Below are 288358 nucleotides of genomic sequence, written 5' to 3'. Positions count from 1 at the left end.
CAGTCTACTCAAGGTGGAACTTAATCCTTTACTGGAGTCCTTTTCTTTTAGCTTTAAGACTATTCACTAATCTTAAATATTTACAGTTTATGAATTAAAATATCAATTTATTACCTAATTATGTAGTTGGGATTTGGTGGAGGGAAGATGCTTCACATGTTACTTTTCAACTTTTATGTTCAATGGAAATGAATTCCAGGTTCTTTTTCTGAATTTTTACATAATTATTTCTAGATATTTGAACCACATAGTTATTTGGTTGTCTTAGGCAATTTCAATGGCAGCCCTATCAACAGGCTTTCCAGTTTTTCATCTCTGAAAATACCTTCTTAGCTATGGCCCCATAACAGACCCTAAATAACTTATTGTGGAAAACACATTCCAGTACAAATAATAATAAAATTGAGTGACCTCAAATGAATACCAATAGCATTCCAGTGGAAAAGTATAGATAATAATAATGAAGACTGATTGACCATGGAATCTCTTTAAGAAACAAAATAATGGGAGACATGGAGCCACAGAAAGGATTATTTATAAAGACTGTAACAAGGAGATGTGATACCTTCACTTAAATAACAAACAAACAATCAAAACTCCTTTAGGTTTTGAATACCACTATTTTGTTAGTCCCCAAATGAAACGTTAAAGCTTTATGGATAACTTAAGCTTTAATGGAGAGATAGAAACACTCAGAGATGCAAGCAAGCACCCACAGAAACTGAAAGAGCCAGAATCTGAAAACAATGAAACACTTTGAGAAGTATTTCTGCAGAGAACCATAAGCAGATGTTGGCCATGCGTCTTAAGAGGAACATGGAAGGCCAGCAATCTTTATTAAGAAAAGGTATCTTCCTCTTGATGCCTTACTTTGGACATTTCGAATTTGTAAACTAATACATCTCCGTTGTAAAAGGCAACCCCTTTCTGGTATATTGCATTTTGGTAACTTTAGCAAACCTAAACAGTCCCATATCCTAAAAATCTACTAAATTTAGAAAACCACAGGGAGTCTGAAATATTGTTTGCAAGTTGCAGAACAGCAAAAAGTAAGGCTAAAGAGGCCAGTAGATATCATTCAGTTGGAGATTTTATCTACTTCATCAGAAAATAAAGACTTTTTCCACAAGGTATAAGTCTTTAGAGATGAGTATGAAGATACAGCCCATATTTTGGAAGGCTCAATCTCAAAGCAGTATTAAGAATACAGTGAAGTAGGATAAGACTGAAAGCAACATCAGTTGTTAGATGATTCACCTAGGAAAGAGAGACAAAGACCTGAACTAAAGAAGTCACTTGGAATAATTAATGATAAAATGTAAAATGTGTTTCATCAAAAATTAAAATTATTTGTGCCTCAAAGGGTATGCTTTAGCTTTCTAGCTGCTAACACGAATATCATATGTGGGCTGACTTAACAACAGGAGTTTATTGGCTCATGGCTTCAAAGGTAATTGACTTGCTTCTTCAGGGGGTTGTCATCTTCTACTTGGCCAGCAACCTCTGGACATCCTTGGCTTTTCCATAGTAATGCGCGTGGTGATGTCTTTTCCTTTTTGGGTTCTGTTGACTTCAGGCTTCTGGCTGCTCCCATGTCTTCTCTGTCCATCTCAGTTTTACTCTCCTTATAAATAACTCCAGTAATCCATGTTAAAGCCCAGCCTAATTCAGCTGGGCCACACCATAACTGAAGTAACGCCTGAAGAGAATTAGGTTTACAATGTGTTCCCCCATCAACCAGAATGAGGACAAAGAATGGGAACATGTCTAAACTGGGGTGTACAATTCAGCCCACCAAATGATACCATTAAGAAAGTAAAAAGACTGCCCATAAAATGGGAGAACATGTGTGTAAATCATATATCTGATGAAGGACTTGTACATAGAATATAGAAAGAACGCTTACAACTCATTAATAAAAATAACTCAATTAAAAATAGGCAAAGAATCTGAAAAGATATTTATTCAAATAAAATAGAAAAATGTTCAATAAACATGCAAAAAGATGTTTAAAACCACTAGTCATCAGGGAAATGCAAAACAAAATCATGGTGACATACCATTTCATACCCGCTAGTTGGTGTGTATGCAAAAAGACAGATAATAACAAGGCTTGGAAAGGATGTGCAGCAATTGGAACACTAATGCCTTACTAGAGGTAAAATGAAATGGTGAATCTATTTTATTTTATTTTGTACAGTTTGGAAGTGGTTGAAAAGGTTAAATACAGATTTTCTAAATATATATCCATGACAAACGAAACATATATCATATATCATAAATAAACAACTCTAGTTTGGGGAGTTGTTTAGAAGATTGACTGTGCTAGAGGCAAGTAACTAATTAATTATAGAAATTGAATGGCGAAGTAGTCCAAGATGACTTCCAGCTTTCTGGTTTGGGTGACAAGCTGAGTGGAGGTTCAACTCGCCAAGAATGGAGGAGGAGAGCACATGAAATGGTTGGCCATGATTTTTCAAGGACCTACCTCAGTCACATCTAGAATCCTAAAAGGATTGTCTCTAAATAGACTTCTGTTTATTTTTCTGTAGCTGCTGTTTTGCTTTGACTTCCAATTTATAAGCTCCCCTAAGCAATATCAAAGCATGGCTGTTTAACATATTTTTACCACACCAACTTTTAATTGAAAGATATTCTTAGGGTTAGTCACAAGATATTCCAGTGCCATTTAAAATGTGTATGATAAATAGAATTTTTGAAATATCATCTTTAAAAATAGACTAGAGTCAAATCTTTCAGTAATTTAATTCATGATGTCTGATAGGCACAACAGTGAAATTTCATTCAACCTTTAAAAAGCTTAAGCGGAAAGTTTAATGAAGACATAGTTAGACTCATATTTCTTCACAAGTGCCCTGACATTATAGCCCTCCTGCTTTCAACATTTAATTCCAGTGTTACTGCTTGAAATCTTGCTAAAATCACCTTCACTTGTTTGTCCCCTTCCTCTCCTTCAGATAAGTATAGAAACAGTAGTTATGAGCTTTCTCTTAAAGTTTTTTTTTTATAAAAAGGATCTAGAGATTAAAAGGACTCTTGTTCTACAATTCTTTTCTTAGAAAAGTTTTGTAATGGTTAAAACAAAAGTTTCAATGTATTTCTGTGAAAGACAAATGAAATTGGTAAATTTTCCCTACTCCTTGGTGGTTACATGTTTCCCAATGACATAAGGAAGGTGAGTTGAAAAAATATTTAACTTTACTATATCAGGCTTTACTTTGAAGAAGAGCTACACCAACTGAAAGAAATAGAGTTACTTACTATGTAATTTTAAACATAATTTCACAAATGAACAAAGTTAGTCAGCTATTAGTGAATAATTAACTAAGAATGTACCTCTTAACATGGAAGAATAATTTCCTTCCCACACACTACCTAAGTATTTTTCAGGTTACATGCAGTTAAAAGAACAGTTACCAAAAATAAGCTGAAAACAAATCAGAAAAAAGGCATTTGGTTTAAATAAACAAGCTTGCAGCTTGACTCAATCATTTTATAAAGTCTACTGTCATTATTTCCTAATATAAGTAAGCCTTACATTTGACATTAGTTTTTCTCTAGACAAAAGGTATGAAGAGAAATCTTTGACAAGCTACATTCCAAGCGTATTTAGAGAACATAAGCAGGAAACCAAGGTGAGGATATCCCCACATATAGCTGCTCCTATATTCTGCTATTAACCATTTTACAATTTCATATACGTTTATCTAAGACTTCAGTGCAAAAATCAGTGCGGCATGTAATTAGTCTGGTTAGTAGTATCAGCTTGGTAGTTTTATAATTCAGGTTCCTCCAGAGAAATAACCAATATGCATATACACACATAAATATATTAATGAAAGTTTAATGAAGATGTAGACTCATATTTCTTTACAAGTGCCCTGACATCATAGTCCTTCTACTTTCAACATTTAATTCCAGTGTTATTAATTGAAACCTTGCTAAAATCACTTACATACACACACACACACACACACAGGTAAGGAGATTTATTTTACAGGAGTGGCTTACAAGACTCTGAAGGCAGGGAAGTCCAAAATCCATAAGGAAGGTGGCAGTCCAGAAATTCCAGTAAGTCTTGATGTTCTAGACATCAGTCTGAAATCTATAGGGCAGGCAGGAAGGGGGGTGAAACTCAAGAGTTGGTGTTGTAGATTTGATGCTGGATTTTTTCTTCTTTATACCTCAGGTTTTTTTCTCTTAAAACCCCCAACTGATTATTTAAGGCCTACCGGTATGTGAAAGATAATCGAATTGATTTAAAATTAACTGATGGTAGATATTAATCACATCTACAAAATACCATCACAGCAACATCTAGAATCATGTTTGACCAAACAACTGAACACCAAATTAATCATCAGTGTTTAAATTCATATATGTTGAACTCATCTGAATTTGATAGTTATGTGATCTTCGGCAAGTTACTTTACCTTCCCCATTTCATATCTTTCTATTTAAAATATTGATAAGTAATTTTATCTCTTCTGTGGATCATGTAGAATTGAATGAACTAGCATGCTGCTTTGAATAGAGGTATTGTTCATTTACTATTATTGGCTGTAATAGTTTTAATCTAACTATCACATAGGCCATGTGTTTTATAATAGTGAGCAGAAGTATTGCAAATAGCCAACTATATCAGTTTTGTTAATATAAAATAGATGTACTAAATCAGTGAATTCTGTTTAATTAGTAGAGGCTAAAAGATAGGATAATAGAGAAAAAAACTGCAGAATTTTACTTTCTTAAAATCTTAATGAAACTAATTTGTTATATTATGCCAACACCTTTAAAGACAATGGAACTTGCCTTCCAAGTTCACTGGAAAACATCATGGGATAGCTATGTATTTCCTGAAACATTTCCTCAGAGCCAATCCTGATTTACTTGTTGACTGGGTTAGAGCATCATTTTTGCGGTACAATAGCAAGACGATTTCATGCAAATTAAGCAGTGAGTTCTCCAGAAATAGATAAAGGCTGAGGTTATAAGAAGATGAGTTGGATTTCGATTAAAGAAGGTGCACTGAGATACATTTCAGGAATTTGCATACACAAAAGATCCTGTGTATATAAAGGTGTTAATACAATGAAATGGATGTAGCAGTGAATGAGAGTTATGCACTAATTATTTGTTTTTTCTGGAAAATTAACCTATGTACTCCTAACTTCTCTTTTAGTTGAGGTTGTCATGTTACTGAGATAGAAGTATCATGTGGACAAAAATGATGTATACTCCTACCACTTGCAGGCCTGGCCAAAAAATAAGGACAAAAACTAATTCTGCATGCTGTTTACTCTTTACATTTCTCTTGGATGCTGAATGTGAAAGTCAAGTATTGAAGATGACAGAAACCCATAAGATTGTGTCTCTACATGACTTTGTGGATCAGAACTCCTCTCCCTCGTGGGAAACACACTGGAATGCATATGTGAAAGACAAATACGCTTCTATTATAATTGAGCTATGATACATATGTAAATCATTTTGTTATATACCTAGCATTACACACCCACCCAATAAAATGGACCAGCAGCAGTACTAATTCACTTTGGCCAATGCCACAAGGAAGGATCCCAAGACTCAGTATATTTGGGTCTAATTGTTCTAGAAAATTAACCTTGTAAATTTTCTAGGATTGGAAGTATTTTTGCAATTGTCTTCCTTACTACTTCTTTCTGTTTCTTATGTCCAAGAAGGGAGAGGATATCCAATGTGTTTAGCCAGGAGAGAAATAGTTTATGGTAATCCTTGACACTGATTTGTTGTCTGAATAATAGTCTTTTTACAACCCTGCCATGATGAAATTTTCTGAAAGTTATGATATTAATAGTCTGAATAGAAGAATATTTTTGCAAATAAATAGGAGCCCTTTTCTGAACTCTGTTTTATGTAAGGCCCTTTTCAGCATGATTGCTTTCTATAAGTATCCTCTTCTGTAGAACGTGATCTCACTTATCAAACCCCATTTTTGAAATAATTGATCAATTTGAACAATACCAGCATTGCCATCTGACTTTGAGAGTCGCATGACTACTGCCTCACTGCCACACTATCACATTGAATCCCATTTGATGTATATCAGCACAGAAAATACCAGCACAAACTTGTCATATCCCATTTGGACAGTATGCAATAGCATGTTGGATACCCTTCAAAGATAAATTTATAGTTATATGGAATACATCATCACTATTTCCCTTAAATACTTTCCCTCATTTTCACAGCCTTTTAGTTTTGAAGTTCTGGAATCCATGATTTGTGTACAATCTCAATGACCAAATTATGACAGATTTTTTTAATGGATAGGATAATGCTGGAGAGATGTTATAAATTCCAGGGACTATTGAATGACTAAGACCTATACTCTAAACCATGAAGGAGAACTATGAACTATTTTATTTTAAATATATGGAGAAAATATTAGGAAGAATTTGTAATTTTAAACTTTATGTTGTAGTGTTTTATGCATGCAAAAAATGCAAATGTCTTAAATCAAAATCTTGATGAGTTTTCACCATGGACAGCAACCAGATAGGGAACAGAATATTACCACATCCTTGCAGTCATCTAAGCTTTTCTTACAAGATTTATCTTCCATTATGTAACTAATAACATGACTTACAGGGTACAAATTAGATTAATTTGCTTTTTTTATGTAAGATAAATTGAATCATGCCAATTGCATTTTTGTGTCGTTTTATTTTCTTTCACTCAATATTATATTTGTGAGAGGTATTCATCTCCTGTGAAATATGAAGTTTTAGATTGCTCATTCTGACTGTGATAGTAGCACATTATGTGAAAGTATCATAATTTATTTATCCATTTAACTATTTATGAGCATTTGAATTTTTGAAAACTTGTGGTATTACCAAGAGTGCAGCAATGTAGATTTGTGCCCATGATTTTTGATGAACACGTGCACATTTCTTTTGAGTATTGTATTAGTCAGGATTTTCTAGGGAAACAGAATAAAATATAAGTATCTGTAAATATGAAATTTTTATAAAAATTGTCTCAAAAGACTGTGAGGATGAGGAATTTCAAATTCTGCAGAGAAGGCATCAAGCTGTGAACTCTGGTGAAGGTTTTCAATGAATTCTCCAGGAAAAGTTGGCTGGCTAAAGTAGAGATGGAAATTTTCTCTTTTAATTGCTGAAATCATCAGCTCTCCTCTTAAGGCCTTAAACTGATTGGATGATGTCTCAATTCATTGTAGGTGTGGTCAGCCATAGATGGAATTGTCCTACAGGTGGTTTAAGTCCACAAAATGTCCTCACAGTAACAATCAGGCCACTGCTGCTTGACCAAGCAACTGGACACCATAACCTGGCCAAGTTGACACTTGAACTTAACCATCACAGTATGTACTTAAGATTAGAAACTCTGGCATAGGATATGCAGTTGCTTAACTTTGTAAATACTTGCAATTTGACAAAGTGATTCTATTGATTTATATTCTCACCAATACGGAATGAGGATTCTCTTTGTTCCTCTTTATCATTGACAATTGATATTTTCAACTTTCACATTTTAGCTTTCTAGCAGGTTAACAGATATAATAATGTGGTTTTTAATTTTTATTTCCCCCTGATTATTAAAATTGGACACATCTTGATATGTTTTTTGGCCACTTTGATATTTTCTTTAGTTACACATCTGTTCACATCTTTGCCCATTATCTATTGGCTTGTCTTCTTTTTTTATTTGATGAGCAAGTATTCACTATATATGTATCATATATTCATTATATATATTTTATATATAAAAGGGTAAAAGTCCTTTTTTGTGTGTGTATGCATTGTAAATGTCTTCCCCCACTCTGTGGGTGGCCTTTTAATTCTCTCAGTAGTGTGCTTTGATTAGCAAAACTTATTAATTTTAACTAAGTCAAATTTATTCATTTTTTCTATTATGGTTAGTACTTTTTGCATTAACATTTATTTAATGCTAATAATTCAATATTTATATATTTTGACTTGATGATTTTAGTGTAATTGTAGATTAAGTGGATTGAGGGATAAATAAGCACTTCATAAGTCTGTGCTTCCATTTTGTTCAATGCCTAAGATCTTTGATATAAAAAGATATTCCCTAAATGGTCATGCTGTAACAAAATCCACTTAATTCTTCCTTTCTTTTTAATATGCTGTATGGCAGGGGTCACATTTCATTCTTTTTTACATGTGAGTATCTCCTTATTGCAGGAGCATTTGCTAAATTGATGCTTGTTTGGTTTTTCATGTGTGTGGTTGCTTGTTTGTTTGGGAAGCGCATGGGCTGGAAATAGAACCTGGGTCTCCCACATGGTAGGTCAGAATTCTACTGCTGAACTACCCTTACACCCCCACTTTATTCTCTTTTTATCTTGAGATACAGCAATGGAAATCTTCTAAAGATCTTAAAAAGAGTCCTTGATCATATATTAGAGGATGGAAGATCCAGATAAAACTGTCTCTAAAAAATCTCTCTAAATACATTTCTTTGGCTCTAAAATAAGACAACATGGTAGTGTCTAAATCCTCTATCCACAGAAATGACCCTTTTTCTTATTAAACCTCTCCTGATACACCATTTAAATAAAGAATACATTTGTAAAAGCATTGATTGGAAGGTTAGGAAAAATGGCATTCATTCATTCATTTATTCATTCAAATATTCAACAAGTAATTAACATTTCCTAGCAATGAATCATACTTCTTAACACCATACCTTAATGGCCTCATTATCTTTAAAGACTCAGATATTGTTACAGTCAAGGGAGATAAATATGATATTAAAGGTATGGGGAAAATTAAATGAGAGTAAAGAGGAGAATGTAAATAATTCTGACTAAGAAAATCTACAAAGGTTTAATGATAGAAGTGAACATCTAGCTTGTAAAGCCTTGATGAATGGTTAGAAGTTAATGAAGCAAACTATCCGATGAAATACAGATACAACTAAATTAACTTAAAATATATACAAAACATATATTTGTCTTTAAACAAACCCTTCTTTTCTGTAGTACTTTGCATTACCCATATACCTAAAATTAAAGTCACTTAGCCAAAGCAATTTGTTTTTCCATGGTGTTGGAAAGAAAGTTAAAATTTTGTTAATATGAAAACCACATGAAAGAGACACTGAAGTATTTGAGAATTTTCCACTGAAGCCTTCACTTTCATCTCCTTGATGCTGCAGCCCTTTATTCCCTTCCTTTTTGATAAGCTTACCTGCCAGCTGTTCCTCTTCACCATTCTTGATATAAGACTGCACAAACAATAGATGCTTGTTCCCAAGAACAATTCTTTAATTCCCATTTCTGAAAACAGCAGAACGTCAACAGATTTCTTCCTGCTAATGTGTGAGAATAAAACTCCATACTCTTCTCTCCTTCCCCAAGTCTCAATGCTTCTCTAGAGCCTTTTCACACCAAACACTTTTCAATAAATTCCTTCTTTTCCTTTCCTTTTTTCTAACTACTTATATATCCATCACCATCCACCATATGTAGGCAGATGGATAGAAATGGAGAGAGATGATGTTGAAGATGATGATGGAGCAGCAGCAACAGCAGAGGAAGAAGAAAGAGAAGGGAAAGAATAAAGAGGGAGGGAAGGTAGAAGAGGTGGAGGGGGATGTGAGGAAGAAAAGATCGAGGAAATCATATGACATTTCAGTTTTCTTTTTTTTTTCACATGGACAGGCACCGGGAATCGAACCCGGGTCCTTAGACATGGCAGGCAAGCGTTCTTGCCTGCTGAGCCACCGTGGCCCACCCTCAGTTTTCTTGTACTGAATTTCTTGTACTCCGTACCCACCTAAATCAAACAGTTATTTTTTCATCAAGAAATTCTGAACTAATTGTTACATTGTTAATCAGCAAAAAAAAAAAAAAGGAGATGCATTCTGAAAAAATACTCTCTGCAAGGGTGACCCAATTTAAGAGGTATCCAAGAAGCCTGGAAAAATGTTCCAAGAAACCTGAAAAATAGGGCGCTCAATTAATGCATGATTCTGGTGACCCCTGATTGGGCTTCAAGATATTTCCATTTCTTCTGCTCCATTCTTAGCAACTAGTGGAAACATTCCTAACATAATTAGTAATTTTATGATCAATCAAAAGTAAGCAACAGGGTGCTGTTTGGATAAGCAGCAGTTGGGAAACATGCAAGCTCCAGGAAGAAATGTCAATCACCATACAAGCAAAGGATGGTAATGACAGTGAAGTATTAGTGTAGAAACAGATTACCACTGGAGGACCAAAACCTCCTTCATAGCTGGTCACTGAGAATTATTCACATAAGTTCATTGCAAGGCCCAGAATTGATGATACTTGTAGCTATGCCCTCCATTTTTTGGATATCTTTGAAATACTAATCCCTTTGGACATCTCGCTAAAAGCTGCGAAAATAATTATAAAAAAGTGTCAATTCATTTCTGTTATTACTCCATAGTACCTCATGTGAAAATGGAAATCATGCCCAAATCAGCAAGCTAATTTGATTGCATTCAGATTGAATAAAATAAGAACACATTTTGCTTTTATTTTTAACTTCCAGAAAGTGAAAGACAGGGAAGAAGTTCACTAGAATATCATTCCCTAAAACACAGATTAGTTCTTTTGCCAAAGAATCTTAGATATACTTTTGCTAATGTTGCTAATATAACCCGATGAATTTTGGAATTCTTATCTTGACAGTACCTTGAGGCTTATAGACTAATCCTTGCAAAAAGTATGCCTGTCAAGACATTGGCATCATTTTAAAAAGCTCATTTCTCAAAACCGTTTTAAAAATGAAGAACATATTTACTTTGTCAATAGCTTAGAATTTGCATTTTTGTTATATTTTTCAATATCAGGCTTTTATCTATGCTGCCGTTGTACTAAATGCAAAATAATGAAGTCCATTTATAAAAGGAACTATATTGGATTGGATAAGAGGAAGACTCAATCATGCACATTTACTTTTCCTTTTAAATTAAACATTTTAATACTTCTTAGCAGGTATCAAAAGTGGATATAAGTCATCTTAATTGTTTAGCATTTTATTGTACATTGACCAATACTCAGCTGACACAGGTGATTAGATTACCTGAAGAATATGAATAGCAACGTGCTGAGGAACTAGAAAAGGTGAACAAAAGGTATATTGTTATAAATAAATTAGTTATGTATTATTTATGTTACACAAATTTAAGCAATGCATTATACATGAGGAGAAATTTACTATATTTGGAGCAAAAATAATTTGAACAGTCTCTCAGGACCTTTATTAATATTTCAATACCAGTATTATTCTGCTGTATAATTGATTTTTGGAGAATATTTTGCATATATTTACCTAAATCTAATGACTAAAAGTCAAAAATGTTAGAGTATGCATAAGTTTGATATTCCTTGCCCTGGAACAAGTTCCAGAGTCGGTGGCCAAACTGAAAGCTATTGCCAATCTGGGAGACCTTTCAGTAAATTTGAGAATCAACTCCTTATAGAACATCTGCAGAGGATTCTATCTTTCACCTTATGCTTATATCCAGCTGTGTGAGCAAAAGGAAGACTCAAAGTCTGTGGCTTTCCCTTGTATTTCAAAATTTATGAAATCTTGATTTCTTTTATTTGGGTAAGGTTGTTTAATTTTCACTTATTTTAAATGAGACAGTTAGATTAACTACTTTTCAGCAAAAATGAAATCATTATTCCAAAATAAGTGACTTTGTTAGCAATTTAGAGCACTGAATTTATTATATTCCAAGTGATTTGATTTTTCCTCTTAAACCAGTACTTTGATTTCCCGTTTGAAAAAGTGGAAGTGGGCTGCAAATGTTTGCAAAACTAAGGCTAAGTGATTTATATGTAAAAAGGTACTCAATAAATATCTGTGAAAAGAATGTCTAAACATCATAATTCACTGGACTTTTGTGAGAGGCATTGTAGTAGTTTAATTGAAAACTTAGTTGTTCTTTGTCCTCAATATCTGAAGAAGTTGGAATTTCCTATAAGAAGGTCTTTTGTTCTTCATGGTGGGACCAGGACTACACATAATCATTCAAGGTGAGGCCAGCCACTCTTGCTGTCTTAGGGTAGGGGTGGGTTGACCACATCAAAAAGTACAACTATATGATTAGATTATTGGGGTTTTGAGTCCCATCATATCAGACCATATCAGCCGAACTCCCTGACCACTAGGAGGGAAGGGGTCTGTAGATTAATTTCAACTGAGTGTACAGGTGTACATAGATTCTATCAGTCATGCTATGTAATAAGACCCCATATAAACTTTGGACACTTGGATTCCCAATGAACTTCCATGATTAAGAAGATCTATCACTGTGCTGGGAGGTGGCACATTCTGGGTCTATGTGGAGAGGGCATGGAAGCTTGGATTTGAGACCCTTCCAGACTTTCATTTGGCTTCTCACATACAGTTTTATTGTAATAAAGCTATAGTCTAAATACAATGATTATTGTGAATTCTGTGAGTCATTCTAGGAGTTATCTAATCAAAGAGGGGAGATGCCCACATCCGTAGCCAGTAAGTCAGAAGTGTGGGTGGCCTGGGTCACAAACTTGTAGCTGGACTCTGAAGAGGAATCTTGCAGAGGATAGCCCTTAACCTATGGGATCTAGCCTAATTCTGGATAGTTAGATTCAGAATTTAATTGAGTTACCACCGTTTCAAAACTACTGATTGAAATTTTTCACACACATAGTTGGTCTCAGAATCTCTGTTGGAATTTGCAGAGGTTCGTGATAACCTTAATAGGCATTGTGCTAGGTTTCTAACAAGCATGATAAGAAAGAGTCATATAGCAAGTCTTGACCACAAGCTTGATATAATAAAAACATTAGGTAACTGTTTTAGTTTGGTAATGCTGCTGGAATGCAATATACCAGAAATGGAGCGGCCTTTTTAAAGGGGAATTATTAAGTTATAAATTCACAGTTCTAAGGCCTTAAAAATGCCCAAATTAAGGCATCTGGAGAAACATACTTTGACTCCAGAAAAGCCAATCATGTTGGGATCAGTTCTGTCAGCTGGGAAGGCACATGGCTAGTGACCGCTTGTCTTTTGACTTCTAGTTTGAAACAGCTACAATGGGGGCATTTTCCTTCTGCATCTCCGAATGTCTCTATCTGTGTTGACTCTGGTTCCTATGTGGCTTCTGTCAGCTCTCAGCTCTTGGTGTCTCCTGGGGCTTCTGCATTTCCAAACATCTGTATCCTGGGCATCTAAGCTTTCTCCATTGTCACTCCTAGTATCTCCAAATATCTATGTCTCTTTTGGCTATGAAGCAACTATGCTGTCTCCAAAATGTCTCCCCTTTTGAAGGACTACAGTAAACTAATCAAGAGTCATCTTGAATGGGATGAATCACATCTTAATCTAATTAAAAGGCCACATCCACAGTTGAGTGGGTCAGTCTCCATGAAAACAATCTAATCATAGGTTTCCACCCTAAACAATCGGTCTAAACCCACAAGATTGGATTAGGAAAATAATATGGCTTTTCTAGGGTACATGACAGTTTCAAACTAGCACATTCCATCCTTGGAGCCCCTAAAAGATATATTATTTCCATATATAAAATACACTTATTTCATCACAATATCACAAAGGCCTTAAAACATTCAGTAAGAGTATAAATACAATAAAAAGTCAGAAACAGCACAAAATCTCATCAAAGTCAGTTACAGGCATGTCTGTTCTAAAGCAAAAATTCTCCTCTGGCTGTCAACCTGTGAAACTCAGAACAAGTTTTCTGCCAATATACAAAAGAGGGAAGGTCATAGATAAATGTTCCCATTGTCATAAGCAGAAATACATAAAAAAAAAAAAAAAACAGGGATCAGCAGAACCAACTAATTCTGAAAATTTGCAGGACAAACTCTATTAGATGTCCAAATCTGAGAATCATTTATAGAATGATACTTTTCTCCTCGGGGTCTTAAAGTGTGGCAGTCCCATCCTCCTTAAGAGCTTATGCAGTGACCCTGTTCACTTGAAATGCTGGGGTGAGGGCTGCAACATTGGGAGGGGGCATTGAGGAAACCATGCTTTTCTTGACTCCACCCTCTTCAAGCATCAAGGCAAAACCCGGGCTCTCTGCTATCTCCAGGGCACATACTAAATCACTTCAGAGCAGCTGCAAGCTCTCCCCAGTCCCCAAGGAATATGCTCCACGACCTCTGAGGCCCAGGGCAGCAAACTTTTCTTGAGCAATGAAGTGAAAGGCCCACTTCTGGAGCAAACTCACCCTCTCCACATTTATGGGTGGATCCACTCTTCTAGCCTGAGATTGTCTAGCTCCATAACATCGTTTGTAAAAATACACTTTTGTAAGAGAAAGTTTTCAGAGATTCTCAAATAATATCAGATTTCTGTCTCTTTCATACCCTTATAAGGTTATGTCTGAAAACAGTTGCTTTGAGTAGGATATTTTTTCTATCTAGGAGACAAAATAACCTCCCCAAACAGAATGAAATAGAGACTTAGATTCTATTAAGAGTAGCAAACAACCTTATCATGACTTTGTCATGGGTTTTGAAGAAAACTTGTTGATAGTTTGGAAAGTTCCCAGGTTATAGCCCATCCTTCCTTCTGCATTATTATTTTTGTCATTAGTCATTTATTCATCATTTCTTCAATGAATATTTATTAGGTACCTACTCTAGGCTAGGCTTTCTGTTAGGTATTGTGGAATTGAGGAACAGATAGCAACATAAAAATATATATTTTTTTTTCTGCTAGGTTGCCAAATAAATATTTAGGTGTGAGAAAAAGTGTGGATAAAGTCAAGCTCAGAAGCACAGGGTGTTACAGGGACACGGAAAAAGAGTCCTGAACCCAGATACTTGATTGGTTGCATTCAAAAACCACTTCCCTAGGGGTGAAGGAAGCTATTCCTGCATTTTTGAGAAATGACCTGGAGGAAAAGGGTACAAGAAGGGAATTTCTGACAGCAGAAATAGCAAATGTAAAAATTGTAGAGTTTGGAAAAAACATAAAATATTTGAGATGCTACACGGAATTACACATGGCTGGAGGAAAGGGAGGGCAGGGAAGAAAGAATGGATTTGTAAGGGATGGATGATGGTCTTAGAGAAGAGTCAAGTATTCAGCTCTGCATCTTCTCACAGTCCTAGAGAACATTGGAAGATGGCACTAGGGGCCCAGATAAATGCTACTTAAGTGCACAGAGGAATGATGAAAACTTAGATGAGCCAATGAAAATTGTGACCACAAAGATGTGTTAGAAATTTGTAGACCCTAAGAATCATGCCAATGAGGGTAGGAAGTCAAATAAAAACTTGGTAGACCAACTGTTCTTTAGAGAACTGTTTCAATATTTTTATAATAAATGTCAAGTTTGGGAGATATACCACTACTTTTGAGAATAAAAATATATTCTCAAAAGTAATATGAATGATGTTTTGTATTCCAGTCAATATGAAAAGTTTGAATATAACTTTCCAACCACGTAAGTTTTGATTTCAAGGAAGCATTTTTCATGGTCTATTTGAAACACCTCTTTAAATATTTTAGACTTCTCATCCAAAAAGGAGTGCCAGCATGAAGCTGGGACAGCGTGCACCAGGTCTTTACTGGTGGCCTCGTCTAATGTCAGGGTTACCAAACACATTGACTGGTCAGTGCTTATGCCAACCAGGTTATTAAGCTTCTTAATGCCTCTCTGTTTTGATCTAGGATCATTCTTCAGAATGTACCTAAAACATTGCAGTCATACTCCTTTCCTTTCTGATCATGAAAAGTTTAGAAGACAAATGCAGGGCAGTGAAAAACTTATAAAAATTTTTATACTAAATCTACTTGCATGGAGAGTATGGAACTTTATGTTGCAAATAAGATAAATATGATAAAGGCAATAATTACACATGCCAACTTATAAATGACACCGTAAGGAAAATACAACTAATTCCAAAAGCTACCCAAGCATTTATAATAAAATGTTTTTTTTTTAAAGAAAGTTAACATGACTGATAGTTTCTTTAACTTTATTATGGACCCTGGATAAAATCTGAAAAGAAAAAAAAAAAAACAAAAACAAAGTGCTACATTATTATAAAATATGAACATCATTTCTTTCTTTATGTAGTCCCCTGACATCTCACATTCCTGAAATAAGAAGAACTGACCCCTCAGTTACTAAGAACTAATAAAAGCTCATGATGATGTGCCTTTAGAAAAATGTTTTTTACTTCTATTTTTCATACAAGTGTCCATGAGTTTCCATTTCTCTTCCTAAAACTTATTTCTCCATATGGAGTATATTGGTATATATTGACAGGCAGGCTAAAAAAGTAAAAAAGCAAAAAGAAGCTACTTTTTCAATATATCCTTCTTAACAGTTTACAATCCCAATGTTTAAAATGTTTTTGCTGAAGGCTATAGCCAAAATTTATAGAACCAATACAGGAGAAAATGACAGATAAGTAGTATTTTTATTTACACAGTTATCCATTAGCACAGATATTCTTAGGTCCCTGTTTGAGTTTTCATCATACATTCCATTTTTAAAAAGAACTTCAAGATGAATTAGCCTTAAAATTCTTTAGCTTTGAGGCAAATCTTGCTTTCTCGATATAGTTTAGATGATTCTGAGCAATTTTGAAAATCAAATATGGGTATGTTTTCTAGTTAGTCCTAAAGCATTTTATACAATTTGAACTATATTCTCTTTGAAACATCAGTTTTATCTGACTGTTAATCTATAAAGTAAAAAGAAATGTTTAGAGATCATTTTAACACCATGTGAAATAGAAAAATGGTTTCAGATCTAGATTGGGAGCATGTTATATTGTTTCACTGCTTATGGACTTAGAGTTGCTTCACAATGTAGGAGCAGTTCTGTAGTATCAGTAACATTGACTATCAAACTAACAACATCTCTATGAGTTTACCGTGTTCTATTCAATTGCAGTCCTGTTAGAACAAGGGTGATGTGGGGGTTGACAGCTAGAATGCTTTCCAAATTCATTGGTATGAACTGGGAAAACACAGCCTACCTTAAAAGACCATGGTTAAATTTGTCACTTGTAAACCAAAGTATTATTCTAGATCTATCCAATATTGTGTTTATTGTACTGAGACTAATTACAGAACCATTTTTTGTGGGAATTGTACTCCATTTCCTTATAAGCAAAGTTTTATTGATGTGAAAAGTAACTTTAAAAAGCAAATGAGTAAAGAACAAAATGAGTATGGCAGACAAACTCTGATCATTTTTAAGAGGGGTTGATACATTTATTGCCCACCCCCCCACCCCCCACTGTATCAGGTCATCTGCATAGAAAATATTTTAAAATGTCTGGATTACGAGAGGTGCTGATATTTCACTGGCCATTTATATTTAGAATACGAGTTCCAAAATCGTAGAAGCATTGGGGAAAAGAAAGAAATGTAATATGATAGTTTGCGTGGTGATCTGCATTGCTTAGTAAAGGCTTGAATTCATCTTCGTAGGTCTGAGAGCTCTCTCATTTTGGGCAAAACACTTTGGGGGTCCTTTTCATTTTTCTAATGTGAAGTAAGATACTCTTATGGCATAGTCAATAAGATGTTAAACACACTTTGCATAATAGTGAGGAGTTGTTTACAATGTGAATTGTATTGTGTCTCTACAGATATGTTAACTGGGAAGAAAGTCAAGGAAATGGAGTATGAAAATGCAAAGTATTGTTTGATCACCAAGTTGCAATATGAGAAAATGAACAGGGATCATCCTGTGTAGGAAGAACTTTCTACAGAAATTACAATTATTTTCTTATGTAATACTCAGTATATAAAAATTACCACATTTTGTGTGCAGCCAGCTGGTGTGATCAATTTCTGTTGAGAAATGCTCTATTACATTCTTTAAAAGCAAACAGTAAATAAAGATAGGTAAGCTATGTTTTGTTAACTTGTTTTTTTTGTTGTTGTTATTGTTGTTGTTTTTAGGATTTCTCAGATTCTTTGAGCATTCTGATGCTACCTGTGAATATCTAAAAGGAGAAATCATAGACATTTTCTCCCAAACGTATTTCCTTTTTTGGGTCATAATTTTTTTGTTATTTGTTTTAACATCTTTAAGGGTAATGATCTTTGAAACATACTTTGATAAAACATGCCAAAGATAAATATCAAGTTATCAAGTTATATACAAATAGTGAGTCTCTCTCTCTCACTCTCTCTTTCTTTTTCATCTGCTGCCTGTTTTCTTTCTCTCTCCCTTCCTTTCTTTCCCTTCCCTCTCTCTCAGGTACCATAGGCAGCAATTTGAATAGTGCCATTCAGAATAATCATCAGAATAATAATATAATGGACATCAGATCACTAACAACTGGAAGAACCCACTTGCTAATTTTTACTCTGTCTCCATAAGGGATATTAGAAGATGATAATGGCATCATTTCTTTCTGTTGCTGGGAACAACCCCTAGCATTTAAAAGCCTTGCAAGATTCTGTATCTAACCTCCCAGTAAATATTGGCCAACTGTTTAAAATTTATGATTTATTATGGAAATTAATGTGGACATCATTAAGTTTTTCCTGGATATTCTTCAGAGAAGTTTAAGCAGATGTGCAATCCATGAGTCAATTATAGAAGAGAAATGAGATTTCTGGGATTTCATCACTGATTCTCAAATACTATAAGGTGCTTTTGCTCTTGAAAATAACATTTTTCATCTTTTTAGTATCTTCAACTCTAAGGACATCTTGAGACAAGCTGAATAATATAGAATCATTAAGCAAAATGGATGTTTTCCCCTCTGTTCAATAGTTAAAAAAATCTACGCAGAAATATGGGAGTAGGTGGGTTTAGATCACTAAATGGAAGTTGTGATAACCCAGAATGTGCTCTGAGACTTCCAAGAGAAAGTCAGGAAGGCAGGAGGAGAATGACCACCAGTTGTTTTTAATCAAACACAATTCTGAACAACAACAGCCTTATGTTGGGGGAGAAAGGGGTCACTAATTTTTATCTTCACTATATGAATGCCTTTTTGAAAAGTAAATTCAGAGTTCATCACTTCAAGGGATGGAATTTATTCCTTCACTCCTACAACTGGGCTTGGCCATTGGACTAGCTTTGGCCAGTTGTGTTTTAGTTAGTAAGCTGCTGTAAGGTGATATACCAAAAGTGGAAGGGGTTTAAAAAGGGGGATTTATTAAGCTGCAAGTTTACAGTTCTAAGCCCATGAAAATATCCAAATTAAAAGCAAGGCTATAAAAATGTCCAATCAAAGGCACCCAAGGAAAGATATCTGGTTCAAGAAGCCTGGTGCCATTCAAGGTTTCTTTCTCAGCTGGAAAGGCATATGGAGACATCTGCTAGCTTTCTTCCCAGGAATCTTCAGTAGCTTCCCTGGGGCACTGTCTGTTCAGTTGACTCTGTCAGTTCTGGTGGCTCTAAAGCTTTTTCCAAAATGATTCCCCCTTGAAGGGTTCCAGTAAGCAACCCCACCTTGAATGGGTGGAGACACATTTCCATGGAAATCATCTAATGAAAAGTTACCACCCACGATTGGCTGGGTCACATCTCCAGGGAAACAACCAAAAAGCTCCCACCCAGCAATATTGAATGAGGATTAAAGAACTTGGCTTTTAACAGATTCAAACTGGCACAGGGTGATAGCAAAGGTAACAGGTAGAGGCTGGAAAAGAGCTTATACTTTGTGCCTGACCGTGTCTATGTTTAGAATTCTGAGACCACCATGTAAACAGTGCTTATCTAGCCTATCAGAGAATGAAAAACCATCTCATTGAGGAGTCATTTTATCAGGCGACCCACAAATCTGCAGGAAAGCTAATGTGTGAATGAAGCCAGCTTAGTTCATCCAGCCATGAGTGAACTTTCCAAGAAACCACAGACATGTGAGAAAGCCATCAGAACTGGCCTAGATTAGAACAATACAGACAACTCACAGAATTGTGAGCTAACTAGAGCAGTTATTGTTTTAGGGTACTAATGAAAAAAACCCTGCAACTAGGTCTCATCATTCTGTAATTTCCCTAAAGCACAGTCTGAAATTCGCATTTTCATCTACAAAGGAATTTTTAAGGATGCACTCTCAGAAAAAACCCATGAAGGAATGAGAGAAGCAGAATAATGAAGCAGAAGCTGAGCAAAGATGAAGTTTCAGGTGTAATGGTACCTCAGCCTGGTGCCTTGAGTAATTCTAGAGAACAAAGTGCACCACAGAGTTTATTCCACCTTGTAGACAGGAGTGCAAGGTCCAGCTTTTGACTATCAGACATCCCTGGAGTCATGGGGGGAGGGTGGTAGGAAGAAATGAACTGTAAGGAAAATAAACTGGAGTTGTCAAGGGAAATTTCAGAGAATGTTACAGACGTGAAATTTTAATACTAATGTAGGTTGTACATGGAGGGCTGGGGGTGGGGTGGGGGCATGGAGGAACCATTAAAAGTGATCTCAAGGTGGGGAGAGGTGCAGGGGTAGATAAGTGGTAGAAATTTCGCCTGCCATGTGGGAGACCAGGTTTCTATTCCTGGCCCATGCACTTCCCAAACAAACAAACAAACAAACAAGCAAACAAATGAAAAACCAAACAAACAAAAATTAAACAAACACGCTGCAATAAGGGGATACTCACAGGGGAAAATAATGAAATGTGACCCCACCATGAAGCATACAAAAAAAAAGTTATCTCAGGGTATCTGGACAAATACCAAAGATGATGTCACCCTAATTCATATTAACACTATTCTTGGGGGATGGAGTAAATTAATAGGTTTGATTTCCTCTTATATTCCCCTCCAGGCTAATTTAGGCCAATACCTTAATAGAAGAAATGGTGCCTTGCTGCTAACTAATTTTTTTTTTAATTTTCAAGTTTCCTAATACAAGAATTGCAGATTGTCTCCTTATAATCATTGAAAATTTCAATCAAGTCTTTGCTAGAATCCAAAAGAAGATGAAGTAAAAACAAAAACATTAAGAGAAAAAATTTGATATATGGAAAGCAAGAATTTAGAGAAATAATGGGACATTAAAATTTAGGATTTTACACTTGAGGGAAAATGCAAATTGATCTTGAGGAATATGTATTTTCTAATATTCAACCACAAAATGTACAGGTTTGACAGTAGTAGAAGCAATAGTTAACAAGAGGGGATTTTTATAACTAGTAAATACTCATCTCAGAGCTTCATGTAGGAAAGATACAGGATGGCAATTTGGGCATGGTCAAGTACAAAAGCCTCCTCTTACCTTCTCTTTTTCTCAGACGATATTGGTCTCTCCATCTTTTCTTAAAAAAACTAAATCCTAACTTTCCTTTCTACTTTTGGACTGGATCTGTATTTCATTTTCTGAACAGCTGACCAGAGCTAGGAGCTCTATGTTTTAATTTATTTGAATTAACTTTCACAAAGTCCACTTGTATAAACATCAATGCCAAAACTGTGCAGTGTTTTACATTATATTATTTTTTAAAAACACATTTGGGTCAAGAAGGACATAAGGGGCACTTTGAGATTAATCTAGAATTTATAGTTTAGAAACTTTCTTAGTAAAAGAAATTCCTGAGTTCATTACTTGTATAGGCTGATGTTTAGTGACGTTTATTATAAATAAATGCAAATAAGCAATATTTCATATGTATATTTGCATACTCTGTTCAGTAGTGAATTTACTATGAAACTACTAAAGTGTAGACTTCTGGGCTCCTAATCTGCATGAGCCAAGACACCAAACCTGACTTTGTTCTTATATTTTTGTATTCTTTTGCTAAATGAGGTCACCCAGAATCAGATCAGCTTCAGGTCCACACAACCCTGATCTGCCCTGGTCTATAAAGAATTACCAGTTATCAAAATCATTCCCTTTTCTACAAATAACATTCTTAGATGTATGCCTTTGCCACACTTACTCCACACCTCCTGTGGGCATTCAGATGTTCTACATATTTTGAAATCCAAATCCTGGGCAGCATTACCATTTCTTTTATTTCCACTTACCATGGTATAATCCCACCCACCCCATCTACAATTCTCTTCTACCCCATTTCTTTGATCCTCCCTCCATGGTGTTGGATTACTATTCTCCCAAATGATCCCAGGTAACTAAAAGACCAGCTCATTTAAAGTCATGGCTATTCAACTATTCAAATGCAGGTTCAAATTCAGCTATCATGGAGAAAATGCTGACAGATACCCTGCCATGTGCTTTTAATGTCCACTTAAGTAACCTGTACAACTCTAGCTGCTATAATCACCAGAATCATTCTTAATAATATCCCAATAATTAGTAGTAACAGGAAATAACTCTCAGCCCCATCTTAAACCTTATATCTAGAGTCTAATTTCTCACCACATTCATGAAGACTACCCTGATATAAGGCATCATCACATTTTCCCTGAATTTTTGCCCTGGTTCATTCATTGGTGCCCCTACTTCTTCCTTTGACTGCTCTTCAGAGTCTCTTCTCTAGTGAGTCATCAGAAATGATGCTGCTACAAATTGAATCAGTTTATGTCTTTCATCTACTAGTAACCATTCAAAGGCTAACTATCCAGTTCAGAGTGAGATACAGTCTCCAGAGCTGTCCACAAAATCCTGCTCTTCCCTCATTTGCTCTCATCTCAGACCTCCCCGGCCATACATCCTCTTTATCCTTCTTCTAACCCATCAGCAATATGTGTTCAGAGACTTTGTACTTGCTGTTTCCCCTTCCTGGAATCCCCTTCCCTGGATTTCTTCCCAGTGCCTCCATTTGTCTTTGGTTATTTGTTCAAATACCATCTTCTTGTTGAGTCTTTCCCTAGCTCACCTGTCTAGGAATAGACACTTCCCACACACTCGTTCCAATCCACTTTTCTCCTGTACCTTTCATCTGATGTCAGTAAGATTTAGTTGGTATTTTCTGTTAATGCACTAGAATGAAAGGTCCAGCTTCCTTTCACTGCCTTATCTCTAACACCTAGAAAAGACCCTAGTGGCTAGTAGGAACAAAATTAATAGTTCATGAATGAAAGAGTAAGTTGTGGCTAAAAATGTTTCTGTACAATACGGAACAGTTTTTATTTTCCTAGGTTTCCTTAGTTGATAAGTGTTTCTTCTAACAAGAAGTTAAGATTAAATTGAAACTTTTATTTTAAAAAAAGAGAGGGCATAGAGGATAAAAATAAGAATTATAAGACAGAAAGAGGAAGAGAAGGAGAAGGCTGAGGGTGGAAAGGAGGGAGGAATAGGATGACCTCATTCACTAAAAGTCAGGAAAACCGAAGTAAGCATTAAGGCTTGGACATGGGTTCAGGCTGTATTAGTTCAAATCCTGCCTCAAATGTTATTAATTATTTGAATTTATGCAAGTTATTGACCTTGCTATGCTTCAGTCTCCATAATTTTAAAATGGGGCTGGTATGGGCATCGCATTCCTAGTGTTTTATTTAATTATTCATAATTAAAGGGATTAATACACAAATTGCCTGACACAAGATATCTAAAGAATAAATGTTATTCATTATTAACTTTAAGATATTTTATTGCAGAATATAATAGGGAGGAGACAAAGCTTCTAAGGATCAGTTTTGAATGAGTACTAGCTTGACTGCAAAACAACACCTTCAATTATTTTTGAATATAGATCTCTATACTATTATAGTGATCAACTAACAGTTATAATAATATCTGATAATGGGCATGATTCTGTACATATGTACACATACTAATTTATTTAATCCTTACATGAAAGTTAGGAGGTGATGACTACTGTTCCCCCATTTTACAAATAAGAAAATCAAACCATGTTATTTAACTTCTCTAAGCAAGAAAATAAACCCAAATGGTGTTCTTTGTTCTTGTTGTTGTTATTAGTAGTAGTAGTTTTTATCTTCTTTCCCCTCAATTATATTCAGAATCCTTTAACTAGAACTGGACAGATAAGAAAAGTGGGTCTCTTTGCAAAAGAATGATTTAAGATTGGTTGTGTCTGTTTGCCTAACACATCTCACTCTTTCGTAGACATGATGTTCTATTTTATTCTGCCCTTTCTGTTGTCTATAATGTTGAGAAGTCATTTCCTTAGATACTTCTGCAGGATATTAGTCAGGGATCTCCAGAAAAAAAAAAAAAAAAAAACAGAACCAGCAGGGTGCATGTGTGTGTGTGTGTGTATATATATAATGAGATTTATTTTAAAGAACTGGCTCATATAATTGGTGAACTGGTAAATCAGAGATCCTAGAACAGGTGAACAGGCTGTAAATTCCAGTAAGAGTGATGTCGCCATCTTGATTTTAAAATTCTTTTGAGAGACTGGCAGTCTGGAAATTCTGAGGAGAATTGATGTGGTAATCTTAGGCCAGAATTTCTTCTTCTCTCTGGACCCCTCAGTTCTTTGCTCTTAAGGCCTCCAACTGATTGCTGAGATACACCCATGTCATGGAGGGTAATCTCCTCCACTTAAAGTCAACCAGACATAGATGCCAGTCCCATCTGGAAAATACCTGCACAGCAACATCTAAGCCCAGTGATTAACTAAGTAATTGGACACCATAACCTATCCAAGTAAAGAGATAAAATTAACCATCTCATCCAGAAATATAGGCAGTGAGTTTGGTGAAAAATTCTAATTTCTACTGCAAAATTTTCTTACTTTCCTCCAGTTGGTATAATTTTCAAATATTAATTGGAGCAATACTGATGCATTATGTATGACTTTGTGACCACTTTAAATTATAAACACATGCATATTTAATCAGAATCATTGCATAATTGTTACCTGAAACTGTGGATATGATTTTGTCACCTTTCATTGCATTGTCTGAGAAAGTTTGACCTCCATGTACAGTCATCACACACAGATATGCTACCACATTCCCACCAGGTCAACATTGATTTTATATTCTCTTTCATCTCTCCCACTTCACTCTTTCTTCTAGCATCCTGCTGGTTAGTCTCATGAACTGCAGAGTGTATAGATATTTTTAAAATGTCATTTTTAATTTGCATACTCACCAAGGCTATGTGTTTGATCCTAAGAAATTCACAGTTTTTATAAGTTCTAAGAAACTATTTAAAAAGCATAAATTAAAATTTACATACATCCATTTGTATGGTAGAAGTGGAGAAATATTTCCTTACTTTTCAGGTGTTGCAGAATTCCTGTATTCTGCCTTATAAATGCTATTTGGTAATTACATGAAATAAACATTATGAATGAAATAGAATGTCTATCTGAATTTCCAAGTTTCAAATATTGGAGCATTTTAATTTTGTTGAGGCATTCATCCATTTAACATGTATTTACTGAAAGATTATTACGTATTTGGCAACCTAGATGTGTTGATTGGCTTCGTGGAGTTTCTAGATTAGTAGAAGTTAAAGAGAAGATAATTTCAAATAATAGAAAAATGTGATTACTGGGAAACACATAGATAGGCAGCTACTCAATTTTGGGGGAATAAAAAAAGTTTCCTTAGAGCATAAAGATGAACAGGAATAGACAAAAGTTATAAGGAGAGGAAGGGGGTGGAGTTACAAATGAGGGGACGTATTAAGAGTCTGCTTAGGAAAGAGAACAAGTTGTCAAAAGCTGAGAAAGAGAAAAGTGTGGCCAAGAAATCAAAGTTTACTAAATCCCAGAGTAAAAGGATGACTCATCTGCTCTACCACTTACCTAAATCATTTCTTACTAATTTAGGAAAAACAGGAAAATCCCAATGTCTGCTGGCCTAACATAACTTGCTGCCTTAATATCATTTTCCAATGTTTCTAATTGTATAATATCCACATTCCACCAAGCTGTAGATTCTTGTCCCAAATGCACTCTGCCCAATCTTCATACTTGTCTTTCATTAATTCACATGCTCACAGCTTTTATTCAGCTATGCTTTCACCTTATAAATAAATAAAGAAAATATTTAATGATTTTCTAGAATGACCAGGGCAAGAGAGATAAAGTTCCTTCCTTCACGGAATATTTTAGTTGTAGAGTCTAACATAACAAGCAAATAAACTATGTGCAAATATTATTATCCAATATAAATATAATTATATATATATATATATATAATTTCAGATAATGAAATGTCATGAAGAAAATAAAAGTAGATGACAAGAATCAAATGGAAGTGATTGAATGTTATTTCAGTTGGGTTAGAGAGAGAAGCTGTCTCTGAAAAAGTTATCCTAGATAATATACTTAGTAATTCATTCAACAAATGTGCATTGTGAATTAGTTATCTAAAAGGTAAAGTGATAGGTATTTATGTACAATTCCACAGTCTTGTTTCAGAAAGAGAACTGACTTAAATCACTATCTACATGAATGGAGAGTCAACCCTTTCCTTTACTTTAACAGCTGCATTAGCTAGGGTTCTCTAGAGAAACAGAATCGGCAGGAGATATCTGTAAATATAAAACTTGTAAAAGTGTCTCACACAACCGTGGGAATGTAAAATTCCAAGACCTGTAGGGTAGGCCAAGAGCTGGCAGCTACAATAAAGGTCCTCAATGAACTCTCAGGAAAGGCTGGCTGGCTGAAGCAGGAAGAGTGATTGTCTCTTATGAATCCTCCTTAAAAGCCGTCTGGTGATTAGATTAAGCATCACTCATTGCAGAAGACATTCCCTTCGGCTGATTGCAAATGCAATCAACTGTGGAAGCAGCCAACATGGTCACGATTTAAGTCCATGAAATGTCCTCATAGCAACTGACAGGCTAGCACTTGCCTGACCAGATAACCGGGTACCACCACCTGACCAAGGTGACACGTGAACCTGACCATCACAGACTCTTTTTGTTCCCATGAGGATAAACTTCTTTCATGGAAAATCAGCTTCTGTAGACAAAGGGACAACCTAGAAATGCAACTGCCATTGATTAGAAATTTTTTACAGTTTGAACTTTCTCGGTTATGGGCATGGGCTTGTTTGAATTTCTGGTGAACTTCAGTGCTAAACATGCCCCTCTGGGGACCAGTTCACCTTAAAAAATGTCATCCACTACCTCTACTGCATTTATTCCCTACTTCCTACTTGAAGTCCAAGTGTGATTAATACCCACACTGCTCAAGTTAATTCAGCATGATGATTTTACTATGGCCTGTAATAGTCAACAAATTATTATTTTTAAATAAATGGCTATATTAATCAGAAAGTATTTAGTCATGTTATAAATTCAGATTTGCTTCTATATCTCAGTGTCATGACAATAAGGATTTATTTCTCATTAATCCTTCCTGTCTAATTCATGTTGGTGGAATCTTTGCTTTGCCTAGTCAGTCAATCAGGAACCAAGATGGGCAGATATCTACCATCTTGTGACACCAACCTGTTAACACTTGGCTTTAGGTTTTGTCACCACAGAAGATGAGAGAACAAGAAATCATGTTATTTCTTGCCTGCCTGAAATCAGGGGTATATATTAAAAGAAAAACAAAGATCTAAATTTAGGCACAAATTTATTCAATACCCTATCTCCATTACATTATTTGTGTCCATTTATTAAATTTGTATAGAGTTTACAAAATGCATCACTATGCTTGATCTCATGTAATCTTCGCTAAAATTCCCTTCACCAAGAATTTTTATCTGCATTTTGTAGAAGAGTAATTACAGTCTAATAGCACTTATATTGCAAGTCCAAGGTCACAGTCAGTAGGGAAAAGAAAACTATGTCTCAAAAACAGAATTACTTCTTTTTGTCGAAATAAACCCATTTCATATCTCGCTATGACATATCTACCTTACTTGGCTTTTGGTTACTAAACTTATGTAGAATCATAGATTTTATAAAGCTCAATTACAACTTTCAGATAATCTGCAACAATACATGCATTTTACAGGTGAGAACATCAAAGGCAAGGAAAGTTAAATGGTTCACCTAATGTACTCAGCGAATTTAGATTCTTCTAACTTCAAAATCTATGTTCAATCACTCTAAACTGGCACCTCCTGGTGTATGCCAACATTATTTTAGACTAGCATAACTTGATATTAAAATTTGAAAACTAATCACAGGAAAGAGAATTTTACACTGATCTCAATCATCAACGTAAATGTAAAAATCCCAAATAGCATATTGATATTCTGAATCCAGTAATGCATATAAGGATAATACATAATGATTCAGTTTCGATTATCTGGTGAGTAAAAACATGTATAACAGTAGAAGATTAACCCAAGTTTAGCCATGTTAAAGATTAAAGGACAATGAAAGATCTGCCTTAATTTCCCAAACTCACAATTGCCAAACAGTAAAAGATATCCAAGTGTTCCTCTATAGGTGAATGAATAAACAAAATGGTCTATACACACAATAGGATATTCAGCCATGAAAAAAGAATGAAGTTCTGATACATGTGACAACATGGATGAATCTTGATATCTTGTAAAGTGAAAAATGAGATATAGCATGATAAATGTATGATCTCACTGATAAGAAATAATTAGAATAAGCAAATCCATAGAGTTAGAAACTTGAATGTAAGTTACTAGGGGCCAAGGTGGGGGTAAGGAATGGAGAGTTAATTTTTAATTAAAGCAAAATTTCTGCTTGAGGTGTTAGAAAAGCTTTAGTAATGAATAATCGTTATGGTAACACAACATTGTGAATATAATTAACACCACTGAGCTATCTGAATGTGGTTAAAAGGGGAATTTTAAGTGGCTGGCATATATGTTGAGAGAACAAAACTATTTCAAAAAAATAGCTTTTTTTTTTTGGCATGGCCGGGCATTGGGAATTGAACCCGGGTCTCTGGCATGGCAGGTGAGAACTCTGCCTGCTGAGCCGCCGTGGCCCACCCAAAACATAGTATTTTGTAACATAAATTCTGAATACTAATATAAACTATGGACAATAGCTAACAGTATTTTATAACAATATTTTCTCATCGATTGTAACAAAGTTACCACACAAATGGAAAATGTTAAATATAGGGATTAATATATGGGAACTCTGCATTTTGTGCACGATCTATCTGCAAATTTACAACTTGCCTAAAAACAACAAAAAATACTGTTCAATGGGTTGGCTTAAGCAAGGGAATTTATTGGCACAGTTTTGAGATGCGGACAAGTCCAGATTGAGGTATCAGCAAGGCAATGCTTTTTCTCCAAAGAGTGTGACATTTTGTGGCTGGTTGCTGGTGATGCTCAGGTCTTCACTTTTCTGACACATGGCAATGCACAGGGCAATGTCTTCTTTCTCTTCTGGGCTCCTCTGACTTCCAACTGCTGCTCCTCCAAATGGCTTTGTTCTCATAAAGCCTCCTGTGTTAGGATAAAGTTCCAATCATATCCATTTGAGCCATATTTAACTAAAAATAACACCTTCAAAAAGTCTTATTTCAATGGGCTCATATCCACAGGATTGGATTCAGAGCATGTCTTTTTCTGGGATACACAATTCCACCTACCATACGACCATTTTCATAGATGAAAAATATTTATAAAATCAAATAATTCATGTAAAAATAAAAAGATACAAAGCTGACGTGCCATTTCAAAAATGCAAAACAGTATCTCCAAAACTTAGAGCAGACTGATGACTCCCTTAATAGTAATATATGGGAAACTTTCTTCAAATCCTAGTTAATATCAAATTGTGTGCTAGTACCATTTTGATTCAATATTGTACTTTAGTACCTAGCCAATGCAGTATGACAAGTAAATAAAATGAATGTTTATCAGTATTGGAAAGGAAGAAACAATATTTCAAAATTCACAGATGATTTGACTTGGTATACTGAAATTCCAAAGCACTTAACTGAATAAACAGAGGACTTAATTAATTAATTAACTCAACAATGTTGCTGGACATGAAATATATATAATACAAACATTGCAGTGCTATATTCCAGTAATAAGTAGTCAGAAAATAACATTTTTTAAATGACACCATTGCAATCTATGCAAAAGTATCAAAAATCTAGGAATTCCTTTAACTTGAAAACAAAAGCTTTCTATTGAAAAAATTATAAACCTTTTGATAAAAATTACAGGTCAAAAATTTTTGAGCATTGAAAAATTCAAACTCAGATTTGAAAAGATGGTGATTCTGTCCAATTATACATAAATTGGAATGCAATATAGAATAAAATATATATCACTACTGGTGATTTAAAACTCTTGGTACCATAGAAAACTGTTCTTAAAGTTAATATATTCCTCTGTGTGTGGATCCATACATGCAAGACTTTAGAAAGTAGAACTTCTCTCTTTCTAAAGTTCTAGAAATGCATATATGTAGGAACTTAAGATGTGATCCAACTCATTTCAGATCAGTCATAATTCTCTTACTGGAGTCCTTTGAAATTCAGACAGAGAGAGAGAAAGCCATGGAAGTAAGAAATTGAAAGCAATGAAACCTGGAAGAGAAGGGATAAATCAGCAGATGTCATCATGTGCCTTGCCATGTGACAGAAGAGTTCAGGATCACCAGCAACTGGTCTTTAGGAAGAAGGTATCATTTTGATGATGCCTCAATTTGGACATTTTCATGGCGTCAAAACTGTAAGGCTGTGAGTTAATACAGTCCCAAAATCAAAGCCAATGCGTGCTATGATATCTGCTTTTGGCAGCTTAGCAAACTAAAACAACTATTTTAAAGGGGCTCTAGTTTTAATTTTCAATGTTAAACTTCCCATAAATATGATTGTTTAGATATTAAATAGGTTTGACAGGAAGGGCATGGTAAAACATTCTGAGAAACTGTGACCCTTCAGTATATAAACCATTTCAATAACATATTCATCAATATATTAATGAGTAGACACTTTCTTCAAACACTGGTGCAAGGGACTCTAATCATAGATTATTTCTAATAAGTCTAATTGTAAAAGAATAAATTTAAATATGTGCGGTGTATGGAGCTTTTCAAAGGAATTTCAAAGAGGCAAAATGTTCTTGATTATTGTAAGTTTTCACATTTGTTTTGATACATTTCAGAGGAAATGGCAATAGAGCTATCTTTGTCAAAAACTGTTCCATTTTACAGTGGTCATCCTGGACTGGGGTTTTTGAGATAATTAACCCCAATAGAAAATGATTTGTGGGAATATTTTCTCAATGGTACCATTTTAAATACAAAAGAGAGAAGTCACTCTATTACATTGGAGATTACTTTGATTTTCAAAGTGCTTCAGTGTCACATAAAAATGTGTTAGTAACCCAAATTCTCAGGCCTCACTTCAGGCCTACTTGATCAGGTATTCTGGCGCAGGGCCTGTCAAATCATATTTTAATAAAAACTTTAGGTGATTCTGATTTATGCTGAAGTTTGAAATGCACTGCCTAAGTACATTAAAGTTTAGCTCTTTTATGGAACCATATTGAGACAGTCTCTAGCTTCTGGAAGACAGGAATTTTGAAATAATAATTTTGAAATAGTCTTAGGAAAAAGCCTGCTATGATATTATCAAAAGTTGTTCTGATAATGAAGATATTTCTATTTAACCTTCCAATAGCCTTTTAAGATAAAGAAATATTTGGATTCTCAATATCTATGCCAAATCTTTTCAGTTCTCCCCCAGATAAACAAACTTTCTACAACATTCACAACAAAAATCAAATAATGGGTATTACGATTAATAATGAAATAGTCCTAATAACTTCCTACTTGATATTTTGAGAACATTCACAGTTTTGACAGCTGATAAAACAGTATTTAATTTAGTGTTTAATATTTAGAATTTAAGAAATCTGCTGTCTGAATCTGTCGATTTTTTTCCTTGTTGCCTTAATTTTAAATTGCTTTATGCAACTTAATGCACAAACACAGGTTTTGTAATGATTATTCGGATACTTTTTAAAAATATGCCTATGGTTAAGCTAACTAACACATCCATTTTTGGTGGTTCTAAAATGTATTGTCTGTTTTCTTAAATTATAATACTAAAAAAAAGATGAAATAGAGGTGTGGCATCTGATATGTAAGAAAACCATTAAATACTTAGCTATCTATCTACAGACGTTTGTTTGAATAATAGATTGAATAATAGAATTTCTTTGTTTGTTTTTAGTGGAAAAAAATACCAATCTGAGTTTTGACTGTTTTGCTTTTTTAATGAGATTTTAAAACATACCCCTGAACTAGATATAAATGAATCCCCATGCCCCACCCGCATGTCTGTTCTTGAATCAGCAATGACTGAGAAAGAGACCTTGAGTTCTAAGACAGTTGAATTGCAACACATAAATTCAACATACACACAAGTTGTCATACTTTCACTCAAGTGTATAAGGGAAACAGAAGATGACAAAGAAAAATAGCACAACAGTTACACAGAGAACAGGAAAGAAAAAGGAAAGTGAATCCTAATGACATTTGAGCCCCCAATTTCAGTTGGTTCATAAAGCTCAGATGTTTTCTGGCTTTTGTATTCTTTGTAACACACTTGTATCTATATGATATATTGTACTTTTTTGTAAAAAATACTTCCTGGTATATTTATGTTACTGTCTTTAACAGAGTAATAACATACACTTCTGAAGTAGAAAACATACTAAAGAACAAAAAGTTCTAGAAATGCATTATATATATATATACTATGTATTATATATATATATATATGTATTATATGTATATACTGCTATATCTTACTGTACCAATGTGGATAAAAAGAGAGTGACACTTGAATGGAAAATGTGGACACAAATAGCAGATATTCACTACAAAATCTGCAAATACTATCAATTTCAGTGATTTGAGCATACTGCAGAATATTCTAAAACACTTGTTCATCAACTCTGAAAGCAAGAAATATTTCTGATCAGTGGTATCAAAATAAAATATTTCTTATTTTTTCTCACAGCACACAATGAAATTCTTCCAAGTCACTAATTTGACCAATATCTACTAAGTACACATCTGTAAGACACGTGGTAGAAAATATATAAATTATTCCTTAACTTTCTTAAGCATAGAAATCAAGTGGTGAGTTTGTTATTACACATCTTCTATCAAAAAAAAAAAAATTGTTCTTCAATGAGTCTAGGGAAAAGGCCCCCAAATTTGTATTTTAACAAACCCAAAGGTGATCTCATGTTTCAGGACCAAGACTTGGAGTAAGGGCAGGAGAATACAAAGTGAAAACAATGTGACTATCCTCAAAATTCCTAAATTTTAAAGCATTGAATGTGTTAATCACCTTGTGATATTGGTGCAAGCTTATTAACCTCAAAAACAGGGTATGTTATATTTTGGTTACTCAAGAATGAGCTTTTGGTTTCAGTTCTAACATGTAAAATGTTGGAAGTGTCATTCCTGTCCTTTTAACTACAAATAACCGAACAAATAGAAAAACCAATGACTCTTCCTTGGCCTGTCAGAGAACATATGTCCATGGGCAAACTGCTGCTCAAAATTTGGAGAAACAGGCAAATCCAGAGAGCCCAAACTTATATCTGCTTACTTGGAGCAGAAGATGGTAGTGCCATAAATTGGTAAGAAAACATAAACTGCAATTTTAAGAAACTACTGGAAGCTGAGTGTGAACTTGCTTGACGGTGAGAAACTCATTGGACTACAGTGTATGGAGCATGCCCACATTTGTGGGGAAAGAGGTTACCTACAGAAATACCACCAGGTGCTCATGGTGAAGGAGGAAGAAAGATTGTGTTATAGCTCTGCTAGAGAGAAGTGGAAGAATAATCATTGTGAAATACACCCAGAGCATTTCCACAACACAATCCTGCTCTACAGTAGGAAAAAAAACTGCACCAGAGACCTATTGCACCTTGGAGGAGGGAATTTCTTGAACTTCAGTCCTTCCCTCTTAGCTTTTGTCTCACTTGAGTGGAGAAGAAATGGAAGCTAATAAACACTTGTGAAGTCTACAGCCTTGGAACACAGGCCCAGTAAGAGACTGATCTTAAGACATAAGATTTAAGATTTTCCCCTATACCTTGCCGTTGCAGCAACAATGATGCAATATTATAACAGCAGATTATAGGTAAAAGAGCTGCTTGAAATACAGACATGGTGGCCAGTATTCTAGCAGCAATTTTGAATTATGAGGCAATTTGAAGGTGTAAACCACCCATCTAATAAGGGTGAAGCAGAAAAAATTAAAGTTTTTTTTTTTTTATTGATTTCGTGGAAACTTCTGGACTACTTAACACCAAACTTGTTTTAGGTACAAATAAACTCATGTGTTTAAGTTCACTATGGTCACACCACTTTAGGCAGTTGCTAAAAGCAATTTCTAACTAGCCTACCATATGACTCGGCAAATTGTTTAATCTCTCTATGTCTCAGGTTCCTCATCTGTAAGCTATGGATGCAATTACTACTTATTTTATTGTGTCATTATAAGAAGCAAGTTAATGTATTTAGTTTGGTTCCTGGAACTCAGTATGTTGTTTAAAGTTTAAACTATTGTTAACATCATTAGTATAATTATTCTCCTTCTAATATCAGAAGTGGAGGAATACCACAGAAGGGCAATTGCCCTTCAAATATTTGGAATTCCTCTGATTCACCAGCTTTATGCACACATTGCCCTTCATTTTATCCTTTAATTATTCTAAAAGAACTTCAGTTTTTTGCTTGTGTGTGTTAGTGTTTTTCAATCAATCACCATCAGTTTTGTGAAAAATTACACATGCCATATATATATATATATATATATATATATATATATATTCTATACATATATACGTATATAGAATATATATATATATATTCTATGCATTTCTTCTACCATCTTTTTGCTCATGCCATTCCTTCTTCCTAGACTGATAATTCCCCAACCTCTCTGTCTACATAAATATTTCACAACTTTCAAGCCCTGGTGAAAATGTCACCTACCTCAAGTCTTTCTCCATCCTTCAAAATAGAATTAATTTTTGCAACAAAGAAATCCCTTAGCACTTCACAAATTTCTATAAGAAGTTTTGTTTCTTTCGATGTACCATCCTTCTACCAGACTTTAAATTCCTTGAGGAAAGAAACCATTTCTTATTTATTATGATATCACTGATTACTGAATGAATGGAGTATATGCATATTTGTCACTCTATTAGTTTTCTGGGGCTGTCCCAACAAATTACCACAAACTGGGTGGCTTAAAACAATAGAAATGTATTCTCTTAAATTTCTGGTGGCCAAAAGGTATTGACAGGGCTGCACTTTCCCCAGAGGCTCTGGGGAAGAATCCATTCTTTGCCTGTTCTAGCTTTTGATGTCTTCCATGTATCTCCTGGCTTTTATTGTCTTGAGGTCACATCTCTCCATTCTCTGTCTCTTTCTGTGTCTCTTTTATGTATTGTATTAGTTAGTGTTCTCTAGAGAAACAGAATCCACAGGGAACACTCACAAATATAAAATTTATGAAAGTGTCTCACGTGACTGCGGGAACACAGAGTCCAAAATCCGCAGGGCAAGTTGTGAAGCCAACGACTCCGATGGAAGGTCTGGAGGAACTCCACAGAAGAGGCTTGCCAGCGGAAGCAGGAATAGAGACTGTCTCTTCTGAATCTTCCTTAAAAAGCTTCCTGTGATTAGATTAAGCATCACTCATTGCAGAAGACACTCCTCTTTGGCTGATTACAAATGGAATCAGCTGTGGATGCAGCTGACATGATCATGATCTAATTCTATGAAATGTCCTCATTGCAACAGAGAGGCCAGCACTTGCCCAACCAGACAAACAGGTACCACAACTTGGCCAAGTTGACACATGCACCTGACCATGACATGTATCTATCCCAAAACTCCTCTGGCCTCTCTCTCTTATACAGATACATGTGATTGCATTTCCCCAGAGGCTCTGGGGAAGAATCCATTACTTGCCTCTTCTATATTTTGATGGCTTCCATATATTTCCTGGCTTTTCTTGTCTTGAGGTCACATCTCTCCATTCTCGGTCTCTGTCTGTGTTTTTTATGTATCTATACCAAAACTCTCTCAGATATATGTGATTGCCTTTATGACCCACTAGAATAATCCAGAAGTATCCCCTTTCAAGATCTCCCACATAAGATAATATTCACTCTTTTGCCATATAGAGTGATATTCACAGGTACTAGGGATTAGAATACGAACATATCTTTTTTGGGATCAACATTTAGACCACTATATTTGCCTTTCTCTTTCATTCTTATTGCATGTGGTAAATTTACCCTTATCATATTCCAGGAACCCACAGTTGATATGCTTACACAGACAAATTATTCTTGTTAGTGATATTTGAAATTGATGAGCTAATCACACAATATTAATGACTGATACGCTTGCTGCTGTTACCATTCTTGTTATTTTTGTTTTAACACTGATATGAGGAAACCATTAAGAGTTGGAGAGCTGGAACTTACATGCAATGAGATGAATTCAAGGAAAAATATTAGAAGCATTGTTGCTAATTTAAATAAAGAAGAAAATTGAAGATAAGTGACTGATGCATTTATAGTCCAGGTAATGTATTTTAAAAATAAGTGAATCTGAATTATATTGAAAGTACCATTTGCCCACCTCCCAGATTGCACTGTAGACAGTCCTACTCACGGACAGTGCTCATGAAAGCTGGACCTAACTGATGACTGCCTAGGGTTCAACATTAACCACAACATGCATAAAATATTCTGAATTTTAGATGCACTGCACACTTTAATTTAGGTTAAGGACTTTCCCTCTTTTGGAGGGAAGGAGTTCTTCATGCTATCCTATCACTTGCCTAGGAGTAGAAAATATCAATTAATCAGTCTGAGTTGAGACTAAAAAGGATACTGGGAAGAGATATCCAACTGTCTATTCACTTACTCACCAGAAGTTTAACATGTTGGGGAACATCTTGTATTATTTGGAATCTATCCATCATTAAACATAAATGAGAAGGAGACTGTGATACATAAATGTGCTAATTCCAAATGGATACATGTATTAAAGACTCTATAACCATCTGGACTCAATCTGGGCCCCAGAATGTTCCCATTTATCAAATTATAATTCCCATACAATATTTTATATCTGTAATTCAATGTTGATTAAAACAGAATTGTGTTCAATTTGTCAAAGTGGGATTCATTAGTAATGTAGTAAGTGAACAGATTTTTGTGGATTTTTGTGGAAATATTTGTGGATTATTCTTGTCTCTCTCTGTCTCTTCCCCTATCTTTCAACTCCTCTTCTTTCTCATAGTTTATCTACATCCTAACAGTTTCAAAGTTGAATTAAAGTTCCACCTTTTTCATAAAGTCTTCTTATCCTCTACCACCACTTCATTAAATAATGAACTCTTCCTTTTCTAAAATTGGAGGCATTACCTTTATAATTGCCTATCGTGGGAATTTTGACATAACAGACTCTCAACAACAGAAAGTCTTTAGGTTCCCATCCTCTTAGTAAAACGATGACTTCTATTTATCCTGAAACAATCATTTGCCTAAAGAAGTCATACAAATTGACTTGATTTTCAAAAGGAATGGAAACAAAAATGCATCATATTTAAAAGAGGGTATGAATTTCTAAAAGATATTACAAAAGACAGATTTTAAGAGATAATCTATTTGACCTCAAGGTGTCCCTTCGCATTATAGGAGGACTCATTCCTTAGACTGTCTTTTCTATCTATACTCACTTCCTAATTTCCTTCTTCCACAGCATCCAAGTTCATAACTCCAGGAATTATAACTTCACTTAACTCCCTATGTGGGTATCCAGGTGCTGTTTGAATATTTCCTTTGTAATACATATATAATAAGAGCTGAAACAAATTTTAAACTCCATCCTTCTTGCAAACCTAGTCTCCTCCCAATTTTCCTCATCTTAGTAATGGCATTTCTGTTCCTCCAGTGACTCTGGTAAAAAATCTTGGAAGTAACCTTGAAACCTACTTTTCTTTACATGCTTTATTGAATTTAGTAGCAGATTCTACAGCACAGTTCTTCAAAAATACTTCTTAAATCAAACTACTCTCCATTAATACTATGCTAGATCAAGCCAACATCATATCTAAGCTTGGTCTCTTTAATTTCCTCTCAAATGGTCCTCTGTCTTTCAATATCATCACTGTTCACATATCTATAACTGTATCTATAAGTCTAACTTTCCTAAGGGATCAAATGTTTGTTTAAAAGAGTGAATTTGATCCAGATACTTCTTTGATCAAATACACCAAGTCTTGCCAGCACACTTATAAAAATACCCCAATTTTCCCCTTGACTTAAAAAGTCTAACATGGACTGGTTAGACTGAAATCCATACGTGGGTAGGACTGACTCCCTCAACCTCTCATCGCCTATCACCTCTTAATAGAGTGGCAGCCACACCTTTTTCAAGGGCTTACACAGAGGCTATACACTCTCAAAGAAACTCTTGTTTCTTCCATGCGTTCCAGCTGTATTTTTTTAATGTTTTTTAAATTGTGAACTATATCATATATACAAAAAAGCAATACATTTCCAACTACATTTTAACAAGTAACTATAGTACAGATTTTAAAGTTTTGTATGGGTTATAGCTCCACGATGTTTCATTTTTTTCTTCTAGCTACTCCAAGACACTGAAAACAAACAGAGATATCAATTTAATGATTCAGCAGTCATAATCATTTGTTAAATACTATCTTCTCTGTTATACTCCTCCTTCTCTTTAAATAACATATATGCATAAAAGCAATAAATTTCAAAGTACAGCACAACAATTAGTTGTAGAACAGATTTCAGAGTTTGATATGGGTTGCAATGCCACGATTTTAGGTTTTTATTTCTAGCTGCTCTAAGGTCCTATAGGCTAAAAGAAATATCAGTATAATGATTCAGTACTCAAATCATTTGTTAGAACTGAACTTCCCTATGTAATTCCACCATCACCTTAATTTTTCAGAACCTCTCCTGCAGTGGTATCATTGCACTTACCTCTCATTATCTTCTAGAGAGCCCATGACTCTTTCCTCTCATACAGATGTCAGTTTAAATTTTCTGTCATCAGAAAGCCATTTCCTGCTTGCTTAAGCTAATAGAAGTTCCCCATAAATGGAAAGTGTCTCCATTTTTTCTGTACTTCATCTTGCACTCATCACAATGTGATATCATGTAAATAAAACCTATATGTGTGTATTATGGGTAACAGTGATTTACTGCTTTTTGCAATCTTTCTCCCAGTGAAAAGAATGTGTTATGACAGCATGATAGTATTATTATAAACTATAACACTTGCCATATAGTAGTTGCAGGTCTTAGTTTGCTTGAGCTGCCATCATGAATCCCATGCAATTGAGTGCCTTAAACAGGAAATGTTTATTAGTTTAGAGTTTCAGAGGCAAGAAGTTCAGCATCAAAATATTGAAAGGTTTTATTTTCATCCTGAAGACTGTAGCATTTTGGTGCTGGCTGCCAGTGATCCTTGAGATACCTTGGCTTTCCCTTCATGCGGTGATGCCTTCACCTTTCTTTTGCTCTTCCTTTTTCTGCTTCTGGCTTCTGACTCTTTATAAGACCTCCAATAATCCAGGTTAAGACCCACTCTCTAAACTATATTTCTACCATCCCAAACCTCCTGTATTCCAGTTGATGCCAAATCCCTTATTCTATTTAAAAGTCCACAATTTTGAGAGTGCTTCTTGATTCCTCTCCTTCTCTTGCACCCTGATTTCAATGCCTCAGGAATTCCAGTTGCCTCTACCTTCTAAATATATCCAAACTCTGGCAAACTCTCATTATTCTTTTGCTACCACTCTGTTCTAAACCACAGTCATCTTCATGCTGGGATTATTGCCATATTCTTTGAAGTCGTTTCCCTGCCTAACTTACCTGAGCTTTACTAGCCAGTGATTCTATTATACTGTAAGTCAGATCATTTTTTCCTTTGCTTAAAATCTTACAAGGACCCTATTTTATTCTAAAAGTCAGTTTCTACAATGTCTTCCCAGGACCAACATGATTTGCCCCTGTGCTCCATTACCATCTCATTCTTGTTACTTTTTCTTTTCCTCACTTGCTTCTGCACGTTGGCCTTCTGGCTGTCTCTTGAACCTAATGAACACAGCACCACTGCATCCTTAGGGCATTTGCTGTTGATCTTTCTGCCTAGAGCATGCTTCTGTCAGGTTTGCTTTTGGCTCACTGTTTCAACTCCTTCAGCTCTCTGCACAGATATTACCTTCTTAATGAAGCTGATCCGCACATATTTATATAATATGCTCCGATCCAGAAGACCTTACCCTTCTAATTCTGTACTCCTGTATTTTCTTTCTGCACAGTTCGTATTATTTCTAACGCATGATATGTTAGCATTTATGTTGGTGGTGCATTATTTGTCTGTAGTGTATTATTTGCCTTTTTCACAAGAATATATGCTGTCTGAGTACAGTATATCTGTTGTTTACTGATACATTTCTGCAGCTGAAACAAAAAAATTATGTCTGGCATGGTAAATCCCACAGGATAGCCCTTATATTATATTTGTTATATAAGCATTTTAGGAATCCTTACAAATAAAGAAAAAAAATAGGAAAGAGGAAAATACAAAATAAGGGACACGATGTAAATAAACAACTAAAAACTTGAGAAATAAAAATAGAAATACATATATAAAAAGAAAAATTCAACATAAAATCAAATACATATTTAAAAAAAGAGCAAGATACCACTTTGGGCCATTAATTCAGAAGCACGTCTATCTTTTAATTCTTAATAAGCGTATAAACAATAGGCATTATACACAGAACGTAAAACAGGAGTTTAGCCATGTTCTCTCCCCTTTCTCGTGTGTTTCCTTCATAAATGGAAGTCTTAATCCTATTCTTGTGAATCCTATTTTTGAGAAAATACTTGACTATGATTATGACTCACAATAACGGGTTGAATTGTATATAACCAAACCTAGGTGGGAGTCCTAATTCCCAGAACCTCAGAACATTATTTTATTTGTAAATAGGGTCTTTAAGAATGTCATTAGTTAAGATGAGAACAAAATGATCAGTGTACTTAGAAGAGAAAGTTTGGACATAGTGAAAGAGTAGATGGCCATGTGATAACAGAAGAAAAGAGTGTGTTATGCCACAATCAAGGAATTCCAAGGATTGCCAGTCACTGTCAGAAGTTAAGAAGAGAAGAGAAGAATAGGACAGATTTTCTTCCTGTAGGCTTTAGAGGAAGTATGGGCTTCCAAATTTTGATTTTGATCTTCTAGACCAAGAACTGTAAGACAATATATTTCTGTTATTTTAAGACATTCAGATTGTCTTTAAATTTAATTGCTCATTTATTTGTCACACTCACTATTCTGTGAGCTCATTGAGAGGAAGGAACAATTTGTTTTTGTTATTTTTGTGCCTATTAGGGCTGCCTTTCGCACAGCAGGTGGTCAATAAATGCTCTTTAAACACATAAACAAATGAATTGATACTGCAGACTCTTCAGCAGAGGCTTCACCTTCACTTCCTTCCAAGGAGGCCACAGTCCCCATAAAATAAAATTGCTCTCTCCCATAGGAACCGCAATAAAGAAGATCTGTGTATCATTCCCTCAGGGTCTTTACAAACTGAATGACTAATAAGAATTAATTGCCCCTTATTTCGTAATACCTTTGCAACAAAACGGTTTTTAAATTGCTATAATCTCAAGTGCGATGCTTTCAGATTTTAAATACTGTTACAGAGCTAGAGAAGGGGATTTATTTTTTTTAATATACATGACCTGGATTGTATTACCGTTCATAGGAAAATGCCTAATCTCTTTATATGGAAGATGACTTGGTCTGGAATTATGTTTATTTCTTAATTCACTGAGGAAGCCTCAGTAACAAATGAAGTACTCAGACACTGGAGGTAGAGGCTCTCAACTTTGAAGAACCTGATTCATATAACCTGAGGGAAAAAAAGTGAAAGTACATCTAAAGGATAATACCGTATGTGTTTTCTAAACAAAATTACCTGTTTATCACGTGCTTCTCGAAAAGTATCTGCAATAGAAATTATACCTGAAAAAAGAATCTTAAAAATCACCATTAATGTTGGAAGACACTAATGGTGAGGAAAAGTGGATATATATGATATAAAACATAAGGTGAAAAGAAAATGAGAGTGCTCAAGAAAGCCATGGGGAGGCTTAAACCCATGAAAGTAATAGCTGGAGAAAATTACTTTTGGGGCATAATAGAGAAGGACAAGACAAATTAGGCAAATATGGGAAGTGGGAAGAACATGGTGGCTAAAAGTCACATACATCAAAGACGAGCGAAAAAATCAGGGGATATTTAGGTAAATGAATCCATGGAAGAGGAAGAACTGTGCATTTATAGGATGACTAAACTCAAGAAAATGTTAATCAGCTCAGAATAGAGCTTTATATTTTGCCCACCAGTACCCAATATTTGAAAATGTTGAAACAGAGTGGCAAAAATCAGATAAACAAGGTTGAGAGACAAGCTACTATATCCAAAAGTGCTCTCAACAGTCAAAATAGCTGATGCAAAATTTTGGATACTGCAAAGATTAGGCCTGTAAATTTCTCTTTGATACGTACTTCTACGGTGGTGTTTAGCTTAAGTTCCTCATCACTGTAGATTAGAGCAATGAATTGCATAGAGATAAAGCAGAGGAGACCAAGCATTAGGGAAAAAAAAAGCTATAGCTGGAAATCTCACTAAAGAGAGAATATGAAACAATATATAAAGAAATAAATATCAGATGTTTTAAAGCATCTGATAGACTGCAATTTTAATCACAATAAATCACCTTGCTGAATAACAAGTTAGTCATATAGCAGCCGTATTTTCTTTCCCTTGTTTCAATTATAAGCCTGTGACTGGAAATGTTAATCTCACAGGTAGAGGACAAGAATCATTTTAAAACTCTATGTAGTTTGGATTTCGTTAACTATTATAGTGTGGTATCTGTCATAGCAGCCTTAGCAGACTTAACACCATGTAATAAAATGCTTTATTTTAATAAAATAACCTTGAGTCATTAACAAATTTGTTTAGGGAATAATTTCAAAAGTAATGATACAATGCGAAACTGTTGGGATATAAAGATTCAATCTTCAATTATCTAGAAGTTTATTTTATTATTGGCAGGTAATGACACATGAAACAGACACTATGATTTTCTGATTTCTTGTAAAAATTCTAGCATAAAACCTAAATGAAAGTTAATTTGGCATAAGAGCTTAAAGAAAACCTAGTTGATTGAATACTGGACTATAAACCAGAAATTCTGGAGTTCTGTTTCTTATATTTTGTCAGACTCACTGTGCAACCTTCGGCAAATAACTTTATCTCTCAATGTTTTCCTTAGCTGAATTGTGATTTAAAACAGTGATTGTATTTAGAATGAAGATTTAGTGTGTCTGGAACATTTTATAGCTCTTGTGGAGGAGTGACTTGTATGCATCCAAAACATTTTGTAGCTTTGCTCTCTTAACTCATGCCTAAGGGAGTTAATTGTGATGCTTGCTAGCTTCTCTGTGAGTGGGAGAGGACAGAGCTTTGTACAGTTTGTCTTGAGTAAGGGTGAAATAATACCATTCTTTAGGGACTGCATTTCTATATGGTTTTGACTCAGTCCAAATAAACGACTTACCTGTAAGATATGCTTAAGTGATACTGGTTATCAAAGGGATAAAACAAAGCAAAAACAGCCACATGTAGGATAGTAGTGTCTATATCACAAAGCAATAATGGAATAATTCTGGCTCTCAAAGGCTACGAGGACATTAAAAGAAAGATGAACTCATTGGTATGTGGGTCCTACTTCCAAATTGCAGGTGCATCACCTTAAGAATAATATTATCAAAGGGTCCTTGGAACCTTTTGGGCAGCCCAGCAAAATTATCACGTCTTACTGTGTCTCCTACTATATCTTAGCGCAATATCACATGAAGAAACTGTGACTAAGAGTGATTCAGTAACTTCCCAGGGGTTCTTTATGCCAGAGAAGAGCTTACATCTAATTCCAAATCTGATTCCAAAACTCTCGTTGATGAGAACATTATCTCTGATTTGTTTAAAGAAATGCTGTCCTATTTCACCATCATAAAATCATTTATTTTAACACTATGTTTCTATTTAACAACTTATGATACTGGAAAATGCATGGGATTTGGAATTAGAGAGCTAGATTTAAATCTGAGGTTTGCCATTTGAGAGCTGTGTGATTTAGAAATGTTACTTAACCCCTCAAAATTTTAATCTCCTCTTGTGTAGGTGAACAGCAAGTAGTCTCAGAATTGTTTAGATAAAAGAGATGATATGTTCAAGAATTACTTTTTAAACGATGAGGTACAAAACATACATCGTTCTTACTACACCACATACCAAGGGAAATAACGATTTTGGGAAAATCATGTAAACTGCCTCTTTTGAATTTTTAAAAAATCAAACAGGATGAAAAAATCACTTTGCTAAAAAAGGTAGCAGTCCAATTTCAAAAGAACCACCATTTTTAATGATGCTGCTGAGGTAGAATTATATATGCTCTCGTGGGTTTCTGCGAGTGCTACTCTGTCCCTTTCCTCAGAACAGGAGAGAATGACAACATCAATAGGCTCCTTTTCTCCTCTCTCCTTTTTAATGGTGCTTCGCATTGAATGAGACTTTAGTCAAAACTGGGGACAAGAATGGTATTTTTCTCTTGCAATGAAAGGAAAAGAGTTCAGAGTCAGTCTATTTGTGCTTAAAGAGCATCACATATTATCTAACAACTTTTAGCTACTACTACCTTGCCCAAGGAAAGACTGAGATATCAGACTTCATAGTTAAGGAGGCTACTTAGGGACTCTAGGGGGTTATGGTGTTCTTACTCTTTAACAAGTTTAAGTAACAAATCCCACAATGCTGCTCTACAAAACCCCTTTTTCATTCCACTTACTCTCCCTCTCCATTTCCTCTCCTGAGCCTTAGTTTCATGGCCACTTCAGTTTCTTGAAAATTGTTTTTCTTCCCCTATCCATGTGAATTACTGCAGGCCAAATTCTGTTCTTGCAAGTACATGACAGTCAAGAGGCCCTGCTAGCCTGTATCTAAAGGCTGAATTTAGCACTGTGGGTGGTGGATCTTCTCTAACAAGTGTAAACAAACCCATCAGAAAGACTAACTCAGTTAGGCAAGTGTTTGGGAGGGTTTTTAGTAGAGGGGCCAGACGAGAATTTTTATGTGGTTCTCAAAGACCTGTGCTTTCCTTTTTTTTTATCTCTTTCTTTTTATTTACTATACAGCCATTCGTATTGTGATTTGTGTAAACAACTGCAGGTTACTTAAAAGCTTGCAGGGTTATTGAGAGACATTTTATCTTGTTACAATAAGATTTTGTTTTTTGTAAATACGAATATTTGAAGGGATTTTAAAATTCTCTTTTCATAATACACTTAGGAAAGATTAGTTAATTAGATAAAGATTGATAGATTCAATTTTATGGATACTACAGTAGGGATTTGTCAATAAGAGAGCTGATTTGATTATTATAAATCAACCTCCCTATATTCACTTTATTAAAAAAATGTGTAAAGAAGTATTTTTAAAAATCGAAGGGAATTCTCAATATGATCCAGTAGAATTTCAGTATCTCCATTGCCCCTTGTTAGAATTTGGGACCAAAGAAATTTTCTTCAAATACAACTCTCAATCTACCAATCTTTTCTTAATAGTTTCAATAAGTCTATAACTGCATATAAATTGGTGAAAAGAGATATTTGAGCATAAAATTTAGGAAAAGAAATTAACTCAATTATTTGCATCCTGGAAAGGGAATGAATATATATAAATACACTTTTCCAAAAGATAAGCTGGTCACAACACTAATTCAGTAAGATGTTAACAAGTGCTTATTCTAAAATATGGTTCTATTATTGCGCTGGTTTGAAAGGATGTATGTTCCCTAGAAAAGCCATGTTTTTATCAAAATCCCATTTTGTAAAAACAGAATAATCCCTATTCAATACTGTATGTTTGAAACTATAATCCGATCATCTCCCTGGAGAAGTGATTTAATCAAAAGTGGTTGTTAAACTGTATTAGGTGATGACATGTTTGCACCATTCGGGTGAGTCTTGATTAGCTTCTGAAGTCCTACAAAAGAGGAAACATTTTGAAGAATGAAAGATTCAAACACAACAGAGCAGAATGACATAGCCACAAGAAGCAGAGTCTGCCAACTGCGACCTTTGGAGATGAAGAAGGAAAATGCCTCCTGGGGAGCTTCATGAAACAGGAAGCAAGGAGAAGAAGCTAGCAGATAATGCTGTGTTGGCCATATGCCCTTCCAGATGAAAGAGGAATCCTGACCGTGTTCACCATGTGCCTTCTCACTTGAGAGAGAAACTCTGACTGTGTTTGCCATGTGCCCTTCCACTTGAGAGAGAAACCCGTGAACTTCATCAGCCCTCTTGAACTAAGGTATCTTTCCTTGGTTGCCTTTGACTGGACATTTCTATAGACTTTTTTTACTTGGGACATTTTCTCAGCCTTGGAACTGTAAACTAGCAACTTATTAAATTCCCCTTTTTAAAAGCCATTCTTTTTCTGGTGTATTACATTCCAGCAGCTAGCAAACTAGAACAATTATATAATAAATTGAAGAACATTGAACTAAAATTTAAAATATTTCTTGAATGAAACGTTTACTAGATTTTGATATACTACTCATTATTATGAGCATCCAAGAAAGGGATATAAGAATCACTGTTACTCCAAATTATTGAATCTTGTTGCCATCTCCATCCCTCTGGGGGAGGGTTTGTGAAGTTGAAGTCATCACTAATATCTATTAATTTGTAAAACTTGCATTCCATGGTGCATATTTTGAGAAATGCTGCTTTAAGTCATTCAATCCATAAATTGTCAGTTGACATGCAGAAGATATCTGTTTAGGAAGCTTATGTATTATGTTATTTAGGATCGATTATCAAACATATGTACATACAGTACAATTATGCACATTAGTATACTTATATGTGCAAAAATGTTTCTTGGATCATGTATTACTCTATCATATAGTCCTGTTTTCACTTGAATTGTGTTTTAAAATGGAGTTAGTTAGCATGCTGTCACTATCTCCAAATAGCTGCGTTCCCTCAGGTAAGTCATTATCAACATTGCACCTTAGTTCCTGTATTTATAAAGTGAAGTTCGTGGGCCACTTTAGAACTAAGGGGGGCTTTTTTTAAAAAGTAAAGGCCAGGCCTCACCCTCTGCAGATTTTTATTAAATTAGCCAAGATATTTTTAAAAGCTCCCTAGGAGGTTTTAATGTTATCTAGGAAGACACATACTTTGTTAAATGATTATTTATCTTAAGTGCAGTTATTTGTGTTATACCTTTGATCCATTAGATGCTACCATATATATTGTATGTTTCATAAAGTCTGACTGAGTATGTTGTGCCAAGTCTATGTAATGTCCACATTTTGAAAGACAGCTATGTAGAAGTGATAAAGTGAAGATGGATGAGCATGACAAACTCTCTTTCCTCAATGTGGATGCCAAGAACTTGGCTGCCTTCAGTGTTTTGAGCCCTAAATTACAAAAATATGCCTAGAATAGGAAAATAATTTTTAAAGTGACCAATTTGAAGCTTATTTATAGCTTTGACTCTCTGCTCCTCACAAACATCTCTGAGCTTTTTCCAATTGGTTTTCTAATGAAGCGTTAGGAGAGCAATCCTTAGCCAATTAAGTCAATTCTCACTCTACACTAGTTGGCCAACTGAGAACAGGTAACTTAAAATGAGTTCTTAGAAGCATGGAGAGTGCTCTCAGGATAAAGATATAAGGGAGTGAAGAAATCAGGATAGAGAACAGAAAAATCTGTGCAAAGATATTGATTTAGCTAAAGTATTCCCACATCTTAATACAGCAGGAATCTCTGGGGCATAAGTGTCACCAAAGATGTGTCCCTTCCTTGAGGCAAGGAGATCAGACTTTTAAACCCCTATATCAGTTGGCCATTGACTGAGGCTTGGAATGCCAACAGGGGAGCAAAACCTAAAGGGAATCACTGACCAGATGGGATAAATCAAGGGTAATTTTCTATAGAGGGATGAAGTTGTAAACTGTTGGCCGTCAACACTCACAGAAGCCCTAGACCCTATGCCCTATACCAAGAAAAGAGACCTGGGTAGGAACCAGTAGAGTCTATCATGTTTGGAATAACTACATGCAATTTGTTACAAGTACATAAATAATATTCTGTACTTCCGCTCTTTATAGTCTATTCTAGATTTTTCTCCTTCTCAGATAGCATTTTGCAGGTCTATGAGGTGACTTAGTTCCTCATCTCTTAAAGACCCTGTATCTAAGATTTCTATACTTGTTTGGTAAAAAGTAAACAATGAGCAAAAAGAGATGTCCTAGATGAAGGTGGAAATGCCAAATATACATCCTTTGCCATAATATGTCCCAACAATCTTATCACCTATAATGAACATATTCAATTTACCCCTTTACTATGGTAACACTTCTCTGTTGCTAATGTTTTTTTACAACAGGTTGCCTATAATTATCACAAGGCAACTGTAGTTTTAAGTTTTCTAATCTCTTACTGTGGTCCATGGTAGAAACATCCCTCCCCTGGGAACTGAGACTTCTAGAAGCACAGAGCTTCAAGTCGCAAGTATAGGAAAGACAAAAATCCTTAAATTGGTCACTTGGAAGGCAGGGCCATTCCTACTTCAATCTCTTGGCTCCTGGATCCATGTATTTTACCATTTTAGGACAGCATCAGATATAATACTATAATATAAAACTAAGTTGTGTAGTACCCCAGCCTTGCATATCAGCTATGCATTAAAGAATCAAAGAAAATGTTTGAGTCTGCAGCAATGGTATAGGAGACCATGTGTCAGTAAACCAGACATTCTGTAAACTTTCAGCGATGTTGTGTGAGGTGCCACAGGCAAACAAGAAATACCATAACTGGAATTTTTGTCTATCTTGAACTGACACATTTCCCTTCCTAGATGGGCTCCAATCTGATTAGTTTACCTCCAACTGTTTGATTACTGTTATCTGGGATCCCAAATTAGTACATAAGCCTTAATCTCTGTTACTGACATGTTGTATAGTCATCAAGAATGGTAGTTAAACTACTCTTGGTGAGAAGAAATCTGTACTATTAGACCAGGAATAATCTCAATCTATGAGAGAGGGTGCCCTGTTTTGCAGAAGCATGGGAGACAAACTAAAAAAAACTAACTAAATCAACAATTTTCCCCTATAATTGACTGTTCTGAGACCTTTCCTCAGTGGACACTCTCTCGTGAGTATTAGTGTACAAAAAAAAACTGTACACTTATGTTTCCATGCTAGTAGGTTTTTCCACACATCTCTTCCTTAAATATCCTTGTAGCTAATATTCCAACATTGCCTTTTCCAGACCTCTCACCAAACAGATGAGCCATTTGCTACCACCCATGGATATTAAATATCCTATTTTTGGTTCATTTATCTCTTACTTAAAGTGGATGCCATTGAATGCATTGCCCAATTTTTACATAATGATAATATTCCCCCTTGCTGTTATCTTTCAGGGCTATCATAAGAAAGCTATAGTTCAGCAAAATAACATGTTTTGCTCACACGAGCAAACCAAGGTGATCTGTCTATGCTCAGTCTTTGATCTCCTTCTTCACCTGATCATAAAGAATCCTACTTGATGCCATACATGTGAACTGAGGCACAGGTGTTGGTGCAACATTGGTAGATGGTATGGGGATCTGGATCAATGGATCATGTAGCTCATTCATATACCCTAAAGCTGTTTGAGCTGGATCCTGGAAGTATTTTTTCCATCCTAAAATTGATTGCAGCTAGGTCTAACTGGTCATATAATGTGGTGAACTGTGTAATACCCAGATCATGATGGGCATTCCTAATTGCATAGTCGCTTGATGTCTCATAGTCAGATGCTCAATCTCTACCAGGGTCCAGAGCATGCTAAAAACTCCTTTTCAAATGTGTGTAAATCTCTACTGCAGATAATCTGGCCTTGTTCCGTAAACCTTGGAGCCTGCACTGCCAGTCATATATAGGCCTATGCCAGAGACTCCATTGGACATCTTTTATCTACCACAAATAACTTTAGTATCATTGTGCCAGCCAGTTGATGGCTTAACCAACAGTCCACACCAGTTTCAGAATCATTTCTTGCTCTGGGCTACACTCAAAATTAGCAGTCATTCACATTACCTCATAATTGTTTCAGAACAGTACTTTGAGGTACAAAATATGCTGTCTATAAATCTGAAAGGGGTTTAATAACTATTTAAGCTATTTCTCTCATGTATTGGCCTTCCCTGGACTTCTGAAATTGTTGCTAATGTGTCAGGTATCTTAGTCATTGTAAAGTTCATCTTCTTAATGAGTATGGGAAAGTTTTTCCATCAATAGCCGCATAGTATATACCAGTGACAATGTTAATTCTTTTCTTGTAAGTATACCTCATCTGCTATAGCAGTTGCGATTGATTTAATTTTACAGTTGTCCTGTGTAGTCAGCCCTGAACTCAAATGTCTTTATGGGTTGGAATAATGAATGAAATGATGATGTGATGGTGACCACCACCCCTGCATCCTTTAAGTTTTTGATAGTGGTACCAATTTCCCTTTGGGTATGATGTTGCTCATGGTTTAATGTACCTTCTGGGAATAGTCATGCTTTACTATATTTTCTGGGGGGAAGGCTTCCCTTAATCTTTCCCACTACGATGGATCTTACTCCACAGGCACCAAACCATATGCGGGTTCTGCCAATTTCTAAGATTATCCATGACAGCTATCCATTTGAAAACTGGGGAATGGTAATCACATGCATTCATGGACCTAGAGGATCCCTTGTTAGCTGGACCTGGGCTAAGTTATCTTTATGACTGGCTATGCCTGCCACAACAGACGCAATGGCAATTTAGGTCTTCTGTATCTCTGTCAGTAGTACTCTTTTTCAAATAGTAATTGAAGTCTGAAGATCTCCCTTTACCTAAATGTACAGTTACCCACATTAATGGCCATGGATGTCTTGAGGGGAAGAGGAGGACCACTACATTAGATGCTCGCTTTGTGATTCCAGGGACTTTCTTCGTAGGGGGCTGCTTCTCTCTCAATCAGTTGGTTTTTGGTTAAGAAATGGTTAATTTGTGGAAACTGGGGAAGGGGCGTTGTATAACCAATGAATCAGAAGACTTTAATCTTTTATTCATTCAATCTTAATTTCTTTTCATCATAGATGTTAAGAAATATCCTTTTATTCTACACAGCTATATTGTCCCCTAAATCGCCTTGTCTTATTAACTCTCTTCAAAAATCTTTATGGGTTGGACTCTACCAGTTTCTGTTTCAATATCATTGTCCATTACGTACTTAAGAGTATCTCACTTTTGCCATTTGACAGCTGCTATTTCAGGATCTTATTTTCCCAAATGCTTTTAGGGAGCTCAATTTTCTAACAGCACCTCCTACTCTTTTTCTAAAGTATATGGAGAACCACCTTTAAACTTCTTAACAATGTTGGTATAGCACTCACCAGCATGTTCATTGTTACTTGGGCAAAGGGATGTCCTCTAGACCAGTTTTTCTCAACCGGTAGCATTTTTTTTTTCCTAACAGTGGAAATGTCTAGATACATTTGTGGTTGTCACAAATGCAGAGGGCCCTCTAAAAATGTCCTCTAGCTCTCACATTTAAAAATTTGTGAATATGAGATTACAACCCAGCATAGAATTTAACAATTTTACCATGTTTCTCAGTCTTTGTGGGTATTATTTCCCTTAGACTTTCAAATATCACTGTATCGCACAATATAGTGGATCCTTTTTACCCATATCTTATCCTAGATTACAAAAAGAGTTTAGAGCAGATCAGGGATTGTCAGTACTCCACCTAGCAGCAGTTTGGTAGGTACTTATCGCCATCTTCCAACAAGTTGTGCAACTCCAGGATTCCATCCTTAATGTCTCGTTACTTGGCCTCTGTCTGCCACCAACTATCTTTGGTCGTATTCCCAAAGAAGTACCTCATATGAGGACTATTGTGTATGCGATTTTTTTAAGATGTGTGAAAGCTGAAAGGGAGAGAGAAGATCAGAATCTGTCAGGCTAAGGAAATAACAGTGACAAAAATACTCGAGCCAAAAAAATAAAAACCAACAGACAAAAAATAAGATTTAAAAAGAAAAGAACAACACAAAGAATACTACAGCTAGCCATTGCAAGGGCGTACACTAAGCTTTCAAAAAACAATAAAAAGGAAGGTTCTGCTGGATCTGGGTGAGTTCAGATAGAATGTGATTTTGAGATGAAGCAGAAGAGGTAAGTAAGGACTAGATCAGATAAGCTTTGAAACCTAAGATAAAAAGTTTGAATTTTATCTTAACAATGAAGAGAAGTTTTTAAAGGGATTTAAACCATGGAACAGAAGAATCTGATTTCACCTTTTTAAAAAGTGATCTTTTAAGTGTTAAGTGTCAATACACCTTTGTTATTGAAGTCCTAGACTGATGGAAAACATTAAAAAGGGAAAGCATTAAAAAAAAAAAGTATTTTCAAGCAGAGGGGATGTCATACTCTTCCTACACTGTATTAATGTTTGGTGTTAAGATCAAAGGAAGGTAAGAAACTTTGACAAATGATTTTTAAAAAAGACAAAAGATTAATAATGGAATTCTCACCTTGTTGAGCAAAGATCAGAAATCTGATTTGATTTGAAATGAGATTTTATTTTTAATCTTAGTTTTCATGCACATTGTCAGTTGCAGAGCAATTTGCACTTATTATATATGTGAAAGATACATTTAAAATATATTGGTTACTCTTAGGTGGGACATATATTGCTTCTTTTAGACCATCAGGAGGAGATTTGTGCATTGACCTGTGACAGAGAGACAAGGTTTTTATCTAGTGCAGTGTTGCACACACAATTAAATTTCAATATATATGTAAAATTTGTTGATGGACTTTTACTTCTCAAAAGACCAGAAAAATAAGAAACATCTTCCAAACTGTTTCTATGATTTTATTTCATGTCTTTTATTGTCATAGAATTTCTTGATTAAATTAAAATATTATGTTGGCCAAATATATTTTTAGGAAGACCTAACATAAGTGATGAGTTTTAAGTAACGCTCTGTTGAACAGAAATGAAGTGTTCATTCAGTAGAAAATGATAGTTACATGTTTTCCCCATTTGGGTCCAAGTCTAGACTCAATAGGAACAATTCTTATATGTATTGAGAATGCAATAAAATCCTTGATTTTTATTTAAAATTGCATATTTGCCTCATTATCTCTCTAGTTCCACTTCTTCTTAATGCAGGTTTTTAAAAAGATAGCTTGAAACATGCTGAATTTTATTCATCATTGATTTATTATTTTTAGAATAATATGCTAGTCATTTAGAACATGTCAATAACATTGCTTTAAAAAAATACAATATCCTATTAATCAAAATGAAATCTGCTGTATTCTTTATTGGTAGTATTAAGTAACTCAGCTGTTAACTATTATCGGGTTAAAAAAAAGAACAAAATTTTGAGAATCTATCTAGATAATTAAATTTGTATTCTTATTGATACTTGGTGAGAAATCGATTTCTTATTTTATGATAAATTATAATAAAATTAAAAATGAATATATGAAAATTACATCATATTCTATTTAAACTAAAACAAAATGCACACTTTTTAAAATTGCTTTGTATAGTAATATCAGTATGCCTTATATTCACAATCAATATTATAATGACCAATAGGTTTTTATTTAATTGAAATAATCATATTTTAATTAATTGTTACTGCTTATTATTACAATCCAGTCTATTAAAATCTAGATCATAAAGGTAAAAAAAGAGATAAAAAAGCATTTTTCTTCAGAATATTGGTATCCTGAAATTAATGATTCTCAAGGAGATGCTGCATTCCAGGCTGCAAACAGATCGAAGATCATGAATGTGAAATCTAAGCTATAGAATTTTGAACTGAACTATGAAATAAGTGAAGTTTCACAGATAATGAAAAGAAAATATTTTTGGAACTACATTTTTCCTGCAGGTCCTCATTATCAAGTAATGCACTGACATTTCTGTATTACGCACTCGCTTTAGGAAAGAATTGAGATTTCACTGCCTAGAGAAACAGCTGAGAGTTTTAGTCTCACTACAATTTTATGTAACTCAGCATTATAGAAAAAGAAAACTTCCTTCTAAGCTTATTTTTTATAACACAATTTTTTTTATAGACAACAACTCTAACTGTCAAGTAGCATTCCATCAGTCACAGTTTAATTATATATTTTCGAAGTGGCTCTGAAAAATAAAAAAAATGAATAAAATATTATTTTATTTGTGTTAGAGTTTGAGAATAAGAGTAAAAGAGACAGTACAAACATAGTTCTGAAAATTAAGTGAGTGAATATCTGGTATAGTAGAGAAGAAACAATACACAGGAGCCAGTACATTCATATTTTTCTCACTTGGAACTCTGAATAAGTTAGTTGAGAAATTATCTACATTTTCAAAACAACTAGTACCTTGGCAATTAACTGGGACATTTCATCAACCTTAACCCATATTCTTATATTTTAATATAAGAGAAGTATTGTTTAAAATGTTAAAATTATAGTCTATCACTTTTAGTCTATAACATTTTAGTTTATCACTTAGGTATGTATATACATGTTGTTGGGAAAAAAAAATCACTGACATGCCTTAACATTGAACCAGACACTTTGATGATGATTTTGGTGCAAATCTTTCACTTCCTGTAACACTGGCTTAATTACTTTACCATGTATTATACCTACGTAGTGAATTAGCACTCAGACACCTGGTAAAGAAAATGTCTGTCTATAGGACATATACTCCTTCCTTCATATAACAGACAGAACATTTATCAATAAAATCCTGGAGACATACATACAGACAGATAGACACGTATATCATGCTCCTAACAAAATTCCATCTAAATGGATTATTAATTGAAAGTCAGTGATATTCTGTACTTTTGGAAAGGAGACAAGTAAAACTTTACAGAACAACTTCAACTTCATGTATCTGGCTGTACTGTATTTCGGAAATCTACCTTAGACGCACCCATTAACACTTCTTTTTATCCAATAAAAGTATTCTAAGAATATTAAACTAATTTCTACTACTTATATTAAATATATATATATTCAAAAATGCAATTTTTAGCTATTTCAGTAGATTAGAACATGAATAAAAATAAAGAATTATGAACTCCTGGAAAAAAAGATTGATTTTGTATTTTTAACAAATCTCTTCATTCTCAATGCATAGTATCATTATTTATAGTTACATGTGAAATTCCACAAAATTTTGGAAAATATTCATGCATATTTCCTCATGGCTTCACACTTCCTCACTGACAGTTTCAGTTTTAAGAGTCTGGCATTGTTCAGCAAGCGAGAAGCAGAAGGTAAAATGACAATTTGATGACTGGAAACCCTCATCAGAACAACTTGATTCTGGAAAAAATAGCAAAAAACATTTTTTTTTGAAGAGTAAAGAAAGAGATGTGATGAAGACTTAATTAAGTGTTGTTTGTGATTAACCAGAAAGCTATTGGAAGAAACATCATGACAAATATATATATTTTTTTCAGAATTGAGTTTTATTTCACATTGATAGAAACTGTTAAAAAGATTTACATTTTTCTAATACAGCAAAATTTTTCAACAGAATAGGACATCTTACCATGAATAAGATGTTGCTGATATATATAACAATATAACTTTATATTTTTCAAAGTAAAGGACAATGTGTTTGTAAATGATTGTTTTAACTTTTCAAAACCATACATAAATATATATGGTTTAGCACTCTGTAATTTGTACTGCCAAATTATTTCTATTATTAATCACCCATTTATAAATATACTTATCTCCCATTCTTTTGATCAGTTGGAATGCAGCCAAATGATTAACAGTTCAAAAATATCATGCATATATTTCAATTAAATATTTGAACTGTGTGGTAATTATACCATTTGTAAAGTTCTAACTAACTTTTATTAACCAGAAATTTGTTTTCAAATAATTTTTACCAATAACCTGAATATTTTAATCATGCAAAATCAGAAGATTGCTATTTTATGTTTGCACAAAAATAAAAAAAAACGATTTTACTAAAGACAAAATTTCAAAGAAGTTTATGGGCAAAGATAATAAAGTTTTATAATGGTTTACCCCACAGTAGTTGATTTCAAATATGTACAAAATAAGTAAATTTAATCTGTCTGCTCCATGGAGAATCATTTTAGACCAAATCATCTTATAAATTATAATTTTTAAGATCAACTGTTAAGGGTGTATGGGTGGTTCAGTGGTAGAATGCTCACCTTCCATGCGGGAGACCCGGGTTCGATTCCCAGACCATGCACCTCCCCATCCCCCAAAAAAGATCAAGTGTTAAATGTTTCAGAATATACTAGAGGGTGATCTAATTATTCTTCCAGTTGATTACAGAAAATTAAAGTCACTGAATTATTCCTGTTACCTGAACTAAAGATTATAATAGCTGGATAGGTCTAAATTTGAACTAAGATATCATTGAAGAAATAAGTAGTACAGAAGTTTTAAGTGATATCTGGTTTCATTATAAGTATAAACACATCATAGATATCATATGTGTGTGATTCAGAATATCAAATTACAGAATTCATTAACTGTAGATGTCTATGGCAGGGAAGCAATATTTGGTCTCCTATGAAGGATAATAAAAGAAAGACACATCTCTTTTCTAGAGAGGAAAAAGGAAATTAAATGGAAATGATAGGGAAAAAAATGTCTGGTCTCCAAAATAAATAGGGTCATTTATTGAGTAGAGCAATGGTATTACTCTTCATTAACACTTAAATGTAGAATCCCTTTTATTAGGAATGATAGAATACTATCTCATTCTTATTTTATATTATAATTATTATGCATATATGAATATGTATATACAAATGCAGCCACTGTCAGATGACTAGGCAATTTTGGACTTGTAAAGTTGTGAATTCATAAATTGCTATGGAAAAAGTGAATCCACTTCTGGTATATTGCATTTTGTCAGCTTTAGCAAACCAAATCAAGGAGTAATAATGATTGCTATCTATACTGCTACAATATTCTGTGCTAAAAAGAAAATAAGTGTGACATTTAACCTTACAAATTGTCCTCCAATGGATTTATTATTGTCATTTTAGAGATAAAGAAACTGAGACCTTTCCAAGTTCATGTGAGTAAATTTTGCAAGAGGATTCAAATATTTCAATATAAACATAGATAACTTGCTGTGTATAATATAGCATAGTAAAAAAAGGACAAAGAAACTGAAATAAAATAGATGTGAATCCAAATCCTCATTTTGGCCCTAATTAGATGTGTCCTTGTTTTAGGTTGTTAAAGCTACTGGAATGCAATATACTAGAAATGGAATGGCTTTTTAAAAAGGAATTTAATATGTAATAAATTTATAGTTCTAAGGCTGTGAAAATTTCCCAATTAAGGCACCAACAAGAGGTTACCTTCACTCAAGAAAGGCTGATGCCAACCAGAACACTTCTATCAGCTGGGAAAGCACATGGCTGTCATCAGCTGGTCCTTGTTACTGGTTCTGTTGCTTCCAGCTTCTGATGCCAATGGTTTCCTCTCTAAGCATCTGTGGGCCTTTATTTAGTTCCTCCGGGACACAACCCTGGGTTCTGGCTTGCTTAGTATCTCATGGGAAGGCACATGGTGAGGTCTGCTGGACTCAGCTCATGTCTAGGCATCTGCTCTCTGTCAGCACTCCAAGCATCTCCAAATATTTCAGTTGGCTCTGAAGCAACCATTCTCCAACTGTCTGCATCTACATTTCCAAATGTCTGTCTGCCACTGCATCAGCTCTGAGCTTTCTCTAAAAAGTTTCCTCTTATAAAATTCTCCAGTAAACTAATCAAGATGCATCCTGAATAGGTGGAGTCACATCTCCATATAACCAAAAGGCCACACGCAGAATTGTCCACGCCGCATCCGCATCTCTGTGAAGATAATCTAATGAAAAGGGTTCCCACCCTACAATATTGTCAGTATTAAAGGTTATGACTTTTCTGGGGTACAAAACACTTTCAAACTCGCATGGTCCTTTATCAAATTAAACTCTTTAAGACTCAATTCCCTTATTCTTTTTTTGAGGGGTGCATGGTCCGGGAATCAAACTTGGGACTCCAGCATGGAAGGTGAGCATTATACAACGGAACCCCCCGTGTACCCCCTTCCTTTATTCTTTAGAAGGGACATTACATAAGAAACATTTGTGTTTCACTTCCTTCCTAAATAAATTATAATCCAGAGTTTATTGTTTGCTCAGGAATGAAGGAGGATTTATCCAGCTTCAGAATAAATAACCATTTCTCTTTATTTTCAACCATACAAGCAGATTTTATTGGCTTATAAGCAACATTGTTTTAAAAGCATGAGTTTTTTCCTCATTTAAATTATTTTTAAATTGCTAGAATATGGATTTTTCCAGTTTATGCTCAGGTTAATAATGCTATGTCCAATATTTGTCATTTTAATGGCTTTTAATTGTCTTTTGGTCAATATAAGCATAATTAAATGTGACTCTTGCAGTTTGTTCACATATAGGCATCATAATACGAACTTCGAACCATGCAGAGAAAGTTGAACAGCATACATAATTAACAGCTTTCTATTTGTACTGAAATATTTTGATATTATTTTTATTCTTGGTTAAATTTTATATGCAACAGCCATCATAGAATTCTAGAACTGTGGTTTCTTAGAGACCACTAAGTAATTTATCCTCATTTATCAGAAGAAAGTAAATTAAGATCCAGAAATGTTAAATGATTTCCTATAAAATATGCATATTAACAGAGTGAAGAAAGAAATATGAAATAACATATTAGTCATTTTCAGCAATTAATTTATTACACATTCTATATTTCACCAACTTATGCACATGTGTATCATAGAGGTTTTAGTGAATTTAAGTAAACATAATTTAGACATTTCTCTACTACTATAAAATATAGTAAGATTAGTAACATATTCTTAGTGATTAAGATGAATCATGATTGTTGTTTAATGGATAACTGCTTTCATTAATAGTTTATTACAAATATCATTTTTGAGAAACCATTCTCTATTTTTTACAAATTTAAATTTATATTTAGTTCGTAAAAGGTTCTTAGCTATCATATTTTTATAGCTTAAAATGTTGATTAATTATGTTATGGTTTTATAGAAAATCACATATCACCTCATATTTTAAAAATACTTCACCACATTTGCTTTCTCTATTTTTATACACTGTCTCTATATAGAGAAATATAGTACCTTTTAATTTTTTGTTGAAGCATTTTATTTAGTTGCAGGCACTATAACATTTCACCTTTAAATATTTCGACATATATTGTCTAAAAGCAGATTAATCCCCAACATAAGCACAGTGCAGTTATCACACTGAGATAACAAGTATAAAATTCTGCTCTCTAATACTCAAATATCTCTGCTTTTTTCCTCAAAGATGCTTTTGAAACTGCCTTCTGACTTCAGAATTCAATGATAATGAATTAATTTTAATTGCAAGGCCCATATTGAGTTTCCTTAATCTGGAATAATTCACTATACACCTTTGTTTTTTCTTTCTTTATACTGGCATCTTTACAAGTCCTAGCCCAGTTGTTTTGCATTCTCCATTTATTTTAAATCATTTCTTAGAATTATTCTGTAGTTATATCTATAGCATTTTTTTTGGCACAAAGATTATGGATTATCCAGAATTGTAAACACTTTATAGCTCATTTTTAATGGTTCTCCTTTATCACATGCTATTTGTTCAAAGCTTTTTTAATTTAAAGAACTTTAGAGTTTCCAGTTATTGAACTTCACCTAAAATTAAAACAGACGAACATTCAAAAAATTCATAAACAAGATTAGTTTAAAGCACGTCTCTATAGATTGCAATTCATTTCCAGACCATGGAGAAACCCATAAATTTATATGGTGGTGAGGAAAATTTAAAAGTCATTTTGCTTGTTTTTAGAATGTTTTCTCCCTTCTTCTCTCTTAGGGCAGGCCCTTTCAGCTTAGTTTCACTTTGGACCCAAGTTTTATTGCAGCAAGTGATCCTAGGAAAAGATAAATTTTAATTATTATTATTATTTTATTCCTAGAGCCTAGTTTCAATTATTACTCAGTAGTTGCTTAATGATAATGTTCAAAGAAGTGGAAAGTTGTGGTGGTTTGGGACTGTATATGCTCCCGGAAAAACATGTTCTTAAAATTATTCCATTCCTGTGGGTCTGAACCCATTGTAAACAGGACTTCTGATGAGGCTACTTTAGCTAAGGTAAGATCCATACCTCATTCAGGATGGATCTTAATCTTATTCCTGGAGTCATTTATAATTAGAATGAAGAGAGAGTAAGCAAGTTAGAGAGAGAGAAAGAGAGATAGTGCCAAGGGAGCAAGAAGCTGAAAGCAATGAAATCCAGAAGAAAAGGGAAAGACCAGCAGATGCAGTCTTGTATCTTGCCAAATGGCAGAGAAGCCAAGGATTTCCAACCTGTCTTGGGAAGAAAGCATCACTTTGATGATGCCTTGATTTGGATATTTTCCTGGCCTCAAAACTGTGAGTGAATAAATTTCCATGGTTTAACCTGAACCATTTCATGCTATTTGCTTTAAGGTGCCTAGAGAACTAAAACAAGAGTGAATGAGATTTTGCTAGTATCACCAGCTGGTTACCCGGTCATATCCAGTGGTAATCTCATTACCTTTGACAGGACAAGTCGGCACATTTGAGTGACATTCTCTAAGTTGAACCTAGAGGACATCCCAGCTATCACTGCTGGGTCAAAGTCCAGTTGGGCCATCAGGAAACAGTGTTCAGATTAGTAATGTTAACATTTGGCACTAGGAGGGAACAGATTTAAAAGGGCAGAATGCAGTGCAGTTCATGACAGGGAAATCTGTTAGCTTAAGTCAAAGACTCATAGGCAAGAAATAAAATTTCATAGGCAGGACCAAAATTCTCAGGGCATGAGCTACCAAGAACAATATACAGTCCCAATCTTAAAAGAATAAAGCACTTGTATAATTTAAGAGAAATGAGGTATAATATGGATACATGATATCAGAAAGGTGGTTCATTCATTCATTCATCAAAAACTTATCAAATACTTACAAAGTATCTATTATTACTATGAATATATGAAGTATTTTTTAATTACTGGTATAATATTGTCTTATAATATAATTATTTATAAGGTTGATATTGTTATTTCCATTGACAGATGAGGATTCTGAGCCTCAGAGAGCCACCTGTTGGTCAGAATTGGCAAATGTAGGACTTGAACTCAAGTGTGTTTGATTCCAATGCCCATAAACATAGTATTTTACACAAATGGAAAACTGTGTAAGATTGTGTTTGGAAGTTATTTTTTCCAATTAAGTCCAAAATTTTTTGACTCTGTATAAGTAGAAGTGAGGCTCTAAAACTACATTTACCTAGATTATATAAACTTCAAATAATTAGTATGACCTAGCATATGTCTAATAGTTTTAATTGTGAAGAACAAAGTAAATTTAATAGATATAAGCCTCCTTGTTGGGTAACAATTCAAGGATAAAATTTAGACTGAACTACTGGAAAGTTAATAACTAGTTCAATTATAGTGGACCAGTGCTCCTTACATCTATTCTATTAAAGTCCCAATTTCACACTAGGGATAGGGTCAGGGATAAATATGTGAAGTGAGATAAATAGTTCTGTGTATAGGGAGAAAAAGAAGAAAAGGAGGTGAAAAACTGGCTTATTAAGAGCCAATTTTTACATGTATTCATTTAATTTGTCTATTTTATAAATTAGATCAGTAAGGCTGATAGTGACTAAGAAGACTACAAATGGCCAGCCATATATTAAATCTGTGATTTTAATCCAACCCCACGTGTATTTTTTGCTTACGCTATTTCAAACTGTGTCTAAGAATCACGTGCAGGGAAACAGCACCCCTCTTAAAGCCATTCTTTGGACACTCTATTGAAATATCTGACCTCTTCAGAGAGGTTAGGATGCAATTTCTGAAGGCTACCCCCATCTTAAGGGTTTTATTTTTTCTAATTCATTTTGTGATAATCCCACTGTTTCAATATTCAGTTCCTCAGTGAGATACAATCTTCTTTAAAATGCCTCAGGGCCATAGGTGAAAAGAATAGCATCAACAACAAAAAAATATTGATTGCTCAAGATGTTTTAAGCCCTTTTCATTTAACTTAGTCAATCCTCCTATTCTATACATATATAATATTTTAATCTCCATATTTCAGATCAGAAATATGAAGATGAGAACTAGTAAATAATTTCCCCATGGGTACCCACTGCCCAAATAAGCATGTAAGCAGTGGACTGTATATTGGGTAGTTAAGGGTTTTTTGGGGAATTAAATTGCAAAATACAAATAAAATACATGGCACCATACCAGGCAGTGATCACTTATTATAAGTGTTCTTTAGTAATAAAATATTCCTATTATGCACTCCCCAAGCTAAAGGATTTTTCAGTCTCTCAGGAGCCCTGTTATGTGCCTGAATGAACATACTGATAGAGTACAGTATACATGAGATGTTTATTGAAATAGTCTTTCAAGGAAATATAATAGATTAGAGAAACAAAGACTGTTTCTATTTGGAGTGATCAGTTATATGGTAGAATAGGGTTTTGTAGCTGGTTTTCCTATTCAGAGAAATAGTTTTCTTCTCATACTTCACATCTGTAAATTGAGTCTTTCAGAGTAATCTATTTAACCATTCCCAATCCAAAACCTCTGGTTCTGTTCTAATTTCCATATTCACTGAAAATTAAAAAATATATATCTTTTGTGATTAATTTAACTGAAAAAGTAAAATAACTTTCATTTTGCAATTTTAATAGATTCATTTGGACAGTGCTTTATACATGTTTGCTAAGATTTATCAGGGAGGAATGTAGCAATCAAAAACCCCAAAATGCTAATCTTTTATACTTGCCTTCTTATTTCCACTCATTTATATAATGTTATTGTATTGAATATTGGCAAGCACCGTTCCAAATAACTAGGTATTAGGATACCTGTATATCAAATTTGACAAAGGTAAAACATGCACAGATTGCATTGTTTCTCAAAGTCACACATGTAACAAATGAAGAGATAGGACTCCAAATAAAGATTGCAACTACTGAATTATCTAAGGTCCTATTTTTAGTTAATTCACTCATGTGTACCTGTCAATCCATTCAAAAAATACTTCTTGAGTGTTTATTATATGGTAATTGCTGTTTTGGGTACTATGAGTACCCAGATGAATAAGAAAACACAGGATAACCCTAGGAGTTTATGTTCTCTTAAATGGCCATACCTGGATATTTTTTATATACCAGATAGAACACTGACAGGATTCCTAAGCTAATCTCTACACTTTCACTCTATTATCTGTCATCTCAAAATGAAATATTTTAATTAACTAAAAAATATAACTTCAATCATTGTTGAAATTCTGTAACCAAGCACCATTTCAATCTTTAAAGTAGCAAATAGAACTTTGACTGAATGTTTTCGTTTATAAATTGTTATATTTTGCACGGTTCAAGACACTGACTGGCCAGAAGTGCTCATAATTATACTTATTTTTTTCTAAATTGTATGAGAAAAATCCATCTCTGACTAACAGAGAGTACACAGAAGAGTTTGGCTTACATAAAAAGGAAAAGTAAGTATGTTGGTTAAAAAAGATGGTGGCCAAGAAAGATCAAATGGAGTCAAGAGGCTGTTCTGGAGGTCTCCAGAACGTGACAATTAGTTAATTGTCATGCTTTACGGAATCTCACTCCTGTTGACTTTTAAGAACACCTAGGGCTCAAACTGAGACTCTATAAAGGCTTCATGCACTGGGTTTGCCTTCTTGGAACATATCATTCCCTGTGGATTCCTAGGTCAGATAAATCCAGAAACCCAGAGGGACCAATCTCCTCAGGATTATCAATTAATCACATCCCCCTATCCTTTAGTGTGACACACCTTTTAAACATGAAAAAGTCAAAACAGCCATTCCCCAAAGATCCCTATAGAATGGGAGAAGGATTAAAGGAGGAGGAAGTAAAACAGAGAAAATGGGATTTAACAATTGAATATGGCTGTTAAATCACTATACTAACATTCCTTCTAGCCTTCAGTGTTTGGGAGCAGTCAGAAGACAAAATCTGAAAATGACTGAATGGTTGCCCATGACAGATTCTGGCATAAAACAGAATGTAGTCTACTCCAGTTTGAAACTACTGGCAAAGGGCTCTAGTCATTCCAGCATGAGGCATACCAACATACCTTGAATCGAACAGTGTGGCATTGGACATTTGACATACTACATACAGCTGGTCCAGCTGGGTTTAAACATTTTCTTCTTATGGAATGGAAGGAAGTAGGTTGAGTCAGTTTACTAGATGTCATTCCAACATTGGTGTCAGTTTGGTAGATGTCATTTCAACATTGATGGTTGGCGGGTTTGGGGGTGGGTGAAGAATTTCCCTGGGGTATAAGAGTATTTGACTTACAGAAGATGGTTGATGATGCTTGCATAAATTTTTAAAATTTCACACATTCAATATTCTGGGGAAGCATATAAACTGAGGCTTATTCTTTTACATTTACAGAGAATAAGGTTCATTGAAAACTAAAATTTTCCTTTTACTTTGTTTGAATTTTGATAATCCTAGTCAGAAAACTAAGCAGAAATCCCTTTGTCTATATTTTTGTTATTAAACTGTGCATTATAAGTAAGACCTTAGGGATAGCCCAGTAGATTAAAGGTGGACATCTTCCAGTACACCCAGTTTCTACCCCAGTTTTCTTTTTGTAAATTTCACTGCTCTGCTGCCAACTTTAATCAGGATGCTGCTAAAATAAACCTGATCCCTTAATCCATGATCAGAAGGCTCATCTAAGATTGTAAAAATTCTTTCAAGGGATTAACTTAATGGTAATGCAATTTTGAGTGGAATATCAATAGGTAACCCTTTGGCAATGCAGCTGACCCTTCCTCATTCTTTTTCTTTTTTTCTAACTGTGCCCAAACATAAAGTTTTGGTATTTAAAAATAGAATATAATATTCCAAACGTTAATCTCAATGAAAGACAGTATTACAGAGTATGCAGAGCTATCTGAAAATAATATGCAATTAAACATTAAAAGCCATTAAAATAGCATTAATGGTTAAAGGCAAATGTTTTTATGAAATAGATGAATAAAAGTGATAAGAATTCCTTTCACATCAACGTATTTGATATTTTCTTCCCAAGGTCCCACTGGGGTTTAACTTTCATTAGATAGCCTCTTGCTGTCTCCAAATGCTAGGCTTTTGGATGAAAGTTTTGCTGTACAGCTCTTGTTCTTACAATCATTTCTTTGTTGTGTTGCACTCCATACAAATTTTCTAAAAAATATGATAATCAAATGAATGAACTTCCTAAAGTCTTGCAAAATATGGCATTTAAAAAGTGAGTATGGAGACATTTTGAATATAAATAATCATAGTAAGTTCACATTTTTAGAGCACTTTATAATTTAAAGAGCCCCTTAAAACATATGTAATTTGATTCGCAAGTTAAGGCAGACAGGTAGATAAGTCATTTACCAATTGTTTCCATTGGTAACTTAAATTCAATTGCTTGTATAAGCGAATCATATATGCAAAATATCTCCAAAGCAACATTTAAACCAGTGTTAGGGCAAACAATTGGACACTATAACCTAGCCCCAGTTGACACATAAAATTTATCATCACAGGTAATAAAGTGCAAAGAGGGATACGGGTCAAATTTTAGTCAAAATGAATTCTGTGTACATTTCATTGCCCAAAGTGGGGACCCTTACCACTTACAGAGAGCACTCTCATTATCTGAAACTTTTTCCTGTAACCCATTTTTTCATCTATTCTAGAGCTATCAAGAAAATTTTCTACTTCATGAATCTATCAGTCAGGTACTTTACTGCTTTCATTGCATCCAAGATAGACTACATTCATTTGATTCAGGAAAAAAAAAAAAACTGAGGGTTCCAAAGAGAAGAAGAAGAAATTATGCCTTGAAATTATACCCTCTGCTATCTCCTTCATTCTGTTTCTTAGGATCCTTGACAGAATTCTTGGACCACTATCTTCTATAAAATCTCCCTCTTATGGGCTGTTTATTCTCATTTACATGATTTTTCAGCCTTAATTGTACATCCATTTATAATATGACCAAGATCACTTTACCACTTAGTTTTCTCTCTCTGAGAATTCTCAGGATGCCTTATGGACATTGCTCTTTCTTTTATACATTTTGTCTTACCTTCTATTCTCTCTTAAAACATTTAGAATTCTCTGCACTACACATTTAAACATAATCAACTGACACAGTTCTAAATTTTGGAATGGCTGCATAGTGTTCATAATGTTGTTAACCATTCCAATATTGAAGAGTAATTGTTTGGTTTGTAATTTTCTCTCTAACATGAATGAGAGTTGTGTGTATGTTTGTGTGTATGCGTGTGTTGTTGTGGGTGAAATATTTGTATGTGTCTGTATGTCTTGCTAGAATGTTGCCTAAAAAAATCTGTAAACCATCATAATTTCACCAATGATTTTCCCCATATTCCATTTTCCCATATATCTATAAGCAAAAGTTGCTCTGGACAATTTGTGGCAGGCTACTTTATATATTTGGATTATGCAGGGCAGTTTCTTCAATAAATTATCAATGATTTGTTTGGCATTGAAGCTTTGCATTAGCTAAGGTTTTGAAAGTAAAAGACATAGAAAGGACGCTTATAATAACAGAATATTTAGGCCACAAATAACTTCCTGATAAATCATTTATTTCAGTAGAGTCTTGTGCCATAAGGAAAACAACACAATCACTTCTATTTTAGAGTGGAGGATTATGAGTAGTGGAGAAATCAGTTGCTTGCATAAGGTCAGAGGAATTGGGACCAGGAACCAACCTTTCTGAATGCTTCATAACTACATTTTCTAGAAAAACAAAGGGAAGGATTTATTGCATTTAGAAAATAGAACACTATATCTCATGGAAAAGTTACATTTAACTTACAATGTATTAGACATTTTATTTTTCAGTCTATAAAACATAAGCTTAGAAAATTTTCTTTTCGAATAATCAGAGGGACATAAGACATTTAGTCTACCCCTTAAATCCTACATATGTCAGCAAGAGGAGGCAAGAAGGTTTTTACTTCTCTTACATTTTTAGCTAATCAAGTGGTCCATCAACATAAGAATATTGTCTTCCAAGCCCAGTGTTTTAATCCAATTTCCCACTGCCTTTCAGTCCTTTAAAAAAGAAGCTGCATCAATTCAGATAGGATTAAACTATTAAACCCTTCAGAAAGGGAGTTGCTTTCATGTATAAAGCATAGTGATGGATTTTGATGGGTAACCTAAAGGAACATGGACCACAATTCTATTACCAATCTAATGAACTATCCATTACCGTAGTAGACAACTTTTATCATTGTTTGATGCAAATGAGTCACTGTTCAATACGCCTGCTAAGTGCATGTCCCACAGCATTACCCAGTTGACTGGACCCTTACATAAAAATGGATATTTCAATTTGACAATACAAAAACATAAACATTTCTTTGGAGGCTTAATACCTCTCCAAACGAAAAATGTCAGTATTCCGTAAGTCATAGTTTTGATTTTCAATTTCTGTCTGTAAGGCAAATTTAAAAATATGCTTATCTGTTTCTACATCCTTTCCTTAAAGGCATAGTTGAAATTCTCATATACTTTAGCTACTTAACAACTTTGAATACTTTCAATTGGGTTTTTTTTCCTCACCTAAAGTGTTCACTAGACTCAAAGGTAGTACAGAAATTAGTTTTTCCAACCTTCCATATAGCTAGGGTGCAGGTGTATGCTATTGGTTCTGCCAATCAGATGCTCACATGTGAAGAATTATCCCCTGAGTTCCACAGAGTCCTTTCTGGCAAAAAGGGCGAGAAGATTATACTTTTTTAGAGGTAACAGTGGCCAGGTTCCTAATGGTAACATTTGTGGGATGTGATTTTAGGTGTCTGTATATAGCAACAGTAGCTTACTGGGCCCCACAGGTGCAGTCCAGATGTATTATTTTGGCCATTATTCCTGTCTGCATGACCCCCAGGCCTATTCCTCTGTTTTTAGGAGAATCTGTGAGCTATCTAGCATTCTTTATTATATTCAGTTTCTCTACAAATCAGGGATAGAGGACTCTTTTTTTATAACTAAGACCCCCGACTGATATAAGGAGTAATAAATCAATAAACTATGGTTCTCAAAACTGCCATTTCCTATCCAGATTTTCAAGCAAGCAGAGGCAAGTGGGTTCATTAATCACATAAACAACATAATTTTTGCCAGGTTCTATGTTTATCGTGAGAACAATGAACACTAAAAAGGCCCCAACTTTCCAGTTGTTCACAGTCTAGAAAGATAGGAAAATAAATATTTAATTATTGCACAACCAGGATATGTCTTAACAAAAAACAAATATCAATGTATTTTGGAGGCATAAAAGACTCCCAAAATTCTAGTTGCATTTTGGGAAAATGAGTAGAATTTTTCTGGGTGTAAAATGTAGAGGAAAGGCATTTCATGAAATGAGAAGAGTATGAGAAAATCCGTATAATATTAAAGTGAATGACAGATGCATAGTTCAGTGTATAAACATATAATGTTAAAGTCATAGAATATAATTAGAATATTGGGATTGATTGGAGAGTGCAATGATAGGCAGTTTGAGACCAAATTATGTTGGGTCTTAAAAAATGTATTGTAGCAGTCTGAGAAATGTCACCTTCCAGGGTATGAGACTCTGCAGATGTGATTAAATTAAAAGAAATGGAGGAAAAACACTTTATTAGCCAGTTTAATAAAAAAATCTTTCTAAGAGGGAAGCTGAAGAATAAGAGTCAGTAGTAGATGTGACAAAAGAAACAAGAGGTAGGAGGGGTGTGAGGCAGGGGCCATGAGCTGAGAAATACAGTCAGTCACTAGAAACTGAAACAAAGAAGGAAACAGGTTTATCTCAGAGTTTCAGAAGGAATCCAGCCCTGCTAACACCTTGATTTAAGATTTCTGACCTCCAGAACTTTAAGAAAATAAATCTGCATTCCTTAAAGGCATTAAGTCTGTGATAACTTGTTACATATGCCCTAGAAAGAAACGAGAGCTTATTAATTGTCATAAAGAAAGGTAGAAATATATCAGATCCTTTTTTTAGAAAGTGGTGTTGAGTGATAGCATGAAGGCCAAATGGGAGATTAGATTAGTTTAAACTTCTGTCAATAAGAAAAGAGAGGAAGAAACAAATGTGAAATTAATTATGGTGGCATAATTTTCTTATGTAAGGGATGCTGAATGTTAATAAGAGAAAGATCTCTGAGACAGTAAGCATGATGTGTAAAATATAATAAAATTTGCTATATAGTAGATACTGTGCTCTGAAATTTGCATGCATCACTTCGTTTGATTCTTATGCCAACCCTTTCAGTTGGAAGTTATTATCACAATACTCATTTTACAAAAAGAAAAATTTAAATTGGCTAAGCAAAGCAATTTGTCATAAGTCATAGAACAACTGAACTGCCATGCAATAGATCATTTCTGGTAGGAATGAAGAAATTATGATTAGGACAGTGTGGCATAAAACATAGTCTTGTTTGCTATTGGAAAGATTGGAATATCCAAAGACTCTAAGGATTCCGAGTTGCGTAATGCCTCCCTTGCTAACACAAGTACTTAGGTATATATAACTTTGGGGAGAGTATCAGTCTCCACAAACAGAATCCCAAAGGACTGTGAAGCAATTGTGGAAGCTGTATTCATCCTTTATGGCTGAAGGAGTTGTACAGTGAATTATCTTCAGGTTCTGTTATATTACATACATGCCAATGCATTCTTAAAGTCTCATTCAACTGAAAACTCATGCAGGGCAGGGGACAAATACAATGTCGCATATAATTCTGCATTCAATACATTTTTTTCCTGCAGTTGAAGCGTATTATTAAGAGAGCAATCAAGGAATTAGGAAATCTATACGGTACATCCTCTGATGGGTCAAGATATTATAAATTAAATGCATTTGAGTATCCACACTTTCAGAGAAGCACATAAGTAACTATTGCCAACGATTCTCTGGATTTTATTGAGAACAATATTTGTGGGATAAAGACTGGCTAAGAAAATATAATGTTGAAATTATATATTTTAAAAATTTAAGTAGATAGCATTTTATCTGGAAATCTTCTATATAGTTTTGCTCTAAGAGTCTGAAAAAGAAATTAGCATGTTAGAAGAGAGAAAAGTTTTCTGAGCAGTTTGGAAATTGTACCGGTTTTTCAGTATATTTAACATTTACAATGAATATTTACAATGAAAATATGGTTAGACACTCAATATTTGTTTTAAGGTACTTTGACAATTTGTGATCATAAGGGGAGTACGTATAAATGAAGTTACAGAATATTTGACCTAGAAATTTTCTGTCCAGACAATCAATCAATTATGAAGACAATTAAATTTTGGCTCAAATGAACTTGAGTGATCACTTCATATTTTCATGGGAGGTTTGCAAAACTCAGGTAAATTCTTTAATAGGTGCATGGGCATAACTGTACAATGGAGCAAAACATTGAAAGAAGGTATCATCTGATAGGTCACCCTCAGAGTAGTTTTTTTACTTAATATGTGATACAGCTATTTGGGAAAAATAGAATATTTGGAAAGAAAAAAAGAATCTGGACATTGTGGTGGGTTAAATTTGGCTGCAGATTCTCTCAATAACAGGAGGATTCTTTTCTCGTCTCTTTAAATGTGGGCTGATCTGTGACTTCCTTACCAGTAGGGTACAGGATAAGTAATGCTATCCCAAATCCATGCAACTGGCAGGTTTTGTCTTGGCCTCTTGGAGCTCTGAGCCTCTAGGTATGGAGTTTGAATTCCTTGCTGGAGAGTCCATGTGGAAAGGATCTCAAACTACATGGAGAGAGGGGTGGCCTAGTAAAGCCAACATTCAAGGTTTTACTACCAAAGTGCCAGAAATCTGATTGAAGCCAATTAAAACTTCCAGACCAGACCACCCACAAGCTGTAAAACCAAGTGACCCCAGTCTATGTCACATGGAAGAAAAGAACACCAACTGATCCTGGCTGAAATTCGTGATCTACAAAACTGAGGGACATGATACAATGGTAACTTGTATACCACCAAATTTTGGGATGCTAATGGGAAAATTACTTAACTCTTCTGCCCCTTGATTTTCTCAGCTATGAAAGGAACATAAGAATCCTATAGAAATGTTGTGCGGATTGATTGTTTTCGTGTAAGCATAGAGCTTAGATTTTCATGTATTGATTCTTACCATAGTTTCTGGTACATAGCAATAATAACTGATATTTACTGAACAATTCCTAGTTTCAAGGCACTGTGTAGGTGCCTCTCATGCAGAAAAAAAATACACTGCTAATACTCTGTGGTTGAGTAAGCCCTTTAATTTTTCTCCACTTTGGAAATAGATTTACTTCGATTCACCTGAGTTCAATCACCTCGCCCTACTTAGTGGAAAGGCAATCTTTTCAATAGAGTTCATCCGAGTTAAGGAACATTAACCAGTTACCTTCATGAATGAACAAATGACTCTGACCATATAAGCAAAAATACTTCACAATTTTAAAATTTATAGTTTATATAATGCTTTCCAAAGCATGTCATGCATTCTGATTTTGGCAAATAAGGTCAAGAAGCTTGCGGAGACTGCCGTTCCCATTTTACAGGTTAGAATCACTAGACTTAGGGATGGGAATGGCATGTGAAGGTCAATAGTAAATGTCTGAGCTGAAATGACTTCTTTCTGCCTATCCCTCAGCATTCTTTTTTTGCTCCAGAATAATAATTTGAGCAAAATAAGTCACGCTGCCTTTTTTTCAAAGTATTTTCCTCATTTTTAAATAATCAGATTGTGCACTTTTAGAAGATGCAAGGGTCTAAATGAATTAAAAAATAAAATTCTAAAACAATAATCAGAGCACAAGGCTAAGTCAACAAATGCCAGTGTTTCTAGTACAAAGTGCTGTGCGAACTTCTTTGCTCTAAAGGGAAAAAAAAGAATCCCACTTAAAGTGCTTTAACACTAAGGCTTAATTTGCAACAAGTGTCGTTTCCAGGAAACCTCTGAAGCAAGCATTTAAACCCATTCTAACCCCAAAATAAGTGACCCTGCTGTGGTATCACACACTTGAAATATTCCAGTGGATGCGGATGGCTACAATTACATGGAACCCATGTAGAAATGTGAATCTCAGTAATTCATGCAACTTAACAAAGTGTGACTTTCAAAAATCCTAGTGTAAAACTTAAATTTAAAGTACCTGATCTCCTTTGAAACAGACACTTCCTAAATGTAAATTGATAGATTCATACAGAAATGAAAAATAATTTAATGGCTGGAAAGAATATTTTCAGTCTAAAAAGTACTGTAATACCTATAAGTTTTTAATCTTGTTTTTTTAATGTATGGCAGTAGAGAATGAGGCCACACCTGCAAGTGCTAAAATTATTAATTAACAAATTAATCAGATGACGGTCATGACCACATTATGTACAAGTTCTGCAAACACTAGAGGTCATGCCAAGGATTTAATGTCCACCGTGCATGGCATTTCATCTTTCTTCCTCCACTTTTTTTTTGTGTAACTCTACGAACAGTAACTAATAAAATTGATCTTTAATTTTCTGTACAAAGGACTGAAAATAGAACTTACCTCAGATGCTGGTTATAAGTATAGAGATAAGGAAGCCTGTCTTTAAACTATTGGAGAAAAACTACAGAGATGGTAGTTAAGGGTGGGGAGTTAAAGAGCCCGGATAAATCCACATTCTATACCTTAAGAAGTAAAACCACAAGGAAATCAATTATTTCCTTTGTCTAAGACTAATTTTCATCATCAGTAAAATGAAGAAAACAATAACTCATAAGTTTGTAATAAGAATTATGTGAGCAGGTTGGAGTATAAAGAACAATTCCTGGAACACGCCCTGTGCTCAATAAGTTTAAGTTAATTTAAGTGAAATAACTGAATTTTTCATTCAAATCCAAAATTAAAATGAAGTATGATAAATTCAATAAAGGAATTCAGAAAAATGATCATTTTGAATCATGTAGAGAAAATACTTTTCTTTTTTTCATTTTTAGTGTGTGCCATTTTAACATTTTGTATGAAAATTATACAGGCACAAACTGAATAAGTAGATACCCCCATGTTATACAGAATCAGTTCTGATCATCTTAAGAGCCCCAGCTCTGTGGCAGTATTCAATTCTAAATTAAAATTACATTTTCCCATATTTTCTGTCTGACTTCAGTCTACAAGAAACTGAGCCTATATTCTCATAGAACTTTGCTCATAACTAAATAGTCACAGTTTAAGTAATAAACTTAAACATCAATATTGCCACGTATTCATTTATTCTTTATTCAATCAAAAATAGTCAATGAACGTCACTTATGAACCAGAGACTGTGATATGTATTGGGGATAAAATCAAGCATAAGAGAAACAGACTCTCCCTTCTTCTGTTAATGACTGGTGAACAAGAGCCATGCCACTCTCTCCTATTAAACACGTAGCTATGCAGTATTGATACAATATTAATTCACTTGAAATTTCCCTATTTGAAGCATAAACCATTCTCTTCATATGATCTGGTCTTGAAACCATAAAATCCCTTAGGCTGATTCACTTGTTCAAAAAGATATCGGTAGCCGTGATAAATTATACTCACAAAGAAGAAGATAATATCTGTGTCCTGTCAGGAATAGTACTTTACAATAAGCTAACGAATGCACTGTAGTTGTAAATGTACTGAGTCAGGAGGTATGTTGAATGCCTACTGGACAGTAGGTGCTCAAGATAATACTGATGGATGGGTAAATGAATGTCTGCTTCTAATAACATCAAAGACAGACCTAACAATTACCTATTATAATTGCAAATATTGCACTTTGCATATTTTTTTTCTAAATGTATTGTAGCACAGAGCTGTATGTCTGGAAGCCATCTCCCTTATGCTGAGATTTTTGTTTCATTTCATTTTGTTTTTCTTTCATGGCTGAATAAATCACAAACTTATAAGACATGTCTTCCCGGTCCCTGTAACAATCAGCAGCCCATCTAGGAATTTTCACTAGGTTTGGAGAATTAATGAAACTGTAGGAACTCAATGTAGAATTGTTCTTGTATTTTCACTTGTGCATTTTTTTAGAAAAAACATGCTCTTATCTGAATCAGAAATTCAAAAGCTTTAGTAAGCCAAATGTGATCTATTGGGGATATAGAATGATAAATACATTTTTATGGTATAATGTATGATAGATGCTCCCATAGCCACGGAATTTGAAATGAGAATCATCTGGTTCAGACATAGACATCAAAGAAAAATACTAGCAAAATGTAATGCTTGAAATTACCTTTAAATGATGAGTGGGAGTTAACTAGTTGCCAAAAGATGACAAGAACACTTAGTGAGAGGAAAAACGTAAGTGCAAGGAGACCAAATTGTTACAAAGCCTGATTCTTCAGGGAAATGGCAAGTTGTTCAAAATGGTTAGAATTAAGGGTAGAAAGAGAATCGTCATAAAAGTAAAAGCCCATTTCTTGGCTTAATCACTGACGTTTCTAAGTTCAAGTCTGCTTTCAAAGCAACAAAATTTCTTCCAACTTAAATTAGTCTGTGGCTTAAGATTTTAAAGGAGAATTGTATTAAAATCCAATAGTAAAGAGTAGAGAATCAGAGAATCATCATTTTTCATCTGGGGAAAACATTGTTTGAGTAAAATTTTCATCAGTCAAATAAATTAAAAATAAAATAAAAATAAGTGCGTGGGTTATGAAGTGTTCCCATGATACCAGATACAAAATCAAGCACTTGGTAGAAAGCCACAGAAGGTACTTTTAGGAAAAGATGTATTACAGGAAACTATACTGTAATAGAAGTAAAATAGAGTTCCTGATTTGTGCTCCTTGTAAAATGAATAAAAACTTGTAACCTATTACATAAAAGATGGTAGACAATGACAAGACAGATTTGACTGAAATGATATTAAGGGAAGAGATTAAAAAACATACATGAAATAATTAAATGAGTTAATAATAGCAAAAATACAATAACAATTATTTTAAAATTCTTTCTATGTTTTTAGAAACATAGTAAAATGTCCTAAAACTCAAATCAGTGATGGGGAGAACAATCTTAAGTTCCTAGCTCAGCATACAAGGTGAGCCATCAAAATGATAAAATCATCAGAAGAGTTTTTCTCCTAGGTGCGTTAGTGCTATCATTAGAATTAAAATTGGATTTAAACTTAGTCAAGGGTGGGGTTGGAATTAGGTTAGACCCTCTGTCAGACTGCTGCTTGAAATTACTTGAAAATTGTCAAGAACAATTTTGAAAATAAAATATTCAATTTTTTATAGGAAAAATACATTCTGAGCCGAAGAAATAATTCGCTCTGCAGATGAGAAACTCCTTCATTTACAAGACTAATTAAAGGTAGCAAAATCACACCATAAGTATCTTAATGAAAAGTCTGACATTTAACTAAAGAAAACCAAATACGTATTCAAAGTAACATGTGGATAAAAGAAAAAAAGTTTCATAAAAAGAAAAAACAAAATAAGCAATAAGGTCTGAGCTACGATATTTCATAGAATCAATGAAAATCTATGTGGTATGCATACTGCCATCATTACAGAATTTGTGGAAAACTTCCCAATTCCATTTCTGAATTAAGCACAATCCTGACACCAAAAGTGGTTAAAATCAGACTGGAATCAATCTGGCTCCACTGCTCTGTATCATTAAATTATTTATCTTTATTCCTCAGCTTTCATATGTACCAAACACAGGTAGTCATAGAACATCTTTGTCACAGGACTGTGGTGAGGATCAAACTATATAATAGATGTGAGGCAGTTAGAAGAATTGCTGGCACATGTTTGAGGCTATAAGCACAGAGTAATGTTGTTATCTCCATGCTGCTATAAAATGCATGCAAACAAAAGATTAAAAATACATGCAAACAAAAGGTTTAATGATTAGCAATTTGAATCTAGTAGTTATTAAAATAAATGACTGAAGATTTCATTCCTGAAACTCAGGGACTTTTTGCTACTGTTTTACTTAACGATAAAAAGTATTACTGTGTTCACATATGATAGCCATATTACACATTAATGGACAATAAAAATGAAATTTAAGTTGTATTAATTAAATAGATATGACCATAAAATCGATCAATCAATCTAAAAAGCGAAAGTCAATACTAAAGAACTAAGTGTCAATACCACACATCAGTCTGGATGCTCTGAGGCATTCCTTTAAGCAACAGGATCAAGCAAATCTATCAAAGTAATTCGTATTATTTAATTCTACTTCAAAGTGTCAACCCTTGAAATAATAAAACATCTTTGCATCCCACTCTCAAATAAAAATTACGCGGAATGTAATCATTAGTGTAAGTTGAAAGACTGTCATTTTCAGATGAAATGATTGTTATTCTGAGAAACTAATTTTAACAACTCAGAAATAATGAACTGATCATTATTAAACAATTTTTAACAAGGTAATTATTTAAGGATCTTTAAAAATTCACTGACCTTTATATATACATATATATATATATATATATGAGTAATCAGTTCGATTCTCTTTTAGTCATGTCACGTACACATGCTTTCTTCCAATAATAAGATGCCATAAATTTAGAAACAGAGGAAAGAGACCATAGTCCCTTTTCTGTCACTGCTGAAACAACTTTCCACAAACTTAGTGGCTGATAAAGACACAAATATATTATCTTCCAGTTGTGTAGTTCAGAAGTCTGAAGTGAGTCCTCCAAGACTAAATTCAAACCATCAGTAGTGCTATGTCATTTTGCAGATGCTTTAAGGAAATATCTGTTCTCTTGCCTTTTCCACTTTCTAGAGCTTATCACATTCTCTGGGTGAGTCTGAGGCCCAATGCAATGCTCCATTTTAAATTACTTTACAAATTCAGCGAATAAAATAATAAATTATTGTACTCCATGAAAGCTATATTTTTTATTCTATGTTTAAGGAAGATTTATAATCATCATTCTTGGCTTTCGTTTAAATAAGAAAACTTTTAGAAAGAATTGATAATTTGGAAACTTGATCAGAATATATTATTTTCATCTCTACAGGGCTTACATTCCTCTTTATTTTCCAACTTGAGCATTATTTAAAGCCCCCAGGGCTGTAATATTTCTCTAGGATCTCTCTGGAAGGTAACTGAGATTGTATAGATGAACCAAATTTGATCAACATTATCACAGGTAAGGAATGTAATAAACTGCTATCTCTACATACAGTACAGTGTTCTTCAGTTTCTCTTAGGAACTCTGAGTACTGCGACAGCTAATTTATTTAGCTCCCCAATGAGAAGGAGTCTGACAGCTGTGTTGTTATCCACCTGAGATCACACCACATTAGACATGGTAGTGGGGGAATGTTGCATACCTGTTGTCTCAGCAGGAGGAGCCCAACAGAGGAAAAGCTTCCTCCTCCCAGTCAATAAGGCTCAGAGATAATTCCCCTACAGGGAATCTCAAGGTTGGTGAAAGTTTGCTATACAGAAAACCAGAAATCATGAATGATAGTAAAGAAATTGTTCATCTATCACAACATTGTTTCCTTTGTTACTTTAATTTTTATCAAAACACTAAGTGCCTTTATAATACTTTGGTTCAGAGATTCAATGTAACGTGTATCAAATAGCATATATTTGAGGCACAGTTGCTTCCATGAAAGAGTAGTTAATTTTACATGAGCATGGAAATTATGGAGAAAAGAGCATTCCCTGTATTCTATGACTGAAGTCTAACCATCATATCAGAGGAAAAGACTGACATAAAGAAAAGTATTCTTTTTGTTATTTTATTTCCAAAATTTTAAGACAAAATCTTTTTAATAAAAATATTCTATTTCAGTAGGAAACATAAATTGCATGTTGTTTAAACTTTGCTAGATTGATTGAATAAAAGCAAGTATTGAAATACTGCTTTTGGTATCTAGATATCATTTAAAATATAGTTAATGTATCTTTGCAATATAAAAACAACCATTTTTAAGTACAAAGGAAAAATACTCTCAATGATGCTTATTTAGACTAGACAGTTTATGAAAAAGAAAAACACATATATGCACTTAAAGACCAACTTTTGCAGTAAACAAAATAAGTAGTCTCTATTTTTAAACAAAGTATCGATATTTAATGGCTATGCTAAAGATTATAGTGAGAATAAAGAGGGCAGAAAATTTATTTGGTAAGTGAACAAAGTTTTTCAAAAAATATTTTCTGTATATCATTTAGTATTTTTAATAAATGAAATAAGTGGCAATAAAATTTTAATTTGGAGAATATTTATATTTTGACTTTATATATTTTTATAATTTAAATACCTTTCCATCTTGGATTTCAAAGAGAGTTAATGTAATATGAGACTGTTTATTGTTAGATATAGCTTAAGCAAATAAAGCATAATAAAAAATACTCTCAAGACTGCTAAAATATTTCATTTCATTATTAGCATTCAATATTGTAACAAACATAATTAAGACAGTAACTCTTTGCTATATGTATATAGCACTCAAAAGCAATTCTAATTACATAATATCTCTTCAATGTACCTTTAGCTTTCCAACAGACTGCATAAGGTCTTCATTATTTTTTGTAATAAATTTGTTCCTCCTTTCATTTCTCTGTTCAGAACAATCCTATGGAACTTTGTAATAGTTACAAAGCACAAATATGATACTCTTATTTCTCTCCTCTCAAATCCCAAGTTACATTTACCATTAAGGCCCTCCGCCAGTTAGGGAAGCCATTCAGGACTGCAGGCCACTGTTCAGATGGTCCATGCTTCCACACCAGCATGCATTCATTTGTATTGAGGTCTCTTGGTGTTTTCTTTTCAAATTGGAATTAGAAGACCATTTCCTCTGTCAGTAGCCCAGAAAAGACAGCAGTTTGGCTTTTCTTCTGGGTCCCCATATCTTTACATAGCTAGTTCATTGCTTTCCTGTATGGACTTGAATTTTAAAATGATGGCCATGATGGTAAAATGAGTTCGGGGGAAGATAGCAAATGAGAGAACTAGCAATGATTGCTTTTATCAATGCAGGCCCAGGCAGGAATGCAACAGAAGACATGCTGCATAAGTTAAAATTTTTACATAGTCGTATACTGGATGACATATGTTGATAGTTAAACAAACCAAACAAAAATGAAAGCACAAAATTAATATATAGACGAACACTATTATTTTTGATAGTAGAAGGAAATTTCACTCAATAGGTATATACTGAGTGCCAAATTAATTTGCATTTTTTGTTTACATGATGAATTAAGAATCTTTGTCATCTTGCATTTGTTCACTAAAAAGCTTCATGTCTGTTAAAATTTTAAAGAATAATCTTCTGACTTATTCTCTAGTCATGCACATTCATTACAGGAGGAACAATGCTTTTGTGATTTATTACTAATCATACTAAAATTATTGAAAGCTCAATAATTCTGAAAAAGACAAGTGTGAGGATGTGTGTGGAAGAATTTCATTGAGTTAATATATTGTTGATTTTTTCCTTTATGAACTACCAAATAATTTTTTTCAGAAGGGCAATAAGTACAGTTGCAAGCTTTTTATTCCAAGATCCTTATTGATGCAAGTAACAAGAGGTGTAATTTATATTGGTTTACCTATTTTTAATGACAGAAAACATGGCGGGAAACTGGTTATACCCTATGATACACAATTTCAGGGACAAACTTGGTAGTTACCCAAACTTAGCATCTGTCTTCTCTAGAGATTTGTTAAAAAGTGGCACACAGAAAAGTGAAAATTTGTAAAAGGGAATTAAGAAATAATGTTATAATGTTTGTGGTGATAAAAACGTCATACAGCTTCAGAAAATATACATTGGTAAAATTCTCACACATGAGAGCAATTTCATGCCATGTACAAATGGCAAAGCTTCCTAAGATGATAGGGGGTTTAAATATTTAGCATATTTGTCATATAACAAATGTGTGTAACTAAAGAAAACTTAGTCTATAAAAGGAAAATGTGTAAAGGTAGCTAAATGCTTTAATGGTTTTCTGCAATAAAATCCCAATTAAAATTTGAAATCAATACCTCAAGTTGAGCCATTTTATATAACTCTCTGAACACATTAGACCTCAATAAAGTTTGATATGACATGACAATTTACAATCTCCATCTGTTCTTTCTCAACTGAGATTTCTCATTTGAACCACAGAAAAGAGACAATGAATTGAGTGATAATTTTCTCAATTCTCCCAAAGTTGATTTGTAACTAATACTCTAGATGCATCAGAAAGAACTTACTTTATTACATACAACAGATGCTTTAGGATATTAACCCCTAATTCTTCGAAGAAATGTCAGTAGAAAAAGGTTGAGAACTCTGCCCATAAACAGACCAACTATTTATATATATATATATATATATATATATAAAGGTGGGAGATGCATAAATATATATATATATGTATATATACATATGTATATAAAACTATGAATGGTAGAGGCATACATAAGAACTTAGTAGTATAGCTAAAGCTTTTGTAAAGTAGTATAGCTAAAACTTTTGTAAAGTTGTCACTTTACAAAATTTGAATTATGTAACATTTCTCTCTTAATCCCATGTTATACTGAATCCCTTCTGACAAAACAGCAGCTGCTACCCCTGAAATAGTAACTGATGACCTGCTTTTTATTGTTAAAGTACAAATAAGAGGTAGTGTTTGGTGAGAAGTTTCAATTCTATGTGATTTTGTTTTATAAGCCTCTTCCAGATTGTATTCATTCATTCTTTTCAAAAAATAGTATTGAGCACACATTACTCGCCATGCACGATTATATATTTTGAGGATTTAAGAAGTCAGTAAAGCAGACAGATCTTTGCTTATCTTAAAGTGGTGAAGGGTAGGAGTGAGGGGAGGAGACAGAATAACTGATAGAATAGAATGGAAGAGGTCAATGACAGAAGCAGAAAGCTATATTAGCTTATGGAAACAACACTGGCAAGATCTAACGGTGATTTTGACTCGTAGTTGAAGTCATAGTGAACAATGAAAAGAGATCTATTATGAAGGTAAAGTAAACAGTAATTCCTGATAAACTAAAGGTTGTTTATGAAACAAGATAATTCAAAGATAACTTCAAGGTTTTAGGTATAAACAACTAAAAAAAATAAAATCATCTAAGTCATAAAGAGGTGAATATTCCTGTTTTGAATATGATTTAGAGATGCCTATTAGAAAGCCAAGTAAAATCCCCCAATCAGCAGTTGGATATATGGTTTTGAAGTTCAGTGACATATGTCAGGGCAAAATGCTATTTAAAATCCTGCATATCATGAGATCCTCAAAGACATAAATGTAGTATTGAAGCAAGAAGCGGCCCAAAAACTGAAACCTGGGGCCTTCAGTGTCAAGATGTCTGAGGGACAAGTAGCATGGGAACCTGAAAAGTAGTGGTCATCATTTTAGAAAGAAAACTAGATGAAGTAATGTCTTTAAAACCAAGTAAAAAAATTATATTTCTGTGAGAAGGAAGTAACCAATTGTCTCAAATAGAATTTAGGCTCTTATGGATTCAAACAAGGAGAGGTAGATGTGTTAGCTTTACAATAGCAAGTATAGACAACTACAATTTACAAAATATAAAGGAGTGCAGATAAGCTAAAGTAACCAGTACAATAACAAATATAAGCAACTGTGGTGCCATGTAAAGGATGGAACTAAGCTAGAATTAAGTGAAAATAATCATTACAGTAGCAAATATAAACACTATAGTCTGTAGTTAGCTCTGAGCTGACTCTGCCTCCTTCAACAATAATCATAAGGAGGTTTCACTGTGATCATAAAACTCTAAAGTCGTAAAGCAACATAAGAGGGTACAAGGCGAGCCAGTCAGGAAGAGTCTACAATCACATGATTTAGGTTATATAGTTACACAATCATTATCAAAATCATCAGGCTTAGAATTCAGTGAGTTTCAGTAATTTCAGGTATTTTCTTTAGTTGTTCTACAATACATTACAAAGTAAAAAAAAAAAAAAGCATCTATACAACTATTTAGTCATCCTAATTGTTTGCTAATTCTTAATTTCTTAGATACAATTAAACCTACAGACATGATATAACAGTAAATTGTCAGTGACCTTGAATTTGGGTTATTAGAATTATCCAAACTCAAATACAAAAACAGAAAAAAATGAGTTTTTAAAAAGGACCAGTGAAGCTAAGAGCTGCAGGACAATACTAGACCATCTAAAATAGATGTAACTTGAGTTTAAGATGAGGGGAATTAAAAAAATAGAGACATAGACATTTTTGAGGAGATTATGGCCTTTTCATTTTAAAATAAAAGAGGTGATTGATAGAATAGAAAATAGACAATAAAATAAAGCAGTAAAGTTAATTTTTTGAAGCTATGAGTACAATTGACAAGCTCCTAACAATGAAAAAAAGGTAATATAAATTATCAATATTAGAAAAAAACTCAGCAAATATTTCCACATTTCCTACAGATGTTGATGAATAATATTGGCATGATAAAAATAACCTTATGGAAATGAGTTTAAAAGCATACATAAAAATGTTAAGCAGTTAAAAACGAAACTACTCAAAATGATACACAATGTTATAAAAATATTGAGGAATAAATGATGTACATTTTATGCAAAATCTTTGGAAAATGAGAAATGTAAAAATACTTCCAAAGTTATTTAAAGATGCCTGAAAAGTCTGCTAACAATATCTGATAACAAAACAGCAAAAAAAAATTACAGAATAGCACTTATGAACCAGAGACTCTATAGTCCCTAAAATATATACATATATCAAGTCTGATATGCATGTATCAAATTTAACCCAATAATGTAATTAAAAAGACCATGCATCATCATGAAATGGAGTTTGACCAGAAATACTAGTGTAGTTTAACATATTAAAGGAGTTAATGTAATCCAGCATATTAAAAGTTAAAAGAAGGGAAATAAAAGCACAGATTAATAAATGTAACAAAAGCATTTGAAATAAGATTAATACCATCTATTCTGCCAAGAACTAAACAACTAGGCACAATACAAACTGACAAAAACCAGATTTTAAAATTATACATAGTCAAGGATTGTGAGAAAATGGCAGAATAAGAAACTCCAGGTATCAGTCCTTCCATCAAAACATCTACTGAACTGGCAAAAACTGCCTGAATCAACTATTCTGAAACTCCGGAGTCTAGTGGAACTCTGTGTAGCATCTATAGAGGAACAGGAGGAAGAGGCTGCTAAATTGTGGTAAGTGTAAGTGAGGACCACACTCTTTGCAGTGATTATAATCCCACATCTTCCAGTTTTATTGTGATCAGCAGTGGGGATTGCAGGCCAGGTTCCTGGTACAGCTTTGCAAAGACCTTGTCCTCCAAAGTCTTGGATGTTCTGATTTCTGCCTTTGATTGCCTACTTCAGATAACTAGTAGCAAGCTGTGAGAAGGGGCCTTTGTACCAATTACTCATTAAAAAAAAGGTCAAATAGCTGCATTAAGTGAGCAAGTGCTGAATCAAGAAAGCACAGCTTCAAAAGCCATCAAAGAAGCTTTTGGCACACTTGATATACACTTACCCTCCCCTCTACAATGTAGGGTGAACCAACTTGTATTCCACTGTGGATCCCCAGCACTGTTCCAGCAGGAGCAGAGTGCCTCATCTGTGCATACTGGGATGCATATATGTCACCAATCTATAGGGAGGAATTCTAAGGGATTAATCTAGGGAATTTGTTTCAGGTTTACCCTCATAGACTTTGTCCAGAGGCAGAGAAGTTGCTTGCAGACAGCTGAGAAATCATGAGAAACAATTATGTCAAAGTCACCTGGGGCAAAAGACTATGCCCTACACAAGAAAGCAACCAGGAAGGGTGAAAGTCTATTTCAAAGGAAGTAAAGGGTGCATTATTTGAACTCCTGTCAAATATAAATCAAGGAATTCGTAAGGCCTGGAGTAAGCACAAGCCCAGGTAAAGAAGTAAACTTCATGGCTCCACATAGGCATGAATAAGATCGAGAGGTCCCTACAATTCATGTTTGCCTCAAGCTGATATTCTTCATAGGAAGACTAAGCTCTGAAAGAGACCATCAGCCAGAACAAATCCAAATTGCAAGACTGCAAGGTCCTTTGTTCTTTGATCTGTTTGTTTGGATTATTTCCTGGAATTCACGAAAACCTCTGTCATACTATCACCTAGAAAAACCTTAAGAAACAGACAGATCATGGGCTAATTCCAAGAATTATCATTTTCATTTAAAATATTGAAATTCACAGTGTGCTTCAAAAGATTACAAGACAAAGAAACCAGAAATGATGACCCATCCAAAGGAACAAGATAAAGATAAAAATGCAGAAATTGTCAACAAAGAAGACAAGACTTTGTACTTACAGAAAAAAGACTTTAAAAAAAAAAGTCCCTCAATATATTCAAAGTGATAAAGGAAAACACAGAGAAATAACTAAAGAACATGCATAAATAAATGAGTGAACAATATGAGAATCTCTTTGAGATTTGCAATAGGAATGAACACAAATACTGGAGTTGAAGAGCACAATAATCAAAATATAAAATTCCCTAGAGGGTTTCAACAGCATATTGAATGTGGTAGAAGAAAGAATCAGTGATCTCTCAGACAAGACAATTGAAATGCTGCAGGCTTACAAGTAAAAAGAATGACAAGAGAGTGAACAGAGCCTCAGAGACCTATGAGATATCATTAAGAGTACCAATATACACATATGAGGGTCTAAGAGGATGAAGAAAGAAAGTGACAAAAGGAATATTCAAAGCATGATGGCAGACAACCTCTCGAATTTAAAGAATTATATAAATACATTCAACAAGTCCAACAAGCCAGAAACAAGGTAAAATCAGCCCAGACAAACAGTAATCAAACTACCCAATGTCAATGACAAGGAAAGAGCCTTGAAATCTACAAGAGGAATGCAACAAGTTATGCATGAGGGAATCCCAATATGATGAAAAGCCAATTTCTCATCAGAATCAGCAGTGACAAGAAGGCAGTGAAATGAAATATTGAAAGCACTGAAAGAAAACAATAACCAAAAAAAAAAAAAAATTTATATCCACCAAGAATTTCTTTCAAAAATGAGGGAGAAATTAACACATTCCCTGATAAATAAAAACTAAGGAAGTTCATTACAAATAGACATGCCTTAAAATCAATGTTAAGTGTTTCTCAGACTGAAAACCACTAGACAAAGCAGTATAAGAAATAGAGAACTTCTGTAAAGGTAACTATTTGAGTAATTATAATTGCCAGATTTATTATATTTTATTATTTGGTATGCAATACTATTTCTTACTTCTTATAGTTGTTAAAGTGCAAATACACAGAAAGTGATGATAAATCAATGGTTTTGAACATAAAATGCCCAAGACAAAATTTGGAACAAATAATAAAAAAGGATCAGAGGATGGAGGGATATAGGAATAGTGTATGTATACGCTATTAAAATTAAGTTTGTATCAAATAAAATATAGATTTATTTATTTCTTTCTTATAGAGTTAGGATGTTAAATTTTAACCCCATGGTAACCACACACACACACACAACCACATTAAAAAAAAAAAAAGCACATGAGAAATATTCAGAAAAAAGTGAAGGGACCTAAAAACGTATAATATAAAAACAAACAAATAAATATGAAAATAGGCATTAATGAAAGAATGGAGGGTAAAAGAATGTAAGACTTGCAAAGGTGTAATGGCAGTATAAATTCCTGCATTATGTTACTCCTCATAATGTAAAATGGATTGAGTAGGCCACGTTGGCTCAGCAAGCAGCATTCTCACTGCCACGCCAGAGACACATGTTCAATTCCTGGTGCCCACCCATGCAAAAAAAAAAAAAAAAAAAAAAAGTAAATAGATTGAACTTTCCAGAGATTGGACAAATGGATTCAGAGCATGATTTTAGACATCAGTAGGCTGAAAGTCAGAAATGGAAAAAAATATATATACCATGCAATTAGAAAACAAAAGAGAGATAGGATGGCTCTGTTAATATTGGATACCATAGACTTTAAGCCAAAATGTGTAATAGGGACAAAGAATATCATTATATGCTGATTAAAATCACTTCAACAGGAACACGGAACAGTTGTAAATATAAACGCATCTAAAAGAATAGCCTGAAAATATATGAAGCCAATATAGAAAGACTTGAAGGGAGAAGTAGATGGTTCTACATTATTACTAAGAGACTTCCTTACACCAATTTCAATGTTTGATTGAATAACTATATAGAAGAGCAATATGGAAATTATAAGACAATTGAAGTCTTCAATGATACTCTAAAACAACTTGAAATAATGGAAATATATAGAACAATCCCCCCAATAGCAGCAGAACTTACATTCTGTCAGGATTGATCATAGGTTTGGTTCTAAAACAAGTCAAAATAATTTCCAAAATATTGAACCTCATACAAAATATCTTCTTCAACCATGATGAAATGAAGCTAGAAATTAGTAACAGCGGCAAAAATGGAAACTTGGCAAATGGGGGCAGAAATTAAGCAACACATTCTTAAACAACCAAAGGGCTAAAAATAGAAATCACAGGTAAATTAGAGGAAATACATTGAGGTGAATTATTTGAAAACAAAACATTCCAAAACCTATGGGATGCAGAAAATGCAATGCTGAGAGGGAAATTTATAACTCTAAATTACCATATTCAGAAATAAGAAAAATCTCAAACCACAGACCTAGCATCAAAATTGGGGGATCTAGAAAAAGAAGAGAAAACTAAATCCAAACTGAACAAAAGGAAAGAAATAATGAAATTTAGAGAAGTTAGAGAAGAGATAAATTAATTGGAAAATAAAAATCCAACAGCACATTAAAAAATTGCACACAATAATCAAGTGAGATTTATTCCAATCACACAAATGCAGTTCAGCATAAAAAAATGTATTAATCTAATATACCACAGTAACAAAACAAGGCTAAAAAACAACATAAAAAAAACAAACATGATCACCTCAATTGATGAAGAAAAAGACTTTTGACAAAATCTACCACATTTTAGTGATATAAACACTTGTAAAGCTAGGAATAGAAGAGCTCTTCCTCACCACAGTAAAGAACATATAAGAAAAGCACACTGATAATAGCCTACTCGATATTCAAAACATGTGACCTTCACCTCTAAGAGCAGGACAAAAGAAGGATTCTCATTGTCACTACCATTATGTAATTTTTCCTGGAAGTTCTTTCCAGAGCAGTTAGGAAAAAAAATAAAATTCATTCAAAAAAGAAAGGAAAAAATTAAATGTTCACCATCTGCAGATGACATGATCCTATAAACAGAAAATCCTGACAAATGCACAACAACAGAGTTACTAGACCTCATCAACAGATTAATCTAAGTGATGGGAAACAAGTTAAACTTTCAAAAATCAGTAGTGTTTCAATACACTTGTATAAACAATCTGAAGAAGAAATCAAGAAAAAAGTCCAATTACAATAGCAACTAAATCATAGGTCTATAAATAAAACTACCCAAAGATGTAAAGGACTTGTACACAGAAATCTACAACATCACTATAAGAAACCAAAGGAGATTGAAATAGCTGGAACTATATTCCATGTTTATGGATTGGAAGACTAAATATTGCTACGATGACAAATCAACCCAAAGCAAAGCACGTATGTAATGAACTGCCAATCGAAATTCCCTTTTTTTTCAGAAGTGGAACACCAATTATCAAACTTACATGGAATGGTAAAGTGCCTCAAATAGACAGAGCCAACTTGCAAAAAGAACAAAATTGGAGGATGCACATTTTCTGGGCCTAAAACTTATTTATTACAAAACCACAGTAATCACAAGACCAAATATGTATCAGTGGAACCATATTGAGAGTTCAGAAATCAGTGTTCATATTTATGGGCATCTGATTCTTTATAAGAGAGCAAATATTTCTCAATTAGGAAAAAATAGTCCCTGTAATAAATGATGCTGTGAAAAATGAATCTCTATCTGCAAAAGAATGAAGGTGGACCCCTACTTCACCCCATATACAAAAATCAACTCAAAATAGATCAAAGACCTAATATAAGAATGAAAACTATAAAAAAAAAACACTAGAAGAAAACATAGGAAGTATCCTTATGACTTTGTATTAAGCAATGGTTTCTTAGACTTTACACCCAAAGCACAAGCAACAAAAGAAAAACATAGAAAAATGGGGTATGATCAAAATTAAAAACTTTTGCTCCTCAAAGGACTTTATCATGAAAGTAAAAAGACAGTCTACCCAATGGGAGAAAATGAAATTGGAAACAATATATCCTAAATGGGTTTAATATCCAGAATATATAAGGAATTACTTCAATTCAACAAAAAAGAAAAATACCCTAATAAAAACGGAATAAATACTTGAATGGATATCTCTCTGAAGGAGACATATATATGGGCAAAAAGCACATGAAAAAAATGCTCAGTTTCATTAGCCATTAGAGAAATGCAAACCAAAACCACAATGAGATACCACTTCATATTCAACAGTGTGGAACAAGTTGTTACACAGTCACAGAAACACGGGCTCAGGTACAGTAAAACCTTTCAGCAAATGATTGCTTCATGAGCACAAATGGCAAAAAAGAGCAGGGGAAGAATCTCCTGAAAGGCCAACTGTTTCTTGGTGGATGGCAGCTCTGATTGCCTCACTCCATGTCAGAGGCTGAGAGACAAATCTGTACTGGCCAAGGATAGGATATTCATAAAACTCTAGAGAGAGGATACCTGTTCTGGTGTGAAATTGTTGTGCACCCCAGAGAAGCCAGGTTCTTTAATTCTCATTCAATATTGTTAGATGGGATCTTTTTATTAAGTTGTTTACATGGAGATGTGACCTACCCAACTGTGAGTGGGGCCTTTTGATTAGGTGGTTTCCATGGAGATGTATCTCCATCTATTCGAGTAGGGTTGATTACTGGAAACTTTTTCAAAGGAATCATTTTTGAAAAACATCCAGAACCCACACAACCAAAGACCTTAGGAAATTATTTGAAGAAGCCAGGAGAGAAGCTAGCAGATGCCACCATGCGCCTTCCCTACTGAAAGAGAAACTCAAACATCATTGACCCTTTCTTGAGTTAAGGTATATTTCACTGGGTGCCTTAGTTTGGACATTTTCATTGCCTTACAACTGTAAATTTGAGATTTAATAAATCCCTTTTTTAAAAGCCATTCCATTTCTGGTATATTGCATTCTGGCAGCTTTAACAAACCAGAAATGTACTTTATCACTGAAAGATTCCCACTATGATAAGTACCCCAGGCTGCAGAATTGAAACATATTAAAACATTCGTGCACAATCAAGTAAGAGAGCATAAGGAGGGGCTGGAATATGATGGCTACATGTTTCCTTGAATCCCCCATCAGCCTACCTTTCAGCCTTGTAATCAGACTTACCCTACTGTTCTACATTAGCTTCAGCAACATAAGTTAACCTCCACCTCAAACATGAAGGTGGAGAATGGGCCAGGCCCAATGGACAGTGGCTTTCAAAAATATTGATAGTAAATTTGGGGGACACCATTGCCTGCAGCTTATTAGGAGGACTTTGCTTATGCATACTATTACCATTACTCCAAACAGCATGATCTGAACTGTCCAGTGGCTGAATACATGCCCCCAAGCCCCCAGGAAACCAGCTGAAGAGATTTCACATAGAATCTGTTTGCACATTTTGTAACTAATGGGCTTATGTTAGATTTTAGTCAAGTCCTGTTCCACTTCTCTTGAGATATTAACCCACGGACATCAGGAGGTCTTAGCAGTAACACATATGCCTCCTTCTTGGGCTAGGAATAAGTCTAAAGCAATGCAATTATCCATCATTACTTTGGTAGAGAGCCTAACAATTTTTGCTGAGCCTAAAGGGTGCATAATGTTGACTCAACAAGGTCAGCCAAGGTGGCTGACTGATAGCACATCATGTATTCATTGGTGCTTACTCCCACCCAGGGCCACAATGATCTTCTGAAAGAGGACAATGTAAACTCATGGACCCCCACCCCACCCCAGACAAATCAAGTTTTACTTAGGATAATAAATTGGAAAGGTGGCTTAGGTAGTTGCCAGCTTCATTATCCTGACAGACTGTCCAGAGTTGTAGCAAAGGAGAGTGCATAGATAACAGCTGTACTCTGATCTTTGTCATATCATGAATAAAGGATTTTATGATGTTAGTTCAAACATGAAGCAGATAAAATCAACTTGGCAAAGAGGGGTGAGGAAGCAAAGAGTCAGATGGCAGATCCATCACTGAATAAGGCTCCATAGCACTCTGATGGCCTGGGTCAGCGGGATAAGGTGGTTTTTCTCCAGACTGCCCCCAGGATAATATGTGGAAAACAAAACAGGAGCAGTAACTAATCCTGACAAGGGATTTCTGCAGCCACTTCCCGTAAGAAACACTGCTTTAACCTATTTTCAGTAACTTATCTTTTCCTTCTGAGACTACCCAGTCTGTCTGTTTCTTTCCTTAATCTATAACTTAACCCCTTTCCCATCCATCTGAGTGCCTTACTTACATCTTTTGGCCCACTTTCACCCATTATTGATACAGTAGAGTTGTCAAGACTCCTCAAAGATCTCCCACAGGGACTGGAGGCCCATCCAGGGGCAGATATTGCTCACTAAACTCCATTATACACAGGTCAAGGCCCGGGGGCCCAGCTGACTGGATATTCACCCTATACATGTCAAGCATTTCTATGCCTGCTTATGTCATCTTGCAGCTCTGCCTGGTGGCCCTCAACTACCACCATCCTGTAGTCATGCAGAGGGTGTAATGGAGTAAAAAGTGGTATAATCTCCTGATCATGGCCTTAAAGGAGACTCTGAAGTGGCATTTCCTTGTTCACCATTTTAGAGGGAATCCTTATCATAATGAGTATAAGGGAAGATATGAAGCAAAGGCTGGATTTCTCTTCCAACCCCATATCCTTCTCAGGTCTGGGGAACTTCTGAGATCAGCTTCAAGAGGGTTCAAGTAAGATATCAATCCGTCCAGGGGCTTTCTGTAGTTGGCCATTAAAGTTCTCCATGGTGCTGGTGGTCTGTAGATGGTGGATGACATGGAATTTCCATCTATTTCCATGAGTCTTTGCCTAGCATTGAATGGATTGTGTGGTAAAGTGGGAATCTTGGTCATGGAAATGTTATCTGGGTACCCAAAGTGGTAGCAAAGCACCTTTTCCAAGGCCCATATATGTGTCACATCTGCACAAGGAAGTGGAAAGTCAAGACTATAGACTGAATAGGTATCTACTGGGACCAAGACATAGGGCATACCTTAAAATGGCAGAAGAGAGCTTGCCATGAGCAACCCACTGCACCACTCAACCCCAAGGAATAGCCCATAAAATGCTTTTGTTTAGGCTATGGTTTGTACTTGACATCTTTTATATTGGGCAGAATTGGGCCTCTCAATGAAGAGGTACTCTGTTTTCCTGGACCTATAATTTCATAGTGTTGGAATTTCTATGTCCAGTTTGATGGTGGATCCACCCAGTGGTAGAAGCAGCCATGAGAAATTCTGCCATTTCATGGATGTCACCAAGAGTAAATTCATTGTTTTCATCCTCTTTACAATACTCATCCTCTGCCTCTCTTTGTGGAATGTCTCCAGCTTCACTGGGTGCTAAAAGCAGCCCAGTGTATCTTTTATCAGCTAGATCATTCCATTGATGTTCATCACGAATGGGCCCTTGTCATGAGCATCAACAGGGGTAATACAGATGGTGCTTTCCCAAACAGCAAAGTATATCCACAAGTCCATTTCTCACACCAGGGACACTTTGATTCTCCAATCACATTCCTTCCATGAATCTGACCAGAATGCTAAGCTGTTGTCAGTGGCCCAGGAGTCAATAAACATTTACACAGGGATGCTTGGGGGTTAATGTTCCAGGGCTAACAGGACCACACACTTTTACCACATTGAGCACATTTGCCAGTGACAGAGGTGTTAGATAATTTGCAGGAGTGAAGTGAAATTGTGGTTGCTTCCCAGTGGACTCCAAATGGGTTCAGCTTGGCTAACTTATTAGTGAACAAGCACTGAACATCCAATGGGGCATGCTTGAGTCAGGTTTCTCAAGATTCCAGTGCAGAGAGGGAAGAGGCCTCAACTGGTATTACAATAAGATCATTGTTGAGGGGCACCTCTGCCACCTGCTCTTGCAAGTATGTCACTCCCTGGGGACCCAGATGAGCAAAATACTGAATGTATCACTTCCATTGATTAAAGGGCTGATATACAGAAGTTCATTTTGGTGCACACAGCCCTAAATATTATGACTTTCACAAAATTCATTGTGGCTTTCAGTGGTATTTGGTATGTGGTTAATGGCTTGGCCATTTTCCCCACCAAGAAGTTAGTGTTGCTACAGTTAGACAATGTGACAAAGAGATGGGGAGATTGAAAAGCATGGTCCATCACTCATCCAACCACACTGGCCAGAATTTTGGGGATAAAAGAGTATATCACTGTAGTTATCATTGGGTTGTATGGTCTTGCAGGATATCAATACCAATGATTCATTTCTTAGCAGAAAATATGACCACAGAGGTGGCCACAGCTCAAGGCGACCACAGGGTAATGGTAACCTTCCATCCTATTCTTTTGTGAAATGCCTGAAAACTGCCAATGTTCTTTGTTACTTCTGTCCTTCTGTGTGTCCCAGAAGTATGGTGGCCTGAATGCTTATATCCAAAAATGCCATGAAGGTTTGTTCACTTCCCCCAAATTATACACACTGGGGCATATGGCCTTTGGTCCCAGGGGAGTGGTCTGGGCCCTTGGCCCTACACCTATGCCAGTTTCAATTTGGTCAAGCTTGGTAAGGAGGTTCCTTCCTAGAAACAGACTCCTCAGTTGTGGCCAGAAGGAGATGTGGGAGGCTGTTTTAGTTTGCTAAGGCCAATGGGATGCAATATAGCAGAGATGGATCAGCTTTTATAAAGAGGGTTTATTTAGTTACAAATGTGCAGTTCCTTAGAGAAAAAACAGCTAGCTTTCATCTGGGTTTCTCTGTCACATGGGAAAGCACATAATGATGCCTATTGGCCCTCTTTCCCAGCTTCTGGGTTCAAATGGCTTTTCTCTGGGGTGTTTCCTCTCTACATCTTCAAGCATCTGGGTTTTTGTCAGCTTTGTGCACTGAACTGAGGTGTGATGAGCCAACTCTCTCTCTTCTAAATCCTTCTTTTAAACCTCCAGATAACTAAATTAAATGTCATCATTGTAGGAGGCATTCCTCCTAGCCGACTGCAGATGTAATAAGCCATAGATGAATTTCACATGCTGATGATTTAAGTCCACAGCAATAGAACAACTGGACACTATCATGTAGTCAAGTTGACACATGAAACTGGTTATTACAGAGGGCTTTAGGATCCTCTTGTTATTCCTCTACTCATACCTGGAGGTTGTTTGGGCAGGGGCAGATTGTCCTTCTCAAACCCATGGCCAGCCTTCAAGTTTACATTTTTCCCAAAGTTCTCCATTGGATATCCCATCTATGGTGTCCTATAGGACCCTTTTCTCCACTTGGGAAATTGAGGACCTGAGAGGAAGGGCTGGCCGTTGATCCACCTTGTGAGTTATAAAATATGCTGTGTTAACAGGTGGGTGCCTACTACCTGCTGGTCTGTTTTTTCTGTCAGTTACCATGATGGTCAACCTCCTAACACAGGAGCCCATTCCCCAAGTTGGGAGAGTGTTATAAACCAACTAAATTGTGTCTCCCATAGGAAATTCTGGGGTGAAGAGGAGAACCAGCTTGCCATGTCATTCATGAATTCCTTTTTAATAAAAGGATCTATGTCTAACCATGAAATGGGAATCTGGTGAGAGGCTAAATCTCTCCAGTTGGGATGGAATATCATATGCAACTCAGTGTGACCATGGCTTCCTACTCAATCAAGGCTAGGTGGAATTTGAGGGACTCATTTAGAGTGAGATATGCTTGTTTGACTTCCTGAATGATTCTTCAAACAGAAGCCATGGCCGTAAAGCATGTGCAGCTACATAGTCAACCAATCCTCCTATTTTGGTCTGCTAAAGCTGACAGAATGCAGAATATCAGAAGTGAGTTGAATTTTACAATGGAGATTTATCAATTTACAATTTATAATTCTGAGGTCATGAAAAATGTACAGATTAAGACATCAACAGGACAATACCTTATCTGAAGACTGGCTACTGATGAGCTTGGCTCTTCTGACAGATGCAAAGCCCATGGCAATGTCTGCTGGTCTTTCCTTCTGGTTTCTTTTGCTTCCAGCTTCTGGCTTCAGTGGCATCCTCTCTGAACTTCCGCATATTTCTTTTTTAGCTTTTACTCTCTTAGCTTCTGTATCTGAGAAGCTAAACCACAGAACTTCTTTGGGTTTTTTTCTGTCTTTTATATGTTTATAAAGGACTCCAGTAAGAGAATTAAGACCTGGGGTAGCCCTCAACTGGAATAACACAATCAAAAGATCCAGTTACAATAGGTTTATACATGCAGGGATGGATTAAAAGAACACAATATTTTTGGCACAAGCCCAGAGCCATCAGGGGTGCATAAACAGGGAGACTGGGAATAGGAAATAAGTCAAGCTGCATTCCTTGAACGCGCTACCCTCACCAGCGCAGCCCTGGGACCCACAACTCATCACGCACCCAACACACCCAAACTCCGTCACCAATCCCTGCTCCCCACGCTCCAAGTGCCCTGCCCCACCAACACCTCACACAGTACAGGCCCCACAACCCCACCCCAAGCATGTGCACACCTGCCCCAGCCAAACCACCTCTCCTTGTGCAAGCCCAGTCTCATACCACCCCTCCTGAGCCTTATGTCCCAGTCCCTGACCCCTGTAGGCAATTGCCAGACATAAAGGCTGCTGGCACTTACCTCCATACCCAGGCTACAACCACCCCCAGCCTATAGTCTCACAGCCTTATCCCACTACTCCAGAACACTGTGCATACACATGCACTGTGCATGTGTACATCAGTTCACACACTCCCAGATCCGTGCATGCACATGGCTGCCAGTCACACCCCCCAGCTCTGGGAAAGCTCTGACCTGCACAGCTGGGCCACATCCACCCCAGCCAATGCTGGCGCTAAAGGACCTGCTGCCCTAGCTCTGTGCATGCACACAAAAGGCCTGGCACCCTAGACCAGTGCATGCCTGTGCTCTGACCGCCGGATCTATTCACCTGCACAGCCACATCCACAGCCACATCCTGCTAGGCACCAGCATAGCATTCTATACCTGCACCTATACCTGTGCTGCAATGCATCACCACACTGTTTTGCCTGCCCACCCCATGCCCTGCATCCTGTTCCACATCTATCCCACAAATACAAAGCTTTAGACTACTGAAGGAAATCAACTTCCAAAGTTAACCAATCAATATATTTACAAGTTGTGAAGACAGCAGAAGATCACTAATCATATCGTGATGTGGACAGATATAGCCCAGCCTAACAATCTAATTAAAACACTGGAATAACTAAGGAAAGATGTTCATGTAACTCTACTAAATAAAATAAATGGGATAGCTAGACTTCAGGGAAGATGGCCGACTAGAGTAGCTCAAGCTTAGCCCTGCTCTATGGAAAAAGTAGAGAAGGGATAGGAGGGTGCCTGAGGCAGCAGTTCAGGAGTGCCACTGACCTGGGAGAGCTTTCTATACCACATGTAGCAGCCCTGGTTGCAGAGGCCAAGGAACTGAGCAGCAGAAAGCTGGAGGCTGGCGTGGAGGCCTGGAGAGGCAGAGGCACAGAGCACATGGGAGTGCATGGACAGGAGCATGTGACTAGGAAGTAAGCCAGGCCACATTCCATGGGTGCAGTACTCTCACCAGGGCAGCCCAGTGAGCAATGACTCACTTCACACCCACGCAGCCGAATCCCATCACCTGCTTCCATTCTCCGTGCTCCAGGCACCCTCACCCCACCAGCCCCCAGTGCGCTTACCTGCTCCACAACCCCACCCCAAGTGCAGCCCAACCCACCTCTCTTGTACCCCTCCTGAGCACTACCTTCCCCTCCTTGTTCCCTTCAGACTGTTGCCAGTGCATAAAAGGTTGTGGGCACTAACCTCCATACCTAGACTACCCCCACCCCCTGCCATAATGTCACACAGCCTCACCCCACCCTCCCTGAACTCAGCCCCTCTGTTTATGGTGCTTCCAGGCCCAAGCATGCACATGGACCCCCAATCACATCATTCAGCCCTGGGAACTGCACTTTACAGCAGTCCTAGAACTGCACAGCCCTCAGTCTCATTTCCAAGCTCTGAGAAAGTGCCAACCTGCGCAGCTGGATCACATCTGCCCCCAATCCAAAAAGGCATAATGCTGACCTGCTGCTGCCACAGCTCTACATATGCACACAAACAGCCCCATGCTTTAGACCAGCAAACACCAGGGTTAAGCCCCCCAGACCCACACAGCTACATCCTCCTTGGCCACTGGGTTCTCACATTCACAAGCATCAGTGTAACATCCCCAACCTGCACCCATACCTGCCCTGAAACAAATCACTGTACTGAGTGCTCCATTCTGTGCCCTGCTCCTTGTTGTACAACCGTCCAGCAAACACAAGACCTTAGACTAGTGAAAGAAATAAACTCCCAAAGTAAATCAATCAAAATATTTACATGCTATGACAACAGTGGAAGATAACTAAGCACATCACAATGCAGACAGATATAGCCCAGCCTAATGACCAAATTAAAACACAGGAGACACAGATGTTGGAACAACTAATCAAAGATGTTCCTATAACTTTACTTAATAAAATTAGTGGGATAGAAAATGACATAAAGGAGATCAAGAAGACAGTAGAAGAGCACAAAGGAGAATTTGAAAGAATAAATAGAAAAATAGTCAAAATCACAGAGATTAAAGACTCTGTTGGCCAAATAAAAACATACTAGAAGCACACAACACCAGATCTGAAGTGACAGATGAAAGAATAAGTGATATAGAGGACAGGATAATTGATTTCGAAGACTCAATACAGCAAATGGCAAAAAAGATGGAAACAATTGAATAAGAACTCAAGGAAATGATGGATAAAACAAAGCCCACAAATACAAGAATCAGTCACGTCCTAGAAGGAGAAGAGATGAGTAAAGGGCTAAGAAGAGTAGTTGAGGATATAATGGGGGAAAACTTCCCAACCCTCATAATGAATATAAATATACAAGTCAAAGAATCCCAAAGAACTCCAAACAGAATAAATCCGAATAGGCCTTCCCCAAGGCACAAATTAATCAGTCTGTCAAAGGTTGAAGAGAAGCAGAAAATCCTGACAGTAGCAAGAGAAAAACAATCTACTTCATACAAGGGAAATCAAATAAGACTGAGTTCAGATTATTCAACTAGTACACTGGAGGAGAGAAGGCAGTGGTATGATAAATTCAAGATCCTGAAAGAGAAAGACTTCCAGCCAAGAATTCTGTAACCAGCCAAATTGTCCTTCAAAACTGAGGGAGAGTTTAAAGTGTTCACAGACAATGAAGTCCTGAAAGAATTTGTCAACAAGAGACCAGGCCTACAAGAAATACTAAAAGGAGTTCTGCTGGATGAAAAAAAAAAATACAGGAGATGGAGGTCTGGAGGACGGCACAGAATTGAAGAATATGACTAAGGTGAATTTAAAGAATACAAAGAGAAAGAGGGAAAAGAATATATAGATCTGAAAAATAAAATTAAAAAGAAAAGATGGTTGAATCAAGAAATGCTTTTCAAGTAATAACTTAGAATGCTAACAGACTAAACTTACCAATGAAAAGGTACAGATTGGCAAAATGGATTAAGGAACATAATCTAGCTACATGCTGCTTACAAGAGACTCACCTTAGACACAAGGATACAAATAGATTGAAAGTGAAAGAATTGAAAAAGATTTTCCACACAAGTTGTAACAAAAAGAAAGTAGGAGTAGCTATACTAATATTGAAAAAAATAGAATATAAATGTAAAGACATCATAAGAGACAAAGAAGGATGTTATATACTAATTAAAGGGTCAATTCATCAAGAAGATACAACAATCATAAATGTTTCTGCTCCCAATCAAGGTGTTCCAAAGTACATGAGACAGACATTGGCAAAACTGAAGTGAGTAATAGATATTTCAACAATAAAAGTATGAGACTTCAATACACCACTCTCCTCTATAGATAGAACAACCAGAAAGAAGATCAACAAGGAAATGGAGAAGCTAAATAGCTGGATAAATGAGTTAGGCCTAACAGACATATAGAGGTCATTGCACCCGAAAGCACAAGGTTATACATTCTTCTCTAATGCTTATGGGACATTTCTATACACAAGCAATGACCTAGCTGAGGAGTCAGTTAAGGAAAAATATCTGTTCAAAATAGCAACTAAAAGAATCAAATACTTAGAAATGAACTTAACTAGGGATATACAGGACTTGTACACAGAAAACTACACAACATTGCTAAAAGAAATCAAAGGAGATCTAAATAGGTAGATAGACATTTCTTGCTCATGGATAAGAAGACCAAATATAGTTAAGATGTCAATTCTCCCCAAATAGATCTACAGATTCAACAGAGTTCCAATCAAAATTCCAGAAACCTTTGAAGATTTGGAAAAGCTAACTACAAAATTTATCTGGAAGGGAAAGAGACCCCAAATAGTTAAAAACATCCTAAAAAAGAACAAAGTGGGAGGACTAACACTCCCTGACTTTAAAATCTATTATAAACCCACAGTGGTCAAATCAGCTGACCATAGATTTGGTGGTGTGTGCCACATTGGTACTGGCACAAAGACAGAAGCATTGACCAATGGAATCAAATTGAGAGTGCAGAATTAGACCACCAAATCTATGGTCAGCTGTTTTTTGACAAGGCCCTCAAATCCTGTGAACTGGGACAAAATAATCTTTTCAATAAATGGGTATGGGAGAACTGAATATCAATACCAAAAAGAATTAAAGAGGACCCTTACCTTACACCCTATACAAAAATTAGCTCAAAGTGGATCGCACACCTAAATATAAGAACTAGCACCATAAAGCTTTTAGAAGAAAATGTAGGGAAACATCTTTGAGACCTAGTAATAGGAAGTAGCTTCCTAAAATTAACACCCAAAGCACAAGCAACAAACGAAGAATTAGATAAATGGGAACTCCTCAAAATCAAATGCTTCTGCACCTCAAAAGACATTGCCAAAAAGATGAAGAGGCAGCCAACTCAATGGTAGAAAATATTTGGAAATTACACAATGGACAAAGATTTGATATCCTATATACATAAAGAAGTCATACAATTCAGCAAAAGAACAAACAACCCAACTATAAAATGGACCAACTATAAAATGGACCAACTTTCTGAAAAGCAAATATACTGGCTCAGAAGCACATGAAGAAATGCTCATTTTCATTAACTGTAAGGGAAATGCAAATCAAGACTACGAGATACCACCTCACACCTACAAGAAAAGCTGCTATTAAAGAAACAGGAAACTATAAATGTTGGAAAGGATGTGGAGATATAGGGACACTTATACACTGCTGGTGGGAATGCAGCCACTATGATAGACAGTTTGGCTATTTAGTTTAGGAAACTAAATATTTTGTTGCCCTATGACCCATCAATAGCACTACTCGTTATATACCCAGAAGAGGTGAAAGCAGTGACATAAACGGACATTTTCACACTGACATTCATAGCAGCATTATTCAGAATTGCCAAAAGATGGAAACAATCCAAATGTCTATCAACAGACAAGTGGATTAACAAAATGTGATATACATATATATACAATGTAATATTATGCAGCAATAAGATGAAATGATTTCCTGAGGCACATGACAAGATGAATGAACCCTTGAGGACAGAATGCTGAGTGAAATAAGTCAGACACAAAAGGATAGATAATGTATGATGCAAATTTTATGACCATGGTAAGGATAAATTAAGAGGCTTATAATACAGAATATAGGGGACGTAGAGATACAGAGAAGCTAGAGATGGGTGAACGGTTAGCTAGCGAGGTTGAACTCAAATGTAAAGGAACAGATAGAAGTGAAGGCAGTTGGGTCTATAAGTAATATTATCATATTGAAAGTGAGCAAGATTGAATGGTGTTGTATAGACCGATGTGTCCAACTGATTAACACTAGAAATATAAATAAGTACTCACAAGAACTACTTCAAAGGTATGATTCATGTACTAAGAGTGTTTAAGTCTAGGGTATAGGGGAAAACTGCTATTGCATGCTATAGGCTATGTTTAATAGGAAAACATCAGCAGTACCACAGCAATACCAGGGGTAAATAACAGGGGGAGGGACAAGAGTTAAGGGGAAGTTTAGATTTCCTATTTGGTGAGGGTGTGTTTATTGGTTATCTTTCTCTTGGGAATGATGAAATTATCTAAGGTTAAGAGAGTTGATGGACTGTGGACTTTGGGCATTAATGGATGCAGGTGGTTGACGGATGCACTGACTGAGAAGTATATTGGCAAACAATGGTGTATACATATGATCGAATATTTTTCTGCCATGAAATGGAACATACTTGTGAGGCATGCAATGATGTGAATGAACTTGTGGGACATTTGGTAGGCAAAATAAGCCAGAAATGAAAAAATAATTATTGCATGGTCTCCTTTAGAAAATGTTTATAAGAAAACAGTTTGTAAGCTCTTACAGCAGGTACATTTACTTTGGAGTGGAAACTATTACTTCTGGATTTTTAAAGGCTGTTTTATATATCTATAACTGGCTATTTACAGATAAGAACAAAGCAGATCATGTCGGGATTAAGGTAATTCAGAACCCAGGGGTAAGGAAGACATTGTCTAAATCTTAGAACCACAACTACTCTTTGAGACCAAACCAAGAAAGGTTTATTTTGTTCAGAACCCAAATCTTCTGTAGCACATAAACTAACTCAACTTGTTTGGATAGCTCATTTGAACATTTGAAACACAGGGAGCCCAGAATAAGATTGAGGGTCTTTAATTTGGTATAGTTTAATGTAACTCATGGATACACCCCTAGAATATATTAAGCAGATAATCAAAAAGTTTTGGCAGGGCGGGCCGCGGTGGCTCAGCGGGCAAAGTGCTTGCCTGCTATGCCGGAGGACCTCGGTTCGATTCCCGGCCCCAGCCCATGTAACAAAAAAAAACGGAGAAACAGAATACAATAAAACAAGAAAATGTTTAAAAATGTTTCCCTTTCTTCCTTCCTTCCTTCCTTCCTTCTATCCTTCCTTCCTTCTCTCTGTCTTTCCTTTAAAAAAAAAAAAAAAAAAAAAGTTTTGGCAAAGTCCCTTGAGGGATGCTAAACAAATATGGAACTATTCAACTTTACCATCAGGGAATCCCTGATACTGTGTCAAACATTAGGGACACCCAAATCAACAGGCCAAGTCCTTGATCTTGAAGCCTCCTCTTGTGAAGCTTATGTAGGTAGCACACAACCTTAGCCTACCTGTAAGTATGCCTAACAGCTACTTCTGGAAGACCTCTTTTATTGCTCAAATGTGGCTTCACACTCTCTAAACCGAAATGAAATCATTGTCCTCCCCAGTAAGTGGGACCTGATGTCCAGGGGTGAAAGTGTCCCAGTGATGAATCCAGTCCTGGCACTGTGGGATCAACTGTTCTGTCCTGACCAAAAGGATGAAAGAAGTGTAACGAATAAAGTATCAGTGTCTGAGAGAGTTCAAATAGAGTCGAGAGGCTACTCTGGAGGTTGCTCTAATGCAAGCTTAAGTCAGACTTTGCTACCTATCATAACTTGTCAAACTTCAACCAAAACCACTCCAGGAAATCCTAAAGAACACCTGGGGCATTACATACATTTCTACAAAGGATACATGCACTAGGCTAACTTTTCAGAAACCTACAACTTCCAGATGGGTTCCTGGACAAGATAAGCCCTGAAACCTAGAGGTCCCAGCTTCTCCAGAACAGCAGCTAATTCCATCTCCTTAGTCCATATTACTGACAGCCCTTTCCAACACGACAAAAATTAGAATGACCATAGACCAAACACCCCTAAAGAGTGGGATAGAAAGGTCAAAGGTGTTGGTCAAGTTATACAGAGACGGTAAGGTTTAACAAACGAATATGATTGCTGAATCCTTAAATTGATATTTCTTTTAGTCTCCAGTGTCTTAGAGCAGCTAGAAGTAAAAACCTAAAATTGTGGAATTGTAACCCATACCAAACTCTCAATTATGTTCAACAACTAATCGTGTTGTGCTTTGAAATTTATTAAATTTATTGCTTTTTTGTATGTATGTTATTTTTCACACAAAAAAGAAAAAAAACATCGATTGTGATGATAAAAATATATGTATTCCTTCTAGCCTCTTATATTCTAGAACAGCTAGAAGGAGAAATCTGAGATGATGATGTGGTAAGCATGAAAAACTCAGGGATATGTCCTGTAACAACTTGTTGAAGAGGGCTTTGAAAACTATTGCTTTTTTCTTTCTTTTTTTTTTTAAGTTAAAAGAATATGATATTTTCTAGGGTACATATAGCTTCAAACTATCACACCTTCCTTCCCTCATTTCTTCTCCAACTTACATGGGTTGATTGGAGGATGGGGTTGTATGCAAGACCACCAGGTCTCCTCCATTTAACCTAGTTGAACAGTGTGGTAGTGTGGCACCCTCTTCATTAAGTTGAGACAGCCACAAGAGAAGAGTCTCTCCAGTCTTCTGTCCATATATATCTTTCATATCCTCTATCGTCTTCTGTGTTACAGCTTGCACTTTCATTTGAACCTGTGGGTCCCCATCTTCAGTTTTAATTCTCTCCTAAATGATGACCAGCCTCATGTTAACCTCCAGTTAAGTCTGGGTGGCCTGAGTGGATATACCCGGTCCAGAATGAGAGCAAATATAAAAGGCATGAGCCAGGGGGGTATATGATTTCACTGATATGAAGAACAAACAAGCTCAGAGAATCAGAAATTAGAGTATAGGTTACTAGGGGCTGGACACAGGGTAGGTAATAGACAGTTGTTGCTTACATTACATAGAGATTCTCTCTGGGTTATAGGAAAAGTTTTAACAGTGAATGGAGATGATGGCAGAACAGTTTTGGGAGCATAATTAACAGTACTGAGTTAGACATTTGAATGTTATTAAAAGGTGAAATTGTAGATTGTATATATATTAATAGAGTAAAACATTTTTCAAAAAGCAAATATAAGACTGTGCAATATAAATAGTGGACCCTAATATAAACCATGGACTATAGTAATAGTGCAATTACAAAAAGTTATTTCATCACTTGTAACAAATGCATGACACCAATGCAAGTTGTTAATTATAGGGTGGTATATGGGAATTCTGTATTTTATGCATGATTTTTTCTGTAAACCTACAACTACTCTAATTTTAAAAAAAGCAGTAAGTATAGAGAAAAAAATCATAAGAATTCAGCAGAGTTCTCTTCAGAAACTGTAAGACAGCTGACAATAAAATGACATATCTAAAGCACTAGCTGTAAATTCTTTCAAGTCAGAATTCTATATCCAGAGAAAAATAAGTTTTAAATTGAAGGAAAATTTGATAATTTTCAAACAAATAAAAGCTGAGCAATTGCATGGCCAGAAATCCTATGCTACGAGAAATATTAAATGAATTTCTTCAGGCAAAAGGAATATGATACCAGATAGAAATTTGTATCTGTACAGAGGAATAAGTAGGTCCAGAAATAACAAAGGTGAAGTAAATATAAAAACATTTTTCTTTACTTTTAATTGCTTTAAAAGAAAGGGACTGCCTACAGTAAAAATAGAGTGCTATAAATGAAATACAGAAATAAATAAGAAAGATAGATAAAGAGTGTGATAAGTTAAGAGCTATGTTATGACCCAGGACAACTACAAAATAGTGATTTAAAAATATGTAGAACAAATAAGTTAAAATTTGACATAATGAAATCATAAAATATATACCAGTATACCTCAGAAATATTATAGGTTTGGTTCCAGACCACTGCAATAAAACGAATATTTCAATAAAGTGAATTACACAATTTTTTAAATTTCCCAGTACATATAAAAGATTTGTGTATACTATACTGTAGTCTACTTAGTGTGCCATAGCATTATATCCAAAACCAATGTACATATGGACATATCTTATTTAAAATGTGACAAAAACACACAGAGTGAGCAAATACTCTTGGAAAAATGGCCCTGAAAGATTTGCTCAATGCAGAGTTGCCACACACTTTCAATTTGTAAGAAAAATAGAAAATGTAGTATATGTGAGGTGCAATATAGCAAAGCACAATAAAATGAGGTATGCCTGTAATTAATTATCTAAAAGAAGGAGAAAACAAGGGACAAAGAACAGTATAAACAAATAGTAAATTAACAACTTGAAAACAAAATATGTAAATTATTATATTAAAGGCAAATAGTCAAATCACTTCAGTTTAATGGTAGAGATAAGTTTGGGAAGGAAAAACAATTATATGTTGTCTAAGAATAGCCAACTTCAAATATAACAAGGGCACATTAAAAGTAAAGGATAGAGTGCAAGGGTAGTACAGTGGTAGAATTCTCATCTGCCATGCAGGAGACCCGGGTTCAATTCCTGACACATGAACGTCCCAAAAATAAATAAACAAACAAAAACAAAGAAATAAAAATTCAACAAATGATGCTGCAATAACAGGATACTCACATGGAAAAAGAATAAAACGTGACTCCTGCCATACAGCATACCAAAAAAAAAAAAAGTAGAGGATAGAGAATTATATATCACAAAAACACTAATCAAAAGAAAGTTTGAGTGACTATACTAAGATTATTTAAATATATTTCAGAATAAGAATAGACAAAGCGGGTGATGATAAAGGGACTAATTCTTTAAGAAGAAGTAGCAATCATAAATCGCATGCAACTAAAAAGCCCAGAATCACAAAACAAGACAAAAAACTGACAGAATTAGAAGGAAAATTACACAATATCACAATTATGGCGGGATACTTTATTACTCCTTTTTTGATAATCAATAAAACACTGAAAAAGTAAACAAAAAGCAAAAAGTTAGAATACTATTAACCAAAATGAACTAATGGACATTTATGCAATGCATTACACAAGCAACAACAGAATATTCATAATTTTCAAATATACATATTCTGGGCCAGTGAAAATAAAACCCCAAGAAACAAATATTAAATAATTGGGATTACACACAGAAAGTTTTTATCCACAAATTAATTAAACTAGAAACAAACAAGGAAAGATATCTGAAAAATCCCAAATAACTGGAGTTTAAACAACATATTTTCATATAACCCATCAGTCAAAAAGCAAGTAACAAGGCAAACATAAATCATAGTTTGAATTTAATGAAATGTGGCACCATTTGTAAAATTTTGTGGGGCACAGTTAAAGCAGCATTTTGAAGGAAATTTATAAATTCAAATAACAAGAAGTATATTTAATTGATAAGCAAAAAGTCCACTTTAAGAAATTAGATAAAGAAGAGTAAATTAATTTCCAAAGAAACAAAAGGCCAGGAAGAAAATACAAATAAGTACAGGAATGAATAAAACTGAAAACAGAAAGTGAATAGAAAAAAACAATGAGATCAAAATCTAGTTCATTGAAAAATCTAGTTCATCAAAATATCAACATTGAAGAATTCTATCCGAAATGATCAAATGAAAATGCAACAAAATTAACAGTGGGAATGATATGGGGGAGCATCATAAGAGATCATACTTTAATCAGGTATAACAAGGAAATATTTTCATAACTTTATGCTAGTTCCTTTGACAACTAATACAACATGGGAAAATTTCTTGAAAGACACAAATTACCAAATCTCCCTCAAGAAAATATACATGACCTGAGTATCCAAATATCTAGAAAATAAATTGAATTTATAGTAAAACACCTCCACATAAAGAAAATTCCAGAAAGTGTTGACTTCACTCGCTAATTCTGTCAAATATTAGACAAATAAATTATCTTTATTGAAAAAAACACTCTTCCAGAAAGTAGAAGGTAATTTTCTCAATATTTTTATGAGAACAACATTGCACTGATACCAAAATCAGACAAAGACAGAGCAAAAAAATAAACTAACAGGCATACACTAAAGACTAATATCGATCATGAAGATAGAGGCAAAAATGATTAATGAAACAATTCATATCAAGGATATTAGAACAATGCCAAGTGGGTTTTACCCAAGCAATGCATGATATGGTCAACATTCAAAAATCAGTCAATAGATTTCACTCTAGCAATAGTCTAAAAATACATATTACTTCAATAAATGCAGAAATATATCTGATATGGGGCAATTACAAATCAACTCCACTATTTCCCAAATGATGAAAAAGAATGCTTTCCCTATAATATTGGGAACAAGGCAAGGATATCCACTTTCATCACCTTTGTTCAATGAGGAACTGGAGATCCCAGCAAGTAAATGATAAGAAGGCAGGAAGGCACACAGATAAGAAAGGAAGAGATGTGTCGTCTTTATTTAGAGACTGTATGATTGTTTACATAGATAATCTCAAACAATTCTTTTAAAATGACTAATTTTTAGCGAGGTATCTGGACACAAAATAAATGTCCTATTAATTTCTATGTTAGCAATGAATGACTATAAATTGAATTAAAGAAAAAAACAGCACCAGGTATGAAAGTATAAATGCAAAAAACTTTGGGATAAATCTAGCAAAAATGTGCAAGATTTGTATATTTAAACTATAAATCAGTGATGTGAGAAATTAAAGAAAACTTAAATAAATGTAGAGATAAACCTCATTCATTTTTCAGAAAACACAATATTGTCAAGATTCTCTGCAATTCTTTCTGACAATATTGTCAATTCTTTCCTAACTGATCTATAGATTTGATGCACTTTCAAACAAAATCCAGTAAAATTGTGTGGAAATTTCCAAAATAATTCCAAATTTTATATGAAAAAGCAAAGGAGCTAGAATAGCCAAAAACAGTTTTGAAAAATAAAAAATAAATTTGGAGGACTCATACTTCCTGACTTTAAGACTTCTTATAAAATTAACTATTCAAGGCAGTGTGATATACGGTGGTATGGTATTTAGGTTTAGATGTCAACTTGGTCAGGTAAATGTGCCTAGTTCTGTTGCTATGAACATGAGCCAATGGTATGTGAACCTCACCTGTTGCTCATTACATCTGCAGTCGGCTAAGAGGTATGCCTGCTGTAATGAATGATATTTGATTTAATTGGCTGGTGCTTAAATGAGAGAGCTCAACGTAGCACAGCCCAAGCAGCTCAGCATACCTCATCTCAGCACTCATAGTTCAGCCCAGGCCTTTGGAGATGCAGGACCCTGGGAAAAGCTGTTGGAACCCAGACGCCTGGAGAGAAGGCCAGCAGAGATCACCCTGTGCCTTTCCAGGAAAGAAAGAACTTCAGTTGAAATTTAGCTGCCTTTCCTCTGAAGAACTAATGAAATAAACCTCCTTTTAATAAAAGCCAATCCATCTCTGGTGTGTTGCATTCTGGCAACTAGCAACTAAAACAGGTGGATAAAGAGAACAATGAAATAGAATATAAAGTCATGCAATATTTACCACTCAAATTTATAGTCAATTAATGTAAAATGGAGAAATAATATTTTTCACATACATACATCAATATGTACACAATCTGAAACAGGTCACACATCATACAAGCTGCAGAAAAATAACTTATAATGAATTCCAAATCTGAAACCATAAAAATTCTAGTCAAAATATAGGAGAAAATCACTGTGACCTTGGATTAGGTAAATATTTCTTAAAATATAAAACGTGATAGCATAAAAGAAAACAACTGACAAATGGAGGTATCAAATCTAAAATTTTCTGTTACTTGAAAGATACTGTCAAGAGAATAAAAAGTCAAGCCAAAGAATGGGAGAAAATATATACCTGATAAAAGAAATGTGTTAAGAATATTTAAAGAAAACCTCACATTCAATAATAAGGAAACAAACAACTCAAAGAATGGACAAAAGATTTGAACAGATATTTCACTAAATAAAACATAGGGTAGAAAATGAGGTCATGGAAAGGCACAACATTTCTTTGTCACTTGAGACATGCAAATTAAAACCATAAATAGATACCATTATAAGCATATTAGAGTGACAAAAGAAAAAGAAACCAAAGAAAAATCCTAGCACGGACCCTACCAAGCGTTGTTCTAGTTTACTAGCTGCCGGAATGCAATATACCAGAAAGGGAATGGCTTTTAAAAAGAGGAATTTAATAAGTTACTAGTTTACAATTCTAAGGCTGAGAAAATGTCCCAATGACAACAAGTTTATAGAAATGTCCATTCAAAGGCATCCAGGGAAAGATACCTTGGTTCATGAACACTGGCAAAGTTCAGGGTTTCTCTCTCAAGTGAGAAGGCACATGGTGGACAAAATCACAGTTTCTTTCTCATCTGGAAAGTCACATAGTGAACATGGCCAGGGTTCCTCTCTCATCTGGAAGGGCACATGGTGGACACAACGTCATCTGCTTTCTCCTGGCTTCCTGTTTCATGAAGCTCCTCAGGAGACATTTTCCTTCTTCATCTCCAGAGGTCTCTGGCTGGTGGACTCCACTTCTCGTGGCTATGTCTTTCTGCTCTGCTCTTTCTAAATCTCCTCCATTTTCCAAAATGTTTCCTCTTTTATAGGACTTCAGAAACTAATCAAGACCCACCCAAATGGGTAGAGACACGCCTCTACCTAATTCAGTTTAACAGCCACTCTTGATTAAATCGCATCTCCAGGGAGATGATCTAATTACAGTTTCAAACATACAACACTGAATAGGGATTAAAAGAAATGGCTGACTTTACAAAATAGGATTTAGTATTAAAACATGGCTTTTCTACGGTACATACATCATTTCAAACCAGCACAGCAAGGATATGGAACAACTTAAACTTTCACGCATTTCTTGTAGAAATGTAAAAGTGGCACAGCCAATGTTCCATTTGGCAGTGTTTTATAAAATTAACCATAATATACTTACCCTACCACCCAGCCAATCTATTCCTGGGTATTACTAAAGAAAAATGAAGACTCATATCCATCTAATGTCCTGTACACAAATGTACAAAATAACATTATTTATATCTATAAAAAATTTGAATCTATACATCATAAATGGATAAATAAATGCTACTATAACCATAAAATAAAATACTGCTATGCAGTTAAAATGACCAAACCTCTAGTAGGTACAACAACATGGATGACTCAAAAGACACAAATTTTTAAAGGAAAGACTACAGATCAAATTCCTACATACTATATTATTACATTTATTTGACTTATGAGAAAGGCATAAATACAGTGACTGAAATCAGAAAACAAAATCTATAAAATGCCCTCATGGCTTGGGGTTGAATCATCTCTCCCACTAAAGCCATGTTCAAGTACCATATCTTGTTCCAATGGATGTGAACTCATTTGTAAATAGCACGTCTGAGATACTTTTAGTTACAGTATGACCAAACTGAATGAGGGTGGACCTTAATCCAATATGGTTAAAATTCTTATAAGCAAATGAAATTGGACACAAATGTAGAAGCCAGAAGTAGGAAAAGCCAGAGAGAGAGTACAAGAGAGGTTACCATGTGATGGAGGATTGCCATAGATAGAATGCAACAGACATTGACACTGCTGATACCTTTATTTTGGATTTCTAGCAACCAAAACTGTGAGTTAATAAATTTCTGTTGCTAAGTCAACCAGTGTGCTGTAGTTGTCACTACATCACTGGCAAATTAAAACACTTACACAACAGAAAATATATTTTTTGAAGTGAGACAAAAGAAGAGGGGACATCAACAAATAAAAATTAAATCAGCTATCTTTACAAATTCTTTTTCAAGTCAGTTACTGTAGTTTCTCCAGACCTTCAAAATAGTTTGGAATAAGGTATTATTTTAAAAATGCACAAACTTAGTTTTAGAAATATTTAGCTACTCCTTCAGTTTTAGAAGAAATAGCTTATATTTAACCATGTAAAGAAACTGTCAGGAACATACTTAAGGAAATCATTGAATTTAGCCTTAACCTTGGCTGAGGACCATGCAGTTAGAATCGGCACATCTACTACTTAAACTTTTTGTTTTCTCTTTTTATTTTGTAACTGTCATACAAATATACCAGTTTGTAACAGCAGTTAGGTAGTTATAAAAAGGTTCGAAAATTAGCTGATAAATGATAAAAAGATATGTCCTTTAACGATTTTTAGTTTATCTAAGCATCACCTTATAATGAATGTATAATAACTAATTGCCATTCATGTTTCAAAACAGTAATTTGTAATAAGGGATTATGTAAAAGCAAAAGGGTTAATAAATGAATTTTGGACTGTGGTTTTCTGGATTGATTTCTGTTCTAGTTTGCTAGCTGCTGGAATGCAATATACCAGAAATGGAATGGCTTTTAAAAAGGGGAATTTAATGAGTTGCTAGTTTATAGTTCTAAGGCCGAGAAAATGTCCCAATTAAAACAATTCTAAAGAAATGTCCAATCAAAGGCATCTAGGGAAAGATACCTTGGTTCAAGAAGGCCGATGAAGTTCAGGGTTTCTCTCTCAAGTGAGAAGGCATATGGCGAATACAGTCAGGGCTTCTCTCTGAGCTGGAAGGGCACATGGTGAACATGGCATCACCTGCTAGCTTTCTCTCCTGGCTTCCTATTTCATAAAGCTCCCCAGGAGGCGTCTTCCTTCTTCCTCTCCAAAGGTCGCTGGCTGGTGGACTCTCTGCTTTGTAGTGTTGCTCTCTCTGAATCTCTCTGAATCCCTCATTCTCCAAAATGTTTCTGCTTTTATAGGACTTCAGAAACTAATCAAGACCTACTCAAATGGATGGAGACATGTCGTCACCTAATCCTGTTTAACAACCACTCTTGACTAAATCACATCACCCAGGGAGGTGATCTCATTACAGTTTCAAACGTACAGTATTGAATAGAGATTATTCTACCTTTATGAAATGGAAATTTGATTAAAACATGGCTTTTCTTAGGGGGCATACTTCTTTTCATACCAGCATAATTTCAAATATTTTAAAAATTTTATTCAAACCTATCATCAAATATTAAATATAATTTTTAGATTTTTACAAGAATGATTCCATTAAAAAACACTTGCTATGTTACTGCATGTTGTATACATTCTTTCCAAAAAAAAGGTTTGTGTAGTGTATTGCTTCTATTTATTTTTCTCCAAAACATCTAAAGCAGTGTGAAACTACATGAACACTAGATATTTGTTTGTTAATTGAGCATATTGAGTACCATTCTTAGTTTTTTTTTTTTCAGCAAGGGCTTACATTGACCATACCACTTTATTATATCATGACAGTTCTGTGCTGAAGTCACCTTGTCTTGGCTCCTAAGAGCTTATCATTAATTTTTCAGGAATTCTGCAAGCTTGTTGTTAAACAAAGCCATTATTAAAGATTCATTATTTAAACTTACTATGAAATAAGTAATTTTAAAACAATTGTAATAAACACTAGAAATTCATGACTTTCTAATTATTTTAACTTTTTTTTTTTTTACTATTCTACCCTTCAGTTTCAGATAATATAGTGGAAATAGTATGTAACATGTGTCACTGAGCAATTTTTCCCAACTTCAGTTTCAGAGAGATCACATTGGTAGCTTTAAATTGGTTATGGAGGGAACACTTACACCACAGAAAAGGACAGAATACACAAATCATCTTTTCCTTTTTTTGAATTCAGTTGTGAAATATTTTCTAGTACACAAGTGTATGAACCTGATTTTAGATGCTCTCTATGTGATAAACACATGTTTTACAAAAACAAAAATGAATAAGATATATATCCTTCTCTAAAACAAATAAGGATAAGAAGGTGTAGGAACTGATTGCAGGCTTGTGGGAAACTGATTTTCTGGAGTGTTGATGAAGACTATGCAAAATAGGTGATTTTAGAGCTGGACCTTGACAAATAAGTAGAGAAATAAGCAAAGGAGGTGGATAAAGCTATTCTACTCATGGAGCAAAGCATCAGCATAGGATAAGAACATGGGAGAAAATTTCATTTTAAGGAGAAAATTTAATGTCTCCAGTATAGAAGATATATAATGGAGAGGAAATGATGACTATGGAGATGTAAATTGGAAGCACTTTGTGAAGAACTTTAATACTCTATCAAGTAGCAGACAGTAATCTAAGTAGGAGGATACAATGGGATGCATATAAAAGGAAACGCATAAGTACTGTGCTTGTGTTTCAGAAAGAGAACTCAACCAAGGACACCAAGAAGTAGCATAGATTGAAAGGGCATTAGAAATTCAGAGATTTTTGTTATATTCTCAATCAGAGGGTTTTAACTAGGGTGGAAGTAATGGAAATTGTATCATAATGATTATAAATAGATATTCTTTACAAACATTAGCAATAGGATTTAATAATTCATTGGAAGAAAAACATCTGTAGAATAGGATTTCTATCACAGTAGAAATGTAAGACCTTGTGTTTTAGTCTCTTTGGCAGGTTAAAGCAGATGCTATGAAATAGGTTAGCTTAAACAATGTGAATTTATTAGCTTACAGTCTGACATCAAGAAAATGTCCAAATCAAGGCATCTTCAACTTGATGCTTTCTTCCTAGAGACTGGTCGCCAGTAATCCTTAGCTCCTTTGCCACATTGAACATTATATGGTGCCATCTGCTAGCTCATCCTTTTCTTCCCAGTTTTGTTGCTTTCAGCTTCTTGCTTCCTGTGGCTTCCTCCCTCCCTCCCTCTCTCTTTCTTTCTCTGTAATCATTCTGTTTATAAAGGACTCCAGTAATAGAATTAAGTCCCATCCTAAATGAGGTATGAAATACCTTAACTGAAGTAGACTCTTCAAAAGTCCTACTTACAATGGGTTTATACACATACAGGAATGGATAAGAACATGTTTTTTAAATCACCTTTTCTTGTTTTTTTTTTTAAATCCTAAAATATAATGTTCAAGTAACAAATAAATATTTAACATTGATAGTGCTTCATGCTATATTATATGTTTTACAGAAAAAAATAAATATGCTGATAAAAAGATAATGATGGGATTATCCAAATTAGAGGAAAAGAAGAAAGGAGATATTTGAAGTATACTTCAACAAATTCAGGATTTAGACATTGCGGTTTTTTTGTTTGTTTGTTTTTTGCATGGGCAGGCACTGTGAATCGAATCCAGGTCTCTGGTATGGCAGGCGAGAACTCTGCCTGCTAAGCTACTGTGGCCCACCATAACTTTTAGGTCCTTTTGGATATTTGAAAATGTTGCCTGGAATTTACACAAAATATCCAGGTTTGGACATTTTATTGATTTCCTAGCTCTACCATGACAATTTACTAAAATCTGTGTGGCTTAAAATCACAGATACTTATTCTCTCACAGTTTATTAAAATAGAAATCCAAAATCAAGGCATCAAAAGGTCTGTAATCCATTTACAAGGTCCAGGGATTAGGACTTGATATTTCCAAGTTGCCATACCTACTATAGGCATATATTTTACATAGCAGTGATTAATTGAAACTATTAATAGTGGAACAAATTTCAAGGAGAAAGTTCATAAACAAAAGTAAAGGAACAAGTCTGAAAACTTATAAGTGCAAAATACATAGGTAATCAAAAGAAAACCAATGAGCATCACTGAGAATGGCAGCACAGAGTTAATGGTAGAAGGAAAAGGCAAAAAAAGAGCTGTAGAATGGAAATCAAGGAAGTGGAAAAGATAAAGGGAGAAAAAAAGAGAAAAATAGCAGGATTAACATTAAAATTTAATTGCAAGTTACAAAGAAAGCTTAAATACTTGCACATAGCAAGTGTCATCCTGGGTCAAGTCCAAGGTCAATCTACTTTAGTATTCAGTTGCTTACAGATCAGTCATTGAAAGGACATGACTGCCATCCCTGAAAGTGACCTTAAATCCAGGAGGTTAACTAGTAATATTAGTACTAGAAGTAATTTTAAAATTACCTTTGTAAGTTATGAAGTGCTTCACAGTTGAGAGATATTATACCTTTATCCTGGATATTTCTATTCAAATTAATCATGCTTACAAAATAGCCCCAAGCTCACTTATTTTCACACTTTTGAAAAAGTGAATGTGTCACCAGGTGGATATAATCAAGTATAAAAACAGCACCCTATCTTAAATTATTATTGAATTACTTTATGCCCTAAATTTTAGTTCATTGTTGCAAAGTCATGCTATCCCAATTTAGGAATATCCCCATTTTCATTTCTAGCTCTTGTTTCTTAAGATGTCCATATTTTTTACATATCCAGTTTTACTTCCTGTGTGCTGTCACTTCTGAAAATGAACTAGTGTATACATCTCTGTATGTTTGTTACATGATTGCATTTGTCCTAAACTTAACTCTTGTGTGTTTTGCCAAACACTTCCATTGTCCTGATATTTTGAAGTTTGATTTTAAAAAGAAAGATGAAGTTCACTTGAACTAAGCCATTTGATCTTTTTTTAAAGATTTTGATCATGTGTACTCTCAGTTTTCAACCATTGAAACTGAAGAATCCAGCTCTCCTCATTGTACTCTTATGGGATTCAACCATTTTCTTCAGCTATTATAAACTTAACTGATTTTTTTTAATGTAATTACAAAAGAGAACAAATGTTCCTTTACATTGGAATATAATAAATTATTTTATTTTATCAAAATTAAGATCATATTATAAGCTTTGTTTATGTCAACCTTATTAATAAGGGGAAACATTGATCTTTTTTGGCAGAAATGGTAAAGATCCTTAGAAAATCTCATTGCCTCCAAAGTAGATGAGATTTTTTCTTCTAAGAAAAAAAATGCTCATAGGGAAGATGAATCAATAAGGGGCTATCATGAAAATATAAGTCAACTGTAGAGTATTTTAAGCAGGAAGAAAATCTGAGGCATAAAGCCCCATTGAAATGCTTGGTGTATGAAGACTAGAAAACTCCTGGAGGTGTCCATAAATTATCTATCAGTATTACAGGAGGTGAGCCACAGGAAGAGGCACTGTGAAACCCGACGAATACCCAACCACCAATGTCTCTGTAGCCTACATACCTGCCTGTGGTTCATTTGAGAACAAATTTCTCTTTGAATTCTAGTTTCCAAATTTCAATTGAATGTTTTTCACTGGCATAATTGGATTAGACTCCCCCTGCAAGAGAATCTTGAAAATATAGTTCCCAAACTTTTAATCCTTGAAGTAAAGAGAATTACTGTATGATTTAGGATAATTCAGGTATATTAAGCTCAGTTATAAAGAGTTTATACTTTTCTTTTGTTTTAATTTGTTATTTTGATTAAAAATATGATTGCTATATCACAGGACAAATGCAACTATCCCATATTTCACTTGTCTTTGGTACTTTGACAGTTATCTATATATATGTGTGTGTATATATATACGTGTATGTATGTATATATGGTATATTGCAGTCTCCTCCTCGAGTAAGCAGGAAGATGCATGGATCCCTCTCTAGTCAATTGCTTCTGTGCACACCCTTATTTCTCGGCTCATGAGTCCCAGTCTTCTTCATAAGTTTATTTCTTGGATGGGTATTATATGTTAATTTTTGTTTCTTTTTTGTATTTTATACATATATTATTTATTATTGGACATTGTTTATTTTTAACATTTGTTTATAGAAATATTTAAAATATTAGACAGTCTATAAAATAAAATATGAAAACAAAGATTTCAAAATATCACAGCATTTGACCTTCCAAAGTAAGTTACTTAATTTATAAAACATTTTAACTGTTCAGCTACTAAAAGCCATAAGATATGATCATTCCTCTGGTTCTAGAACAGGCAAATTTCCCTTAGGGAATGGCTTAATTATTTTCATATAATAGCACAAAAGTTATGTTGTTAATGAAATGAAAAATATGAAGAATATTAACCATGTATAGATATGATCCCCTTGGATTAGAGACTCAGATTAATTCTCTCTTCTTTTTTTTTGAAACACCTGTTATTTTTTAAAATGTCTCCATCTATATAAGCATTTCTATATCTATATACACACAGACACACAGAAGCAAATATGTGATATGTGTATCATAGTGGATTTTGTTCACAAGTTTTTTTTTTGCGGGGGTGGCATGGTGGAAATGTATGGGCCAGGAATTGAACCCAGGTTTCCTGCATGGCAGACAAGAATTCTACCACCGAATTACCCTTGAATCTGGCCTCTTGCTTTGTAAAATAGAACTGAATAAAAGAAACCTGAATTCTGCTTGGTCTTTCTTGTGTACTATTTATCTATATATGTATAGAAGAAAATCACTTTCTCCCTCCAATTTACCAAAGTTAGCCACACTTCTAAGTATAGATTTTAGAAAGAGAAATTATTTGGAAAGATGGAGTTATAACTAGGTTATAATCCCATGGCCAGTGAGGCTGATGTTTTGCTTCAAATTATTCTTGTAAAGTCATATATAGTGTATGTATTAAGTTTAAAACTAGTGGGAGAGTGAATGGCTTTGTGACAGAATAGGTATACATGTTGCAATAATTGGGTCTTCTCTTTGAGTTCTGAATAACCAATACAAAATGTAAGATCAACGACTTAGTAATTTTATGTGCTTTATTAATGCAACCACTAGCACTGCCATTGAAGAATAATGATGCAGTGTTATTTTCTCAAAAGCTTGCATTCCTTATTTGAATTTAATTGAGTGCCCAAAAATCTGACGGAATATACGAAACTTTAAGACAAAGAAAAATAATGATATTAGATTAATAAAGATTATACAATCTCTATTTTGAATGGGATGAACATGTATTTTATCACAACAGAAAATTATTTAGTTCATTCTAATATTTCAGAAATATAATTTCCAATTCCAACCATTTTAAGGTTATCCTCTAGAAATAACTTAAAGCATTTCATTTAAGTATGCATTAATTTATCTTCTGTTTTCCCAACTCTATCAGATGCAGACAAAACTTTTGTGGTGCTGTTAAAAGCACACTGATTTGGAGTTAGGAAGTCCAGATTTCAAGATGTGACAATGAAATTCAGACAACCTTGAACAAATCTCTTTATTTTCACCAAAGTCATTTCAAAGGCATATAATAAATTTTCCATGTCAAACTATAACTTAAAAATTTACAAATGGAATACAGTTTTGTTTTTATGTGGTCAGTTACTGGTCAAATAGAAATGGGTTCTCAACTGATTTTCAATATGTATTCAGTACACATGGAGTACATTCTTAGGATTGTTTAAAGGTTATGTGTCATGGAAGCTATGTGAATTGCATACTACATAGGATGAATTAGACAAAAGAGGTGATCTTTACAAGAGTCGCATAGGGTTGGTTATATTTGATCTTCCCCTGCTAAAATTAAATGCAATTTCTTTAATACTTGCCCAATCTTCCAGGGAGTCAGAGTGAGTAAAATACTTTCTTAAAGCAAGTACTTCAAACTTGAAAGGTAAATTGCCTTTCCTAAGGCGCAACATGGAACTAATATACCTAAGAAAAGGTAATTTCTCAGTGAGTTTCTTCCAGAAGAGTTGGCTAAGCAAGAGAATATTTTATATACCCAATCTCTTCATGAACTCAAGTTCAATAAAGACAAAATTCAGTCTTTTTTCCTCCAAGGGGCTGGACATTCTATACTTAATAAAATGGTAAATGCATTCACAAATTGACCATTTATGAAAACTCTCTATGTTCAAGACAGTGCTAATCATAGTTGATGATACAAACTTGAATCATGCATGAATGTAAACTTCAAATGCCTTACAAGTTATTATGCCGTGTTGGGCTAGCCCAATGGACCATGAGCAATATTCACATTATATACACTTTTCATGTCAGAAATAAAGAGCTATTTCCCAAGATGAGCAGTCATTGTGTGAGGTAGTTTGCTTTCCATTCTGTTTTTGTTCTGTGTTTCTGACCTATCAAGCATCTCTTTTACCTTCTTGAAAATAGTATCTGATTTTGTCAAATTATAAGCTCTCTGTATATGGTTATAAAATCTACTTATCTATCTGTCTGTCTATATTTGTATGAACATATAAATATGCATGTATGTTTGGGGAGTATGTGCATGTCTTCAGGTTCACAAAAGTAATCTCCTTTCTTAGGAAAAAAGACTTCAAGAGCAAATAATTATATATAGCATATAAACCTTTAGTGATTTACAAGATGCATTAGTACTACATATTAACAATTCTTATTAAAGGTGCTGATAAATCCTATAAATAACTTTTTTTAAAATGAGATTGATGCAGAAATTTGTAAAAATTAATTGACCAAAGAATTTCACATGACACATTTTTATGTCATGACTTCAGCTAGAGTACTTATACTTTGTGAAACTATTTTATAGAGCCATGGAATTTATCTTCAGTAGCAAAATGATTTCTGACAAATCAGAAACGATGCATATTTTAAGATACAACTTAAAATATATTGCAGTTTGGTATATTAAAGATATAATTAAAATTCTGGAGAGCTATTTACCATGAGTAATTTGGAAAAAAGGAACATTATCTCTCTGAACCATAGTTATCTTAAGCGTGAAGAGTGGCTGATAACTGTGCTCCAAACATTCTGAGTGTGTTTACAAAATCATGCCTAATATGCAACAGATAGTGATAAACAAAATCTAATTCATTTATCTCTGACTTAAATTTTAGTTGCTTATTTGCCATTTTAAAATATAATAACCTGTCTCTTTGCTCCAGCTCCTTGTCCCAAAACTCCACAATTATATCCTCACCCAGGAAATATAAAGGAGAGGATCAGTGATTAAGGAGACTGTTGGATTATAAAACTTAAGCAAACTCACTGTAGAAAAAATGCTCAATCTTAATATTTTAATGTTCCCTACTTCATAAATAAATAAATAAACAAATGGGGAATAAATATGAAATCATACCTACAATATCAAGAATACACCATTCTACAAATGGTATATAACATTGATGGTGGTATCATGAGAAATTCTAAGTAAAATCTTGATGGTTTATCTCCATTGTTACTGAGTTCAACTGTTTAGAACTTGGCTTTGTTGTACAAATAAGGCAAAGATGGCCCCTATGCACTGACTTTGTTTTGCTTGCTTCTTTAGAGCAGGCTAGGACCATCTGCCCAAAATCCGGTTGGCACCAAACTCAAATTCTCACACACTTGAGAGCTTTAAAAATAGCCCAGGTGAGGATGCATTAAGCCATTTAGAGCCTACCTACCTTGTATATCCTGAGAAATTGCAAGCTATATCTGCTAGCCACACATAAGACAGACCCTGGGACTTTAAAGACCCCAAGCCACTTCTGCCCTTTGAAGCTCTGACCCTGAGAATTCCAGTTGTGTTGCAGGGTGACATCACTAGACAAATAAATCTCCTCTCTGTTTCTTTTTCCTGGGATCTCCCTTGCCCTCTTCTAGGTGGTCCATCACAGCACATTCTCTGGAAGATCTCCCTAACAGCAACTGCTGATCCCAGCAGGGCTCCTCCAAGCTCCCCAAAATAGAGCTTTTATGTGCTACTGACACCTTGGGTCAATCTTTTACATGATCAGCCCCCCCAATCCTTGAACTCAGTAGACTTACAGACTAGAAATTGTTAGCTTATCCCTTAATAGACAGTCTCTCTTCTTTCTAGTGATAGAATGCTTAACTAGAAAATAGCCAACACTACATTTCCATTGCAGCTATGTGTATGTATTTTCAATGCAACTAAATCTGGATGCGTTTGAATTGTTATAACAATCTGATTTGTTTCCCTGAGGGAAATAAAGGTTTTTGTTTTCCGCATCCCTTTTGGCTGGAATAAGTATCTAATATTGAGTCATAAAGATTTATACAGAAATGGACATCAATTTAGAGGTGGTAGTGAATAAAATAGTCATAACCTGACGTCTGGACAGCCTTGTGGAGTAGACCCATTATTCCATACGCTTCTCCTCATCCAGATTGCTGCCTATGAAAGGCATAAATTCATTTCAGCTATGGTTATTTTGACTCACAAAACTTGACCTATATTATATTTAATAAATTCTTTATGCTTACCAGTCTTCTACTAAGTAAACAAGAAAATCCAAACATATTTAGCCGACTAATACACAGTGTACCATATCAGTATAAATATGACATATTGAGGCCTCTGAATTTAACTACCAATTTAAAAGAAGTACAATGATAGGGTAACTACTTAAAGTAATTTTCTGGGGCACACCTATCAAAATCCACAATTTTGAGCCTGAACACAGAGGTATCCAAGTGTGAACCCAAATGGGGAGCTGGAGCTGAAGCCAAAGCCTGAGCTGGAGCTAAAGCTGGAGCAGACACTGCAGTGTAGGAATGGCTGGAGCAAGGTAGTCAAGCCAAGAGAGGGATTCATTAACAGGATGATGTAAATCGCTGCTGAAAAAGCACTGAAAACCTCCCCCAAGAGTTTCAATGAAAAAAAATGATAATAAAGGACAACTCTTGTTTGCTCAGAACTGTGGAGGAAGGTATAGACAAGAGAAAGATCCAAGAATTATCAGGTAGGAAATTTCCATCCCCAACCACCCAGTCCTCTCCTTCCCTGTTGCTGGGTCCCACACAACTCAGGAACTGCAAAAAACAGTAGCCAGGATCCCTCCCAACTCACATAGGGGACACATATTATAGAACCTCTCACAGCAGTGACACAGATCCCCACTGATATTCTGACATGGAGACCCAAGTCCACAGAGACCCAGGTACTTCAGCCACAGGGGAAGGCAGAACACAAAAGGACAGCAGGAGGATTTTCCAAAATGAAAGATTTGGGAGAGAACTACAGAACCTTCCCTAAAAGCAGCAAGCAGCAAGGCAGAAAACAACCAATTTAACTGTTTGGGGATATAGGGGACAGGAGAGGACATTTCAAAGCCCAGATCAGTGATAGAAAAAGAGTCTGAGAATTAATGGAGAGAGACTGGGGTTCCAGTCCTGGGTTCTGGTGCTCATCCACCACCATTGAGGAAAACGGCAGCAGACAGCCTGATCCTTGTCTTGTGGAGACTGTAGACTGGAGCGGATGGAGGAATCCATTGGCAACAAGTAAACTGGGAGACACAGACCCACAATAAGTCAGACTTTGGCCAATGAATGAATGTATAGGATCCTCAAAGTGTCAGATCACTCCGGTCAGATACCACCTGGGCTCCAGGAGGTAAACAGGTTCTGAGGATGACTAAGTCACCAAAAAGCACCATCTGCTGGGCAGGTTGGAAAGTGCAGGAGAATTGCAGGCTTTACAGAGGCTCTCCAGACACTCTCCAAGGGAGCTGGTCTACACCTTCTGCATGGGAACCTGGCCCTGTTTTGGCTGAAAACTACAGATGACTCAATTGTCAAAGCAGTGCCCTAAAAAAAAAAAAAACAAAAAAAAAAAAAACAGGTCTTGCTAGCTAGTGCAAACAGAGCACTCCTAGACCAGCTGCTGGCTGGGGAAGTTGAACCTCAGTCCCAGCCAAAGGTCCTTCCGCATGGAAACCTGGGAATAACAAGACACATTGTGCGAACAGGCAGGATCTCAGTCAAGGTGCAAAGAGCCCGCCCCTATCCCCAGAGTCTGGGCTTACTGCACATATGGAAAACTGTGGCCTTGACTGGATTGTTGTCTGGTTGGTTCCTAGTACGTGGCTGTGGCAGTAAGGATCTTGGTGAAAAAATGTCCCACGAGCACCATTGGCTGGGAAGCAATGGAAAGTATGGTCTCTGGCAAACTGTCTAGCTCTAAACAGATCTTCAAGTAGAGTTGCACCAACTGCATGAGGTCTGGACTTTGATTTGGTGGGAATTAGTGATAAACCAAGTGCAAATAGAAATGCTCAATGCAAATCCAAGCAAAACAAAACCTTAGAGGACTGAGGAAAATCAACTTCCAAAGCAATGCTATCAAGATAATTAAATGCCTGTAGCCACAGAAAATATAAAGAATGTAAAGAAGCAGACAGATATAGCCCAGCCAAAAGACCAGATTAAAATACTGGAGGAGACACAGACTTGGAACACCTAATGAAAGATTTTCATATAGCTCTCCTAAATAAAGTCATGGGTTGACTAATGGCATGCAGGATACCCAGAAGACACTAGAAAAACATAAAGAAGAATTGAATAAATAAAAAGAAAACTAGCAGGTATTACAGAAATGAACGATACTGTAGAACAAATTAAAAATATACTGGAAATGCACAACAGTAGATTTGAAAAGGCAGAACAAAGAATAAATGAACTACAGGACAGAGCAACTGATTTCAAATGCTCAAAAGAACAAATGGTGAAAAAAGATGAAAAACTTTGAAGTGGATCTCAGGGAAATGATTGAAAACATGGAGAGCACAAATATAAACATCATTGGTGTCCCAGAAGGAGAAGAGAAGAGTAAAGGGCTAGGAAGATTTTTTTTAGAAGATCCAAAGAAATGATAGAGGATCACTACTTTGCACCCTATATAAAAATTAACTCAAAGTGGAGCAAAGAACTAAATATAAGTACTCTAAAACTCCTAGAAGAAAATATAGGAAATCTTCTTCAAGAACTGTTGAAAGGGGGTAATGTCTTAGACCTACACCCAAAGCACATACAATGAAAAAAGAAAAAAGATAAATGAGAACTCTTCAATACTCAACACTTGTGTGCTTCAAAGTACTTTATCAAAAAGGTGAAGAAGCAGCCAATTTAATAAGAGAATACTTGGCAACTGTATTAGTTAGGGTTTTCTAGAGAAACAGAATCAACATGGAAAACTTGCAAATATAAAATTTATAAAAGTGTCTCACGTGACTGCAGGAATGCAGAGTCCAAAATCCACAGGGAAGGCTGTGAAGCCGACGACTCCGATGGATGGTCTGGATGAACTCCACAGGAGAGGCTCACCAGCCAAAGCAGGAATGGAACCTTTCTCCTCTGAATCCTCCTTAAAAGGCTTCCTGTGATTAGATTTAGCATCACTAGTTGTAGAAGACACTCCCCTTTGGCTAATTACAAATGGAATCAGCTGTGGATGCAGTGGACATGATCATAACCTAATCCTAGGAAATGTACTCATTGCAACAGACAGGCCAGCACTTGCCCAATCAGATAAACAGATACCACAACTTGGCCAAGTTGACACATGTCCCTAACCATGACAGTCCACCCCTTGTCAACCTGGCACCTATGTATATATATATCACCTTAAACCATACTTAATTTCCAAATGAAAACAAATAGGCATGCATTTTTTTTCTTTTACCTGACAATACTCAACTGTCCTGCATATAACTGGAAACACATTAAATCTCTCCAGGATAGGGTGCAAATCTTTGGGCAACATTCATTCTTAAACATGACATCTTACAACTTAAATAGTATAACATGAACAAAACAGCATTACAGTCCTCGTTTCTGTAACTGATCATGTGGTCGAAGTTCATATTTATCACTACCTTCTTCCACTACCCATTCCACTTTCCCTTTACCCTCGGTGCTACCCATGGTAGCACTTCAGCTGGCCATGGTTCTTTGCCTGGTAGGGTGACCCAAACCTTCATTCCTGAAGATTCAGAGCCATTAGTAGTCTTGCCTGGATTGTGTTGTTGCCATTTTCCATTGATTTTAATCACAGGGCATGGTGGTACTAAAAGACACCCTAGGGAATCTCCTATATTCCAAGCAAACTCTTCTTTACCTCCATTATGTAGTTGCAGTCCTACTTCCTTCTGATAGTCAGGGTCAATTACCCCAGACAATAATGTAATCCTCTTCTTGGCTTGTTGATCCAGAGGCATAAGTAGCCCAAAGTGACCAGGTGGCAATCTTAACTTCCAGTTCAGTGGTATCATTGTTGCCTCCCCTGGAGGAAGCACACCCCATTTTGGAACTAAAACCTGTAGACGAGCAGAACTCAAGGTAGCAGGGACAGGAAGCAAAAATTTTCCTAGTATATTACTAGGGGTAATAGTGAGTGGTACCACACCCATTTCCACCCCTTGGTTCCTGGACCCATGGATCCTGGCTATGGGAGAAACAGCACCATACAGCGGATGCTGATTCAGAGCATACGCAGCTTCCTGGAGAACATTATCCCAGTCGTTCAAGGTATTACCACCTAGTTGGCACTATAATTGACTTTTCAAAAGGCCATTCCACCATTCTATCAATCCAGCTGCTTCTGGATGATGGGGAACATGGTAAGACCAGAGAATTTCATGAGCATGCACCCATTCCCACACTTCATTTGCTGTGAAGTGTGTTCCTTGATCTGAAGCAATGCTATGTGGAATACCATGACGATGGATAAGGCATTCTGTAAGCCCATAGATGCTAATTTTAGCAGAAGCATTGTGTGCAAGGAAAACAAACCCATATCCAGATTATGTGTCTATTCCAGTTAGAACAAATCGCTACCCCTTCCATGAAGGGAGTGGTCCAATGTAATCAACCTGCCACCATGTAGCTGGCTGGTCACCTCGGGGAATGGTGCCATATCGGGGACTGAGTGTGGGTCTCTGCTGCTGGAAGATTGGGCACTCAGCAGTGGCTGTAACCAGGTCAGCCTTGGTGAGTGGAAGTCCATGTTGCTGAGTCCATGCATAACCTCCATCTCTACCACCATGACCACTTTGTTCATGAGCCCACTGGACAATGGCAGGAGTTGCTGGGGAAAGAGGTTGGTGGTATCCAAATAACGGGTCATCTTATCCACTTGATTATTAAAATCTTCCTCTGCTGAAGTCACCCTCTGGTGTGCATTCACATGCGACACAAATATCTTCATGTTTTTAGCCCACTCAGAAAGGTCTATCTACATACTTCTTCCCCAGACCTCTTTGTCTCCAGTTTTCCAATTGTGGTCTTTCCAAGTCCCTGACCATCCAGCCGAATCATTACCAACAGCCCATGAGTCAGTATACAAACACACCTCTGGCCAGTTTTCCTTCCAAGCAAAACCAGGTGCACTGTTCGAAGTTCTGCCCACTGGGAGGATTTTCCCTCACCACTGTCCTTCAAGGACACCCCAGAAAGGGGAGAAAGGGGTTGTAATGCTGCAGCTGTCCAATTTCGGGTGGTACCTGCATATCATGCTGAACCTTCTGTAAACCAGGCCCAAGTTTTCTCTTCCTCAGTCAGTTCACTGTAAGGAACTCCCCAAGAGGCCATAGCTCTGGTCTGGGAAAGAGAAGGTAATGTGGCAGCAGGAGTGGAAACCATGGTCATTTGTGCTACTTCTTCATGTAACTTACTTGTGCCTTCAGGACCTGCTCTGGGTCTATCTTGTATATGCCATTTCCATTTTACAATAGAGTGCTGTTGTGCATGCCCAACTTTATGGCTTGGTGGGTCAGACAACACCCAACTCATGATAGGCAACTCAGGTCTCATGGTAACTTGGTGGCCCATGGTTAAGCATTCAGTCTCTACTAAGGCCCAGTAGCAGGCCAAAAGCTGTTTCTCAAAAGGAGAGTAGTTATCTGCAGCAGATGGTAAGGCTTTGCTCCAAAACCCTAAGGTTCTGAGTGGTAATTCTCCTATAGGGGACTGCCAAAGGCTCCAGGCAGCTTCTCTATTTGCCATTGACACTTCCAGCACCATTGGATCTGCTGGATCATACGGCCCAAGTGGCAGAGCAGCTTGTACAGCAACCTGGACCTATCGCAGAGCCTCCTCTTGTTCAGGTCCCCACTCAAAATTAGCAGTTTTTCTGGTCACTCGATAAATGGGCCAGAGTAGCATACCCAAATGAGGAATACGTTGTCGCCAAAATCCAAAAAGACCAACTAGGTGTTGTGCTTCTTTTTTGGTTGTGGGAGGGGCCAGATGCAGCAATTTATCCTTCACCTTAGAAGGGATATCTCGACATGCCCAACACTACTGGACACCTAGAAATTTTACTGAGGTGGAAAGCCCCTGTATTTTTGTTGGATTTATCTCCCATCCTCTGGCACGCAAATGCCTTACCAGTAAATCTAGAGTAGTTGCCACTTCCTGCTCACTAGGTCCAATCAACATGATATCATCAATATAATGGACCAAAGTGATGTCTTGTGGGAGGCAGAAACGATCAAGGTCTCTGCAAACAAGATTATGACATAGGGCTGGAGAGTTGGTATACCCCTGAGGTAGGACAGTGAAAGTATATTGCTGACCTTGCCAGCTGAGAACAAACTGTTTCTGGTTGTCCTTACTAATAGCTATTGAGAAAAAAGCATTTGCCAGATCAATAGCTGCATACCAGGTACCAGGGGATGTATTGATGTATTGATTTGCTCAAGCAATGTTACCACATCTGGAGCAGCAGCTGCAATTGGAGTTACCTGGTTGAGCTTACAATAATCCACTGTCATTCTCCAAGACCCATCTGTTTTCTGCACAGGGCAAATAGGAGAGTTGAATGGGGATGTGGTGGAAATCACCACCCCTGCATCTTTCAAGTCCTTAAGAGTGGCAGTAATCTCTGCAATCCCTCCAGGAATATAGTATTGCTTCCGATTTACTATTTTGCTTGGTAAGGGCAGTTCTAGTGGCTTCCACTTGGCCTTTTCCACCATAATAGCCCTCACTGCATGAGTTAGAAAGCCAACATGGGGATTCTGCCAGTTGCTCAGTATGTCTATGCCAATTATACATTCCAGAACTGGGGAAATAACTATAGGATGGGTTCGGGGGCCCACTGGACCCACTGTGAGATGGGCCTGAGCTAAAATTCCATTGATCACCTGGCCTCCATAAGCCTCCACTCTGACTGGTGGTCCAGAGTGATGTGTTGGGTCCCCTGAAATTAATGTCACTTCTGAACCTGTGTCTTATAATCCCCCAAATATCTGATCATTTCCTTTTCCCCAATGCACAGTTACCCTGGTAAAAGGCTGTTGGTCTCCTTGGGGAAGACTTGGAGGAATATTAACAGTATAAATTTGTGGCAGTGTAACAGATTTCTCCCCCAAAGGGACCTGGTCTCTCCTTCATTCAAGGGGCTCTGGGTCTGTGAACTGTTTCAAGTCTGGAAATTGATTAAGGGGCCGTGACTCTGTGTTTTTGTAATTCAGGTTAGACTTCTGTTCACTTGACCTAGAACTCTTTTGTTTATACAGCTCCAACAAGAATTTAATAGACTGCCCTTCTATTGTATTTCTAGGTACCCCATGATTTACTAGCCAATGCCACAAATCTCTGCATGTCATATAATTTTGATGCCTCCTTTGAGTTTGCTGTCTATTATAATAGCCACATCTACCCTGTCTTTGGTGATTAAGTGCTGCCACCTGGCTTCTGCCAACTCAGGATCTTGTCATCCCCATTGTGTTTAAGGATTCCAGCTCAGTGACAGCAGTTCCTACAGTAATATCTGACCTACAGAGAAGTGCAACCACAAAGCTCATTAGGAATGATGGTGCTAGTCTCACATATTTATTTCTCACTGTTCTGGTAAAAGGTGCATCCTCTGGATATTCCTGGGGTGTAAGAGCAGGCTTTGCATGATAAATCCATTCTAACATTCCAATCTCTCTAAGTCTCTGGATCCCCTCATCTACATTATACCAGGGCAGTTCTGGCATTTCAACCTCAGGTAATGTTGGCCACCTTTTGATCCATGTTTCAACCAACCACCCAAACAAGCTGCTAACACCTTTTCTAACTGCTCAAGCTATAACACTGAATGCAGAATCTCTGCTTAGTGGGCCCATATCAATAAATTCAGCCTGATCCAGCCTTATGTTCCTCCCACCATTATGCCACATCCTTAAAATCCATTGTCACACATATTCCTCTGATTTCTGTCTATATAAATTGGAAAACTCACACAGTTCTTTTGGAGTAGAACATACTTCCTCATGTGTGATACTTTGTACCTTACCTTTAGGGGCCTGTTGGGAATTTGGTCTAGTTATAGGTCTGGAAGAAATGAGGGGTGGTGGGGGTGGGGTCATGAAAAGAATTAGAAATATCTTCCAAGCCATTTGCTTCAGGGCCTTCATTTGCAGTTTCATCTGGTGAAACAGGATTAATCACTCTAGGGCTAATCCCTTCAGGAGGAGGTTGGGTGGTCAACTCCTCAAGGCAGGCTGGAGGTGGGGCATCTATGTCCTCAGGGCAGACTATTATAGGGTTATATAGAGAAGACTCAGCATGGCCTAGGGTTTCAACCTCACCCCCAACATCATTATCAATCCATATGTCACCATCCCATTTTTCAGGGTCCCACTCCTTTCCAATTAATGCCCTCACTTTAATGGCAGACACCATGCAAGACTGAGATTTCAGTTTATGTTGTAAAGTTGCTACTCTAACAATAAGATTCTGAGCCTGATTTTCAGAGCTCTCAAGTCTACGGCTACAGGAAATAAGATTTTCCTTCAGGATACTCACAGAAATGTCTACATCTTTCAGACAGCACTTAAGCTTCTCGTTTGAAGTCTTAAACCCATCCCTTTCACCACTTAATGTAGCCAGTGTTTCTAACAACAACCAACCAACATCTCTATAACTCTTATTTCTACAAAACTCTGTAAAGGTGTCAGAAACATTATTCCCCAGAGTCTGGCTTCATACAAGTGAAGCATTAGGAGAATCAAATGATGACATTTTGACTATCTCCTTTGCCAACTCACTCCATGAATTGGGAGTGTCATTCTGATTATGGGAATCAGAGTCCTTAGTGTCTCTGAGTCCAGTTAGAGTGGAAAACCATTCATAAAAACCCATTTTTAAGATTCTGTTTCTTGAGAACCACTCCTGGTACCAAGATGTATTAGTTAGGGTTCTCTAGAGAAACGGAATCAACAGGGAACACTTGCAAATATAAAATTTATAAAAGTGTCTCACATGACTGCAGGAACACAGAGTCCAAAATCCACAGGGCAGGCTGTGAAGCTGATGACCCCGATGGAGGGTCTGGATGAACTCCACAGGAGAGGCTCACCAGCCGAAGCAGGAATGGAACCTGTCTCTTCTGAGTCCTCCTTAAAAGGCTCCTCTGATTAGATTTAGCATCACTAATTGTAGAAGACCCTCCCCTTTGGCTAATTACAAATGGATCAGCTGTGGATGCAGCTGACGTGATCATGACCTAATCCTAGGAAATGTCCTCATTGCAACAGACAGGCCAGCACTTGCCCAATCAGATAAACAGATACCACAACTTGGCCAAGTTGACACATGTCCCTAACCATGACAGCAACCATATATATGATAAGGGTTTGATATCCAGTGTATTAGCTAGGGTTCTCAAGAGAAACAGAATCAGCAGGAGATAGCTGTAGATATGAAACTTATAAAAGTGTCTCACATAACCATGGGAATATAGAGTCCAAGGCCTGTAGGGCAGGCCACAAGCTGGCAACTCTGATGAAGGTCCTCAATGATCCCTCAGGAGAGGGTGACTGGGCAACTGTAGGAATGTAAGGGTCGAAGGTTTGTAGGGCAAGTCACAAGTTGGGAACTCCAATGAAGGGTCTGGATGAACTGCACAGGAAAGTCTCACTGACTGAAGCAAGAAGAGTGACTGTGTCTCCTGAATCCTACTTAAAAGCCTTCCAGTGATTAGTTTAGGTATTAACCATTGCAGAAGATACTCCCTTTAACTGATTACAAATGCAATCAGCTGTCAATGCAGTCCATGTGATCATGATTTAAGTCCATGGAATGTCCTCATAGCAACAGACAGTCCAGCACTTACCCAACCAGACAACCAGGCACCACCACCTGGCCAAGTTGACACATGAACCTGACCATGACATCCAGTATATATAAATTCTACAACTCGACAATAAAAGGACAAACAATCCAATTATAAATAGGCAAAAGATATTAATAGACATTTTTCCAAAGAGTAAATACAAATGGCTAAGAAGTACACAAAATGATTTTCATCTTCATTAGCTATTAGGGAATTACAAATTGAAATCACAATGAGATATCATATCACTCCTACAAGAATGGCCAGCATTAAACAAACTGGAAACTACAAATGTTGGAGAGGATGTGGAAAAGTTGGAACACTATTCACTCCTGGTGGGAATGTATATCCACCATGGGTGGCAATTTGGCAGTTCCTCAGAAAATTAAATATTGTGTGTTGCCCTATGATGCAGAAATTCTGCTACTTGGCATATAACTATAATATCTGAAAGCAGGGATATAAACAGAAGTTTTCACACCAATATATATAGAGGCATTATTCACAATTGCCAAAAGATGTAAACAATCCAAGAGCCCATAAACAGATAAGTGGATAAAAAAGGTGGTATATTCATATGGTGGAATATTATGCAGCAGTAAGAAGGAATGGGTTTCTGAAGTATGTGTCAACATGGATGGATCTTTAAGACATAATACTGAGTGAAATAAGTGAGACACAAAAGAACAAATGTTGTATGATTTCACTAAAAAGGACTAATTTGAACATGTAAATTTAGAGTCTTAAAAATGAATTATGGGTTGCCTAGAGATTGATAGAAGCTAGAGAATGGAGAGAAGTTATGTACTCATTACAGAAATGTTAAGGTTGAATGTAAATGTTTGTATGGATAGAGGTGTTGATAGCTTATTATTGGTATTATAAATAATAGTGATATATTGTAAGTGAAATTGATAGAAAGTAGCTGTTTATAAACATGTATGTAAATAAATTCTTGCTTTTTTTTTTACATTTACAAAGATAAAAACAAAATAATGGAAGGTGTGCTGGTTTGAAACCACTGTGTATCACAGAAAAACCTTCTGATTCAATAATATTGTTTGAGATATTTTTGATTAAGTTGCTTTCATGGAGATGCTTCCCACCCAATTGTGAATGGGACATTTTGATCAGATGGTTTCCATGGAGATGTGTCTGCACCCATTTAAGGTGGGCCTTAATCTGTTTAATGGAGTCCTTTATGAGGGAACCATTTTGGAAAAAGTTCAAAGCTGACACAAACAGGGACATATGGAGGTGCAGAAAGAAAATGTCTCCAGGGAAGCTGTTTGAAACCAGAAGCCAAAGGACCAGTGGACTCCAACCGCATGACTTCCCAGCTAACAGAGTTGTTCCAGATACCATCAGTCTTTGTTGAGTCAAGGTGTCTTTCTTTGAATGTCTTAGTTTGGACATTTTTATCGCCTTAGAACTGTAAACCTGTAACTTGATAAATCTCATTTATAAAAAGCCAATCCATTTCTGGTATATTGCATTCTGGCAACATTAGTGAACTAAGACATGTATCTTCAATCAAGAATATTTTTTCATTGCCATAATTCAATCATGATTTCTCCAAATGGCTCACTAATTTTCCACCTAAAATTTTTGCTTTCATTTTGTTTTCTCTGTCTTAGTAAATAGAACCTTTCTTTACTCAGTTGCTCAAGTTAAAGGACAAGAATATGGATATTCTTATTTATTTTTCTCTATTGTTTCTCATGTCAACTTGCTACTGGGTGACACTTTTAGGCATATCTCATATTTTCCTCTTTTCTATATTGTTCAGACTCCATTTCAGGCCTACATAACTTCTTGCTGGTCCTGCAATAACTTCATAATTGATATGAATTTATTCTGACCCTTTTCTAACCTGCTCCTGGTTGCCAGGGTGGTTTTCCATTAGGGTAGATATGTCACTTGTCTACTTTAAAATACTTCTCTGGCCTCTAGATGCTTCTAGAATAAAGTAGAAACTTCTCATCTTATACTTAGGACCTTATATAATTCAAATCCAGATTTTCTTCAATGCTATTGAATACCTTGCTCAGGCCTAGGACATCTTTGTCTTCTAAATGTTCCCAGCTCTTTCATGTTCCCCTGCCTTTCTTTATTTTATATTACAAGGAATATTCTCTTCTTTCTACTACTTGAAACTTTTGTATTTTAATTCTGAAGCCCTTCCAACAACATTCTCTCTAAGGAGCTTTTACTCACTTCCACCACATGATGCAGGTCACTCCCACTGCTTTCCTTCTCTGTCCTCCTATAGCAAATTGCTGACATGACAGACACCATGATTCATTATAACTGTTGATTTCTGCTTCTTCTCACAAGACTGTGTTTTTATGTTTTCAAGTGGAGGAAAATAGAGATTTTATGTCTGGAAAGACGGAACATAGCAGACTCTGGCTAATTGTTATCCAACTATTCTCCTTTTGCTCATGGACACACAGCTAAACTCTATTTCTCAGCCCTCTTTACAATAGAGTACAGTCATGCAGCTGCATTTTGGCTAATGTAGTATATTGTCAAAATACACAAAATCTTTTGGAGGACTATAAGGACCTAGGAGTGTGGGAAATTCACTATACTAAATGAGCATATATCTCTGGATTGCTGCTTGCAGAAGATCAGCTGAACCAGGAACATCTGTGATGAACTCTTATATGAGTAAAAATGAATCTTATTGCTTCTCTACTGATTTTGTTGCTCTTACAAAAGTTGTTCTACTCTGATTAATACATAGCTATTTCATAAGAATCTGGTGCCAAAGTTGGACTGGTAAATATGATTCATAAAACTCTCTTTACTCTGGTTTGGATATCCACTGAATTGTATAAGCACCAGTAAGCAAATACTAAATGATTTGGGCACAGATACTTACCACAGTGCTGAAAGTGGGGATGGATGGGTAGTGAAGTCGAAATAGCTTAAAGAAACTGGGTCCTTTCTTGAGCCAGTCACAAATGAGTCATAACAGATTTTGAGACAGACTTTGTTTCAAACATCATATTCCTGTGTCTCAGATAAATTTTATTTTCTGCATTATAAAAAGATTGAAGGCCTTCCCTCATCATTCTTCCAGCACAAACTAATGCTCCTCTTCCTGCTTGAGTCATACCCAGGAAGGAATGGAATAATGAAAAGAATGAGAGATTTGGACTCCAGTGGGTTTGAAAAAGGTTCTATCAACTTTTTGATTTATTACTATCAGTAACTTCTTATTATTAAGGATTTGAAGCTTCATATTTATGCTCTAAAAATAGTGATCATAATGTACGTTTAACATAGTTGTGAAAGATTTAAGTTTAAATGAGTTAATTTAAATGAGTTAATGAATTAATGTGTGTCTATAGTGATTTCTCTACATCATTTCCAGCACTTGTTACTTTCCACTTTTAAAAATAAGTCATCAAAGGGGGCTAGAAATAATACCCCATTGTGCTTTTGGTTTGCTTCTCCATAATGGAAAAATATGTTGTTTTAGCTTGCTAAAGCTGCTGAAATGCAGATACCATAAAATGGCTATCATTTAACAATAAGGATTTATTAGCTTTCAGGTTTATAGTTGTAGGGCCATGAAAATGTCCAAATCAAGATGATACGTGGACTTCTATGTTAGATAGCAAGGCACATGGCAGCATCAGTTGGCCTCTCCCTTCTCTTACAGGCTTCACTGCTTTCAACTTCTTGTTTCTGTGTCTTTATCTCTGTGTTTCTCTGAATTTTGTTCTCTTAGAAGGGACTTCAGTAAGAGATTAAGATCCATTCTGGGGACTTCCAAGAAGATGGTGGATAACTTCCAGGAAGATTGTGAAATAGGATAGGCTGAGTTCACCCTTGCTCTGTGGAACAATTAGAAAAATGACAGAAAAATAACCCTGGACAGTAGTTCCAGGGTATGAGTGACCAAAGAACGTCATTTACACTATATAAGGACATCCTGGATGAAAAAGCAGACAGATTAGAATGGAGAGAATGGGGAGAATTTGCTCAGTCATGACTTAACCTTGTGGCAAGTGGAAGCATGCAGGAGGGAATGGGTCCCAAAAGAGTACCTCCTGCCTGTCTCCATAGTTAGCTTGGTAGAAATTCCCACTGAGCTTTGCAGCTACAAGCTCCCTCAGGGAATCCAGAAGCCAGCAGACTTGATTTGCCTGTGTACATATCTTCTTGCAAGTGCACATTTCCTGCTCCCAACCCCTGAGACAGACCACTGTTGGCACCTGATTTTCTGGCAGAGACAGGGGTGTTTTCTATTTGAGAGGAAGAGGAGATGCAGAATGGAGCTTGTCTGACAATTGGTCAGTGAAAGAGACTCATTAGGTCCTACTACCACTCCTCTTCCCCTACTGAGGTCCAAAGGCTTCAGATGTGCATGGCCAGGGAGGTTTGGCCAAGGAAGTGAATCAAGCCATGCCACACTGCTAGTCATTTTGGGGTTGGCTGAGGGCAGGGGCAAGTGAAATTCTCATTCCAACAGTCCAAAGTCATTCCAAGCAGGACCCTGATGGCCAGCAGAGCCATTGGGCACACAGTGAGCCCCAAGCAGATTCTCTGCTGTGATGCACACTGCCCCCTCACCAGCCTGAGAGTTGGTGGCTTTGAGCCTGCACTGAGATCAACTGCCATGGCCAGAATTCCATTATGTCTCCATCCTGCTCAATTAGCTGCAGTCAGGGAGAGTGGGCCTAAGGGAACGAGGTGGGCCAAGAACATCATCTCCTGGGAAGACATGGAATGTGCAATCTGACAAACTGCTTATCTGCCTAGCTTTCAACAGATCTTCAAGTAGAAGAGATCTAGGCCTTGTTTTTCTGGGGATTTACTGACAAACCAAGAGCAAGGGAAACCTTCAATGCAAACCCAAGCAAAAACAAAACCTTAGATGAGTGAAGAAAATCGACCTTCAAAGTAATCTATCAAGATAATCAAATGTCTCAAAGCCAACAGAAAATTGTAAAGCACATGAAGATGGAGGCAGATATGGTCCAGTCATTTGACCAAACTAAAGCACCAGAAGAAACACAGAATTCAGAAAAACTAATCAAAGATGTCCATACAAATCCCTTAAATAAATTTAATGCATGGGATAATGACATAAAGTATGTCAAGAAGATCCTAGAGGAGCATAAAGAAGAATTTGAAAGAATAAATAAAAAAAATGGATCTCACCAAGATGAAAGTTACTGTAGACAAAATTAAAATTATACTAGAGACACACCACAGCAGATTTGAAGAGGCAGAAGAAAAAAATAAGTGAACCAGAGGACAGGAGAACTGAATTCAAACATACAAAAGAACAAATGGCAAATATGATGGAAAAAAATTAATTGAATCTCAGAAAATGAAGGACAACAGAAGCACACAAACAAGAATCATTGCCATCCCTGAAGAAAATTAGAAGGGAAAGGGCTAGGAAGTTTAGTTGAGGAGATAATGGGGGGAAACTTCCCAACTCTTATAGAATACATAATATGTAAATCAAAGAAGCCCAAGGAACCCAAAAGAATGAATCCAAATAGACACACCCCCAAGACAGATTACTCAGGCATTCAAATGCTGCAGAGAAGCAGAAAGTACTAAAGCAGCAAGAGAAAAGTGATTCACCACATACAAAGGGAGCCATATGCAGCTAAGTCTGGACTATTCAATAGGAACTGTGGAGGTGAATAGGTAATGATGGTATTTAAGATTCTGAAAGAGAAAGATTTCTGTCCAAGAATTCTTTATCCAGCAGAATTGTTCTTCAAAAGTGAGTGAAAGACTAAAATTTTAGCAGGTAGGCAAATGTTGAAGGATTTGTTAACAAGAGACCTGCCCTGCAAGAAATACTAACTGAAAAAAATGTTAACTGAAAAAAAAAATACAGGAATGGGAGGTCTGGAGGGGAACTCAGAACTGATAAGTATTAGTAAGGGTAATAATAATGCTGAGTGAAATATATCAGACACAAAAGGACGGATACTGTGGGACTTTGCTAATTGGACCCTGGTAAAGGTAAACTAAAAGTCTTATAATGTAGAATATAAGGGGCCTAGAGATTCACAAAAACTAGATATAGGTTAATGGTTAGCTAATGTGGTTGAACTTAAATGTAAGTAATGAAAAGAAGTGAAGACAATTCATAAGTGGGTCTATAAGTAATGTTGCCATGTTGAAGGTGAGCATGAGTGAAATGGGTTGTACAGAGCCATGTATCCCACCAATTAATGCTCAGACATAACTAAGTTCTCTCATGAATTTGTTCAAAGGTATGAATCTTGTGCAAAGAGTAAATAATAGAGGGGTATAGGGAGAAAACTACTATTGCAGGGTATGGATTATATTTAATAAGAAGACATCAATGGTACCACAGCAATACGAGGGATAAATATTTGGGGGTGGGGAGAAAAACAAAAGTTAAGAAGATATTGAATTTTCTATTTGGTGAGGTTGTGTTTATCAATTAAGTTAAATGTAAGGGAATGGACAGCAGTCAAGACAGTTCATCAGAGTGCCTATAAGTAATATTGCCAAAATGGGTTGTATAGAGTCATGTATCCCATTGATTAATGCTACAAATATAAATAACTTCTTGCATGAACTACTTCAAAAGTATGTATCTTGTACAAAGAATAAATAATAGAGGGGAATAAGGGGAAAACTACTATTGTGGGCTATCATCTATATTTACGGTAAGACATCACACCTACCAACAACATTAAGAGTAAACAATTAGGGGTAAGGGAGAAGAGTTAAGGGAAGTTTTAGATTTTCTCTTTGGTGAGGATGTGTTTACCATTTATTTTTCTCTTTAGAGCAATGAAAAGTGCCTACAATTGAAAATGTTGATGATTGTACAACTAAGTGAGGATACTGTAAAACCATGTGTTTATTTTGAACATCATATGGTTCCCAATGGATGGAAGTGGCTGAAGGGTGCAATGACTGAAAAGTAGAAAGGTGAACTGTGGTGCATACATATGATGGAATATTGTGCAGCTACAGAAAGAAAGTCATGAGACAGGTAATGTTACAATGTATTTCAAAATTTACTGATTTTTTTAAATATATGTTATATTTCACGTTTAAAAAAGTCCACTTGGGTCATTTTTCAACCGTAATAACCTAATCAAAAGTCTTGTCCACAAGAGGTTCACATTCATGTGATGGATTAACTTTAAGAACATGATCTTTCAGAGTCCACAAAGTTTCAAACTACCACAAAATGTTGAGAACCTTTGCATGTGATCATTGAACATTTGTGTATCTTCTTCTTTAGGAAAATGTCTATTCAAATTTATTGCCCTATTTTGGATGAGTCATTTGTCTTGTGTAGTTAAGTTTCAGGAATATATATATATATATATATATATATATATATATATATATATTCTTAAAATTAGGCCTTTTTAGATATATGGCTTCCAAATATTTCCTCCCACTCTGTAGGTTTCCTTTTTATTTTCTTAATAACACCGTTTGATTTGCAAAAGTTTATAATTTCTACAAAGCCCCATTTATCTATTTTTTTCTTTTGATGCTCATGGTTTTGGTGTACAATCTAAGAAAGTGTTGCTTAATACAAAGTCCTGAAGATGCTTTCCTATGTTTTCTTTAATGATTTATATAGTTTTAGCTCTCATATTAGATCTTTGATCCATTTTGAGTTCATTTTTTTTTTTTATGATGTGAGGTAGGGGTCTACCTTCATTCTGTTACAAGTGGGTAACCAATTTTCCCAGCTCCATTTATTGAAGAGACTATAATTTCCCAATTGCGTGATCTTGACAGATTTGTCAAAAATCATTTGAACATAGAGTGAGAATTTATTTACAAATTCCTGATTCCATTCCTTTCATCTGTATTTCTATCCTTGTGCCAATACCATGCTGTTTCGATGACTGTGACTTCTTATGAGTTTTAAATACAAGAAGTGTGGGTCTTTCACCTTCATTTTTTTTTCAAGGTAATTTTGGCTATTCAAAGCCCCTTACCCATCCATATGTATATGATGATTGCCTTTTCCATTTCTGCATAAAAGGCTATTGTGATTTTGATTGGGATTATATTTAATCTGTAAATCATTTTAGGTGGAATTGAACTCTTAATATTTAATCTTCTAATATATGAAAACAGAATGTCCTTCCATTTGTTTAGGTCTTCTTCAATTTCTTTCAGCAATGTTTTGAGAGTTTCCTTTGTACAATCTGATATACCCTTGATTCATTTTGTTCTAGATGTTCAATTCTCTTAGTTGCAATGGAAAATGGGATATTTCTCTTGATTCTTTTTCAGAGCATTCATTATTAGTGTATAGAAATATTCTAATCTTTACATTTTCATCTTGAGATCTGAGACTTGCTAAATTAATTAATTGGCTGATAGTTCTCTTGCAGTAATTTAAGGGCTTTCTACACATATAGTAGCATGTCATCTACAAAAAACAACAGCAACAACAAACTAATATTTGTTTTCCCTAGTTTGGATGTCTTTTATTTTATTTTATGTTATTTTATTTTATGTTATGTTATTTTATTTTATTTTATTTTATTTTATTTTATTTTATTTTATTTTTGTTGCCTAATTGTTCTGCCTAAAACTTCCATTACAATGTTGAATAATAGTAGTAATAGTAGGCATTCTTTTCTTGTGCTTGATCTTCAGAGTAAAGCTTTCAATATTTCACTATTCAGTTTTATGTTAGTTGTGGATTTTTTGTATATACCCTTGATCATGTTGGGGATGTCTACTTCTAATACTAGATGTTCTGAGTGTATCTATTTAAGGGCGCTGGGTTTTGTCAAATGCCTTTTCTTTGTCAATTTAGATGATTATGTGTGTTTCCCCTTATTTCTATTAATATGGGCTAATACATTAATTGATTTTCCTATGTGAAACTACCTTGCATTCCTAGACTAAATTCATTTTCATTTTGATATGTAATTATCTTAATGTGTGTTGGATTTGGTATGCGATTATTTTGTTAAGGATTTTTACATCTACAACATTTACATTTATAACATTTATAAGTGTTATTGGATTGTAATTTTCTTATTTTGTGATATTTTAATCTTGATTTGAGAGTAGGGTGATGTTGGCCTCATAGAATGAATTAGGAAGTGATCACTCCTCTTCAATTTTTTTAAAAGTTTCAGCAGGATTGGTTTTAATTGTTCTTGGAATGTTTGGGAAAACTCACCAATGAAGCGGCATAGTCCAGAATATTACTTCGCTGGCTCATCTTTGCTTACTGATTTAATCTCCTTTCTTATTATTGGTATAATAATAAGAGATCTATTTCTCTTTAGCCATTGTAGGCAATTTGCATGTTTCTAGGAATTTGCCAATTCAATCTAGTTTTAAGTTCTTAGCATACAGTTGCTCATAATATAATCATTCTTATTTCAATGAGATAAATAGTAATAACCCCCTTTCATTTGAGATTTTAGTTATTTACATGCTCTATTTTTTTCTCAGCATGGCTACAGGTTTGTCAATTTTAAGAAACCAGCTTTTAAAGGTTTCTTTAACTGTATTATTTTCTTTTTCTCTGTTTCCATGCCTTTGCTGTAATACTTACTTCCTTCATGCTGCTCACTTTGGGTTTTGTTAGCTCATATTTTTCACGTTTTTCCTGGTGTGAGGTGAGGACACAGATTTGAGATTTTTTCTTCTTTTAATGTTAATATTTACAGTTATAAATTTTCCTCTGATAACTGTTTTTGCTGCATCCCATAAATTTTGATGTACTTCTAATTTTCATCATCTCAAGATATTTCCTTATCTCCCCTATGAATTCTTCTTTGAGCCATTGGTTGTTTAAATGTATTATCAATTTACACATATTGTGAATTTTCTCCCTTATTAAACGGGAGAACTCTAATCTATTGTATTTCAGTTACTGTGGACTTTAAATTCAGTATTTATTAATATATATATATAATTTATATAAATTATATATAAATAATTTTTATCTCTTTATTGAGACTCATTTTGTTAATATATTGTTTTTCTAGGCATCCTTTAGAACATGCTTCAGGTTTTCCTTTTACTATTTAAGCATATTTCAGAATTTTTTTTTTTTAAATCTTTGCCTGATATGTCAAAACTTTTGTCTTTTACATTGGTTTTTTTTCTTATTTATTTCTCATTCTCTTGGATAGGCATAATTTCCTGCTTCTTTATTTGTCTTATACTCTTTATTTGCAGGCCTTTAATTTTAATATTTTAATATAATGACTCTGGAATTTAGTCCCTAAACTGTCTGCTCCTTAAGTTTATTAACCAAGTACTGAATGACAGCAATTTATTTACATGATAGTAGCTAAGAAAAACAAACAAACCTATGTAAAAAAAGTTATTATTCACAGTTTACGGAAATTGGCTTTGTATTAGATAGTGCTCTCCTTTAGAGCTTAGACCTCTACCAATGAAGCTGAAAACCAGGCTAAAACAGAAACACAGAGTCTTCTCTAGAATTTTCTAAGCATTTCTTTTCCTGGACATGCAATCTTTACAAATATATCAATGCCCCCACTTGTCCTTATGAAATACACTTTCCCTTGATATGGACACTCTTTTGTATGTCTTAAAATTGGTAATCCTTTGCCCAAGGGAACTTTTATTTCATTGTTTCTTACATACACTTAGTTGTCCATAAGCTGCTTCTGTGTACAGAGCAAGTTCTGGTATGGCATGTGTGCCAGTTTGAAACTGTTTTGTATGCCATAAAGGCCAAGTTCTTTAATCCTGATTCAATATTGCTAGGTTGAATCTTTTTGATTAAGTTGTTTCCATGGAAATGTGTCCCACCAAATTGTGGGTGGGACCTTTTGATGAGGTGGTTTCCATGGAGCTGTGTCCACCTATTCAAGCTGGTGTTGCTTACCAGAGTTCTTTAGGAGGGAAACATTTTGGAGAGAGCTTCAAAGCCCACACAACCAGAGACCTTTGGAGATGAGTGCCCCCAGGAAAGCTGTTTAAATAAGAAGCCAAAGACCTCAGCAGATGCCAGCCACAGGCTTTCACAGCTGTCAGAGGTGTTCTGGATCCATTGGCCTTTCTTGAATAACCTAGTTTGAATATTTTTATAGCCATAGAACTGTAAACTTACAGCTTGATAAATTCCCTTTTGAGAAGCCATTTCACTTCTGGTATATTGCATTCTGGCAGCTTTAACAAACTAAAACAGCAAGTGAAAGATGAATGTCCTGACTTAGTAGTGTTTCAGTTTGCTAAAGTTGCTGAAATGCAATATACCAGAAATTGGTTAGTTTTTACAATGGGGATTTAATAGATAACAAATATACAGTTCTAAAGCTTTGAAAATGTCCTAATTAAGATATCAACAGGACGATACCTTCTCTAAAGTGCAGGGCACTTCTGTCAGATGGGAAGACAACATTGACCCATCTCAGGTTTCATTGCTTTCAGCTTCTGGCCTCAGTGGCTTCCACTCTGATCTTATGTGGGCTCTCTCTAAGCTTCTCAAAGTCTTTTCTCTAAGCTCCCTTTTTTGTCTTTTATCCTCTCATAAGGTCAATACCTAAATGGAATGGGCTGGGACGTATGACAATTGAAAGCTACACCCACAGGAATAGGTTAAAAGAACAGTCTTTTCTGGGGTATGTAACAGCTGCCAAACTACCACAAATAATTCATGCTGTCACAAGATAGATTAACACAGACCTACATGAAACCAAGTATGTGCACAGGTGTTACTCTGCTCTCTCTAGAACAGGACCAGCCACATATAATAAAATGCAGGCTCTCCAATACCAAGCTGGGGAGCTGGTTGGAAAGTGTCTAGTGAGAGTGCCACAAACATTTTGTATCTCATTTAAGTTGCCTTCACCTGTTTTCTTGGACTATCAGGAAGGTGGCTCTGCCAATTTCAGCTAATTGTTCAAAGATTTTGTGGGAGAATAGAAGCATGGAAAATTGTGTGCCACCACCATTGTTGACTGGACCTATCCCTACTGAAAGCATATGTGATTAGTCTGTTGTTCTGGACAACTTTTGTTTCCCACTTCTCTGAGACTATTACCCACACGCATTTTCATTTGTTACCTGAGTTCATTGATAGTACATTTTATAGCTTAATTCTATGATATTGGCAAGCATCTTGGGTTCATTTCTATATCAAAAACATATAAGCATCTGTTTTCTTTTGAAAAATAGAAAAATAACTTTGTATAATTAAGATTTTGATATTTAATAATTGACTGTATAACAGTAAAAGTAATTAATACAGGTATCTGCAATGTTAGAAAAATTATTGTAGCTGTCCATTTTAAAGAGCAGAAGTTTACTCAAAGCTTAAATCTGTATGTGCAACCACTGTAAAGGCAGGTGATAATAGTTTAATAAGGGGTCTGTTCTCCTGGAGATCAGTTTATTTTTAATTTAACAAAGAGAAATGGAGTAAATACCTGCCTTTCTTAGTCCATTTCACCTGAAAAAATTTTAATGCACCTTCAACTTACACAGAATCTATACTAATATTGAACAATCCATGTAGAGAGTGCAGGGGTAGCTCAGTTGCAGAATTCTCACCTGCCATGCAGAAGACATGAATTTGATTCCCAGTCCACAGACTTCCCAAAAACAAACAAACAAAAACTCAATAAATAGTGCTGAAATAATGGGACACTCACATGGAAAAATAATGAAGTGTGACCCCACCATACAGCATGCAAAACAAATAAATAAATAATAAACAATCTATGTAGAATATATTTTAAGGCCTTCACACCCTTCCCCAATGGAGATCAACTGTTCAATTTACCCTTGCTAATTTCAAACTGAATACTAGCATTCCTGGTGTACAACCACTATAGGCTCAACTATCTCTATTTTGTTGCTATGGCTCTAGTAAATTACTAGTTCCATAGTCCACTTTAAATGCAGTCTTTCTTTCCCACCCTAATGTCATGAGAGTTTGGCCTTTAATGAATATCCAGCATTCAATGGCTGAGACATTGCTGTAAATACATTTTAGAACACTCTTCTTTCTCACTTAATGTTATATGTTTCCCACCCTCTATATATGAGTTACTGTATACTGTGTCAGAATTGAGGTTTTTTTTGGTTTATTGTTTTAGTTCCTCAGCTGCTACAGCATATACCATACAATAGGTTGGCTTAAATAATGCGAATTTGTTGGCTCATTGGCTAAGAGAAGTCCAGAATGGAGACATCAGCAAATTAATGCTTTCTCCTCGAAGATTGCAGTGCTCTAGAGATGGCTGCTGATGATTCTTGATCCTTGACTTTTTTGTCCTATTGGCAAAGCACATGGCACTGTCTGCTCTTTTCTTTCTTTCTTTCTTTCTTTTTTTTAACATGGGCAGGCACCAGAAATTGAACCTGGGTCCTCTGGCATGGCAGGCAAGCATTCTTGCCTGCTGAGCCACCGTGGCCCGCCCTGCTCTTTTCTTTCTTATCTAGATATGTAGATGTCTAATTTCTTGTTCGAGCTTTGGCTTCCTCTTCTGTGACCCATTGCCTTTGGTTATGAGGACTTCAGTCATATTGGATGAAGGCTCACCTTCACTCAGTGTGGGCACACCTTTACCAATAATATTTCAAAGTCCTATTTACAAATGAGTTCACACTTACTGGACCAAGGTTTAGGACTTGAATATACCTTTGTGGGGGACATAATTTATTTCCCAATACTGTTTCACTCAAACCAATTCTGAGTTTGCTGTGAACCTTGGATTAGACTCTGGATAGTCAGAAAATCTTTAGAAATAACTCCTGCAGTTACAATATTTTCTCCTTACCTCCCTCCTCATTCCCAGACGCTTCTGACTTCTTTCCATTTTCAACACCATATCGCAAAAGCCTTAGCAACTATGAGAGGTAAATTATAGAAAATTGTTGTAACATGAAATTATTTTTTACTTAGTCATAAATATACACTTTCCTCATTTATTTATAATGTGATTAAAATTATGAATTAAGCATATGCTTATACCCATTCTTTTATTTAACTTAAATTCAAGAGTTCATATCTATACCCTGACTTACCTCAACTAATAACATATTCCAAAACACTATTAACAAGTGAGTTCATACCCAAAAGACTGGGGTTTTGATTCTTAACAACCACTGTTTCTGCTGTAGAGAGAAAATAATTCATTTATCTATATCTACATTTTCATAGATTTTAGTAAGTTTTTTTTTTTAAATTCTGGATATAATATACAAGCCAAACACACAACAACAAAGACTGATTCTCATTTAGGTTACTGGAAAGCAAATTGATCCAATTGTGTTCTGAAGATGTTAGCTGTGCTGTATGTATACAAACCAAAGCAAACTTTAGAAATGACAAATTCTACTCATGCTGCCATTTTAACTAGTACTAATCTAAAAGAAGAGTTGGTAGTATTTTTGTGAACGAGCTCCACTCAGAGCCTTAGCAGCATAATTGTGAATATAAAGCATTTTATGTCCTTCTCATTCCATTTCTTTAATGAAAAACTCCTTTGCCACTTGAATTGCCCTAACAGCTTCTCCTCTGTGTATCCAAATACTACAGCTTATTCAGGTTGCAGTTTAAAGTTCACTACGAATTCAATTATTCTCAAAGTCTTTTTTTTTAAGCCAATACTGAACGCTGCCTATTAAAATCTTTTCTACTCCATTCTTTCTATACATCAATATTTGTTCTATAGTGATAATTCCTATATCAAGAAATAGATCGCAAATTTTTAAAAGATGGGAAATAAGCTTTAGGAAAAAATGCTTTTCATTTTATTACTGGATACATGTTGAGTTTCTGGATATCTTTTGAGTAACTATATTTTCTTTTTGCATGATGTTTAGCATTTGCAAAGCATGGTCACAAGTTTTTGTAAAACAGCTACATGAACACAATTTATCAATAATCACTTTTACTTAATATTATTGAAAATTTCCCATTGGCTCTTTCTACTTTACACAGTTTTCCAAGAATCAATGAACATTAATAAATTAGGACACATGTTGCATTCATATATTTAAATAACAGAAAGTACCAAGTAATATGTAACAGGTAAAAATAGAAGTAGTATGAGCAATACAAACAGAGAGGGTTGCCATGATCATAAGGATGTTTATGCCTCTCTGTTTATGAAAAAGTTACAAAAAGTTTTTGGCTTCACACACAAGAAAATATGAGAGTTTGTGTATTCTTTGTGATTCAAGCCTCCCTTTTTCTGTTCCTCACTGATTAGAACATTAAAAAAAGATGACTTTATCCTAGGCCAAAGATTGGAAATACGATCACAAACAAGAGACTTTCCATCATAAAACTTATAGATTAAGCTTTCATTAAGCCATCACTAACTACAGATTATTGAAAATATAAAAAAAAAAGTAACAAGGCAGTATGGGTGGCAGGGTATCATGGCTTGATACAGACAAATAAGGGAAAAGAATCTCTTTTTTAAATGGCTAAGGAAGAACTCAGAGATAAAGTGCTATCTAAGCTGAGAAGCTCAGGTGTAGTCTAAAATTTAATCGAGCCACCTTTGCCAGAAAGATGATGGTTCATTAAGAGGGTGTTCAAAGTAGAGGGCAATTTGGAGTCAAAAAAAAAAAAATAGAAATTTTCTACAATGACAAGCTGGAAACTTGAAATTTTCCAACTTATTAAAATCCAGTAACTCCAATTTGAATAAACCTGGATTATAGTTTGGGGAGAGGCGAATAAGAAAAAGGGAGTGCAATTATATAAGATCTTTATGCAAACTACAGATTTGAGCTCCACAGCAATGACAATAAGCAGGAACATAGAACAATATTTAATAAGTTTTTCTCCCCAGAAACCCATGTGAAATGTGATAATTGGCTGAATTAAGCAATGATACTTAAAATGAAGAATAATAAAAGGATTCATGAGTTATGCAGAAGGAATGATTGGTAGATATTGATAATTTATTGAACATAGGAAAACAGATATAGCAAAGGAGTAAGGATAATGGCTAGGTTTCTGGCCTAAACATGTTGGTGAACTTGGAGTTCTGTGTCATATTATGTTGCATAAATATGTCAGCGTTAATTTTTCTCTTCTCACACTGATGTACAATTGGATTATATCCGTGTTTTTCTAGGAACATTTTTATCTACAGTCCCTGCTTTACAGTACAACCGGTAGTATAATAACTAGGTGCTATTTATGTGTGGTTTACTTTTAAGGGATAATACCAAACTACTTTATAGAATGTCTTCAAGCATTTCCACCCCAATCATCAGTATGTAAGGGGTCCTGTGATACATACTCTTCAGCACTTGGTATTAGCAAACTTTTTCCCTAATTAACTTCTTGTGAAATGGTATTGAGTTATTTTCTTGATTTTTATTTCCCACATCTTGGATAATATTGAAGATGGTTTCTTATGTTTATTGGCAACAAATGTCAATCAGAAAATAAAGCAAGAGATACAAGACAGAATGAGATACACAAAGGCAATGGATTCATGAAGTTTTCTTTTTGGTAAGGGTTGCACAATAAAACAAATAATTAAAATGCCAAATGGCTGTAAGTGCTATGCAGAGGGTAAAGAGTGCTGTACAATTGTTTAGGCTACTGGGGCATGGTCAAGGCCCTCCCAAGAACACAATATTTGAGCAAAGAATTGAATTATGAGGTAGAGCATATATTTGGATATATGGAGGAAGAGTGATTCAGGTCCAACAAATAGAACATATAAAGGCTCTGATATGATGATAAGTTTGGTGTGTCTTAGGAACAACAGAAAAAAAACTAGAGTCACTGGATTGCAATAAGAAAGAAAAATATTAGGAGATAAGATGGGGTCAAAAGGATGGCAATGGCATTCATTCAACAAAAGCTTTTGAATATCTATTGTCTACCAAGCTTCACAGGAGAAATCTAGACCCAGTCCCTTCTCTAAAGAGTTTATTACAGAATAAATGAATATGCAAAAATTCCTGTTCTTTTCCAAATGAGTTTTGCTAGTTTTCTCTCTCCTCCTCACATTTCAGTATTCTTTATGTTATTTGTCAAAATCACTATATTTCTACAAAGTCCTTATTTGACTTATACATTATATATTAATGATGACTTCATCATTATACATTAATGATGAATAAACATATATTATTATCCTCTTAGATGAGCAAAGAGGAATAGATTGATTTATAAACTTGCAAGTCACAATTAGTACTGCGATCGGAATGAAAATCAAATCTAAGCCTCTCCCTCACAGAAATAAAGGAGGTAATAACAGGATACTATGAACAACTTTACGCTAATAAATACAACAATTTAGAGGAAATGGACGGGTTCCTGGAAAGACATGAACAACCAACTTTGACTCAAGAAGACATAGATGACCTCAACAAACCAATCACAAGTAAAGAAATTGAAGCAGTCATTCAAAAGCTTCCTAAAAAGAAAAGTCCAGGACCAGATGGCTTCACATGTGAATTCTATCAAACATTCCAGAAAGAATTAGTACCAACTCTCCTCAAACTCTTCAAAAAAACCGAAGTGGAGGGAAAACTACCTAATTCATTCTATGACGCCAACATTACCCTCATACCAAAACCAGGCAAAGATATTACAAGAAAAGAAAACTACAGGCCGATCTCTCTAATGAATATAGATGCAAAAATCCTCAATAAAATTCTAGCAAATCGTATCCAACAACACATTAAAAGAATTATTCATCATGACCAAGTAGGATTCATCCCAGCTATGCAAGGATGGTTCAACATAAGAAAATCAATTAATGTAATACACCATATCAACAAATCAAAGCAGAAAAATCACATGATCATCTCAATTGATGCAGAGAAGGCATTTGACAAGATTCAACATCCTTTCCTGTTGAAAACACTTCAAAGGATAGGAATACAAGGGAACTTCCTTAAAATGATAGAGGGAATATATGAAAAACCCACAGCTAATATCATCCTTAATGGGGAAAAATTGAAAACGTTCCCCCTAAGATCAGGAACAAGACAAGGATGTCCACTATCACCACTATTATTCAACATTGTGTTGGAGGTTCTAGCCAGAGCAATTAGACAAGAAAAAGAAATACAAGGCATCAAAATTGGAAAGGAAGAAGTAAAACTATCACTGTTTGCAGATGATATGATAATATACGTTGAAAACCCGGAAAAATCCACAACAAAACTACTAGAGCTAATAAATGAGTACAGCAAAGTAGCAGGTTACAAGATCAACATTCAAAAATCTGTAGCATTTCTATACACTAGCAATGAACAAGCGGAGGGGGAAATCAAGAAACGAATCCCATTTACAATTGCAACTAAAAGAATAAAATACCTAGGAATAAATTTAACTAAAGAGACAAAAAACCTATATAAAGAAAACTACAAAAAACTGCTAAAAGAAATCACAGAAGACCTAAACAGATGGAAGGGCATACCGTGTTCATGGATTGGAAGACTAAATATAGTTAAGATGTCAATCCTACCTAAACTCATCTACAGATTCAATGCAATACCAATCAAAATCCCAACAACTTATTTTTCAGAAATAGAAAAACCAATAAGCAAATTTATCTGGAAGGGCAGGGTGCCCCGAATTGCTAAAAACATCTTGAGGAAAAAAAACGAAGCTGGAGGTCTTGCACTGCCTGACTTTAAGGCATATTATGAAGCCACAGTGGTCAAACAGCATGGTATTGGCATAAAGATAGATATATCGACCAATGGAATCGAATAGAGTGCTCAGATATAGACCCTCTCATCTATGGACATTTGATCTTTGATAAGGCAGTCAAGCCAACTCACCTGAGACAGAACAGTCTCTTCAATAAAGGGTGCCTAGAGAACTGGATATCCATATGCAAAAGAATGAAAGAAGACCCATATCTCACACCCTACACAAAAGTTAACTCAAAATGGATCAAAGATCTAAACATTAGGTCTAAGACCATAGAACAGTTAGAGGAAAATGTAGGGAGATATCTTATGAATCTTACAATTGGAGGCGGTTTTATGGACCTTACACCTAAAGCAAGAGCACTGAAGAAGGAAATAAATAAATGGGAACTCCTCAAAATTAAACACTTTTGTGCATCAAAGAACTTCATCAAGAAAGTAGAAAGACAGCCTACACAATGGGAATCAATATTTGGAAACGACATATCAGATAAAGGTCTAGTATCCAGAATTTATAATGAGATTGTTCAACTCAACAACAAAAAGATAGCCAACCCAATTACAAAATGGGAAAAAGACTTGAACAGACACCTCTCAGAGGAGGAAATACAAATGGCCAAAAGACACATGAAGAGATGCTCAATGTCCCTGGCCATTAGAGAAATGCAAATCAAAACCACAATGAGATATCATCTCACACCCACCAGAATGGCCATTATCAACAAAACAGAAAATGACAAGTGCTGGAGAGGATGCGGTGAAAGAGGCACACTTATCCACTGTTGGTGGGAATGTCAAATGGTGCAACCACTGTGGAAAGCAGTTTGGCGGTTCCTCAAAAAGCTGAATATAGAATTGCCATACGACCCAGCAATACCATTGCTGGGAATCTACTCAAAGGAATTAAGGGCAAAAACTCAAACAGACATTTGCACACCAATGTTTATAGCAGCGTTATTTACAATTGCAAAGAGATGGAAACAGCCGAAATGTCCATCAACAGACGAGTGGCTAAACAAACTGTGGTATATGCATACGATGGAATATTATGCAGCTTTAAGGCAGGATAAACTTATGAAGCATGTAATAACATGCATGGACCTAGAGAACATTATGCTGAGTGAGTCTAGCCAAAAACTAAAAGACAAATACTGTATGGTCCCAATGATGTGAATCGACACTAGAGAATAAACTTGGAATATGTCATTGGTAACAGAGTTCAGCAGGAGTTAGAAACAGGGTAAGATAATGGGTAATTGGAGCTGATGGAATACAGACTGTGCAATAGGACTAGATACAAAAACTCAAAAATGGACAGCACAATAATACCTAATTGTAAAGTAATCATGTTAAAATACTGAACGAAGCTGCATCCGAGCGATAGGTTCTTGTTTTGTTTTGTTTTGTTTGTTTTGTTCTTATTAGTATTACTTTTATTTTTTTCTCTATATTAACATTCTATATTTTTTTCTGTTATACTGCTAGTTCTTCTAAACCGATGCAAATGTACTAAGAAACGATGATCATGCATCTATGTGATGATGTTAAGAATTACTGATTCCATATGTAGAGTGGTATGATGTCTAAAAAAAAAAAAATGGTCAGCACAATACTGCCTAATTGTAATGTAATTATGTTGGAACGCTGAATGAAGCTGCATCTGATCTATAGTTTTTTTTTTGTTTTTTTTTTCTTTCTCTTATATATTTTTGTACTTTTTATTTTTATTTGTGTTTTCTCTGTGTTATCACTTTATTTCTTTTTCTGTTGTCGTGCTATTTCTTTCTCTAAATCGATGCATATGTACTGAGAAATGATGACCATACACCTATGTGATGATATTAAGAATTACTGATTGCATATGTAAAATGGATTGATTTCTAATGTTGTGTTAGTTAATTTTTTTTAATTAATAAAAAAAAAAAAAAGAAATCTAAGCCTCTCACTGCAAGGCTAATAGAAGTTGAGAGATTTTCTTTGGTGAAATTTTGTCAAGGACAGACCAATGGGAATTGTTTGCTATGAATTTTCCTGGAATTACATAAGGTGATTTCATGTCATACTCAATGTGCAGACAGTAAAGGGGATCAGGCTGATATACAAATCTTTTTTTTTTTTTTTTTTTTTTTTATTTTTTTTTTAAAGGAAAGACAGAGAGAAGGAAGGAAGGATAGAAGGAAGGAAGGAAGGAAGAAAGGGAAACATTTTTAAACATTTTCTTGTTTTATTGTATTCTGTTTCTCCGTTTTTGTTACATGGGCTGGGGCCGGGAATCGAACCGAGGTCCTCCGGCATAGCAGGCAAGCACTTTGCCCGCTGAGCCACCGCGGCCCGCCCTGATATACAAATCTTTTATGATTTTACTATGACCACTATCATTCTACCCCCACTTATCCACAGTTGGGACTTCATTATGAATTTAGGAATAGCAGTTGTGACCTGCACAATTATAAACATCCATGTCCAAAATTTGCAGAAATACTATCATGTTGAGTCAAATACAATTCACATTGTTAGGAGTTACAGGGAAGATAGAAAAAAAGATATATAAGGAGCAAATGTGCATAGTATGGTGAATTATTAAGCCCACTAGATAGACTTGCTATAAATGTGTATGCATAAATACATAGATACATGTTAAAATGCAAAAATAAAAGTAAGATGCAGGCATGGAGATATGCTAGCGTTTTAGATTTTGGCTAGTAAAACAAATACCACAAAATGGGTTGACCTAAACAATGTGCATTTATTGGTTCATGGTTTCAGTGAATAGAAGGCTTAGTTCTTCTTGGAACTGTTATCTTCTAGTTGGCTATCAATCCTTGGTGTTCCTTGGCTTTTCTATCACATGGGAACATACGTGGCAGGATCTTCTTTCCCTTTCAGGTTTTGTTGACTTCTAACCTCTGACTGCTCCTCCTCACTTCTCTCTCTCTAATATTCTGTATAAAGATTCTAGTAATAAGATTTGGACCAACCATGATTCAGTTGGGCCAACCTTAACTGAAGTGACCTCATCAAAAGGTCTTATTTTTAATGGGCTCACCCTACAGGAATGGGTTAAGATTAAGAACATGGTTTTCTCAGGCACATAATTCCAAGTCACCAGAGCTGGTAGCTAGTAAGAACCTAATTTCATTATTTAATATTCTGAGATATGTGTGTATATAAGTGCATGTTTCTATCAATTGTAAATCAGCTACATGTATAGCTCTCACCTTGGAACAGTGATCTTTTCCCAGCAGTAGTTACAGAATTATAGTATGTGGGCTGCAGTCAGACAGGAAACAAAAGGTAATAGGCTAAGGAAGTTTGCTTAAAACTACAAAATGAAGAGAATGGGATGATTAAGTCGGACGCATCATGAAACCTTTTCCCCTAAATCAGCTAACTGTCCAGTTCAGATAATTCATTGATCCTTTGAAATTGTCTCTCAAAAGTTGATAGCACTGAGAAAAGGTGTTTGATTTTTCTCTTATAGAGTATGAGAATTTTAAGTCATGTTAGTGTCATTAAGAGGTTATCTAATCCTAAATCATCCTAGATTCATGTGATTCTTGTTTGCTTTCAGAGACCTTTAGAAAAAAAATTGCATTACATCTTTTGGAGTAAAACCACACAAGCACACACATATATACACATATGCATAAGTACAGCTGAAGACAACTTGGCTCCTTTGAAGATAACCTAGACAGAATGACTGATTTGAGTATACATGGAAACTGTTTTGCGATTTTAGTTTCTTTGTTTATCTTTTTTTTTCTTTTTTTGGCATAGTATTCCTTCTGGGATTGGAGAACACTTGTCTAATAAGCTAAATTCTGCACTTAGCACAAATACTAATTTTACTGAAACATGAAGCCATTAATCTTTTACATATCTTTTTCTATTAAAGCCTTTGGGAGTTAGTTCCAACTAAGAAATACCATATCTGGACATATTCTAAAGTTATTGAAAATAATAAGCCTGAGTTATTAAATTTGTATCTGAACTACATTGCTATTCCATAATTTGAAAACCTAAATTTTTCCTACTGTATTTTTAAAAATTTTGCCTTATAAATAACATTCTAATGGCATGTGTTTAACCCAAGCCTGAGAGAATAAGGCTGGAATGCTGTGGCATAATTACGCTTTCTTTGAATAATATAATGAAATAATATTAAACCAGGATTTCCTTATATCCTCCTAATTGTACACGATATTGCTAAAATGTATAATTTTATTACAGGCAAAATAATCAATAGCTCAATATCTAGGTTAGAAGATAAAAAAGGATTGAAAAGTGCTGATAATTTCTCAAATCTTTCCTTTAAGACCAGTTAAAATAGAAACATATATTCAATTCCCTGAGGGGCCAGTTCTGCAGAAATTTTCTGTGGCCTTATGTGCATTCCAGGGCCCCAGAAGGTGACAGATCTTTTCTCTGCTGCAAAGTTAGCTACTCAGCTGAAAATATGGGTGACCTGCAGAATATATTTTGGTTCATTAAATATGTCTGGATCAGCTTGTTCCACTGGAATAGGAGAGAGAGGAAGAATAGCTATGCAACAAGAAAAAGTAATAGATATGAGTAAAGAGATGACTCACAGCAAATTTCACACATTTATCAAAAGAATGCAGTGCACTAGTATTTTCCTTTCCCCTGTGTCCTGATCATTCCAGCTTACAGTAGCTGCATGGAATTTCTTGTTTTGAATGTAAGTAGCATCATTAGACAATAGACTTAAAATAATAAGTGAATATCTTTTTGAGTAAGCAATTACCTTAGTTCTCATCTTCTTTACCATGCCCACCTTCTTTCAGGAAAAGAAAATAGAGAACTTATTTGGCAAAGTAGAATAATTGTTCAAATTGAATAAAAACAAGAAAGAAATCTGCCAGTCATAATCTATTATTTCATTTAATGCTCACAGCACTGCAAAGTTAACATTAATTGTATTATTCGGCAGAAGAACAAGGTTCATTGGGCTCTTAAGATGCTGCTGCCACTAATGATGATGATGATGATGTTGAAGAAGAAAAAGAGAAAGAAGTGAATGAAAATAAGAGGAAGAAAACCGAGAAAGCAAATTGCATTCTTGGGTGCCTAACACATAATAGCTAAAGCTTCTGCATGGAAATTCCTTTCTGGAAATTATTGGAATATTAATATTTTTGAGTCCAACTTCCTGAGAAAAATTAGATGAAAAATGAAAAAAATGGATTATAATACTCCCACAAGTATTAATTACTTAACAATCAACATAGAGATATTATTGTTTTGAAGAAATGTACTGATCTGATGTCTGAAGCAAGAGCAGAAAAACTTGTTAAAAGTTAAGGACAAACAAAAAAAGGTTAAGGCCAACATTTCTGGGAAATTAGCAAAAACACGTAGGAAAAATCAAAATCTTCCTTGTAGCAATTGCTAGGCTTTAGGTGTCTGTTCATGGGCTCCCACTGCTAATGGTGAGTATTCATAAAAACAAAAAAGTATTAATAAGCATAGTATACTTTGTGCAAGTTTTATGACTCTTGTTTGTGGTGATTTGGAATTATGTATCTCGGAAAATCATGTTCTTGGACTTGGTCTATTCCTGTTTGGATAAAGTTTGTAAATGGGACCTTTAGATAAGGTTACTTTGATTAAAGTATGGCCCAGCTGAGTCAGGATGAGTCCTAATTCTATTATTGAAGGCTTCATAGGGAAGAACGCAGAGAGAGAAAAAAGGCCAGGAGTAGGCTGAAAGTCAGTGGAACTCAGAAGAGAAAACAGAAATTGGAAGAGACTACCATAAGAATTGTCATAAGACTGAAAAGTCAAGGACTGAGAATTGCCAGCAGCCAGCCACAGAAAACCAAAGTCACAGTCTCCTGGGAGAAAACATTGCCCTGATGACACTTTAATTTTGGTGTCATCCTAGCCTCAAGATAATGAACCAATATATTCCCATAGCTCAAGACAATCCACTGCATGGAATTTGGAAACTAAAACAGATTTTGGTATTAGGAGAGTGGGAGGCTGCCATTGGAATTACCAAAAAAAAATGTAGAAACCACTTTGGAATTTCATAATGGGTAGAGGTTTAAATAATTGTGAGGCATTTGACAGGAAGCCTAGATTGTTCCAAAGAGATGGTTGTTTGAAAGATGATTGCTAAAGGTCCTCAACATCAGTACCCTTAGAGGACTTAGAACAATATGATGAATGTGTTATTGTAAATATGAAGAGATAAGATCTTATTTTAAAGTAGCATAGAACTTAACAAAATTAAATTCTGATATTGGATGGAAGACAAAACTTGAAAGCAATGAACTTGGATATTTCACAGAGTAATATCTGAATTAAGAGTGGGCAGTCTGGTTTCTCCTTGCAACTTCTGTAAAATGTAAGAAGAAAAGGACAGGCTGATAACTCCGCTCCTAAGCACAAAGGAACCAGAAATTGGTGATTTGTAATATTCTGAGCCTATTCAAAATAGTATGTTCTGCAACTAGGGCCAGAAGTGGCTCTATCAGGGACCTCCTTTCCATCCTTGGAAAATGAGGATCCTGGAGAATAGGGTTCCATGGGAGAGTTTAACTGAACTTGGAACCAGTCAACCATTTCAATGGAAGTCAGAATTGGAAATGCAGCTATTCAGAAAAGATCTGAAGACAATTCTGTTGTATGATGGTTTGAACCCTTGTGAAATGCATGCAAAGCTGTAAAGATTTTTGTGAAATTTGTTTGTGCAGAACCACTGCCAGCTTGGACTGAAAGGGACAGAGAAAGGACAGATTGAAGGAAGAATGACTTCAAGGGCAGAACCATGGAAGTCAAGGTCTGAACTGAAGCTATCTCATCAGGAAGAAAGTGGGCCTACACATGTGTGCAGAAATGGTGGGTCCACCCCTGCACTTAGAGGGGAGCAGGGCAACTTTCCTGCAGCTAGGAGGAGGCTGGGCTTGTGTACTATTGTTTAAGAATAATGCTGTCACCCAAATACTCAAACAATGTAGGGCCTGGGTGTGCAAAATCCTAGCAACTACCTCAGTGTGTGGAGAGTGTGGGGCTTGTGCCCCAGATTTCATGGAGATCCTGACCCCATTCCTATGTCCACAGTGGATAGCACCCATACCCTAGTGTTTGGTCAGAGCATAGGTGCCGTGCAAGTACTTAGAAGGGGTGGGATTGGCATGTCATCGGTTCCAGGTCCAGAAGAGAAAACATCAATCAATTTATAACTTTTAGAACTTGAAATCTAATGGAGGTTGCCCTGCTGGGTTTCTCAATTGTTTGGGACTGGTGTCCCCTGTTTTCCTTCCAATTTCTTCTGGAATGAGAATGTTTATCCTATGCCTGCTCCTCCATTGTATATTGGAAGCAGTTTTGTAGATGTCACAGGTCCACACAGGGGAATTGTGCTCTAGGACAGAGGGAATTGTGTCCTGGACAGACAACTGACAAAATAACTGATTTTGATGAGACTTTGTACTCTTAGCATCATTACTGAAATAATATGGCTTTAGGAATGTTGTGATGGAATGAATGTATTTTGCATGTGGAAAGAACATGCTTTTCTATATCAACATTTCTGTTTGAAATATAAAAAAAATCTTTGTGTTGCTGTGATAAAAGGTATTACTCTTCACCAAATGTTCCCATTTTCCTCACCATCATGTCCTTTCCTGTTGGAAGATTATGTATGTTCATCTTCATGAAATCAGTGATGGCCAAAGATTGCTTTGGCCAATTAAAATTAAGCAGAAGGGAAACATACAATTTCTGTCTAAAATCATTAAGAAACTGTATTTAGTTCAGAATATTCAGAATAGGCCACTATGATGATGTAGCTCTACTCAAATGGACATTATTCCCTGGCTTGTGCCCCATTTTAAAGACAGACAGTATAGTGCTCAGAGAACTGCTTCCGTTGTGTTTTGTGAGAAGAAAAATAACATTTGTTATCTTGGGTACTGAAATCAGGGTGTCACATTAGGTTCCTAGGACAGTGATAATAAAGCATCACAAATTATATGGCTTAAAACAACAGAAATTTATTGTTTCCCAGTTCTGCAGTCTATAAGACCAAAATAAAGGTATTATCAGACCCATACTTCCTCTGAAATCTGAAGGGTTATGGCAATGGCTTCCCAGCAATACAGGCATTCTTTGGCCCATAGTATAACTCAATCTCTGCCTCCATCACATGGCTGCTTTCTCTCTTTATCTCTGTCTCCCTACCTATGTCCAATTCTTCTTATAAGGATTCCAATCATGTTGAATTTAGGCCACTCTAACAAAATTTGGCATCATCATAACTAATAACATCTTCAAAGATCATATTTCTAAATAATATCTTATTCACAAGGCCGATATTTAAGACTTGAACATAACTTACTTAGGGGGCATAGTTCAATCTATCAATCCATTGCACTGTCTTTTTTTTTTTTACCCTTAGCATGACCTAGCTTATCTTGTCTGGTACAATAAGTTTTATTATGAGATCACTACAATTTCTCTACTTAAGACATGTCAGATTCTTTATCATGCCAATATGTCCATTCTAGGTCTAGCATTCTTTTCCCATCTACTTTATTAAAAGGATAGTATTTTAATAATGGACTTGGCACATTTAGCTCCTTAACTAGACAGATTGTAGTTTCTTTAATACAGAAACATTATTTATTTCACCTTTTCATAAACAGTTCCTATCGTGGTGTGGCATATTGTGTAGCTATTCCATAAAATCCATTAAATATGCAACTCATCAAAAACATGTGGATTTTGAAGTTAAATACTGATTCCTATTTATGAGCAGCATTCAGATATGCAATAATAAAGTTTAGTAGGTGAGAATATTTACTACGGGGAAGACTGTATAATTTTAAATTGCCTTTAAAACTTTTGATAAAACAACATAGAATAAAATATCCACTTCTTTTAAAAAAAACTTCACAGAAGATTAAATGAGCTGAAATGACATCATTTTATCTTTAATTGGCAAAGTCCATTCATCCACAAATGCAACAATCTTCACATTAGTTAAGAATTTTTATCACTGAACAGGAGGAGTCTTTATAACTATTTATCTTTACTATACTGTCACAAAATCTGTGAGCTCCCTGACAGCCCTATATTTAATGAACTGGAATCCCCTTTTTGTGTTCCAGAATTCTGCCTTTCTTTCCCACCCTCCTTGCATAATTTACCTTTTGGTGTTACAGTACAATTCTGTACAGAAGTCTGCACTTTATCTCCATATCTCATCTTCCCAATTCATCTTGTTGGAAAGAATTCAACATCCTATAATTTTACCCTCCATTGAACTAGAATAAATTTCTACATTTAGATTATTCAGAGCCATTAACAAAACTTTGTTTTCCACGAGCATTTAATTCTAACATTATAATCCACTGTCAAACGCATTTAAAAAAATAATCTCGGATCCATCAAGGGCAAAAACAAAGTGACAAGGAAACAACAAGTATTTAGATATACCTTTATGAGCCCCTATAATAACCATGCCGCTATTATTGGGCCATCATAGGTGTATTCTATTTTATGTGAAATCAAAACAAGTTGCTCAAATAATAGCCTTTGCTATACTATGCACTGCTAGTTACAGCACCTTATGAAACTAAGATAGGCAGGGATGCCTTAACTGCACAATAGACTCCTTTTCCTTAATATAAGATGATCAGAAATTAAGAAGATGCAGGAAACAACAGGCAGCTATATTCTTGCTGCAAAAAATTGGGATCTATGACAGACAATTTCCAAAGGGGGCCACAATAATTTTTTTGCCTCCTTTTATGTGCATGAAATTTTTGAGAAATTAAGTTTATCTGTCCTCCCATTTACTCTGTGCTGACCTCATTCATGACTATTATGACCAATACAATGAGGATAACTGTTGTTCTGAGACTTCTGGACTCACTCCTGAAGAGAGTTGGCAGCTTTATTTTCCTTTTTCTTAGGATGTTCTTTCTGGGAACTCAGCTGTCATACTATGAGGAAACTCAAATAGCCACATGGACTGCTCATATTAAGAAGTACTGAGAGAATTCTGGGAAGATGGCAGAAGAGAGTTCTGGGAATATGGCAGAACAGGACATGTCAAGTTCACCACTGCTCCAAGGCACAGCTAGAGAAGGAATGGGAGGGCTTCTGAGATGCTAATCCCAGGGTGTAAGTGACCTGAGGGAGTCTTCTGAACCACATTGGGAGGCCCTGGTTGCAAAAGCCGAGGAACTGAGAAACAAGCAACCGGAGGCCATCCAGCTATTGCAAACAGTCTAACACGGATGCCTGGAACCCTCAGGAGTCAACAGAAGGGGATATGGGGTCTAGGAAGTAAGCCAAGCTGCATTCCTTGAATATGTTACCCTCACCAGCACAGTCATGCAACCCATGACTCACCCATACCCCACACACCCGAATCCCATCATCTGCACCCTCTCCCCATAGTCCAAGCTCTCTATCCCACTAAGACCACTCACTTGCATGCCTGCCCCAGCCTAGCCTACCTCTCCTGCACAAGCACAGTCTCACTCTGCCCCTTCAGAACCCTACCTCTCCTTCCCTGTCTGCTGAAGGCAGTTGCCAGTGCATAAAGGCTACAGGTGCTTACCTTAATAGCCAGGCTACACCTGTTCCCAGCCCATAGACTGATGCAACCCCCTCCCCCAAGTTCTTCACCTGTACATCAGTTTATGTCCCTCCCAGACAGGCCCCCAGCTCTGGACAAGCATTGACCTGTGCGGCTGGGCCACATCCGCCCCCAGCTCACATAGCCACAGTGCCAACCTAATGCCCTGAGCTCTACATGCACACCAACTGCCCTACATTCTAGACCAGAACCCACCACGACCCCACCCCCCAGACCTCTGCACCTGCACAGCCACATCCTCCCCACTGTCAGGCACCCATGCATACAGATATCAGCACATCATCTCCAACCTGTGCCTATAATTATACAACAGCATTTCACTGCATTGTTTTTCCCCACCCCACACCTTGGATCCTGCTCTACATCCATCTACTGAAGGATGACAGAAATCATCCTTTAGACTACTGAAGGAAATTGACTTCCAAAGTAAGCCAATCAAGATATTTACATCCCACAAAGACAAGAGAAATCACTAAGCATTTGATGCAGACTGATATAGCCCAGCCTAATGACAAAATTAAAATACCAGATGAGACATAGATATTGGAACAACTAAACAAAGATGGTCATATAACTACTAAATAAAATCAGTGGGATGGCTAATGGCATAAAGGAGATCAAGAAGACACTAGAAGAGCATAAAGAGGAATTTGAAAGCATGAATGGAAGAATAGCAGATATCACAGAAAGTAAAGATGCTGTAGACCAAATAAAAATATACTAGAAACACACAATAGCAGATTTGAGGGGCAGAAGAAATAATAAGTGAACTAGAGGATAGAACAACCGATTTCAAACAAACACTCAAAACAGCAAATGGCAAAAAAGATGGAAAATTTTGAATTGGATCTCAGGGAAATGATGGGCAAAATGAAGTGCACAAATATAAGAATCATTGGTGTCCCAGAAGGAAAAGAGAAGAGTGAAGGACTAGGAAGGAAAAGAGAAGAGTGAAGGGCTAGGAAGATTAGTTGAAGATATAATTGGGAAAAACTTTCCAAACCCTATATAGGACATAAATATGCAAATCGAAGAAGCACACAAACTCCAAATAGAATAAATCCAAAAAGGTCTTCCCCAAGACACATACTAATCAATCTATTAAATGTTGAAGAGAAGCAGAAAATCCTGAAAGTGGCAAGTGAAAAATAATCTACTACCTGCAAGGCTAAGCACAAAAGACTGAGTTCAAACTACTCAACTGGCACTATGGAGGTGAGAAGGAAGTAATATGATATATTTAAGATCCTGAAAGAGAAAGACATCCAGCCAAGAATTCTGCATCCAGCCAAATTGTCCTTCAAAGCTGAGGGAGAGATTAAAATTTTCAGACGGGCAAATCCTGAAGGAATTTGTCAACAAGAGACCAGCCCTACAGGAAATACTAAAGGGAGCTCTGCCAGTTGAAAACAAAAAAAGACAGAAAAGGGAGGTCTAGAAGGAGGGCACAGAATTGAAGAGTATATAGATCTTACAAATAAGATCCAAAAGTTAAAATGATGGAGTCAAGAGACACCTTTTAAGTAATAACTGAATTTTAATGGGCTAAATTTACCAATAAAAAGATAGAGATTGGCAGAATGGATTAAGAAATAAAATCCGGATATATATATATATATATATATATATGGACTCATCTTAGACACAAAGATGCAAATAGACTGAAAGTGAAAGGATGGAAAAAGATGTTCCACATAAGTTGTAACCAAAAGAAAGCAGGGGTAGCTATACTAATATTGGACAAAATAGACTTTAAATATAAAGATATCATAAAAAACAAAGAAGGACATTGTATATTAATAAAATGAACAATTTACCAAGAAAAAATAACAATCATAAATGTTTATGGTTCCAATCAGGGAGCTCCAAAGTATGTGAGATAGACACATACTTTGCCAATGCAAAACTGAAAGGAACAATAGGTGTTTAACAATAATAGTAGGACATTTCAGTACACCACTTTCTTCTATAGATACAAAAAATAGAAGATCAACAAGGAAATAGAGAAGTTAAACAGCTTGATGAATGAATTGGACCTAATAGACATATATTAGGTATATCCAATGTATATCCAAAACACCAGGATAAGCACTCTTTTCTAGTACTTACAGAATATTCTCCAGGATAGATGATATGCTGGGGCACAAAATAGGTCTTTATAAATTTAAAACCATTGAAATTATTCAAAGCACTTTCTTTGATCACAATGGAATGAAGCTGGATCTCAATAATCAATAAAGAATGAGAACTTTCACAAATATATCAAGATTAAACAATACAATCTTAAACAATCAGTAGGTCAAAGAAGAAATTGCTAGAGAAATCAGTAGCTATCTAGAGGTGAATGAAAATGAGAATACAACATATCAAAACTTATGGGATGTGGCAAAAGCTGTGCTGAGAGGGAGAATTATTGTCCTAAATGCCTATATTAAAAACAAGAGAGAGTAAAAATTGAAGACTTAACTGCTCACCTGGAGGAACTTGAAAAAAGAACAGCAAACTAACTACAAAGCAAATAGAAGAAGAGAAATAACAATGATTAAAGCAGAGTTAAATGAATGGGAGAACAAAAGAGCAATAGGATCAATAAAACCAAAAATTGGTTCTTTGAGAAAATCAATAAAATTGTTGGGCCACTAGCAAGACTGACAAAGAAAAAAAAAGTGAACGCAAATCAATAAAATCAGAAATGAGAAAGGGTGTGTTACCCGAAGATATAAAATAAATCATAAGAGGATGCTATGAACAACTGTATACCAATAGACTAGAAAACTTAGATGAAATGGACAAATTCCTGGAAACACACAAACAAGCTACACAGCTCAGGAAGAAACAGAAGATCTCAACAAACCAATCACAGGTAAAGAGATTCAATCAGTCATCAAAAATCATCCTACAGAGATGAGTCAGATGGCTTCAGAGGGGAATTTTATCAAACATTCTAAAAACAACTAACACCAATCCTGCTCAAACTTTTCTAAAAATTGAAAAAAAAAATACTACCTAACTCATTTTACAAAACTAATATTTTAATACCAAAACTGGGCAAAGATGCCTTAAGAAAGGAAAACTGCAGGTCAATACCCCTAATGAACATAGATGTGAAAATTCTCAACAAAATACTAGCAAATCAAACCCAGCAACACATTTAAAATAATTATACACCACGACCAAGTAGGGTTTATACCAGGAATGCAAGGATGGTTCCACACAAGAAAATCAATTAATGTAATAAAGCACATTAACAAGTTGAAAGGGAAGAATCACATGACCTTCTCGATTGATGTGGAAAAAGCTTCAACAAAATTCAACATCCTTTTCTGACAAAAATTCTTCAAAATATAGGAACAATTACTCTCAAATAAATACAGCACTTTCAAGGTCATTCACAGACAGGCACAGAGCAGTGAAAAACTTGAATTGTTTGATGCATTTCCTGCTGAGTTTGAACTTGACAATTGACAAACCAGTTTTAGTGAGCAGGCAAAATCACAAATATGGAATCCATGAATAATGAGGATTGATTGGACTCTATTAAAAGCTTCAGTTCTTTACAAGACTTTCCAGAGACTACTACAACTCTTTCATCCAACCTTAGTTAGCTAGCCAGGGACTATTTGGAGTGGGATGGGGGCTATGTATGTGCATTCAGGGATTTTTCCTCTCATCCTCCCATCTCTATTCAGCTGCCCAAACAAATCACATAAATAAATATACAATTTAAGTCATCGTGTTCTTGTACACAAGGAAGCTGAAAATAAATTCCCAAGGTGAACTTCACCCTCCCTCAACATACACACACACGCACACACACAAATGCTTTTTCCAATGATCCAAAATGGAAATTCTGGCACAACACTGTTTTTGTTCTTTCTTTTTAAATTTATTGTGTGTGTGTGGCACCAAAACTGACTGGCTCATATGATTACAGACCATTTAGCTCTTACTGTCTAGGCTTCCCCATTCAATTTAAAGTTTCCATTTTGCTGCAGGCCAAGTTCACAAGAGGAGATTCTAAGACTGACTTAATGTGGCATGACATTCATTAAGGAATGCCTTAGGGTCAGCATCTGTGGAAGGTAAGGGAATGAAGTAGAGTTGGACAGAGAGAGAGTCACTGTGGTACAGTCCCAATGAGAACCTTGTGTAATATCACAAGGAGTTCTGCAACTGGTATGAACCTTCCGCGTTGCCCCAAGTTGAGTCAAGTTGGCTAGACCTTTTTTTTTTTCTTTTTTTTCTTTTTTTTTCTGCTTAGAGAAGCAGCTTGCTGAAGGCTGCAAGTTGGCTAGACTTTTAAGCTCCTGTATTGGTCAGTTATTGGATGTGAGACAGCCTGGGAAGAAGTGTGAATCTTTGGGCAAAACAACTCTCTGCAGCTGAAACAATTCCTGAAGGGGCTAAGAGATAAGGATTTTCTACTGACAGTACTCTTAAAGGCTGGAACAGCAAGTCTTTCATTGAAGGAGGATCTGAGCAGTACATCACATGATGCTTTTAGTTACTCAGGGGTCACTGATTTCAATCTGACATATTGACTTTTCCCTGCCTTCCTAAAAGTGATGGCTTTAAAACATATCTACAGTTTCTCATGTTCTTCTGACCAGGAGGTGGAGTCCAATTTCTCTCCACTTTTATATGGGTGGGCCTTAGTGACTCACTACTAATGAAGAAAATGCAGTAGAAATGACATTATATGACTTTTAGGTTAGTTCACTAAAGGTAGTACAGCTTCTGCCTGACTCTCTTTCTAGGCATGTTCCAATTCAGAAAACAGCCACCATTTGATGAGGAAGCATCAGTCACCTAGAAAGACAACATATATGTGTTCTGGCAAAAATTCCCAGTTGAGGTTCCAGCCAACAAAATCAACTTTTACACATGAGAGAGCCTTGGAGATGACTCCAGATCCAGCTGCAGCCTGACTGCAGCAGCATAAGAGACTGAGCTTAGCCAAGCCTAGTCTGCTCCCAGAGTCACAAGAGACAGTATCAGCCAGCTTCTCCTGAGGATTTCAACTATACCTTCATCAGAGTTTCCAACCTGCGGCCTGCCCTACAGAATTCAGACTTACTAATCCCTAAGGCATGTGAACCAATTTCTATAATAAATATCTTCTTCTTCAAAAAACATCAATTGTAACTTTCTTAATATGGTAAATGACATATATGTAAAACCAATAGCCAGCATCAGACTCAATGGAGAGAGACAGAAAGCTTTCCCTGTAAGATCAAGAATGAGACAAGGATGCCCTCTGTCACCACTATTATTCAACATTGTACTAGAAATTCTAGTTAGGGCAATCAGGCAGGGCAAAGAAATAAAAGGCATTCAAACTGTAAAGGAAGAAATAAAAATTTCCTCATTTGAAGATGACATGATACTACATTAGGAAAATCCTGAGAAGTCTACAACAGATTTACTTGAGCTAATAAACAAATTCAGCAAGGTAGAGGGATATAAAGTTAATGTGCAAAACCAGTAACATTTCCATACACAAGCAATGACCTAACTGAGGAGTCAGTTAAGGGGAAAAAAATCCATTAAAAATAGCAATTAAAAGAATCAAGTATCTAGGAATGAACATATCTAGGGACGAAAAGGGTTTTTACACAGAAAACTACGTTGCTAAAAGAAATCAAAGAAAATCTAACTAGGTGGAAAGACATTTCCTCCTCATGGATAGGAAGGTTCAATATAGCTAAGATGTCAATTCTACCTAAATTGATCTACAGATTCAATGCAGTACCAATTAAAATTCCAACAACCTACTTTGAAGACTTGGAAAAGCTAGTTACCAAATTCGCCTGAATGGTAAAGAGACTACATGTAGCTAAAAGCATCTTTAAAAAGTAGAACGAAGTGGGAGAATTAATACTTCTTGACTTTAATTCTTAATATAAAGCCACAGTGGTCAAATTATCATGGTGCTGGCACAAAGGTAGAAGTATTGACAAATGGAATTAAATTAAAAGTGCAGAAATAGTCCACCAAATCTATGGTCAACTGATTTTTAACAAAGCCCCAAATCCACTGGACTGGGACAAAATAGTCTTTTCGATAAATGGGCAAGGGAGATCTTGATATCAAAAAAATGAAAGAGGATCCTTACCTTACACACTACACAAAAAGTAACTCAAAGTGGATCAAACATCTAAATATAAGAACTAGCACCATAAAAGCTTCTAGAAGAAAATACAGAGAAACATATTCAAGACCTAGTAGTTGGAGGTAGCTTCGTAAACTTTACATCAAATGCACACTCAACAAAAGAAAAAAATAGATAAATGGGAACTCCTCAAAATAAAATGCTCTGTACTCAAAAGATTTTGTCAAAAATTGAAGAGGCAGTCAAGTCAATGGGAGAAAATATTTGGAAATCACACATTGGACAAAGGTTTGATATCCTGTATACATAAAGATATCATACATCTGAAAAATAAAAGAAGAAATAACCCAATCATAAAATAGGCTAAAGATATGAAAAGGCATGTTTCTGAAAAACAAATACAGATGGGTTAGACATACATGAAGAGATGCTCATTTTCATTAGCTATGAGGGAAATGCAGATCAAGACTACAATGAGATACCACCTCACACCTATAAGAATGGCTACTATCAAACAAACAGGAAACCACAAATGTTGGAGAGGATGTGGAGAAATTGGGCCACTTATGTACTGCTGGTGGAAATGTATCATTGTAGTCACTATAGGAGACAATTTGGCAGTTCCTCAGGAAACTAAATATCGAGTTGCCCTATGACCCAGCAATAGCACTACTTGTTATATACCCAGAAGAGCAGAAAGCAGTGACACAAACAGACAGTTGCACAGCAATTTTCATAGTAGCATTATTCACAATTGTCAAAAGATGGAAACAACTCAAATGTCCATCTACAGGTGAGTGGATTAACAAAATGTGGTATATACATATGATGCAATATTATGCTGCAGTGAGCTGAAATGATGTCCTGAAGCACATGATAAGATGGATGAGTCTTGAGGATGTAATGCTGACTGAAATAAGCCTGGCACAAAAGGGTAGATACTGTATCACTCCACTTTATGACCATGATAAAGGCAAATCCAGGGGCTTATAATACAGAATATAGGGGACTTAGAGATGTATAGAAAGCTAGAGATGGGTGAATGGTTTTCTCAAGAGGTTGAACTCAAATGTAAGGGGATAGATAAAAGTGAAGGTAGCTTACTAGTGGGTCTATAAGTAATATTTCCATATTGGAGTGAACATGTTTGAAAGGGGTTGTATAGACCTATGTGTATCATTGATTAACACTAGAAATATAAATAGCTTCTTGCAAGAACTACTTCAAAGGTATGATTTGTGTACAAAGAGTGTTTAAGTCCAGGGTTCAGGGGAAAATTGCTATTGCATGGTATGGGCTATGTTCAACAGGAAAATATCAGCACTACCACAGCAGCAGTAGGGATAAATAATGAGGGGAGGGACAAGAGTTAAGGAATGGTGTTCTAGTTTGCTAGCTGCTGGAATCCAACATATTAGAAATGGATTGTCCTTTAATAAAAGGGGGTTTATTTCATTAGTTCTTCAGAGGAAAGGCAGCCAACTTACAACTGAGGTTCTTTCTTACGTGGGAAGGCACAGGGTGATCTCTGCTGGCCTTCTCTGCAGACCACTGGGTTCCAACAACATCCCCGGGGTAATTTCTTTCTGCATCTCCAAAGGCCTGGGTTGAGCTGCAAGTGCTGAGATGAGGTATGCTGAGCTGCTTGGGCTGTGCTACTTTGAGCTCTCTCATTAAAGTATCAGCCAATTAAATCAAACATCATTCATTGCAGCAGGCACACCTCCTAGCTGACTGCAGATGTAATGAGCAACACATGAGGTTCACATACCATTGGCTCATGTCCACAGCAACAGAACTAGGTACCTTCACTGGCCAAGTTGACGACTGAATCTAAATAGGTGGCTAGTGAGGGTGTGTTTATTGATTATCCTTCTCTTGGGAAGAATGAATAATCTAAAATTAGGAATGTTGATGGACTGTGGACTTTTGCCATTATACATGATGCCTAATGAATGCAAGTGGTTGAAGGAGGCACTGAGAAGTAGATTGGTGAATGAAGGTGTATATATATAATTAAATATTGTGCTGCTACAAAAAGGAATGAAGTTGTAAGGCATGCAATGATGTGAATGAACCTGTGGGACATTTGGTGAAGCAAAATAAGCTACAAAAGAAAGAACAATTATTGTATGGTCTCCTTTAGAAAATGCTTATAAGAAAACAGGGGCCTAGATTGTAAGCTCTTATAACAGACGCATGTACTATGGAGTGGTAATTATTAATTCTGGATTTTGAGAGGCTGTTTTATTTATGCAGAACCTGGTATTTAGAGATAAGGATAAGGCTGATCAGATTGGGATTAAGATACTTAAAAACACATGGATAAAGGAGATATTGTATATGTTTTAGAGCTGCACCTACTATTTAAGACCAAAGGAAAAAAGTTTTATTTTGTCTGGAACCTAAATTTTCTGCAGCACATAATCTAACAACCTGTCTGCAGAGCTCAGTTGAACAATAGAAACACAGGGAGCCCAGAAAAAGAATGAGTGGTGCCAAGGCTGATATGATATGATATGATATGATATGATATGATATGATAAGAATGATATGAATCTATGTGATGATATTAAGAATTACTGATTGCATATGTAGAATGGAATGATTTCTAAATGTTGTGTTAGTTAATTTTTTTAATTAATAAAAAAAAATTGATCGTGGTGCTGAATGCACAACTATCTGATGATACTATGAATTTTGATTGCATACATTGGATGATTATATGGTATGTGACTATATCTCAGTAAAATTGCCATAAAAATGATTAAGATGGGAAATTTTGTGTTATATATATGTTAGCACAATAGAATAAAATAAAATTTAAAAAGAAAAAAAAAATCAAGCATCCCTCAAAACTTCCTGGCCACCCCATGCCCCTCTGGGAGACAACCACTGTTCCCAGTTTCTAATGTATTCCTCTAGGGAGTCTATCCAAAAAAAAAAAAAAAAAAAAGAAAGAAAGAAAAAGAAAAAGAATGAGGGTCTTAATCCTATATAGCTTAATGTAAACTATATAGTTTCTAGGAAACATCCTAGAATATATTAAGCAGATAATCAAAAATTATTGGCAAAGGCCCTTGAAGGATGGGAGAAAAAATAGGGAACTATTAAACTTTACCTTCAGGGAATCCCCTTATGCTGTGTCAAACATTAAGAACATCCAAATCAATAAAACAAGCCCTTGATCCTGAGGCTTACTCTTATGAATCTTAAGTACATAGTGGAGAAGCTTAGCCTACCTATAAGTGTGCCTAAGAGTTATTTCTGGAGGACCTCTTTTGTTGCTCAGATGTGGCCTCACTCTCTCTAAGCCCAACTCTGCAAGTGAATTCTTTGCCCTTCCCCTGAATGAGACATGACATCCAGGGGTGAGTCTCCCTGGCAATGTGGGACATGACTTCCAGAGATGAGTCCAGCCTTGGCACCACAGGATCTACAATTCCATCCTGACCAAAATGGGGGAAAGAAGTATAACTAATAAAGTATCAGTGACTCAGAGAGTTCAAATAGAGTTGAGAGGCTACTCTGGAGGTCACTCTTCCACAAGCTTCAGTTAGACATTGCTACCTATCATAACTTGCCAAACCCCAACCAAAAGCATTCCAGCCAATCCTAAAGAACTCCTAGAGCAATATATAAGATTCTACAAAGACGCCATGCACTAGAGTAGCTTTACAGAAGCCTACAACCTCCAGGTAGGTCCCTAGATCAGATAAATCCTGAAATCTAGAGGGTCCAGCCTTACCAGAATATCAGTTAGTTCCATCTTCCTACCCCATATTATTTCCAGCCCCTTCCAACATGAAAAAGAATGGCCATAGCCCAGATACCCCTAAAGAGTGGGAGAGAAAGATCAAAGGTGATGGTGGAGTTATACAGAGAAGGTAGAGTTTAACGAATGAATATAACTGCTGAATCACTAAATCCATATTTTAATCTCCAGTATCTTAGTGCAAATAGAAATAAAAACCTAAAATTGTGGAATTGTAACCCATACCAAACTCTGAAATCTGTTCTACAACTAATTGGTGTACTTGAAACTTATTACATTTTTGTATATATGTTATTTTTCACATACAAAAAAAGGAAAAAAAAAGTCAATTGTGATGATAAAGACATATTATTCATTCTAGCCTTCTATATTCTGGAGCAGCCAGAAGGAAAAATCTAAGAAGATGATATGGTAGCTCATGACAAACTCTGGGTTCTGTCCTGTAACTACTCATTGAAGAGTGTTTTGAAGAAACTATTGCTCTTTTCCTTCTTTGTATTGTATATATGTTATATCATACAATAAAAAAGTTAAAAAAAAAAAAAAAAGAAATAGTGAGGTGTCATGCCAAAGGTCCAGAAAATCTCCAGGCCAGTAGATTTTCCAGGTCTGACTGTGAATGAGGTCATTTATAGATCTTCTGTTGATTCTACTCCCAACTCACATCACCTGAAGAGAAGAACATCTTGGTCACTCACACAAAAAAATCAAGAAATAGCAAATTTTCGTGCTTTAAGCCAGTAAGCTTTTGGGTGTCTTGTTATGCAGCAATAGGTGGCCAAAACAGTAGGGATTTTAATCTCTGGTGGACTACGCTCAGAGTTAAATAGCTATCCATTCTCCATCAGCAATTCAATGTAGTTGTAAGGAGGGTGGACTTCAAACCAGATTGTTTAGGTTCAAATATCAGTTCTCCCACTGACTAGCTGTATGACACTGGCCAAGCTACTGAGGCCATTTGCCTCATTTTTATTTAACTAAAATGATATTATAATATTAACTTCAATAATTTAAAAATAATAGCTATCTTATTGAGTGGTTAAAGAAGGGTAGTGCAGTTCAAGTCCTAAGAACAGTGCCTTTCACACAGTAAACCTTTATTCTAGCTACCACTAGCTTCTGGATGGTGATCTTAGTTGCTAAACTGCTATTCAAGGTCCTTTATAACATGCCCCCTTTATTCTATTTTGAGTTTTTCTTCCACTGGCCTTACATCACCATGTCTTATGTTCTCATTGATTTGAAATAGAGGCATACTTCTAACAGTGACCCGTCAATCTTCGTTGCCCAACCCTCTAATTCCTCCCTCCAAATTTTACTTATCTTTCAAACTCTAGACTGTTTCTTCCTCATTAACACTTTCTTGACCACCCCACAGACATTTGCCAAATATTTAATGAGCAGCAGCTTTGTGAACAGCTTTGAGGATAAAGCAGTGAACAAGATGGTCAGGTTCACTGCCCTCCTGAGGTTCAAAACCTAGGGGCAGGAAATATGCTTCAAGGGACCTGGTCTGCCCTTCATCTAGTAGAAATTTTGCACTTTTTCTTGTTTCTATTTGTAGAGTTACTCAGTCAATTTTGAAGGAATTTAATAAACTTTTATTCGTGTTTGCAATACTCCATTATTCTTATTGCATCATGGTAGTTAAATATTCAGGCTAAGATAAAATCTAAGCAAGATTATTGGCAAATACCTGTTTTATCTGTCTAACAACTGTATGTGTATGGAAAATTATTTAACTCCCTCAGCTCTTAAGTTTGTCATCCATATCATGGGAGTGGGGAAGTTAATAAGAATACCTTCCTTAAAGAATTGTTTTGATGACTACATGATAATCCTTTTAAAGAGATTTAGTAGTGCCTAAACATGATAGGTATTCAATAAATATTTTGTATTAGTGATAGTGACCTATTTAGAACCAGAGTGTATTTTAGAGATCAGATAATCTGATCCCTAATCTGATTACCAAGCAAATCAAAATCCAAAATTTACATGGTCTCCTTGGCAGAGCTGGGGTGGAAACAAGGACTCCAGTTACCTAGCAAGTATAACTAAATTTGTGCAATTGTCTCCAAACACACCACCTAGAGTTCTGCATTCTGTCTTCATTCAGGTTAAGACCATTCGAAGGAAGGTCCTCAAAATAACATTAGGACTTCAGTAAATCAGAAGTTACTGAGGTGGACGATTCTGTATCAGGAACTTGGCAATCTTTAGTTATCATGTATGGGGCGAGGTCCCATATTATGGTTCTTCTCGACATTGGAGGAAACCAGGAATGTCTCAAATGTTCTAACTGCAAATTCCCCATTCTGCTCCTGCAGGAAATATCCCCTAGGTAAATAACCTTCCTTAGCATAGCACCAGACAGTTTCTGCTTATCCCTGAGCCAATCCTAGCAATACCCCACACTTTAATACTGCAAAGCCTGCCTGTCCCAGTCCTTCATGGCCCACCTTGTTCCTGAACCCAAGCCCTATATGGCCTTTTGTAGTGTGTGGTATTCTCCTTCCCCAGGGTCTGAGTATAGCTAAGAAGTTTCTCATCTGTCAAGTTTTGGGTGTCATGTATTTGGCCATCCCCAACCATCCAAAAAACATAATGAGGGAATCCTTTCCACATCAACACAGTGAATAGGAGGCAGTGAAAATAATATGATCCCTCCCAACCTTATTACCAGAATTGCATATGTTAGGTATATTCTCTTCCACCATCCCAGGTTAATTATAAATAGGACAACAGCTTTATGAATACTCCTTAAGAATTCCTATTAAGCTCATTTAATTTAATCTACACAACCACCATATGAAGTAGGTAATAAAATTATTATTGTGGTACAAAATGTAAAACGGGAACTTAGAAAGTTTGAGGAACTTGGCTCAGTAAGTAGTGAAATAAGATTTGAATGTATCTGATTTACAGCCCTCTCATTGCCAGATGCTCTTCTCTGCAGCTTCTGGTTTAAAATGTCCTCTGTATCCTTTCCTCAGTTCAAATCTAATGCATCCCTTCAAGGCCCTGCTTAAGTTCCATCTCTTTCAAAAACTCCCCATTATCTCAAATTAAAGTGAGCAATCCTATTTCAAGAGATGCATAGTGTTTACAATCTTTAATATACAATTTAGCAATCAGTTTTGTTTGCCACTTGTGTTATTTGCTAGTTGTCACAATTATACTTCACTTTTTCAGAGAGTCATGTCAGATATTTCTCACTTTAAAACTCAGCTGCAACTGTTGTTTGTAAATTATTTGCCATATTGACCCATTAGAGATAAAAAGTCAATTTGTGGTTCTCACGGATTGGGGAGAGGAATTTGAGACTGCCTACTAATAGGTACAGGGCTTCATTTTGGGGTGATGGAAGTGATCTGAAATTAAATAATTGATATTATATAGTGTTATTACAGAGTAATGGCAGCAAAACTAAATTGAATATACTAAAAACACTGAATTGCACACATTAAAAAGCTGATTATTATGTTTGGTGAATTATATCTTAATTTTAAAATATCCACTATATATTCTGGAAAATGTAATAGAATTTCTTTAAGGATTATAATAGCATCTCAAATTTAAAAAAATACAAATCAATCCAGATAGTATTATTTCATGTTTGTTAATAGAAAAAACTAAAAAGAGAAAAAGAGAAGTCTAAGAGACAGAGATAAAATGTACCAGAAATCTAGCAGTATATACCCATTAAGAGAAGATGGATGAGAATATGGGTGATTTTTCCAGGTGTTTTCAGGCCTGTTTTTTAATTTCATTTTTTATTTTGTTTCATTTTTATTAAAAAATATTTTATCGGTAAATCTTCACACACACACATTCCATCCACACATGGTGTACAATCAATGGCTCACACTATCATCACAGAGCTGTGTGTTCATCACCACGACCATTTTTTAGAACATTTACATCACTCCAGAATAAGAAATAAAAAAACAAAACTCATACTAGTATTTCCGTTTACCCAATTTATTTTATCCTTTGCCCCTCCCATTATTTATTTATTTATATCCATATTTTTTTTACTCATCTGTCCATACCTTGGATAAAATAAGCATCAGACATAGGGTTTTCACAATCACCCAGTCATATTGTAAAAGTTCTGTGTTTATACAATCATCTTCAAAAATCAAGTGTACAGGAATACAGCTCAATAGTTTCAGGCATTTCCCTCCAGCCACTCCAATATATCATAAATTAAAAAAGGATAGCTATATAATGCATACTAATAACCTGCAGGATAAACTCTCAACTCTGAAATCTCTCAGCCCACGAAACTTTTATTGTCTTATTTCTATCTTCTTCCTTTGGTCAAGAAGGCTTTCTCAATCTCTTGATGCCTGGTCCCAGCTCCTCCCAAGATTTCTGTCCCATGTTGCCAGGGAGATTTACACCCCTGGAAATCACGTTCCACGTAAGGGGAAGGGCAGTGGGTTCACTTGCCAAGTAGGCTTAGAGAGAGAGGCCACATCTGAGCAACAAAAGAGGTTCTCTAGGGGTGGCTCCTAGGCCTAATTTTAAGAAGGCTTAGCCTATCCTTTGCATGAATAAGTTTCATAGGGGTAAACTCCAAGATTGAGGCAAGCCTCTTTTTATTTCCTCAATGTCCTTACAATGATTATGCATTCATTTTTTGTAGGAAGAAAAGAAAAAAATATATTTATTATAATTTCAAAAGATTGAAAACAGATCATGTACCATGAATGTATAGTCAAGAAAAAAAAAGTGCATAAGTGAGAACACAAAGGATTTATCTTTATCCATCTTGTGTATGTGAGGAGGAGTGTATGTAAGAATAAGAGAGATTCATTCTTTTTGAAGTTTTGGCATCTCCCAAAGTGCCTAGTAAAGCAGAACCTGACTTAAGTAATCTAAATGCATGTTTATCTGACTTCTAAGTAGCCTAAAGGAATCAACAGAGTTCTAGTTTTTCATTCTAGGGCACTCCCTGCATTTCCAACCCTGCTATTCCTTTCATCTTGGTTATTTCTAGATGAACTATTACAACCAAGCCCTGGGCATCCAGGAGAGGCCCCAAGACTTGCAAAACTATGAACAGTTACAAAAAATTTTTAAAGTTGAATTAAAAATGCCTTGAGTTAAAGGATTCTATTCAGTCAGTGAGACATGGCGATTTCTTGGCACCAGGAAATTTTATTCTACTAATGAGGCCAGGGATTTTCTGACAACCAGTGTTTCTTTTAAGACAAGGAGCTTAGAGTTTCCCTTACACTGAGGCTAGTGCATTTATCTTTAGAGAAGAATAAGTCCTGGTCAGTAAAAGTAAATATTTTACTTTTCAATTTGCCTTTCTGGAAGTTTCATTTATAAATTGTCAACTTAAGGGATATTATTGTAGTTCACAAGCAGAGGTCTCCTAAGAATCCCATGAAGATTTTATGACTCTTAGCTAAAGATTAACATAATATAATTTATCATTGTGAAATTCAATGTTCTGCTTTTTCATCTTTTTTTTGTCTGATATTTATTACCTTTATAACTTTCCATTAACATCAAGAATGAACAAGTTGCAAATATCTAAGTAATAAGTAGATGGGCAAAATATGAAGACTGTTTTCAGGTGAAAAATCTATTAGAAAGGGTCAGATGGCCATGGAAAGTTTTCTAAGATAAGGAAACTGTAGTGGAAGGGGAAGATGATGTCCTTCCCATGCCAAGTTAGCTTTGCATTCAGAATGCATAGAGAGTTCAAAGGTACAGAGAGATAAACCGATTGAAGTGAAGAGGCAGTCCCCTTATATGGAATGCGTAAGTTATACTGGGTTCCTTCTCTCCACAACAAACCAAACAAGTACACCTGGGTCTGGAAATGAAATGAGTGGGACCAAAATGAAATGCAATAAAGGAGCTAAACATCCGCAAATTCCAGATTCATCATGGTATGATCTTGTATTTATTACCAGAGCAATCAAGGTGATTGAATCAACTGCAGAAGTTAGCACCTTGTTTCAGTCATTGCAATGCATAAAATCTGGGAATTTTTAAACTTGAAGATATCCAGGTTCCACCTGAGGTGACTTTGATTTTCCCAGGAAAATGTATTTTTAACAAGGTAATTCTGGTGCAGAAATCTGACATCCTTCCTGTGATTTGTCTCAAGTTTCAGGTTTACTAGAAACCAGGGATTAACATGAGAAAGAGGGTAAGAAGAAAGAGTTGGTTTAATCAATAAATTCTAAAAGTTCCTTGAGGAATATAATTAGCAGATTCCCACTTCCTGTACAAATGTGTGTGCACATGCATGCACATACACATACTCAGACACACACACACGTTTTCCCCTAACATATATATACTTTTAAAGCTATTGTGACTTTTGTTCTGATCCATGTCAGAAAAGACTTAGCTTACATTCAAATTTAGGCAGTTTTTTTCTCCCAGGCTCCTAACCAATGAAAATGGCATGTATTAATTTCTTCAAGAAAATAATTTGAAAATATAGTAGAGCTAAGAAATATCTCAATTGTGAAAACATTAAAATTATATGCAAAATGCAATCCTATACACATCAATACAAATATTTTGTTTAGTCTCCTGACTTGCTAGAATTTCTGATTTGTGCAGTTTTTCTTCATCTTCTGTTTCTGTTTCTGTTTCTCTTTTTTATTTTTGCTTCTTTTCAGAATCCTGAAAACTGAAGAATATGTGCCTGTGTAGAAGCCCCATATATATGTATGTGTATGTATTTGTCATTGTGGCAAATGTCCATTGACGTTCATTATTTCTTCCTCATTCCTCATTAAACTAATCCCTACATTTTAGTTAAGTACATGCAATGAAAAATAAAATATTAGGTTTCCCAGCCTTTCCTCCTGCAGGTAAGGTGTCAATGTAACTAAGTTTTTCTTGGTAGAAATCTCTTACATTTCCAAAGTGGCAATTCTGGAAATCTTCCTTAAAAAATAAAAAATAAAAAATAAAAGAGCTAGAAATGTTGTTAAAACTCCTTTACCCATCCCTTTTTTATTCTCCTGCCTAGAAGATGAAATATCTTAGTGTATGAAAATGAAGGCCATACTTTAGAGATGACTAAGCAGTGAGCTGACATGTGCATACCCAAGACAAGACAAATGCACAGAAAGGCTAGGTAGGCCCCTATGCATTGTGCCTGAAGGAACTTTCTGGAGCAGATTTGGCATCCAAGCTCTAGGTCATGTACCTTTGAGTGTTGTCCCAGTCCCTTACACTTACATGCTACCCTCATCTCCACAACATATGAATCCATTCAGTCATCTAATCTGTTAGTTCTACTTTCATATTTCTCAAATCTTATCTTTCCATGACTTCTGAAAGTAATGGAATTTTGAGACTTGTTGCAATGACATGAATTACTATAATAGTCTCTCTACTGACTTCACTATTTCCAGTCTTTCCACATCAGTTTCTCCTGTTCGTTGTCAGTAAATCTATACCTCTTCAGCATCATTATAGTAACATCACACTCCCATTCTTCACTGATAACTCTTAGTACCAGTAAGATTAAACTCCAGCCTTTTAGACAGAACTAAAGATGCTTCATGCTTTTCCCTACACCCTCCTTTCTAGTACCTTTCCTACCAGCCCCTTCCCATTCCAGTCACCGAAGATCTCTTGCTGTTTGCAGAATACATTATTGTTTTTCACCTTAAATATATGATTATATTCATCTTCCCTTGTTGACTTCTGTTATCTCTAAGGCTACCAACCTGATCTCTCAGAAGTGTAAATCCATTATAACAATGTTCTCCTTAAAACCCAATATTTTCTCACTATGATTAAAAAACTAAATTCCTTAACATGGCTTGTATGCCCTGACTTTTATTTTCTTCTTAGTTTCCTCTAACACATATTTTTCTCTCACCATCCTGCAGCCAAATTGGCCATCTTTCAGCTTATGAATAGTTCACATTCTTCCTTACCTCAAATCTTTCACACAAGGTTTTTCAAGACCTGGAATATTCTTCCTTCCTCTATTCCTCTAGGAACTTTGGCTAGTTTCTATGATCTTTACTTAATTTGTAATTAATCACAGAACATTTATTTGATATTCATTCCTCCTATCTTAGTCTGGTCTTTCTGTTGCAACATTTTATTGTTCATTTTAATATTAGTTCATTCCAAGGGTCAACAAATTTTTTTTCTTTAAAAGACCACGTAGTAAACATTTTAAGATATACAGACATATATCATCTGTCATAACTATTCAGCTCTGTTGTGGTAGTACAAATACATCCATAGAAAGTAGATAAATGTATGAATGTATTTGCATGTGACTGGGCATGGCTGAGAAACCCTGTTTCTCAACCTCAACACTACCGGCATTTTAGTCCAATAACTCTCTTCCATGGAGGTCTGTACAGTGCATTGCAGGATGTTTAGCAGCACCCTTTCCCTCTACCTGGATGCCAGTAGCACCCCGTACATAAAACAACCAAATATTTCTCCAAACTTTGCCAAATGTTCCCTGAGGTAAAAAAAAAAAAAAAAAAAAAAAAAATTGGCCTTGGTTGAGAAACAATAGAATAAAACTTTATTTTACAAAAACAGGCTTGCTTTGGTCCATAGGCAATAGTTGGTTGACTATGTTTAATTTTTTTAAAATATTTTTATTGTATACAACAAACAAACATACAAAAATTCTTGACATAGTTACAATCAATGACTCACAATATTACCACATAGTTGTGTATTCACCACAATGATCATTTTTTTGAACATTTGCATCTCTCCAGCAAACGAAGTAAAAAAGAAAAAATACTCATACATGAGCCTCATCCCTCCCTCTCATTAAGCACCAGGATTTCAATCTACTTAATTTATTTTAGCCTTTGTTCACCCTATTATTTGTTCATTTCTTATCCATATGTTTTACTTATCTTTCCACACCATAGATTAAAGGAATATCAGACTCAAGGTTTTCACAATCATGCAGTCACATTGCAAAAGCTATATCAATATGCAGTCATCTTCAAGAAACATGGCTACTGTAACACAGTTCTGCAGTTTCAGGTAGTTCTTTCCAGCCACTCCAATACACCATAAACTAAAAAATGATATCTATATAATGCATAAGAATAACTACCAGGATAACCTCTCGACTCTGAAATCTCTCAGCCACTGACACTTTATTTTATCTCATTTCTGTCTTCCTGCTTCTGGTTGAGAAGGTTTTCTGAATCCCTTGATGCTGAGTCCCAGATCATCCTAGGATTTCTGTCCCATGTTGCCTAGAGGTTTACACTCCTGAGAGTCATGTCCCATGAAGAGGGGGGAGGACAGTGGGTTTTCTTGTTGTGTTGGCTGAGAAGGAGGGGCCACATCTGAGCAACAAAAGAGGTTCTCTGGGAGTGACTCTTAGGCTTAATTTTAAGTAGGCATAGCCTATCCTTTACAGGGTTAAGTTTCATTGGGGCAAATCCCAAGACCGAGGGCTTGACCTACTGACTTGGTTGTCCCCAGGTTGACTATGTTTTGAAGTACTGTCATTATATGGAACTATGTACTACAGAAAAACATATTATTACTCTTAATTCTATGGGTTTGAATTCATTGTAAAAAGGAACTTTGATGAGCTTACTTCAGTTAAGGTATGGCCCACTTGAATTAGAAGGGCCTTAACCATATTACTGACAGTCTGTTGGAAAGGTCACAGAAAGAAAGGCAAAGGGAGCAACCAAAAGCTGGAAGTCAATGGAACCCAGAAGAGAAAGAAGAAACCAGAAGAGGCTACTATGTGTATTGCCATGTGGCAGAAAAGCTAAGGATTGCTGGCAGCCAGCCTTAGAAAGCATTCTAAGCATTCTAATCCCAGAATGCACTCTGGGAAAAAGCATTGCCTTGATGCCACCTTCATTTTGGACTTCTCTTAGGCTCAAAATTGTGAGCCAGAGACTTTCCACTGTTTAAGCCAAACCATTGTATGGTATATGCTTTAGCAGCCAGGAAACTAGAATAAATAATAAGTATAATTTTTATTTACATAGTTATATGGAGAAATATGGGCACTGGTTTTCTATTTTTTGATTCATTAGTATATAGCCCTGCTAACAATAGAAGTCTACTCAAAGTACACTGAAGTATTTAATAAGTAGTTGATCATGAATGAATTAACAAATAAGTGAAATCACTGATAATGTTTTCAGAAGAGTGGTAAAACAGAAGCCTGAATTTTAGGAATTAAAAGTTAGACAATGTAGTATTTAGGGAATTGAGGAAGTCAGAGGAAATCATATGTTTAAGGAAGTTCGCAACAAAAATAAAAAATAATAAAAGCACTTCCAGAAGGTTAGAGGAGGAATAAGATAGGAGACATGAAAATAGAATGGAAACTGCTAGGAAGAAAAAATTTAAAAATATAAAAAATAATTTGCTAGCTGAAGGGAGTGGTGTGGAAATGTATAATGGAAAAAGTGAGTACACTTTTGAAATGAGTTTCAGGCTATGTTTTCTTTTCAAAATCCTTAGAATCTATTGACTATGAAAAGGCAAAATTGCCTTCAGGCTAGAAAGGCTTATTAACACCCCCATCAAGGACAGTCTACAGCTCACTAGGCAAGCTAGATAGGGAGAAGAAATGTGTATCTGGATATAATGCATTTATCATGGTTAGGACCCTTAGGCCAAGAACTTTTGCTGAGACACTTCTTACAGAATCAGTGTTACTTTAAATGTTTTGGAGTGTGGGAAGCACTGGTATGCCTAGATTTGCCTCAAGCCTATGTGCTTGTGAGCTACAGACTTGCATGTTCTGTTCCATTATTTTGTCCACTTACATGAGTGAATTATATTTGACTCCCTCTCTTCAATAATCACTTTATCTAGAAAATATAATCTATTTCAAAGAAATTTAATTATATGGTTGCTTATGGACAGGTATTTTTCTTTATGTTTTTTTTTTTTGAGGACCAACTATGCCTGCTGAAATGAAAGTGAGTTTCAAAGTACCAGGCACATAGTAGGGTTCAATAAATATTTGTTATATCAATATTTTTATTCAGTCTCCTCAGTCCTCATATACTTTCTTAGGGTTCATTCTGTTCTCTTGAATTACATGTCAGTCCCTAACACTTTGTCTTGTTAGTCTTTGACACTACCTTAGGATGGTGAAATATAAGAAAAAAAAAATGTGTTGTAATGAAAACATGAAGAAATAATTTGGAGACAGAGATGATGATTCAAATAGTGATTCTATTTCTCTCTGAGGTTTATAGATCATCTAAATTTCACTTATCTTGTATTAAGAAAGGAGGCGAATATAATTATTCTCCACATTGTTCTGTTTGACAAATATTTCAATATGTCCCTCCCTTCAGGCTCATAGAAGGATTGCATCTCTTGAGATACTTGAGGTTGCCTGGGGCCATGAACCCTTCTAGTAAATGAATTTTGAACACAAGTGAGATGTCTCACTTTCAGGCCAAGCATTTAATTGTTATGTGAAACTAGCTAGGGCTCTCTTTTTGCCTCTGCAAGTGTGATGGAATCATTCTATATCTCTCTGTTCCATTAGCTTGGGTTGCAATGTAAGGACAACTATATGAGTACGCCACCTCACCTGCTAATGTTGGACATGGAGGAAAAGCAAAAAATAATTGTTTTTTTTTTGCTATAAGCCACTGTGATTTTCAAGTTGTTAACTGTAACATAATGTTGCCTATCTGATTCATACAAATTAGTACAGGAAATGGGGCATTAAAGTAATGCCCCACCTAAAAACTGTAGCATTGACTTGAGACTTGAGTGGTAGTTCGGATATTGGCAGGTGGAAAAATGGTCATCAGTCTTATGCTTGGTTTGGTAAAGCTTTAGTCTGTAATCACTTGAAAGATAGATAGCATCTATTGAGCTTGTTACTTTGTAGAATAAATTTGGAAAATGTTAAAAGCATGTGGGATTTATTATTGTCTGCATTTTGCTAGGTAATCCGGAAAGTGATGCCCTCAGAAAAGTTAGAACAGTTCACAAATAAGACTGAAGGAGAATAAAAAGAGTCCAAAAAGTTGGTTCTTATTGAGTGGAAATGGGCAACTCTTTTTCAATTAGAAACCACTAAAGTAAAATGTGGGAAATGCTTTGAACCATAAAGACTGATTAAAATTAAACTTTGTGGCAAGAATGGATACAGTTGATATATGGTAAATATTCAAAGTGGAAAAAATGGCTTAGGGAAAAGGAACTAAGATTATGGCATTTCCAAGTAAAACTGAAAGATTCAGTACCTTGTATCTAATTCTCAAGATTGTGGCATGGATGAAAGAGCAGAAGAATGCAAAAAAAAAGAAAAAAATTGTATGTAGAGATTTGTCTTAGTTTGCTAGGTTGTTATCACAAATACTACACAAAAGTTGATTTAAACAAGAGGAATTATTGGCTCATGGTGTTTGAGTTTGGAAGAAGTCCCAAAATGAGATATCAATATGGCTTGCTTTCTCCCTAAAGGCTATATTGCATTTTGGTGCTGGCAACCAGCAATTTTGGGGGTTCCATGGCTTTTATCCCTGCCTCCCATTTCATCTCCTTTTTTCTTTGATTTTCCTGTATTCTCTGTTTCCTAGTTTCTCTTTATAAATCCTCCAGTAATCCAGATTAAGGTCCAATCTGCTTCAATTTGCCACATTTTAACTAAAAATAACATCTTCAAAAGGTCCTATTTACAAAGGGACCACACCCAGAAGGTCTTGGATTAAGAACATGTGTCTGTTCAGGTTCATAATGTAACATACTACAAGATTATTACATGAAGTTAATTGCAGTATATTATTTTTGTGAGAGTATGACTGCATAAAGAACTGACAACATGGCTCAAAAGAGACTACAACAACTTGAAACTAAAATAACACTTGATCTTCCAACATTTTTGAGGAAAGCAAGGAGACCCAAAAAGATTCTTAGTCCTTGATGAAGGCACGTTTTCCCATGCTCACCTCAGATATAGTCAGAGAGCATACAGAATAAAGAAAATCTTCTCAAAGGGTGGCAGGGTCAACAGATGTCTGACTTGCTGCCACTGTGTTAAATTTTCTAAGTGGCATTCCAGTTGCACCAGGCATCTATCACCTTGTCTTCTAGAATTACTGATATTTTAGGAACTGCAACTCTTCCTTCTCACATAGTTTTCTTGGAGTCCACTAAATTACAATAACATGGCTGCTGTGGGAAAATCTGGCCCAAGGTTGACAAATCATTACTGGAAAGTTAAAAGTGTTAATGAGAAGCAGATGCTAGTTTTTCTCTTGGTTGTTTTAGTTGAACGTGTAAGCTATTGCAATTGATGGCCTTGTGTTGTCATGTGAATTGAACAGAAAAAAGGCAGAAGAGGGAAAGAGGGAAGAGTGAAGCAGAGAGAAGTGGAGGCAAAGAGATTTACTCCTATATTTTTGTAGCACCATAGCTGTTTTTTAGAATCGAATTCTGACTGATATTTCAACTCTTTGTTTCCATGAGGTGCCAGAGTGCCCTTGTAATATCTGAATAATAGCAGCCACTCTTGTGTTGGTGCTCTGTGGAAATCAGAAATATTTTTAGCTGCATGTGATCAAATAGAGACTATTAGACAGAAAAAACGCTACCTGGAGTTGAGTGTTATAAAGGAAAGGTATTAAGAATGGACTCATTGAATTAGGGGAAACTATAGATTGGTGAAGATTCTTCTATCAGACTGCAAAGATAAAAAATCATTGGTAAGGACCACAACAACTGAACAAGGAATTTAGACATGTGCCTATGGATATAGTTATATCTTATATAAGGCAGTTGCACCAGTTCTTCTATATCTGGAGTAGAGATTGTGGCTAAAGTGTTTAGCAAATATTTTTAAAATCTTTCACCTAATTCACTTTATTTCCTCAAGATTCAGAGTGAATTCTTATTCTGGAGTCATGTAAAACCTGTGTAATTGTTTTGCTTTCTTCAACTCTGATTATTGATAAGTTGACTGAACAACTGAAATGCAAAAGATAGATATAGGATGCTTTGAAAACTTGATCATTGACACTATTTTTAGTGCATAGGATATAAACATCTGCTTCATGTCTTCATAATTTCAACAGTGAAATGCCTTATGCTTTATCATTAGGTCAGCAGCCATGGTGAGTGTCCCTGACTGTGTCATTTGTCATTGTGACACGTGTGGAATTTTGAATTTTCTTTTGTTTCTAAGATATCACACAGAAGGAATGAAGTTTTGAGTTCAGTGGGCATCTTTATACATCACACACAATTCTAAATTTGCTCAGCTAATGCAACCTTCATTGTTGACATCTTCTAGATTGTTTGGTATTTCCCATACAGCTTTTTTGCTTTCTCTTCAAGATATGTTTATCTTTTCAAATGTACTAACTAGTGTTATTCTTCACTAATTCTCCACTGAAAGAAAAATTCAATTTAATACTCAGACATCTCCAATGTTTCAAAACTGAGAAGTAAAGATATAAGCATTTCAATAGTTAGTGCTGATAATAAAATCCCTCATATATTTCCTCTCTTTAAAAATAAAGGGTGTTTCACAGCATAATTGACTTTTGTCAGCTCCACAATCCCTCTGGTGGCAGGCTGTATACCTTTAAAGTTTGTGTTTAAGCTACCACAATGAAATATTCTGAATGCCACTCATATTATAGGACATACATATAACTAAATGCATACCTATTTCATGTAGATATGAACATTTAAATAATTACACTTTGAAATAGACTGTTTTAAGAGTATGTTCCACTTGAAAACCACCTAGATATTTCAAATACCTTCAGGCTTTGTGATTATGACTTAAAATACAAATATGTTTTGGCAATTTGCAGTTGTGGGTATCCCAGAAATAGCCATGTGTTTTTAATCCTTTCCTATGGGTGCAGACTTATTGTGGGTGGGATTTTTTGGTTAGGCTATTTCAATTTGAGATATGACCCACATCATTCAAAGTAGGTCTTAATTAATCTTCTTAACGGAGTTCCTCATAAGAAAAGAAATTAAGAGAAGCAGGCAGGAAAAAGTCATAGAGAAGCTGAGAGACAAAGACACACTCACAGAAGGTGAGAGAGGAAACCACTGAAGCCAGAAGATGAAAATAATGAAACCTAGGAAAGAAGGACCAGCAGACACAGTTCATATGCCTTCCCATGTGACAGTGATGCCCCAGATGTTGATAAAAAAAAGTCCACGTATCATCTAGTTGATGCCTTGAGTTGGATATTTTCATGGCCTAAGAACTGCAAGTAGTAAGTCAATAAATCTCCATTGTAAAAGCCCATCCATTTCTCATTCTGGCAGCTTTACCAAACCAAAACATATCTACCCTGCCTGATGAAAGTTCATTATTTTCCTGAAACATAAAAGTAATTTAAATGGTTTCTAAATAAAATTATATTTGTGACCATTATTGAATAAAATATGCAGCAGCCATAATTTAAATAGAAATCAAAGAAAAATTAAAAATATATAGGGTCCTGGCTGATAAGGATGGTGAAATGAGATGCTTCATAGAAGCTTTGAACAACCAAAATGTGAAAACAAATTTTTTACAGCTCCAGAAAACAGCTAATGAATTGCAGCAATAGAGCAAGTGCTGAACAAAGCAAAAGGCACATTTGAAGTGGTAGGTGTCTTTGCTGTAATCTTTCCCATCCTCTCATTGCTTCATGACATAGACGGACCATGCTTCCATTAAATATCCCTGGTCCCAGTTCCAGAGGGAGCAGAATAACCTTTGTTCATATACTGGGAGTATATCTGTCTGACCTAGTTTATTTGGTGACAGCCTAAGTTATGAATCTGGACATTTATTGCAGGTTCATTGTCATAGAACTAATCCTGTGTGTAGAAGGCAGCTCAGAAACTTTACTGTAGAATTCTTAGGGAGAACAGTTAAGTTGTGCCTGCTTGGACCATAAAGAAATTGCTTCCTAGGAAAGAGGGCATTTGTATTCACTAAATGTGGTAGAATCACACATACATATCCAAGACAAGAAAATGCACAGAAAGGATCAGAGAGGCCCCTATGCCTTGGCCTGGAAATATTCTCTAAACTCATTGTGTGGATAAGCTCTGAAAGAAAGCACTTGCACAGGGCAATCTACAAAGCCTGGGGAAAGTGCTTTCTTTTTTTTTTTTGTTTTTCATTCCTGGCATTCACAGAAAGTTGTATCATAACACTAGCTAGAGACAAGTTTAAGGAACAGTTGCTTGAGAGTCTAAATTCCAGTGATAACATATTAAAATATCCAAATATCCAGTTTTCAACAAAAGATATGTGCCAGTGTGAAAATGTTGTATAACCCAGAAAAGCAAATTTCTTTAATTTCCATTCAATATTGTTGGGCGGGATCTTTTTGATTAAGTTGTTTCCATGAAGATGTGACTCACCCAATTGTTGGTGGGACCTTCAAATTAGGTGGTTTCCATGCAGATGTATTCCCACCTATTTAAGGTGGGCTCACTTACTGGAGCCCACTAAGAGGGAACCATTTTGGAAAAAGCTTTAGAGCATACGCAGTCACAGACCTTTGGAAATGCAGAAGGAAAACTCCCCAGGGAATCCTTATAAAATGAGAAGCCAGGAGAAGAAGCTGGAAGATATCACCAAGCACTTTCCCAGCTGACAGAGATGTTCAGAAGCCAAAGACCTCATCAGATGACAGCCATGTGCCTTCACAGTAGACATAGGTGTTCTGACAGTATTGGCCTTTCTTGAGTGTAGGTAACCTCTTATTGTTGCCTTCATCTGGACATTTTCACAAACTTAGAGCTGTAAACTTGTAACTTAACAAATTCCCTTTTAAAAGTCAATCACATTTTCTGTTATATTACATTACAGCAGCATTTTAAAAACTAAAACAATCTACAAAGAAACAGTAAGCAAAATGTACAAAAAACAAAGGAAAATGAAGATGAACAGAAGAAAGATACAAATATGGAAATTTTATAAAGATGGAAATTACGAAAAGGGACCAAACTGAGCTGAAGACCAAAGTAACAGGAATTAAAAATTCCCCATGGAAGTTCAACAGAAGATTGGAGCTCAAAGAAGAAAAAATCAGTGAACTTCAAGATAAGATTATTGAAATCATACTATCTAAGAAACAGAAAGAAGAATAAAGGAAGAAAAGTGAACAGAGTCTGATGACCCTGTAGGACACCATTAGGCAGAAAAATATGCACATTGTGAGAGACCCAGAAGAAGAAAAAGGAGTAGAGATAATATTTAAATACATAATGGTAGAAAACTTCACAAATTAAATTAAAAGCATGGATTTACGCTTCCAAGATCTTCAGCAAACTCAAAGCAGGGTAAACCCAAATTGAGCCACATGGAAATATATTATAAGTAAACTGTCAAAAGACTGAGGCAAAAAGAGAATTTTGAAAGGTGCAAGAGAAGCAAAAGGTCATGTAGAAGGGAAGCTCTATAAGATTGAAATGCCACTTCCACACTGGAATCTATGGAGACAAGAAGGCCATGGGATAACATATTTAAAGTACTGAAAGCAAAAAAAAAAAAAAAAAAAAAAAGAAAAAGAAAATCTCAGCCAAGAATTCTATATCCAGCAAAACTGTCTTTCAAAGATTACAGAGAAATTAAGACATTCCCAGATTTTTCAAAAGTGTCAGGGAATTTATCACCACTAGACTAGCCGTATAAGAACTGCTAAAGAGAGCTCTTAGAGAACAGGACAATAGATGATAGATTGAACCCACGTGAAGAAGTAAAGATCTTGGGTAAGGGTAATAGCATAGATAAATATAAATGCCAATATTATTGTATTTTTGACTTGTGGCTCCACTTTTTAATTCCTAGAGGATATTGAGGGCAAATTATAAAATGCAATTATAAATCAGTGGTTTTGGACCCATAATATATAAACACTTAATTTGTAACAAGAAATACATAAAGACAGTAGGACAGAAGAGTATGGGAACATAGCTTTTTATATTGTTATAAATTTAGAATGTTGAATTTAAGCCTTATGGAACACAAAGAAAATACCTGAGAATATGCAAACTCATAGAGAAAGAAAAAAGAGTACAGTTTTCCATGACTGGGGGCAGAGGGAATGGGGAGTTACTGCAAAATGGGAGTAGGGTTTCTATTTGGGGTGATAAGAAAATTTTAGTATTGGAAAGCGGTGAGGGCACTAGCACATTGTGAATGTGGCTAATTCCCTGAGTGGTGTGCTTATAAGTGGTTGAAGTGGGAAAGCTTTCATTATATATGTTCCCACAACGAGTTTAAAAAAATAAGAGAAAAAGCAGTTAAAGAGGAAATGATAATTACAGTATGTAATCAAATAAAGGAGGAAAGAGATTGGAAAGACATTATTGGGGCAAATTAAAAGTTGGAATATAGATTATAAGCTTCATATCAATGTTAAATCTATTGAATTTAAGGTGATTATATAAGTGAATATCCCTGTTCTTAGGAAATGCACATGGCGATATCAAGTGTTAAAGGAACATGATTTATAGAACCTATGCTCAAGTGCTCAGGAAATGAATTGATAGGAAAAAAAACAAAACAAACGACAGATAGATAGACAGGTAAAGTAGATAGACAGACAGACAGACAGATAGATAGAAAGATAGATAGATGGTGTGATAGATGATAGAATGATACAGCAAATGAGGCAACATGTTTATATCGATATTCTGGGTATCTAAGGGTTAAGGGAAGGTTGGCGTTCCCTATATAGGATTTGCATTTCTTTTGTAGTGTACTGCAAGTTTCAAAGCATTTTAATTTCTTTTTAATATAAACAACTCTGAATTGTAGAAAACGTAAGAGATAGCTGTTAACACAGATGTCTATATTATCTTAAAGACCTAAACCACTCCAAATTATTAATGCTTATCTCTAAATAATAAAAGTAATTTCTTCTTCATGCTACATTTCTGTCACCAGTTAACTTCTTGGTCAAGCAAACAATGTCTCCAATAGTCACTGATGGGGCAGGTACTATTTTAAATATATTCAGGCACGATGTCAGAGGAAAGGGAGAGCTCTCACAACAACAATGAAATGAAAATTACACATATCATTACCACTCACAACTCATTGGCAAATTCTAATTACATGGTTCCGATCAGCCACATAAAAGCTAGGGGATCCCTCCTTCCATGTGCTCAAAAGGTTAGGAGAACCGAATATCATTGAGCAACACTACTCATTTCCCTATAGGAGAATAAAATTTGAAACCAGAAGATCTACCTTTCACTTTTTTTCCCACCTCTTGTTACCTAGTTTACATAAATAAAACTATTATATATTTGCTAGTGATTCCTCTTCTGTAAAATGGGTATGCTGCATTCTTTGCTGTATTCTGAGGATAAAACGTAATATTGTAATATGTAAGGCATTATATATATCAGTACCACTTTTACAGAAAAATGCCTTGAAATGAGAGATCCATTCAAAATAAACAGAAAAGAAACCAGAATATTCGGTTCATGTATCAAAAATTAATTGGAGGGCCGAGCGACGACGGCTCAGTGGTAGGATTCTTGTCTGTCATGCTGGAGACCCGGTTTGATTCCCGGTGCCTGCCCATGCAAAAATAAAAAAATGGAAAGGTGTATAGCTATGTTGGAAAATAGAGCAAATTTATTCACTTGAGTATGTGGTAACACACCCAAGCAAAAATATTTCAATGCATATAGCATTGAATTTAAATGTAAATTGATTTGAATTAATAATTTAACTATTTTCCTGGATCCTAATCTATATTGTTGCAACAAAAAAAATTTTAGTTTTGCTCATGTAAATAGGACCAGTTTTATCATGATAACATTTTTGAATTGTTTATTAACAGTTTATTCATGACCTTTGATATCTGTACATTTGTACATCTGTATATATTGTTTTTGAGTTTACCTTACTAGAACAGCTTTTCTTTTAATAATTTATGGATGATATTTGCAGATTTTCTAAATAGACAATAATGTATGCAAATAATGATTCTAAGTTTTAACTTTTACTATCCAGTATTTATACAGCTTCATTTGTATTGGGTTTTGTTCGAATTTACTGGCTGTATCTCCTGGTTAAGGAGGTTAGGAATGAGTTAGAATACTACCAACAGAGACCTGAAAAACAGTAGTTTTGCAAAAAATAAAATAAAATAAAATCCAGAAGTAGACAGGTTTGGGGTTGATGTAGTAATATATATTTCAAAAAGCCTAAATCCAAATCTTCATGTTCTGTACTTGCACTAGAGAAGATAAACGTGCTCGGGGAAAAACACACAGCAAACTTATTGGTATCACTATAAAATTCATAATCCCTAGTCTCTAGAGATCATTGATGCTGCCTGGAAATTCTTCTGTTTTACAATTCTACTCTGTTTTATCCTCTCCATTTTATAATTTCATGCATTTCTTTTGTCCTCAAATGTCCAACAACTTTTCTCACCTTTCTCAGTCTAAACTCAAACCTTGTTTTCTGTCTATGAAAATTTAAGCTAAGAGCTGAAACTTCCACAACACTCTATTTCCTTACCTGCATTTATTTGTTTTCATGCACTTCATGACATCATCTGTTATGAATAGTTCATGTTCATAGCTATGGGGAAGCCCATTATCTACTCTATAGATTTTAGCTTTCTCTGTCATTCAAGGACTTTGCCACAATTATTCTTCCCCTATCTAGTGGATCAGTGCCATCAACATTCATATTGTGCATAATTCTCCAATAAATAAAATACCATTTCCTGAGACCAGATTTCATTCAAGCTCTAAACAGTTTCTTTCCTTCCCTTTTGTGATGTTTAAGTTCATGTGTCAACTTGGCCAGGTCATACAAGCAAGCACTGGCCTGATTGTCAATTTGAGGATATCTCATGGATTTAAATGATCAGTAAATTGATTGTATCTATGCCTGATTTCATCTGCGATCAATTGAGTAGATTGTTTCTAACAATGGGAAAAGTCTCATCCAATCAATTGAAGGCCTTAAAAGGATGATTTCAGCAATAAGAAGGAAGATTTTCCATCTCCTGAGGAATTTATAGAAAATCTTCATTGATATCCCCAGCTTGTGGCCTGCTCAATGGAATGTGGACTTGCCCATCACTGAAAGTCACATGTTCCAATTCATATAAAAATCTCATAACATTTACATAATATATACTGAATATATAATATATTCTTTTAAATAATATAGAACATTATATATGTATATATATATATATATACACATGCATATATATGAACATGCATTATATATTTCCTGTTGTTTCTGTTTCCCCAGAGAACCCTGGCTAATACACCTTTGTAATACAACACCTTAAAATAGTTCTCTATATTTGCTGTTTCCAACTTATTTCTTTACATTCTCTTAAATACCCTCAAGTCATGTTTTTATTCCCCAACTCTGCTGAAATTATTCTTATCAAAAGGTCATCAATGATTTACATGTTGCCCAAACTAAAGGTCATTTTCAGTGCTCATCTTAGTTGAGAAAGCCTGTGACACAACTGATCACTCTTTTCTTCTTGATTATATGTGCACAATATTGACTGATTTTCTCTTACATCAATGGATACTTTATCTTGGTTTCCTTTGTTGGTTCCTCTTAGACTCTTTCGGGTCTAGATGTTGAAGTTCTCCAGGTCTCAGTCTTTGGACATCTTTTTTTTTCTATCTCTATTTGTTACTTTTGTTATCTAAGCCAGGCTCATGACATTTATCACTGTGTATATATTTCTGACTCTTAAATGTGTATCTCTACACAGATCTCTCCCTAGAAATTCAGATAACAGAACACAACTGCTATCTTGACATTTACTTATGCATTTAGTTAACAAGTTAATATCTCAAGCTTTACCATGTTCAAACCTGGCTTCTTGATATATCTCCTCTCTTTACCATATTCCTTCTGCAGTCTTCCTTTTCTCAATCAGTTGCCATTCTACCTTTCCAGCTGTGCCTGTTCAGGAGCTTGGGGTCATACTTGACTTCTGCCTCTATCTTTCTTTCTTTCTTTTTTTTCCTGGGCAGGCACCGGGAATCAAACCTGGGTCTCCAGTATGGCAGGCGAGAACTCTGCCACTGAGCCACCGTGGTCCGTCCTGCTTTTATCTTTCTACACTATCTCTTGTCTCTCAGCATATCTTTGGTGGATGCCCTATCATAAAATATCCATCATTTTACTGTGTTTTACCATGCTCATTCTACTACCTTGATCCAAGCATCCTTCACATTATTTCTATATCTTCCTAAGTAGTTTCCCAATTCATATCTTTGCCCTATTTTGGTCCATTCTTAAAGTAGCAGACAGAGGTTATGTTAATGCCTGAGCCAAATCAATTCACAATTACACTCAAATCCTTCCAATGGCTTTTCATCACACTCAGGTTAAAAGTCAATATCTACTTAGAACTAACAAGGACTTACATAATCTTGATTCCAGAAACTCTGTGACTTTAATTCTTTCACACTGCTCCCAGTTTTGCCTGTCTGTACTGTAACATGGTCTTCGGTGATGCTCCTCAAACATCCCTTGATAGCAGCATGACTTCTTCTCACATGGCTTCAGAACTGCTCTCAAATTACTTTCCCATGAGGTGTTTCTCATAAACCTACCTAAAATTCACTCCCCTTATCTACCTTTAATGAATTTTGTCTTTTATAAGTGCTTTATGTATTCTCCTTAACACTTATCACTCTCTAATATACCACGTAATTCTGTTTTATTCATTGACAAATCCCTAGAACCTGAAATAATGGCTGGTACCATATAGATGTACCAAAATTATTTATTGAGTTAATGAAATTAAAAAAAAAAAAAACTTTCTCTTCTTTTTTCTTACTAACCTGCCAATGTTTTTGTGTGGTTGTCTCTTGGTTGCAGGTTGAAATCTGAAGTGCTGGTCATCATCTCTCTGTCCCATATGAAAAATGAGAGGAGATTTGTTCTAGTGTGCAAGATGAATGACTTTTTCAAAGGGAATTTATTAAGTTGCAAGTTTACACATTTAAGGCTGTGAACGTGTGTCCAAATTAAAGCTAGGCTATAGAAATGTCCAATCTAAGGCATCCAGGGAAAGATACCTTAATTCAAGAAGGCCAATGACCTTCAGGGTTTCCCTCTCGACTGGAAAGGCCCATGGTGGCCATAACAATATTTGCCAGCTTTCTCTCCAGGTTTATTATTTCATGAAGGTCCTCAGGGGTCGTTTTAACTTCTTCATCTCCAAAGGTCTCTAGCTTCATGGGCTCTCGTGGCTGTCATTGCTCTGAAGCTTTTTCCAAAATGTTTCCCTCTTAAAGGCTCCAGTAAGCAACCTTACCTTGAATGGCTGAAGACACATCTCCATGGAAAGAAAGCATCTAATCAAAAGGTACCACCCATAATTGGGTGGGTCACATCTCTATGGAAACAATCAAAAAGCTCCCACCCAGCAATTTTGAATGAGGTTAAAGGACATGGCTTTTCTGGGGTCCACAAATTCAAACCGGCACAAGGTTCAAGTGCAAAAGTTTGGCAACTAACTAATTAAGCATCTTTAAGAATCCTTCCCAAACACCTTCCCAAAGTCTCACTCTGTGGATTTCACTCACCTCTTATAAGCTATGATATAACAGGATTTTGCATCTGTCTGTATAAAATGGATTGGTCTGTGAATGCCCTTTTGTAGCAACCTGGTTTAGTTTGGATATAAGGGTTAACATACAAACATCATGTTCCTTAAGTAGTTTCTCCATCAAAGTTTGGACAAGTTAATGCTCCAGCATGCTCAAATCAATCAAATAGTGACTGTTATTTAAGTGAGAAGTGAATTATTTAATTTAAACAAAGTTACATTTTCTTCATCAGCAGAAAGGAGAATTTAAATGAAAGTTACCTTCATTCTTATGAAAATAAAATTATTATATTCTTGGCCCATCATGGTCATGAATGATAAGTTTCTAACTATTCTAACTCACTTGATGAATAACACTATTGTTCACAGAGCTTCTCAAACATTGTGCCAGACTTTACTGGCCTACCTAAATATTATTTCTTTCAGTCTCAAAAGCAATCAGGCTTTGAGGAGCTTCTTCAGATATCACATACTTGCATGCATTGTGTAAAAATGAGTTAGAAAACACTGGTCTAGGGATTTTCTTCAGACTTATACCAATATGTCATTTTAGTAGTTAATGTCTCTAAAGTAATAATTAGAAGGGAATGGAATAAAGTAAAAAATAGTAATAGCAATGGCAATAATGATGCTAGTTTCACCCTTCTTTAATTATTCAGACTTCACAAACTCTTCTTTCATGTTCTGGGTTTCAGAAGCTAACTTTCACACTTCGGTTCATTACTAAGGCCCTGTTCTGCAGACTTTTGTTCCTATGTCTGGGACTGACCTCAATTCTGACATGTGTCTTCAAGTTATATAATACCCTCTAATATTTCACTGTTGTCTTAATAGCATGCTCTCCTTCTATCAGGGAATTACATGTGTATTGTCAAGAAATACTTTCTTAGTTTATAATTCAAGAGACTCTGAGATATAAATCTGGAAATATATTATCAAAGTGCTTTTCCTGTACAGTTTCTAATTCCATGTCCACTGGAGTCAAGAAAGTTAGTCAAAATAAGTGTATCTATTCTGATTTTGGAGATGAGAATAATAAGAGAAAATCTTCCCTCTTCTCCCTACCCTTCCATTCCCTAAGTCCAGGAAGTGATTAGGTGATAGGCTCCGGAATTCAAACCTCATGTCCACCATTTACTGATTCTAGAACATTGGACCCATTGCTTAAAATCTCCAAGCATGTGTTGAAAATCTACCATGTAGAATTTTTAAAAAATCATTTACCTCATAGGGTAATATCACATAAAATAATAATAACACATAAAATGGATATCACAAAAAGTAATTCTTATAAGGCCTTGAGAACAGAGCTTGAAACAAAGTAAAGGAATAAATGTGTTAATAATCCTTATTGGTATTAGCAGAACTTCCAAGATACACTCTCAAATGTTGATAGTCTATATATCTACAACTGACCAAATTATTTACTTGATCCTCTTCTTCTCCATCAAATCCATTTTGGTCATGAAAATTTGATTTAGATGTGTTAATAAGTTAAAGTCCTACTGCTCTCACTTAGAAGCTATTCTGTCACATCAAGAAGAATTTGCATGTCAAATTTTATATATTACCTCGTTAGTTTCCCTCTGAAGGCAATCTCATTTTCAAGTACTTGAATTCAAAGTCACTCTTATTTTATTTCTCTTCTGCCTACAAACTATTTATTGCTCAAAGGACAGAAAAATAATATTTAAGTTTAAAATGAGACATAAAAAAAAGGTCAGAGGTTAGAATAGAGCAATCCAAAGTCAGTCATATAATGGATGAATTTGTGACAGAATGCAATAGACAGCCTGGGATCATTAGATGCAAGAGAGGCGTTAATTCACTTAGGTGTAAAGATTTAGATGGGTCTGATTCATTTCATATCATGTATCAGTTTGACAGTCAAGAAAACCTTATCCAAACTGAATACAATCACAGAGTCTAAAGAGATTTATCCATTCCTCATTAGTGAAAAAGTAAGGAAATAACATGTCCCTTAGGACCCCAGGAAAAAGAAGAAATGCAATTTGTTAATTGTCAACTGCCAGACTGTGCTCTTTACTTGTCAATCACATCAAGGATAGCAGCTGTTATTAAAATGGTTCTTTAGTACAATGGCATAGAGGCACGTAGTAAAAATATTTTCTCTAGTGTCTGTTATAGCTCAATGGATATCAGTAGCAATTGTCATAAACGCATAATATGATTTTATATTAAAAATTCACAGTTGAGTCAATATGGTCAAACATTTCATTTGTGCCCTTGTAAAGAGGGTGTTAGAGCAGTGAGAATTTTCCTTTGTAGAATATTTTTCCTCAGTGTGGCCTATTTATGATCACTGACACTAATTCTGTATTTCACAAATCCGTGTATAAATCTATGTAGAAGCACTCTAATATAACTCCCCAATAGAGAGAATACCTACTAATGCAAAATATAATTTCTTTTTAGCATTAGAGGAAAAATAAATCCTTTCATTTTCTTAAAATAAGGGTAGGCTTTATTCAAAATGTTCGAAATGTTTTCAGGAAGTACCAAAACAAGTAAGTTTTGAGCTTGTTGCTATAATAATTAAACCATTACAAATATACATTCATGCCCTCAACCTAATCTGTAACTTAGGTCTTTATATAACTTACAAAACTACAAAGTTATGCCAATCTACACTGTACTAATAGGTTCTCTGTCATTAACTACATCGACTAATTCAAACCTTCTCCACTTTTTCTCTATAAACACTGATTCCTCTCTCATCTGTCTCTCAGGAGATTTTGCCTAATAATTCGCACAGAAATTTGAAATTATCAATTTTCTTTACTTCTTATACTTCCAGTCATGAAATTCGTGAAGTTACTTACATCTCAGCCTTGCATCTATGTCTTTTTTTGTCATTCAAGCATGCTCATGTTTTTCCCATGTATAAACAATATTAAACACAAATGACCCTGGAGCCCTCATACTCCTACAACCATTGCTTCACTTATCTCCAATCCTCCAAAGTTGAACTACTAGAATTGTCTAAACCAGCTGTCTTTAATTTTTCAAGTTTAATTTGCTATTTCTTTTATTCTTTAAATCACTCAACCCCGGCACCATCTCATGTCTATCATTTAAGCAACAAAAAGTCCTTGTTCTGGAATCATGGTATGAAAAGCTCTGTGGATGCTCTCCTCAGCAAAATGACCATAAATGATGGTAATAATAAAACTCAAAAACTATCAAAACTTTTTCATGTACTGATAAATTGCAAAAATATAGAGCATATGAAAAAAAAAATTCAAGAGTATCTAGTAAATAAAAGAGAAATCAAGAGTCTGTGACATTTCAACCATAGCCGAATCCCGTCACCTCTCCAGACCAGCAAGATAGAATTAATATTACAGAAAGGTTCAAACAAAAATTATCAATCTCTCTCCTCCAAGATCCCAGCATAGGGCCAAAGATTCTCCTGGGAGGGGCTGATTGCCATAATAAATTGAATTCTGCAATGAAATAATTTTATCCAATCAGTTAAAGACCATAAAGGAAGAACTGATCATTTCAACAATCAGGAAGAAGAATTTATTTCTCTATGTAACAGCAAGTAATGCTTAATATCCAGTTGCTGGTGCAATAATGCCTGGTTACCTAAATTTGAGTGGTTAGGATTTAAAATCTCTGATGCAAAATAGAAATTCAGCACTGGCTCTCTACAGAGATGATCTTGCATTGTTTCTGCCTTATTTTCTCGTGCCTCTTTCCCTCACTGAGAAAGATACTTAGTATGTTAGAACACTAATGACTGTTACCAATCTTGATCATTCTAGTATTCATTTTAGAGACTTGAATTCTGTCCATTCCTGGAGTTATTATACATGCTAGAAGAGGTCTTTGCTAACAACTTGCTCCTGACTGTATCTTTACATATCCATGTGGCATGAGTTTTTCTTTTCACATCTCACCTGTAAGGACAACTATTACTTGGCTTTGGATTCATCCACTAAATGAAAAATTAACTCTCCTCTTTCACCATCATGTCTTTGACATTCACCAATGTTTCCTTATCTTACTGGTTGAAGTCCTATAGCAGATCTAATTTTAGATGCCAATCTTTCTCAATTTGTTACGTGTTAATCCAGTAAAGTATTAAAGCTAATAAAGTAAGTTAACTTTATTAATGTCAGCTATTGGAACCAAATCGTAGAATGTTTGTTTCTATATACAGTTAATTTCCTTTTAGCTTCTCCATTACTGATACAAAAATGTGGATTAAGCCCTTACGAACTCAGACAGTTGACTATTTATTGTATTATGTTCTTATTTTATTTGTCTTTCCTTAACTTATATCAGCATACATAGAGGTTAATCAAACCCATACTTATTAGTGGGTTCCCAAGGCCTACAGACTAATGTTAAGATTCTGTAGTTTGCCAGTCAGTATACTTTGAAAGTCAAGATTTACCTTACCACTCCAACCTCACCCACATCTATTAGAGCTCCATGAAATTGTTGGACCAATTTCAAAAACCTGATGTGGACAAATTGCTACTCAAGATTTTACTGATGTTCTTTTACTTTTTAAAGGTTTCCATATTTACAGATTCCACAACACTTGCTGGTTGTCTATGCAGTATACAAGAATAATAAACACCAGACAATAGGACTTTCCACAAATTCTTTCTGGATAACTCCATTTCCAATCCTTACTTTTTTTTTGAAATGGCTGACTTGTCCTATGTTTGGTTAAATCCTTATATGGGGTCTTATTCACTGGGGTCTTATGTTCTGGAAGCCCAGAATTTTCCAAACCATCAATTTCTGTTTTCTTTGTACCCAGAAGTTTAGTTCTCAGCTTATTTTTTTCCTGTCACATCTTATCATAACCTGCAAAGAGCAGCTAGACTGCATTTTCCCTGGTAAGTTTGGAAATTTATTCTGCTAAATACCCAAGTTCACCATTCTCATATTCTGCCTTCCATTCACAAAGAATACCTTCCTTCCAGTTGACAATGACACAGTCATCATTTCTAATGCCTTATCAAAAACATACTTAGGTTCTGTATTTCTACTAACAGTCTCTTCAAAGCATTCTAAGTCTTCCCTATCAAGCTTCTCACAACTCTTCCAGAATCTTCCAGTTGTCTATTTAAAAAGCTCTTCTAATATGTTTGGTACTTACAAACTGCAGCAGCATTCCACTTTCAGTACCAAAATCTCTATTAGTTTGTTAAACAGCTGGAAAGCAATGTACCAGAAATTGAACAATGTTTAAAAAGGTAATATAATAAGTTACAAGTTTACAGTTCTAAAGCCATTCAGAACACCTATCTCAGCTGGAAAGGCATGTAGCAATGTCTGCTAAATTTCTCTCTTGGCTTCTTATTTCATAAGGCTACCCTCAGGGCATTTTCCTCCTGCATCTCCAAAGGTGTCTGGCTGTGCAGACTCTATCACTTCTGCTCTTCAAGCATCTCCATCAGCTCTGAGCTTTCTCCAAAGTATTTCCTCTTTTAAAGGACTCTAGTAAATTAATCAAGCCCCAATTTGAATGAGTAGAGTCACATCTCCATCAAATCAAAAAGTCATACCCACAACTTGCCACATCACATCCCTATGGAGATAATCCAATCAACAGTTTCCAACCTATAGTTTTGAATCAAGATTAAAAGAAATGGCTGCCTCCACAAGATTGGATCAGGATTAATCCATGTTTTTTTTTCTGGGATACACCATAGTTCTAAACCAGTACAGTTGGGAAGAAATTGAAAGTGCAGTCTGGAAAACTGAGTATATACCTAGATGAAAACAGATCCTCAGGTAGAGTTGCAGACCCTGCCTGAGGTCTGGACTTGGTTTGGCTGGGTATTTCTGAGGAACAAGAGAAATCAACTTTCAAAATAATGCTATCAAGAAAATTGAAATTCTCAAAGCCAACAGAAAATCACAAAGCATATGAAGATGTAGACAGATATAGCCCAGCCAAATGACCAAATTAAAACACTGGAGGAAGAGGCACAGATTTTGAAACAACTAATCAAAGATATTCATACAACTCTACTAAATATATACAGTGGATTGGCTAATGACATGAAGGATATGAAGAACATACTAAAAAAGCATAAAGAAGAATTTGACAGAAAAAGTAGAAAAATAGCAGATATCACAGAGATGAAAGATAATGTAAACCAAATAGAAAATATGCTAGAGACCCACAACAGGAGATTTTAAGAGGCAGAAGAATACAAATGTGAATTAGAGGACAGGACAATTGAATTCAAATGCAAAAAAGAAAAAAAATGGCATAAAAAGGGAAAATTTAAATTAGATCTTAAGGAAATTATAGAAAACATAAAGTACACAAATATAAGATTCATTGGCATCCCAGAAGAGAAAAAGAAGAGTAAAATCCTAGGGAGATGAGTTCAGGAGATACAGGGGGAAATTTTCCCAACCCTTATAAAAGATATAAATGTATAAATCAAATGAATAACAAGTAGGATAAATCCAAATAGGCCTACTCAAAGACACATATTAATCAGTCTGCTAAATGTTCAAGAGAAGTAGAAAATCCTGAAATGGCAAGAGAAAAGTCACTCACCACATACAATGGAGATGACATGAAACTGAGTTTGGACTGCTCAAAAGGCATCATGGAAGTGTGAAGGCCATGGTATAATATAATTAAGGTCCTGGAAGAGAGAACTCTGGCCAAGAATTCTGTATCCAGCCAAAACTGTCCTTCAAAAGTGAGGGAGAGATTAAAGTTTTCAAAGACAGACAAAGGCTAAGAGAATATGTCAACATGAGACTGACCCTACCACAAATAATACAGGGAGTTCTGTCAGCTGGAAAAAAAAAAAGGACATGAGAAAGAGGTTTGGAGTAGGAGGACACATAATTGAAGAGTATCAGCAACGGAAATGTAAAGGATAAATAGAGAAAGAGGGAAAAGAATATGAGCCCCTGAGAAATAAAAAACAAAAGATAAGATGGTAGATTGTAAAATGCCTTCACAATAATCACTTTGAATGTTAATGGGATAAACTCACCAATTAAAAGATGCAGATTGGCAGAATGGATTAAGAAATATTATCTATCTATATGCTACTTACAAGAGAATTATCTTAGACCCAAGGACACAAATAGACTGAAAGTAAAAGAATAGAAAAAGATGCTTCATGCAAGCTGTAACCAAATGAAAGCAAGAGAAGCTATGGTAATATCAGACAAAGTAGACTTTAAATGTAAGGATGTCATAAGAGACAAAGAAGAATGCCACATCTTAATAAAAAGGAAAATTCTCCCAGAAGAAATAACAATCATGTATATTTATGCTCCCAAACAAGGAGATCCACATTACATAAGGTGAACACTGGCAAAACTGAAGGAAGCAATAACAGATGTTTCAACAATAATATTGGGAGACATCAATGCAACACCCTTTCTATAGCTAGAACACCCAAACAGAGGATAAACAAAGAAATAGAGAACGTAAGCAACTGGATAAATTAATTAGACCTAACAGACATATAGAGTTCCTTATACCCCAAAACATCAGGATATACATTCTTCTCTAGTGCTCATGGAACTTTCTCTAGGATAGATCATATGCTGGGGCACAAAACAGGCCTTTATAAATTTAAGAACACTGAAGTTATTCGTAATACTTTATCTGAGCCAATGGAATGAAGCTGGAAATCAATAACTACAAAAGAACCAGAACTTTTGCAAATATATTGAAATTAATAACACACTTTTAGGGAATTACAAGGTAAATTGGAAAATATCAGGAGATGAATGAAAATGAGAATACAACATGTCAGAAATTCTTGGATATGCAAAGACAGTGCTGAGAGGGAAATTCATTGCCCTAAATGCCAGTATTAAAAAAGAAGAGCAAAACTCAAGGACTTAACTTCTCACCTGGAAGAATCAGACAAAGAACAGCAAACTAACCACAAAGCAAACAGAAGAGAAATAACAAATATCTATAAGGGAAATGCAGAGCAAGACCAAAATGAGATACCACCTCACACCTATAACAATGGCTACTATTAAAAAAAATAAGAAACTACAAATCTTGGAAAGGTTGTGGAGAAATTGAGACAATTATGCACTGCTGGTGGGAATGTATAATGGTAGAGCTGCTGTAGAAGAAAGTTTGGCAGTTCCTTACACAATTAAATATCGAGTTGTCCTACAACCTGGACATATCACTACTTGCTGTATACCCAGAAGAGCTGAAAGCAGTGAAGCAAATAAACATTTGCACACTGATTTTCATAGCAGGGTTATTCACAACTGCCAAAAGATGAGGACTATTCAAGTGCCCATCAACAGAACAGTGGACAAACAAAATGTGGTATATACATATGATGGAATATTATACAGCAGTAAGATGAAATGGGGTCCTGAAGCATATCACAATATGGATGAACCTTGAGGACATAATGCTGAATGAAGTAAACCAGACACAAAATGATAAATACTGTATGATTTTACTACTACGACCTTGGTAAAGGTAAACTCAGGGGCTTATCGTATAGAATATAAGGGACCTAGAGATACACAGAAGCTAGAAATGAGTGAATGGTTAGCTAATGAGGTTGAATTTTAGTGGAAGGGAATGGAAAGAAGTGAAGGCAGTTCATTAGTGGGTCTACAAGTAATATTGCCATATTGAAAGTAACCATGATTGAAAGGGGTTGTAAAGAGCCATGTGTCCCACCGATTAACAAACATAAGTAAATTCTTGCATGAACTACTTCTAAGATATGAATTTTGGATAAAGAGAAAATAATAGAGGGGTATAAGGTCTATGGTCTGGGTTTAACAAGAAGACATCAACAGTTATTCAGCAATACCAGGGATAAATAACTGGAGGGAAAGGACAAGAGTTAAGATGAAGTTTGGATTTTCTTTTTGGTGAGGGTGTGTTTATCAGTTATTTTTACTCTTTCTAACAATGAAAATTGTCCAAAATTGAGAGTATTGATGATTGTACAACTAAGTGAAGATAATGTAAGACATGGATTTTTGACATTGGACATTATATATGGTGCCCGAAGGATGGAGGTGGCTGAAGGATACATTGATTGGTAAGTGCAATGGTGAACTGGAGGATATATATATATATGATCAAATATTGTGTGGATTGAATGTTATTCCAGAGCTCTAATTCTTATGCAAGGCTATTCTTATGCAAGCTTCAGGTAGCTATTGCTATTTACCATGATTTGCCAAAACCCAACTGAAACTATTCTTGTAAACCCTAGAGAAGATCTAGGGCTCTATCTGAGATTCTACAAAAGTTTCATGCACTATTTTCACTTTCCAGAAACCTACAACCTCTAGATGTGTTCTTATGCCAGATAAGTCCTGAAATCTAGAGGAGACAGCCTCTCTCAGAACATCAACTAGTTCCATCCTCCTATCCCATATTATTGACAGCTCTTTCCAACTGAAAAAGTTAGAAGGGGCATAGCCCAAATGCCTATAAAGAATAGGAGAAGGTTCAAAGGAGAAGGAGGAGTTATAACAAAGAAGATGGGATTTAACAAATGAGTATGATTGTTAATCATTATACTTATATTTCTTTTAGTCTCCCATGTCTTGGAGCATCTAGAAAGAAAAACCTAAATTTGTGGAACTGTAATCCATACCAAATTCTGAAATCTGTTCTAGAACTACTTATTACAATGTACATTGAAATTTGTTGCTTTTTTGTACATGCTATTTTTCACAATGAAAAATGTTTTAAGAAATACTGGTTCACCTAGGAAATTTCTAATAAGTTCATTTAATAGTTCTTCACAAAGAGATAGAGCAATTTTTCTTCATGTTGTAGAAAAGTATGCAGAAGTAAGGTCATTGAAACGATCATCTCCTGACGATATGTGATAAATAAACTGGAATAACTACCTGACAAACCCTAACAATGTAGTCATGATTTTTAAAAGACGCTTTTGTCTGTAGTAAAAAGATAAGGACAATTAAAGTAATTATTTAAGTAAATTAAAACAATTATTTAAATAAATCAAAGTAAAGAAGACATTTTCTAAATGGTTTATCTGAATGCTTACTTTTCATTTTAAGTCTTGAATGACCTGAAAAATGATCCTGGTTCTCCATTTTACTTTGCCTGTGTATACCATGACCTCAATAGCATGAAGTTTTATTTCTATCATAAGCAACTGTTCTACCTTTCACCTTGTCGAGTTATTTCATCCATATAAATAGGAAAAGAGTTTTGACTTAGAATGCAACATTCTTTTCCTTAGGGCTATTCTTAAAAATACTTGAATTAATTCTCAAAATTCTTCAATATTGATTTTGATTCTAATCATATAGCAGAAGAGGCTGAAAGTAAGCATATTGTAAGAAAATAAGTGTAAATACGTTTGCAAAAGGAAATGATTGCCAACTTACTTCCAGTTAGCAAACATTAAGTAGCCTGAACTTTCTCAGAGTGGTTAGAATGCAAAATAGACAAATATAGGTGCCTGCCACTTTGTACACATTTACTTATGCAAACTACCTAGTGAGGATTATCTGATTTTGTGCGAGTTGAAAATAACTCAGCTTTCTAGTCAGGATTAGGTACTCAAAGAAAAATCCAGGTCTTCCCTTTCAGTCAGTGTAAACTAATGACTAAATATGGGTAGAAACTTTTTTTTAAAAGAATGATGTAGAACCATAACTATCTACCAATGGAATAATAAAGAAAAGACAAGATTTTATGTTGGAACTATTCGTATTTATTGTCTACTTTTAAAACTGTTCTATTTCACTCTTCACTTTCTCCAGTTCAGAGAAAGTCAGTCCTTTAAAAATGTGAAGGTGCAGGGGGAGATACAGCTCAAATTTACATCCTTTTTTAATATTTGTATTACTAAAATAAAAAGAATCCTAAGTGCAAAAAAAATGCATCAATTATTTTGGTATTAAATTATGCATTTATGCATCTTTGAGGTTGTAATTCAAGCTACATTTAAGTTGACCCAAACAATTGTACATGGGATTTATATTGACGATGCAAAGGACATTATTTTTTGTACGTTTTGGATTGTCCCACTTTCTCTGAAATGATTTTAACTTCTAATATATGTCATCATATTCATCTTATATTTAAGGGAGGGCAGAGGAAAAAATTTTAAATGAGTGTCAAAGCAGTATATTACATATTCATATATGGAATACTTGAAAAATTGCCTTCATTGAAAAAGCTATAAAAGCCTTAAAGCTTTACAGTGACAGACTTGGTAGGCCACACAGTCAGTGTGAAATTGGATTCAGTGTGATTATTTCTGGGCAATAATTCAGAGCAAATAACATCAAGGAAGGCTTGCGTAAATCCAGATGGAAAAAGTGGATTTAAATCATACTAATATGTTGCAAAGCATATGAAATATGCTTTCTACTGTGCCTTGGAGACACATGACCAAATCCATATTCAAAAAGTAAAAACAAACCAGAGTGATTTGAGGAATAAATTACTTGTCATCGTGATCTTTAAAAATGCCAAAATTTAATGCAAAAATATAATCCTAACATTTATTGCAGCAAAAATAAATGTCAACATATTAGGCTTAACTGGCAAAGCCTTGTGGTAGCATTTCTACAGACTGAAAGGAACATGACAAGCTGTATTTCACATTTATTAGAATGAAATTTGGTCTTCTTTATCATAAGAACTAGATTTAAACACTTTATTTTAATTTACTTCATGGTATTGAAGAAAACATTGACTCAGACAAGAAAAAGAATACCATGTAAACTTGTTCACTGAAGCAACTGATCAATCTCAGAAGGTAGATATGTATTATGACAACAGCAAGCCTTTATAGTTAGAAGGAAGAATCGAGTACAAGGTGGTTAAGTGGGGAATCTGGTGTGGGTTCCTAGTCATACATAATATTCACAGTATTTTATTTTTTTTGTATCTTTACTTCATTTTTTTTTTTTTTTGCAGAGCTAATAGTGAATAGTGTCCAGGCCAAGAAATTTCTGTTTAAAATATTTCATTTTAAAGGTCATTACTTGGAAATTAAGATTTTGAAAGTAAATATTTATGTGCATTTGTTTAAACATTTAATGATAATTTTAATAGCCCAAATCCTTCAGTAATTACTTGCTAAATTAAGCTAATTTCACATTGTTTGGGACAAATAGGGGAGAGTTAATCCAACTATACAGATAATTCCTTAGTTTATCTTGTCCAAATTGACAACTTTTTAGGAAGGAATTGTGAAAGATATAAGTATTAAATATCTATTTGATATCTGGGTGCCATTCTCCAGAATTAGCATAAGATTTCTGAACTTTTCTGTAACTGACATTTTATAATTCTTTTTAAAGAAATCATCCCCTATATTCTCTATAGGAGGAATACTCATAAAAATTATTTACTCTGGACAAATGGCAAATATGTCTTCTCCAGGATTGAAAAGGGTCAAGCATAACAGTATTTATCATATTAAAAGTGTAATGTGTATAGTGTACTTTATAAAACCAACAGGTACATAAACACAATAAATATGTATGTATGTAAATCCAAATGTTTGCATAGATATTCAGTGTGCATTGATAATACATAAATACCTTTACCAGGAGGGCAAATTTGGTAAGTTTTTATTTGCATGAAGGATGTGCAATTATATATGCAAATTTTGAAAGTTTAGCATGAAAATTAGTAATTTCAACACACTACAGTTTTCAAAGATATTTACATTTAAATATGAATCTACTTAGCAGTTAAGTAGTAAACAAAATATCATGTCTAAGCAAACTATGTTTCGTATAAATATCCTAAATGTTGAAAAAATATATATTTGCATGGACGCAGCATTAACTGCCACTAAAAACTGACAAGTTATAAGATAGTGTTTCAAAAATATGCTTTTTTTCACAACTACCTACTATGGGATTTTTGTTTTAAAGGTCAGTTCTTGGAAATCAAGACCTTAAAAATAAAGGTTTTATATAAATTTGTTTGAACAACTAATGTTAATTTTAATAGCTTAAATTCTTTAATTACTTTGGGAATTGATTTAATATCTGCATATTGTTTGGGACCAGAAGAGAAGGTTTAATTCAAATTAAGCATGTAATATGCCAAAATTTACAATTTTCCTTACATTGTATGTACTCAACATATTTCCCTGCCAAATTAACAATAGAAACAAGTCTTTGGATGATACTATCCTGTTAGCCATTCCCAACTTCATCTTTAGCTATAATGCCTTGAAAAAATCCTTTATTATTGTAAATAGTGCTATGTCTTACCTGTGATGAATGTGCTACCTTCAAAAATATCCAGTAATTGATTCATTCACTGGGGGAATAAAAAACATATAATATGAACAAAGGCCAAAACTAGGCCTAGTACATGTGGTTTATGAATATGTAATGAATGCACATAAAATCCTTCTTTGCCAACTACTGAGCTAAGTGCCACATTTAGAATCCCTGACCCTCAAGAAACTGCTAGCCCAGTTAGGAAGACAGACAAGTAAAATTCAGTGTGATCTGCGATACACTGATCATATGAATGCAGAAGGAGCACCACATTTTATTTAGTAGGGGGATTGTGATATCAAATGAGGCCACAATTGTAGTTATGTGGGAAACTCCACATTAAAAATGATTCAAGGTGGTGCAAGGGTAACTCAGTGTTAGAATTCTCACCTGTCATGCTGGAGACCCGGGTTCGATTCCTAGAGCTTGCACACACCAAAAACTAACTAAATAAATAAAGTGATTCATATCCAGAAGTTTAAAAGATAAGTGTTTGCTAGGTGGATAAACGAATGATGTTAGGTGTCACATGGCCAGTCCTATTTTTAGAAACACATGTAGTGACTTTCAGAGGCAGACTAATATAAATAATTGTTGAACGATTAGATTAATAAGTCATAGGTAATATTTGTGCCCCTCCTATATATTATCATTGATTCAGTGGCCTCTTCTCACTTCCCTTGACTTATGGAAAAAGGATTATTTTCCCCATTCTGGAATCTTTCTACTCTATCCAAAGCAGAATAACTAACTAATGAATTAAGAGTGTTGCATATAAATATAGCAAATCTCTATGACTCATGGTATGGTAAAAGCAAAACCAAATCAAATGAAACATCTTAATTTTAAATAATAATAATTGCTATAAGGAATAAATTATTAAGATTCATAAAATTCTCTATAATGTGTGTGTATAAGTATTTCTTTTACTGTTTTCTTCCAAATATGAAAACAATTTTAATAACTATGACTTATTTAATTACTGTTTCCTATATGTTCTATATAACTTACTAAAGATGTCTTCTAATTATGAACTCATGTTTGATATTTTATTTTTCCTCCTAGCAGATAACATGATAATCCAAAATAAAAATTATCTTGGGGATATTTTTTTCATCTTAAGTGGATCTTTAGTACTATGACCTTTGTATTAATACATACTCATTCATAGAATTTCCTATAACTGATAATGTGGATTTCCAACTCATATAAACCAAATAGAAACTGTAAGCGAACCTTAGGAAATTTCATTACAATTATTTTCCTATTTATGCTCTTCAATGCATGATGGATACTTCTGAATTTTCACTGGAGTCGGATCATCTCTTCTTATTACTCCTTTATGTTTGCAGTTCCCATGAGGTATTCTTACTTCCTTTTTCTTCCCTATGACCTCTGTAATAACCAACAACACAATTTGTTTCTTCCCTGGTAGAATTCCCATTAAAAGCATCCTGATTGCCACATAACTTGACCTAACTACACTGGATTTCCTGTGACTAGTTTGTGCTTCATAATCTAAGCCTGAGTTGTGGGTCTGGGTTTTTGAACTCCACCACTATGGTAACAGTAGACCCTATCCATTTCCCATCTACTTGGAAATTCCATTTTGACATTCTCTCAGTGTTTCATTATTATACATTAGCTCATAATGGCCATTCTGAAATATGTTAATGTTTATTCACATATACATTGACTCATCCTGATTTCTGGCACTATCAGTTAGTATTGCCTGTTCTTGAAGTTCATATATAGTAAACGGATCTATGCAGTGTATACTCTTGACTGTTTGACTTCTTTGGGTCTAAGATTATGTTTATGAGATTATTCATGTTATTGTACATAGCAGTAATTTCCACAAATTACATGCATAGGAGTTAAATTCAGTATGTTCCAATCAGATGACTCGGCAATTCCAGTGCCAATGAAATGAAAAATAAATTTAAGTAGGTCTATAAAGGGTATTGTGAGATATTCAACACAGTGTTATTGGTAATAGAAGGGAAGTGGAGGCCATTTGTCTTTCTATCTTTTGGGAAATGAGTAGGTAAATTTTGATGGATGCAAATCATGAAGTGCTTCACATAAGTTAAATGCAATGAACTAGCCAGACAAATTAAAGGACAAGCAAAGTCCTTTATTGCAAGAAAAATACTGCAATATATTTTGCAAAGGAAAATATTAAGTAGAAAATTAAGTATATATTTACCAAAATTAAAAGTAAAAGAAAACTAAAAAAAAAAAAAATAAAGAAAGAAAACAAGAATGCACATTTGCATGAAAACAAACTAACAAATACATGCATTAAACACATTAGAATGGTGGGTGGAAAACAAAGGCGAGAATAAATGTGTTGGTTTGAAGCTGTTATGTACCTCATAAAAGGTCATGTTCTTTTTATCCATTCCTGTAGGTATAGACCTATTGTGGGTGGGATTTTTTAGTTAGGTAATTTCAATTGACTTATGATGCTTCACATTCAAGATGGGTCTTAATCCTTCTGCTGGAGTCCTTTATGAGAGAATAAAGAACACAGATAAAGAGAGAAAAAAGCCCGGAGAAGCTAAAGGACCCACAGAAGAAGTCAGTGGAAACAGAAGCTGAAAGCAATGAAACCTGGGAGCAAAGGACTAGAAGATGCCAGCCATGTGCCTTCCCAAGTGACAGAGATCTTGGATAAAGGCAGCCTGTCTTCAGAATCCAGGTATCATTCTGCTGATACTTTAATTGGGACATCGTCATGGCCTAAGAACTGTAAATTTTAATTTAATAAATCCCAGCTGTAAAAGTCAATCCATTTATGGTATATAGCATTCCTTCAGCTTTAGCAAACCAAGACAATAAGGAAAAACAATGAGGATACTATGCCATACACTGAAGGTATATGACTAATTCAATATTTCCACTGAGGTAGAAAATAAAGGGAAAAAAATCTAATTTATCATTAGGTTTTGCTTTTTATTAACTATATCATGAAGGCATTCATTTCCCCCCGTTTCCATAACCACTACCTAAGCCCAAGCCTCTCTCATCTCTTATATGGACCACTGAACTACCTTTCTAGCTTTCTCATGCTCTCTTTCTTTTACCTCTATGTTCTTTCTCTACCCAGAAGGAATTGAGCTTTTGAAACTTAAATCTTGTCATATCCTTCCTGTTGTTTTATAAAATAATTGGTAGCAAGGGACATCTCAATAAGAATAGGAGTATATTAGAAGGGTTTATTATAAGGTTAGAGATTTTGTTGTATGATTTTAGGAAGGAAACATACCTTTCTCTAGACTGGATGACTAAACAACTGGGGACAATTTTATGATTGTTTGTCTTAATAATTCTTATTTAGTATGCAGAAGAAATGGAGACTGCTAAAGCTGTATGTGTAAGGAAGCAGTTGAAGGAATATATTTGCTCATTTTTGTGGTTTGCATATTTTTATTGGCATTGTCTATGCTTGGACATTATTTTAAAATGATCTTTTCTTTTGTCTTTTGTCCCATCACAGTCTCAGAGTAATCCTACCTGAGCTTGCTGTTCTGAGAAGTTGTTTATACTCAATAGGAGTAAACATAATCACTACCACACAATAGCCATCAGGGATTTCTTCTTTTTGGTCAGGACAGATGAAGTCAGGGACAAGACATTAATTAATGATATTCAGATCTTCACCATTGCAAACATTGTCTTGCTTAGGGGATTGTTTAGAGAATGTTGTTTGTAAATGGACTCAATTTATTCCCTGTTGATCCTTTTGTTGCAGGCTGAACTTTCGAGTTATCTGATGTGTCAACGGCTACAGAAAAACATTTAAAGCTTTGAACCAGATTAACTGGTCAACTGAACCAAAAAGAATTGCCCAAAACAACATAGTTATCAGTCTTTGTAATAGAACCCTGAAGCCAGGAGCCATAACCAAATTCAGGTAATATAAACATGTCCAAAAGTTCAGCTGGGTCTTTTCTAGCTATGACATTGTAAGATATATGAATGTTAATAATAATAAAACCATTATAGTAAAGATAAAAATGTGACAGTTAGTAGCCAAGGCAGAAATACTGAACAGAATGAATACATGACTGAGTAATAATAATTGCAGAGCACAGAGAAAAGGAGAGAAGTAATGGTAGATTAGACTGAGGGATAAACAAAAAAATAGGGCTCTGAGAGCTACTTTATAACTTGAAGAATGTTCTGCTGTTCTTCATGATGCTTAATGAGCTTTCTGTTTTTCCTTCCTTCCAGAGTCTCCTCACTCTAAATATCCATTAACAGAGTTAGCCTGAATGATGACTGTAATGTCTCTAGGGCTTAGAAGAGACTTACTGTGTAACAGTGTTCAAGAAATATTAAAATAAAGAATGAATACATGTGTATATCTCTCTTTCTGAAAATCTTAGTACCATGGTTCATAGTCACATATAACCTTTTCATACACACTTTTTCTAAATCAACAAGAATAAAATCTTTGTCCAGACTGGAAAATGAAATCGAACAATTGCAATCTCATCTTCATGAAACTGCCTTTTAACATGTTGTATATCTTGCTGTAGCAGTTCTTCAATGGTTCAACTATAAACTCTACATTAAAGATACTGATTGCCTTTTCCAGTCATCTTCAAAGTTAAGAGCAACACAATTTATTATGGACATGCATATATTTTTTTTGAAATCACCATGTTATTTCTCCAAGAATTCCAGATTTTTCTTCTATTCAGATTCTCTAAGAGCTCTTATTTCAATATTAAGATTTTAGGTCACCTTCTGAAACAGGCCAAAAGAAACCCTGAATAAATGTAAAGATACACATATGCACAAAGTCACTATTCCATAAAACACGATTCTTTACTTTCAGGTATTTATGCTGAAAGAAATAAAGTAGTTCTGAGGATACTATGTAATACTATATTAAATAATGGTCTTTAGTAGGGTGATTACTTGTCTCTAGGTTCCTTAATTTCAAAATGTCAGAGATAAAGTGGACAGAAGGACAAAAAACATGTGGTCCCATACATTCATTATTCAGCTTTAAAAAAACAAGCCTCACAAATTAAGTGACTTGAGCCATATTCCCAGATATTTATCTTGGCCTCCATAATGATTAAGTTCATGTGTTAATTTGCTAGGCTATGTTATCCAGTTGTTCAGTCAAGCAAGCTCTGGCTCGATTATATATCCTGTCAGTTCTGTTTCTCTGGAGAACACTGGTAAACCATATTATCAGACAAGATTAAAGGCAATCCTAACTGTTGCCTTCTGCGTTAATTCCTTCCCTCTAACCATACTACCATGAAAACCATGTGCTGTACAGCAATCTTAAGTGGTTTGCTCAGGTTTTGTTTATCATTAAGACTTTGTACGAATGTCCACGCTTAGCATGACATAGCTCTCTGTTGTAATGATTAAATACGTCAATATACATACAGTTCTTTGGAAATATGTGATAAATAAATATTTGATAAAAAGTAGTTGTCATTATGTCTAACTCTGTGGCTGTAAAGTTCTTGTACTTTGTCCGCAGTTACTCTGTCCCTTCCATGTATCACCATTCTAATTCAGAATAGATTTCTCTTACAGGATTACTCATTAATTTTCATCAAACTCTATTGGAAGTGATAGATAATTAACATATAAATTCTATACGTATGATACATTTCCTGGCAAGGATATGTGCAGGGTATTATAAAAATGGAGAAAAAAGTAAATATTAGAGAACAATTTTCCATTTCTAATCCCAATCCTTTTTTTTTTCAAATATATAAAGGTGTTTATGTTGTCTTACGGTAATTAAAATATATCAATAATGGTGCTTATGTATGCTAAATTGCCAAAAGGATCATACCAGTTTTAAACATTGTCTATCAGCACCACCCACTCCCTGTACTCTGCATTGTAATGCTGAGGCAAGAATTCTGAAAACCACATTTCTGCTTTGCCGAAACAGGCTCTTTGTTAGGGCGACCTCAAGACTGAAGGAGGAAGAGTTCGTTTCATCTTGTGGGCTTCCTGGTTTTGGAATCATCACCCAATAATACTTCTTCACCCTGGTAATGGCAGTTTCTTCTCTTAGTAGTTGAAACCAATTTTTAGTATTTCAACATTTACAGAACCAATCTTACTGTATACCACTCAGAAACTCTTGCAATGTCCTGATTAGAGAGCAGAGTTCCAGCTCTGCAGGATTTAATGATTTCAGTCATTTCCTTTTATTCTTCCAAACTTAGGGGAGACAGCCCCTTTCTTCAATTATTTCCAAAATATGGTAGTGATCTTTTCTTGCATTTTCAGCTGACAAGCAATAACTTTATATCCACTGTTGGGAAATGAATCATGTTCCCAACAAAAGGAAACATGTTTAAGTCCCAACCCCTGTTCCCATGAATGTGAACCCAGGACATTTGAAGATATTGTTAGTTAAGGCATGCCCAAATTGAATGAGGGTGTGCCTTAGTCCAACATGCCTGCAGTTCTTATATCAGAAGAAATTGGATAGGGACTGATTACATCTACAATCGACTAAATAGAGGGTCTTCAGCAAGAAGAGACATTTGACCCAATCAGTTGAAGGTTTTAAAAGAGAAGTCAGAAGAGAGAATTTCTCTCTTCACTTCAGCCAGACAGTGTCTCATGAGGAATTCAATAAAGACTTTCATTGGAGTTGCCTGTTTGCAACCTACTTATGGAATGTGGAGTCATGTCTTCCAACAACAATGTGAGACACTTATAAAATTTCATATTTATATATATGTATGTATCTCTTTTTGTTTCTTTTTCCCGAGTGATCCCTGACTAATACAGTGTGAGTTTTATCTTCTGACTATCCTAACTGATACAACACCTACATTTTCACAGCAATGAAAGTAGTGACTAACAGTAGGTACTCAATGAAATATTTGTTAAATTAATATTAATTAACAAATAGCTAGCAATTATTGAGTCCTTGCCACCTCAGGGGTTGCGGTAAGCACTCTACATGTATTCATTGCCAGGATTGGTTATTTGTATCTTCTCTCTTTTTATCTTTGTCATTATTTTTGTTTATTAAATTTTATTTTATTGATTTTTCAGAAAACAAATTTATTTTATCAATGTTCTTATTGCTTTCATAGTTTCAATTTCATTGATTTCTACTCTTATATTTATTATTTCCTTATTTCTGCTTGTTTTGAGTTTGTTTTGCTCTTTATTATAGTTTCTTGAGATAGAAATTTAGATTATTAAGGTCATTCTTCTATATTATGTAAGTGTTTAGTTTTTAAGTATCCCTCTCAGCAGAACTGTAGATGCACTCCATATAATTTTATGTATTTTATTTTCCATTCTATTTGTTTTTTAGTTCTTTTGAGACTTACTTTTTGATATATGGATTTTTTTAGAAGTTTGTTGTTCAATTGCCATGTTCAGGGAATTTATTGTTATTAATTCCTTGTTTAATTCCTTTATGATTTAAAAACAAAAGCTAATAATTACAATTCTTTTAAAATTGTGGAGGTTTGTTTTATGTTTTAGGTATGACCTACCTTGTTGAATATTCCATACTTGTAAACAATAAGCATTGTCCTGCTATTGATTGGAGAGTTCTATATGTCAATTAGATCCTGTTAGTTCATTGTGTTCACATCCCTATTTGTGCTAATATTTTGTCTTTTGCTTTTATAGATTGTACAAAGTGAGTTGCTGAAATACCAAGCTATATTGTGTAATTATCTCTGTCTCCTTTCAGGTATATCCAGTTTTGCTTAAATATAGGTGGAGGTTCTGTTGTTTGGTGCATGTACATTTAAGATTATTATGTCTTGGTAGATTGAGACTTTTATTAATATGCAATTCCTCTATTTGTCTCTAGCCATTTTTTTACTCTGATATCTACTTTAATAATACATTCATAATTTTTTAATATTAATTTTTATATGTCATCAATTTTCCATTCACTTATTTTCAGCCTGTGAATTTTAAGTGATTCTCCAGTAAATATCATATGGTTAAACCATGTATTTCTTGTTTGCTTTTTTAATCTACTTTTCATATCTCTTTTTAATTGGTTTATTTAAACCACATATATTTAAGATTATTATTGATAATGTTAGCACTTAAGTGTTCCTTTTGTTTGTTTCATCTGTTTCACTTTTCTTAGCTTCTTGTGGTTTACTTGTTTTACTTGGGCATTTTTAAAGATTCCATCTTGATTTATTTATAGTGATTTTGAATATATCACTTATATATTCATTTGTGGTTGCTCTAATTATTATAATATAAATAGGTAACTTTTCAGTCTACTGATATTGATAATTTACTATTTTGAGTGAAATGAAAAAAACACATGTGATTGTTCAGTGTCAACTTGGCTAGGTTACAGTGCCCAGTTGCTAGGTCAAGCAAGCACTCATCTGAATGTTACTGTAAATATATTTTATAGATTTAAACTGTCAGTATTGCATCTATGGCTAATTACGTATACAATAAACTAAGGAGGTTGCCTTGAGCAATGAGAACGGTCTCATCTAATCAGTCGAAGACCACAAAAGATAACTGATTATTTCAGCAGTGATAGGAAGAAATTCCATCTTTACTTCAGTCTGCCAGCATCTCCCTGTGAAACCATAGAATTTGTACATTCCCTTCCCATCAGTTATGTTAGCCAATTCCTTTAATAAATTTCATAATATTCCTATTATTTCTCAATTACACAGAGCATCATCTTACTTCAATTTAATTCCTTTTACCCTCACCACCTTTAAAGTGTAATTAGCTAAAATATTTCCTATAAATTATTGAGTACATATCAGATTTCTTTTTGCTTCAACCATCAAATGTGATTTTAAAAACTCATGAAAAGTATGACCTATTATATTTACCCGTACTTTCACCAATTCCACTGTTCTTTCTTCCTTTCTAAAGTTCTAAACCTCCTGTATTTTCATTTATTTTCTTTTTTAGAAAATTTTCTTTAGTCATTCTTTAAAAGTAGGTTTACTGGAAAAACATTCTCTTAATTTTCCTTCATCTGAAACGTTTTGACCTTTTCCTTTTATTCCTGAATTATATTTTCAATGTATACAGAAATTTCCTTCCTCTATGCTTACATATGAAACACTCACTGCTATTTCTCTCTGGTTACTTTCAAAATGTTTTATTTGTCTTCAGAGTTTAATTACGATGTAACTTGACATGGCTTTCTTTGGGTTTATTTGGTTTCTTGAACCTGGATCTGACTCAATCTGTTTCCTGGATCTGCATGTTTATTTTTTTTTTTACCAAGTTTGAGATGTTTCCAGCCTTAAATCCTTTAATACATTTTCAGCCCCACTCCCTTTCACTTCTTTCCTTCTGGGACTCCAATGATATGAATGTTAGCCCTTTTGTTATCCCACATGTCCCTGAGGTACTTTTCATTCTTTGTTCCTCCCAATCTAGTTTCTGAGCAAGCTCTACTCATCTGTCTTCAAACTCACTGATTTTATCCTCTGCCATATCCACTCTACTATTGATCCCATCCAGAAAGTTTTTTTAAAAATTTTGGCCATTGTATTTTTCCAGTTCTATAATTTCTATAAGTTTTCTTTATACAATTTCTATTTCCTTATTGGAATTTACATTTTTTAGTTGTGTCAAACATTCATAATTGGCATTGTATGACTGCTACTGTAAAATCATTGTCAGATAATCCCAACATTTGTGTCATCTCTATGTTAACATCTGTTGATTTCTTTTCTCATTCAAGTTGTGATTGTCCTGGTTCTTATTTTTAGTGAATGATTATGCTTGCATCCTGGATATTTTGGGTATCCTGTTGTGAAATATTTTTCTTTTTTCCTTTTTTTTTTTTAGCAGACAGTCCAGTCACCTTCTTTAGTTGTGACATGAAGGCTCTGATGAGGGTAGATGTTCAGCTCTCTGATGGGCCCTGATAACAAAGCCCTGAAGATGCAGCACTCTCACTCATATTACCTAAATACAGTCATGTGGGTTGGAAGTTCATCCCCCCTAGGCCCTCCTAACATGTTCCTGGTGAACATGGACCACTCACTCACTCAGCCAAGCTGGTTACAACTGATATAAGGGGGAGAGGGAACCAGAATACAGACCAGCACTGCTTCACATGCGTCATTCCTTGTTGTTGCTTCTCAGGGATTATGGAGGCTCTGTTCCCCAATGTGTCCACCTGAAGCCTAAGGTGTGTCTGAGGAAAGGGGGGAGATTGAGTGCTTACAAGCTACAACTCACACTCACTTGTTGAGTCTTTAATGCCTGCTGGGGGCTCAGCTCACTGCTGGAACTCACTGACATACCCACCAGAGCATTGCTTGCTTCCACTAGGAAAGAATACAAGATCAGCTCCTTATTCAATCCTTGAAACCACAGGCAGTCATGTGCAATTTTTCCATTAATATTTGGTTTAAACAGAGCTGGATATTCTAGCTTACTAGCAGCTGGAATGCAATATACCAGAAACAAATGGCTTTTAAAAGTTGCTAATTTACAGTTTTAAGGTCAAGAAAATATCCCAATTAAAACAAGTCTATAGAAATGTCCAATCAAAGGCATCCATCCAGGAAAAGATACCTTGGTTCAAGAAGGCCGATGAAGTTCAGGGTTTCTCTCTCAAGTGAGAAGGTACATGGCGAACATAGTCAGTGCTTCTCTCTCGGCTGGCAGGGCACATGGCAAACGTTGTGTCATCTGCTAGCTTTCTCTCCTGACTTCCAGTTTCATGAAGCTCCCCGGGAGGCATTTTCCTTCTTCATCTCCAAAAGTCGCTGGCTCATGGACTCGCTGCTTCTTGGTGCTGCAGCATTCGCTACTCTCTCTGAACCTCCTTCATTCTCCAAAATGTTTCCTCTTTTATAGGACTCCAGAAACTTATCAAGACCCACCCAAATGGGTGGAGACATGTCATTACCTAACACAGTTTAGCAACCACTCTTGATTAAATCACGTCTCCAGGGAGATGATCTGATTACAGTTTCAAACGCACAGTATTGGATAAGGATTATTCTACCTTTATGAAATGGGATTTAGATTAAAACATAGCTTTTCTAGGGGCATACATCCTTTCAAACCAGTATATTCCACCCTCTGGACCATAAAAAAGATATGTTTTCCCCATATACAAAATGCATTCATTCCATTACAACATCAGAAAACATTAAACCATTTCAGTAGCAATATACATGCAATACAAAGTTAGAAATGTACAAACTCCTATCAAAGTTAGTCACAGACATGGTCTGTTCTAAGGCAAAATTATCCTCTGGCTTTGGACCTTTGAAAACTCATAAGTTATATGCTGCCAACATGCAAAGGAGGAACAGTCATAGGATACACATACACATTTCCATAGGGAGGAAAGAACACAGAGGTTATGGAGCCATACAGTTTCAAAAACCTGCAGGGCAAAAACCATTAGATTTCAAAGTCTGAGGGGTCATTTATCTTTGGAGCTTTAGAAAGTGCAGTCCCACCCTTTCCAAAGGCCTATGCTGAGGCCTGCCTCTCCCTGAATGCAACCTTGGGGAACATTGGGGAGACCACCTTTTCAGCTCCACCCTATCCAAACACTGGGACTGCACCCGGACTCTCTGCCATCTCTGGGGCACACGCTCAACCCCACCATGTGGTGGCAGCCAGGCTCTCGCCAAACCCCAAGGAATGTGCTTCACCCTCTCAGGCCTGAGGAGGCAGGACTCTTCCACTGCAGTGAGGTGGAAGGCCCATCCTGTGCCTTCGGGGCAAACCCACCCTCTTCATGACCTGGGGTGGATCTGCTCTCCTGGCCCGAGGCTTCTTGACTTCAGACCTCAGCCTCCATGGTTTTGCCTCTGAAGTTATTTTTCTTCCCATGTGTCCCTTCTCTGAATCCCCCAGTCCAGACTGGCAGCGGTTCTGTTTATACATGTCCCATCACACTCTTTTTGGCCTTCTATGCAGTAGCAATGGCTCATGCCCATCAGACATAAGGAGTTTCAGCAAATCCTTCCCGGATAACTCCATGTCCAATCCTGGCTTTCTCTGAAATGGCTGACTGGTTCCATATTTGGTGAAATCCTAACACAAGGCACTATTCTATGTGGTCTCCCTTTCTAGAGGCCCAGAATTTTCCAGGACATCAATTTCTGGTTTCTTTGTACCCAAGAGTTCAGTTTTCAGCTTCTCTCTCTCCTGTCATATTTCACTATAAGCTGTGAGGAGAAACCAGGTTGCACTTTCGACATTTAATTTGGAGATCTCTTCTGCTAAACATCCAAGTTCATGGCTTTTAAAATCTGCCTTCCAGCCAAAGCCACAGTCAATATTGCCAGATTATCTGCCATTTTAAAACAAGGTTCAACTTCCTTCCAGTCTGTAATGACACACGTCTCATTTCTAAGGCATTATCAGAAGTGTCTTTAGAGTCCAGATTTCTACCAACAGTCTCTTCAAAACATTCTAGGCCTTCTCTATCAAGTTTCTCACAACTCTTCCAGAATCTTCCCCTTATTCATTTAAAAAGCTGTCCCAACATGTTTGGTATTTGCAAACTGCAGCAGCATCCCACGCTCTGGTACCAAAATCTGTTCTAGTTTGCTGTATACCAGAAACAAATGGCTCTTAAAAAGGGGGAATTTAATAAGTTGCTAGTTTGCAGTTCTAAGGCCAAGAAAATGTTCCAATTAAAACAAGTCTATAGAAATGTCCAATCAAAGGCATCCATCCAGGGAATGATACCTTGGTTCAAGAAGGCCGATGAAGTTCAGGGTTTCGCTCTCAAGTGAGAAGGCACATGGTGAACACAGTCAGGGTTTCTCTTTTGGCTGGAAGAGCACATGGCAAACACAGCGTCATCTGCTAGTTTTCTCTCCTGGCTTCCAGTTTCATGAAGCTTCCCGGAAGGCATTTTCCTTCTTCTCCTCCAAAGGTCACTGGCTCACAGACTCTCTGCTTCTTGGTGTTGTAGCATTCTCTACTCTCTCTGAATCTCCTTCATTCTCCAAATGTTTCCTCTTTTATAGGACTCCAGAAATTTACCAAGACCCACCCAAATGGGTGGAGACATATCATCACTTAATCCACTTTAGCAACCACTCTTGATTAAATCACTTCTCCAGGGAGATGATCTGATTACAGTTTCAAATGCATAGTATTGGATAGGGATTATTCTACCTTTATGAAATGGAATTTAGATTAAAACATGGCTTTTCTAGGGGACATACATCCTATCAAACCAGCACACTGGAGTTGACAAAAACGTTTTCCATTATTAAGCCAATATGTTCCACATACTTTGACTGGCAGGGAAAAAGCTCTTCTTGGGACATTTTTACTTGTCTGTGCCTATTGAAGTTCTCAGTTGAAGGACTGTCTTAGACATATGAGAGGCAGTAAGGGAACCAAAGGGTTGAAGGATTGTCTTTGATATATGGGAGGCAGTGAGGGAACCAAAGTGAGTCTCTGTTGTGTCATTCCTTATGTTTTGAGATTCTTAGGCAGTCCTTTTCTTCTTTCCACCTTTCAGTTTTCCTAAGCTTATATGTTGTACTAAAAAGGGATTTTATAGTACATAAAATATAAACAGTTTTTTTTTTTTTTTAGTACTAAGAAGTAGTAAAATCTGGGAGGAATGGGATTATTCCTTTTTACCAAGCCTTAAGATTAAATGTCAAATAATCACTCAGGACTATTCATAAATAATAGGAACATATAAGAGATTATAGGTCCTAGGAAGTCTATCTTCCTCACTAGTTTACTATTTTCATTTGTTCTCTTTAATTTTATGAGTTCAATCTCCTTACAAAATGGAAATTATGACATATACCATATAGGAATGAATTAAGTATTCAAGAAATATCATATTGAACACAATTGTTAATTTATATTAAGTTGCTCCTTCACTTGTTTGTGTACATAATCCATAATCTTTCCTCTGTCATCTCATACACAATTTATTCTGATTTCTGAAAAGAGCCTGTCCTATTCCCTCTGGCCCTATACACTTAAAGAGCACATTAAATTCCTCCTTTAAGAGAATGACTCCAAGGACTCTACTGAGCTCTTACGTGATTAGTATTCCAATACAACCAAAGGCAGTGTTGCATGGGCGAAATAGATGCTCACCTCTGTCACGGGTATTGTTGACTTCTGTGTCACAAAATAGTTTCAAACCATACACTGAAAATTTTCACCATTAAACTCTCATTTGCTGCATAAGGCATTTTCTTTCTTAGAAGATGTTTCACTTGACATTTGATCAATGCTCAATGTTTGTTATTGAATTAGTGTTTCAGGTGAGTAGTTGACATTGAAAAAGAAAAAGAAGGGTCATATATAAATAAGACTTAGATAGTGATGGAATAAAGAGAATTCTGGACTAGATTCTGGGGAAGCTGGTTCTAAATCTGGCTCTTTCACAGGGCATGTTGTGACATTAAATGACTTCTGAGTACTTCTCCAGCAGGACTTGAATTAGGGATAGATGTGGTTATGGCTTGCTCTGACCTCTGGGGAAAACAAATGTGATAGAACATTGAGAATTTTAAGGTATATTGTCATGAAAATGTCATAGTTTATAAGAAATGCAAAGTAATAACTTATTTTCAAATTGCTTTTAGTGCCCAGTTAGTGTTTTTTTCACTTGGGCATGTTTTGAGACTGGGCCTTATGTCACAGCTTTAATTCAGGTGATCCAGAAAAGCCCTAGATCATGGTCTATATTTAAAAGGCTTGTCATTTAGAAGAGCAGGTCCTGAATTGAACAAGATTCTGAAGTCTTTGAGGAAATTTAAGTAGGATGCTAAAAAAAAATAATTGTCAAAGGGAAGAGAATATAAGTTATGAAATCAGAAGATTTATACCCATGATATATTTATGCCCATTTCACACTTTCGCTAATTGGAGGCAGTCTAAAACCATGTCATCATGATGCAATGTGGAAAACAAAATGATTGTAGTACTTTTCTACAAGATTGTTATATTAAAGTTATAGCTTCGGTAGCCCTATGATAATTTCAGTTACACAAAATTACAAATAAATTTGTAGGCCTAACCTGGTTTAGAACTATACAATTAGTTCCTCACTGCAGAGTTCCCAGGTGTTTTCAAATTTCTGGCTAGAATGTGTGCTTTCCTATTATTCTTCTATAGGGCTGATATAGCTTTACTTTTTATAAGGTCAATTTTCTTTCTATTTCCACTTAGTGTCAGAAATCTGACCCCAGGGGAGACCAGAAAATCATCACACCCACTACGGAATAGATTTTGCTAAATAATCTTTACAAGTTGCTTTTATTACTTCGGATATTGGAGTTGATCAAATTAACTAAAGGAAAAGTTGGATAGAATTTTTATCCATAGATGAGCTGCCTCTCTAATAAGGCTGTAAAGAGGACAATTTATTGGGTAGGAAAGGATTAGGGCTTTGGCCTCAATTTTTGGGGCCTAGAAAATGATGTCCCAGCATTCATAGTTGTAATTGTATTCAAAAGGACCTGACTAATACTAACAAGACAGCAATCACTGATACAAAATCCAGATGTTCAATTTCTTGTATCATAAATATAATAACTAAAAAAGAGTTATTATATATTTGTTTGTTTATAATAACTAAATAAACAGACAAAATATGCATGTTGTAAGAATAGTGCAATTTTCTTCCATAAAAAAGTTCTATGGGGAGGAAAACTTAATCAATGCATTGTCTGTTAAACACAGAATCATAGCAAGGAAATAAGTTGAAGAAATTAATGACTAATGTCACCAAGTCTTCATTATTAATCTATTTTTTCTGTAGGACTACACAATTGCATCAATTTATGACATAACTTCTATGGATATTTTAGTAGGTACACTGTCATCCTTTCTGTATGGAACCCTCTTTCTAAGATGTCATAATAGCTATTCTTCTTCTGTCAAAAGTCTTTGTGGGGACAGAGTCCTATTCCATTAACTTGGTTAGCTCTTCCTAGTTAATTTTATTAGGCAATATTGCTTAAAACTAGTTCAAGCCTATAGAGTGAATTCCCTCAGCATCACTCTTATAACTAGAGTGACCATACTTTACCATTCAAACAGACGTGATAAGTATTTTTGATACATACTTATTTTGTGGGAATTACAACTGTAACCCAGAATTCTTCCAAATAAACTGGGCTGTAATCTTACACTACCTATAGGTAATCTGTATTTTTGAAAAGATGGTACTCTCATCTGTGACATTTGCTTCTTTCTCTTTTTTAAATTCTATTTACTGGGATTGAATATTTGTCATCTATTCCCTCTGTAATGACAATGTTTCTGCTTCTGGGTGATTGCTGTAGCTCTCTATAAATTCATCACATATTTCTGATTTTTGAAGATTTTTGTAGACATTAGGACTCTAACATAAGAGAACAGTTGTTTAGTTACCTACCATTCCCTAAAAGACTTGTTAAAAAGTCACATACTGTCAATTCCACTTGAGAACTTCTATTAGGAACACGATTGTGGGGCAACCTCAAAATACACACTGCAAGCAAATATACACTGCAGGCAATCCTGAATGGTATTTCTGTTACTGTGGTGGACATAGTACTACGTGCTTGTACTAAGACTAGATGGGACATTGACTGAATTGTGCCTATTGGAATGTATGTCACTTCCAGGTTTGGCCTCTGATATCTTCCAGGAGACCCACTTTTTCCACTTCTTCAAACAATATACAGAAACTTCAGTAGAAGATTCCAATGCCCTGGAAGCTGGCAGAGGGCCACAATGACACAAGCATTAGTCCCTGCCTCACAGAGCTTCTCTGATCTGAAAAATAAACTTTTCTAATGGTAGGCCACAGCAGTTTAGAGTCATTTATTATACCAGTCTATCTTCCCATTAAAAAGAAACACATAAAAATCCCATCAGAAAAGCCTCATCTAAAAGAATTCAGTATATTTATGTAATAATTATACATTAATTTGAGCACTTAAGTCCTTCTAAGATTTTCTTGAAGTGTACCTTTACTGCTTGTCCTTCTCCTGGGCTTTCCAATTTCCTTGTATTCCTAGATCAACTAAACAGTGGTGTTACATTTCCCAGTTTCTCTGCTTCTGTGCTTGCATTTTCCTGTTTTTGTACATCTGTTCTTCACTCAAAAACCAATTTTTCTTCTCATTTCTAAATTACATCTATACATATTCATGAATAGATGAACAGACAACTCTACCATGAAGCCCCCCAAACAAACAAATGCACATACAACACAAACAAATTCATCAATCAAATGAGGATGTTGGACCAAATTAGCACTTCTCTAACATGCATGGCCCTTTTTTCCTGAACATTTTTTGACCATTAATCTCATTTTATCTTGTACTATAATTGTTGAAAGATTAGTTCTATTTCTATCAACAGAATGTGTTATAGATCTCATGTCTGAGCTTTGTATTCTCCCAAAGTTTACCACAATATTTGGGCATCACGGTCTCTTGAAAACATTTGCTGAAAATTGAGGCAATGCATAAGCATCCAAGCCCTTTAATTCTCTTCTCTCATTTTAAAATGGGATGTTCCTGATCTGATATATTTTCAATAAACGGGCATGGCAGAACAGGACACCAATAACCAAAAGGATGAAAGAGTACACCTACCTTACACGCTACACAAAAAATTAGCTCAAAGTGGATAAAAGAATGAAATATAAGAGCCAGTACCATTAATTTCTATAAGGAAATGGAGGGGAACATCTTCAAGATTTAGTAATAGAAGATAGCTTCCTAAACTTTATACCCAAAGCCCAAGCAACAACAACAACAAAAGTAAATGGACACTGATTGCATATGTAGAATGGAATGATTTCTAAATGTTGTGTTAGTTAATTTTTTTTAATTAAAAAAAAAAGTAAATGGAAACTCCTTAAAATCAAATGCCTCTGTGTCTCAAAAGACTTTTTCAAAAAGGTGAGGAGACAGCTAACTCAATGGTAGAAAATATTTGAAATTCATGTATCAGATAAAGTTTTGATATCCTGTATACATGAAGAAGTCATACAACTCAACAACGAAATAACAAAACTCACAATTATAAAATGGGCTAGAATTATGAATAAATATTTTTCCAAAGAGCAAATATGATGGCTTAAAAGCACATGAAGAGATGTTCTTTTTCATTAGCTATAAAGGAAGTGCAGATCAAGACTACAATGAGATATCACCTCACACCTATAAGAATGGCTGCTATTAAACAAATAGGAGCAAAAAAATGTTGGGCATGATGTAGAGAAATTGGTACACTTAGCCATGGCTCTCGGGAATGTATAATGGTGCAACCGCTATGGAAGACAGTTTGGTGTTTCCTTAGAAAATTAAATATTGAATTGCCTTACCACCCAGCCATATCATTACTTGATATATACCCAGAATAGCTGAAAATGGTCACACAAACAGACAGCTGCACAACAGTTGCACCACAGTGTTTATAGCCACATTATTCCCAATTGCAAAAAGATGAAAACAATTCAAGTGCCGATCAACAGACGAGTGGAAAAATAACATGTGTTTTATACATATGATGGAATATTATGCAGCAATAGGATGAAATGAGACACTGAAACATATGATAATATGAATGAACCTTGAAGACATAATGCTGAGTGAAATAAGCCAGACACAAAAGGATAGATAAAATATGATTCGTTAATATGATCCTGGTAAAGGTAAACCCAGAGTCTTATAATGTAGAATATAGGGACATAGAGATACATAGAAGCTTGATATACGTGAATGGTTAGCTAAGGTGGTTGAATATAAATGTAAGGAAATGGAAAGAAGTGTAGGCAGTTCATAAGTGGGTCTGTAAGTAACGTTGCCATATTGAAGGCGAAAATGATTGAAATGGATTGTATAGAGTTATATATCCACACAGATTAACACTACAAACATAAATAAGTTCTTACAGGAACTGCTTTAAAGGTATGAATATTGTACAAAAAGTAAGTAATAGAAGAGTAAAGGGAGAATACTATTGCAGGGAATGGATTATATTTAACAGGAAGACATCAATGGTATCTCAGCAATACAAGAGGTAAACAATTGAGGGTCAGGGAAGAATAAGAATTAAGGGGACGTTTGCATTTTTTATTCAGGGAGATTGTGTTTGTTGATTATTTTTCCCTGTGGAGCAATGAAAGTTGTCTGAAATTGAGAGTGTTGATGATTGTACAACTAAGTGAAGCTAATGTGGGTCATGGACTGTTGACTGTGGACATAATACCTGATGGCCAATGGAAGGAGTTGGCTGAAGGATACATTGAGAATTATAATGACAAACTGTGGTGTATTCATATGATAGAACATTGTGTGGCTATAGAAAGGAAGAAAGTCATAGGACGTGCAACAAAGTGAAAGAAACTTGGAGACATTACGTGATGCAAAGTAGGCCAGAAATAAAAGAACGAATATTTCATGGTCTGTTTTAGAAAATACTTATAAGAAAATTGGGGCCTAGATTATAGCTCTTATAGGAGCCACATTTTGTCCGGAGCTGTAAATGTTATTTCTTGATTTTGAAATATATGCATATTTGTGCTATATATGTACAATCTAGTAGATCCCTGGAACTTTGGCTACCTGCATGACATGTAAGACTCATAGTTGGAGTTCTGTAATGCTGAAAGTCAGCATTGCTACATATATCAACTGTTAAAGAAACTGAAAAAGAGACCAGGTTTCAATTAGAGATAAGAACGAAGCTGATCAGGTAGGGACAAAGGTAAATCAGAATACGGGAGTAAGGAGGACTTTGTCATTACTTTAGAACTTCACCTAGTCTATAAGACCAAAGGAAGAGAGGTTTATACAACTTAACTCCACCTGTCTGGATAGCTCATTTAAAAACCTAAACACATAGAGCCCAGAATGGGAATGAGGACTTGTAATTCTGTATAGTTTAATGTAATACCTGGATACATCCCAGAGAATATTAAGTAGATAATTAAAAAGTATTGGAAAAGTCCCTTGAGGGACAGGAGAAAAATATGGAAATATTAAGCTTTACCACCAGGGAAATGCGTGATACCATTTCAAACATTAGGGACTCCCAAGTCAATAGAACAAGCCCTTGATCTTGAGGCTTGCTCTTGTGAATCCTATTTCTGAAGCAGAGAATCTAAGTCTACTTATAGCTTATCTAAGAATTATTTCCAGAAAATCTCTCTCTCTCTCTCTCTCCAACTCTGCAAGTAAAATCATTACCCTCTTCCCTACATGGGACATGACATCCAGGGGCGAAACCCTCCCTAGCAAATGTGGATATGACTCCCAGGGATGAGCCTGGCTCTAGCACTATGGGATTGATAATGACTTCCTGACCAAAAAAGGGGAAAGAAATATAACAAAATAAGGTATCAATGGTAAGCGAGTTTAAATAAAGTCGAGAGGCAATTCTGGAGACTACGCTTACACTGGCTTCAGCTTGATATTGCTAATTAACCATCCCAACCATAACCATTCTTGTCAACCCTAATGAACACCTAGGACTTTATCTGAGATTCTACAACTAGTCAAGATATCTCTTGAAACCCGAGAGGCAAGCCTCTCCAAAAACATCAGTGAGTTCCATCCCCATCCCATATTATCGTCTCCCTTTTCCAACATGCGAAAGTTATAATTCACATAGCCCAAATATCCATACAGATTGGGAGAAGGATCAAAGGAGAAGGAGGAGTTACAACAGCGAAGATAGGATTTAACAAAGGTGTATGACTATTGAATCATTATATTGATATTTCTTTTAATCTTCAGAGTATTGAAGCAGCTAGAAGGGAAAACCTAAATTTGCGAAACTATAATGCATAACAAACTCTGAAATCTGTTCTATAACTATCTGTTAAAAGGTACCTTGAAATTTATTGCTTTGCACATGTTATAGTTCACAATAAAAGTGTTAAATGATACAGTGTCCTTAATTATCTTATTAACATATATCTTACATGGTGTGAAAGATGCTAATGAGAATTAACTTCTTGGAAAAAAAGGTAAATCATTGATGACTATGGTGCTGCAACCCATGAGTAGTTCCTCATTAGTGAGTATAATACAAACCATAAAATTATAGTAGAAACTTTTAAAAGAATCTGAACAAAAATGCATATTGCAAATGCTATCATCTTTGAGGGATTAACATTTTTCTTTTACTCCTGTTTGTTATGATATGGATAACTTTGCTATGAAAAGAGCAATAATATTGTAGATTGCAGAAGTGGAGGGTATCTTAAGAGGCTACTCTAACAGTAATATAACAATTCAGAAATTTGAAAGACACAGTTTCTTTTTACTTGTAGCACCACTGACCATATTGTATAGCACAGATTACATGAAAACGATATTAGCTATCAGGCATCTAACATGCAAGTGCCCCATTGCTGCCATGGAGATGGGTGCAATCACTTCTTCAAGGAATCTCCATTTATCTTTCTGCTAACTCTTGTCACTCCATTTTATTTTTATCATCATTAGATCCCCAAAATTTCACCCCTTGAAATTTAATAACAGATAGTGTGATGAGATGACCCCAGTCAATTAATCACTTAAGAAAAAGGAATGACTGAAGTGCTTTTGGTTGATAATACGAATGAAAACTTTTACTAAAGCTCTTATGTTGAGAGTTCGATTATGTATAGCCTTCTCTCATGAAAAATTTTGTTAGAATTTATTTTAAATTATATCTGGGATTATAAATTTCTATGATTTGAGCATTATGATATTTTATTTATGATCTTCTAAGTGGTTTTTGTTGAGGGTTGTTCTAGTTTGCTAGCTGCTGGAATGTAACACACCAGAGACGGATTGGCTTTTAATAAAAGGGGATTTATTTTGTTGGTTCTTCAGAGGAAAGGCAGCTAACTTTCCACTGAGGTTCTTTCTTACGTGGAAGGCACAAGATGGTCTCTGCTGGTCTTCTCTCCAGGCCCCTGGGTTCCAAGAACTTTCCCCGGGGTGACTTCTTTCTGCATCTCCAAAGGCCTGGGCTGAGCTGCTAGTGCTGAGATGAGGAATGCTGAGCTGCTTAGCAGTGCTACATTGCAATCTCCCATTTAAGCACCAGCCAATTAAGTCAAACGTCACTCATTGCAGCAGACATGCCTCCTAGCTGACTGCAGATGTAATTGGCAACAGATGAGGTTCACACACCATTGGCTTATGTCCGCAGCAACAAGACTAGGTATGCTTACCTGGCCAAGTTGACAACTGAATCTAACTAACACAAGGGTCTTGGATGTCAGAAAAGAAAGGGTGTGTAGATTCACTATTTTAGCATATCTTGCCCAATGATATGCTATCATTGGTTTAAACAATTTTTGAATGATACTTAAAATTTAATATTTGTTTCATGAAGATCGTGGGTGTTGTAAAATAAACTTGAACTCCATTATTTCAAATACATGTAATTTCCTATTCTTCCTCTTATTATGCAAATTTGACACCCACTAGATTAATAGGCAATTTGCAGAGAAGGCTTTGTTTAGTATTACTTATTAAGTAGAATTTTAAAAAAAAGAACACAAAAATATTTTTTTGGCTGCAAGAAAACAATGTTTTTGTCTAGAATCACTTAAGGGATTAATACCTGATTTGAACTTAGAGTTTTAAGAACTACAATTGAAAATATAGTCCTTCATATTTCATTTCTCTCAGGAAAATAATTTGAGTGCTCTATATGTAATAGCATTGAAACTGTCCTTAAAAATTCAGAGCCTGTAAGAATCTGCCTGACCATTAGGCATTAATCATTTTCCAATCATTTTTTAACATCAACTTTGATTGATTATTTTTATTAATCCATATGCTTTTATATTAGTGTGGTCTAGTGTGTCAGGTAGTGTTATAAGTCTCTTTCCTTGGATTTAGAAATTAAATGTTCTTATAGACAAATAGATTTGAAATGATAGCTATGGGTTTTAACAAAATATGACCATAATTAGTATAGAAGATTCTCTGTATTTTATTTTTAACAATTTAACACTTAAGTAAGTGTTGACTATACACTATTTGCATATGGTCTCTGGAGAGATAATCCTAAATGAATGCTTCAAATTAGTAAAGAAAATGAAATTAATAGAACTGTTAATAAGATAAAACAATTTTTTTTATTTTTGAAAGCAGTAAGTTTTGTCAAGTATGAAGTTATCATTGACTCCTTGTTTCCTTGTAAAGTTCCTTCCTCCCTCCCTTCTTTCCTTTCTTCCCACCTTTTTTCCTACATTTTTCTTTTCTAAGCATTTTTACTGCTTAAATTAGTTAAGGTTGACACCTCTCTAGGGAATAAATGCATGAGTAGACAGGAGGATGTTGGCCTACAAGAAAAATATCCTCAAATTCTATTTAAAGGAATATCCAAATGAAATACATTAAAATTATTATTTTCTATCATATATAATTATATTCTATATACTTTTATAATTATATGTTTTTATTATTATATATTTGGCTTATAATCCACATGTGATTTTACTTTTGCTACAAGCTTTTTGACCAGCCATTCCTGAGATTCAACTGTTAATTTTACCTAATAAATTTATTTTATTCTAAAAAGAAAGTTTATTTGCTAATTTATTTCTCATTGTGGCTCATTGTACCATATCAGAGTACATGAATTTTTAGCTCTTGAAAGGTTTATTAAAACTATATTCATAAAATACTTCATTTATATTCTAATGAGAAACATTAATTCAATGAATAGTTACAGAACATCTGCTATTTACCATGTACTCTATTCAGTATTGAAGATATAAGGCTAAGCAAAACACAAGGCAACCCTGGATTACATGGAATTGGTAAGCATCTAATTTGGCTAAAGTAGATTAGAGACAATTTAATAAAGAAAAAAATGATGAATATTAAAGAATTCAACTGATTTTTATCAATGAAGAATAAGAATTCTCTATGCAAGAAATAGTACAAATGAAGGCAAAAAAGGGAAATCAGCATGGCATCCTTCTGTCTCAAGTAGAGTCTAAGTCCCTAAGATAATAGTGAGCAAAAAGTAAATTGGGGATAAATTTAGGTTAATTTGATTTACTGAAAACATTTATAATTTGTGAGACATCAGAAGACAACATTTAGTTTTCTAAAAGGGAATCTACATAACTAAGAAACATTTTTGGAATATGTATCTAAAGCAGAATATATAAAATGAAGTAAACATAAATAAAGCATACTAAAGTTCATTGCACCAATCCAAAAGAAAAGTATTGAGAAATTATGATAGAATTGGAATTGTTGCTATTAATTTGATATTGATAATAACCATATCTAATATTTTCTGAGCATTTATTCAGAACCATGAAGTGTGATAAATCTTTAATATTCTTAATCTTTAATCCTCATACCTCTTATAATGTAGGTAATACTAATCAACATTTTATCAACAAAGAAACTGACAACATAAGGATTGTATAAATTCCCCAAAGCCTGATGAATGTAAGTGAATAAGTGAATAAGCTGAGATATACTCATTTATTTCTGAATCTAGAATCCAGCTTTTTAAAACACTGTGTTCAATGTATTCCATTAAGCTCAACAAGAAAGGGAACACATATTTTAAAGAAAGTATAAAAGTGAAGCTGACAATTATATCAATATATTTATTCAATACAATATATTGAGTAAAGAAGAAGAAAATAATTAAAATCAGATAAAGCAGGAATAGGTGGATGGCTCCTCCTATGAATCTGATTATAATCTATAGAGATCCATTAACATAAGCCCAGCAAAACTCAACGTAAGTACGCTTGCTGCTAATTGTCTTGTGATGTTGCCTTAGCATTGTTGGTATTTTTAGAATATTCACTCCCCTGTCACCTTTTCTATTTATGACTTGACTTTCATGTAGGTGTCCTGAATTTTATGTTATCATATAATCCATACCTTTCAGAAGCACTTGCCATAACTTCTAACTTCAGGGATGTATCTTAGGTTCAAGTATAAAAAATCATTTTTGTCATGGCAATTTGTTCAAGAATGGGCAAGCAATACTAATTAGGTTAAAAATCTTGAAGTGCGATTTATTTGAAACTTTTGGGAGTTAAAATAAAATCCTTTTTTAAAGAAAGAGAACCATTTCACTGATTGAGATGCCTCTTTCCCTCTTTATGATGCCAGGTGTATTTGGGCCGTTGAGGTCTGAAACTGAGTTTCAGCATCAATAGGGAAGCTACCAGATGATGAATACAAAACATTCAGGTGAGTTCTGCTGAGGAAAAGGCAGAGAAATGGAACTATGTTTCCTAGGTTAAGCTGTCATTACAGTGGCCCCCCTAAAAGATTTCCAAGTATGTGAACCTTTAAAAGGCTTTCTTTCTTTCTTTACAGAAATAGAGCTCTGTTTCCTCTTACTTGAAGTTGAAAACTTTCTGACTACATACATGTGTAATGCAAAGGGTTAAATATAACTACTTGAGAAGAGAAGATTTATTTACTTTAATGTGTAGAATGAATTATAAACTCCAATTAGCTCCTTCGCTAATAGGACAAAACAACTAAGTTAAAATTTATTGTAAGGATTTTATGATGAAAATTTGAGCTAAGAGATATAATTGGCTACATTATTATCTGAAATGTGACCAAATTAATCAAACTATAGTGGATGCTGCATCAGATGGCAATATCTGCCAAGAAAAATGTATTAATGCTTTATGACAATAAGAAAAGAGTGAGAAATAGAAAAATTGCCTCAAATAGCAAAGCATATAGAGTAATTTCAAAGATAATTCAATGCCTATAAGACAGATAATGAATGACTTTTTTATTAATTAAAGAAAAAAAGACATTAACACAACATTTAGAAATCATTCCATTCTACATATGCAATCAGTAATTCTTAACATCATCACATAGATGCATGAACATCATTTCTTAGTACATTTGCATCGATTTAGGAAAAGAACTAGCAAAACAACAGAAAAAGATATAGAATGTTAATATAGAGAAAAAAAATAAAAATAATAATAATAGTAAAAAAAAAGAAAAAAAAAGACAAACAAACAAACAGACAGACAAAAAAAAAAAAAAACCTATAGCTCAGATGCAGCTTCATTCAGTGTTTTAACATGATTACTTTACAATTAGGTATTATTGTGCTGTCAATGACTGACTTTTATCAGAAAGATGTGCATTTCGCATGTGGTATACTTAACATCTATTTCCAACAGTAACAACAACAAACAAAAGAAATATGAAGACTATCAAATCCAGTATTTTCAACAGAAAGTGAAAAGGGGGATTATTGTTATTCAATTCATATATATATACGTTAAGAATTTGCATGTTGTCAGCATTTGAAATTGCATTACAAATTATTCAATTCATATAGGAGAACACACTTTGCAAAATTATATAAGAAAATAATAATACATTCAACTGTTCACTCAGTATACATTTATGCAGAGGTATAAAGCAACCATCTTATAACACCTACATATAATGATCAGTCTGAACTAAGAGTCAGAAATTTCAACTACAAAGTTAATAGCAGTTCGATCTGAAAGGATCGAATAGATACTCAAAGGAGGTGTTGCTCAAAAGAACTGGAGAACAAAAATCCAAGTATTGCATTGATAGGTAAAATTCATTAAATTTGAAACTTTCAAAAGGAATGATTGCACTTTGAACACTGATTAGAAAAAGCTGCAAAAATAAGTACGCTGGATTTATAGAAGTTGAAAATAATCTTGCCTGTGTTTCAGAATAAAAGAGAATAACAAATTCAAGGGAAATGCAGCATAGGCCAAAAAAAAATCTTCATTAAAATCAAGATATTTGTGCAGATTGAATTGCCCATGATAAAGTAAAAACCATTTTTCAAACTTTCCTTTACCACTAGTGATTTATGAATAAGAAAGTTAATCAACAATGCATTCCTCCAAAACTACAACAACAAAATGCAGGCCCTATTCTTCAGACAATGAAACTCTTTACAGATGAATTATAACATACTTGATACATTTAAAAAATAAATCAACAAACAGGAGTTGGAGATGTAATTCAAAAACTATGTATAAAAGAAAACAAACATAGGAAAGCTGAATAACTTATAGATGAAATAGCATGCCTCTGGTAAATATTCTCAGAAAAGAGAATTTTCTAGCCAGTAAAGAGCATACCATGGTCACATTAACTAACAAAAACTCCCCAAAGTATAAAAATTCTGCTGGCATACACTATGCCGATACAAAACCAGATGAGTATAAATAAGTAAAACAAATTTAAGAAAAGCTATTTTGTGTGATAGTCTAAAATATGTATTAATAAACAAATGATTTTACTTTAAAGTGGCTGATACATAGCAAGATATCTAACAAAATTTCACATTTCTGAAAGCGAAGTCCCTTAGAAAATTTTACATAATTGGTCTGATGCAAGGGAATTCCTAGGAAATTAACTTTGCAAGATAAATTTCATGTTATTTAAAATATTTATAAACATTTGGCATTACACAGTTTTCAGACAGCTCCTTTTAAATAAGAAAAATTTTGGAAAATGTTTCCAAAATTAAAGAATAGGACCAAAAGTATAATTTGAACTCAATTCTGAACCTCAGTGCCTACCTTGGAGCTTGGTATGTAATAGGCACTCAAAGTTATTTGTTGAATAAGTGGTACCTTCTGAGATTGGTTTCCAAAAGCGAATGTGTTTATATTCTCAATTGACTCTTTCTTTAGGTAAAGGACTATAAAGTTTATGTATCAAACTAGGAAACCAATGAACAAATAGTATTCAGCCAAGAAAAATTAAGATGTTTATTATGAGATGTACGTAGTACATATTGTACCAAGATTAAGCCTTACTCATCTGACTTATAAACAAAGAACACATAGAACTTAAAGCTTTCTAAAGAGTTATTGCAGATACTTTTATATGCAGTTTAGTCCAGTCTTAGATATTGTGACTGTGCATTAAAAACTTAGTCTTCAGTAAATCCTAAGAATTAATATTTTAAACCATTGATAACCATCTGCAATTATTTGTAAAGATTTAAACAGTGAAACCTTATGAAAGCTACTGTTTGTAATTCTTTTTCTCATTGCCCAGCTTTTGCACAAGTTAATCTCCATATCTGACATCATTTAAATCACTTTAATTTGTTCTTTGGTGTTCATAAAGATTCTGTTTCCCATATAAAGTTTTCCCTGATTCTCCAAGGTCATTCTAGGACGCATGATATAATTGCCTATTTGTTTATCTGTTTCTCCATCTAGATTACAAACTCCAAGAAAGTAAGTTATGGGCTTTAATCACCAATATTTCTCTACTCCCCAGAAAATTCCCAGAATGTAGTGGACACTTCATAATTATTAATTGAATATGCAAATCCAATAAATAATGGATGAAAGGAAACTTTGGTTTGAATAGCTGTGTGAAGGACTGTAGAAAAAAATGTTAAATTAGAACAGTAGGTGTAGTTGTATTACTATTTTATTATTACATTAATTTCCTATTGCTTATTAGAAACTTAGTATTCTGAAACAACACATTTGTCTTATATTTTATGAGGTCAGCAGGGCTATATTCCTTTATGGAGGCTATAGGGAAGAATTCACTTGCTTGATAAAAAATTGCCTTTTTATCCCTATAATTATCCAGTAGGTGCTGACTTTGCAGTTTGAATTCTGAGTGTGAATTCATAAGATGATGGGGGCAGGAGGAGGTAGGCAGTACCTCATTTTAGTTTGCACAACTGCTAACCAAATAAATAGGTCAGCAAAATTGCCAGAGTTAGTAGCACAAGTTTTACCATAAGCAGACCTATTGACGCTCAGGGCAGTGAACATCTCCTGACAACACTGGACAAATTTTCATAATTGTTCATTTCTTATATTCTGCTTTGTCTTGACCAAATTTTAGTGAGTTTTCACTCCTTCCTACAGGTCCCAGACTTTTGGCTTGCTCCCAAGCCTAAGCAAGTAATAAAATAGATATGCTCCTCTAATCAGTTTATCCTGAGAATCTGCTAACCATAGCAAGACACTTTCCCTGTCTAACGCCCTGTCATACTGTATACTCATCCCCTCCTTTGTCCAACTTCTTCTTAAAGGTTTCTGCTAAGGTCTTCTTTTCCCTCTCTATAAGAGAAAAGCCTTTTTTTTTTTTTTTTACTTTTCTGTTTGATGTTGAGACACTTGAAAATGCCTGAAATTGGAGCGTTCTCCCTATTACTATATATATATATATATATATATATATATATATATATATATATAGTAATAGTATGTATATATATATATATATATATATATTAAACTATAACCAACCTTACTAAGTCTAGATTTGTATTCATTTAGACACCAAACTATCATGTGGCTATCTGTCTATCTATAGCTATCCATCATCCATGGGTTCTCTTTTTCTATCTGTATATATTCCTGGTTAAACTACATACTTCCTCTCCTGGCTCCGTTTTTGTCTTTTCTTCTTTCATTTTCCCTTTCCTTGGGAGCTATTATTTTTGTGTCTTTGATTTGATACCTTTCCCAAAATAGCAAATTGCCTCTGGAATTAAAACGCAGTTAGGAAAAATAAAATGTCAGTTAAAATGTTTAATGCCCCTAAATGGGGCATGATTGTCCTGACTTAGCAAATTGTACAAGATCCTTATACTTTTCCTTTCTTTGACTAAATAACCTCCCTCTTACTTTAAATCCCAATTGTGACAATTAACTCAAATAATTGTGTGCATAACATTCACAATGCAATGCAAGTTGAATTTCAACTTGTACTTTTTATTATCATCTCTACTGTGGCTCTTGTTTTACCATTAAAAAAGAAAAGAAAAGAAAAAGACTTTGCTTATATGTAAAATTAGGCATCATTTCCAATGAGGGAAAAAAAGATTTTCCACATGAGATGAAACTGGGAAACAGAAAAATGTTACTCAACCTCATTTTAGCAATGCATTAAGCCCAGCAAAAGCTTAGCACTCAGTTACAAACTGCTTATTTTACAAAGACTTTGCAAATATTCTCATTTGTTGCCAGGACATTCCCAAGAGAGCTTGGTTAAGTAATCCAAATATTCTATGTCTTTAACAGTGTCTAAATCTATAATCCAAATATAACAAACAAATTTAAAAAAAGCTTTTTGCTGCATCCAGTATAGTTGACACTTAGAGAGTTAGAACTATGATGTTATAAAAAATATATTTGAAGTATTGAAAAGTATGGTGTTTAGGGATTTGAAATCATTCAAGGCTAAGTTTTTCTTCTATTATATACCCTCGTGAGCTTTATAAAACAGTCTCTCATTCTACATGTTGTCTCATCTTCAGTTTCAAAGTAAGCATTTGTTATTTCAGTGAAAAATAGGGACTTTAGAAGGACCTTCATTTCCTAATCATTTTTCAAAAATCAAGATCAAATTTTGCCTTTACACTCCCAATTCAAAACTAATAGAGGGAAAGTAAATAATTTTGTTACAATATACATTTACAACTTCAATTTTTGTAGTGACTGCATGACATATGCTGTACCTTGTACACTGTATTTAATGCAATAAGACATATTACAGCATGACATAATGAAATGCACAATGTATATTACATCCAATTTCAAATCAATATTATATATTATTATATTAAATCTACAATGCAATTAACATCACATTAATGTTAACTTAATTAATTATAATTAATAATTATATTTAATTATTAATTGTAATAATTAGTAATTATTATAATTAATAATATATTAATGAACTATAATTATTCAACATCTTTGTGGTTCTGTGCTAAATAAAATAAATATAATAAAGCTGATATAAGTTAGTGCAATTAAAATTTTTTGAAGAAATTATTTATGAATTCATTTAAAAATAGCAAGAATAAATTAATTACATGCTACCATAAAACATTTTAATGAAAATTATGTTTTACAAAAAAAATTAGTGGGAATAGTGGCATTTTATAAACCTTCTTTATATCTTAATAGAAGACTGTTAGATTCTCATATCTGCTCCGCATTCATGTGGCAACAGTATGATGTTTTGGTTGACATAGATGAAGAAAACCTGGGCTCCTACAGTTACTCAGTTGAAAAAGGAAAGAGCACTTTAAAACCTTTTCCAAATAATTATAGATATATTTCTTAATATTACACCAAACTCAATAAGTGGTAGTTTCTTAAAGGATAGTTGCAAAGTGTTTTCTAAAGCCACATCCGTGAAATTTTCAAGCAATATTTCATTCAAAGCCATTGGTCCTGATCTTGCATTTAAAACAAAGAAAAAAACTTTTACCCAGGTATGAATATATAATAGCACGTATTGGTCATCTAGAAAATATTGATTACTTGAGCTGCAGATAGTTCAAATTTTGTCACAACTCACTCTACAATATTAAAAAAAAAAGCACTTTGATTATATAACCATCAATTGATCAGAAAAGTCTTTCGGTATTGGGAAGTTGTTAAGTTCACAGTAATGAATACAAGTTCTTCAAAATTCTAATTTAATAATAAAGCTCAAACTTTTCATTTACAGAAAATGTTAGTTTTTTATCTTAAAATAATAGACTCAACTTTGTAAATTTTCAAGAACATTTCTGCCATATTTCCTAGTCAGAATAATCATGACTTGATCGCCATTTTTTTCAAATTTAATAAATGTGACTTTATGACAAATGTCCCTCGTTCCACTCTCAACTCAATCATAAATGTGTTTGCTAAAACAAACAAACAAACATTGTACTTACATTGTGCAGCACCAGTGCTCCATCTGTACTTCTCATTTCATTACACCAAATATTAAAGGTTAGGATTCAATACATTAGTAATAAGTACTGCTTTATCAAGATCATTTTAAAGTGAATTTGGAAATTTTTTAACTGCAAGAATGTGGCAGCGAAGAACACATCATAACTAGTACAATTTAGTGTCAAGGAAACATTAACCTACTATTGTTGTTTAACTATTAGTTTAAATGTCAGCATATTGAAAAATGGAAATAATAGCTTAATATAAGTATGAATGAAAATATGTTTGAATTTATGAGCCCCTAAAATGATTTGGGGGAATATCAGAACTTCATAGACCTTATTTGGAGAATTTCTGGTTTATATCTTGCTATAATTGCTCAGTATAAAATTCCATATATATATACTTTGGTGTATGTGTGCTGTATGGCGGGGTCATATTTAGTTATTTTTCCATGTGATTATCCCATTATTGCAGCACCATTTACTGAATTTTTGTTTGCTGATTTTATGTTTGTTTTGTTTGTTTCTGTTTGGTTTTTGGGAAGTGCATGGACTGGAAATACCCTTGCACCCCCCCCCACACCTTTTTTGCGATTTTTATGTTCAACAATGTGGAATAGACAATGTGCCTTAATTAATATTGCCCATGTGGTTCTGTTTTTATTCAGGAATTGATGCTGATACCCTCACTTTTTTTAAAGAGATGATAATATTTTATATAATAATATAAAGGGTGGGGAGAATTCCCAGAATCTTCTATTCTGAATGGGTGAGGCAATCACATTTGCAGACTTTCTTCTCTATTCTTTCTTCATAACCCCAACTTACAATTTTCCTCACTCTGTTGATTCTCTATGCTTGGCATGTGGTTGGACAGTGAGTCTTTTCTATAAGGCTGACTTTTCATCCTAGAAGGACTCTTTAAAACTTTTGAGATGCCACAGCTTGAGATTCTAAAAGTTTTACAATAAATCATAAGGTAAGTCCTTATTTTAAGCCTTCCCTTCTCTCCCTGAGAATCTCTGGAATGCTAAACCAATCTTGCAAGTGAGATTGTTTCATACTCCACAAATAAGGTAGAACATAAATAGATAAAAAATCATTATAACATATCATCATTAAGTAAATTCATTAGATACAGACAACAGTGGGAAATAATACCACATACTTCTGATCCTGTTTAGCATCTGATACAATCTGTATTTAGTGAATATTTGTTGGGTGATCATTATATGTGGTAGGTTGGTTGCAATAATGGTCTCAGATACTGTCCTCGGGACCCACACAACGTGATCTTACAGACCCTTTCTTCAAAATGTGAATCTCCTCACTTCTTATATTTATACTTGACTTGTGACTTTGTCCAACAAATGCAGAGGAAGTGATGCTGTGCATGTTCTGAGACTTGTCCTTCTGCTGCTTCTCTCTCTCCTTCTCTCTCTCTCTCTCTGTCTCTCAGTTCTGTCTCTACCTTGAAACAAAGCTTGGACAGGTGTGCTGCAGGATGAGAGTCTGCGTAAAGAAGAAGACAGGTGCACCAGCCACAGCAGCCTACCCTTAGAAGCTCCTTGACAATTCACTGTTTTCTGCAGGTACATGACAGAGACAAGCTGAGACTCAGGGTAAATTGTTGCACAACAAATTCATAAGCAAAACAAATAATATATATATATGTATTTTTAACATGGGCAGGCACCGGGAATCGAACCCAGGTCTCAGGCATGGGGCAGGCAAAAGCTCTGCCACTGAGCCACCATGGCCTGCCCTACTTTTAAGGCCCTAAGTTCATGAGTGGTTTGTTACTTATCAATAGATAATATAATATTGCATGGGATTATATCTCTGTGTGTTTCTTTCATGCATCACTACCAAGAAATTTATTGTTGCATAGGATATGTGGTGAAAATAATTAAATTAGGGAAAAAAATTAAAACTTTTCAGGCTTGAGACATATGAAATTTTAACATATTAGTGAATTCCATGTCCAATTTATAGTAGCCTCTTCCTCATTTAAGGTTATCCATGACAGTAGATGATAATCAAGGTAAGCAACAATACTAATGTCTCAAGTAAAATGTTTTTATAAATCAATATTACATAGTAAACATTTCTTTCTCAATTCAGCACAGCACTGCTCATAGCATCATTTATGTTTTATATTTCCTATGTGTACTTTAGTTCTATACATAGAAATTAGAGGTCAGAAATGGTGATCCTTTTCAATGACCATCACAGTTACGTAAAACAGTAGTCATAAAAAAAAATTATGGGTGACAGAAGTTAATTTCTGCCCCTCTTTAATTTCTGTTCCCACAAAGATATATTTAATCCTTCACTCATGCAGCACATATTCTGTCCACTCTGAGCTAGTTAATGCAGTTGAGTCAGAACAGGGTGTACAACAGAGACTAAAATGTAATCATGAGGCAATAGAGGAGAGGAAGATAGAAAGCATTCAAATAACTGCACATTATACATTGTAGTGAGAGCTACCAAAAGAAAATAACAGCAACTATAAAAGAAAATAGGGTTGGGTGGGCTCTAATTTACATTGAGGATTCATGAAGGCATCTCATTAAAAGTGATATTGATCACAGAGTTAGAATTTGAGTAGGACAGAAGAGGATTACAGTTATGAGAAAGAATGAATAACATGTATAAATGAATTAGCTTTGGAAAAATTTTGACATTGGAGGAATAAAAGATAAGTGTTTTTGGTCCTGAATAAGAGAGAGATAATTGCCCAATTAGGCTAAACAAGAAGGCAGGGAGCAGACCATGTGTGGCCAACTACTCCATGATGAGAATTGTACATAAGTGCACAGGACATCAGTAAGAGATTTAAGGAGGTGAACATGTCATCCAATACACACTTTCTATCCAGTTTTTTTTTAATGTAAACATTTCACATCTAGAAAGTGCTTAAATCATAAATGGCCATTCAAAGAATAATAACCAAGTTAACATACCTTTGTAAACTGAACCTATTGCCAAAGACCATCTGATCTCTCTCTCTTTGTTTACCTTTTGTTCCAGGATGGATCACTCTCTTTACACCTAAAACTTTGAATAAATTTTTCCTCCTTTCCATTTTATATAAATGGAATCACACAGCACATATACTTGTGTCTTGCCTCTTTTATTCTATTTTATGTTCTATATGCTGCAGTTGTTTGTTCAATTCATTTTCTGTGTAATAATCTGTAGATTATAACACAATTTATTTATTATATCATTGTAGAGCATTTAGGTTGCTTCTGTTTTTTTGGTTGGGAAGCTACTGCCTCCATCAGTATTTTCACACATCTTTTTGTTGTACACACCTGTGCACACTTTCTATTGAACATATACACAGGAGAGAAATTGCTAGACTTAAGGTCATATGCATATTCAAATTTAGTCGTAATGGTAAAATGGGTTCCAAAGGTGGTGTACACAAGTGCACTTCCACTAGAAGAGTAAAGTGAAAGGTAAGTAAATAAATGTAGAAGAAAATGACAAAGGTATTTTCTGTCTGTTGGGATCTTGGCACTGGGTAGAAAGTAAAAGACATCTCTTCTGAGAATTCATGCTCCAAACTTACCCTCATCTGGTTTTGCTGCTAGTGATCTGGAAATTTCCAGTTGCGAATCTATTTTTAAGTGATCCCATGTAAGCACCTTCAGACACCAGGAAGAAGCAAATGCAGGTACTCCCTAGAGGAATGTTTCGTTCAGCCGGGCCTTACAAAAATCCCATAGATAATATCCCAGAGGAAATATACTCAGTTTTAAAAAACCACAAAGAAAAGAAAGCATCATTCTTAGAACTTACAAAATCAAGAGAAAGGAAAGTCAGTCTCCAAAAGAACATCGATATAGACATTTAAAGATAAAAGCATTAAAAATAAGTACATGCATATTATTTCACAGAAATAAAAGAACAAATTAGAATATGAATAGTTATCAAGAGATAATATAAATATCCAAGAAGATATGAAAAAGGATGAAGTAGAATGTAAACTGGATTATATAGGTGAATAAATTTTACAAATTGAATCACAGAGAAATATAAATAATTCAATATATGAAAGAGAAGATAATCAATGTAGTGGTTCAAAGGATATGATGTGCACCTAAGCAGGCATCCAGATGGATATGAGAGAGAAGTGGACATATTAAAAAACTTTATGGTTGAGAATTTCCCTATTTTAAAGAGAACAATCCTTAGATTTTAGTAACCTGATCAATTCTAAATGACATAAGTAAAAAGAAATCTGAACTTAGCATGCCATGGTGGACCTGCAGAAAAACAGACAACCAAGAAAATGACTTAAAGTTATTCAGTGAGATAAGTCAAGTTGCCTATGAAAGAACCTTGGGGGACACTTGCCACAGTTACTTCCCAATATTTACAATGGGTACCAGAAGGCAGCAAAATTTCATCTTTAGTGTATTGAGAGAAAATAACTGAGCCTGAAAATGAGTCACTGAAAATCCAGTGACTATGTTTCAATAGTGAGGCTTGCTCTCTCTGTGTTTGCAATTAGAAGAGTGAGGACAAAATAAAGACAAACTTGAATGAATACAAAACAAGAATAGGGGCTTTGGTTCTTATTTTTTAATCACCAATGAACCTTCATTGTAAACATTCTCTATCACATACTCTCGAGAGAAGGGAAAGAATCCCAGATAGAGCCAAGAAAGTGTTAAAGATACAGGTGTCTCTAAACACATATCTCTTGAATAAAATAAAAATAATATAACCACCTATGAGATGTATAAAAAGAATACCAAAATCTAAACTAAAATTGAAAAGAAGGATGACTATGGTAAATGATATTAAACAGTTCTCAGGTCTGATGGACAATAATAAAGCAATTAAATTCAGATTTTAATAAGTTGAATAGACAGATAGAAAAATATTTATATGTATTCAATATTTAAAAATATTTATATATATTCAATATTTAATAAAAGAGTAAAAACCATATTTATTCATAATAATAAATAATAATTATTATTTCTGCCTAATACCAGAGCGGTTCTTAACAGAATTCCTAAAACATAGTATTATTTTTATATCCACTATATATATACATTAGTTAGATATTTTTAAATCTCTATATGCTAAAAGAGAAGAGTTATTTTACATGTCTATATGTTTCTGGTATTATAAAAGGTTAGGAAAATTATTCCGTAGTTTTGGTAACTTATGTCATATTAAGATTCTTAAAAAAAAAAGAAATGAGAGGTGATGAAAGAGAAACTGTTACTTAATAACAAAGCAAAGGAACAGCGCAGAAGTCAGTATAAGAGAAGCCTTCTTTCTGTCTCTCAATATAATGCAGATGTTATTACTATAAAAAACAGAAAGAAAATATTTTTTCACTTTGAATGCTTAATAACAAAATTCGTTCTAGTCAATCTTTACAGCCCTATTACTCTTAGCAAGTCTATTAGAACAAGGAAATGCCTTTTTCAAACAGAAGCATTCTACATAATGACATTTGTATCAGTGAAACTTTATATATGATACAAGAAAACAAACAAAAACTTTCCACCTACTTTATTCACCTTAACTCCTTAACCTCTACTTCATAAAACCTAGCTTTACAGGGCCAGATATTATATCCCTCTGGATTCCAATTATAACCTGCCCTCTAAATAGTGACAGTTGGAAGAAGCTTATTTGCTATTTTTACCTGCTAATTATCTATTTATAATAGAAGTTTTAAATGCTGCTTTAATCTCTGCCCTTATTTCCTTATGTGATATGAGATCCCTTGTTATTTTGTTTAAATTGGTTATGTCTTTAACAGTTATTGCCTAGAAGTGAGATTTTCCACCTGTCCCGCCACTGTTGCCTGTGCCAGTTATTCTAATTTTAGAACATCACAGGCTATATGTGATAGGAAACCAGATTCTTCAAAGATGGGGCACTACGTTTCACATTTAACAGTTATCAAGGGACCTGACTGGAAAGTGTGCTTTTTGTGAAAATCTTTCTAAGGGAACTCTTCGTTACAATGGACTGATAGGTTCTCATGTATACAAAGCAATTACTTTCAGCACATATTTGTGGTTGGTCTCACTCTGCTTGTCAGAAATGACAGTATCTATTCTGCATATAGGTCAGAAGGAGGATAGGCTGGGAAAGGCTAGTTCTTTCTCTGTTTGCAATTAGAAGCTGCTTGATGCTTTAAGTGCCTGTGGATAAATAAAACTACTGTAATTGCAGAGTCATTTTTAGAACTGCACATCCACTGAGACATTTTGACCTGTAGCAATAAACTACTAGGCAGTGCTTGCACTCTTCCTATCAGTTAATTAAAAAAAGGGATATGGACTGGATAGATTTATAAGCACAGTCATAGTAAATTAGTACCTCAAACTTCTTTCCTTTTTTTAAATTTTTTTCTTTCAGGAATAACCACCCTTTATGTAAATTTTGAATTATACAGATGCTGGTGATAAACAATTCATTTTTTTCTTTAACTGCTATCAACAAAGCATTTATTTGTGTTTATTGAATACAGAGGCTATATCAAGCTCATCTGTGAAGCTCACAAATGTCTAGAACCATATTATTTGCTTTTGCTCTTTCCCTTCCCTCTTGAGAAAATATGGCCTCCCAAGCAAATAGTAACTTGTATATTCATTCATCCATCTATTCTACAAACATTTTCTCAAGTGCCTAATGTTTACCATGAAACATTCCGAGTACTTAAATAAAATGGAAAACAAAGCCACTGCCTCAGAGAGCTTAGCTTATACTCAGGGTAGATAAATAATATGTAAAAATGAACCTTGTCTGTAATAATAACAGAATTTCATTTGTACTATTAATGAAATGTGGCCTGAAATGTTATAACAATTGGAGTCTACTTTAGATTGGGTGATGAGGAAAAGTTTCCCAAGATATGAATATTTAGGTCACGTACAATGTAGAGTCTATTATGCTAGGCAGGTAGAAAGAAAGATCAAAGTTGTGAGTGTAAGAAAACACTTCCACTGCATTGTGCCATTCCTCAGTTTTAGAAACTAGTAAACCACGTTGATTGCAATTTAGTGAAAAGAATATGGAATTTCACCAGGTTGAGAAATAGGCAGGAGACAGGTTAGCATGACTTTTTAAGCCACGACAAGGCTTTTAGATTTTTCTGCTACATTACAGACAACAATTGAAACACTTTAAGCTGGGGAGTTACATGCTGTGACTTGCGATTTAAAAATTGGATATAGGCTATTATATGAAAAATGAATTTGTGCTAGACAAAACGTGTCTGAAACTCGGACAAGAGGTCTAGGCTAAAAGTACATTTTTAGGAGTTGTTGGCACATAGGTGATGTTTTAAAGTCATAGAAATTGATGAGATCGTTTAAGGAAAAGAAAGAAGAGACGAAGACCATGCCCCAAGAAACCTCAAGATTTGGAGCTCAGATACAAATGAGACCTCAGGAAAGGAGGCATTGGAAGATCTGTCCGTGAAAGAGAAGAAACACCAGGAATCTATTGTAAGATGAAGTTGAAGAGGTATTTCCAGGAAAGTGAGAGATTAATTTCTTAAATATCATTGACAGGTCAAGTACAATAAGAAACTGAAATAATATAGTAGATTTGACTTCATTAAAGATATTGTTTGTGTTAACAGAGATGCTTTCCTCATTACTTGGTAGGTGCTATTTTACTAGGAAAGAGTTACTTAGGGCAGCAAAGAGCATATTTAATTCAGTCTGCATACAATCAAAAGAATATGTCATTACTCTTTCAGGATACCATGGTATTTGCCTTCCTTCAGTGCACACATTACAAATAAACATTGTGTATATAGACAGTAATGACCACCAGAGACAGTTTTACCCTTCTACACATTACATGCATTAATTCAGATTCTTCTTCAATGGGGCTCTTTTCTATTTCATTTTTTTACCATATGTACATGCAGACTAGTATTTATATTCATTGCTTGCATTCAGCTCACAGTAACAAATAATACTTCAGAAAAATAATAAGATTATGTCAACTATGTGATTGATCCTTCTAGAACATTTGCAGAAGTACTGATAATATAAATGAGATAAAAACAATTTTGCAAAAACAGGCATTTCCTGTAGGATATTAAATAAATGGTTAGATATTAAAATCATCTTAAGAATTTTTGACTATTTATTATGTTTCAAGATGTTCTAACACTGAAAATATAATGTCAAAAAGTTTTCAATACTCAGAATGCTGGAAATGTTTTAATTCATGCATATTCGTTACATAACCATATTCAAACTACTGGGAGATTATTAAAGTTGTTTATTATTCTCTCCTCCGGATGAAAACTCTGACCCTTTCCTAGCATTCTGGAGCTTCCATAGAACATGCCCATACTTTGAACATACTTGAGCTACATTAAGGTTTACATCTACAGCTTTCAAAACCAAGGGTTGAACTTGGGGGGCACACTTATCCAAGGGTGCTTCAGTTTGCTAAAGCTGCTGAAATGCAATATACCAGAAATGAGTGGGCTATAAAATGGGCAATTATTAGTTTACAAATTTACAATTCTAAGGCTATAAAAATGTCCCAATTAAGGAATCAACGGGATGGTATCTTCTCTGAAGAAAGGCTGCTAGCATCTGGGGTTCCTCTGTCACATAGAAAGGCACATGGCTGGTGCTGCTGGTCCTTCACTCCTGTGTTTTGTTGCTTTCAGCTTCTGATTCCAATGGCCTCCTATCTGAGCTTCTGTGGGGCCTCTCTTAGCATTTCTGGGGTTTTTCTCTCTAAGATCTCTTAAAATTTCTCTGGATGTTTCTCTCTGAACTCTCCAGGCTTTTGCTGTGTTTTATCCTTATAAAGGACTCCAGTAAAGGATTTAAGACCCATCTTGAATGGGGTGGTAACACCTAAATTGAAATAAGCAAATCTAAAGATCCCATCCACAATACATATGTACCCACAAGAATGGGTTAAAAGAAATGACCTTTTTCTGAGGAACATAACAGCTTCAAACCAGCACAAAAGAAAAGCATTATCAGAAACTGATATAGGTAGAATGTGTAGAATTCAAAAGAGTAACTTTCAAATTACCAATGCTTGGATTTGTCTGTAAGTTGGATTCTTATTTTGATTGAGAAATGTATATTTTACATTTTTCAAAATGGAGCCTAGTTTAGAAGTGAGACAATCACATTATCTTAGAAAACTATAGTGCTTTCTTAATAAAATTAAATCGTAGATAATTATAGGAAGATGATGGAATAGGAAGCTCCAGGAAACAGATCCTCTAGCAGTAAATGGAAGGAATGGTCTGAAACAAATATTTTGAAATTATGGAGTCCAGTAGAACACTATATAGCATCCATGGAAGAGCAGAGGAAAAAGCTAGTAAAAAATAACAATAACTGCTTGCTCCCCATGGCAACTGCTATTTTCCATCACCCATTCTCAAGGCAGGCAACAATGGGGTTTGACCACTGGTGTAGCTTGCTGGTGCCGGATGGTACACAAAAATCCACTTCCCCAAGATCCATGGGGGCTGTGCCATGACCCAGTTTGCTGATCACTGCTTTTAATTAGTTCCTTCAAATCATGGGGACCCAGCTCTGAGAGTAACCATTGTTTCAATCTATTCCAGACAAAGGCAGGATGCAGACTTAAAGATGGTATGGTTACTCAGAGATGGAGAGAACAGTTGAAGGGCTTCAGATGTTGGGCAGGTACCTAGTCAAGAAAATGCAGTTCTGGCAAACTGTGGAAGAAAGTTCTGGTGTCCTTCCTGGACCCTCCCTCATCCCTTCTTCATGGCAGTTTGGAGCCAGCCAGCACTCACTGTGTGGGTCTTTGGCCTTGTCCAGGCTGGGAAACACAGACTTATAAACTTCTTTTAGGATGTCCCTCCCAGAATTTGCCCTTCAGGCGAAAACAACTTGAGACAATGAAAGCAAATAAGAAGTCGATCAGAGTGGAAAGCCCAGGTCAAAGGTATATCAGTTTTAAGTCTTACTTTGGGACATCTGGGAGAGGGAGAAGGTCTATTTATTGAGAAGTAGAGGTGGAATTCAAACTCCTATAAACAGGGGAATTCCTATGTCACTAGTAAACACAAGCCTAGGACAAGGCACTGAGCCAGAAAGCACATACAAGATCTTGCACTTTGAATTCACCTTGGCTAACCATGATAGAAGGGCTGAACTCTGAAGGAGAACACCAACCAGTGCAAAGTCAATTGTCAAAGACTTTGAAAAATGTCTTTAGCATAGCTTTGTTCAGTTTTGTTAGCTCCTGATCCTCAAGAAAATCTCTGTCATATAATGAACTGGTTACAAACTCAAGAAACAGATATCTCAGGGATTAAATCCCAAAGTTACTACTTTAAAATATTAAAATATATAGTGTGCAAAAAAATTACAAAACAAAGAAACAGGAAATGATTGTCCATCCAAAGTAAGAGGATAAAAATATAGAAAGATCAATGAAGAAAACCATAAATTAAATAAAATAAGTTAATAAATGGAAAGACATTCCCTGTTCATGGATTGGGAGATAAATTATAAGATATCAATTCTACCCAAACGGTTAATCTAGCAATATTCTTTGCTAGAATGGTAAAGCCAATCATCAAATTTATGTGGAAGGCTACGGAGTACCAAGAAGCCAAAATCAGTTTGAAAGAGAACAAAGTTGGAGGATTCACACTTCACAACCTTAAAATATAAAACAAAGCCATAAAAATCAGAACAGTATGATACTGGCACAATGACAGACAAATAGATCAATGGAATAGATTGAGATCTTCAGAAATCAACCTTCACATCTACAGCCAACTGATTTTTGACAAGGGGGCAAAAAGCGCTTAATTGGGAAAGAATAGTCTCTTCAAAAAATGGTGCTGGACAAACTGAATCTATACTTGTTGAAAGAATGAAAGTGTATCCCTATCTCATACCGTATGCAAAAATGAACTAAAAATGGTTGAAAGAGCTAAGTAAAGAGCTAGGGCTATCAAATCCCTAGAAGAAAATGTAGGGAGGCATCCTTAGGACCTGGTGTTAAGCAATGGTTTCTTAAACTTTACACCCAAGGCATAAGCAACAAAAGAAAAAATAACAAATGAGGCCTTATCAAAATTAAAAACTTTTGTACATCAAAAGATATTTTCATGAAAATAACATTGAAACCTGCAAAATGAAGGAAGTATTTGGAAGCTACATATCCAATAAGGGTTTAATATCTGGAATATAAAAAAAAAAACTTTCAAAGCAATAACAAAAGGAAAATACACCAATGGTCATGAAAACATATGACAAGATGCTTTATATCAATAGCATTAAGAAAATGTAAAACCACAATGAGATACCATTGCACACTCACTAGAATGGCTACTATAAAAACAGAAAATTACAAGTGTTGGAGAGGATGTGGAGAAATAGGAACATTCATCCATTGCTGGTGGGAATATAAAATGATACTGCCACTGCTGAAGACAATTTTGCAGTTCCTCAGAAAGTTAACTGCAGAAATACCATATGCTCTAGCTATCTCACTTCAAAGTATATATATACCTTAAAGAATTAAAATCAGAGACTTGAACAGATATTTTCACACTGATGTTCACAGCAGCATTATTCATTTTCACAATTGGCAAAAGATGGAAGCATCCCAGTGTCAACCAATGATAGGAGAAACAAATTTTTATATATACAAACAATGAAATATTATTCATCCATAAAAAGGAATAAAGTTCCAATACATGGATAACATGGATGAAACAAAGACATTATGTTGAGTGAAATAAGCCATAAACAAAAGAACAAAAAGTATATGATCTCACCCATGTAAAATAATTAGAACAAGTCAACTCATAGAGTCAGAATCTAGTATACAGTTTACCTGGAGATGGGGTGGAGTAAGGAATTGGGAGTAAAGGCTTAAAACATAGTTTCTATTTGGGATTATGCAAAATTTTAGTGATTTATGGCCAGATGGTAGCACATATTACAAAATAATTAACAGCATGAATGATGAAATTTGTTGTGGTTAAAAAGGGAAATTTTGCATTTTGTATATGTTACTAGAATAGAAATTTTAAAATATATATATAGTCTTCCACAATACAAATAGTAAATCCTGAATTAAACCATGAAATACAGTTAATAGTATAATTATAAATATGCACTTTCATCAATTGTGACAAATGTACCAAATGAATGCAAGATGTTAATAATTAAGTAGTTACGGGAATTGGTATTTTACACATGATTTTTCTCTAAACCCACAACTACAACTAGATTAGTTTTAAACTTTTTTCAGTATCTACTAAGAAAGTGGAGCATTTATTGCACTTATTCTATTCTATTTTTCCTTTTTATACACTTCTTTTTAAATTTTAACTCTTTATTAAGGAAAATACCCAAAATAGAGTTTGGAGAATAGCATAATATCCAAATATTATTTTGTGCCAAATTTGAGCAAATTAAATCATATAAACATTTTAGTATTGAGAATTATTTTATTTTGGACATAAATACAATGCCATTGTCACTTTAAAATTGTAATTCATTAATATCATTAAATATATAGTCACTTTTTTCACTGTCATGGTTTTGACCGTTTGAGGATTTAAATCAGGACTCATAAAATTTATACATACAATTGGATAAAAGATCTCTAACCTCTAATCTCGTTGTTTTTCCAATCTCTTTCTCTCTCTTCTCTTTCTCAGATTTTGCTCTTTTTCTTCCTTTCTTAAGTCTTTATTTGGTATTTTTTTTTTTTACAAAACCGAAAAATATTTTTTTGCTATAGAATTTCCTACTGTCTGAATTTTTTTGACTGTATGTTACATCTACTTTCATGTCTCCTTAGGCTCCTCATGACTGGTCCTTTCTTAGACTTTCCTTTATTGATGGCCATTCAAGTTTTAGGAATATTGTTCAGGGATTTTGTAGACTATCTCTCTATTGTGATTGACTGTTGTTTTTCTCATGATGTAGAATTGGTTCAGAGTTTTTAGAAGATCACTTAGGAAAAGTTCCATTCTCATTGTCTCTCAAGGAAACCTATTATAAATATGAATATCACTGTTGATAAATAACTTTGATCACCTGGCTGAGGTGGTGTTTCTCAGATATCCCCAATGTAACTTAACTAATTTTTCCTCCTTTCCATGATGTGTAGGAGAAACCCACACTTCACAGCCAATATTCAAGGAGTGGAGAGATAAGCTCCACCATCTCAAGGGTAGATATCAACATAAATTATTTGGACTTCTTCTGCACGGGCTGCTTGTCTTTTCTCACCATTGATTTATTAATGTATTTATTTATTTATTCATTTATTCAATCACTTATTTACCTAAGTAACTATACTAATGTATTTGTATTTTCTATTTGGGTTAAAATCCAGCACTATTTTGTTTTATTATTCAAATTGTTCCAGCTTTGACTATTGGGCACTTGTTCGTTGGTTCCTGTGTTCCTTTGACATATTCTAACCTTTCTGGATATACAGTAGGTTTCAGTGAGATACAGATTTTGAAACATAAGCAAGATTGAAAAGTAGGTAAAAATGAAATGTTTCCCACACCACTATAAAGCCATTTTGCTTAAAGTGAAATATATTGTGCTTTGTAAGCTGATATGTCTCTCAACGTTTTTTTTCCTTTGAAGGTTACCCCCCTCAAAAAAAGTTGAACATGAAGTATGTGGGGGTCACAGTCATAGTAAACAATCATGCGTGCATAATGGCTTTGTCTAACGTTGCTTCAACCTATGATTAAAAGTTTAGAATGTACAGGTGGTGTGACCATGGCTCAGTGGCAGAATTCTCGCCTGCCATGACAGAGACCTGGGTTCGATTCCTTCCCATGCCAAGAAAAAAAAGTTTACAAAGTTCATGTGTATGTACTCACAATGACTCCTTATAGTATATAACTAGTACAATAAAAAGCCTACCATGGGATCAAGGGGTAAAGGGGGATGTTAGAATCTGTAGTAAATAGTCTATCATCCACAAAAAGAAATGCTGGCTTCTGGATATTACTCAAAAGTAGGGATGATGCATTGTTAAGTCTTTATATTCTCAGTTTTTCATTATGCTTGATATATAGTAGATAGATAGTGAATATTTTCTTTAAATTTAAATTAAAAGACACATTTCCAAAGGTTGGTAAACCTATTTATTTAGATTTCTTTTTTGCTGTCATTTTTTGAGCATTTCAGAGGCAACTGCTTAGTGCTAAGATCTTGAAAAGCCTTATACTGCATTTTAACCTGAAATGAAATTAGTTGTATTAATCATATTTTAGAGATGAGGTTAAATATACTATTCATTGTCACCCAATTAGTATGTGGCTGACTCAGCTCAAGAAACTAAGGTTCAAAGTCTGTACTTAAATATTGAACAAGAGACACTATCATCTACAGAAAATACTGCTACAGTGTCTATTTTTAGTATAGTAAATGCATACAATTTGCACCAAGTGGATTGAATTGTATGTATACGATAACTTCATTTTGCAATCCTTAATTTTAGTGGTAGTACTACAGATACATTGATTCTATTGAAGACATGAATCTGGGGTTATCCCAATATTGCATTTGAAATTGTGCTTTCTCACCTACAAATTGTTGTGTAATAACCATGAATCACTGGAGTATATGAAAAATAATAGTTATGTTGAACCTAGTTTTCTTTTCTCCTTTGCCTGATTATCCTCCTTCCATTTTCCTTCTATCTTTTCTGCATTCTTTCCTTCCACTAATGCTATTTGTAACATGAAAACATTAGGCTGTCTTTAAAGTTCCTTCTAGCTCAATGACTACATAATAAGCTAGGAGTAAATGTGGAGGGCTTATTTCCCTTAGCATCTCTGACAATTTACATGGTTATGTCATGGGGCAGTGCCTCTATCCTCCATTTGAAAGCATAATCATATCTGCCTTTGCATCAGAAGCAACTTAAGAAGCAAAAATCATGAACTTGAAAGTTTGGCTCTTTTCCTGTACCTAGAGCAGATCAAAATTACTGAAATGAACAGTTTTGGTCAGATTCCCAGATATGAAATCTGATTCAAAGAGGTCGAAGGGAAATTAGAGAAGTCTAATTTTATAGCAACAAAGCCCTTCTCTAAGACTTTCTATATTTCTCTCTGGTAAGGTTACAGGCAGGAAATAGGTAGTTAACAAGTCAAGTGGAAGAAAAGCATTATTACGATTATTATTTCTACCAATTATAACTGTCAAAATGTATGAAATGCAAAGCAAAATTTCTTTCTCAACACTGAGCCAGATTTTCTCAATCTAAAATCCCCTGAAAATATATGAGTCAATTATCAGGCATCATATGAACTATTTCATAACCTAGGGGGAGTATTTTAATGTCTTTAATACCAAGGAATCATTGGGCTAAAGAGGACATTATTTTTTTTTAAAGAGGACATTATTTTCTCTACTATAACAAGATTTATAAGATGGTTTTCAGAAAACGGGTTTTATACCTGAAATGCCCAGTTAAAAACTTAGCTTAGGCATTTATTGGCTATGTTACTTCACTGAGCCATTTATCTTTCTATGTCCTAGTTATATCTACTATAAAATTGAGGAAAAAATAAGTGCATCACATGATTTTATAATGAGGTATAAATACTTAGCACAAAGTAACATCTATAGCAAATGCTTGATCAAAGATCATTGTAAAATTTGAAATATTGCTGCTTATTTGATTAGAAAATGGAAGCCCAGAGAGAATAGGTGACTTTCTCAAGGTTACACAGCTTGTTAGTGATCTTTTAGCTATACAAATCACATTTCCATGCCCTTTGCTGCTAATTAACTAGATTAAAGGCATTGAACACATTCTTGCCATTACTAAAAACACTGGAGAGCTTGAGAATTTCTTGAGCATTTTTTCATCTTTTCCTTTGTAAACACTACACAGATCAATTCTGTGTATTTGAATTTCCTCCAAAGACGAACTATTAGAAGAACATTATTTTGAGAATTTTCCTTCAAGGGAGTTGAGTTTTGTGTTCCAGCCATACTTTTTTTCTTTCTCTTTTGTTTTCAGGAGATAACAAAGTTATCTGAGACAGTTTAGTGAGACAGTATTTGACCAGGCAATGGGTTAACATTACTAGCAAGTCAGAAAGTACAAATTATATCATCTCTGAAACAGCAGAATTGCCTAAACCTTTTTCATATTCAAGTTTAAGTAACTGCTTATTGAAAAAACATAAGAAGTTAAATGGTAGGTTACAGAAATCAATCATGATTTAAGTATGGACAAGCATACTATTTCTCAGCATGTAGTCTGGGAGTCATCAGCATTAGAATTTTCTGGAATATTTTGTAAAATTGTGTTTTTATAGACATGCCCTATACATATTGAGTCAAAATATTTGAGTTGGCATCAAGTATCCCTATGGCTAAACAATTCCCAGGTGTTACTATGCTTACAATATTTTAATTCTTCTTGCATAATTAGTTGAATGTAAGAATATCAGGGAGACTTGAGTTTGAATTCTGACAGCAACATATTAATTTTTTTTAAATGTTGGCAATTTAAGCTCCTTTCTCCTCAATTTCCTCATCCATAAAAAAAATACAATATGAATACCCACCTTATGGAGTTACTGCATAACTAGAAGAGATAATGTATGTAAGGAGTTTTTCACTTAGTAGGTAATATAATGTGGAATTTGGAAGAAACTCTTAGGAAAATGAGTAATGCCTTGACTCTTAAAAATAAACTTATCATTCTCAGGACCAAATGTCCAGGATAACATTTCCCAAGTTTCAGAAATTAATGTGAATTGCCCTTATTCAACACAAATATCAAAGGACCATTGATACTCTTCTTCCTACCTGTATATAAATGTCTTCCAAAATACATTCTATAAAGAACTAATGTTATAAGCTGGTTCTCAAAAAAAAAAAGTTCCATAATAAAACATATATGAAAAATACTGCATCTTCTGTTCACTCTCAATGATATATAATTCATATTACAGATTTGAAGAAATTCTATAGCAAAGAATATAGATTTTTTTAACCCAGGATTTCTTAACTTATTTTAGTAAAGGACATTTTAATTGCATAATACCTAATAAGAACTCTAAGCATAGCATAAATGATCATCGTAGCATATTCTTTTGTCTATGATTTAAAAATTATTCTTTGTGCATCAGCCTTTTCTCTATTGTATTTTCAGAAGCTGGCATTGGAATTAAGAACTTGTTCATGGGCGGCCATATTTAGCTTTAAACTTTGGTCCTTTCACTTGGTTTCTGGGTTATCTTAGACAAATTAATTACACTTTCTAATTCTTCATTCTCACCTCTTTAAAATGGTGTTAGAACACCCAGTTGGCAGCGCTTTCATGAAGATTTTATTCCATGATATAAATAGAGTATATCCTAGTCTAGTAGGTATCAGAATCATTGCTAACCTTATGCATTGACCCATACCATTGTTTCCTAGAATGCCCTAAAGACAATTTCAAACATCCTACCTTCGCTTTCATAATAAAGTTCAAATCACTCATTTAAAAAAAAAAAAAACATCTCAAGTATCAATTCCATTGGACTTCATTTGACTCTCAAAATATCTGAGAAATGCCTTGCTTCAACATGTAATCTGTGAGTCATCAGCATCAGATAACTTGAAGAGATAGAAAGAAAGAGAGAGAGTAACTAACCATGTATTAGAACCCAAAACTCAGCCTGATATGGGATCATTTTCAATGCTCTTTCTAGTTTTGTCGCTGTCTCTTCTCCTTTGACTGCTACCAATACTTACTAAATTGTGTAAGTCAAACAATTATAGCAGGGAAATTAAAGTCAAGGTTAGTAAGAGCATGCGTTTTTTTCTGCACGCCTTATTCTTTTGAAGGGTATTGTGGTCTGGTTAGACAATATTTTTCCATTATCACTTTCTGACTGCTGATTCTGCTTAGGTAGCAAAGGCAAGTGGTAGTTGGAAAAAAAATGCTTTAACCCTCATGGTAATTTGAAAAAGTAAAGAATAGTGAGAGCAGCGTCCTCTTGAGGCATTCATTGTGCATGGAAGTCAAATTGTTACCAGGGAGAGTACAATAACAAAAGAGCCTTTCAGAACGATTCATCAGGACTCCTTTGGGTCCGTCATTGGTTATCAGATGGAGCGAGCTGTATGTACTACTTCATAGCCTGAACTCCAAAAGCCAAATCCCCTTTGTGCCCCACAATAGCACTTCCATCTAGATTGTCCCTGTCCTTTGTGTTTCAGGTGTGCTTCATCTTGAAAAACTATATCCCATGTAACAAAGTGGAAAGGTTATAATCGGGGAGAGTTTGACTAGACCTACTTGTCCCACATGGGGTGGGAAAACCATGATCATTTTGCTAGCATTGAAGATCTGATTCTCAGTTCTTCAATCTCAAAATAACTTTCTTTCTGTACCTAGTAGCATGATAGCAATGGTCCATATGGTGGGGACACATTTCCATTAACCAAGTCCATCACCCAGATGGAAAAATCAGATGTCCATTTTATTACTTAAAAATGAGACATATAAACTGTTGAAAGGGTCCAAAATACTCAAATTCACCCTATTAGCAGAACTACCTAGGAAGTCAAATTGCAATATGGAAATTGATGAGCACAAAATCAGAATTTCCATAGGCAGAAAGAAAATTCTATTGTGCTTGTGAGTCATTGTATGCCTTCAGTGAATTTTAATTGCTTCATTTATGAGAGCATGCCTTATTTCAAAAGTATGGGCCTACAAGGTCATAACTAAGACTTTGATTTCTTTCTTACACTCAGAGTACAGCCCACGAAAACAGGAATTTATAATTCTTGCTGATTTAACCAAGGCTATTTCTTAACTGTATCTTTCTCTTTCAAGTAATTTTCATTTACAAAATCTTAATAAAATATTATCCCTTACTATGTGCTAGCAATATAGAGGTAAACAAAAAACAATAGCTAGCTACTAGAAAGTTATAAGCTTCACTTGGATAGAGTGGTGGCCAGTCACAGGGAAGCTAAAATTAATTACGTTATGTCTTGCTAGGTGTTATAGTAATGGTAAGCAAAATGTTCAATTATTCCACAGAGAATGAGGCAGGTAAGGCAAGTTTTGAAAGTCAGGAAAGGCTTCTTGGAAGAAGAAACATAATAGGTCAATAATTAGTGTTATTTGGTTGCTAAGAATGGAAAGTGATGCTAGCTAGCTTATTAAACATGGGAATCAAATGTGCAAGCTCTAAAGTGACCCAAAGTAGTTAAACAAATATAGAAACAATAAAATCATGGGTAGGGAATGCAATCAGAATCACTCTGGCAACAGCAAAAGCAGGAATTTATGGACCATTACCTCTCTTTTGATATCACTTGCATGATTAATTTGGTAATATTTCTGTTTTTGTGTTATTGTATTGCCACATTAAAGAGGCCCAAATGGAATCAAGTGTCTATACGTGTAAAAATCATTTATGGCCAAAAGGTCAGTATCATGGAGCTTGGACATGACTGCTGAAAAGCCAACTCAGTATCTTGGCTGATTCTCAAAGAAGTCTTGTACGAATTGGGTAGTCCCAAAGAGATACCACTCTACCATGTCAAGATCTCATTAACACTCTTTAGTGTATTCTCAATGTCTTCAATATGAAATTTCAACTGCATAATATGGCATATAGGACTTTTAAAAACTTATAAGTCTTCAACTTACTTCTCTAGCCTTTTAGCCTCAGACAAATTGGGTTTGAAATCTAAACCCAAGTTTTTTACCTGACTGTCTGTTTGGCTGACTACTCTCAATTTTATTTCTGTGTTATGGCGTCACTTATACCAAGATAGTGTAACTGACTCCTAAAGAATTCTCTTTAGGATCCTCATAGAGAGTGCACCTACTCCACCTTACTGTAGGTTTGTAATCCCCAGAGAGCAGAAATCATATCCATCTTGTTCTATACTATATTACAAGGACCTACAAGGCTACTAGTACACAGTGGTTACTCAATAATTGTATGATAAATTATTAAAATGAACAGTAGCTTTGAAATCCAAATGCCCATTCATTTATATTTCTTGTTCACTATTGTATCACACCCTGATGGTATAATACTTGACAGGTAGTAGGTGTTCGATAAATATCTTTTGAATGAACACCAAGAAAAATAATCCTCTTTGATGTTAGAAAATGATGTGTATTTATGTAAAGGGTCTGTATAAATGCATGATTGCAGAGTCCTGCCTTTCTTTTTCTTTCTTTCTTTCTTTCTTTCTTTTTTTTTTTTTTTTCTCATGGACAGGCACTGGGAATCGAACCCACGTCACCAGCATGGCAGGCAAGAACTCTGCCAGCTGAGCCACTGTTGCCCACCCCCTGCCTTTCTTTTATATCCCTATTTTATCAGGGCCTGAAATAGTCTATGTCACATAATAGATGGTTACTAATTGTTTTGAATAAACAGATGAAATAAATTATCTTTAATGCCAACATGAGATTAATAACCATAAAATTATTCCTGATATAAGCAATTTTTAAAAAGTTATTTAGACTCAGTGTATCATAATGATCATAGATTAAAATTGTGCTGTGGCACAATGGAGCAGTGGCATGTGGAGTTTTCAAATTTAGAAGACAGAAATTACAGTAATTTTTTTGGATGGCACTTCTGTTTCTTTTATACTTGTAATAACTTCATATAGAATAGGAATAATTAATTATTGTTTTATTATATTAATCAATTTTGAGGAACTTCTTGCTAAAATATATCTGCATAGCTACTCAATCTATGGTTATATTAAAATAATAATCACAAATGCTTGACTTTTTATGCCTCTCAGCTATATTCTGGATAGTAAATTTTGAACAACCTTAGATATACTGAAAAGCTAAGATTTTTCTTTGTTGGTTGGGAACTTCCTTACCCACTGCTACTCATTGTTTTCCCATCCTGTATCATCAAGAAGGCAAAATACTTCACTTTTGCATAGATGTGATTGGCCATTTGAGAAGTGGGTGAATGTCATTTAATTTACTATGAGTGTCCATCTGGCAGGCTGTGCTTCTGCGTACATCAATCATGCAATCACATCCTTGAGGAAGAATAATGAGAGAGCAAAATCAGCCTTGAAAGCCGCAGTCTTAAGATAGCCTTTCCCTAATATTATTAGAGGGAAAAAGAACGTGTGATTTTTCCCTCTGAAATGGCAAGCACCAACAGAAAAGAGAAAGCGTTCAAAGTGGCAGTGCCTTTGCTTATTCAAATTCGTAAATATATGGATGAATACATGATCTCATAAAGCACTAAATGAGGGAAAAAGGAAAAAAAAACTAAATTTTTGTATTTCTTCAAGAAAGAAAGCACAAAAAGCCAGATGGCCCAAAGGAAACTGTCCCTGGTCAGGTAATTCTTTAATAATCTTCCTTGGCTTTGACAAAGGAAAGCTCATAATGAACTCAGGAGAAAGGACATCTGTGAGGAGAGAAAGATGCCCCAAAATGGCCACATCTTTCACAACATGGGTTATAAATGCTTCATTTTGTCAAGTTGTAAAAGAAGAATAAAAACCTTGCTTTTATGCCTTGAACTATCCTTGCTTGGAGAAAAACCCAAAGACAAAGGTACAAAAATAGTAAGATTTCTGTTATATAATGAGAGAAGACAAAGAAACCTGTCTTACTCTGTCTTTGGGAAATGAAATACACCACACAAAAAATAATAATAATGATAATAATAAGGAGGAAGAAAGAGGAAACAGAAACAGCCCAAACTAATAGAATGCTAAAATGAATCCAAAGTTCTAAATTATTATTCCACATAGGGCTTTTTGTGGAGTCCCACAAACATTTAATCCATCAACAGCAATTGAAAACTAACTTAAATGCTGGACTTGCTCCACAGTTTCGGTTTCAAGATGTTAAAAATGTTAGTTTCAAAATATTGCTTGTGGCCGAGATTCTGGACTAATTAGCATAAATCTCTTTAGCCATTCCTAACGTGAAGATAAAAGATTTTGTTTTCTAAAACTCAGCACTGCATCATTATAGCATAATTAAGAACAATCTTCGGGAAAAAAACCTGAATTTTGGAGGAGTGGTCGTCTAGTGACAGACTCTTCCAAATATTCAGAAAGTGAAAACAAGAGGGGTTCATTCAAGAGAAGAAGCATATGTTTAAGAGATGAAATGTTGTATTTCCAATTCCTGACTCTGACACTGGACTAGGTGGCATTGCTCAGGCTTTTTACCTTCACAGAATTCTTATTTCGCAGATATAAATAAAAACAATCTGTACTTTGGAAAGATTTGTGTATAAGTATGAGGGTAAATGTAAAATATTTGACACATTTTAGTGCTTTTCCTTTCATTATATTATGACATCAAATTATTGTGACATATTAAAGATGTATATGTATATTTGCAACTGATCCATTAATGAACCAAAAGAAAATTGGCATAAAATTCCTCCCTAATTAACATATTCTAGATAGAGCAGGGATTGGCAAACTCAAGCCTGCAGACCAAATTCAGCCTAAGGCTGTTTTATCACATATCTCGTTTTATTGCATACTTTGTTTTATTGCACAACAAGTTAGTGTACCTTGCAGGTATTGCATTTTTTTACAAATTGAAGGCATGTGGTAACCTTGCAATGAGCAAGTCTATCAGTATCATTTTTCCAACAGCATGTGCTCACTTCATGTCTCTGTATCAAATTTTAATTAAGGTACATTTTTTTAGAAATAGTGCTATCGCACACACAATAGAGTGAGGTATACTGTAAACTTAGCATTTATATGTACTAGGAAACCAAAAAATTAATGGGGCTCACTATTGCAATACTATAAAGTTTTATTGGAGGCCACCAATGGACATTCATATGCATAAACTCTAGAGTGCTTTCATACTTCATTAGGAGAATGTATAGCTGCAACAAAGAACATATGACCCCCAAACTTAGAGTGTTTGCTATGTTGCCCTTTACATAAAATGTTTGTTGGCCACTGATATAAATTATTAATAATTGAATAATTGAAGTTTAAAAATAAGGGCCATTGCTAAAATAATAACTTTTATTTGCATTTTATCCCCCTCAAACTCCCCCCCCCCACTTTTGTGTGTACTCACGCATTTGTTTTCAGAGCATATAGCATTCCACCATTTTGCTGCTATGACCATGCACATACATTCTTTGAGTACCTCTTTGCACTACTTGAGGTTATAAAGCTAGAGGGGAATTGCTGAATAATATGATAATTATGTTTTCCTTTTTGAGAAATCACGAAACTGTTTTCCACAGTGGCTTAACTATTTTTACATTCCCACTAGCAATACATTTGGTTATAACATCTCCACATTCTCACATTTGCCAATTTCCTTTTTTTTATTATTATTATTATTATAACCGTGCTTGGGAGTGTGAAGTGATAGCTCAATTTGGTTTTGATTTGCATTTTCCTAGTGAATAGTGAGGTTGAGCATCTCTTCATGTGTTTGTTAGCCTATCATATTTTTTTTATAGAAGGATGTCTGTTCAAGTCCTTTACCTATATTTTAATTAAGTTTTGATTGGGTTATTTAATTGGGTGCATATTTTGTTATGAGTTTTTATAGTTATTCATATATTTTAGAAACTAGACCCTTATCAGATATTGTATTTGTAAATATTTTCTCCCACTCTTTAAGTTGTCTTTTCACTTCGTGATGTCCTTTCATGAGCAAAGTTTTTAATTTTGATGAAGTCCAATTTATTTGTCTTCTTTTGTTGCTCATGCTTTTGGTGTCATTTCTAAGAATCCACTACTGCCAAAATATTTTCATCTATGTTTTCTTCTAAGAATTTTATGTTGTTAGCCCTTAATATTTAGGATGTCATCCATTTGGAGTTGATTTTTGTGCACAGCGTGGAATAGGTATCCAATCAGCTCCACTTACTGCAAAGACTATTCTTTTCTCCATTGAATGGTCTTGGTGTCTTAACAAAAATAAATTGACCCTAGTGGATGTATGGATTTACAGTTCTATTCCATTGATCTATATGTTTATCCTCATGCCAGTAACCATTCTTTTGAGTACTGCAGTTTTACCACAAGGTTTGAAGCTGTAAATGGTAGTCCTACAAGTTTGTTCTTTTTCCATGCTTTTCTGTTTATTCAGGGCCTATTATATTTCCATGTGAATTTTATGATTGGCTTTACTATTTCTGCAAAAAAAAAAAAAAGGACCATTTGTGTTATAATAGGAATTGCATTGAATTGTAGATCACTTTGGTTAGTACTGCCATCTTAACAATTATCATGCCTTCCAATCCATGAATGCAGGATGTCCTTACATTTATGTAGGTCTTCCTTAATTTCTTTCAGCAATATCTAACAGTTTGCCATATGCAAGTCTATCACCACCACAGTCAAATTTATTCCTCTGCATTTAATTCTTTTCTTTTTTTTTTGTTATTGTATGCGCAATTTTTTTTCAAAATACTTATATAAGTTGTTCAACACTGGTGAATAGAAACACAATTGATTTTTGCATGTGGGTTTTATACCTTGCACATTTCAATTTCTTTAACAGCTGTAGTAATTTTTTGTAGATTCTTTTAGATTTTAATTATATAGGGCCATATAATCTGGAAATACATGGTTTTGCTTCTTCTTTGTTAATTTGGATGCCTTTTATGTATATTTTTGCATAGTGTCTATGGTGAGAAACTCTAGTGCTCTGTCAAATAACAGTGGTGAAAGCAGGCATCCTTGTTCCTGATCTTAGGGAGAAAGTTTTCAGTCTTTAATCATTGAGTATGATATTAGCTATGACTTTTTCATAAGTACCCTTTATTAAGTTCAGGATGTCCCCTCTATTCCTACCTTTCTGGTTGTTTTTATCATAAAAGTTATTGAATTTTGTCAAAGGCTTTTTCTGGGTCAATTGAAATGATTATAACATTTTCTTTTGTTTCTTTAACATAGAATATTACATTTATTGATTTTCTTATGTTGAACTAACTTTGCATAAGTGGGGGAAAATTCCACTTTGTCATGAACTATAACAAATTTAATATTCTGTTGGTTCTCAGTCTGCTAATATTGTTCTGAAGTGTTTTCCATCTATATTCAGAGAAAATATTTGTATGTGGTTCTGTTTTTTTGTGGTGAATTTGTCTGGCTTGGTAACAGGGTAATGAGTTTGGTATCAGATTAATGAGTTAAGAAGAGCTCCCCTTTCTTCTATTTTTCCAGAGGCTTTGAGGATGATTGATGTTAACTCTTCTACGAAAGTTTGGCATATGTCAACAATGAAGCCATCTGTTCCTGGACTTTTCTTTGTGGTGAAGTTTTTTTGTTGTGTGTGTGTGTTTTGTTTTGTATGCTGTGTGTCGGGGCCAAATGTCATTATCTTTCTATGTGAGTATCCCATTACTGCAGCACCATTTGTTGATTTTTTTTCCTTTTGTATTGTTTGTATTTGCTTGGTTGTTTGATTTTGGGGAAGTGCATGGACTGAGAATAGATCCTGGGTCTCCTGCATGACAGGCAAAAATTCTACCACTGAATTACCCTTGTACCCCCTGTTGTGAACTTCCTGATTACTGATTCAATGTCTTTAATTATTACAGGTCTGTTGATATTTTCTATTTCTGCTGGAGTCAGGTAATTTGGAAATTTTGTGATTGTATGAATTTTTCCATTTCAACTATGTAATCAAAGTTCTTGCCATTGTTTACAGTATCCACTTGTAATCCTTTTTGTTTCTATAAGATCAGTAGTTTATGTCCCCATTTTTATTTCTGATTTTTTGTCATTTACATCCTCACTAGTTCTTTATTTTTCTTTTATTGGTCTCACTAAAGATTTGTAAATTTTGTTGATCTCAAATAATCAATTTTAGCTTCATTGATTCTTTCTTTGGGTTTTCTATTCTCTCTGTCAGTGCCTCCACTCTAATCTTTTTTATTTCCTTCTTTTCTCTGGATTTTTTCTTAGTTTACTCTTCTCTTTCTGGTTGCTTACTTTGTAGATTAAGATTATTGATTTGAGTTCTTTCTTCTTTTTCGATCTAGTCATTTACTGCTAAAAATGTATCTCTGAGCAATGCTTTCACTGTACCCATAAGTTTGGATATTTTGTGTCTACATTTTTATCTTTAAGTATTTTCTAATGCCTCAACTTTTGTTTACATGGAAATGTCTTAATTTCTCTTTTATTTTTGAATGATAACTTTTATGATATAAAATTCTTGTTTGACAGTGTTTTGGTTTGTTTATTTGTTTGTTTGGAACTTTAAAAAGTGTCATTCCACTGCCTTCTTGCCTCTATTGTTTCAGATGAGAAATATTTTATTTATCTTCTTGAGAAACCCTTGTATGTGATAAATGATTCTCTTAATGCTTTCAAGATTCTCTCTGTGGTTTGCTTTTGACACTTTTATTATAATGTTTCTCAGTGTGGATCTCTTTGTATTTATTCTTCTTGGTGGTTTTTGAGCTTCTGAAACATGTAGATTCATGTCATTTATCAAATTTGGAAACACTTCAGCCATTATTTCTCAATATTCTTTAGTCTTCTTTTTCTTTCTCTCTCCTTCTTTAATATTCATTATCTTTATGTAAGTATACTCAAAGGTATCCCACAAGTTTCTGAGTCTCTGCTCATTTTTAATTAATTCCTTTTTGTATATGCCTTTCAGACTGGATAATTTCAATTGACTAATCTTCAGGCTTACTTATGCTTTCTTTTACCTGCTCAGTATTGCTATTTAAGTCCTCTTATGAGTTTTTAATTTTTTTATTAATTTTTTAATTAATTATTGTTCAAGTCCAATCTTTTTTGGTTTCTTTTTAATAATTTTTTTTCTATTGATAGTCTATATATATTCATAAATCATTTTTCTGGTTTTATTTAGTTTTGTTTCCATGGCTTCCTTTTAGCTCAAATATCTTTGAGCATATTTAATACAGTTGATTTAAAGTCACAGCCTGTTAAGTCCAATGCCTGTGCTTCCTCAAGGTGAATTTCTGTTGTTTGTTTATATGAATGAGCCACATTTTCTTGCATCTCTCATACACTATAATTTTTGGTTTAAAAACTAAAAATTTGAATATCACAATTTAGTACCTCCTCTCCATCTTAAGGGTTAGTTTTATTGCTGGCTTAGGCTGTAGCTGTTATTTTTTAGTGACTTTCTAGCTAATTCTGTAAAGTTTGTATTATTTTTAATTGTGTGGTCTCTGAAGGTTTTATTCCTTTACCTTCTGGTCAGTTAGTGTTATTACAGTGATATCTTTGACTATCAGGGGGGAAAAAGAAATATGGAGAGAGGAGGAATGAAAGAAGAACATGAGCAAATGACTTCTCCCAATCTTTATAGATTGTTCTTTTGATAGACACTCATTTCATACTTATCCAGGCTACTTACAACTGTGCCTTAGACTTCATCTCCTGCCTGCACTCACCTATAAATCAGCCAGAAATAACATTTAAGAGACTTGTAACATCTTTTCTGAGCATGTATACAGCTTGGACATGAGTGTAAATTACAGATTCTCAAAATATACAAGCAATTTGAATGCATTTATTTCCTATAGAAACTCTCTTAGAATTTCTTCCCAGGTTTGCAGCACTCTATTGTATGCATCAACTGTAATATTTTTTTCCCAAGTGACTCTGGATTGTCTGTTTGCTTTAAAATGTTTTTGAGCAATGCTTGCCACTTTTCTGTTGAGGGAGTTTTGAGTCAGTGAAACAAAGACAACTGCATGCGTCAGTCTTCCAGGTAGACCCCAGATGTGTAAGAAGAGATATTCAGTTCTTTATGAGTAAAGTCTGTTCTGCTCCTTCCAGAACCAAGTATCAGGGTCCCACACAGGGGATGTATCTTCAAAACAACTGCAGAACCAGGGATGATCATGGAGCAATGGCAAATAAAAGTAACAAAAAGCTTTCTTACCATTTTTAAGTTGCCTTTTTCCTTTTACACCATATGCTTAGTTGTTGTAAAACCTTGACTATTTTCCAAATTTCTGACAAATTTAATTCTTATTTCAATGTCTGTGTGGATAAATGAGCCCCTGCACCTATGTACACCACTATTTTCACTGACATCCACCCCTTCTCTCAATTTCATATGTATTTTCTCTTTCCTGTTATTCTAACACCCAATCCAGTTTAAAACTCATTAAATATACTGCTTTATTTTAAACTCTTCCATCTTTTTGTGCATAAGGTTCTCACAATGTTTGGGAAGTAAAATTACAAACTCATTCACTTGTTTACTTATTCAGTTACTCATACCTCTTTCATTCATTTATACATCCAATATATATTTATTGTTCTCTTATAAAGTCCCCGTTCTAGTTTACTAGCTGCCAGATGTGATATAACGGTAATGGAATGACCTTTATAAAGGGGAATTTATTAAGTTGCAAATTTACAGTCTGAGACCGTGAGAATATCCCAATTAAAGCAAGTCTATAAAAATGTCCAAATTAAGGCACCAACGAGATTATCTTCACTCAGGAAAGACCAATGAAGTTCAGGGTTTCTCTTTCAACTAGAAAGGCACATGGAGAGCATGGTGATGTCTGTTAGCTTTCTCTCCAGGCTTCTTGTTTCATAAAGCTCCATGGGAGCATTTTCCTTCTTCATTTCCAAAGGTCTCTGGCTGCATGGACTCTGGTAGTTTTCCTGGCTATCTTACAGATCTCTTCTCTCCAAAATGCTGCCTTTTTAAAAGATTTCCAGGAAACTAATCAAAACCCACCTGGAATGGGTGGAGTCACATCTCCATCTAATCAAAGTTATTACCCACAATTTTATGAGTCACATCTCTGCAGAGATAATCTTATCAAGTTTCCAATCTATAGAACTGAAGAGGGATTAAAAGAAATGGTTGTTCCACAAGATTGGATCAGGATTAAAACATGGCTTTTCCAGGGTTCATAATCCTTTCAAACCAGCACAGTCCCTTACACAGCTTTTGGACCTACCTATGCAGTAATGAAAAAAATATTAAATCCATTCTCTCATACAGTTTATGTTGTACATGGGGAAATCAAATGAGCAAAACTACAAGCCAGATAGTGAGAAATACTAAGAAGAAAAATAAAACAAAATAGGATATGGCTAATGATCACTGGGTCAAAGATAGGACTCTATGGACTGATATCATCTGACCAAAGACCTAAATGAAGCAGAGAGGGCAATGTGATATATGAGTGTGCAATTAAATGAGTGATTTAATAAATAATTAAATGTGAATAAATTTAATTATTTATTAAATTTATGAATGAATAAATAAATCACTCATTTAGTTGCACACTGCTCAAATATTTTAGAGTTCTATTTCTTTAAAATTTCTGCTAAGTATTGGAGATGAAAATATGAATGAAAGAGTCACCCTACTAAAGAAAATGTAATCATTTTCACTGTTTTACTTATTAATTTCAAAAATGTTATGCAGAATTTATTAACAGAACGATGATCATTGTCCAAAAGAAGAATAAAAAGCATATGAGCGGCCCAAGCCCCGCAGCAGCCGAGCCGCCCGACCTCCTTCTCCCCTCTCTTTCTCCGCCGGCCCGCCGCGCGGCGCCCAAGCCCCGCAGCAGCCGAGCCGCCCGACCTCCTTCTCCCCTCTCTTTCTCCGCCGGCCCGCCGCGCGGCGCCCAAGCCCCGCAGCAGCCGAGCCGCCCGACCTCCTTCTCCCCTCTCTTTCTCCGCCGGCCCGCCGCGCGGCGCCCAAGCCCCGCAGCAGCCGAGCCGCCCGACCTCCTTCTCCCCTCTCTTCCCCCTCCTGCTCCGGCTGCTCTCCAACCACCACGGTGCCCTCTTCCCCCGCCTTCACCCTGCTCCTCCGCCACCAGCCTCGACAGCCTTGCCGCCCTCACCTTTCCTCCTCCAGAACAGCTACTGGGGGAGTGGAGATAATACAGAGCAGCTCCCGGAGCCACGACGGAGATCAAAGGGACAGCATACCCCATCCTGGAACGGCTGACTATCTGGGAGAACCAGCTCCGGTGAGATCACCAAGGGGCACGGGCTTTCCTGGGTGGGACGGCAAGCGACCGGAGTCCCTCCCTTCCACCTTCCTGGGCCAGCTGGTAGAATTGGACAGGTGGTCCCCTTAGGCCGCGGCGGCTGGTGCCCCCACCACACGAGGCCCCCCGGAACAACTGAGATAGTTGGGTCGGAAATCCCCAGACTGTGGAGAACAGTGACCGGGGATCCCTTCCAAACACGTGACTCCCCCGTCGGCTGGAAACAGTGTACTCTCCCGGGCTGCGACAGCTGGCGCCCTCCCGCCACGCTTGGTGCCCCGGGCCGACTGGCTAATTTGGCCGGACGCTCTCCTGTGCTGTGACGGCCAGCGACCCTCCCCGCATTTGGAACCCCGGGCCGGCTGGCATTCTTCCAAGACGCTTCGGTTGCCGAACCTCCCCTACGACGAGAGTTTTCCAGAGTTGAGGAACCCACAGCAACTTTCGCTGGTGGAACCCACAGACAGGCGTGTGCCAAGAGCGCCACCTACTGGGCAGGATAGGAAGAACAGAACCCAGAGATTGCGCAGAAAAATCTTTCAAGCTGTGGGGTCGAACACCCGGGGAAATCTGACTAAATGCCCAGACGCCAGCAGAAGATAACGGATCAAGCTCAGAAAATTGAACATATGGCCCAGTCAAACGAAGAAACCAATAGTTCAAATGAGATACAGGAGCTGAAACAACTAATGCTGAATATACGAACAGAAATGGAAAACCTCTTCAAAAATGAAATCGATAAATTGAGGGAGGACATGAAGAAGACATGGGCTGAACATAAAGAAGAAATAGAAAAACTGAAAAAACAAATCACAGAACTTATGGAAGTGAAAGATAAAGTAGAAAAGATGGAAAAAACAATGGATACCTACAATGACAGATTTAAAGAAACAGAAGATAGAATTAGTGATTTGGAGGATGAAACATCTGAATTCCAAAAAGAAACAGAAACTATTCGGAAAAGAATGGAAAAATTTGAACAAGGTATCAGGGAACTCAAGGACAATGTGAACCGTACAAATATACGTGTAGTGGGTATCCCAGAAGGAGAAGAGAAGGGAAAAGGAGGAGAAAAACTAATGGAAGAAATTATCACTGAAAATTTCCCAACTCTTATGAAAGACCTAAAATTACAGATCCAAGAAGTGCAGCGCACCCCAAAGAGATTAGACACAAATAGGCGTTCCCCAAGACACTTACTAGTTAGAATGTCAGAGGTCAAAGAGAAAGAGAGGATCTTGAAGGCAGCGAGAGAAAAACAATCCGTCACATACAAGGGAAACCCAATAAGACTATGTGTAGATTTCTCAGCAGAAACCATGGAAGCTAGAAGACAGTGGGATGATATATTTAAGTTACTAAAAGAGAAAAACTGCCAGCCAAGACTCCTATATCCAGCAAAATTGTCCTTCAAAAATGAGGGAGAAATTAAAACATTCTCAGACAAAAAGTCACTAAGAGAATTTGTGACCAAGAGACCAGCTCTGCAAGAAATACTAAAGGAAGCACTAGAGTCAGATACAAAAAGACAGAAGAGAGAGACATGGAGAAAAGTGTAGAAAGAAGGAAAGTCAGATATGATATATATAATACAAAAGGCAAAATGGTAGAGGAAAATATTATCCAAACAGTAATAACTCTAAATGTCAATGGACTGAATTCCCCAATTAAAAGACATAGACTGGCAGAATGGATTAAAAAACAGGATCCTTCTATATGCTGTCTACAGGAAACACATCTTAGACCCAAAGATAAATATAGGTTGAAAGTGAAAGGTTGGGAAAAGATATTTCATGCAAACAACAACCAGAAAAGAGCAGGAGTGGCTATACTAATATCCAACAAATTAGACTTCAAATGTAAAACAGTTAAAAGAGACAAAGAAGGACACTATATACTATTAAAAGGAACAATTAAGCAAGAAGACATAACAATCATAAATATTTATGCACCGAACCAGAATGCCCCAAAATACGTGAGGAATACACTGCAAACAATGAAGAGGGAAATAGACACATATACCATAATAGTTGGAGACTTCAATTCACCACTCTCATCAATGGACAGAACATCTACACAGAGGATCAATAAAGAAATAGAGAACCTGAATATTACTATAAATGAACTTGACTTAACAGACATTTATAGGACATTACATCCCACAACAGCAGGATACACCTTTTTTTCAAGTGCTCATGGATCATTCTCAAAGATAGACCATATGCTGGGTCACAAAGCAAGTCTTAACAAATTTAAAAATATTGAAATCATACACAACACTTTCTCGGATCATAAAGGAATGAAGTTGGAAATCAATAATAGGCGGAGGGCCAGAAAATTCATAAATACATGGAGGCTCAACAACACACTCTTAAACAACAAGTGGGTCAAAGAAGAAATTGCAAGAGAAATTAGTAAATACCTAGAGGCAAATGAAAATGAAGATACAACATATCAAAACTTATGGGACGCAGCAAAGGCAGTGCTAAGAGGGAAATTTATTGCCCTAAATGCCTTTATCAGAAAAGAAGAAAAGGCAAAAATGCAGGAATTAACTGTCCACTTGGAAGAACTGGAGAAAGAACAGCAAACTAATCCCAAAGCAAGCAAAAGGAAAGAAATAACAAAGATTAGAGCAGAAATAAATGAAATTGAAAACATGAAAACAATAGAGAAAATCAATAAGACCAGAAGTTGGTTCTATGAGAAAATCAACAAGATTGATGGGCCCTTAGCAAGATTGACAAAAAGAAGAAGAGAGAGGATGCAAATAAATAAGATTAGAAATGAAAGAGGAGACATAACTACTGACCTCACAGAAATAAAGGAGGTAATAACAGGATACTATGAACAACTTTACGCTAATAAATACAACAATTTAGAAGAAATGGACAGGTTCCTGGAAAGACATGAACAACCAACTTTGACTCAAGAAGAAATAGACGACCTCAACAAACCAATCACAAGTAAAGAGATTGAATTAGTTATTCAAAAGCTCCCTAAAAAGAAAAGTCCAGGACCAGACGGCTTCACATGTGAATTCTATCAAATATTCCAGAAAGAATTAGTACCTACTCTCCTCAAACTCTTCAACATAATCGAAGTGGAGGGAAAACTACCTAATTCATTCTATGAAGCCAACATCACCCTCATACCAAAACCAGGCAAAGATATTACAAAAAAAGAAAACTACAGACCAATCTCTCTAATGAATACAGATGCAAAAATCCTCAATAAAATTCTAGCAAATCGTATCCAACAACACATTAAAAGAATTATACATCATGACCAAGTAGGATTCATCCCAGGTATGCAAGGATGGTTCAACATAAGAAAATCAATTAATGTAATACACCATATCAACAAATCAAAGCAGAAAAATCACATGATCATCTCAATTGATGCAGAGAAGGCATTTGACAAGATTCAACATCCTTTCCTGCTGAAAACACTTCAAAAGATAGGAATACAAGGGAACTTCCTTAAAATGATAGAGGGAATATATGAAAAACCCACAGCTAATATCATCCTCAATGGGGAAAAATTGAAAACTTTCCCCCTAAGATCAGGAACAAGACAAGGATGTCCACTATCACCACTATTATTCAACATTGTGTTGGAAGTTCTAGCCAGAGCAATTAGGCAAGAAAAAGAAATACAAGGCATCAAAATTGGAAAGGAAGAAGTAAAACTATCACTGTTTGCAGACGATATGATACTATATGTAGAAAACCCAGAAAAATCCACAACAAAATTACTAGAGCTAATAAATGAGTACAGCAAAGTAGCAGGCTACAAGATCAACATTCAAAAATCTGTAGCTTTTCTATACACTAGTAATGAACAAGCTGAGGCGGAAATCAAGAAACGAATCCCATTTACAATCGCAACTAAAAGAATAAAATACCTAGGAATAAATTTAACCAAAGAGACAAAAAACCTATATAAAGAAAACTACAAAAAACTGTTAAAAGAAATCACAGAAGACCTAAATAGATGGAAGGGCATACCGTGTTCATGGATTGGAAGACTAAATATAGTTAAGATGTCAATCCTACCTAAATTGATTTACAGATTCAATGCAATACCAATCAAAATCCCAACAACTTATTTTTCAGAAATAGAAAAACCAATAAGCAAATTTATCTGGAAGGGCAGGGTGCCCCGAATTGCTAAAAACATCTTGAGGAAAAAAAACGAAGCTGGAGGTCTCGCGCTACCTGACTTTAAGGCATATTATGAAGCCACAGTGGTCAAAACAGCATGGTATTGGCATAAAGATAGATATATCGACCAATGGAATCGAATAGAGTGCTCAGATATAGACCCTCTCATCTATGGACATTTGATCTTTGATAAGGCAGTCAAGCCAACTCACCTGGGACAGAGCAGTCTCTTCAGTAAATGGTGCCTAGAGAACTGGATATCCATATGCAAAAGAATGAAAAAAGACCCATCTCTCACACCCTATACAAAAGTTAACTCAAAATGGATCAAAGATCTAAACATTAGGTCTAAGACCATAAAACAGATAGAGGAAAATGTTGGGAGATATCTTATGGATCTTACAACTGGAGGTGGTTTTATGGACCTTAAACCTAAAGCAAGAACACTGAAGAAGGAAATAAATAAATGGGAGCTCCTCAAAATTAAACACTTTTGTGCATCAGAGAACTTCATCAAGAAAGTAGAAAGACAGCCTACACAATGGGAGACAATATTTGGAAACGACATATCAGATAAAGGTCTAGTATCCAGAATTTATAAAGAAATTATTCAACTCAACAACAAAAAGACAGCCAACCCAATTACAAAATGGGAAAAAGACTTAAACAGACACCTACCAGAAGAAGAAATACGGATGGCCAAGAGGCACATGAAGAGATGCTCAATGTCCCTGGCCATTAGAGAAATGCAAATCAAAACCACAATGAGATATCATCTCACACCCACCAGAATGGCCATTATCAACAAAACAGAAAACGACAAGTGCTGGAGAGGATGCGGAGAAAGAGGCACACTTATCCACTGTTGGTGGGAATGTCAAAGGGTGCAACCACTGTGGAAGGCAGTTTGGCGGTTCCTCAAAAAGCTGAATATAGAATTGCCATACGACCCAGCAATACCATTGCTAGGTATCTACTCAAAGGACTTAAGGGCAAAGACACAAACGGACATTTGCACACCAATGTTTATAGCAGCATTATTTACAATTGCAAAGAGATGGAAACAGCCAAAATCTCCATCAACAGAAGAGTGGCTAAACAAACTGTGGCATATACATACGATGGAATATTATGCAGCTTTAAGACAAGATAAACTTATGAACCATGTAATAACATGGATGGACCTAGAGAATATTATGCTGAGTGAATCCAGCCAAAAACTAAAGGACAAATACTGTATGGTCCCACTGATGTGAATGGACATTCGAGAATAAACTTGAAATATGTCATTGGTAACAGAGTTCAGCAGGAGTTAGAAACAGGGTAAGACAATGGGTAATTGAAGCTGAAGGGATACAGACTGTGCAACAGGACTAGATACAAAAACTCAAAAATGGACAGCACAATAATACCTAATTGTAAAGTAATCATGTTAAAATACTGAATGAAGCTGCATCTGAGCTATAGGGTTTTTTTTTGTTTTTGTTTGCTTGTTGGTTTGTTTGTTGTTGTTGTTTTTTACTATTACTACTACTTTTATTTCTTTTCTTTATATTAACATTTTATATCTTTTTCTGTTGTGTTGCTAGTTCCTCTAAACCGATGCAAATGTACTAAGAAACAATGATCATGCATCTATGTGATGCTGTTAAGAATTACTGAGTGCATATGTAGAATGGTATGATTTCTAAATGTTGTGTTAATTTCCTTTTTTTTTTTCCGTTAATAAAAAAAAAAAAAGTATGCCCTAAACATCCCATAAAAGAAAAAAAAAAAAAAGCATATGAGCTTGAAAAAAATTACAGAAAGAACTGTACTTTAAATTTTCATTATATCATTAGGGAGGAAACTATTTCTCATTACTTTTTTTTTTTAACCTCTTGGCATTTAAGTTTTTTTTTTTAAGCCTCATTAAATTTTGTTTAAAGGTTGTTAGGTAGGATTTTTGGGGGAGGGTGGGGTGTGCATGGTCTGGGAAACAAACCTGTGTTGCGTAGTTTGGAGTACAGGGATCCATTCTCATCTAGATATAGTTATTTTTTGCTATTGCTTCTTTCGATTAATTTTTACTTTTTTCTTTCCTTCTATAATGGAATTGCCTTAATCTTTCTGAGGCATTCAAAAGAGAAGAAGCACATGCAGGGAGAACTTGGCTTTTCTTCCCAAGAAACAGGGATTTTGTAATGAGACCACACAGCACAGTCTCTCCTTCAAGGCAGAAGAAGAGCTTATCTTTCCAACTCTGCGTGTGAAATGATTCACTCTTTAGTAGCATTAGTAGTTCTAAATGTTAGGGAGGGAGTGAGGTGTTAAGGCCACTTATATGATATTTTGTATGTGATGAAAGTGTTTTATGAAATTTTGCATCTTTATGCCTAAAACCACTAAGTAAAATCTGGGCTTATAAACTGTTACTTAAGTGGGTTCCTACAGCTGCAGACTGATTAAAACCCAGCAGGCAAAGCCGTTATAAACAAATACCACCTGCTGAGGAAACAGGTGTTTGTGTCCTCATTTAGAAATCAAACTACTGAGAGTATGCAGAGGGGCTAGAAGAGATCACTGCTTGGATTACCAGGAGCCTGACATTCTGTAATTCATTGCTCCATGTCCTTGAACTTAACACTGTGGGTTTTCACATGCCAGGTGAGCTGATGATGCCTTGAGGATTAAACTTCAACGCAATTAAGAAGACCTATATCCTCTCTTGGTAGGATTTCCCACACTTACTGTTAGTATTTTTGTTGTTATTGTTTTATTATTGACCTCTTCTCACCCTGTACTATGTAGAAATCTATTACAAGACACAAATTATAGATGAAACTTCATGTTACTTATTAATAACAAATGAGAAGAAACTGTATACTTGACAAAGAATTTTACATATTGGGTAGCAAACATGGAATATAATGTATGCCTTTTTAAATATCATTGTGCTATTTAATAGTTTTTTCTACTTCTCCAAACATTTTTTTTAACTCACAATTATTCTAGCACACTCATCATTTGATGAAAAGAGAAAAATTTTGCTCTGTTTTGAAATCTTTGGCCTCTTTGTATTTCTCTAGATATTATAAAGTCATGGAAGTCAATTATAAATGGTTGAGAAAGTGGAGTCATTGGCAGAGGTTCAATATATTTCAGGGCAAGCACACTTTTCTCAACATGTTTTAAGATTTGTTTTGGTTTTATTTTTGTTTTATGTCAGCTTTTTTGCACTTAAGTTACTTCACTAATAATGTTTCAAGATAAAAAAAAAGTGGATATAAAACTGCCTTGACTATATAGAAGTGCTATTTGTATATAAAACGGTTAAGATAGAAATTTCATTTGACGTCTATAGGCAATATATACCATATTTCAAGATAAGCTGTTGAGGTACCTGTCAAGGACTAGCAAAAGAAGGTAGAGAAGAGGTTTTTTACTCTAAAATCTCCCTGGCCAGGGGATCAAATAAGGGTTTAAAAAAAAACTGCTCTTTGGAGACCAGATGGAATGCTGATTATATATATACCCTTAAGTTTTGGGATCACTTGGTAGGATGTATGGATTCCACATGGAAAATAGGAAGGACAAGATGGCTGGTAGCTGCCTTGTCAGCAGAAGAAAGGAGAGGAGAATACCATGGGCAACTTGTCTGTAAAAACTCTATAAAGTGAGCAGAAAGATGGCCTGTGATGTATACATATAATGGAATTTGTACAGCTTCAGAAAGGAATGAAGTCATGAGGTGTTCTAGTTTGCTAGCTACCAGAATGCAACACAACAGGGACGGATTGGCTTTCAATAAAAGGGAATTTATTTAGTTAACATATAATTCTTGGAGGAAAGGCAGCTAACTTCAACTGAGGTTCCTTCTTATGTGGGAAAGCACAGGGTGATCTCTGTTGGGCTTCTCTCCAGGCCTCTGGATTCCAACAACTTTTCCCAGGGCAATTCCTTTCTGCATCTCCGAAGTCCTGGGCTGAGCTGCCAGGGCCCAGATAAGGTATGCTGAGCTGCTCGGCTGTGCTAAATTGAGCTCTCTCATTTAATCACCAGCCAATTAAATCAAGTCATCATTCATTGCAGCAGGCACACCTCCTAGCCAACTGCAGATGTAATCAGCAACAGATGAGCTTCATGTACCATTGGCTTATGTCCACAGCAACAGAACTAGGCACCTTCATTTGGCCAAGCTGAAACACCTGAATCTAACTACCGCATGAGGCACGCAACAAGGTGAATGAACTTTGAGGATATTATGATGAGTGAAATAAGCCAGAAATGGAAGGATGAACTCACTAATATAAACTAACTTTAATGAGCAAACTCTGAGAATTAAATTCAAGGCTATAGGTTATCATCAATTATAAGGAGATAGAAAGTGGGCAGAGGTTGGGCAATCAATCATTAATGAGTTCAGAATGTGCGATAAGGCTCATTGTAATGTACCTAGTCACATTTATTCCTGAGTTAAAACTTTTATACCTAAATTGTGAGATGTTGTACTCTTTATGTTTAACCTGATAGTTTCCTGGAACTTTGGGTCTCTGTGTTATACCTGAGACTCAGCATTCTGTAACTCTGAAACTCAGCCAATCTCCATACAGGAACTGCTGAAGAAGCTGAAAAAGAAATCAGACTTCAATTAGAGATATTAATGAAGGTGATCTGGTTAGGACTACGGTAAATCAGAATACAAAGTAAAGGTTGCTAATGTCTGTGTTCTAAAACTTCAACTTCAGCGTGAGACCAAAGGAAGAAATATTTATTTTGTCTGAAATTTAAATTTTCAGTAGCACACTATCTGATTTAACCTCTCTGGCTAGTTTATGTAAACAACTTAATTGTTTAGATGGAACCTAGAATAGGAAATGGCATCTTATTACTCTGTACAGGTTATTGTAATACCCTGATACATTCCAGAGGATTTTGGTCAGAAAAAAAAAAGAAATTATTTGCAAAGTCCCTTGAGGAATTGGAGAAAAAATGTGGAATTATTGTACTTTCCCAATGGGGAAATCCTGATAGCTTTTCAAGCATTATAGTCTGCCATTGAATAAGCCAAACCCTTGATATTATGGCTTAATCTTTTGAAATTTATTTCTGCAGTGATGATGCTAAGCCTATTTATAATTATGCCTAAGAGTCACCACCAGAGAAACTTTTTGTTTCTCAGATGTGGCCCCTCTCTCTAAGCCAAACTCTGCAAATAAATTCACTACCCTCCCCATTACATGGGACATAACTCCCAGGTTTAATCTCCCTGGAAATGTAGGACATGACTCACAGAGAGAAGCCTGGCCCTGGCATTGTAGGATCGGCAATGCCTTCTTTACCAAAATGGGGGTGATAAATGAAACAAAATAAAGTTGCAATGACTAAGAGATTTCAAATAGAATCATGCAGTCATTTTGAAGGTTACTCTTAGGCAAGCTTCAGCAGATATTGTAAATTGCCACAGTATGTCAAGCCTTAACCAACATATTCCTGAAAATCCTAAAGAATACCATGGTTTCATCTAAGATTCCTAAAAATTTTACCCATCAAGTTTATTTTTTCAGAAATTAAACCTACGGATGTTTCCCCTGCCAGATAAGCCCTGAAACCCAAAGGCAGCAGTCTCTTAAAGGACATAAACCAATTTAATCTCTCTCCCCCATAATTTTGACATCCCTTCTCACCATGAAAAAGTTCGAATGGCCATTGCCCAGATGTTCCTGAAAAATTAGAGAATAAACAAATAAGAGGGAGGAATCGTAACTGAGAAGTTGGGATTTAACAAATGGTTATGCTATTTACTCATTATATAACTATTTCTTGACTACTAGAAATAGTAAAGATCTCTAATACTATTCTGAGATATTGTTATTTTGTTGTTTCCTGTAATTCCCCAGTAGATTCCAGAGTATTTTGGTAAGAAAATAAAATAATATTTGCAAAGTTCCTTGAGGGACTGAAGGAAAATGTGGAACTATCAAACTTTGCCACCTGGGGAATTCCTGCTATCCTCTTAAACATTAATGACTCCTGAATTAATAAGCCAAGTCCATGATCTTGAGGGCTGTCTTCAATACTGTTATAATAATATTCAGTATTAGAATAGCTAGAAGGAAATATCTGAAATTGTTGGACTGTAATCTAGCAGACCTGATCTTTGATGATGATTGTATAATTATAACCTTCATCTTGTGACCAAATGATTGTAAAAATCTTGTGACGGACACCCCCTGCATCCAGTATGTAGGTAGATGAACAATAAAATGAAGGCATGTATGAAAAACTAGGCTGGGAAAAATGGGGTGAAACCCTATATGAACTATGGGCAATAGTTAAGAGTATTCCTTTAATAATCTTTCATCAGTTGCAACAAATGTAACTACTGTTAAAAAAATAGTAGAATTACAAAAAAAAGTGCTATGATCAATTGTAACAAATATTCCACAGTAATGCAAGTGAGGTTGTAGGGAGGTATATGGGAATTGTATATTTTAGGGATGATTGTTCTATAAAGCCAAAATTACTCAAATAAAAAAAAATTAAAAACCTCTAGTAGGAAATTTAGTTTGAAATGCTAGTGATATATGAAAGCTAGGGGTAAGGGATACAGTATGTATAATCTTTTTTTTTTCTCTGTTATCGTTTTATTTTTTTCTGAATTGATGCAAATGTTCTAAGAAATGATGAATATGCAACTGTGTGATGATATTGAGAATTACTGATTATATGTGTAGAACGGGAATGATATGTTAATGTTTTTGTTTGTTCTTAATTTTTTTAATTAATAAATAAATTAAAAAAAAAAAAACTCTATTAGGGCAAATAGCATGGAAAGGTTACCTTTGATAATGTTTAGGCTATGACTAACAAACAGAAGGCATCATGATGCCTAGTTCCTGGACTTAAGAGCTGCATTGATGTATATGTTAGTTAAGGTATTGTTAGTTTACTGCTATAAATTCATAACCCCTGAATTTTCAAAGCCTTAAAAATATAGAATTTTATTTTTTGCTCATTGTATTAAATTTGTAGGGCTACCATAAAAGTATGACAAACTGGGTAGCTTAAACAAGTAAAAATTAATTATCTTATACTTAAGGATGCCAGAAATCTGAAATCAAGGAGACAGTGCAGTTTCTCCTACTGGAGGCTCTCACAGACAACCTGTTTTGTGGCTTTCTTCTAGAATCTTGTGGCTGCCAACAATCCTTGGCTTTCCTTGGTTTGTAGCAGCATCAGGCCAATTTCTTTCTCTATCTTTGCATAAACTTCTTCCCAATGTGTCTGTGTCTTCATTTGCTTTCTTAAAAGGACACATCATTGAATTTAGGGTGCACCCTAACCCAGTACTCTGTCATCTAAACAAACTGAATACACAAACAGCATGTTTCCTAATAAGATTATATTCTTAGGCTTGGTGTGGACATGAATTCAGACCAAGGTATTCATATAAAGTTCATAGAGGTAGCAAAGTATTCATTCTTCCTTGCAGTCATTCAGGGACCTGTTTTCCTTCTACCTCATGGCCTGCTCTGTATTCCAGGCCTTTGGAATTCTCTTTCCAGCTGCCTGCTGGAAAAGGCACATCTACTTATCCATTCACCTAAAAATAACACACTTGGGGCCTTCTTACATTTTATGGTCCCATATACATGTAAGGTGTGTTGGTTTGAATCTGTGGTGGACCCCAGAAAAGCCAGGTCCTTTAGTTCTCATTCAGTATTGCTGGCTGGGAGCTTTTTTATTGTTCCCATGGAGATGTGACTCACCAGATTGTGGATGTGTTAGTTAGGGTTCTCTAAAGAAACAGAATCAACAGGAAACACTCACAAATATAAAATCTATAAAAGTGTCTCATGTAACTGTGGGAGCGCAGATTCCAAAATCCGCAGGGCAGGCTGTGAAGCTGACCATTCTGATAGAGCGTTTGGACGAACTCCACCGGAGAGGCTCACCAATTGAAGCAGGAAGAGAGCCTGTCTCCTCTGAATCCTCCTTAAAAGGCTTCCAGTGATTAGATTAAGCATCACTTATTGCAGAAAACACTCCCCTTGGCTGATTACAAATGGAATCAGCTGTGGATGCAGCTGATATGATCATGATTTAATTCTATGACATGTCCTCATCGCAACAGACAGACCAGCACTTGTCCAACCAGACAAACAGGTACCGCCACTTGGTCAAGTTGACACATGAACCTGACCATAACAGTGGATATTAATTTTTGTTTAGAGGGAGATGTGACTCCACTCATTCCAGGTTGGTCTTGATTAGTTTACTGGAATCCTTTAAAAGAGGAAGCATTTGGAGCAGACTTCAGAACAGTAAGAAAGCAATGAGGCAGAGTCCACCAGCCAGTGACTTTTAGAGAAGGATTTTCCTTAATTGGGACATTTTTATGACCTTGGAACTGTAAACGTGTAACATATTAAATTACCCTTTTTAAAAGCCATTCCAGTTCTCATATATTGCATTCCCCAGCTAGCAAACTAGAACACCAGGAATTTACTCCAAGTTGTAGCCCCTGGCTATGTAAATATTCTACATTTTGAAAAGGAGAAAGCCTTTTGGTAGATAGCTGTTGAGGTCTTCTATAGGTGACATAAAACACAGCAGAACAGAGGGATCGCTAGGTATCTGTTAGCTGGTGAAAGTGTAAGGGATCAATCAGAATAAAGAAACCCTTAATCTTCTTAAGGAATGGAGGAGGGATGCCCAGCAATTTTGTGTGTGTGTGTGTATGCAAGAGAGAGAGAGAGAGAGAGAGAGAGAGAGAGAGAGAGGGCAAGATTCCAAAGAATTCAATGTATCTACAGGCAGAGGAAATAAAATTCACATCAGTTCCAACCAAACCATTGCTTTCCTGCTCTAGTATCTTCCTTTTCTACATTCTGCAGCCTCTATTACTGGAGTCAGATGAGTCTACATAGAAAAATGAAGAAGGAAAGGAAGAAATAAAGTGGAGAAAGAAAAGAAGTCTATGCCAACACTCTTCCACTAGAGGCCTACAGCTTTCTTGAGATATAAAATAAGAGTAACTTGCTATACACATTAAGGATTTCAATTTATTTTTATTACACTGGACTAGTCATTAATTACTATACAGAAGACTTTGATTACCTGGAAGTGAAAAATAAATTATTAACAACCTTAAATTTCATTCAGTAATATGGAAAAAATCTGCCCATCAACACATTCAAAGAGGCAGGAGTGAAAAAGTACTCCATTTATTAGGATATCCATGAGTTGTGCTTCTTCAATCTGAGGATGGCATGAATAAGATGTATTGTATTGACTATATGAGGAAAAACTTCAGTAGATATATGAAGATAAAGGCTGTCGCGCTAGTTTAAAACTCTTATGTATCTCAGAAAAGCCACGTTCTTTTTCCTAATCCAATCTTGTGGCGCTGTCTCCCACCTATTAGGAGACCTTCTGCATAAGTTATTTCCATGGAGATGTGAGCCAGTCAATTGTGGGTGGGATCTTTTGATTAGGTGGTTTTCATGGAGATGTGTCTCCACCCATGTCAGGTGTGTCTTAATACATTACTGGAATTCTTTAAGAGGGAATCAGTTTGGAAAAAGCTTCAGAGCTGACACAGACAGACACGTTTGAAGATGCAGAAAGAGAAACAGCAAACTGTTTGAAACCAGAAGCTAAAGGACCAGCAGACACCAGTCATGTGCCTTCCCAGATTAATCATTCTTGGATCAAGGTATCTTTATCTGGATGCCTTAGTTTGGACATTTTTAGGGCCTGATAATTGCAATCTTCTAACTTAATATATTCCCTTTATGAAAGCCAACCTATATCTGGTATATTGCTCTTCCATCAGCATTAACTGTCTAAAACAGTTGTGGTTGATGTATTTTCTATTTAGATGATTATTGACCTCCATTCCTAATATATTTATTAAATTTATATAATTATATTTGAAAACACTTAGTATTCCTTTCTCGGTACTGCAAAGTAAATATTACTTAATCTTTGGTGATTTATGAAGTTGGAGGATTTCATAATCACTTCAAAGTAATGTAATTAGAGAAGAGATTGGACATATTGAAAATTCAGCTCTTTCCTTAAACCTTTCCTAAAACTGTTCTCCTTCTTTTCTGGTTGGAATTGGTCAGTCTTTCTTGCCTTCTATTTCTATGTTGTTTTCTATGTATCTCTCTCTATATTGTCTTCTGCATATGTCTTCCACACTTTATATACAGGGAACTTTGAATTTCCTTTACCTACAAGACCTAATACAAAGGGTATTTGGTAGATAAAGGGAGTCAGTGATCTCATAAAAAGTGGCAGAAAATTGAGGTTTTATAATAAATCCCTGAAATTACATTTTTTCCTTTAATGAATTGCCTTCTCTCTTAAAAGTAGAACACAGAAAAAAGCCAGTTAATTGAGACTTTTGGGTTTAAGTTCCTGTTAAACAAAGTTTTATTGAGTATTGATACAGAAGATAAAGAATTAACGAGATGCCTGTCTCAATATCATGATGAGGTTTAACATGTTTAAAAGTCCCTGTAGAAGAGACTACATGGGAGATATATATCCAAAACTTTGCCTATGCGATTCAGTATTCTTTATTAGATACATGGCAATTTCAAAGTGATAAGTGCAATATTACAATGATTACATGAACCTAAGAAAGGGATTAATACAATTGGGAAATTATGTTTCCAGTGGGATCTATCACCTTGGGAAAATATTGCACTTCCAGTTTGATTGTGGAGATGTCATACATTCAGATAAACTTTCTGAGTGCCCTTCTTTACTTCCAACTCATAAAGTTTGTATTGCTATTTGCTTTCAAAGCCAAGTCATGAGAGATTATTTCCAATATGAGAAAACAATGTAAGAACTATTTTAATAAGTTATATGATTATTAAACCACACCTGTGTCTATTTTTAATTTAAGATTAAATGACAATTATTTAAGATTTCTGATACTTTAGAAGGAAGTCAGCATAAAAGAAACACCAAACTTAACATCTGTTGTTATTATCAATCTAATTGATTATCTTAGCAAAGCAGGTTGTAAGAAGTGACAAAGTATGATTTGAAAGAAAAAGTATATTATCAAGGTGTTAAATTAACTATGAAGTAATCTTAGAGCTTTGAAATATTCAGAATCCTTCTGTTAGATGTGAAAAGAAAATGAATGCAATATGTTCAATAATTTTTCTACATTCTTCCTTTTCTTTTGGAGGTCACCAAAATCAGTTCTGTTTGCCAACTTCCTTCCTAAAAATTAAGTAGGACATCTTAGTAACTGTTCTGTTGAATTTCTTTGATACTGGACATTTATGACATGCTGGAGTTTTAATGCTTAAGGCTATTCCTAGAACATTCTCTAATTAGGTTTAAATAGGAGCTTGCTCTTATAAAACAGCAAATCTGGATTTTTAGAGCAGAAAAATTAAGATAGCATTGATGCAAATCTAAGAAGAGTGAGGTTGAACTTAAAGCCCATTCAGCCAACTATAGCAGTGCAACAGAAAAGCAATTAATTTCTCCATATTTGGCTGGGTTTTTTTTTTAGAGCTTCTATAACTTTGGTCTTCTTTAAATACTTCTTTACTTTTACATGTGTGTAACACATCAGTTGACAGTCACCTTATAAACAGACCACCTCAACAATTTAAAATGCAGATGTATAATTCTTTGTTATTCTTGTTCAGTGATGTAAGACACAAAATTTGACATTTGCCATCTCTCTCTCTGTACCCGCTATCTATTGTTTTGTTTGCTCTGCATCTACATAAATGACTGAGGAAAGATTCTATTAAGGAAAAATCATTAGGCAGATATTAAGGAGGGAGGGATTTGATCTGAATACTTTCCAAAATTTAATGTACCCTTTAGACAAATCACTTAAACTTGTTGGAATCTTAGTTTTACTATTTTAAAAAGTTATAAAGATGAGAACTTTAGGTAGAGTTGATTTTTCCAAATTTCACAAGCTGTTATTACTATTATTGTTAATATTAGTGCTTACTTTTTTCATTCTATTGGAGTATAATACTGCAATAGAAGTGTCCAAATCTTAAGTGTACAGTTTAGTGAAAATATAAATATTTATACACACGTGTAACTACCAGTCAATTCAAAGTATAGGTTTTAAGTTTGAGTCCCAATTGGCTCTCCAATTTCCCCATTAACTGGAGATTGCTTATCCAGAGGGAATCACTTCCTGAATTCCAATACCATAGTTTAATTATGCCCATTTTTAACTTTATGTAAATGGAATCATTTGTATATGTGTGTTTTTTTTTTTTATATCTGGCATCTTTTGTTCAACAGTATGTCTTAGAAATTTATCCACTCTGTCATTTGTAGTAATAGTTTGTTCATTTTCATAGTTTTGTTGCAGCTTGTTGTGTATATAGCACCTGAATGGTTTACAGGTTTGGGGTATTATGAACGTGGCTACTATAAACATTTTTCTATGTATGTCTTGTAAAATAAAAGTATTTTTATGGGGGAAATGTGTCTGAAAGAAAGCCACATTTGAAAGAAAATAAGCGCTTACAAGATTGTGGAGGAGAAAAGAATTTATTCACAATCTTGCAAGAATGGACACACAACTGAAATATGGTGGCTGGCACACTGAGTGACAGAATGAAGAAGATTGTATACCCAAAGCTTAACACACAGGTACCTCCCATGTTTCTCCACTGATTGGATACTCCAGAGGTTACAGTCTATCTGAGTAGTCTAACTAATTCAAATCTCCCACTGAAAGTTCCTGCTTTTGATTATGTTTTACATCCCAGCGACCCTAGTCATTACTTGTTTAAACCTGTTTTTAACCATATAAGGATCTGGCACCAGTTCTAGGTTTATGTTAATTTCCCTCTCCTTTCCCTGTCCATGAGACCAGTCTGAGCTGGGTTTGCAGCCTTTTGTTTAGTAAATCTCATTTCTTCCATTCTCTGGCATTTTGTGTGAAAGCTAAACTTAATTCCATTTTTACAAATTCCCCCTCTTTCTTTTGAACCTTTTTAGTTTTCACATTCTTGTTCTTTTTCTAACTTGCTGGGGGCTTTTTCACACTCTTCATCTTAGAGATCTTCCTCTTTAAGGGGGCATGAATTGTTTTGCCTGTACTGAACAGGTTGGTTGGTTAGGGCAGTCTCAATAAGCTTTTGAGTGAACCCCCAGGCACATAGGATGATGCAACAGCCAATTACTGTGTGTTCCCAAGCTATAGTCTTAAAGAATTTAAATGGACTGTGCCACCCTTTCCATTTCCCAAATAAGCCTTCCAACCATTCTGCGAGAGGGTTATTAATGCCTAAATTTCTTGCCAATTCTTCAGATAAGATCACTAAGCCTTGCAAAGCTTTGGTGATGGTTCCATCTGGGGCTGTATTATTAGGGATCAATGTACAGCCACTACCTCCAATCATCACACAAATACCTCCCTTTTCAGCTGCCATCATACCTATGGCTATCCTATTTTCCCATGTCATTTGATTAGTAGCATCTGGCCATTCTGCAATGCCCATCACTGCATCTCTGGTGTAGTTGATGAATCTTTGTTGATTATAATATATATAATTAATCCAATCCACATTTTTATCAACTGTGACCCATCAAAATAGGGATGACTCAATCCAAAGGCTATTTGATTTCTGGCCTTAAACTCATCTGGGATTCCCCATGGCATTCCTATACTGTCTAAACAGATTCAGTTATTGAAAGAACTAAGTGGGCTTTGTGTGCTTCTTTTCTTTCTTTTCCCTTTGATTTGAGCTTCCTCCTTGTATTAGTTAGGGTTCTCTGGAGAAACAGAATCAACAGGGAACACTCACAAATATAAAATTTATAAAAGTGTCTCACGTGACCAGAGGAACACAGAGTCCAAAATCCACAGGGCAGGCTGTGAAGCCAATGATTCCAATGGAGGGTCTGGAAGAACTACATAGGAGAGGCTCACCAGCTGAAACAGAAAGAGCCTGTCTCTTCTGAATCCTCCTTTAAAGGCTCCCAGTGATCAGATTAAGCATTACTCATTGCAGAAGACACTCCTCTTGGCTGATTACAAATGAAATTAGCTGTGGATGTAGCTGACATGATCATGATTTAATTCTATGAAATGTCCTCAGGCCAGCACTTGCCCAACCAGACAAACAGGTACTACCACTTGGCTAAGTTGACACATGAACCTGACCATGACACTCCTTTTTTTCAAAGTCAGGGTAAATGGGATGGCCAATTGAACCATTGCACAGGTCCCTTTCCATTTCTTAGGTAACACTTGTTGGAGGGTGCCCTTTCCAGAAAACCACCAAAGGTCTGCTTGGATATGGTTAAACTAGAGAAATTGTCAGTAATATCCTCAGTCACATCCCATGCTTGGGTACATGAGGCCATTGTCCCAAGATCCTGGACCCCTTCTCCCCATCTAGAGAAGGAAAGAGAGAGTGGTTTTCTGGACCAAGGCATGGAGCCTGTATGGCCTTGGTGTTTTCTCTCCTGACTGGAGGGAAAAGAGAGAACAATGTACTACAATTTTCTCCATAAGTAACATTCTGAAAAAGGAGTATCATACATTTGAACTCCTCTTCATGTTTTTCCATACCTATCAGAAAAGGCAAAATAAATGCAGTGGGTCAGCCTGTTGTGCAAGCATAACAGTTGCTTTTGTTTAGACTCTGGACCATATATTTAATCTATTCCACTCAAGCATTTGTATCTTTATACCCTGTCTCTATCTCTATGGTTTGTTTGAAATCTTCTTCCTTGACTATCCTGACAATAGATCATTTTGAATTAGGGAACTAGCCCCCAGATGAGTCTCCTTGGGTACGAGACAGAAAGGAATTTATCAGGGAAGTGCTTGATGGGGGATGAAGGGAGGACCTGTATACGGAACCTTCCCAGAGGATCTCTACCATTGATGTCTGCCCCTATTCCATACATTTTGTCAATTACTGTTGCTGCCCCTATTGGTTTGTCTGCTGGCTTTTTAATAGTTATTACTACTGAATTGCACTGGAGGTTTTAACAATCTGGTACAGTGTTGCCTTTATAGAAGTTAATCTTACTTTGTAATAGAGTGTCTGTGTTGGCAGTGCACCCCTTTTAGGGTAGTCCACCACACAAAAGACCAGGAGGGGCAAGGTCCATGTACCCATGGGGGTATTGAGGATTGCTTCCTACTGGTTCTAGCATAGATACTTATTTTCCCCACTTAATCATCACTGCTGTTTTAAATCTCCACATTCTATTACTTGGTAGGTATCAAATTGCACAATTTGGAAATCTAAGACATTGGTCACATTTGTTATTAATGCAACAGGGTACTATGACTGTTTTGTGGCCTGACATATAATAGTTAGTATATATAAGTTTATTGTTCAGCTAAGCTTTAAGCCCTTCGTTTGTCTTCTTTGGGCAGAACTGTTGAACCAGGGTCACTATAAACTCCTATTAACTATGTTAGATTAAAATACAGAATCCAAAACCCCCCTTATACCCTCCCAACTATTGTCTCTTTAAGGTAATCTTTAAAGGGTCTGAAGTTGAAGTTATTTTCTAGGAATAGACCGTGTTGTTAGGTGCTTATCATCCAGCTCAGATACTGGCCCTTTTACTCAGATGTAATGAGTCCAGCCTTTTTCTGCCATTCAGACTGCTATTTCAGTTGTCAACAGAATTTGATAAGGTCCTTCCCAGGCCAGTTGGAGTTTGGACTTTTTCCACAATTTGATGAGGATCCAACTGCCAGGTTGGTGTTGATGGACAGCAAATTCAATGGGCGGGGTCTGGGCCAACAAACCATGGTGCCTGAGGGATGACAGAGTAGAACACAAAGCCAGCACATCAAAAGTCCTTTGAATCTAAGGGAGATCTCTAGTTTTCCCAAGGAAGGGCAAGCCAAAGAGCATCTGATAGGAGAGATCCCTAATTCTTTTGCAGTGGTAGTTCTAATTCTTAGAGGAGATATGGGTAGACAATTAGCCCAAGGTAACTTGGTCTCTAATACTAGTTTAGAAAGTTGCTTCTTAAGGTCTGATTCATTCTTTCCATCCTTCCTGAGGACAATGGATGCCAGGGTGTGTGGAAATCCTATGTGATACTCAAGCTTTGTATGACATCCTGCAGCAAACAGAAGGTAAAGTGGCTACCATTATTGGGATCATATTTCCCTTCCCCCTTGTACCTGTTTCCTTAGAATCTTTTGGCAAATTTTGTATCTTTCACATATTTGGTTAGCTATGGTGTAGAGGCCAACACACTCAAAATGTTTAAGAACAAGATCACACAGAGCCTGTACTTCCCAGTGACTTCCCTGTTGTAAGACAGCTAATATGTCCCTCATTACCTGTTTATTTAACATATGTCTGCCATCAAGGAGGACCCATCTCCCCCGACTATCTGAGTGTGCTCCCAATTGTTCCAGTTCCTTCACTTCCTTCTCAGAGAATACAAGGACCTCAAATTCTTTGGGAATGGAGGGTATTTAGACCATTAACTTTGACAAGGGAAAGGGGAGGCTTCCTCAGCCTTTTCATCTGCCAACCTATTGCCCTTTACCTCAAGGATATGGCCTTTCTGTTGTCTGTTTATGTGCACCACTGATTTAATACTTGTTTCATTAATTTCCCATGGATCAATTCCT

General features: G+C 35.3%; 1 long non-coding RNA gene across 1 annotated transcript; it reads right to left on the bottom strand.

Moving 5' to 3' along the window:
* Nucleotides 1-66793: 66793 nt before the first annotated feature.
* Nucleotides 66794-207483, bottom strand: LOC143663543 (uncharacterized). The gene is made up of 3 exons (XR_013166022.1): nucleotides 207136-207483; nucleotides 205888-205936; nucleotides 66794-66954 (listed from the first exon to the last, which is right to left on the bottom strand). It is a non-coding gene; the product is annotated as an uncharacterized LOC143663543 (long non-coding RNA).
* Between the last annotated feature and the right edge of the window lie 80875 nt (nucleotides 207484-288358).

The sequence above is a fragment of the Tamandua tetradactyla genome, chromosome 19 (genome assembly GCF_023851605.1).
Source record: "Tamandua tetradactyla isolate mTamTet1 chromosome 19, mTamTet1.pri, whole genome shotgun sequence".
NCBI classification, from domain to species: domain Eukaryota; kingdom Metazoa; phylum Chordata; class Mammalia; order Pilosa; family Myrmecophagidae; genus Tamandua; species Tamandua tetradactyla.
This window is presented reverse-complemented; position numbering and strand designations above follow the sequence as displayed.